Source organism: Vulpes lagopus, chromosome 4 (assembly GCF_018345385.1).
Source record: "Vulpes lagopus strain Blue_001 chromosome 4, ASM1834538v1, whole genome shotgun sequence".
NCBI lineage: Eukaryota > Metazoa > Chordata > Mammalia > Carnivora > Canidae > Vulpes > Vulpes lagopus.
This window is the reverse complement of record NC_054827.1, coordinates 51,777,545-52,065,902: the sequence shown is the minus strand read 5'-3', so window position 1 is coordinate 52,065,902 and position 288,358 is coordinate 51,777,545. Positions and strand designations below refer to the sequence as shown.

General features: G+C 39.8%; 4 protein-coding genes, 1 long non-coding RNA gene and 1 pseudogene across 14 annotated transcripts in view; 4 read left to right on the top strand and 2 right to left on the bottom strand.

Moving 5' to 3' along the window:
* MRPS33 (mitochondrial ribosomal protein S33) overlaps positions 1–1,545 on the top strand; it is a 9,578-nt gene extending 8,033 nt beyond the window's left edge. The window contains exon 3 of the mRNA XM_041753652.1: positions 787–1,545. Within this exon, the coding sequence (XP_041609586.1) occupies positions 787–892 (106 nt within the window). The 3' untranslated portion in view covers positions 893–1,545. The remainder of the gene's footprint in view (positions 1–786) is intronic.
* A 53,983-nt stretch (positions 1,546–55,528) lies between these two features.
* BRAF (B-Raf proto-oncogene, serine/threonine kinase) lies at positions 55,529–241,317 on the top strand. Of its 7 annotated transcripts, none has more exons than XM_041751547.1 (21): positions 55,529–55,814; positions 140,113–140,214; positions 150,840–151,103; positions 168,244–168,347; positions 169,180–169,282; positions 173,471–173,619; positions 174,561–174,680; positions 179,784–179,943; positions 187,327–187,363; positions 188,727–188,846; positions 191,045–191,181; positions 191,426–191,543; positions 193,806–193,890; positions 195,094–195,270; positions 212,435–212,481; positions 213,311–213,429; positions 217,025–217,156; positions 224,798–224,932; positions 227,557–227,607; positions 228,496–228,649; positions 240,345–241,317. In XM_041751547.1, the coding sequence occupies exons 1-21, from the start codon at positions 55,683–55,685 to the stop codon at positions 240,419–240,421; spliced, it is 2,523 nt and encodes an 840-aa protein (XP_041607481.1). In that variant the 5' UTR covers positions 55,529–55,682; the 3' UTR covers positions 240,422–241,317. The 7 variants fall into 7 exon arrangements, with proteins under 7 accessions (XP_041607481.1, XP_041607483.1, XP_041607486.1 ...); XM_041751549.1 differs by lacking the exon at positions 240,345–241,317 and adding an exon at positions 233,833–233,999; XM_041751552.1 differs by lacking the exon at positions 188,727–188,846.
* Positions 83,213–83,366, top strand: LOC121490307 (annotated as a pseudogene).
* Positions 241,318–246,089: 4,772 nt separating the features above from the next.
* NDUFB2 (NADH:ubiquinone oxidoreductase subunit B2) lies at positions 246,090–254,850 on the bottom strand. The gene is made up of 4 exons (XM_041752664.1): positions 254,690–254,850; positions 249,248–249,392; positions 247,969–248,071; positions 246,090–246,172 (listed from the first exon to the last, which is right to left on the bottom strand). Exons 1-3 carry the CDS (start codon positions 254,785–254,787, stop codon positions 247,997–247,999), a joined length of 318 nt encoding a protein of 105 aa, XP_041608598.1. The 5' UTR covers positions 254,788–254,850; the 3' UTR covers positions 246,090–246,172; positions 247,969–247,996.
* A 57-nt stretch (positions 254,851–254,907) lies between these two features.
* Positions 254,908–264,120, top strand: LOC121489531. Of its 4 annotated transcripts, none has more exons than XR_005987354.1 (4): positions 254,908–255,052; positions 257,538–257,746; positions 257,900–258,039; positions 263,340–264,120. It is a non-coding gene; the product is annotated as an uncharacterized LOC121489531 (long non-coding RNA). The 4 variants fall into 4 exon arrangements; XR_005987353.1 differs by lacking the exon at positions 263,340–264,120 and adding an exon at positions 258,124–258,309 and having other exon boundaries at positions 254,909–255,052; XR_005987356.1 differs by lacking the exon at positions 263,340–264,120 and adding an exon at positions 258,124–258,309 and having other exon boundaries at positions 254,917–255,048.
* ADCK2 (aarF domain containing kinase 2) lies at positions 259,628–278,547 on the bottom strand. The gene is made up of 8 exons (XM_041752662.1): positions 277,321–278,547; positions 275,485–275,631; positions 272,822–272,950; positions 271,723–271,818; positions 267,470–267,721; positions 265,512–265,640; positions 264,438–264,491; positions 259,628–260,063 (listed from the first exon to the last, which is right to left on the bottom strand). Exons 1-8 carry the CDS (start codon positions 278,254–278,256, stop codon positions 259,923–259,925), a joined length of 1,884 nt encoding a protein of 627 aa, XP_041608596.1. The 5' UTR covers positions 278,257–278,547; the 3' UTR covers positions 259,628–259,922.
* Between the last annotated feature and the right edge of the window lie 9,811 nt (positions 278,548–288,358).

The window sequence follows — 288,358 nt, the reverse complement described above, 5'->3', positions numbered from 1 at the left end:
CAGTCTGTTTTAAAACTACCTAAGGAGTTAACAGTTGGGCCCAGCACATCCCCTCTTATTTAATTTGTATGCCATTACTATCCACACTTGACAGGTGAGGAAACTAAGATACAGAGAGGGCAGGTCACATATCCAAGGACACACAGCCACTCAGTGGGAGATGGAGCTGTGATTTGAACCCAGGTTGAAATGGGCTCCAGACCTTACATATTTAAATGCTACACTGTTTTAGGTATTTAATCTTAGGCAGTCTTCAGCTTACCCCCATCCGGATGTTCAGACAGGGCATCTCTAAAGCACCTGTCTTTTGATTTGGCTTCCTTCCGAGCCTTTCCCCAGCAGCCTTTTTGTGTGGATTGTCCACAGCCATGAAGGCAGCTTCCTTCAGACCTCTTCCCCTTTGTGGTAGGTGCTAATTCCTGGGGCTCTCAGGGTCTCTGTGTAGCTGTTGAAGCTGAGATCCACTTTCTGCTTCCCTATGTTCAGTCTTAACCATTCTAGGGAAATTTGGGGTGATTAACATTGTGTCATAGTTGCATAGACTCACATGGGCTGGCCTGGGAATGTCAGTTGCTTGTGAGGCATTGTTTCTATGAGGGGACACTGTGATTTGGAAATGAACTTTTAGAACACAGCCCCTGTGTATGCTGGGGACTCCTTGTCCTTTCTGTTCCCTGCAGAAGTCAAGGCCCAGTTACCAGAACAGCTAAAGGGAACCATGCTAGACGGGTCTGCTTTTCCCATCAGGTAGATATACTAGCTGATTATTTTCCCTTCTCCACTCAGAGATGAGCATCAGGACTTCAAGGATGAGCAGCTGCGTCTCAAGAAGCTTCGTGGCAAAGGAAAACCTAGGAAAGGAGAAGGGAAAAGAGCCACAAAAAAGAAATAGTGCTGGTTCATCAGAAGAGAAAAGTTCTTCCTCAGCAGCTGACCACAGAAGAAGGTGTTTTTATCTTTCTACTTGCTGGAGGAGTGTGAGCTTCCAAGACTGAAGAGTATTTGGAGGAACACGATCATTTCTGTGTTGAAGTCCCATTCAGTCGAGTTGTAGCTGGTTCCTTGGACACTTTCTAATTCTGCAGAGTTATTCTGGCTTTGGTTTTATACTGTGAGGTTTACCTCTTTCTCTGGAGAAATGAATGCATAGGTGGTTGAAGACAGACTCATTTGGGGTGGGAATGGAAGGTTGGGATCATGGGAGGAGACTCGTTAAATGAGCATCATTACATCTCCCCAGGATCCCATTACACCAGCCCTTACCTCTGCCATCCCTCTGGCCCTTCAACCACTGTCTCCACCACCAAGCTCACAAAGTTTCTGAACTGTCCACGTCTCCTTGGAGAGTAGTATCTACTGAGCTAGATTTGGGGGAAAGGCTGTACCTACTAAGAGAGTACTGAGTGTACACTACCTGCTGTACATAAGGTACTGGGGCCGTAGTAATACCATGGTTAGCAAGAGAAAACAGTCCCTACCTCATGGAACTTTGAGGCTTGTGTGAAAGATTAATATCATTACATAAATAAAATTGTTTAAATGCTACAGAGGATCCCTAGGTGGCTCAGCAGTTTAGCACCTGCCTTCGGCCCAGGGTGTCATCCTGGAGTCCCAGGATCAAGTCCCACATCAGGCTCCCTGCATGGAGCCTCTTCTCCCTCTGCCTGTGTCTCTGCCTCTCTCTCTCTCTCTCTCTCTCTCATGAATAAATAAATAAAATCTTTAAAAAAAAATGCTACAAAGGAAAAATCTAGACTTCTGTGAGAGCATGGACCAATCGATGGCTCAATCCAGAGATAGCAAGAAGCCCAAACCTGGGAAGTTTAAGGAAGGCCTCCCTAAAGAGATGGTGTTTAAGCTGAGCTCTTAAGGATGAGTAAGACAAGAGGGGGTGCCTGCCTGGCTCAGTAGTAGAACATGTGACTTTTGATCTCCAGGTTGTGAGTTCAAGCCCGACTTTGAGTATAGGGCTTACACACACAAAATTACTGGAGTGCCTAGCTGGTCTAGTCAGAGGAGCATACAACTCTTGGTCTCAGGGTTGAGTTCAAGCCCCATACTGGGTATAGAAATTAATAATGGGGCAGCCCAGGTGGCTCAGCAGTTTAGTGCTGCCTTCAGGGCCTGATCCTGGAGACCCAAGATCGAATCCCATGTCGGGCTTCCTGCATGGAGCCTGCTTCTCCCTCTGCCTGTGACTCTGCCTCCCTCTCTCTCTGTGTGTCTCTCATGAATAAATAAAATCTTTAAAAAGGAAAAAAAGACATTAAAAATCTTAAATAACTTTTTAAAAAATTTTAAAGATAAAAATGATGGGGAAAGTGCACAAGAAAGCATCCTGTTCAAGGAACTGAAACAGAGCACTGACTATGGGTTTCACCCAGAAACAGGCCAGACCCTGAAGGATTTTGCAAGTTCTTTTTTTTTTTAAGATTTCATTTATTCATGAGAGATAAAGGCAGAGACACAGGCAGAGAGAGAAGCAGGCTTCATGCAGGGAGCCCAATGTGGGACTCGATCCTGGGACTCCAGGATCATGCCCTGGGCCAAAGGCAAACATTCAACTGCTGAGCTACCCAGGTGTCCCTCTTTTTTTTTTTTAAGATTTTATTATTTGAGAGAAAGAGTGCAGTCATGCACATAATGCAAGTGGCGAAAAGAGCTGAGGGAGAGGGACAAACAGTCTCTGTTCTGAGCACATAGCCTGATGGGCATGATGCAGGACTTGATCCCATGACCCTGAGATCATGACCTGAGCTGATATCAAGAGTTAGATGCTGGGTCGCCTGGGTGGCTCAATGGATGAGCGTCTGCCTTTGGCCCAGGGCGTGATCCTGGAAACCCAGGATCGAGTCCCATGTCTGGCTCCCAGCATGGAGCCTGCTTCTCCCTCTGCCTGTGTCTCTGCCTGTGTGTGTGTCTCTCATGAATAAATAAATAAAATCTTAAAAAAAAAAAAAGATGCTAACTGACTAAGCCACCCAGGGCCCCTCAGGGCTTTGCAAGTTCTGTGAAAAAGCCTGGACTTAACCAACTTGGCCAGTGTGTGAGGTGTTACTCCTTTGAGAGAGACTTTTGTATACCCAAAAATAGCTCCTCAATTAACTATTCTAACAGTTTCCAATGAGGTTCTGAGGGCTTCTCTGATTTTTTTGTTGTTGTTTGTTTCAAGTTCCAAAGATCTAGCCCTGTCTAGTACATTTTTTATTTTAAAGTACTTTTCTGTGATGGGATGAGCACTAGGTGTTATAGTATATGTTGGCAAATTGAACTTCAAAAAAAAGATACTTTTCTGTTGTAAAATTTACCATCTTAAGCACTTTTAAGCAAATAGTACAGTAGTGTTAACCACATGCACGTTGTCCTGCTAAAGTACTTTTTAACCCTTGTTTCTGCCTCTCAGGAAAAGGGCAAAGTGCACAGGCAAGAGGACAAACAGCTACTGAAGCTATGATTTTCTCTTCCTGTAACATTAGAAGTACAGGCAATAATTGCCCTGCCAATAATTCCTGAATTAGTAAGAGTCCCATTATATATGTTTTGATAAATTATTATTTTTAAAGATACATGATGCAGATGGTATGGCTAGGGCCCATATTATTGTCTTAAAAACTACTTAAAATTGGGTACTTTGTGTCTGACAGACATAACTTCAGCAGGGGACCGAGGATCCATCCAGTCACTGAGAACTTTTTCCTGAGCACTTTCCATGTGCCTGCCACATGCTAGTTCTAGAGGACACAGACAAGTAGACTTGTCCTAATTTGTGTGAAGGACAGTTGTGTGTTTTAAGGCATTGGCAAGATCCCAGGGATTTGCTCACAAAAGTGCACACTTTGTTATTCTTGGCCAGTGCAGCTGAGCCAGGTGGGTGGAAGATTAACCCAGGACGTCGTGCTGAGAAAGGCTGTCCGCCTGAGCACAGTGTAAAACAACCCAGTGGATGTTTTGAGTTATACCATCTCCAACTTGTGGAGAAGGCTTGAATGGAAGGAGCTTGGAAGAATTGGAAGAATATTTTAAAGGGAAACTGAATCAGACACCAATAGATGACCTGAGTCAGAAAACAAGCAAAGAATCCGTGTGTTGGTTTGCTGCCGGCCCCTGAATGCACAGGGAACCTTAGCACTGATCGATAGGGAAGTCTGTAGACAACTTCACAGTAGATTAGTACGCCACTGCTGAAAATCAGAAACTATAACTAAAATTTATTTGTATATAAGGTGTGCCCTGAAACCCATCTGACACAGCAAATGCTACCTCACTTAAAATAGCCTGTACTGAACATGGTGGACCAGATGGAACACAGAGGATCAGAAAGAGGAGGTAAGTCTTGATGCCATAAAAGTAACATGTTTCAGGACACCAGCAACTGACCTTTAAGACGAGGACTGAGTGCAATCAGAAAAAATATGCCTTTCACTGCAGGTGTAGGCTAGCCAGATGTTTTTTTTTTTTTTTTAATTAATTTTTATTGGTGTTCAATTTACCAACATACAGAAAAACACCCAGTGCTCATCCCGTCAAGTGCCCCCCTCAGTGCCCGTCACCCATTCCCCTCCAACACCCGCCCTCCTCCCCTTCCACCACCCCTAGTTCGTTTCCCAGAGTTAGGAGTCTTTATGTTCTGTCTCCCTTCCTGATATTTCCCAACATTTCTTCTCCCTTCCTTTATATTCCCTTTCACTATTATTCATATTCCCCAAATGAATGAAAACATACACTGCTTGTCCTTCTCCGATTGACTTATTTCACTCAGCATAATACCCTCCAGTTCCATCCACGTTGAAGCAAATGGTGGGTATTTGTCGTTTCTAATTGCTGAGTAATATTCCATTGTATACATAAACCACATCTTCTTTATCCATTCATCTTTCGATGGACACCGAGGCTCCTTCCACAGTTTGGCTATTGTGGCCATTGCTGATAGAAACATCGGGGTGCAGGTGTCCCGACGTTTCATTGCATCTGAATCTTTGGGGTAAATCCCCAACAGTGCAATTGCTGGGTCGTAGGGCAGGTCTATTTTTAACTCTTTGAGGAACCTCCACACAGTTTTCCAGAGTTAGCCAGATGTTTAACTGGATTTTTCTGGTCAAGACCAAAACTATTTGTGTTTTCCCTCGAATGTTTGCTGTTTGGTGTGCATGAAGGATTTTGCCCTTGATTTCAATGTAGCCCTGGTAAAACAGACTGGGTTTGCAATTCCAAGGTCACAGGTTGAGATGTAGTTCTCCTCACCGGCCTTGTGACCTTCAGCCACGTAACCTTCACTGCATCTCCTTCTGTCTCTGTAAAATCATAGTAATGCTTCACTAGATTCATGAAATATTAAGATTTGTGAAAAGTATCATGGGAATGGTTAAAGAGCAACCAAGTAAGAGTTAGCATGTCTTCCCAGTAGATTCTTCTGAGGTACTGTTGACAAATACATGCAAAAAATATAAAATTCTCTGCATCTACAAGCAACACAACAGGTTCAGAAAGCAGTATATGGGAGAGGCATTTTATTATTTACATAATCATGAGTTCCAGAAACTCACTTTTTAAAAAGCATCATATAGGGAAGCCTGGGTGGCTCAGTGGTTGAGCACCTGCCTTCAGCCCATGGCATAATCCTAGAGTCCTGGGATTGAGTCCCACATCGGGCTCCCTGCAGGGAACCTGCTTCTCTCTCTGCCTGTGTCTCTCATGAATGAATAAATTTTTTAAAGTCTTTAAAAAAAAGCATCGTGTGTGTGTGTGTGTGTGTGTATACACAAATACATATAAGCATATAAAAATAATGCTTTTACTTGTAAAGCATCTGGAAAAGGATAAGTTGAGAATTGAACATTCCACCCTCTTCAGCCTTTCCTTTTTTCTTCACACATTTCCCTCAAAGCTTCTAAGTGCCTAATTTTAGAGATTTAGATGCAGGAACAAACTTCAAAGGAAATAGATCGAGGGAAATGTCTTTTAAACTGCCAACTCCGTCTTCATAGTCCTTTTTCTTAACTACTCATTTGTAAGTTCAAAAGAAAGCATTTCTTAAAAAAAAAAAAAAGATGGAATCAATAAAACAAACAGTAAAACATAAGAAGACTTAGTAAAAAGGAAATAAACAGTAAAGCCCAAGGTATTAAGAACTAGAAAACCAGTAAAACATTTATGCTGAACTTAGAACTGAAATGTTTTTTAAGTGACAGCAAGGGAACAAGAGAGGAGGATCGTGAAACTGGGGGGAAGACTGGCCACAGAAACTATCCAGATGCAGTTTTTTAACTTAAATGGAGGTCTGGTAATATAAGTTCACGTTAAAGTAGACAACAGAACTAAACCAATGTAGATCCTAAGACCTTTTTCATTCTACTTACATGTGTTTTCTTTTTCTTTTTTTCTTTTTTTCTTTTTTTAAATTTATTTATTTGTTTCTTTGTTTATTTATTTATGATAGTCACAGAGAGAGAGAGAGAGAGAGGCAGAGACACAGGCAGAGGGGGAAGCAGGCTCCATGCACCGGAGCCCGATGTGGGATTCGATCCCGGGTCTCCAGGATCGCGCCCTGGACCAAAGGCAGGCGCTAAACCGCTGCGCCACCCAGGGATCCCCTCTTTTTCTTTTTTTAAAAGATTTTATTTATTTATTCATGAGAGACAGAGAGAGAGGCAGAGACACAGGCAGAGGGAGAAGCAGGCTCCATGCAGGGAGCCTGACGTAGGACTCGATCCCAGGTCTCCAGGATCACGCCCTGGGCTGAAGGCGGGGCTAAACTGCTGAGCCACCCGGGCTGCCCTACATGTGTTTTCTGAGACAGGATAGATTCATTTTTTTTTTTTTAATTTTTTATTTATTTATGATAGTCACAGAGAGAGAGAGAGAGGCAGGGACACAGGCGGAGGAAGAAGCAGGCTCCATGCACCGGGAGCCCGACGTGGGATTCGATCCCGGGTCTGCAGGATCGCACCCTGGGCCAAAGGCAGGCGCCAAACCACTGCGCCACCCAGGGATCCCCGGATAGATTCATTGATGGAGAGTTTTCTATGTCTATTACAGGAGCTCCTTATTGACCATCTAAATTGGTGGTTAGTCCAAAATATCTTCCTAAAAGAGCCACAAAACTAACCGACCTATTGCATGTAGCATAAAAAGAACATTCTCAACAAACTGAAAGTCTTAGGACACAGGTCAAATCTAAAAGTCTGAGTATATCAAGTATGAGAACAGACCAGTGCATTAAACACCAAACAAATTAAATATAAGGGCAGCCCGAGTGACTCAGCAGTTTAGCGCCACCTTTGGCCCAGGGAGTGATCCTGGACACCCAGGATTGAGTCCCATGTCAGGCTCCCTTCGTGGAGCCTGCTTCACAGGCTTCTCTGCCTGTGTCTCTGCCTTTCTCTTTCTCTCTCTGTGCCTCTCATGAATGAATGAATGAATGAATAAATAAATAAATAAATAAATAATATTTTTTTAATTAAATATAAATGCTTAATAAAGTTGTAGAGATCAATGCAATGGAATCACCAAGAATGACCTCACAAGCAGTGAAAACAATGAATGCAAGTAATGTCAGCATTTTTGGAGCACTAACACACGCCCAGCATTGCACTTTGTAGGCCTCATGTAATTTCTATATGGTAAGTATCCCATTTTACAGTTGAGAAAACTGAAGCTTAGGTCTTCTGCCCAGGATAATGCAGGTCTAAGTATAAGACTGAAGTTTAAATTGGAGTCACTTGACTTCAAAGCCTGTACCACCAATCACCACACTGGTACAGGTGGGATCCTCCCAAGCAGAGAGGGTTACAGCAGATTGCATGTGCAAAGACCCACAAACTGTATAACTCTGGTTGACAAGAGCTATAATGAGCATGGCCTTGCCACTTCAGAGCCATAACCTAATGAACCCTAAAGTTCCCAGTGTCCTTTTATGACCTGGCAGTGTAGCACTGATCTTTCAGAGTCTGAAGATGATTATGACAATGCCATTTCCCCAATGTTTTCCCATTTGCTAGGAACTATGTGTAAGTCTATAAGTTATACCACTTAATTCTTACAACAGCTCTATGAACTGAGTATTCTCTTCCCCATTCAATAGGTGAGCTGAAGTTTACAGCTGTGCTTCTCAGCTGTGGCCATGCATTAGAATCCACTGGGGGAGGTTAGAACCCTTGCTGGGTTCTGCTCCAGACCAATCCGAGTTGGGGCAGGGAGAGAAATTACTTAAGCATTATTTTTATTTTTGTTTTTAAGTAGGCTCCATGCCCAGCATGGAGCCCAACTTGAAGTCTGAACCCAGAACCCTGAAATCAAGACCTGTGCTGGGATCAAGAGTCAGATGCTTAACAGACTGAGCCGCCCAGGCACCCCAATACCAAATATTGGTATTTTTGAAAAGGTCCTCAGGTAGCTCTTTATGCAGCCAAAGTTAAGAATCACTGGCTTAGGGGTACCTGGGTGGCTCAGCTGGCTAAGCATCTACCTTCAGTTCAGGTCATGATCTCTGGATCCATGATCTCAGGATGGAGCCCCATGTCAGGCTCCCTGTTCAGCAGGGGAATCTCCCTCTCTCCTTCTCCCTCTGTCCCTCCCTGCCACTTGTGCGTGCACGCGCTCTCTCTCTCAAGTAAATTTAAAAAATTTTAGAAAATAAAAAATTTTAAAAAATAAAATAAAATAGAATCACTGGCTTAAAACAGGATGGAACCAGCCTGGTGACCAGCTGACTGGGGCAACTGGTCTGACAGGTGGCAAATCCTGAAGGAGTAGGAAGGGCTAGGTCCCTCTGGGACTCTAGCCACTTACTAAGTCAGCCAGGGAGCACCAAGGTGGCTGGTGGGCAGAGCACAGGTAGAGGCAAGGCCTCAGGCAGAGTGCAAATCCCACACAGGATGCAGGAAAACAGCAGCAAGGTGACCCCCTGACAGAGAAGGACGGGCAGCAGCCACCTGTGTGATGAGGGGGCTCCAAGGAGCAGGAGCCTATGAAAGCAGGTAACTACCAGTGCTTATTGCATTTATTTCATTCACAGGTAGTTAAATTCATGGTGGAAAGGCTATTTGGAGCTGGAAAATACAATTAGGGTGGCAGAGTCACTGCCATAGTAATATCAAATGTGGATATAAAGTTAGGATTCAGTAAAGGGAAAGTAAAAATTAACTCACGTAAATCTGATGTGTACATGACCTTTTAGAAATACACATAAAATGGGATCCCTGGGTGGCGCAGCGGTTTGGCGCCTGCCTTTGGCCCAGGGCGCGATCCTGGAAACCCGGGATCGAATCCCACGTCGGGCTCCCTGCATGGAGCCTGCTTCTCCCTCTGCCTGTGTCTCTGCCTCTCTCTCTCTCTCTATCATAAATTAAAAAAAAAAAAAAAAAAGAAAGAAATACACATAAAATATAAAAATTGGGATTTGCCTATTCACTGTTTGCTTTCTTCGGGCATTCTATCTTTCTTTGCCCTTCACTCAGCTTTTGGTGGGAGACCAGTAGGAGTAAAAGCATGTCTGTCCTTCCCAGTGGCACAAGACCTGTCCCAGTCAATCGGTGTGATTCCTTAAGGCTCAGAGGATGGCTCAGCGCACCTGCAGCAGGATCACCACCAGAGCTCCTGAGTCAGCAGGCTGAGATGCAGCCTAGGCATCTGCATTTCCAACAAGCCCTTCTAGGTGATTAAAATACAATCGAAAGCATGAGAATCCCTGCTTTGGGATTCCCGATGGAACTCCTGAAAACTGAAAGAGAGAAACTGTGGTTCCAAGATATGTAGTGAGCCACAGGGTGGAGGCATCCAAATGACCTCGTGCTTGTAAATGTGTCACGATGTCTTGAATCAACCTCAAACTGTAATTTCCTCATCACTGGCCTCCTTCAGCTTCTGCTTTTATCATTCTCTCCAACGAGCACACATGTCTGTCTGATTTTATTCCTAGCAAGTCCTTAGCATTAATAGTTGCTTATCCTTCTAGTATGATCTAGAATGACCTTATCTCCACAGTGGTTTTTGTGAAGACATGTTCAAAGTAACAGAGGCTATCCCAATCCCTGGATGCTCAATTCCAGGCATGTGGGCTCTTCCAGACCATCTGTGCAGGTTGTAAACTTCATCACAGAAAGGAAGGCATAACCAGAATTATTCTTCCTGTGAAAAATAATCACTTGATTTTTTCCTCCTCTTTTATTAGTCCGATGAAGTCTCCTATTGCATTTCATAACCAGCAAAAATAGTAGGGAAGATGAAAGTGAAGAAAAGCTCAGTGATCTCCTTTGCAGACCACAGTCTGTCTTGTGTGGGCTCTCCAGGATTCTGTTTGCCACATCACAAAACCACTCAGGCACCAGCTCCCTGAGGAGGGCGGGGTGACTGGGTGATGTACGGAAAATAGGAATAAAGAAAATTAGGCCAGATCATCTACTCAACTAAAACCACCCCACAACCTGGTTTATTGTCAAGTGTTTTGCAAAGAACAAGTATTACTCCAATGATCCCCCCAAAAGTTACCTTTTAGAAAGCAGTGTCACGAATTCCTCGTACAGCATGCTGACATTGCAGCTATGTTCTTACTAAAAATGAGGCACCTGAGAAAGCATCAAACTGGCAATTTTGAGTTATGTGTTTCTAATTGCTGTTATTCTTCAGGAGCGCCAATCAGTTGAAAACTTGTGCAAATCCTCTACGTCCTGCTTTCTTTTTTATCCCCCCACCAAAGCCCCTCAGACCAAGGAGGTCACCATTGCCCTGCTGCCTCCCCAGATCCCCGGGCAGCCAGAACCTCTCCCCTCCCCTTCCTGCAGTGCTGCCCCTCTGTCACCTCAACAGGATGAGTCACCCTCATACACCCCCGGCTGGTTCAGGTACAACGAGGAATCTGTTTCTGAAATGCCAAAGTCTCAAAAGAGAGGCTTCTAAATACTTTTTATTAACTGTTCCCGGTAGAAGGCAAATGAGTGCTGACCATCTTGCTCTTAGGTTGCACCAACTAGGAGGCTCAGCTGAAGCAGACATAGTTCAGGGTGTTGGAGCCTCTTTAGTGTGCAGCCAGGCCCCCCTGGGAGCTCATTAGCCATGCACAACTTCAGGCCTTCTCCAAACATTTGGAGTCAGGATCTGCATGTTAACAAGATCCCCAGGTGGTTTGCACGCACCTGAAGAGAGGCACTGGTTTAGATATGTGTCAACCTGCAGTTTTTTTAGAGGTCACAGGTGTACTGGGAACCCGAACATAGTCTTTCTGCCCTTACTCATGCAGTCCATTCTCTCTGCCTGGAAATCCCTTCCGTCGTAGCTCATCAACCTGGCTGACTCCTACTCATTCTTCAAGGCCCAGACCAAAGATTGCATCCTCACTGAAACCCTCCTGATACCCTGAGTCAAAACCAGTTACTCCCCAGAGCACCTGGGTGGCTCAGTTGGTGAAGCATCTGACTCTTGGCTTCTGCTCAGGCCTTTTTTTTTTTTTTTAAAGATTTTATTTATTTATGTCAGAAAAAGAGTGAGTGAGTGAGAGAGAGAGAGAGCAGAGGGAGAGGGAGGAACAGACTCCCCACTGAGAAGGGACACCCCTCTACAACATGGGCTTGATCCTCAGAACCCTGGGATCATGACCTGAGCCAAAGGCAGATGCATAATCAATTGAGCCACCCAGATGCCCCTCTGCTCTGGTCTTGATTTCAGGGTCTTGAGGTCAAGCCCTGTGTTGGGCTCCATGCTGGGTGTGGAGCCTACTTAAATAAATAAATACATAAAAAGACAAACTAATCATTCGTGCTCCACTCTCCCTTTAAAAAGATTTTATTTATTTATTCATGAGATACACAGAGAGAGGCAGAGACACAGAAGGAGAAGAAGGCTCCTCCCAGGGAGCCTCATATGGGACTTGATCCCCCGACCCTGGATCACACCCTGAACCAAAGGCAGACGCTCAACCACTGAGCCACTCAGGCGTCCCTTCTGTGCTCCCTTGACACATTACATCTATTACACCCAATATATAGCAATATTATAGAGTCTGCATGCCATATTATAAGTATATGCTCTCAGTCTGTGTCCCGTATAAGAACGTGAATTACTCAGGAAAAAGAACATATTTTATTCATCTATGTTCTCTAGCACCTAGCCCAGAATTTGAAACAGAGGCTCAATAAATATTACATGAAAACCACCTTTTGATCTTTTCTTCCATTGTTTTAGTCAGATAATAGTAAATCTTACTCCACCACTTGAAGATTTTTCACATTATAACTTTGTGTCCTTTAAAAACCTTTCTTATATCTTTGGTAGCTAATTTACAGTGATTATTCAAAAACATTTCCATTGGCCTAGAAACAATCTTACATTGGACCTACCTTACATTGGGATAGATTTCTGCTTCCTTTCCCTTGCACACACTCCTCTCCCACAAGATAACATATCCATTGCTGAAAGCCAAATTATAGATATTTTTAGGGGGGATAGGATGTGGTATAATAAAGGGAATTATTGTATTTCTTCATTTGTATTAAGCTTGTCTTGAGGGGTGCCTGGGTGTGAATTTTGTTAAGCGTCCAACTCTCGATTCCGGCTCAGGTTGTGACCTCAGGGTCATGGAATCAAGCCCTGTGTCTGGCTTCCCACTCAGCATGGAGCCTGCTTAAGATTCTCTCTCTCCCTCTCCCTCTTCCCCTTCCAACCGTTCACACACTTGTGCTCTCTCTCTCAAATAAATTAAAAAAAAAAAAAAAAGCCTATCTTGCGCAGCCTGGGTGGCTCAGCAGTTTAGTGCCGCCTTCAACCCAGGGCCTGATCCTGGAGACCCAGGATCGAGTCCTACGTTGGGCTCCCTCCATGGAGCCTGCTTCTCCCTCTGCCTGTGTCTCTGCCTCTGTCTGTCTGTCTGTCTCTCATGAATAAATAAATAAAATCTTAAAAATATATATATTTTTAAAAAGCCTGTCTTGATACCTCCAATATTTTATTGCAGATATATAACTGGTATTACTGGATCAGTTGTGAGTGAAAGACAAGAAAACAGAAAAGGTTAGAAAATAAGGTAGAAAATAAGTAGTGATCCAAGAGTCCCAATAATTAGTAGCTGTGTTCTTAAACACACCAGAAAACATGCAGGTAATTATGGGGCACTTACAGAGTTGGCATAAGGCCTCAGGTTAACAATGATCTCTTGAAAGACTGTATGTAGTCATGTACCAGCCTGCATGAGATAACACACAGCCTGAGATGTTCACTGGTAATATACAATGAGCAATTATCACTGCTCAGTGCTGGTCAGCAGTGCACAGCTACGAGCAGCTCATGGTCCATAAGATTCATCCAAATGGCCCACAAATTGGTCTTAGTCATGGTTCACATTTATTCTGAATGTATGGTTCTGGCAGTGGTAATTAAAAGACACTGTTTAGGTGGGCTTTTGTTTTCTAAAGTGGCCCTTGCAATATTTATCAAGAGGTTAAGTACGAATATCCTTTGACTCGAGGATCCCACATGTCTAGAGCATAGAAATGTAGATACAGGGATCCCTGGGTGGCGCAGCGGTTTGGCGCCTGCCTTTGGCCCAGGGCGCGATCCTGGAGACCCGGGATCGAATCCCACGTCAGGCTCCCGGCGCATGGAGCCTGCTTCTCCCTCCGCCTGTGTCTCTGCCTCTCTCTTTCTCTCTGTATGACTATCATAAATAAATAAAATTAAAAAAAAAAAGAAATGTAGATACAAATGCATAAAAACTTTCACTGAAGTTTTTACAGAAAAAATAGGAAACAATCTTTATGTTCAACAATACTAAATTACTAAATAAATTAAGTCCATACCTTGGATATTATACAGGGTTTTTTTAAGATTTTATTTATTTATTCATGAGAGACACAGAGAGATACAGAGAGAGAGGCAGAGACATAGGCAGAAGGAGAAGCAGGCTCCATGCAGGGAGCCCGTTAAAATCAAGTAACAGAACATACTATCATAGTATTCCAGTATGAACCTCCTTAAAAATTAGTTGTAGGGGTTAGCTGTTATTAATATTATTATCCCACCATTAAAAACGATGTAGAAGGGTAGCCCCGATGGTGCAGCGGTTTTTCGCTGCCTGCAGCCCAGGGCGTGATCCTGGAGACCCTGGATCGAGTCCCACATCAGTCTCTCTGTATGATGCCTGCTTCTCCCTCTGCCTGTGTCTCTGCTTCTCTCTCTGTCTCTATGAGTGAATAAATAAGAAAAAAAAAAAGATGTAGAAAAAAGTGACCTTAAGAACATGCCAAAAGTTGGGGCAGCCCAGGTGGCTCAGCGGTTTAGCGCTGCCTTCAGCCCAGGGCCTGATCCTGGAGACCCAGGATCGAGTCCCATGTTGGGCTCCCTGCATGGAGCCTGCTTCTCCCCCTGCCTGTGTCTCTGCTGCGCTCGCTCTCTCTCTCTCTCTCTCTCTCTCTCTGTCTCTCATTAATAAATTAAAAATAAAATATTAAAAAAAAGAATATGCCAAAAGTTACCTCACAAATCAACCTGTATTAGCGTAACAAAAAGAAGAAGAAGAAGAAGAAGAAGAAGAAGAAGAAGAAGAAGAAGAAGCAGCTAAAAGTTGTGTTTACTCTGAGGTGATTCCATTGTAAGTGACTTTCATAATCTTGCTTCGAATTTTCTAATCTTTCTACAATCAACATACATGTTTAATTTAAAATGTTTAAAGAATAATAAATGAAAGCTGCTGGAACACATGAAAAAAGTGAATTTTTCCTTCCCTAGGGCACAGATGCAAAAATTTAACAGTCAATGATGTATGACTTTAGGTTCAACTGGTTACTAGTACATTATAATGTCTTTATCTATTTAAAGACATATGTTGTTTTTTTTTTAAGTAGGCTCCACACCCAGTGTGGAACCCAACACAGGGCTCGAACTCACAACCCTGAGATCAAGATCAAGCCGAAATCAGGAGTTGGACACTTAACCAACTGAGCCACCCGGATGCCCCATGGTTGCCTTATTAAATATAAATTTCAGAGGCTTGTTTAAAACTGCAATATTTGTTTACCTTTTAATTTCACTCATTCAGGGATGCCTGGGTGGCTCAGTGGTTGAGTATGTGCCTTCGGCTCAGGTCCTGATCCCGGGGTCCCACATTGGGCTTCCTTCATGGAGTCTGCTTCTCCCTCTACCTGTGTCTCTGCCTCTTTCTCTCTCTCTCTCTCTCTCTGACTCTCATGAATAAAAAATAAAATCTTCAAAAAGAAATTTCACTCATTCAAAAAATTGACTTTCCTTTAGATATTTTTCCTGTAATTAGACGATATGCCACCAGGTGACAGTAGTGCCTCAGTCATTGCCTAGTTATTGGCACAGTAAGGATTTTGTGGCGAGGTGTTCTAATGTGTTGAGAGAAGTATGGTTTTATACTTTGTGATGTTTTAAGTCTTTATTAAAATCTCTGAACTTAATTGAATATGGTAGATATTTCTTATATACTAAGATTAAGAAGACAAAACAGAAAAAATAAAAATAATATAAAAGAAACAACACCATAAAGTCAAAGAGACAGCCTAGAGATACTGCTTAGGCAATTAATTACATAAAGGAATAATATTAGTCTGTCTTCAGACACGTTAAAGAATATACTCTAGTTACTAGCTGTTGGACCAGTCACTTAGGCTTTTTGCAAATGAAAATGATTATGAAGACATACATTATAATTTCAACTAAAAAATAAATATGCTTGTCGTATTGCTAACCAATACAAATATTTATATAATCCACAATAGTAAGAAAAAATAAGCAGGTCTACAGTGTCGATTAAAATTTTATGAAGTCCAAATATCTGCCCTTCTCACACTGAATTTCAAACCGTATGAATGCTAATCTAATTCTGACATTCCTCCCAACTTCCACTGAGACTTCACGTCTGCACAGGGTTCACCTTCGGCACCTTGGGACTCCAGTTCGACATGTGCCTACCCATTTTTGTTTGTCATAAACTCCCTATGGGAAATTCATGGGCACTCCCACTCAGCTCTCCTCCAGTTCCCTAACTCTTCCATTTCTCTCAGTTCCCACTGAAAATGAGGAAGTGTACATTCTGCAACCCTGTCAGCCATAGGAAAGGTCTCAAGCTCTCATTCCTTGAGTCCATAGTTGCTACACATTGCTTCTAGAAACTCAGAAAAAGAAGAGAATGGAGAACATGAAGAGGTCTCAAGATCATTATGAAAGTCCATCTTTCCATCAGAAGGCTCCTCCCACGCACCTCCACCCTTTCTGGTCAGCTACTCGGGGACAGTCGTGGGTGCCCAAGAGAGGCCAGCTTTAACTTCATGAATTGTTACTTTCGCTCTCCTTCAGTTCATGGAGATATCCCAGACTTTGGGGTGTGGTTTTGCCTTTAAAATCATTTATGTTGGGATCCCTGGGTGGCGCAACGGTTTGGCGCCTGCCTTTGGCCCAGGGCGCGATCCTGGAGACCCGGGATCGAATCCCACGTCGGGCTCCCGGTGCATGGAGCCTGCTCTCCCTCTGCCTGTGTCTCTGCCTCTCGCTCTCTCTCTCTGTATGACTATCATAAATAAATAAAAATTTAAAAAAAAAATAAAATAAAATCATTTATGTAAAAAAATAAATAAAATCATTTATGTAGGGGCACCTGGGTAGCTCAATGGTTGAGCATCTGCCTTTGGCTCAGGTCCTGCATGGTCATGGGGTCCTGGAATCAAGTCCTGCATTGGGCTTCCCTCAGGTAGCCTGCTTCTCCCTCTGCCTCTGTCTCTGCCTCTCTCTCTCTCTGTGTCTCTCATGAATAAATAAGTAAAATAAAATAAATAAAGAGATATTTGTAGGCTTGAAATACAAGCTAATTATTTGAAAGAAAAACTGCAACATTATGGACTAAGGATTAAATGAGCTCATACAAATAAGTAAAACAAAACCTCTCTAAATTCTCAGTAGACAATGGACAAAGAACAAGAATGGTTCTTGTTCCAATGCACATCCACTGGATGATAAACATTCAGTAAAACGATCGACTTCATTGAAATCAAATAACAGAATTAAAATTACAAATATGTGATATTTTACCTACCTACTGATTTAACAAAAATGTATTGAAATATGAACCCCCCAACTGATAAAGTTGTGCTGAAGTGGGTCCTTTCACATATTGTTGACAGTAAGAACAAAAATTAATACAACTTTTCTGAAGAGCAATTTCACAATATATTTAAGGATGCTTTAAAATGCTCTCATTTTTGACCCTGTAATTCCATCTTTAATAACTTAGAATAAAGAAGTAATAAAAATACGTGTAAATATTTTGAAATTAAGATGATCTTGCAGCATTTTTATGCAAGTAAAAAACTGGCACTCAACATCTAATGATAGAAGTCTGTTCTGCTAAGGCAAATTCCACAAATGACATACTAGGTAGCCATTACAAATGATGGTTATCAATACTTTTTTTTTTATAATTGGAGTTCAATTTGCCAACATATAGCATAACACCCAGTGCTCATCCCACCAAGTGCCCCCCACCAGTGCCTGCCACCCAGTCACCCCCACCCCCACCCCTGCCCACCTCCCTTTCCACCACCCCTTGTTCATTTCCCAGAGTTAGGACTCTCTCGTGTTCTGTCTCCCTTTCTGATATTTCCCACTCATTTTTGCTCCTTTCCCCTTTATTCCCTTTCACTATTTTTTATATTCCCCAAATGAATGAGACCATCTAATGTTTGTCCTTCTCCGATTGACTTATTTCACTCAGCATAATACCTTCCAGTTCCATCCACATCAAAGCATATCGTGAGCATTTCTAATGGCTGAGTAATATTCCATTGAAATACTTTTTTTTTTTTAATTAAGAAAAATGTCTGTAATATTATGTAAAAAGCAAGAGCACCTGGGTGGCTCAGTCAGTTAAGTGTCTGCCTTCAGCTCAGGTCATGATCTGGGGGTCCTGGGATTGAGCCTTGCACCTGGCTCCCTGCTCAGCGGCAAATCTGTTTATCCCTCTCCCTCTGCCCCTCTCCCCCACCTGCTACTCTCTCTCTCTCAAATAAAATCTTTTTTAAAAAGCAAGGCATAACTACTTTTTAAATACATAAGTATAAAGACTGGAGGGGAGTATTTCTAAAGGTTAACAAGGGTTGTAACTAAGAGGTGGGATTTCAGTTAATTTTATTTCTGCTGCTTTATACTTTTATGCATTTTACAAACATTCTACATGCAGCATGTATTACTTTTCTAATAAGGAAAAAAGGAATAAAAGGATAAAAGTTAAAGAACAAGATTAATTAACAAAATGATCGAGATTTTCCTACCTTCCCACAACAACAAAGTTTTTTGAGAAGACCCTACAATTCCACCCTCCAGGTAGTGCTCCTGACTTGATGTTTACAGAGAGGAGCTGGTTTATTGCAATGTTAATGTGGTAAATTGAGAAATGCCCTAGTTCCTACCACATGACTTTATAGGGTGCTGAGTTCTCTGCAATAACATGCATAATAATCTTTTTAGCAATCCCTGCAATTAGGGGGTGGCCAAACTGGAATTGTTACTTTATTTGAGACAGGTACACACACATATGCACGCACACACAATGCTCGAAATTCAGAAACAACTACCCCCATGAAGAAAAACAGTGTAATTAGCTCTCCTTTAGATGGGAAGATAGTCTTCAGAATGTAAATATAAACAGATTGTCCTTTTTTTCTTAAAAAAAAAATATAGATCACCAATCTCCACCACATATTGGTCAGAAGTCAGGTAGATGATACCATCTATCAGTGGTATCGTAGTACTTTGGACTTTAGGACAACCACCTACATTGGTGGCTGGTAGAATTTTAGAGACCCATAGCTTTGGAGTTGAATAAGCAATGAAGGAACTTCTCAGGTTGCACCGTGAGAACCAATTTTCTCAAGCAGAACTTAATTACAGCTGTACAATTATCAAAACATTTATGGAGAATGCTAACCTTACACCCACTGCTGGGTTTCTGTTAAGCTGATTTCCTTTAACTGAAATGTTCCCATCAAGTGTGCGTGTGTGTGTGTGTGTGTGTGTGTGAGAGAGAGAGAGAGAGAGAGAGAGAAAGTTGCAACTACTACTGCTTCTGTTCAATATCAACAATATCAATAGTATGCTTCCCCCCATCTTTCTTATAAGGCCAAATATTTTTTTTCTGCTGGACAAGAATCCAAATGGGATTGTCCTAGGATGGGTCTAGTATTAGTTCATCTATTGTTGTAAACACGAGAAACCCACTTTTCCGAGGTGTTACGTGAATAGGTGGTACTAGTTTTACTGGAGCCCGGTTCTCTGAACTTGTATTCCATTGTTAAGGTTCCATTGCTTTAGCAGTATGATATCCTTGACTGATTTTCCCAAATAGAATACTAAGATTTGAATATCAAGACTTTTTCTTTGAATGCAAAGAAAAATAGAAAATTAAGACAAATAACTGAATAATTCTACAGGAAGCACAATCACCATTTGTAATGTGGGAGAGTCTCATTATTCTGGGATGACTATCTTGGGGCTGATTCAAAGACAGTCTTTGTACTGAGAACTACTCACCTTTGAAATGAGGCACTTACACTCACACAGGGCAAGAAAGAGGAAGAGCCTTGGCTAGGTAGAGACTAGCATCAAGGACAACCAACTAATTTAGGGGAGAAGGATGGAAGTGGGTGCAAGGCCAATTATAGGCAGAAGTAAAAAAAAAAAAAGTGTTTCAGCCTCATGCATTATTTAGAAATAGAGCTGTGGGTCTTGGAGGAAACTCTGGGAGGGAAATAATTGAGGACCAGTTGGCCTTCTCACCATAGCCTCACAGACAGACAATTAACACACACACACCAGGGCCTTAGTGCAGTGCTGATACACAAACACACACTTTGGCTTCTTTCCTCTTGAATACACAGTTTCTTTTTGTGACTCTGATCTGTCTAAGTTTTACTTGTCTTCAAACACTCAATTCAAGCAACACCACTTCACACTTTCTCTGAGCTCTCTCCCACCTTCCGCCCGCCCTTCCCAAGACTAGGTTACATATCCTTCCTCTGTGCTCCCACACAATTTTGACATACTCCACCAAAGTGTTTCCATACTGTATGGTGATTGTCAGTTTCCCCACCAGGGATAGGCTGTTTAAGGGCAGGAACCTCATTTTTTCCTCTTTATATCCCAGTACCAAACACTAAGCCTGTCACATCTTATTGAATAAATGAGTACATTCATTGAACGAATGATTTCTTTTTTTTTTTTAATTTTTATTTATTTATGATAGTCACAGAGAGATAGAGAGAGAGAGGCAGAGACACAGGCAGAGGGAGAAGCAGGCTCCATGCACCGGGAGCCCGATGTGGGATTCGATCCCGGGTCTCCAGGATCGCGCCCTGGGCCAAAGGCAGGCGCCAAACCGCTGCGCCACCCAGGGATCCCGAACGAATGATTTCTGTATCTGCTCTGTTCTAGTGTTGTGCTAGGTTGGGGAGACACAGCAGTGGGCAAGATACACACAGTCCCTGCCTTCATGAATTTTGTATCATATTAAGGTACTTCAACGTTCCAAAAGCTTCTTGGAAGAAATGATATTAAACCTGATGAATGAATGTCAGATCGATCTGACATAATGTACATAATTTCTTATTCTGCAGGATTTTCCCACTTCAATTTATAATAGACTCAAGAACAAACACTTACTAGGATTAGGGTTTTCTCAGATAAGCTAAATTTTATAAGGAGTGCTACCAGAGACAACACAGACAAATTGGCCTGAGCCTGGCTGCTAACTTCCATAGCAACATCTAAAAAGACTGGCATTATATTCATTTTGTAGAATAAAGACAGTCACAGTCAAACCTCATTTAATTGAATTCTGCTAATTTTGAATCTGTGAATTACTCACTTAGAAACTTGGCTGGCCTGTACGTTGATGCTGCATACAGAGAATTAGATTTCCAGAGAAAATTAATAATAACTACGAGCCTTTAAATAGCTCTTCAAAGTTTATAAGTCTTTCACATAGAACATCTGATCTGATAATGAGACTGTAGCTACTTCTACCTTATGGCTCTCTACCTGTTGAGTTTTAGCCATTCTCAGTAGGATGTATTAGAGGAAATGAGATTTGATGAATGACTATCCCATCTGAAACAAGTAATTTGGCCTTGCTTCAAGCAAACTTTAGGTGATGTCCCAAGTATTGACTCCATTGTCACACCATCTACAAGAACTCCATCCGATCTAATTTGAAATATTATGTTTTTTTTGGGGGGGGGGGTTAATGCAGATTCCTGGGGCACCTGGCTGGCTCAGTGAGTAGTACAGAATGCAACTCTTATCTTGGGGTTGTAAGTTCAAGCTCCATGTTAGGTGTAGAGATGACTTAAAAAAATAAAACAAAATCTTAAAAAAAAAAAAAAAACTCGTCTCTCTCTTTTTTTTTTTTTTTTTTTTTAAGAGATAGAGGGGGGGCACTGGGCAGAGGGAGAAAGAGAATCCCAACCAGTCTCCACACCTAGCACAGAGCTCTTTGCAGGGCTCAATCTCACAAGCCTGAAATCATGACCTAAGCCAAAATCAAGAGTCAGATGCTTAGCCAACTGAGCTGCTCAAACACTCCAGCAGATTTCTGGCTTTAAGAATAGAGCTGTGGGGACACCTGGGTGGCTCAGTAGTTGAGTGTCTGCTTTTGGCTCAGGTCATGATCCCACAGTTCTGGGATTGAGTCCCGTATCAGGCTACCCCCAGGGAGCTTGCTTCTCCCTCTGCATATGTCTCCGCCCTTCTCTGTGTCTCTCATGAATAAATAAAGTCTTTTTTAAAAAGAAAAAAGAATAGAGCTGTGGATCTTAATTTACCACCTCTTTTCTCTTACCATGTCCAAATCTTTAGAGAAAATGTCCCTTCATTATAATAGTAGAATGTTAAATGGAATTTTCAGCTGAGACCCCAAGGATACAGATACCTGATACCAAAGGGAGTTTCTTTTTTTTTTTCTTTCTTTTTTTTTTAAATTTTTATTTATTTATGATAGTCACACAGAGAGAGGGAGAGGCAGAGACATAGGCAGAGGGAGAAGCAGGCTCCATGCACCGGAAGCCCAACATGGGATTCGATCCCGGGTCTCCAGGATCGCGCCCTGGGCCAAAGGCAGGCGCCAAACCGCTGCGCCACCCAGGGATCCCCAAAGGGAGTTTCAAGATAGACCATACTAAAGGAATTTTTCAGTAGGTATTTGAAAGTTGGTGGCATGGTTCTTAAACCACATTGAGCATAAACAGAGCACATCATTGAAAAATGAAAAGAATTTATGTCAAAATTTACTTGCAGAAAACTGTATTGCAAGTCTCCCCACCTATCATGGCAAGTGTGGAAAGTTCTTCTCAGTTTATATCAAGTGAGGAAAGAAGGCACACGATGGACTGGTGCTGACTCCCACCTGGAAAACCTCAAAGCCAGACAAGGGCTGGCATTAGATCTAGAAGCTAGATAAAGAGGGTGGGAGCAAAAGGTGGGTAGCTGCTCTGGTTGGTCTGTGCTCCAAGAATGTGTCAAAGCAAAAGACTCTTGAGGACTTTTTCCTTTTTAATTTTTTTTTTAAGTAGGCTTCATCCCCAATGTGGGGCTTGAACTCACGACCCCAAGATCAAGAGTTGCCTGCTCCACCAACTGAGCCAGCCAGGCACCCCTGCTTGAGCATTTTAAAGATCACTGTGGCCCTCTCAGTGGAGAGCCAGACTGGAATGTTTTAAAATCCTGCCCCAGAGGACCACAAGAAGGAAAGAAAAATAGGGAAATGGGCCAGCCAGCCCATGGAAGACTCTTCTCCTGTATCATAGAAAATGCAGCCAAAATTGCCCAGAGGGCTGCCTCCAAAGAACCCCAGAAGAGTCCCATGAGAATAAAAGGCAGCTTTAAACATTCGCCAGACCCAGAGCTGTAAAGCCCCCTTCCAAGCACAAGAGTAAATTAAGAATTTTCTGCAGTGCCGTGCCAAGCCATATTGGAGCCTGAGGCCGCAGAAAAAAATCTGTACCCCTATATGTGTTTTCCAAAATATCCTCTCCTATGTTGAACCAAGTGGAAAAGCTAATAAAGGCTCTATAATCAAAAACCATGATTACATATGAAGTCCCGAGTTGCCCAATCTGTTTCTCACACCATTGTAAAGCCTCATAAACACACCCATCGAGGGACACAATGACCCGGTGGCCCTTGAACTACAGGCTGATTAGAAACACTGTTCTCATTGCACAATAACTCAAGGTCATAAAACAAACAAAAAATGATGGCCTGTCATTATTTACATTTTTGGTATGTTGCCATCTGGGATTTTTTTTTTTTGTATGAGACTTTTAAAAATACTGCATTAATATTTATCTTGATTATTGAGGCCCTTTAAATTTTGCACTTGAGGCAAGTGCCTTCCTGCCAGCCCTTCTTTTCAGCTCAGTTTTTCCTTCTTTTTTCACCACCTTCAAAGTCAGAGAGCCCAGGAACCTTGCTTAGCAAGATGGAGGGTGGAAGCATAAAGTGAAGAAAGCTTTCCATGTACAGATGGTCTTAGCTGGAGGAGAGGAATAGTAGGAGGCAAAAATAAAGATGCACTCTCCAATTACATTCCCATAAGGTTTGCTTGTTCAATGTACTGGTCACATGAAGTTACACACCAGCTTCAAAACAAAATCACACAAATGCCTGGCAGTGGGGACTTCCATTGGGGATAGAGAGAGAAACCTCCAGTATAATGTTGTGTAAGAATTTGGGATTGGAAGTCAAAGGCCAGAGTTCTACCTGCACCTGGCTCTTCCACATACTAAGCTTGGGAAAATATTCTGTTAGCCACAGTACCTCATCTATAAGTTTAGTGAATATTATTGAATACTTCCAATATGCTTGGAAAACAGGACTGAACTCTTTAGGAGGAGACAGAGGCAAACAGCCAACAAGCCTTATGGTAGAGATATAGAGGGATCTGCCAGGGGTTACTGCCCTGGAGCCCAGAAGGAAAGCACCCCCCCCCCTCCCGCCAATAGAGAGTTTAGGAAGGTGACAGCAGACCTAAGTGGGGCAGAAACAATAAAATTATGTCCTGTGAAGCTGCAGTGAAAGAATGCCTCAGCCAGAGGGAATTGCATTCATAAAAGCAGGAGAAGAATGGAATGTAAAATACTCAAGTTTATAGAAGTAGAAAGTAAATGGTGGTTGCCAGGGGCTGGGGGAGGAGAGTAAATGGTGTTTGCCAGGGGCTGGAGAGATGTTGGTCCAGGGGCACAAACTTTCAGTTATGCAAGTGGTTTCAACAACACTGAGGTTTATTTTTCACTCATATGATAGCTCCACAGCTCCTTCTTTCTTGGTGTTTTGCTGTTTGCATGCATGGTCCCTTGGTCCAAGATGACTGCTCAAGATTTAGGGAACAGGAAGAAGAAAGGACAGGAGAAGGTCATGTTCCCCTCCCTTTAAAGAACTAGAAATTAGAAAGAAGGATGGAAGGAAAGAAAGAAAGAAAGAAGAGAAAGGAAGAAAGAAAGAAAGAAAGAAAGAAAGAAAGAAAGAAAGAAAGAAGGAAAAGAAAGAAAGAGAAAGGAAGAAAGAAGGAAGAAAGAAAGAAAGAAAGAGAAAGAAAGAAAGAAAAGAAAGAAAGAAAGAAAGAAAGAAAGAAAGAAAGAAAGAAAGAAAGAAAGAAAAAACTAGAAATTCAGCAAAATACATAGCACTTTTCACATGGCCTTAAATAGTTGCAAGGAGTGCTAGAAAACTGCAACCTTTTATTCTGGACAGTAATGTGTCTGGTGAAAACGCAGGATTCAATTACTAAGGAGAAGGAGGATCTTTCTCTTTGGATTAGGCAACAAGAGTCTCCTACACAGTTACTGTGTCCTCTCTCAGCTGATAATACTGCCAGTTGTTCAAGCCAAAGGCCTGTGAGTCACCCTCAGTGAGCTTGACATTCCATCTCTGAGGAACTCAGAACTTATCATGAATCCCATTATTCTAGCTTCTTCCAGCTATCATCTCAACCATTAAAACAGCTCTCTATCTTGTCTCTTTGCTTTTACTCTTGCCATCCATGTTAGTCAGAATAGGCTATGCTATGCTGTGGCAACAAATAGCTTTCTAATCTCAGTGAATGAATTTAAGAATGAATGAATGATGGGGGCGCCTAGCTGGCTCAGTCAGTAGAGCATGTGAGTCTTGATCTCAGGGTCATGAGTTGAAGCCCCATATTTGGCTTATGGCTTATAAAAAAAAAAAAAGGAATGATGAATTTACGGAGTTACTAGTCATTAGGCACCAGGTTTCCATTTTGCAGGTTTAAAAGACTTCTAAGGATGGGTGGTAACAACAGTGTGGATGTACCTAATGCTACTGAACAGTACACTTAAAAATAGTTAAGATTGGGGATCCCTGGGTGGTGCAGCGGTTTAGCGTCCGCCTTTGGCCCAGGGCGCGATCCTGGAGACCAGGGATCGAATCCCACGTCGGGCTCCCGGTGCATGGAGCCTGCTTCTCCCTCTGCCTGTGTCTCTGCCTCTCTCTCTCTCTGTGCGACTATCATATATAAAAAGTAAAAAAAAATAGTTAAGATTGTAAATTTTATGTTTATTTTACTACAATTTCTTTTAAAAAGCATGAATAAGTGAATGGTAGAAACAATTTGTTATGCATAAAATCAACAAAGAATTATCCTAATTATACAATAGACCCCTAAAAATTAATGAGATGATGCTAAATAACCTAATTAAAAACAGATAAAATGTACAAACAGCAATTCACACAGGAGGAGAACAGTGATACTTTTCTGTGGTTTACCTTATTAACAGACTCCCAGATTTTGTTTCAGGTAGCAATGTTTCCAGCTAAAAACACTCACTTTCTCAGATTTTCTTGCATATTGAAATGCCCATGTGACATAGTTCTGGCCACGCAGATAAAAATTAAAATGCTGGATATTTCGGGACGCCTGGATGGCTCAGCAGTTAAGCTCTGCTTTCGGCTCAGGGCCTGATCCTGAAGTTCAGGGATTGAATCCCACATCAGGCTCCCTAAGGGGAGCCTGCTTCTCCCTCTGCCTATGTCTCTGCCTCTCTCTGTGTGTCTCCCATGAATAAATAAATAAAATCTAAAAAAAAAAAAAAAAAGAAAGAAATTTAATTATGGAATTAGCTAAGAGGAAGTGGCCAGAAGGTACCAAGGAATCAATAACCATTTCAGACTGAAAAGCAGGTCAAATCTGTGTGTGGTGAAATGATGTGCAGTGATGAAATATTGGGGCAGAATGTCACCTGTCATATCTTAGAATATATACTACATGCTTACCATGGCTTTTATCTGTTGGTGAATTATAAGGAACTTTTAGAATGCTGACATATGCAGAGTGTTTTTTTTTTTTTAAGTTAGTATGAATTTCTACCATGTGCTACCACTACTATGTGCAGGAGAGGGTGGCATTATTCTAAAACATGAGATACAGTAGTATCTCATTTACATGAGTAAAAGTGAAAAAAGTCATTGCCCTCAAGGAGTTTGTATTCTAGTGTGGAGGCCAAGAAAAATTGAAGCCATCCCACCTAAAGTTTAGCATTAGCGCAAGTACAGCCATCTTAGGCCCCTGTGAATAAGAGCTGAACTTTATGGGAAAAACTGCAGAATGTCCTCAATGTCCTCGGCAGGTAATCCCATATCAGAAAGACAACAGAGCTCAGAATTGCCCTAGGCAGAGAATCCCATATCAGAAAGACAACAGAGCCCACACCCGTGGTAGAAAGTCCCATATTAGAATGAGAACAGAGCTCAATGCCCTTGAAAGCCCCATATCAAAATGTAAACAGAACTTGAGAAATTCCTCCATCCCTTCTGAAAATCCCCTAGACCAGCCTACAAAAAAATCAGCTGTAACCCACTTCGGGGTCCAAGTCCCTGCTCCGCTGTGTCGGGTATACTTGGACCCAAGCTCGAGCTTGTAAATAAACCCTCGTGTGTTTGCATCAGTGTCGGCTCCTTGGTGGTTTCTCGGATTCGCAATCTTGGGCACAACACTAGTGGCGGAAACAGATAATAAACACATACATAGGGATCCCTGGGTGGCGCAGCGGTTTGGCGCCTGCCTTTGGCCCAGGGCGCGATCCTGGAGACCCGGGATCGAATCCCACGTCAGGCTCCCGGTGCATGGAGCCTGCTTCTCCCTCTGCCTGTGTCTCTGCCTCTCTCTATCTCTCTGTGACTATCATAAATAAATAAAAATTAAAAAAAAAATTAAAAAAAAAAAAATAAACACATACATATACAATCTATAACCTATAAAGGACTGTAGGGGGAAAGTAGCCGAGTAAGGGAGACAGGAATTTCCAAGGATGTGTTTTGCTTTTATATGGGGCAGTCAGAAATGTGATAATGTGACAGGTGAGCAAGGACCCAAAGGAAGTGAGGGAGGGAACCATGAGACTACCTGGATGACACTAAGCAGGAGCATCCTCAGGGTGTGCGTGGAAGAATAAGGAGACAAAAAGAAGAGGATAGTAAAAAGTGACAGACGTGTGGTGGGGAGGGGAACAAGAACATGCAGGCCTTTGGGGCACTGTAAAGACCTTGGCTTTTACTCTGAGTGTTCTGGGAAGCCAGATGTCTTGCCACTTGGGGCAGAGGTCAACAAAACAGGTGTGATCTGAGACTCAAGCAAGCCAGAATGCACGCAGAAAGGGAAGGGAATGTGGATGACTGCAGGACTAGGAGAGGTTCTCTCTGCAGTAAGCTTGCAGTCCTGGATTTAGGAGCCTGGTGAGACTAATAGTGAACTGCTTTGATCCAAAATCTCACTCTGAAGCCCAGGGAATGGAGCTGTGAAGCAACAAGCTCAGCAAAACAGAAGACTAGATGTCCAGAACTTTACTCAGTACCTTCACTTTTAGAATTCTCTGCTCAACAAAGAAGGAATGCCAGTGGAAGAAGATGGGATTAAGGGTGTTGTCTTCCTGCCTATTCTAAAAAATTGCCTCAAGGCTGGGGCCATTAATTTCTGGGAGTGGGGGATTGGCAGAGCACTAATGCCACCCAAGAGCCAAAAATTCTCAGGCTCAAAGACTATCTAGAAAAAAATCTTGGCTGTGTTTACTTGCACGCTGAGTTAACTGGGAAAAGATAATCCAATAAAACTACTAGGTTTAAGAGAGAACTGTGTTTATTAAAAACAAACAAACAAACAAAAACCAAAGTGTGGTAACAACTTGTGGCTGTTGAACACTAAAGCAATTTCTGGGCCCCCAAATAGGACTATCAGAAAGAGAAGGGTTTAAACTCCAATGATGGAGGGGATAATGGGCACGGGTTTATCCCAGGGAGAAGACTGGTAGCGGCCAGATTGGCTCATCCAGGAACTTTTTTCCTACCAGGGCAAGGGAATCTTCACTGTTCACTGTTCCTGCATAGTAATATTTAGTCATTGTCTAGCAGGATTTACTAATTTCTAAAGATCAGCAACTACTGTAATTTCCCATTTTCCTCCTTCTATGACTGGGAGTTTTCATTGCAGTTATCCCCATCTTTCCTACCACTGTATATTAGGTGTTGTGATCATGAGCAACTTGATCTTTAAGTTTATGGGCTGCAGGAGTATAAACCTAAGTGCATACCTAAAGGAGAGGGTGGTACTCTTCCAGAGATCTGTCAGGGATGTCAAGCTGTCTGGTTTGTGGATAAAACTTTGCAGTTGTCATCCTTAGATGATGCAGACGTTCTCCATGTAAGAAGGGTGTGTACAGAAAGATGTGAGGTAGCAAATGCAGGTAGTGTGACCCAGTCTCAACCTCTAACCCCTTTATCTTTTGTCTGCTGTACTATAGAGGCTGGAAAGCTATTTCTGATCATCTTTGATACTAAGGTGACTATTGCAGGGAGGAAAATAATTTTCCTTTTACTTTTCTAGATTCTTTTTTTTAAATATTTATTTATTTATTATTCATTCATTCATTCATTCATTCATTCATTTATTCATTTATTTGCGATACAGAGAGAGAGAGAGAGAGAGAAGCAGGCTCCATGCTGGGAGCCTGACCTGGGACTCAATCCCGGGTCTCCAGGATCACACCCTGGGCTGAAGGCGGCGCTAAACCGCTAAGCCACCTGGGCTGCCCACTTTTCTAGATTCTTGGTTGAGATAACCCCCCTCAAAGATTAGGAGGAGAAAACTTGAGTTATGTACATACATACAGGAGCCCCACAGATACGAGACTCCAAAGAAGCAGCCAGAGCAAAAAGCTTATATATTTTTTAGACAAAGAAACAATAGACTTGGGAAGAATTGACAAGAGTTTGGCTAAGGATAGTAAAATGGGGAAGAAGTAAGGGCTTTTTTTTACAGTCTTTTTGGCCCTAAGTTCCCCGTGTCTGATGATAGGTTGCTTTCTATTATCCTGGTACAAGGAGGGTAACTTTCTTTTAAAAAAATATTTATTTATTTATTTATTTATTTATTTATTTATTTATTTATTTATTTTTTGAGAGAGAGCACGAGCTTGGGGGAGAGGGGCAGAAGGAGAGGGAAAGGGAGGAGAGAAGCAAACTCCCCTTTGGGCATTGAGCCCTACCCAGGGTTCAATCTCATGATGCTGAGATTATACTGAGCCAAAAATCAAGAGTTGGATGCTCAACCAACAGAGAATCCTAACCAGTCTCAAGTGTGGAGCCCAACATGGGGCCCGATCTCACGACCCTGAGATCATGACCTGAGCTGAAATCAAGAGTTGGGAGGGTTAACTAACTGGGCCACCCAGATGCCCACAAAACATGTATTTTTATATGTCACTGCTGAAGGGTAAAGTGGTGCAGCCACTTTGAGAAGCAACTTGGAAAATGCTAGTGTAGTTGAGGATGGGCATAACAATTCCCTTCTAGTTATAAACCGTTGATACTTGCTATTTAATATGTGGTCTGTGGAGTCCAAGGGTCCCTTGCACTTGTGCATAGGAGATGTGGACCCCCATATTCATTGCAGCATTGTTTGTAACAGAAGAAAGAAGGAAAGGGGAGACTTAAATGCCTATTAACAAAAGGATAAATAGATAAATGTTATTATATTCATATGATAATTAAAATGGATGAACTAGAGCTTCATAAATCAATATGTATAAATCTCAAAAACACAATGTTGACCCAAAAAAGCAAGCTACAAAGTAATAACTGCAGTATATCATTTGTGCAAAATTTTTTAAACTGTCAGATAAATCTATATCTTGCTCATGGATATACATGTGTGTATATGTATATATTGCGTACATAAGTGTGTGCATATATGTATATATTAGTGTGTGTATATATGTATATATAAAATGCAAATATAAAATGCATGAGAGGGAATCCCTGGGTGGCTCAGTGGTTTGGCACCTGCCTTTGGCCCAGGGCGCGATCCTGGAGTCCCGGGATGGAGTTCCGCATTGGGCTCCCAGCATGGGGCCTGCTTCTCCCTCCTCCTGTGTCTCTGCCTCTCTCTCTCTCTCTATGTCCAACATAAATGAATAAAGAAGTAAGTAAGTAAGTAAATAAATAAATAAATAAATAAATAAATAAATCTTTAAAAAAATAAAATGCATGAGAATATGAAATTCAGGAAGTGGTCACCTCTGGAGAAGGAGGGAGTGATTACAGCTTAAGAGTTTCAGGGATTCAACTGTGTCTTTTTCTTTAATGCAAATTTGAAGTAAATAGGTAAAATGCCAATATTTGATAAAACCTGGTGATGGGTGATTTATTATTCTATTTTTCTCTGTGTTGGTAGTATTTCACAATTTTATTTATTTATTTATTTATTGTATTTCACAATTTTAAAAGGTGGAATTTGTAGAAAAGTAAATCAAGAAATTCAAGGCAAATAGTAGAACAAGAGCAAGGTAACCTAAAAAAGGAAAACAGATACAAGGAGGCAAATGGGGAGAAACACACTGGTCGGGAAAAGGACAATAGGACTTCAAATGCTGTTAGTTCAAATGCTGCGTAAGTGCTACAAACCACTGTCTGTGGTCCACTTAATTATCCCCATCTATTTCTTCTGTGATTTGCTAGATCAGAGAGAAGAAAAGCCTTTTGATGCTAAACTTACTTGGGCCGCAGAGTACCTGGGGCATGAATGTACCCAGGGGAAGATTTTCAGATGCAAGTCTTTAGTCAACAAACCTGGTAATAACTAACATCTATTTTGTGCCATGTTCCAGGTACTATGCTCAGAACTATGTGTGGATAATCTCATTGCACCTTCACAACATTACTTTGCAGTAGGTAGTATTATTAGTCACTATATCACAAATGAGGAAACCAAGGTGAGTCACAGGCTATGTGGTGGGGCTATGGTGCAGACCTAAGTAGAGTACTTCCAGAGGCCTCCTTCTTTTTTTTTTTTTTTTTTTTTTTTTTAATTTATGATAGTCATACAGAGAGAGAGAGAGAGAGAGAGGCAGAGACACAGGCAGAGGGAGAAGCAGGCTCCATGCACCGGGAGCCCGACGTGGATTCGATCCCGGGTCTCCAGGATTGTGCCCTGGGCCAAAGGCAGGTGCCAAACCGCTGTGCCACCCAGGGATCCCAGAAGCCTCCTTCTTAACCACCTTGCAATGTGCCAGCACTGTTAGATACTGAGGGCACAGGACTGCACAGACCTGCAAGTACAAAATAAGTTTATTGACCTCCAATTCAGTTTCATCTATTCCTACTTGTTCAGTGGAAAGACTTCTGGTACTCTATTCGTTTGTCTTTGTTTGTTTTCTTTTTTCTTTCTATTCCTCACGCTGAATAATCTCAATTTAGCTAACTTTAGAGTTCATAATTCTTCCGTATGCTCAAATCTGATGTTGAACCGTGAGTGAATTTTAATTTCAGTTAGTGTATTTTTCATTTCCAGAATTTCTACTTATACATGATAATTAAACATGGTCACAACACTGTAAATTACATCTCCAGAACTTATTCATTTTATAACTAAAAGTTTGTACCCTGTGTTCAATCTCTCCTTTTCTAATATATTCTTCTATGGCTGGATGAGCCTGTATTCTAAGAAACTGTCCTTATCTACAAATCATGAAGATATTTTCCAATCTTTTCAGATGCTTCACAGATTTAGCTTTTTTTGGGGGGGGGGATTTAGCTATTTTTTTTTTAAGATTTTATTTATTTATTCATGAGAGACACACAGAGAGAGGCAGACACAGGCAGAGAAGCAAGCCCCATGCAGGGAGCCCGATGTGGGACTCGATCCTGTGACTCCAGGATCACGCCCTGGGCCAAAGGCAGATGCTCAACCACTGAGCCACCCAGGCATCCTGCTATTTTTTTTTTTTTTAAGATTTTACGTGTTTATTCATGAGAGAGAGAGGGCAGAGACACAGGGAGATGGAGAGGCAGGCTCCCTGCCAGGAGTCCAACGTGGGAGTTGATCCCAAGACCTCGGGATCATGCCCTGAGCCGAAGGCAGATTCTCAACCACTGAACCACCCAGGTGCCCCATGGATTTAGCTTTTATGTTAGGTCTATTGTCAGTCCAGAATTAATGTTTGCGTATTATATGAGATAGGTGTTAAGGTTCATTTTTTTCTGTATTGATATTTACTTGTTCTTTCTTTTTTTTAATTTATTCATGAGAGACACAGAGAGGCAGAGACATAGGCATACAGAGAAGCAGGCTCCATGTGGGGAAACCCGATGTAGGACTTGATCCTGGTACTCCGGGATCATGCCCTGAGCCAAAGGCAGACATGCTTAACCACTGAGCCACCCAGGTGTCCCATGGTTTTGGCTATTATAAATATTATAAATGTAAAATAATTTACATTTTTAGAGGATCACTGGCTATTATAAATAGTTCCACTATGAACATTCATGTACAAGCTTTTGTATGAACATATGATTTTTTTAAAGATTTATCTATTTATTTTAGAGAGAGGGGAAGGGCAGAGGGAGAGGGAAAGAGAGAGGATGTTAAGCATACTCCCTGCTGAGTATGGAGCCTGACGTGGGTCTTGACATGGGGCTTGATCTCAAGACCCTGAGATTATGACCTGAACTGAAACTAATAAATGGTTAAACAAAAGCAAGCCACACAGCCACTCCTGAACATGTATTTTCAATCCTCCTGGGTATATACCTACGAGTGGAATTGTTGGGTAACTCTATTGCACATTTTTAGGAATGGCCAAATTGTTTTCCACCGTGGCTGCAGCATTTTACATTCTCATCAGCAATATATGAGAGCTCCATTGTCTCCACATTCTTGCCCAAACTTGTTAATTTCTGTTATTTTCTTCATTGTAGCCACAGGGTGGGTATGAGTTAGTATGTCACTGCTGTTTAATTCACATTTTCCTAATGGCTAGCAACATTGAGCATCTTTGCATATGTTCCAGCTTACTGGAAATTCATTGGTCATTTGGTTATCTATTCTGGAGAAATAGCTATTCAAATTCTTTGCTCACTTTTTAATTGGGTTACTTTTTTATTAATTGTAAAACTTGGGCAGCCTGGGTGGCTCAGCGGTTTAGTGCTGCCTTCAGTTCAGGGCATGATCCTGGAGACTGGGGATGGAGTCCCACATCGGGCTCCCCACAGGGAGCCTACTCCTCCCTCTGCCTGTGTCTCTTCCTCTCTCTCTGTCTCTCTCATGAATAAATAAATATTTTTTAAAAATTGTAAAAGTTGCTTACATATTCTGTATACTAGACTCTTACTAGATATATGATTTGCAAATATTTTTCCCATTGTCCTTTACCTTCTTGGTAGTGTCCTTCGGCACATTAAAGCTTTTAATGTTGATGAAGTCCAATTATCTATTTTTTCTTTTGGTTTCTTGTGTTTTAAAAGCTGTTGTGTAATCTAAAGTCATGAATATTCACTCCTACGTTTCCATCTACAAGATTCATAGTTTAACACTTATATTTATGCCTGTGATATATTTTGAGATATTTTTTGTATATGATGTGAGGTAGGGGTCCAAATTCATTCTTTTGTGTGTAGATAGATATCCAATTGTCTCAGCACCATCTTTTGGAAAGATTATTCTTTCCCAATTCCATGGTCTTAACATCTTTGTCCAAAACCAATTGACCACAGATGTGTGGGTTGTCTGTTGGTTTTTAATAGGCCAACTGTCCAAAGAGGTTTCCCCTCTATAATAGATACATATTTGTCTGGATTGTTAGATAGTGTGTAAATCATAAAGCTTACACACATATTAGCACAAGTAATCCAAGTAAAAAAAAACTATTAAGAAAACACACTAGAGAATGGGATGGAAGATGAGAAGATGAGATTGGAGATAAATTCAAGTCTGGTTCATACATAGCCTTTTAGGCCAAGGTATATCATTCGAGATTTATTTATTATTTATTATTTATTATTTATTTATTTATTTATTTATTTATTTATTTATTTATTTATTTTTTATGGATATCCATTCATGACAGACATACACAGAGAGAGAGGCAGAGACACAGGCAGAGGGAGAAGCAGTCTCCATGCAGGGAGCCTGATGTGGGACTCGATCCCAGGTCTACAGGATAAGGCCCTGGGCTGAAGGCAGCACTAAACCGCTGAGCCACCTGAGATGCTTTCATTTGGGTTTTATGCTAAATGCATTAAGAAGTCACTGGATAGGGGTACCTGGGTGGTTTAGTTGGTTGGGCATCTGCCTTAGGCTCAGGTCATGATCCCAGGGTCCTAGGATCAAGCCCCATGTCAGGCTCCCTGCCCAGGGGGAGTCCACTTCTCCCACCCTCTGCTCTTGGGCTCTCTCTCTCTCTCTTTCTCTTTTAATCTCCCTATTAAATTAAATTAAATTAAATTAAATTAAATTAAATTAAAGCCACTGGATAGTTTTGAGCAGGAAAGTGAGATCAAATAATTTACATTTTTAGAAGATCAACTGGATGCCAGGTAAACTCTGGAACATAAAGTGCAAGAGGAGAAGCAGGGAGATATTTGGAATGGCATTATAAGTATCTAAGTAGGAGATTATGATCACTTAGACAATTGTGGCAGAAGTGACAAAGGGGAGAAGTAGATTCAGGATATGTTTTGGGAGTAAAGATTTGGAGGTAGAGGTAATGGTTGGAGTGCTGAGGAGAGGTAAAAAGAGGGGAATCAAAGATGATTTCTAGGGACGCCCGAGTGGCTTAGCGGTTGAGCACCTGCCTTCGGCCCAGGTTGTGATCCTGGAGACCCGGGATTGAGTTCCACATCGGGCTCCCTGCATGGAGCCTGCTTCTCCCTCTGCCTGTGTCTCTGCCTCTCTTTCTCTTGCTCTGTATCTCTCATGAATAAATAAAATATTTTTTAAGAAAGATGATTTCTAAGTTTATGGTTTGAATAACTGGGTAGAAGATTGCTCAATTACATTCCTTCATTTGCTGAGATGTTTAAAACTAGGAGAGGAGAGGAACCAGTTTGGGGGGTTGGGTAAGCTTACTGGAAATTCATGTAGAGAACAGGCCTAGACCCTGAACTGCACAGGAGAAGTCATCATAGTTGTAATTACGTTGAATGTGCTCAGATGTGTCTTGTATGTTGATAAACAAGATATGTGACTCTCACACTGAGAAAGTAAACAAAAGATGACTTCAAGGATGGGAGATAGGGTTGGGAGAAGAAGAGGAGGAGGACAAGGAGAGAGTGGCAGGAGCTGAGGGGCAAGAAGGATGTGTCAAAGGTAGAAGAGGTGATATGGTATGTGTGTATATGTAGAAAGAGTTGTGTACTTTTCGATTCTGCATTAGGAATACGGTGAAAGCCCACTGGCATATAGCATAATCAAGCTACTCTTCAGGAACAAATGATATATTTTGACTGTGACAGGCACTAAATTTGTTTCATTAATCCACTGGGTCCTGAGAAACATTATAGGTATTCTAATCAATGAATAAGTAGATGTTAGGCAAGATACTTAGAATACATATTTACAGTGCTGGTAGGAAAATTAAATAAGATGACTATCATTTATTTTACTGTTTGGCATATAGTTAATCTATTAATAAATTATAATTATTAAATGTCAAAAATAAAAGATCAGCATTAACATAAATTAATGGTGATAACAGCAATATGTTAGGAGGTACATTTAATTATTCTGAGGTCTGTTCTCTCAGTTGCTTCTCTCCAAAATTGGTACTGTCTACAGAAACATATAGTTTACTGTATGTATGTCATTTTTACCTTTGTTTCACAAGATTGCAGCAATGAAAAATGCCAGATTCCTTAAAGACTTGCAGCTTGTGTTACTTGTAAGAAAACTGTAAATAGCTAAGTGAAATGGAATTATTTTAAGATTTTTTTAAAAAGTAATCTCTACACCCAACTTAGAGCTCGAACTCACAGCCCCAAGAACAAGAGTCAAATGCTCCACTGACTAAGCCAGCCAGGCATTCTGAAGGGGAATTATTTTAATTAGTGATACTTAAAATTATTATTTCCCAAATATAATTATTTTATAAACTGTCATACATAGTACTTTTCAATACTCTTAAATCAATGAAAGAAAAACAAAAACAAAGTAAAAAAAAAACCTAAGGACACCAAACAAGGGTTGCCTTGTTTGAATTACTCCTGGTTTCCATTTCTTTTACATTCTTTCTTTTTTTTTGATCAAAAATGTTTTCAACCTTATTAGAAATTTTATATAGGGGGACCTGGATGGCTCAGTGGTTGAGTGTCTGCCTTCAGCTCAGGACCTGGGGTTGAGTCTCACATTGGGCTCCTCACGGGAGCCTGATTCTTCCTCTGCCTATGTCTCTGCCTCTCTCTCTGTGTTTCTCATGAATAAATAAATAAAATCTTTTAAAAAAGAGAAATTTTGGGATCCCTGGGTGGAGCAGCGGTTTGCCGCCTGCCTTTGGCCCAGGGCGCGATCCTGGAGATCCGGGATCGAATCCCACGTCGGGCTTCCGGTGCATGGAGCCTGCTTCTCCCTCTGCCTGTGTCTCTGCCTCTCTCTCTCTCTCTCTCTATCACAAATAAATAAAAAAAAAAAAAGAGAAATTTTATAATTTGTTATTTTGGTTTAAAATAAAAATGTTAAAAAAAATAATAAAATAAAATAAAATAAAATAAAATAAAATAAAATAAAATAAAATAAAATAAAATAAAATAAAAGTGTTGGGGGTCCCTGGGTGGCTCAGCGGTTTAGCACCTGCCCTCGGCCCAGGGGTGATCCTGGAGTCCCGGGATGGAGTCCCACATCAGGCTCCCTGCATGGAGCCTGCTTCTCTCTCTGCCTGTGTCTCTGCCTCTCTTTCTCTGTGTCTCAAGAATAAATAAACAAAATCTTTAAAATAAAATAAAATAAAATAAAATGTGTTGTACAGAAGCTTTTTAAAAAGCACAGCAAAGGAAACAGTCAACAAAACTAAAAAGCAACCTACAGAATGGGAGAAGATATTTGCAAATGACATATCAGATAAAGGGCTAGTATCCAAGATCTATAAAGAACTTGTTAAATAAATAACAAAATAATCCAGTCAAGAAATAGGCAGAAGACAGAACAGATATTTCTCCAAAAAAGATATACAAATAAATGGCCAACAGACATATGAAAAAATGCTCAACATTACTTGACATGAGGGAAATACAAATCAAAACCACAATGAGATACCACTTTATACCCATCAGAATGGCAAAAATTAACAAGACAGGAAACAACAAATGTTGGTAAGCATGTGGAGAAAGGGGAACCGTCTTTACACTGTTGTAGGAATGCAAGCTGGTATAGCCACTCTGGAAAAGTGTGGAGGTTCCCCAAGAAATTAAAAATAGATCTGCCCTACGACCCAGCAATCGGACTATTGGGTATTTCCCCAAAGATACAGATGTAGTGAAATGAAGGGGAACCTGAACCCCAATGTTTATAGCAGCAATGTCTGCAATAGCCAAACTGTGGAAGGAACCAAAATGTCCTTTGACAGATGAATGGATGAAGAAGATGTGGTACAACAGAATTTTACACAGTGACTAGAAACAATGAATATCTACCATTTACATCAACATGGATGGAACTGGAGGATATTATGCTAAATGAAATAAGTCAATTGAAGAAAGACAATTATCATATGGTTTCACTCATAAGAGGAATATAAGAAATGCAGAGGACCATAAGGGAAGGGCGGGAAAACTGAATGGGAAAAAATCAGAGAGAGAGAGAAATCATGCAAAACAAACTGAGGGTTGCTGTAGGGGAGGTGGGTTGGGGGATGGGGTAACTGGGTGATGGGCATTAAGGAGGGCATGTGATGTGATGAGCACTGGGTGTTATATGCAACTGGTGAATTATTGAAAACTACATCTGAAACTAATGATGTACTAAATGTTGGCTAATTGAATTTAAATTTAAAAAAAAGAACCAATGGGATCCCTGGGTGGCGCAGCGGTTTGGCGCCTGCCTTTGGCCCAGGGCACGATCCTGGAGACCCGGGATCGAATCCCACATCGGGCTCCTGGTGCATGGAGCCTGCTTCTCCCTCTGCCTGTGTCTCTGCCTCTCTCTCTCTCTCTCTGTGACTATCATAAATAAAAATTAAAAAAATAAAAAATAAAAAAATAAAAAAAAGAACCAATACAACTATTTAAATTTTTATATTCTAAAATAAATAAGTATATAAAACAAATGTGTTAACAGAGGCAATCTACATTTTTTTTAACAGATTTTATTTATTTATTCATGCGAGACACAGAGAGACAGAGGCAGAGAGACACAGGCCGAGGGAGAAGCAGGCTCAATGCAAGGAGCTCGATGTGGCACTCGATACTAGATCCTGGGATCATGCCCTGGGCCCAAAGCAGACGCCCAACCACTGAGCCACCCAGGCACCAAGGCAATCTACTTACCTGCTGATGGTATTTTATTTATTTATTATTATTATTATTTTTTAATTTTATTTATTCATGAGAGACACACAGAGAGAGGCAGAGACACAGGCAGAGGGAGGAGCAGGCTCCACGCAGGGAGCCAGATGCGGGATCAGATCCCGGGTCTCCAGGATCAGGCCCTGGGTTGTAGGCAGGCGCTCAACTGCTGAGCCACCCGGGCTGCCCCTGCTGATGGTATTTTAATTTAAAAACTGTCTTTGACAACAAAATAAGAAGAGCCAAACACTATACCCTGTAATACACTGAGAAAAGACACCTTGTTAATGAGATAACATTTTTTCAGTAGAAGTTTGCACTTCTCCCCCAGAGTAGTCTTTGCAAGGTACATATGCTTAAGTGTACATATCTATTTGTTAAAGGGAAGGGCATTTATTTTTAAAGTTTTACTTTGAGTCCATTAATGACAATGGAGATGATTATAGTTAATTCATATTTATTTCTCACTTTTCTCCCCATTATTTTCTGTCTGCCATATAAATGTCTGCTTTGCCTATTTTTGTGGCTTTTTTTTAAATTTTTATTTATTTATGATAGTCACACAGAGAGAGAGAGAGAGAGAGAGAGAGAGAGAGGCAGAGATACAGGCAGAGGGAGAAGGAGGCTCCATGCACCGGGAGCCTGACGTGGGATTTGATCCCGGGTCTCCAGGACCGCGCCCTGGGCCAAAGGCAGGCGCCAAACCACTGCGCCACCCAGGGATCCCCTTTTTGTGGCTTTTTAAAAAAGTTTCTTTAATATTTTTCCTGGAGAAATACATCACCTCTCGTCATCAAAAACAATTGAGAAATGTATGATGTCTTATAATTTCTATTATTCTTTCTTAATAACATAAAACACTTTCTTTTTTTCATAAAACACTTTCTTCATAAAGAATAATAAACCTTTATTAGTCTAATTAGGAATAAATAAAGGGAATAAAAATATACAGAATTAGGAATGAGACAGGAGACATATCAGAGACAGAGTGATTAAAAGAATTCTAAGAGAATACTACATACAGTTTTATGTCAACCAATTTGAGAAATAGGATAAATAGATGATTTTGCATAAACAAAACTGACCCATGAAAGATGGCATACGAAACAAAACAATTACTATAGATTGAATTGAAGAAGTGTTCAATTCTAACATTGTAAAATGCACCAAACCTACCTGATTGATTTCTTCTCTCTCTCTCTCTCTCTCTCTCTCTCTCTCTCTCCTCTCTCTCTTTCTTCTGTATACTCAACATGGGGCTCTATCTCACAAACCCAAGATCAAGAGCTGATTGCTCTACTGACTGAGCCAGCAAGGTGCTATATGATTTTTATTTGTTCTTTAAAGAGCATAAAATTTCAATGTGATTTAAATTATTCCAGGCTATTAATGAAAAGACAGAAAAGCCACTAATTTACTTATTGTAGACCAGTCTCATTTATGAGTATAGATACATATTTCCTAGCTTATGAATATAGATACATGATTCCAAACAATTATATCTAATATAGTAATCTAATCAAGTTTTTTTGAGGTGGTTCAATAATAGGAATTCTAGGGGATCCCTGGGTAGCTCAGCAGTTTAGCGCCTGTCTTCGGCCCAGGGTGTGATCCTGGAGTCCTGGGATCAAGTCCCACATCAGGCTCCCTGCATGGAGCCTGCTTCTCCCTCTGCCTGTGTCTCTGTCTCTCTCTCTTTTTCTCTCTGTGTCTCTCATAAATACATAAATAAAATCTTTAAAACAAAAACAAATATATTTGAATCTGGAACACTGCTTAGACTCCAGCTGGGCCCATGCTTTAAGAGAACACTACAATATCTGACAGGAACAGTATAAAACTAAGCCAAGATTTCCAGATGTTATTAGACCATATCATTCATATGATTCATTTCATTCAAATGAAGATATATTTACTGAAAACTCAAAATCACAATGGCTTATAGGGACTTAAGCTAAACTATCAACTGGTAGTTTGAACTTCAGCAGTCCATGTAAAACAGGCTGTAATTATTTCTGGGAGTCTCCAAAAGGAATGCTTCCCAGGACCAGGCAGCCACATTGCCCAATTCCAGGGGACGTGATTGATACTGTGTCCTGGGTGAATGTCACTCCCTGGAGCACAACTGAGATTTACACTAAATAACATGTGAATGGTGTCCATGGAATAATGTAACATTGACCCTATGACATTGGTTTACAAACCAATTCCCACTCAGGTTCTACTATGCTCTCTCTCCTGTTCCACTGTCCTTGACATTGTCTGAAGGAGAACCACTGATGCTACTGTTGAGGGTGCTCTTTGCGGGCTCTCCACTACTCATGCCAAAGATTCAGACCCCTGGTAATTCCAGAGTCACTGCCTGCACATTGCCAAAACAAGCTGGGTTCTGTGCAGATATAGGGAGAAAGGCTTGCTCTCTACATCCATGGCACTTTGCTTCCCAGTTGCTCCAGCCCAGGACCACACAAAGTCCCTCACCAAAGTGTCCCATCAGCTTCTTCTCTCCATTCATTCTCCAACTCCTGCAAGCATCTCTCAGCAGTATCCCGAACCAACTAAATCCTTCTTTGCCACAGAAATAAGCAAGCAGTAGGTATAATTTGTCTCAATACATAATGCACCAACATCTCCATGTATCTTCTCCCACCTCCATCCAAAAGGACAAAGAAGGGCAGCCCAGGCGGCTCAGCAGTTTAGCGCCACCTTCAGCCCAGGATGTGATCCTGGAGACCAGGGATCCAGTCCCACGTCAGGCTCCCTGCATGGAGCCTGCTTCTCCCTCTGCCTATGTCCCTGCCTCTCTCTCTGTCTCTCTCTCTTTGTCTCTCATGAATAAATAAATAAAATCTTTAAAAAAAAAAAAACAAACCCCAAAGGACAAGGAAGCATATATCTTTTTTTTTTAAGATTTTATTTATTGGGCGCCTGGCTGGCTTAGTAGGTAAAGGATGTGACTCTTGATCCTGGGGTTGTAAGTTTGAACCTCAGGTTGGGGGTAGAGATGACTTAAAAATAAAATATTAAAAAAAAATGTGCATGTGCTTTTGGGATCCCTGGGTGGTGCAGCGGTTTGGCGCCTGCCTTCAGCCCAGGATGTGATCCTGGAGACCAGGGATCCAGTCTCACGTCAGGCTCCCTGCATGGAGCCTGCTTCTCCCTCTGCCTATGTCTCTGCTTCTCTCTCTCTGACTATCATAAATAAATAAAAATTAAAAAAAAAGCTTTAAAAAAAAGATTTCATTTATTTATTCATGAGAGATGGGGGCGAGGCAGAAATACAGGCAGAGGGAGAAGCAGGCTCCATGCAGGGAGCCCGACGTGGGACCTGATCCCGGGACTCCAGGATCACGCCCTGGGCCAAAGGCAGGCACCAAACCGCTGAGCCACCCAGGGATCCCCAGGAACCATATATCTAAATCAGAATACTTAACATTTGTGGCTATTTTAATTGTGACTTTATATATGTATATATGTGTGTATGTAATGTAATATATTGAAAGCAAAAAATGGAGTACTTGCTTTATACCTAGATCCATTCTAGAAATAAAACTTTGTAACTTTGAATTTTTCATTCCCACAGAGAATAATTAAATCAATCATACCCAAAGATGTGTGATTAACTCTAGGCTGTAAACTTGCCAGTGAAATAAATCTTCAGGGGAAGAGAAAGGAAAACTGGTTTTATACCTCCCATAACTTCAAGTTTCCATCTAGCAAGGTCAAATTACAAGGACAAGTGTCTTGAGGAGATTATAATGGCCTTGAAGTAATTGGTCCAGTTCCACATTAAGAAGAAACCTTTAATATCGTTTATTGCTCACAAAAACCTTGTAACAGGCATGTCAATTCCATGAAGGGAGTAGATATTTTCAGACCCAGGAAAAATAAACTAGTTATGATGACAGGTAATCCTCACCTTGAATACTTCAATACTTAGCTATCAGTTCTTGAAACAGAAGGGTTTTAAATGTCCTTATTGTGTCCATTTTGCCTTTAGCTTATTCATTTTTAGCTAGAGGCATCTCTAAGCATGTTTCCATATCAGGTTGGGAGTTTCAGTCTTGATCTATATATTGAAAAACTTCTGAAGGTGGAGTAATATTATGAAGCTGCTGTCTGCATTATTAATCTTTTGTCAATCAGGAGCAGTAACATTCAACTTCATTTTTTTATATGAATTTATTTTTTATTTGTGTTCAATTTGCCAACATATAGAATAACACCCAGTGCTCATCCCGTCAAGTGCCCACCTCAGTGCCTGTCACCCAGTCACCCCCACCCCCCGCCCACCTCCCCTTCACCACCCCTAGTTCATTTCCCAGAGTTAGGAGTCTTTCATGTTCTGTCTCCCTTTCTGATATTTCCCACTCATTTTTTCTCCTTTCCCCTTTATTCCCTTTCACTATTTTTTATATTCCCCCAATGAATGAGACCATATGTTTGTCCTCCGATTGACATTTCACTCAGCATAATACCCTCCAGTTCCATCCACGTCGAAGCAAATGGTGGGTATTTGTCGTTTCTAATGGCTGAGGAATATTCCATTGTACACATAGACCACATCTTCTTTATCCATTCATCTTTTGATGGACACCGACGCTCCTTCCACAGTTTGGCTATTGTGGACATTGCTGCTATAAACATTGGGGTGCAGGTGTCCCAGAGTTTCACTGCATCTGTATCTTTGGGGTAAATCCCCAGCAGTGCAATTGCTGGGTTGTACTGATTGAGTCCAGCCTGGCTGTCTGCTATCACTATAGCCCTGTTCCCACCCACAAGCTTCTGCTTGTAACCTTTAAATGGTACATCTTCTCTTCAGCATTTCAAAAATCCTTGGGCCTACTCTCGTCCAGGACAATCCACTGCACTTATGTTTGGAATCTTTTAAATAATGTGAAAGGTAAACATGATAAAGTGTTTAATCTTCTCATTAAAAAACAGAGTTCTAAAAAAAAATAAAAATAAAAATAAAAAAATAAAATAAAAAACAGAGTTCTTGGCCTCTTAATTTCCAAATATCTAACTTTCTTCCATAATTTTAACAACTAATAACACCTCCTAGAGAGTGAATTATTGTCCTCTATGATATCAGGGAAGATATGTTTATATTCAGGCAAGAAAACTTCTTGAAAGTGCCGCCTAGAGAACCACGCTAATTTTAGTGTGAGAGACATGTCAATATATAGATTGAAGGATTTGCATAATTAGGATATTTGCCTCTCAAAGCTATTGTTACTTTAATATATACAATACATAAACTCTAATCAACATGTACACTAGCAATCTAAATCAAATATATTTATAAAATTGTTAAATTAACATTTGGTTAAATCCAATATTGAGTCATCATAATAACAAGCAGGGATGTAATCCGGGCAGATGCCAAAACCAGAAACTAAGATCCAGGAGAAAAAAGACAGCTAAAAAAGTATCCAAGTAATAAATAAAAGAGTTTTAAAAGGGAAAAATTTAGATTTTCCTTCAGAGGAGGGCATCCAACGTGAAAAAGATGTGAAGATAAAAGACATATATTTACTAATCTGTTGTTGAAAAACTTCAAAAGTAACTGGATTCAAATATTAAAAGATTACAAGGATTAACTCGAAGAGTTTTGTTACATCAGTAACAGAATATGGAATTAGTATTTATCTTTTTCTTTATTTTTTTTAAAGATTTTATTCATTTATTCATGAGAGAAACACAGAGAGAGGCAGAGACATAGGCAGAGGGAGAAGCAGGCTGCAGGGGGTCCGAAGTGGGACTCTATCCTGGGACTCGAGGATCACGCCCTGAGCCAAAGGCAGACGCTCAACGGCTGAGCCACCCAGGTGTCCCCCTTTTTCTTTAATTTTTAAAAAAGTTTATTGAGGTAAACTTAATATACAAAAAATTGTACATATTTAATATGCATATTTTGATGAGTTTAGACATAGGCATACACCTGGGATATGATCATTGCAAACAAGGTAATAAACATATCCACCACCTCCAAAAGATTTCTTGTCCTCTTGCTTTTGGCAGGCAGGGGGGAGGGACTAGTATTTATTTATTTTTAACTTTTTTTTTTTTTTTTTGAGAAAGAGAGAGAGAGAGACAGAGAGGCAGAGAATCTTAAGTTGAAAGCAAGAGTTAACACTTAACCGAGTCACCCAGGCACCACCATATTTATCTTTCAATAAGAAAGTCAAAAGGTGGTGGCACCAACTGAGATTTTTAAAAAATACAGGTTGAGCAGCTGTTAGAGCATAAAGTGGGGAATGTAGGGCTCAGTCTCGGATTTGTGGAGTTTGCAATGCCTGTGACACATTTATGTACAGACATGAAGTAGGTACAGAAATGAAGTAGGTACAGAAATGAAGTAAGTTGTTGAATACTAAAGGTTGAGTCCAGGTAAAGACATGTAGACTGTAATACACACATTTAGAAGTCATCATTGTAAATAAAACCTATGGAATGGATAAGAGGGTAAAAGGAGTTCTGTGAGGAAAGAAATGGGAAAGGATTGAATCCTTTTTCCCCAGGTTATTTCCAATTGTGAAAATTGACCCTAAAAAGGAAGCCAAGAAAGAACTGACCTTTTTTGAGAAGAACTGGCAGTGTGTGGAGTCATGAAATCTAAGGCAATAGAGATTTTCCAGAAAAAGTAAACAGCTCACAGTATCAAATACAGAAAGAGGAGCAACATCTCATACTATGAAGCAGGGAGATAAGAATTCGTTAAAAAAATGCATGTTTGCAATGCAAGTTTGTACTTGGGGTCATTAGAAGCATTAGAGTTCATGTCTTTATGCCTCTATTTTCTCTGTGATGTAGGAAGCAAGATCTCACAGAAAGGTTTCTGTGTCTCAGAGAAAAGCATAAAGCAAAAGATGAATTTGAAAATCACTATTAGAGACATTAAATATGAACCAGTAATATCTGTGATGTTGAGTACTATTAAATGTTTGCTCTTTATCAGTCTACTGTGGAGGGGCCTGGTGGCTTAGTCCATGTAAGCACTGACTCTTGATTTAGGCTCAGGTTATGATCTCAGGGTCGTAGGATCCAGCCTCGTGTTGGGCTCTGCACTAGGCACCGGGCCTGCTTAGGATTCTCTCTCTTTCTCCCTCTGCCCCTCCCCCCTCGCTCTCTCATGCACTCTCTCTCTAAAAAATAAATAAATAAAAAATAATCAACTTGCTTTTAACAAAAACAAAACAACAACAACAACAACAAAAAACAAGGAACAGTCTACTGTATACAAGGCTCTCCCAGAGCAATGGTAATTGTTAAAACAAACAAAAAATCTGAGACTCTAAGTATTGTTCAGATTACATAAAAGCCTAGTACAGTTTCTGGTACTCAGTAGCTATATAATAAATATTTGTTGAATGAATGAAAGAAGTGAAGAAATGAACCATAAGACACCATAAATATATCTTAAGAACAAGTTACCAGAACAGGTGTTGCTATAAATATTTACAATAAAAGTGCATTACAAATATATACTTAAAATAATGTAACAACATTTACGATAAGAGATCTCTATTTGATATGAAGAGTACATCACAGGGTCTTATTAAAACTAGAATGAGGGGCACCTGGGTAGCTCAGTGATTGAGCACCTGGCTTTGGCTCAGGGCATGATCCAGTGGTCTCAGGATCCAGTCCTACATCAGGCTCCCTGCATGGAGCCTGCTTCTCCCTCTGCCTACATCTCTGCCTCTCTCTGTGTTTCTTATGAATAAATAAATAGAATCTTAAAAAAAAAAATAAAACGAGTGAAACACAGCAAAAATGTTATCTCATGGACTCTTATTGTCTATGAATCATGACACAAAAAAGGTTTAATCCCACTATCAGAAAATAAAAGAATTATAAAACTAGACTAATCAGGAATTGATCCTATGTAAGAAGACAGTAAATGTAAGAAGAAGGTAAGACATAATGTAATATTAATAGTAGTACATGACTAGCAAGTTTTTAATTGTCTGAAAAAACATTCCTTTGGAAACTTATGACAATGCTTTATCATAAGTATGCACTGCTTTTATATAATAAAAGAGAAATTTCCTCCAACATTTAAAAAGATTTTATTTTTTTAAGATTTATTAACTTATTTGGGCAGGGTGAGAGCATGGGGGTAGGGTGAGAGCATGGGGGACGCGTAAAGCAGGCAGAGTTAGGGGGAGAGAGAAAATCTCAAGCAGACTCCACACTGAGCATGGAGCCAGACATGGGGCTGGATCTAATGACCCTGAGATAACCTGAGCCGAAATCAAGAGTCAGACACTTAATAGACTCAGCCACTGGGCACCCCTAAAGATTTTATTTTTAAGTAATCTCTATACCCAATGTGGGACTCAAACTCACAACTCTGAGATCAAGAGCTGTATGCTGTATTAACTGAGCCAGCCAGGCACGCTCTTTAATATTTTTTTTAAATCTCAAATATACAGAAATGTCAAAATAGTACTACAAACAGATGACCATATCCTTTATCTAGATTCCCTGTTTATAAATTGTTGCCTTTTATTTATCTCCATTTCTTTCTGAATCATTTTAAAGTAAATTGCAGACATAATGCTATTTCAGCCTTAAATACTTCACCTTTCATCTTATAACAGTAAGGATAGTATCATTAATTCACATTTATTCAAAATTATTATTTAATATATAGCACACATTTAAGTTCCCCAATTGCCCCAAAATTGTCTCTCATAGTTTATTGTCTTATCCAGCATTCAGTTAAATTTCATGTATTGCATTTGGTTGCTAAAGCTCTTTAATCTCTTTTCTCTGTAATCTCTTTTAATGTAGGATAGTCTCTTTGACTTTCTGCCCTTGACTTGTTTTTCATAGTATTGAATTTTTAACAATCTTTTTAAAAAAAAGATTTTATTTATTTATTTTAGAGATGGAGGGCAGGGAGGAGCAGAGGAAGAGGAACAAGGGGTTCCACAACCCAGTGCAGAAACTGATGTGGGGCTTGATCGTATGACCCCAAGATCATGACCAGAGCCAAAATCAAGAGTCGGATGATTGACCAAATGAATCATCCAGGCAGCTGCATAAAATTACATTTTTGAAGAGTTAGATTTGTTTGTCTTATCTAATCTCCCACATTCTGGATTTGATGGTTTCCTCATGGGTACGTTCAAGTTAAACATTTTTTGGCCCCAGTACTACATAGACCATGCACCACATCAGGATTTGTTACATAATGTTGAATTATCCTCCTATTGGGGATGCTGAGTTTAATAGGTTGGCTAATGGAGGGACTGCTATTGCAAACATATACTTCCCCCTTTGTAATTAGTGAGAGGTCTGTGTGGTAGCATTACAAAACCATAGGACTGCCCTGATCCCCGACAGTTTCTTACTCAGTAAGACTTTCAGCAACTATTAATGGTCCTAACCTGGAGTAATTATTACACTGGTGGTGGCAAAATGATTTTTTTTTTTTCTAATTCTATCATGCCCTTGCTCTGGAGTGTACCAAGGTGCATACTCACAAGCTCACTTGATACATTTCCTGCCCCAGATCTGGAATCTGCCATTTCTCAAAGGAGCCCTTATTATGTGGAATGTAGAATCGCATTTCAAAATCAAGATCTAGGTACTAGGTATACCTATTGATACTCCCAGGTACCTCTTTCAGTGCACAGAGCTAAGAATATATGAATCTATACCTATGCCTGTACATTTATATAAATGTGTGTATATACATATATACACACACACATTACATATAAATAGTCAGGGGTATATAAATACACATATATACTATATGCAGGCATAAATATACAGATACATATTATATAAGCATTTACAAATATATATGCTTACATTATATGTATTACATAATATATGTACTTTCCTAATTCTATCATTTCTTCTCTGTATAATAACTAGTATACATTCTTCTAAAATTATACATATATATACATGTTCACAGACACATTATTTTTCTCTAAATCCTACATTAATATAGTTATTCCAATTCAAATCCAGCACCACAGGGTTCTTCAACTTCTGTTCACAATGTGTTTCTTTTTTCACAGTAAGAACCTAGATTCCCAACACCATCATATGTGATCATTTGCTCTACCCATAATAAATACAAATGTTTCAGAATTACAAAACCAATATCACTACCAATAATAAGCCTTCCATATAAAGTTCAAGATTCATTAGTAGTGCATTTTGTTCTTTGAATCTATTCCAGTCAGTACTTAATCAGAAGCAGAAGCACTAGGAACATAACTAATAGGAATGTATTACAGAGATTTGGTCTTAGGCAAGCATGGAGCTGTTTAAACAGTCTAGGTGGGCAGCCTGGGTGGCTCAGCAGTTTAGCACCGCCTTCTGCCCAGGGCATGATCCCAGGGTCCTGGGATCGTCCCACATCGGGCTCCCTGCATAGAGTCTGCTTCTCCCTCTGACTGTGTCTTTGCCTCTCTCTCTGTGTGTGTCTTCCATGAATAAATAAATAAAATCTTAAAAATAAATAAATAAAAGATATACTCAGAGAAGTCTTATTCTCTTCGTATCTCCTACACCCTGTTCTTACTCATCCTTTATCAGGTGCCATTTTCATTATATATGCAGTTTCTCTTTGCTTCTTGCCAAAAGGTAGCATACTGCATATAGTCTACTGCACCATGAAATAAAAGCAAACTTAAGAAAATTTAACACTCCAAATTACCGAATTCACAAAGAATATTTCTTGTGAGAGGTAGTATAAGAGGTAGTATAAGCAGGATGAAATAACATACTGATATAAATATCCTTTGGTAAATGTTAAAAATATAATATCTACGGTACTTTTGGAGTACTGAAGATGTTCTAAAACTTATTGTGATGATGGTTGCCTGACACTATGGATATACTAAAAATCAGTGAATTATCTATCATTTAATTTTACTCATATGTAGAATTTAAGAAACAAAATACAGAAACATAGGGGAAGGGAGGAAAAAATAAAACAAGATGAAATCAGAGAGGGATACAAACCACAAGAGACTCTTGATCATGGGAAACAAACAGGGTTGTTAGAGGAGAGGGGATTGGGGGGGTGGGGTTACTGGGTGATGGACATTAAAGAGGGAATGTGATGTAATGAGCACTGGATATTACATAAGACTGATGAATGACCCACCTCTACCTCTGAAACTAATATTGTGTTTTTTTTTTATTTTTTTTTATTTATGATAGTCACAGAGAGATAGAGAGAGAGGCAGAGACACAGGCAGAGGGAGAAGCAGGCTCCATGCACCGGGAGCCCGACGTGGGATTCGATCCCGGGTCTCCAGGATCGCGCCCTGGGCCAAAGGCAGGCGCCAAACCGCTGCGCCACCCAGGGATCCCTACCTCTGAAACTAATAATACATTATATGTTAATTAATTGAATTTAAATTTAAAAAAATGAAAAAAAAATCAGTGAATTGTCTACTTTATTTTTTTTAAGTAGGCTCCGCAGGCCTTGAATTCACGACTCTGTGATTAAGACCTGAGCTGAGATCAAGGGTCAGGCATTTAACTGACTGAGCCATTCAGGTACTCCATGAGTTATCTACTTTAAATCCATATGATATATGGATTATATCTCAATAAAGCTGTTATTTAAAAATTAAAAAAAAAGAAATATAATATCTAATACATTTCATGAATCTAAAAGCAAGGTCTTCCTTCAAGAATTAAAAAGTTTGAGAAATGTAAGTTCAGTTGAGGGGATGACAAGAGTGCCTAATTCATGACATGACAACAGGGAAGGACAGAGAGAAAACCTAGACTTGATACAATATCATTTTATTAAAACAAAAACAAAAATAAAAACAAAGTTTTTTTTGTTGACTCCAAGCTTCATACATATCAACAATGAGGTGCAGTTGCTTATATGATTTTTTTTTAAGATATTTTTATTTACTTATTCATGAGAGACACAGAGAGAGCGAGAAGCAGAGACACAGGCAGAGGGAAGCAGGATCCATGCAGGGAGCCCGATGTGGGACTCAATCCCAGGACTCCAGGATCACACCCTGGGCCAAAGGCAGGCGCTAAACTACTGAGCCACCCAGAGATCTCCTGATTTTTTATTATATTAACAAATGCATGCAATCAGAGTTTCTATTTTTTTGTTAGTTGGATCCAATTGGAATGATGTACAATGCATGGGATGTTTTAAGAGGAAAATTGAATAGTACACAGAAAGCTGAGAAAATGCTTTGAGGAAAAAACTAAAGAAACAGAACTCCCTTCAAATATTTGAAAGCAGTTACACAGGATAAGAAATAGACTTGTCCTGTGTTCCTCTAGAAGGCAAAACAGACCAGAATATAGATATCATAAAGAGGAGGGTTTCAATACAATTTCAGGAGAAAAAAAGTTACCATTGAATGTACTATTTCAGTGAGGTCCCCATCACATTTGGATAGAGTCTAGAACTCCACTGAGAAGATTCCAAGTATCTCTCAGCAGGAAGGCTGCCCTGAATCAACTCTATGATTCTATTTTCTATTCATACCTAAATAGCTTCTGAGAGTAGCCTTCTATTAATACAAGATGTGTTATTCACAATATAATGACCTTGATTCATAAAGAAAACACTAAATTGCAATCAGCTATATATCATTGAATGTGGTTGGAACCGTAGAAGCTTCCTAGAAGCTGCTTATTTGTTTTCTAGTAGTTGCCCACATTAATGTGGATCAGACCTGGTTGGGCAGGTCCAGCTGATGAGTGGGACTATCCAAAGTCTATTCAAATGCAAGATTCAAGATAGAAAGACCAGCTGGAAAGAAACTGGAAGAGAGGGTCAGACATATCAGCAAGATTGCTTAGTGTTGTAGACATTAACTACAGCAAAGATCTGAGGAATGATCCTCACCTAGATGTGTTTTCCAGTTTCCTGTGAATACATGAATGCCTTAGGGCATAAAGAGACTGTAAACAAAACCTAAAAGAACCACATTGACTAAACTGTTAAGACTTTACAATGCAAGATAATACTTTTCTTTTTTTTAAAGATTTTTATTTATTCATGAGAGAGAGAGAGAGGCAGAGACACAGGCAGAGGGAGAAGCAGGCTCCATGCAGGGAGCCTGACATGGGACTTGATCCCAGGTCTCCAGGATCAGGCCCTGGGCTGAAGGCAGCGCTAAACCGCTGAGCCACCCGTGCTGCCCAAGATAATACTTCTTTGATGCCCATATGACACACTACAGCACAAGAATGAGTTGTTTTGAGGGTGCCTGGGTGCCTCAGTTGGTTAAACAGATGTTTAACCTTGGGCTCAGGTCATGATCCTGGGATCCTGGGATCAAGTCCAGAGTCAGGCTCCCTGCTCAGTGGGAAGTCTGTTTCTTCCTCTCCCTCTGCTCCTCCCCCCAATCATGCTCTCTCTTTCACTCTCTCAAATAAATAAAAACTTAAAAAAAAAAAAAAAAAGGAGGACATGTGGAGGTGTTTTTTCTGTTTCTGCGCAGATCACAAACTGGCTTGGCTCATTACATGCTCCAAGAACACAGAGCCATACTTTTGGGTAGTGAGTTTCAGCACAGCATGCTGCCAATGGCAATATTGAGATTTGGGGGAGAAGTGCCCAAGAGGAGACAGGCTCTGTTCTATGGCCAAGGACATGCATTTATTTTTGCCTGTAGTGGTAAGAAGCTACAGAAAGAAGGTAAGGGCTTCTTCATTAGTATACTGAGATATGTCTTAGTAATGTCCCCAGTAATAAAAGGGGGAGGATTTGAGTGCAGAGCCTCCTCTGGAGAAGGTAAAAGTGACTATTTCTAGAATAGCTAGTTCATTAATCTAAATACAACCTGCCTGAAATTAAACACAATTGTAAATTCTTTGACCCTTCTTCTATTGAGAGGTAGGATTTATATGCCTTTTCCTTGAATTTAGCCTAGACTTAATGACTTAACTCTAATCCAATACAATGCAGTAGAAATAAAAATAAAATAAAATGCAACAGAAATGATACTGTGCGACTCTGGAGGGAAGGTCATAAAATGCAATGCAGCTTCCACCTTGGTTATAGAAACACTAGCGTCTGGAGCCCTCAGCCACCTTGTAAGAAGTCTAACTATTCTGAAGCAGTCATGCTATGAGGAAGCTCAGGCCACATGAGGAAAGTATGTTTGGGTATTGTGGCTGACTGCCCCAGCTGAGGTACCAGCTTCAAGTACCAGGCGTAGGAGGAAATATTCCTCTCGATTATTCCAGTCCCCACCCATTGGGACACCTCCAGGCACTGAGCCTTCTCAGCTGAGGGTCCCAGACATCATGGAGCAGAGACAGCCATCTCTGCTCTGCCTTGTCTGAATTGACTGAGAAGGTACTTCATATTTTTTTTTTTTAAGGGAAAATCTGTGTGATCCTTACAATAAAGCAGTTAGGCAGGTTGGGCTAGCATTATTACCACCTTCCTTTTACAGATTAAAATAACAACAAACAGCGATTCAAACTTACCTTCTTTCAGATTATACAGCCAAGATGTGGCATGCTGATTCTGATCTTTGTATCCCAAAGTTTATGCTCTTTGTATATTTTCCCATCTGGATCCTATGGGGGCTTTAGAATAGCCTAGGGAAATCAAGCAAGATATATCAAGAATTTAAAGACAAGGTCAGAAAATATTGAGTGAATAGAAGCTAACAAGAATCAATATTAAATGGATGAGATCAGTCAACCTGTGGAGAAATAACTATGTAAGATATGATTTACAGATTGCTGCTGATAAAGAAGGCTATAATTTATAATGGAACCAAAGAAAACAAATGTCAGAACTTTGAGTGTTATGAAGAAATAGCATAATGATATAATTTTTTTAGGGTCTGATTTTTTAAAAAACGAAATAGGACTGGTAAAGGAAAAAAGTGCTGCAAGTTGTGTGTGTGTGTGTGTTTAATAAAATCAAGGGTAAACGGTGCCATGACTGGCTAATGGTGCTATTTTAGTCACTTCGAAAGTATGTCCTTGGGATCCCTGGGTGGCGCAGAGGTTTGGCGCCTGCCTTTGGCCCAGGGCACGATCCTGGAGACCCGGGATCGAGTCCCACGTCGGGCTCCCGGTGCATGGAGCCTGCTTCTCCCTCTGCCTGTGTCTCTGCCTCTCTCTCTATCTCTCTGTGACTATCATAAATAAATAAAAAAAAATTAAAAAAAAAACTTAAAAAAAAAAGTATGTCCTTACAGTAAAGAAGGGTGCTTCAGACTAATATAGCTTGATGACATTATCCCTTATGATAATTTTCATTTACTTTTGCCAAACCACTTTTGATTGATTGATTGATTGATCGATTTACAAGTTTGATTTAAGTTTAGTTCAAGGAAGACTTTTCTACTTGGAAGAGAAAGTACAATGAAGCTAAGAAAACTACCATGCCTACTTGATAGACGGTACTTCCCATTTTTCATTGAAGAGGAATAGGAGTATTCTGATTAATCAAGCAGCCTCACGCACAACACCTCACCCCTAGAGTAAGGATCAGCTCCTGGACTCATAGTGACTCAATATGCAGACATCCCGCTTCAGAAGTCAGTAGTACACCTTCCATTTCTTTAATCACGGTGAATACTGTAAGGAGATAACTGGTGAATTCCCTCCTCATGGGCAGTAAAAAACTGTAGTTCACTCAAAGTTTCTCATGACTTGATGTTTAGGTTACTCTGGTGATCAGAACTCTCCACCACAAGGAACCCACAGTAGCTTCCATTATGTTTCTCACTCCTTTTTCTCCGTTCCTTACATTTTTTTCCCCTCCCTGAATATTCCCGTTTCAAGATAAATGCATTTTTAATAATGAACTGGGTTTCCTTAATTTCGTTCTGTAATTGGGCCTCACCAAGGGAATCCAACTCTCCTCTTTGTTTCCATGCCTAGTTTGCACAGATAACGCCTTGGAACATTCTATTCTGTTTAATTAAGCACTTACGAGGTTTTGAAGTTATCTTGAAAAAAAAAAAATCAAAGTTTTGATGCGTCAGATGTCTAGAATGCTGCGCCCTGTGCAGGCCCTCGCGTGTGGGAAAGTCTCCCATTTGCATTCGTTGACTGCATCTGGAGAAGGAAAAACTTCAAGGTTTTATTCCTCAACGATGGGGAGCAGCTTTTTTAGACTTCCACTTAGATCCACTTTCACAGGCCAGGCTCATCAACGAGACGGATGCAAAAACCATTCTGATTATTTTAGCTGTTCCCTAAATACATTTCTATCAGGTTGGGCTGGACCGTTCCCACCGTGGGGCTTCGAGCCTTACGTTTACGACACAGAGAGACGCTCGCCGTCCTGGGGCACGCGCAGGTACTACGGGGCTTCCCCGTCTTCCTCCCTCTAGGATTCCAACGTCTCCTCCAACAGCCCCGCCCGTGCTCTTGTAGTAAACCCCACGTTCCAGGGCGCGTTTAGGACAGAAGCACCGAGTCGGAAATCGCAGCCATGGCAACCGCGGAGCCGAGGAAACGTGCGCGCGCGAGGGCGGGCACGCGGGCCCGGGAAGGAACCCTCCCCTGACGACGGCGCGAGGGCGCTCCTCGGATGACGTCACGCACCCGGGTGACGTCACGGCCGTGACACGCGGGTGACGCCGTTGCCGCGGCGACTTGTAGTCGTCTCCGCCCCCTTCCCCCGCCCCCCCTCCCGCCTAGCGTCCTTCCCCCAGTCCCCTCAGGCTCGGCTGCGCCGGGGCCCGCGGGCCGGTTCCTGAGGTGGCCCAGGCGCCCTCCCGCCGCCGGCGCCGCCCGGGCCGGCCCTCCCCGCCGCCCCCCGCCCTCCGCCTCCGCCTCCCCACCCCCCGCCCTCCGCCTCCCTTCCCCCTCCCCGCCCAGCAGCGGTCGCTCGGGCCCCGGCGCTCGGTTATAAGATGGCGGCGCTGAGCGGCGGCGGCGGCGGCGGCGCGGAGCAGGGCCAGGCTCTGTTCAACGGGGACATGGAGCCCGAGGCCGGCGCCGGCGCCGCGGCCTCTTCGGCTGCGGACCCTGCCATTCCCGAGGAGGTGAGTGCCGGCGCGCCCTGCGCCCCTCGGGGGCTCTGGGCTCGGCTGGCTGGGGTGGGTTTTTGTTTTTTTGGTTTTTCGGGGGGGGAGAGGGGAGGCGGGTGGTGGTGGGAAAGAGGTGGCGGTGGGGGCCCTGCTGCCGTCAGCCACCCCCACCTTCGGGGACTGCGGGGTGGGAGCTGGGCATCCCCGCCTCGTCCCTCTCCGTCATGCAGCTCCTCGCTACGTAAACACACACGGCGGCCCAGGGGGGTTTCCCGGACGCGCGCCCCGCTGGGGGGATTCGGGCGGCGGCGGCCGGGCGGGAGGCTCAGCAGCAGGGGGCGAGACTCAGGGTTGGTCCGAGAAGGTCACGGCCGCCTGAAGGGTAGCCAGGCTCTCCTCGCTTCGGTGTTTTCATTATTTGGGGGGTGGTAGTGCGGGGGGGGGGGGAGGGTGGCGGCATCCAGGTGAATGGATGCAGGTTAGACCCCAGCCCGAGTGGCTGCTGTGATTGTGCCTGCATGGCCCTGGGGATGCTGGGGCGCATCGTTCCCCGCCACTGCCCCCCCACCCCCCCTTTTCAGGCCGCTGCCCTTCCCTCCACTTTTCTACTTGTTTGAGGATTTCTCTTCCACCTGCTTTACCCAGCAGATGCTTTTGATGTAACCTTTACTTTTTTTTTTCAGCCTTAAATACCGCTGTTTGCGTCCTCCTTCCCATCCCGGTGTCGGGTCCCCCCAGTTCTTCTGTCTGATGCTCTGTCGCTGAGTGGTAAACCATCACCCCCCCCCCAAACCCCCCCAATCCTGTTCCCATCTGCCGCTCCCGTTCTTTGGCCGATTGTCGGACCTGCCAGCTTTCTAAGCCTCAGTTTCTACCCGAGACCATTTTTGCACTTCTCTTACCTAGTCCTCTTTAGGCCGTCTGGATCATTCTGCTGCTCCCTAATAACATTGTTATCTTGTTATCTTCACCAATTCGTCTGGGCGCTTTGGACCTCCTTCCTTACTTTCTGAACTCCGGAGCTGTCAGGATTCCATCAGGTTTCCCTTGCACTCTTTGGCACTTTTTGGTTACTCTTCCATTGTGCATTCACACCTCTTTATTTTTTTCCTGCCCATTTTTAAATAGATTTGATTGATTTCTTTCTGTTGTCCTCCTTTTTGTCCCAGTTTTTACCTTTCACTTTTTTCCCCCCTCTTTGGCTTCTGCTTCTCTCAGCCTGTTTTTTGCATTATTCGGCCTCTTACCATCATGTTAAATTATTTACATCCGGTTTTTAAGGAAAATTTATTCCATTTAGTATTTGGCGTTGTACCTTATGAAACAAAACACTTGATTATACTTTGCAAGTAATGAGATAATATTTGGTATGATAACTATGCTTTGTGATTGATTAGATAATGTGACATTCTGTTGACTTTGCTCAAAGTTCTCTTTCCTTCTTACTGCCTGCATTTGGTTTCCCAATTCTCAACGTCTCATTCTTTCTTCTGTCTGTGCAATGCTCCTTTTCCTGCTTCATCATCTTTACTTTGGAAATTCACCCCATATGCTTGCTCTAGTATCAGTTCACAGTAACAATTATTTTTCAGCCTCTTATGTCATTTCCATCTACGCCCATGATGTGTTCTATACCATCATTTGATCTAACATTCTAATATCTTCTTTCTTGACTTGCATGACTTTCCATTTAATTTTAGTTTGCATTTCTCTTCAGATGAGTTTTCCTCTAACATCTGTTCATCTTCCGCAACTTCTTGGATTCTAAGGTTAGAGCCCTTTCCTTCTTCCATTTCCTAGTTTATTCTGATTTCCTTGTCCCCAGTTACCATTCATTTGGTCTTGTTTCCTGGCCTTTGGTTCTTAACTTGCTGAAGCTTCCTCTTGTCTTCCCCACACCTCCACATTCCTTCTTATTTATAAACAGCTTTGTTCCGTTGACATGGAAATTTATTTTTAGGATACATTGTTTTTGATGGATAAATACTAGGGGTCACATCTGCTGTCTATTTTTTCCATGAATCGGATATGCCTTTGTCTTACCAGGCACAGGTGTCTCTAGGCTTGCTTTACTCTGTAGTATCCTTGTGATTTTGTTGAATTGTAACTTTGAAGACTATTACAGAGTAGAAGAGTGGATAAATTAATTGGTATGGATTGTGAACTTGTAATTCTCTGATTATAACATTATTTACATTGAAAACTTTAATAAGACTGGGGATCCCTGGGTGGCTCAGCAGTTGAGCGCCTGCCTTCCGCCCAGGGGCATGATCCTGGAGACCCGGGATCGAGTCCAGTGTCGGGCTCCCTGCATGGAGCCTGCTTCTCCCTCTGCCTGTGTCTCTGCCTGTCTCTCATGAATAAATAAATAATCTTAAAAAAATCATAATATTATTTAAAAAAAAAGAGAACTTTAAGACTTAGTAGGACAGTTTGCAATGATGATCTTTTGTTAAGTCCAATCTCCCCTATCTTATTCGAAAGGGCCAAATTGTTTGAGTTCAACCCTCTGAAGATTCTGATTCAGTAGGTGAGAGCTCTTCTGTCAGTGTCAGTATTTGGCACATTTCCAGGGCAGATCTCATGTAACAATGCTTGAGAACCACTACCTAATGAATTTAAGTTTGAATTGCCAATCATTGGAAAGCATATTGGTATCTCCTGAAACTACGAGGACACTCCTAACTAAATTTAATTAGAAATGTTTTTCACTGCCTCCTCCACTCAGGTTTTAATGTTTAGTGGTGAGTAGTTTTCCCTCTATTATTTCTTGTAGGAGCTGATAATAAAGGTATTTCCATGGGGGAGGTGGGGAATAAATGATTAAAAGTGAGTCTCTTTTGAATATAGATATTAGTGTTAGAGATGGCAGAATAAATTCCTCCAAAAATAATTTAAAATTTGAAGTTAATATCGTTAATTCAGTGGAAGCTAATATGTACTGGTCTTTTAACTGTCTTCCTTATGTGTACTTCAAGAGGTATAATTGCCAAGCGCATGGAAAGAAAGGAAAAGTTCTACTTGTGTAAAATGATACATTTTATTCTAAAGAATTCCCTTGCCTGACAGTAAAACAGAGTTTTTTGTTTTTGTTTTTAAAGTTTCTCAGAGGGAAATTTGAGCTGCATTAAAATTTCCGACTACAGAGGGAAAGCACATTCATTATTGAAAAATTAGAAAGCTATAAGTACAAAAAAGGAAAAAAAATCTGTAGTTTTGCCACTAGGATATAATTAGTATACACATTTTGGTGTGTATCCAAAACTTTTTTAATGTTTGTATATACAATGTATGTGATTTTATAATATTTTTAAACTTAATAGAGCAAAATATTTTACATATCATTAGGTAATACTGTGATTTTTTTTTTAAAAAACTAATCGTTTTTCTTGGATATTAGAGATTTTTTTTTTATTGCTTGTTATCAAACATCTTGAACATAGAAGTAGATTTTAGTTTTTAAATTGTGTTGGGAATTGAACAAATTTCACGTCCTGTATTTGTAAGTATTACTTTATAGACATCAAAATAGGATATTCTGGTAAAGGACAGGAGCTTTTTATATATTATGAAATGAATGTGCTTATACTTTTGGCATTAAACCTTTACTTCTGGCCATTTATATTTCCCCAATGTTTCTTTCCGTGACCATATGGTATAATATGGGATAACATGACCATATGGTATAATAAATACATTTATTTTAAAAAAAAGTGTTATACCAGGGTGTGATATTTATTTTTTCTTCTGCTGTGTTTCTGTAGAAAGAACTTCTTAAAATTGTATTACAATTAAAATTATACTGTTTTCAAGATCTATCACCAGCCTAAGTTGTGTAATTATAATAATGCATTGACTAAGCAATATTCTGGGATGGATTCAGTGTGGCCCACTGTATTAAAACACATCTGTGTGAGCCATGTGAAACCAGGTTGAATTACCTCATACTCCTAAAAAGAGGTAGTCCTGTTAGGGTACTGTGTGCTTGTATAGTTCTTGTATTGCTGCTAATATTTGTCTAGGTATTTTTGAAGGTAGACCAAACATGCCTGTTAGGCATAACTTTGAAATAGCTGTTTGTCTTCAGTATTTCTAGTGGTCTCGGTATATATTCCTTCTGTACCCCTCCCTCCTTTAGGCATCCACTCACTTTTATTTATCTGATATCAGTCACTTACATATGCTGGCTGTTAAAGGAATCATTTATCAGTAAACAGATAAGAAAAGAATGTTGGTACTGGATGCTTGAATCTTTGAATATAGTAAACCTAAGAGCAAACTTGATTTAATCTTATCTGGATAATAGGCCAGAAAAATTATATTTGGATAATAGGCTAGAGAAGTTTGACTTTTCTCAGTTCCCTGTCCCTTGCTTTCCTGATAAAGGATGAATAAGAAACTCTTAAAACAACTGGAAACCTATGTTTTGTGAATGGTGGAGAAGAAAGGAAAGGAGCAGGCTACATTGTTTTTTAGCATTATCTAAGACCTGATGCCTACATGTTGAAGAATGAGGCAGCTGCTTCGTTTTCTTTCTTTTTCCCAATCATAAAGTTATTTTCTCTTTAAGAATTGCAAAATGTATTTTGTTTTCTTAGGCACCTTGATATTAATTTAGCTGAGTGCTTAGTGAACATTTTGTGTCACAATCACCTTGTTTTAGGAAATGCTGTATGTTGCTATGCTTCCTATATTTCTGCCTCAAGTTGTCATTACAGTAAGCCTTTCTTGTCAGTAGCTCTTACAGGATTTTTTTCTTCCTCAGAAGTTGAATTGAGTCCTTTACGTGTTCTGTTCTTTATTTCTCCTACGTTGGTTTTTCTGTGAGATGAGGATCAGCAATAGTAGAGAACTGAATTCAAAATAGGTGAGCCTGTTTAGGAGCTTTTCTGTTTTTTCAAGTTAAGCAGCGCCTTTATAGTCATAATGTTATAGATAACACAATATAAGAACCAAAAAGATAGTCTCATTTATTCCATTCTTTTGTTAAATATTTGCTGGAGGCATTGACGTGTTCTGGGAGGTAGTCTTTATTTTTTAGTTTCTTTTGGATACCAACCTAATTTACTATCATACATAATTAGCATGGTAGAAGAAACTCTTAATACAGCCTACACCCTAACATTAAGCAATTATTTTTTTCTACCCTCTGAGATTATTTTGGTTTCCATGTTTTCTCTTGGGCTTAAAAAACTATTAGTCTTATTTCTTCCTGTATCAAGACTATGCATAGAGAGGGAAATTGATGCCATATCTCCGTTAACATTACATTCCTTTCTGGGTCTTGGGAATGCCCTCAATATAGAATATAAAAATTGCTCTGAACTCAATTAACTTTATGTCTTCTGGAAGCTCTGTAACATCAAATGAAACATCATTTTCATTCTTGTAATGTGGCTGCAGTTATTGACAGCACTTTTGGGACAAATGTACCATAGGATGGTAGTTTTCAAATTACTGTAGAGCTCTAGGACAATCAAAAAAAAATCACTGTAAGAAATTCAAATTTTAATTTACCTTAATACATACCTAGGAGAAACAGTTTTTGTCTGTTTTGTACATTTTTTTTTTTAAATCTTCACCTTTTGCAACAGTATCTGGTACATTGGTAGTTAGCTATTTAATGAGAAAAACAGTGATTTGATACTCTGTTTTTCTGTACTTTTCATTTTCTTTTTAAATGCTGCTTATAAATCAGTTTACTAGATTGATGACCAATTGGTTGCAACAAGCATTTTGGAAAACATTGTTTTGAGGGTTTCAAGGACCGCCTTCAGAGGTTACTTAAAGGCTCTATTTATCTATTTAGTCCCCTTACACCTTAATTCTTGAAGTTCTTCATTTATCTGCTTTACATGTTGGTTTCCTTGCAAAGAAAAGGGTTTTATGGCTGTGAAAATTGTATAGCTCCTCTTATGAAAGATATGTACTGGCATGAATCTTCTTAATTGTAATAATCTATGTAGAAAATTTTAACGTGTCTAAGACCGTGGTCAGCAAACTTTTTTTTTTGTAAAGGGTCAAATAGTAAAATTTTAGGCACCATGGGCCTATTTTGTCTCTGTAAAAATAACTCAACAGACCCAACAGTGGTGTTGGTGTTGTAGCACAAAAGCAGCTGATAGACTGTAAGCAAATGAGCCCGTGTGTGTTCCAGTAAAACTCACGGACACTGAAATTTGAATTTCATGTAATTTTCATGTGTTGTGAGATACTCTTGATTTTTTTCGATCATTTAGAAATGTAAAAACTAGTCTTATGGGCTGTTTTAAAATAGATGATGGCCTACATTTAGTCTGTGGGCCAGTTTTCGGACTTCTGGTCTAAGGGAGACTGATTATATCATTGTAAGTTTTGAAATTAAGGTGCGGGTTAGAGATCTATAAAGTTAATAATTGCTTTTTGAGAAAAATCAGGTTTATTTGGTTATAATTTACATATACTGTAATGTACCATTTCAACTGTACAGTTTGATGAGTTTTGACAAATGTACATAGTCCTGCAATGACTGCCACAATCAAGACCCAAAACATTTCCATCATCTCAAAAAGTTCATAATTCTTTTGCATTCAGAACTGCATTCTGACCCTCAGTTCCTGGCAGACACTGGCCTGATCTCTAGTTTTACCTTTCCAGAAAGTTATATGAACGAAATTGTACAGTATGGGGTTTATGTATTTGGCTTTTTTCATTTAGTTTGATGTTTTTGAGATTCACCCATGTTGCGTGTATCAGCAATTAGTTTCTGCATATTAAGCCACTCTGAGGGCCCCCTGTGGGCCCTCACCGCCCCTGACCCCACCCCACTGGGTGGTGCCGGGCCCCTGCCACGGCGCATCTGCATAGACCTTGACTGGGAGCAGGCCGCGTAGCCTTCTATGACAGCCACTCCCTAGACCTACTCTTCCCCTTCCAGGGTCCGGGCCCCCTGGGGGAGCGCGTTTTCTCGCTGCTCTCCATCTGCCATGCCCACGCCACACTCCGCATTGTGCCAGCCGAAGGCTGAGTCCACCCCACCACCCCATCACCCCACCACGGGGAGGCTTCCTCCTGTGCCAGGGAGCCCCCCTTCCTCCCGGGAGCACATCCACCTGTCCCCACTCTCTTTTCCACCTGATCCCTACCCAGCACACCAGCCCTGGCCACCAGGTAGACAGGATGGGTCCCCACAGCAGTTTACTCCCGGCCCCCACCTCGTCTCCTCTCCAGATGGGCCTGGTCCTCCTCCACAGCTCTAGAGCTCTGGCTTCTGGCCTGGCTTGTGTCTTCTAGGAGGGGATAGGCCAGCCCTTCTCCATGGTGACTGCTTCCTATGCTCATAGTCTTTTCCACTTTGGGACCTTGTTAGGGCTCCCCCTGCACATGCTCATAGTAAGGAACAAATGGTGCTACCACTCCTTTCCTCCACCTGGGAATGGCCCAGACCCCCAAACTCATCCTTGTATATAGCTTCACATCTTTCCACATATGTATAAATGGGCCCATATTAAACACGTTTTGTGATGTTGGGTTATTTATTTTGTGCATCTGTGGAAATAAATGAGATCTCAGTGGTGGTAAAAAAAAAAAAATGCAGGCTGCCCTGCATCCCTATTTATTTGTATAGTTATCAGTTAATGGATAGTAGGGTTTTTTGTTTTGTTTTGTTTTGTTTTTTACTTTTCAGCAATTATAATAAAGATTGCTATAAACTTTCCAGTTTAGGTTTTTGTATGGATATTAGCTCTCATTTCTCTGAGTAAGGACCTAGAATTGGATTGATGGCTGTGTGGTAAGTATTTATTTAACTTTATAAGAAATTGCCAATCCGATTAAAAAATGGGGAGAGATGGGCAGCCCAGGTAGCTCAGTGGTTTAGCGCCACCTTCAGCCAAGGGTATGATCCTGGAGGCCCGGGATCGAGTCCCACGTCGGGCTCGGTGCTTGGATCCTGCTTCTCCCTGTCTGTGTCTCTGCCTCTCTCTCTCTCTAAGTGTCTCTCATGAATAAATAAATAAAATCTTTAAAAAAAAATGGGCAGAGGACATGAACAAACATATCTCAGCAGATGACCTAGAGATGGCCAACAGACACATGAAAAGATGCCTAACATCAACTCATCATCAGGGAAATGCAAATCAAAAGCACAATGAGGTATATCACATCACACCTGTCAGAATGGCTAAAATCAAAAACCTAAGAAACAACAAGTGTTAGCGAGGATGTGGAGTAAAAGGAACCCTCATACACTGTTTTTGGGAATGCAAACTGGTGTAGCTGCTGGTGGAAGACATTATGGAGGTTCCCCCCCAAAAATAAAAATAGAACTACCCTATGATCCACTAATCACATTACTGGGTATTTACCCAAAGAACATAGAAACACTAATTTGAAGGGATAGATGCACCCTTGTGTTTATTGCAACATTATTTACAATAAATAGGCAAGCTATGGTAGCAGCCTAACTATCCATTGACTGATGAATGAAGAAGTGTATATATGTGTATATTTGTTTATATGTGCATATATAGGAATATTGTTCAGCCGTAAGAAAGAATGAAATCTTGCCATGGATGGATTTAGGATTTAGGGGGTATTATGATAATTGAAGTTAATCAGAGAAAGACAAATGCCATATGATTCCACTCATATGTTGTATTTAAGAAATAAAACAAATGAACAAAGGAAAAAGACAAACCAAAAACCATACTCTTTTTTTTAAAATTTTTTATTTATTTACGATAGTCACAGAGAGAGAGAGAGAGAGAGAGAGAGAGAGAGGCAGAGAAGCAGGCTCCGTGCACCGGGAGCCCGACATGGGATTAGATCCCGGGTCTCCAGGATCGCGCCCTGGGCCAAAGGCAGGCGCCAAACCGCTGCGCCACCCAGGGATCCCTCTTTTTTTTTTTTTAAAGATTTTATTTATTTATTCATGAGAGACACAAAGAGAGGCAGAGACACAGGCAGAGGGAGAAGCAGGCCCCATGCAAGGAGCCTGATGTGGGACTTGATCCCGGGACTCCAGGATCATGCCCCAGGCCAAAGGCAGGCACTAAACCGCTGAGCTACCCAGGGATCCCCGAAAAACCAGACTCTTAACTGTAGATAACAAACATGGTTACCATAGAAGAGGTGAGTAGAGTGATGGGTGAAATAGGTGAAGGGAATTAAGAGTCCACTTATCTTGATGAGCACTAAGTAATATTTGAAATTGTTGAATCACTCCATTGTATGCTTGAAACTAATATATCAATGTATGTTAACTACACTGGAATTAAAAAAAATGCAAAACCAGCAATACCATTTTGTATTGTTACCCACAGTGAATGAGTGTTCCATTTATTCTCTACCCTTGTCAGCATTTGGTATTGTCCTCCTCCTTAGTTCTAACTGTTCTAGTAGATAAGTAGTAGTTGCTTATTGTGGTTTTGATTTGTATTTTTCTAATGACCAATGTTGGACATGTTTTATATGCTTATTTACTATCGATTTATTTTCTTTGGTGAAAAGAAAATTCTCATTTAAATCTTTTTATTCAAGGGCACCTGGATGACTCAGTGGTTGAGTATCTGCCTTCAGCTCAGGTAGTGATCCTGGGGTCCTGGGATTGAGTCTCATGTCAGGCTCCCCAGAGGGAACCTGCTTCTTCCTCTCCCTATGTCTCTACCTCTCTCTCTCTAAGAAAAAAAAAACTTTTTATTCAGAATTTATCTTCTTGTAGAGTTGTAAGAGTCCCATATTTATATTCTGGATATAAGTCATTTATATCAGATATGTGTTTTGCACGTGCCTCCCAGTCTGTGACTTGTCTTTTTTGTTTTCATTGTCTTTTGAAGAGTAGAAGTTTTATTTTTGATGAAGTCCAGTTGATCATTTCTTATAAATTTCCTTTTTGTGTCTTATTCAGTAAATCTTTGTCTAACCTAAGATCATAAATTTTCTCCCATGTTTTTGTGCTAGAAATGTTATGATTTTAGCTGTTACTTTTAGGTCTGTGATCCGTTTGAAGTTAATTTTTGTATATGTTGTGAGGTAGTGGTTGAAGTTCATTCTTTTTCATATGGGTATCCAGTTTCATAGGTATTGAAGAAACTTTTTTCTTTCTTTCTTTTTTTTTTTTTTTAAGATTTTATTTATTTATTCATGAGAGATAGAGAGAGACAGGCAGAGGGAGAAGCAGGCTCTATGCGGGGAGCCTCCAGGATCACGCCCTGGGCTGAAGGCGGCGCTAAATCGCTGAGCCGCCTGGGCTGCCCAAGAAACTGTTCTATCTGCCAGGTTACCTTGGCACCTTTATTGAAGTTAATTGATTATGTGAGTTTTGTAGTCTGTTTTATTGACCTATGTGTCTCTTCTTTGGTTAGTACCACACTATCTTGATTACTGTAACTCTATAGTTAAGTCTTAAAATTGGGTAGATCCAATTCTTAGGATTTTTAGAACTTTAAAATTTGTTTTTTTAATTTCTTGTGTTAACTGTACTTTTGGAAGGAAAAGGTCCCTAATTTTCTTAATCTCTTTTTTTTTTTTTAATTTTTTATTTATTTATGATAGTCACAGAGAGAGAGAGAGAGGCAGAGACACAGGCGGAGGGAGAAGCAGGCTCCATGCACCGGGAGCCTGATGTGGGATTCGATCCCGGGTCTCCAGGATCACGCCTTGGGCCAAAGGCAGGCGCCAAACCGTTGCGCCACCCAGGGATCCCTAATTTTCTTAATCTCAAAGGTGTTTTCTACCCCTAAAAAGCTTAAGACTCACTGCTGTATATAATTAGTGCACACTTATCTTGAATTATTTGGGTTAGGTTCATGAGAAATGGCAGGTAAAGAAAACTTGTTTCATTCAAAATTTCTTTATAAGAAATGAAGGGGGGACACGTGGGCGGCTCCGCGATTGAGCATCTGCCTTCAGTTTGGGGTGTAATCCCAGGATCTGGGATTGAGTCCCACATAGGGCTCCCTATGAGGAGCCTGCTTCTCCCACTATGTCTCTTCCTCACTCTCTCTGTCTCTTATGAATAAATAAATCTTTAAAAAAAAATGAAGGGGATGTTTCGGTAGGTTGCACGAAAAAATTCAATAATATCCTTTTTACCATATTGCAAAAATATTATAATCAAGATACTTAGGGGTGAAAGTGAATATATTAAGATGTTTATTTACCATAGTAACTGAAAATGTCAGCTCGTGGAAGATGCTAGTTTATACTATGTTATTCTCCATCTTCATTATAAAAATTCTTCCATTTGACACCTATGTCCTGTGATCTTACAGAATTAGTAATTTTATTAATCTTAGAGTCATCAATAAATTGTTTTTACTAAGGATAAAGTATATGATGGCTGTTGGTCATATTTCTGCCTTTTTCATTGGGGCCCATAGGATCCTTTACCTCTCTTTTTTTTTTTTTTTTTTTTCACCCAGGCGTCCCTCGGCAGTTCTTAATATTAGATTGTTGGTGGACTGGTAGGACTGCTTGACTGTTGATTGGCTGTTGATAGAACTGTTGGAATGTTGATTACATTCAGTATTATCTTTAAACCACTACTGAGTGGTTTAAACACAAAGTGCCAACATTGATACCTTTGCTAAGCATTTCATGGGAAAGAAGTAAAATGTATTAGTATGATAGTACAGAGACTATGTCTCGTGGCTTTATAGGAAAAATGGTAAGCATGAAGACTTGTGTTTTGATATTTTTAAAGGTATGATCCACCATTTTCCTTGTCATCCTTCTAAAACTACATTGTTTTGTATTAAGTCATTTTGTAGGCCAAAAGGTATTCGAGTATTCAATAAATATTTGAGTGCCTACAGTATACCAAGTAGTACTCTAGGTGGTTAGGAATACGTTTGGAAACAAAACAAGATCCCAATTAGGGACACCTTGTTCAGGATGTGATCCCAGAGTTCTGAGATCGAGTCCCACATCGGGCTCCGTGTGAGGAGCCTGCTTTTCCCTCTGCCCATGTCTCTGCCTTCTCTCTCTGTCTCTCATGAATAGACAAATAAATAAAATCTTAAAAAAAAAAAAAGATCTCAATTATGTGCTGGTGGAAGTATGTGTATGTAGTGGGGGATGGGCAGACACAAAAATTATATATAGTATGTTTGAAAGTAACAAATACTATGGAAATGAAAGAACAGGACACGATTTGCAATTTAAAATACAGAGATTTGAATAGGGCTTTAGTTGAGAAGGTTGGTATTGAGCAAAGATTTTAGGAGGTAAAGAAAAGGCATTTCAGGCAGAAGAACCAAATTCACAGGTTCTGAGTCAGGAATGTGCCTTGCCTATTTGAGAAACAGCAAGGAGGTCAAAATTGCTGCAGTGACTTAAAGAGGGGAGGCGAGTAATAGGAGGTGAAATCTGAGAGTTGTTGGGGGTAGGAATGGGAACTGAAGCATGACCAAAGGCCATTGACTTTTGCTTTAAGTGAAATGGGTAGCCATTCAGAGTTTGAGAAGTCAGAATGGAGTCACATGAGTTAATTTTTAACAGAAATGTTCTGATTATTATGTAGAGAATAGACTGTAAAGGGGTTAGGGTAGGTGTAGGGTAACCAGGGAGGAGGCTTTTGGAATTATCTAGACAATGGTTTAGACCAGATCAGAAGCAGTAGAAGTATTGAGAAATGATCAGATTCTGGATGTTTTTAAAGTAGAGCCAACAGGATTTGTTGATAGATTAAATTCAAGATGTGCAAGAAAGAGAGGTGTCAAGAGGAAAGAAGAGGGCACAGATTAAGAATTCAGTTTGGGGTATGTTAAGTTTGAAATACCTATTAGATGTTAAAGATGTTGAATAAGCTATTATGAGTCTGGAGTTTGGAGCAAGGCCTAGTGACAGAGAACTGTTGCCGTATCTGTCTTCCTTTCTTCTTGAGTATATACTTAGATACTTCTTAGTATTTAGGTGTGGTCATATGATTAAGTTCTGGATAATGTAATATGAGCACATGTGATATACACTAATTCTAGGTCTGGTCCATACAAACAGCTTCCTTCCTGTTTTTCCCTTCTAGTTGGTTGAACTGTGATGATCCCAAGGGTAAGTTGGAAGCCCTATGTTGTAAATGGTAGATTGGCCATTAGCCTAGGTTTCTGAACACTGCATGGATAAAGACCACCTTGCTAACCTGTTCAACAACCTAGTATTATTAGATGGATAAGAAATAAACTTTCATTGTATTTGAGTCCTTATGCCTCTTGAGTATATTTGTTATAACAGTTATAGTAGTTAGCCAACTCCAAATTTGGAATTTGGATGGTATTTAAAGCTGTGAAATTGGGACACCTTGGTGGCTTAGTGGTTGAGTGTCTGCCTTTGGCTCAGGGTGTGATCCCAGAGTCCTGAGATCGAGTCCTACATTGGGCTTCCTGCATGGAGCCTGCTTCTCCCTCTGCCTGTGTCTCTGCCTCTCTGTGTGTCTTTCATGAATAAATAAATGAAATCGGGGATCCCTGGGTGGCACAGCGGTTTGGCGCCTGCCTTTGGCTCAGGGTGCGATCCTGGAGACCCGGGATCGAATCCCATGTCGGGCTCCCAGTGCATGGAGCCTGCTTCTCTCTCTGCCTCTCTCTCTCTCTCTCTCTCTCTCTCTGTGACTATCGTTTTTTTTTTTTTTTTTTTAATTTATTTATGATAGTCACAGAGAGAGAGAGAGAGAGAGGCAGAGACACAGGCAGAGGGGGAAGCAGGCTCCATGCACCGGGAGCCTGATGTGGGATTCGATCCTGGGTCTCCAGGATCGCGCCCTGGGCCAAAGGCAGGCGCCAAACCGCTGCGCCACCCAGGGATCCCTCTCTGTGACTATCGTAAATAAATAATTTTAAAAAAATTTTTAAAAAAATAAATAAATGAAATCTTAAAAAAAAATGAAGCTGTGAAATTGATGTGGTTATCAAGGGAATGAACATAGATAGGAAAAGAAGAGAGCCAAGGTTGGAAAAAAGAGGAAGAGCCTGAGAAGGAGCAACCAGTAAGATAGGAGGTAGTAAAATACTGACTAAGAATTCATCATTGGAGTTAACAAAGTATAGGTATTGTGATCTACACAAGAATAAAGCCTTGAAATGAGGTTCCAGGGGAGATATTCTGATTGAGTGATTTTAAGGGAGAATAGAAGGGGAAGTGAAGACAGTGAAGAATTTTCCTAGAAAGGGGAACAGAGAAATGGAGCAGTAAATAGCCAGTGAGGGAAGTTGGGTCATGGAATTTTTTTAGTGATGAAAAATATAAGAGCATATAGTGATAGAAATGAATCCTTAGAGAGTAAAACATTAATGGTTTCTGGAGGAAGAAGGGAAGGGCAAGGATGAGAGGGATATTGCTGGAGTAATCTCTCTAAAGAGGAAAGAGGGAAAGGGATTTAGTGTACAGTGGAAGGATTGACTCAATAGGAGTATGGATATTTTATGATAACAGTTGGTAAGGCAGACTGTGTAGACACAAATGTTGATAGGTGCTTAGATGTGATGTTACAAGTCTGTGTGTTCTCTTCCGATTGCTTCATTAAGACTTGAGGTTATCAGCTGACAGAGTTTTGGGGATATGTGCATTAAGGAGAGAGGTGAAGGTCTTGAAGTTGTTGGGGAGCACATGAGTGAATGAACTAGGGACAAATCGTAAAACTGATAATATTAAGTTATTTTACCAGTTATCCAGACAGTATTGTGTGACTTGACTTCTCACTTTTTGGTGCAGGGCTTCAGATCTAAGTTAAATGTAATTTTATTAATAACTGAGACAATTTATTTATTCGTATGAGTCATTCTCATTTTGACTCACAGACATGGAATTGTTGGGAAATAGAACATGAATTATTACTTCTTCAAGAAGTACTTGCCGTTATCATATCATAAATTTAAGGTAAATTTGGAGAGGTCTGATTACTAATTTTTCTTTTCAAAAAACACTTGTTTGATTCTTTTCTTCTCTTTTCTTTTCTTTTTTAAGATTTTATTTATTTATTCATGAGAGAGACAGAGAAAGATTGAGGCGGAGACACAGGCAGAGGGAGAAGCAGGCTCCATGCAGGGAGCCCAAAGCGGGACTTGATCCTGGGACTCCAAGATCATGCCCTGGGCTGAAGGCAGGCGCTAAACTGCTGAGCCATCCAGGGATCCCTTTTTGATTCTTCCTATGTTGAAATCATATTGAATATTTTTCTATATAGAATAACATCTTCATTGCAGTTTAATTTTTAAACTACCGTGAGGCACTTGCTGTCCTGTTACTTTCTTTCAAACACTCTCCAAGTCTGACTTGTCTTTTGCTCAGGCTTTTCCTGCTCCCCAAAATATAAATTCCTTCCCCTGTCCTCACCCTATCTAAACCTTTCAGGCTTAGCTCACTTATTGCAGGAAGCCTTCCTTAACCTCTTTCTGAGGCCTAGTAAGGTGCGTCTACTTTGTGCTTTCATGGTATCTCATATAGTTGGTATCATTTAACTGTATTATAGTTTTTATTGGTATCTGTCCATGCCCTTTAGACCAATGTCACTCAGTCAGAATTTCTCTCATGATTGAAATGTTCTGTGCTGTCTAGTATATCTGTGGATAGCTCCTATGCACTTAAAATATGTATAGGACTGAAGAGTTGGATTTTAAAATTTATCTGATTAAATTTAAATAATTTAAATATTTTAAATTTTAAATTGTGTGGCTATTGGCTACTTTGATCAGTGCCACTCTAGAGCTTTTTAAAGTCAAGGCTTATGTGGAATTCATACTTATTTTTTATTGCTTAGCAGTACTTAACTGCTACTTAAATTACTATGTTCTTTCTTAGTAGTCATAGCCCAAATAGTTATCGCTCATCTAGAATCTGGCAGTTTACTCCTCTACTTCTGTTCTTAACCATAGCTTTGTGGTTTGTTTTCAGATTACGTCAATTTATGCAGTGATAAGTTCTTTAGTACTATAAAGCTAGGGTTTTTGCTGCTGTTTTTTTTTTTTTTTTTTTTTCTCAGCCTGGAAAAGCTGGGTGCTGTGAGGTTACCTCAAGGAATTTCTGAGGGTTGTGAGTAGCAAGGAAGAGACTCAATGGGCCCTGGAGGATAGGGAGGCAATTTCTGCTTCAACCAAAGTAGATCCACTTCATAAGTACTATATTGAAATTGTGCTTGAGATTTCATATGGAAGGAAAAAAGGCTTCTAAAAGATAACACTGTTTTTTTAAACTTGTTTGTTTATTTAGTATGTGGGGATGAGGAGGAGGGAATCTCAAGCAGACTACCTACTGAATGTGAAGCCCAGCATGGGCCTTGATCCCACAACCCCTGAGATCATGACCTGAGCCGGATGCTAATCGACTGAGCCGCCCAGGCATCCCTAAAAGATGATACTCTTGATGTAGGAAGCAAGACCTCCATGGCAGTATGTGAGTTAGTGCCAGAGTGGATGATGGAGGAGTTCAGAAATGGAATGTTATTATGAGCTAATGAGGACTTGATGGAAATTAATGTTTAACCTTGACAGAAGGAAGGAAAAAAGATGTAATAGGTAGTGGGCATAGACTTTACAAAGAACTGAAGTTAGTAATACATATGGTAGTTTTGTTTAAGGAACAGAATTTTCATGTTTATAGTTGAGTGACTTGTCTGAAATAAAACTTGGCTATGTTAGACAGGATTGTACTTTATGTTTATTATTTTTTTATTTTTTAATTAAAAAATATTTATTCATGAGAGAGAGAGAGAGAGAGGCAGAGACACAGGCAGAGGGAGAAGCAGGCCCCATGCAGGGAGCCTAATGTGGGACTTGATCCTGGGTCTCCAGGATCATGCCCTGGGCTGAAGGCGGCACTAAACTGCTGAGCCACCTGGGTTGCCCAGGATTGCACTTTAGATAATAGTTGTAGACTGAATTTTTTTTTAATTTTTAAAATATATTTATTTATTTATGAGTGGAGTGAAAGAGCATGACGTTGGGCGGAGAAGACAGGGAGAGGGAGAAGCAGGATCCCTGCTGAACTGGGAGCCCAATGTGTTGATTGATCCCAGGACACTGAGATCATGACCTGAGCTGAAGGCACACTTAACTGACTCAGCCACCCAGATGCCCCTACACTGAAAAAAATTTAACTTTATATTATATGCAGTGGGGTGAAAGTGGTTTAAAATAAATGATAAAAGTAGTGTTTAAGGATAATTGAATTGGTAAGGGTTTGTAGAGTAGATTCAAGGTGGGAAAAGGTCAAACAACCAAAAATATTTAGAGAAAGACTTAGCAGGAAGATGTACTATGTCATTGTTGAAGCTTGGGTTTGATGGTAGATACTGAGACAGTTTGCAGTGCACGATATTTATTAGAAATCAACACCTATGAAAGAAAGAGGCAAGATATTGGATTGGACACAGGATGAAGTTGGATTGTGATGCATGCCTCACAAAACCTTTGCCTATTAGTGTGATCACTAATTAGAGCTCTGGAGTGAGGATTGCCTGTCAGAGGGAATTGAGCCAGCTTGCTGAGCCTTTGTACCCCTCCTTGCTTGGTCACTGGATGTGGGCTGCAGTTCAGGTGGACTTTGAAGGAGGTAAAATTTGGAAGCTGTCTGTTGACTGTCCTCATAGCTGTCCCTCCTTCCATGAAGGGGGAACTGGATCATGCATCTCTGTGACTTCTACAGATAGTGGTCTGCCTGTGGTCAGTTCTTCCCCAGAGGTCAGTGTATTTTGGTTGTTAAGAATATAGGGGAAGAGGGCAGCATTGGCCTTTAATGAGCAAGGACCAGGGAAGTCCTATATCTCTCTCAGTGTTCAGGACAGTTTGTACATTTAAGAATTGCTTGAATAACCACATGACATAGAGTGATATGTAGGACTTTGTGGGTGAAAAAAGTGGTAATAATGACCTGAGCTTAGAAACTAACTTTGTTTTAGATATGAGGCATTGTTTTAATATACACAAAAAGTCATAGGAATTTAATGATCACATATTTTGGAAGAATATTAAAAATTTTATCAGAACTTTATCAGGAGTTCTTCACCACTTTAGAAACTCACATAATTTGATGGCAGGGCCCCTTGCACACTATTGGGTGACTCAGATATTTTGCCTCTCAGTCTATAGTTGTGACCACTACAGTTGTAGTGATTCTCCATGTAGATATAAGCATCTGATACCCTTATTATGTTTGTTTTAATATTGCCTGCACATTTTGAAAAAATATTTTATTGCTAATTTATTTCATATGATTGAAAGTACAGTTAGGGTGTTACTGACTTTAAATTTTCATTTAGGCAGGCTAACTCTGAATTTAATTTTAGGATAGTAAAGGAGGTGTTACAAAATAGTTGTCACAAAAAGGGGAAATTGATTTCTGTTTTCAGTAATGGCAGGTTGGGTTATTTCAGATTAACCATTTTGATGAAAACAACTAAAAATCTTGGAAACGTTATTTTAAAATATTTTAAGGAAATTAACTGAAGAGGTAGTAAGTAGACAGCTGCGAGGCCAAATTCTAGGAAAAAGACAGGACTTGGAGCAATAAGTAGAGGATGAAGTAGCTTTTGGTTTAAGAATAGTTGCCAATCTGTTTAGATTTAGGCTTTGGTTTTGGTGTACTTCATAGGATGAAGAGAGTCAAAGCCTACAGTTTGTCCAAAGTGAGTCAAAAAGGAGAATGACTCTGTATTAAGATGATATTCCAAGGACTCCATCATTAGGTTAAGAATGAAACAGAACTAAACTGTGTACCTACTCTCATATGTAGGGGATTATAGATTTGGAGCAAGGGAAGAAAAGGGAAATTAAGAAAAATCCTTCAAGTCGTGAACACAGTTTTAGCTTTCACACTGATTAGCAGCTTAGATTTGTCCTGCCTGGGTAGTCTAGGGACCCTCAAACCATTTGTCATAGTTCTTTGTTTTAGACTGGTAGTACTCACAAAGCCTGTTAGAAGGAAAGGCAAATTATTTGGAGAAAGGCCCTTCATCTTGAAGGGGATTGTCACTAATAATTTTTCAAGGACAGTAATCATTACACTGTCACAAGTAACCAAGTATAGTGAAAAAACACAAGTTAAAATTACATGATATATGTATATAAAATTCAAGTACTATAAGATTTGCTTAGTTTTTGTTATTGGGATGTAAATGACATATAACTATAGTTTGGTTTATGTACATATACCTCAAAATAAGTTTTTTAAAAAGAAAAACATAATAACACGCATGGAAATGGCACTGTGAATAAGAAACAGATCCAAAAAAATTCTCAATTTGAAGACAAGCAGAGAACAAGAGACTATATAACTGTTATAAACTTACTTAGTAGACTTGAAAAATCCAAATAGAAAATGCAGAAATGAAATGCCTAGTATACCTAAGGGAAAGATTGAGCAGATTATTTCTAACTGAAAAAGAATTAGTTACCTGGAAGATAAGGCAGGAGAAACTTTCCCAACTGCACTACTGAGAGTCAAAACAATGGAAAATATTGAAGAGAGGTTGCATGATGAGAAAGAGTGAGATCTAACATATTTAATCAAAGCTTCATAAAGACAGGAAAGAGAATGATACAGAGGTAGTATTTGAAGTGATTTTTCTGGCTGAAAATTTTCTAGTTCTGATGAGAAACCAGTTGATAGATTTAGGAAGCTCAACTCAATGAATTTCTAATAGTATAAGTAAAAAAATCTGTGCCCAGACAAATCAGTGAAATGGCATAAACCCAAATACAAAGAAAAAAATCTTAAAAGCAGCCTGAGGAAAAAAAGAGGTCTTTTAAAGGAGGAGCTATGGACTGACAACTAACTTCTCAACAGAAAAGTATACATATTTTCAAAATAATTGCCGATATGTACTTACTTAGCAAAAATATTCCTCAAAGATGAAGGTAAAAGTTTAGTTTAACAAACTCCATCAACCCTTTCTAAAGGAAATTATGAAGGATGTACTTTAGGTGGAGAGATTCCAGATAAAGATCTGAGGTGCTAGATGGAATGAAGAGTAAAGAGCCTATTGAAATGAATCAGAGAAGACCTAGTGGGGCAAAATACCATGTACATGGATTGATAGACTCCATATTCTAAGGCATTATTTTCCAAATGGAGTTATATGTTTAATATAATTCCAATCAAGGCATTTTATTTTGGTTGGTTGGTTTTGTTTTTTGTTTGTTTTGTTTTGTTGTTGTTCAGGTGAAACTAAAACGGATTCTAAAATTCTCTGGAAAATCAATAAAGGGCCAAAGTAGCTCAGATGCTCTCAAAGAGGACAGTATGGGAGGACTTATTTTACCAGTTATTGAGACTTATTATAAAGTATAGTAATTAAGACACTGTCATGAGTAGTCTAGTGATAGACCAGTGAAACAAAACAGAAGAAAATCTATAACTATAGGTTACTTGATGAATGACAGATACAGGTTACTTAATATATGACAAATATGTCAGTAATTAGTGAGAAAAGAATGCCCCTTTCAATAAATGGTGCTGGAAAAATTAATTGGAACTTTAATGTCAAAATGATCACAAATTCTGGGTACATTAAATGCCTGGATATGAAATGCAAAAAATAAAAGCTTTTAGAAGATAAGAGGAGAACATGTTTTTATTTAGAGGGTTTCTTTTAGAGATTTATTTTATTTTAAAGATTTTATTTATTTTATAGAGAATAAGCATGATGGGGGGGGGGCAGAGGGAGAGAGAGAAATCTCAAGTGGACTATGCACAGAGTGTGGATCCCAACTGAGGGCTCGATCTCACAACTCTGAGATCCTGACCTGAGCCACAATCAAGAGTCAGTGGCCCAACCAGCTGAGTACCCAGGCACCTCTAAGATTTATTTTTAAGTAATCTCTACACCGAACATGGGGCTCAGACCTACAGCCCTGAGATCAAAAGTTCCATGTTTCACTGACTGAGCCAGTCAGGTGCCCCTATTTAGAAAGCTTTTAGAGTTTTTTAATTAGAAAACTAAAATTAACATTTTTTGTTAAATTTATGATGGCACAAATTCTAAGATTCACCATTATTTTGTATTTCTTTTTTATTTTTTTATTTATTTATGACAGTCACAGAGAGAGAGAGAGAGAGAGAGAGAGAGGCAGAGACACAGGCAGAGGGAGAAGCAGGCTCCACGCACCAGGAGCCTGACGTGGGATTCGATCCCGGGTCTCCAGGATCACGCCCTGGGCCAAAGGCAGGCGCCAAACCGCTGCGCCACACAGGGATCCCTTATTTTGTATTTCTAAAATAAAATATTGCCGGTTAACCATGATATGCTATTGATTGTAAAATAAATGCACCCAATTTTTATTTTATTTTATTTTTTTAAGATTTTATTTATTTATTCATAATAGACATAGAGAGAGAGAGAGAGAGAGAGAGAGGCAGAGAGAGAAGCAGGCTCTATGCCAGGAGCCTGACGTGGGACTCAATCCAGGGACTCCAGGACCATGCCCTGGGCCAAAGGCAGGCGCTAAACCACCGAGCCACCCAGGGATCCCCCTGCACCCAATTTTTACTTTTTTAAATACTTTAACATCTTGCAAGTGATGAAACAGTGCATTTCCTGAACTACTTTCTGTCAAGTGTGGATGCAACTTAGGTTCTCTCTACTAGATGAATTCCCACAATTTGGAAGGCAAAGAGGACAGGGAAACTTGTCTTTGCTGCTGCTTGGTGGTTAGCAAAGTTGTGAGATTTGAATGAATAGAAGGAGTTGAGAGGAAAACACTGGACTGACATGCCAGTGTTTAATACCAGCTTTGTGAAAATTATATATATATATATATAAAGAGAGAGAGAGAGAGAGAGGGAGGGAGGGAGGGAGGGAGAGAGGTGGTAATAGCAGCAGCATTATTTATAATAGAGAAAAGGTGGAAACAACCCAAGTGTCCATCAATAGATGAATAGATAAAATGTAGTATATACATACAATGGATTATTGGTCATACAAAGAAAAGTTTTGGGGTGCCTGGCTGGCTCAGTCAGTAGGGCATGTGATTCTTGATCTCAGGGTTGTGTTTTCAAGCCCCATGTTGGGCATGGAGCCTAATACTTAAAGACAAGACAAGAAAAAAAAAGTTCTGAATCATGGTATAAGACGGGAAAACCTTGAAAATATGGTAAATGAAGAAAGCCAGACACAAAAGGACAACTATTGTATAATTACACTTACATAAAATATCTTGAATAGGCAAATTCATAGAGGCAGAAAGTAGTAGAGAAGTTACCAGGGGCTGGGAGGAGGGGGAATGGAAATTACTGCTTAATATGAGAAAGGTCAGAATTAATTGTCAAAAGAACCTAGTCTTAACTTTCAAATGGTACAAAATTTCTTCTGTAGCATCTCTGACAAAAGATTAAGCATTCCTTGATTATCCTTAGTCATAAGGCAGTTTGTTCCTTTGTTAAATATCTTTATTATTATTATTATTAAAGATTTTATTTATTTCACTGAGACAGCATGCCATAGAGAGCACGAGCAGGGTGTGGGGGGCAGAGGGAAAGGAGAACCAGACTCCCGGCTGAGCAGGAAGCCTGCCGCAAGGCTCAATCCCAGGACACTGGGATCGTGACCTGAACTGAAGGCAGATGCTTATGATCATCTGAACCACCCAAATGCCCCAGATGTCTTTATTATTATTATTATCATTTTTAAAGATTTTATTTAAGAGCAAGCAAGCATCTGCGTGAGAGCACAAGCATGGGGGAGGGGCAGAGGGAGAAGCAGACTGCCCATTGAGCAGGGAGCCTGATGCGGGGCTCCGTCTCAGGACCCTGGGATCATAACCTGAGCCAAAGGCAGATGCTAAGTCAACTGAGCCACCCAGACACCCTGAAATATCTTTATTATTAATGACGATACTCATAATGTGAAGCTCAGATATACATTCTTGAACTTTTGTCTTTAGGTTCCAACATCATCCTAGTTTAGTCCTTTGGAACAGCACAGGACAATCTCTCTCTTCCTTTTATCTCATATCCCCACCTTCTCAGTATTTGGCATGCTCACACATACCCCCTTAGACGTTTCTTTAACACTGGTTACTTGATGTTTGCCTTCAAATGTATCCAGGTCATCCTATCTAAAACCAAAAATACCTTCTCCAACTCTGGTACCCCCTTGAGTTTTTGTTTTTCCTTTCTAGGCATTGACTGCCCATCTTAGGCATTCAGACCTTACTTCTTGAAAGTCAATCTTCCATTTTTTTTACTGCACAACTGAATCTGTTCTTTCAGAGGCCCCTATGCACCCTTAATAGTCAAGCTAACCTCTGAGCTAGTCTGTCCCGTATTTCCAAGGGTCTCGAGTATTTTACCTTAATGTCTGACATCACAAAGACAGCTAGTCCTGAACTGAATGTTATTTTTCCATCTAAATTACTTCTTGCCATCTTATAATCTTCTCCTCTTATCATAATTTATACTTGAAACCCCAGAGCATCTTTCATTTCTCCTTTTTACTTTTCCTGTGCAGTCACCAGAGCACATGATTGGGATTCCTGTTCCTATAAGAGACCTCAAAGTGCTAGCTCATCCTTTCCTACCTATAAGATTACATCTAGAAAGCACCATCTATGAACCACAAAATGGGTCCTCACCAGACACCAGATCTGCTGGCACCTTGATCTTGGACTTCCCAGTCTCCAGAACTGTGACATTTGTTTGTAAGCCACTCAATTCATGGTATTATTTTTATAACAGCCCAAATGAATGAAGACCACTGCTATTCTTATTGAGGCTTATGAGATTCTGACCTCAAGGTCAGTAAGGTCTATCACTACAGGATTCCTGATGCCCATTTACATCATGTCACAGTAATATTAGGCTTTTATAAAATATATGTCGAAAAGGCGATTTACTTTTAGAATTAGATGATAATGCATGTAAGCATTCAGTGTAGTATTGTGCCCAACACATAGAAGGTACTCAATAAATGGTAGTCCTTTTCTTTTTTTGTTTTTTGTTTTTTTAAATTTTTATTTATTTATGATAGTCACAGAGAGATAGAGAGAGGCAGAGATAAAGGCAGAGGGAGAAGCAGGCTCCATGCACCGGGAGCCCGACGTGGGACTCGATCCCAGGTCTCCAGGATCGCGCCCTGGGCCAAAGGCAGGCGCCAAACCGCTGCGCCACCCAGGGATCCCGATAGTCCTTTTCTTTATAAGACAGTTTGTACTTTACATTCATTGATAACATTTATTCATTTGCTTAAAGTTTAAAAATAAATATTGAGCTCCTTTGTGCTGGTTGTGTGCTAGGTGCTGTGACACAGAAATGTATCATCTCTGTCCTCAAAGAGGTTACATCTAGTGGTAGGAGCAAATAAGTCAAGAATTAAGTGTGCCCCAGGTACAGAGAAATCACAGAAAAGGAGCACATAATTCAAAATGGGTTTAAGGCATGGAGAACAAAGATTTCCTAGGAAGAGAGGTACTTAAAGTGAATTTTAAATATTTAAGATGTGCAAGCCTTTATAAGAAAGGGTAATTATACTTTATTCAGAGACATAAAGGAAGACCTAAATAAATGGAGGGTACATATTGTGTACTAAGAATGAATTAGGAAGACTAAATATGGTAAAAATGTCAGTTTTTAGCAAATTGATTAGTAGCTGAATTGAAATCCAAATGCCTGTAAGTTCTTCTGTGGAACTTGACAACTTGATTAACAGTTTCTGTGGAAGTGAAAAGAGGCAAGAATTGACAAGTTATTATTAAAGAACAATAAGATAAGACTTCCTTAATCCATTTTTTTGGTCAAGAAATTTGAATGCTTGCTACATGTGAGGCACTACTGGGCCCTGGTTATTACCATAGTGAATACGACACATGACTTAACCAAAGATCACATTCAAATCCATTTCTAGTGATATCTAAGATTTTAAATAAACCACTTCGTAGAATATCAGGTGAGTTCCAGGATTACCAACAAACTTAGAAAGGTAATTTTATTATCTGGTTTTTATATTTAAAATCTTTCCTGGTTATGGGGTGCCTCAATGGCTCAGTTGGTTAAGTGTCTGACTCTTGATTGCAGGGTTGTGAGTTCAAGCCCCTCACTGGGCTCCATGCTGGGCATGGAGCCTACTCAAAAAAAAAAAAAAAAAAAAATCCCAGTTGTGTATGTTTTTTCTTTACATTTTCTTTTATTAGTTTTAATTTCTTTTAACAATAGGAAGCTTAGAAGTAGGAGGTTTTACTTTAAATAGATCCTTAAGAATGTCAATTGGATTACAGACTTGTTAGAAAGGGAGGGAGGATCTGCTTTTGAATGATGTCTGGAGCAATGATATGACCTGAGAGTGAATAAGGGAAGGTGACTTTGAGGGTTCCACAGGCCTGGGGTTTGAATCCTAGCCTAGGTGTCAAGTGTCTGAGGAGCCTACAAAAGGAAAAGGGAAGATGAATAACAAAATGACAGGTGAACTGAAATAGGTAGAGATTGCTAATGAATTTTATATGCTTATGTGGAGGTACGTGGGTGAATATGAGCTGGTGAATTAGTTGCGAAAGGATATACTTGTTTGGAACACTTAAATGAAACTGAACCCTCTCTTACTGTGCACAGAAATCAATTCCTCGTAGGATGAAGGTTAAATACAAAAAGACAAACTCAGAAAGCGTTTTTTTAATTTGTATTTTAATTTTTAAAAAATTTATATATTTATTAGAGAGGGAGGGAGTAGCAGAGACAGAGGGAGACAAGCAGACTCCCCATTGAGTAAGGAGCCCAATGGGGGGCTTGATTCCAAGACCCCAAAATATCATAACCTGAGCTGAAACTAAGAGTTGGACATTTAACTGAGCCACCCACGTGCCCCCAGAAAGCTTTTTCTTTTATTATTTCTTTTATTATTATTATTTTTTTTAAATAAAGGAGCGTACTTTTATGAGCTCAAAGCATGGAAGGCTTTCTTAAGATTGAAAACACCAGAAGAGCTTGGGTGCTCAGTTGGTTGAACATACAACTCTTGGTTTCTTTCTCTCCCTCTGCTCCTCCTCTACCCGTGTGTGTGTGTGTGCTTTCTCTCAAATAAACAAACCTTTTTTAAAACCCTGAAAAGCATAAAAATTTATTAATTTGACTACATTGAGATAGAAACTTCTGGGATGCCTAGGTGGCTCAGCAGTTGAGCATCTGCCTTCAGCTCAGGGCATGATCCCAATCTAGGAATCCAGTCCCATATCAGGCTCCCCACAGGGAGCCTGCTTCTCTGTCCATGTTGCTGCCTCTCTGTCTCTCTCATGAATAAATAAATAAAATCTTAAAAAAAAAAAGAAATAGAAACTTCTGTTTATTAAGATCCCCTTAAGAGGTTGAAAAGACTAAGGTACAGAATAGAAGGTACTTGTAATATACATGTATTAATTACCTATGGCTGTGTAATAAGTGATCCCAAAACTTAGCAGCTGAAAACAGTAAACATTTATATTACAGTTTCTGTGGGTCAGGAATCTGAGAGCAGCTTAGCTGGGTGGTTCTGGCTCATGGTCTCTCAAGAGGCTTAAGTGAAGGTGTCAGGTCAGTAGTTGTCTCAAGGCTGGACTGAGGGAGAATCTCTCTGCTCCCTCATGTGGTTGTGGCAGGGCTTCAAAAGATCCACTTCCAAATTCACTCACATGAACCTCTAAATAGGGTCACCTCACAGAGTGGCAGCTGTTTTTTTCCAGAGTAAAAAATCCAAAAGAGAGTGAGAGACTTTCCAGCACAAATAACTTAATCTTGTTACCTATTACAACATGTAGCGAATGGGCAACTGGTATGAAGTATATACCTAAAGAAGTACAAATCACTAAGACAAAGACAACACCAAATAGAAAAAAGGGCAAAAAACCTGAGCAGGCATTTGAGTCAAAAAATTTTTGAGATGACCAGTAAGTAAAAGATCATTAAATCTCATTAACAATTAGGGAAATAGAAATTAAAACCATGAGAAACCATTTTATACAGACTAAATTGGCAGATATTAAACATTTGAATAGTATCAAGCATTGGTGAGGATATGGAGCAGTGGGAGCTCTTCTACTACTGGTGGAAGTATGAATTAGAAGAATCACTTTGGAAAATAATAGGGTATTTAACAACCAGCAATACCACTCCTGGGCATTTAACCTAGACCAGTGGCTGTCAAACTTGAGTGTGCATCAAAATCCCCTGGAGGGGTTGTTAAAGCATACTGCTGGGCCCCACCTCCAGAATTTCTGATTCAGTAAGAATGGGGTGGAGCCTGACAGTTAATGTATCTAACAAGTTCCCAGGTGATGCTGGTGCTGCTGGTCTAGGAATCATAATTTGAGAACCAACCATTGCCCTAGAGAAATATATGAATATGTGGATGAGGAGGTGTATGAATATGACTATTCATAGTAGCATTATTCATTTTAACTCCAAAATACAAAGAAAAAATTCAAATATTCAAATAGATTATATAGGTAAATCATGGTGTATTCACTTACAGAATAAAAACTTGGTTCATAGCTTCTTGGTCTTTTGGCTAAGATCAAGTATAATATCTGTTCTTATTAGTTTAATAAAAACGTAGTTCAAGTTCAAGTAGACCAGGGGCAAAAAACCAGCTCTGGCACAAATATGTATGATCCCACAAACATAATATTAGTCAAACATTATAAGTCACAAAAAATTAAATGCAACATGATTCTATTTATAAAAAGTTCCAAAAAAAAAAAAAAAAAGTTCCAAGACATGGAATTAACTGTATTGTTCAAGAATGAAAATAGAGATACAGAATTACAAGGAAAATCAAGAGAATAATTATCACAAAAGTAAAGAGTAATACCCCAGGAAGGGCAAACAGTGGATGCAATTGAGGAGGGATATGTGGGAAGATTTTAAGGTACTGGCATTTTTCTTTTTGTTTTTCTTTTTTTTAAGGTTTTATTTATTTATTCATGAGAGAGACAGGCAGAGACACAGGCAGAGGAAGAAGCAGGCTCTGTGCAGGGAGCCCGATGTGGAACTCAGTCCTGGGTCTCCATGATGACACTCTGAGCCGAAGGCAGGTACCAAACTGTGGAGCCACTCCAGCTGCCCAGCAGTGCTGTTGCTTAACTTTACATTTATTCTTTAAACTATAGATAAGGGGGAATCCCTGGGTGGCTCAGCGGTTTAGTGTCTGCCTTTGGCCCAGGGTATGATCCTGGAGACCTGGGATCAAGTCCCACATCAGGCTCCCTGCATGGGGCCTGCTTCTCCCTCTGCCTGTGTCTCTGCCTCTCTCTCTCTGTCTTTCATGAATAAATAAATAAAATCTTAAAAAAAAAAACTATAGATAAGGTTTGTAAACTGTTCTGTACATAATTATATAATAAAATTTATCATATTTTAATTTAAATATGTTTGATAGATGAAGAAACTGGTGCTTGGGAGTTAAGTACTCTGTCCAAAATTACAGAGGTAATGTGTCAGCTGAAATTCTGATTTTAAGGTTGGTGCTCTAAACTATTATGCTATATACCATACATTTTCATAAGAGCCATAAGAATTAAATATTGTAATTCTCACTTTATAGGTGAAGAAGAGGTTTAGAAAAGTAATGCAAATTGCTTAAGTGGAAGATCTGGGATTTAGACCAAGGCACTGTGTTTACAGAGGACATGTTTGTAACCATCGTGTTTTTGGATCCTCCCTACTTACTACTGTATAACGTACAGTTAATTTTCTTGTGAGTTAACCACAATTGACAGCTCGTGTTGTTCTCTTTATACTTTTGGTCCCTTGCCTGGTTTCCAACTGATGCTTTTCAATCTAGATTATCTTGAATCTGTTTAATAACTGGATTGTGCTTGAGAATAAAACATTTCTTTACCAGATTCTTTCCTTTTAGCTAGGAATTTAAATTAGAATTTTGATAAACTCTACATATGTCAATGTATTGATAAGCTCTTTTATTAGCTTTCATTGTTTGAATCTTCAGATTTAAAAAAATTTTGTAATGTCAGTAAAATTTGAGTTTATTATTCCCACTGCATGTCCATCATACTCTTAAATCACATGTGTTTTACTGTACAAAAATAAATTTTTAAAAGCTAAGCTACACATGGAAGGAATTTTGATGATTTTGTCTCTAGCTAATATCTCAGGACATTACACCCTTACAGCAAGGTTCATTATTTACAATAGTGGATACAATCCATATTTTGAATAACCTGGGTAATTTTAAAAAATTGGCCACTTTCCCTTTTTCTGTTAAGATTTTACTTATTCATGAGAGACACAGAGACATAGGCAGAGGGAGAGGCAGGCTCCCCACAGAGAGCCTGAGTGGGACTCCATCCCGCAGAGAGCCTGAGTGGGACTTCATCCCGGGACTCCGGGATCACACCCTGACCCAAAGGCAGACACTCAACCACTGAGCCACCCAGGTGTCCCAGTTGGCTAGTTTCTTGTCAGATATGATAAGGTCAGGATTTCTCAAACTGGGCACTGTTGACGTTTTGATCTGGATAATTCTTGGCTTGGGGGGCTGTTCTTTGCTTGTATCATGTTAAGCAGCATCCCTGGTCTCTGCCTACTAGTAGGTGCCAATAGTACCCTCCCCTCAATTTTAACAATCAAAATATCTTCAGACACTGCTAAGAGTCACTGCTTGTTGAAAACCACTGGATTAGATCATTGTTTTAATCTTGTATTGTGGCTGCCAAATAGCTTGTAGGAGGAGCACACAACGTGCCAGCTTTGCCTTTTCCTCTAGCCAGCACTAGTGTTAACTTCAATAGGAGGTTTGAGATTTTTTGGTAGGAATTCCTTTCTAGCCTCCTGTCTAATTCGTAAGGTTTACTTTGGTTAACAACTAGATAACAACCGTAAGCTGTAGTGTGTCACAATATTACAGATGTGCAAAGAAGAGTGAGAATTCTACTGTCAAGCACTCTGCAGTGTGGAGTGCCAGTTCTTCCACATACCTCTTAACTGTATGTGATATATCTATTATCCCTAACTGAGGGTGGTTCTGTAAATATTAAATATGACAAGTCTGAATTTTTATTAATTTTCTTGATAAATTTATTACTAAATAATGTTGTCTGCCTACAACCCTAAGAGTCTCCTGCATGACCTCATAGGTGTAAATCATGCATTTGGCCATCACATTGTAAACTGCTATTCAGTTTACATCATTTCAACTATAGTACTCAAAAGGGGGAACTAGTTTAAGTTCTCTTAACTGACTTACACTTAACCAACTCATCAAATTAATAGTTCCCATTTAAAAAAAATATTTGCCATCAGATTAGGTGTGGGATTTATTTATTTATTTAAAATATTTTATTTATTTCTTCATGAGAGACACAGAGAAAGGCAGAGACATAGGCATAGACAGAGGGAGAAGCAGGCTCTTCGCAGGGGAGCCCCATGCAGGACTCAATCCCCAGACCCTGGGATCACGACCCAAGCCAAAGGAAGACCCTCAAACTGCTGAGCCACCCAGGTGTCCCAGTGTGGGTTATATTTAAAAGAAGATCCTCTGCTCTATATTAAGGATTGGAAAATGAGTGTTCATTATACAATTTTAAGTAAAATAAAATGTTTAAGATTTTACTATGGTTATGATTCTCTGATTTAACTAACGAACCTTTTCAGTTAACCGACCACCAGACTTTATTACACTGAATAAAAGAGTTTCTTTTGCACCCACTTCAGTATTAAAATTGTGATGATTTACTTTGTGAAGTTGGGATTACAGTTTCAGCATCCTACTTTTCTGGTCATCTAAAGTCATGGCTGTATAATTATACAAAAACTTTTAAAACTTTGCCTAATGGAATGACCATTTACTCTCTCAGAACAACCTTAGCTTGCTTCTTGCTACTTACAGGATTATTGTGAGGATATTAAATCTATCAACAGTAATTCAGACTCTCATTACTTCTTGCCTATAATTGTGGCATGCTTTTAATGGTACTCTTGGCCTCCAGTGCTTCTCTGGCTTGTTAGTTAACCTAAACATTGTTGCCAGAGTAAACATCTAAAATATATGTCTAATCAGATCAAAAGCCATTTATAACAATAAAAACTGCAGGTTTTTTTTTTTTTAATTACTATATGTGCTAGCTCAGATGTGGTCTTTATAATCAGGAGATGTCCATTAAATAAATTATTTTTAAAACACACACACACACACACACACACACACACACAAATATACAAATTCTGAGTTGCGATTATGTGCCCAGAGGAAACAATACCAATACTTTGGAGTTTAATGTGTATCCAGTATAGAATGGGGAAGAGTAATCAGGAAAGGCCTCTGTGAGGAAGTGAGATCTGAAGATCTCTTCTATCTGGAGAAGCTGTGCTTATTTGGAAAAGTGCTGGGCAGAGTTTTCCAAGAAGAAAAAATAGCTTGTGTAAAGACTTTCCTGCTGGAAGGTCAATGTGGTTGAGTTTATTGAGTAAGGGTTAGGGAGAATAGTGCCTGATAAGGCAGGAGGTAGGCAGGGCAGCGTCATTTAGGATCTTAAAATCTGTGGTAAGAAGTTTAATGGCTCGCTAGGGAGTCATTAAAGGGGGAGTGATGTGATCAGATTTGTGTTTTAGGGATTTTTACTCTTAACTATGGAGAATGAAGGAGAGAATGAAAGTAGGACAAAACAAATGGGGAAGCTAGTTAAGATACCTTTGTAAATAGAGCTGCCTGGGTGGCTCAGACGGTTAAGCTCTAATTCTTGATTTTTGGCTCAGGTCATGATTCTGAGGTCATAAAATTGAGCTCTGCATCTGAGTCTAAGCGTGGCATGGAGTCTCCTTGTCCCTCTCTCTCTCTGCTTCTCCCTCCTTCACCCTCACCCCTGCATTCTTTCTCTCTCAGATAAATCTTCTTTTTTTTTTTTTTTATAGATGCCTTTGTAAAGTAGTAGTTCAGGGAGAAAGGATAATAGTTTAGAGTAATGACAGTAAACAAAGTAACACATAAAATTATGATCTCATAATACCATTACAATAGCCCTGTGAAGTATGAGCAGAATAAGATTTGGAATAAACATATCTTAAGCCCATCTACTAAATAGTGATATAAAGAGTTTAAACCATAGATGTTGACCATTTGACTTTTTGTCAGTAATACAAAAACCAAACTTCACTGAAGACTTTACAGCTTACTTTTATTACCTCTGTCTCCTCCTAAACTCTTACCAATGCTGTAGAAAAACCATACTATTACAGTAGTTATTATGAACATAACTTGTACTAGATGCCACTGACGAGTATTTACTGCGGCTGGAATACTCTTACACCTACATATTTAACAAAATTCTAGCTATCCTTTAGGATCCAGGTCAACTAGGAAGCCTTCCAAATTTGCCTCCAGACATACTGTGTCCGTTTACCCTCTTTTAACCACAGTGGTTTCTTTATATTATTATTGTATGTTAATTCAGTAGACACTTGTGTGACAACTGTGTGTTGGGCACAATGTGTAGACATTGTGGACATAATCATGTACAACAGTAGATAGTCACTATGGAACCTGTAGTCTAGAGATAACACAGACTTTGAACAAAATCTGTGCCCACAAATTAATTATAAATTTCAAAAAGTGCTATGAAGGAATAGTAAAGGATGCCTTGCAGGGTCCTTGAGTCAAAACTGTTTCATAACAATACTAAGACATTGTTTGCCTTTTCACTCTCATTCTCACACAAGGATCCAGTGATATAATGTGTAATAGTGCAACAGATGGAATGCAGAAGGTATGAGAATCCAAATGTCTTCTATTAAGACATATTAATGATTGTAAAAAAATGTAAGAAATACCATTTTCTCTTCATTATTTTGTTTTGGAAAATGTTATTTTTTTCATTAAAAATAGATCATTAACTCAATGGGTTTGTGTGTAATTTTTAAATAAATATAAAAATTTCTTGGTTATAATTTTTAATATATAAACATTGAAAACTATAACCTATGTGAATAAAGCTCTGAGAGAGGTTCTCAGTAATCTTTAAACTTTCTGAAACCAGGAAGTTTAAGGGGGCTTCTGGCTGGCCCAGTCAGTAGAGCATGCAACTTGATCTTGTAGTTGTAGTATGGAACCACCTGTTGGGCATAGAGATTACTGAAAAACAATATATATATATATATACAGATATATATGTATACACACATATACATACACACACACATTTATTTATTTATTTATTTATTTTTAAAGATTTTATTTATCTATTCATGAGAGACACACAGAGAAGGAGAGGCAGAGACACAGGCAGAGAAGCAGGCTCCATGCAGGGAGCCTGACGTGGGACTCGATCCTGGGTCTCCAGGATCACACCCTGGCCAAAGGTGGCACCAAACCGCTGAGCCACTAGGGCTGCCCTGAAAAATAAAATCTTAAAGAGAGAAAAACAAACTAGGAAGTTTACGAATTTCTGTAATAGGGACCTGATTTAAATTGGGGTGTTCTAGAGAAGTAGAAGATAGCTTCTGTCTCCTTTTAAACTGTTATGGACATAACCAGGCTCTAATTTTTAGGTATCTCCAAAGCCTATAGTTATTTGCACATAATGGATAGGTTAAATCATATTTTATTGCCAGGCTCTACTGTGGATGGTCACTGGATTTGTGATTTGTTTGAAGCCTTTATTGAAGATACTATCTTTATTTCTTATTACTGTGCAAGATGGATCTGGACTCAAATCCCACTTGGTGTGAATTTAGGCAAGTTATTTAACTTTGATGAACCTTACCACTCATCTGTAAAGTGGAATACATATTATTTTACTATGCAGTAATGATTAAATGAGCCAATGTATATAACCTGACTTATAACCTGACTGGCACAGAACTTGTAATAAAATGGTTAACTTTTTATTTTACATACATAGCATATCTGGCTTAGTTCTAGTTAGTGCGCAAAGAGGTCTGTGGATAAATCAGTATATAATTAAATAATCACCATTTAAGTATATGTAATAGTTTATCAGGAAGGGAGAAAACCGAAATAATCCATTGTGTGATTATTCATCTTTAGAAAAGGGAACTGAAACAAAATGTGGGCTTAGTATAGTTTAAATAAAAGTAACTCCAGTACATTGTAAGGATAGGAACGGAGTTTTATATGTCTGGCACTCCCAACAGTGCCTCAGATTTACTGAATATTTAAACAATGTTAAATAGCTAGAAATACCTAAAAACATTTTTAGAAGCCTTGAAAAAAAATGTACTATAGATTAAAGGTTAGGTCTTAAATATCTCACGTGGAGGAGAAGTAAATAAAGGAACCTGGAGGAAAAACAGAATTGCCCTGGAGGAGGGATAACATGTGGTGTTATAAGGTATGACTAAACAGGATCTAATAAGATAGGATAGAGGGCAAATTGTGGTGGATTCCAAATTTAGTGGTTAAAATCTTAACTCCTTAAAATTAGAGTGCAGAAAGTTTGCCAAGGAGATGGCAACAAAATAAGATCAAGTGACTGCTTTGCTTTTCATAGGAGAGAGCTATAGGAAAATTATCCTTTTATGTGTTCTTTTTTGAGGCAGGTAGTTCCATTGTGCTTAAAAGAAAGAAAAAAGCAGTATAGTGACAGATGGTAGTTATATTTGTGAACATAGCATAATGTATAAACTTGTCAAATTGCTATGTTTTATACCTGCAACTAATGTAACATAGTGTGTCAAGTATACTGAAAAAAATTAAAGAACAAGTAATACTGCTGTTCTTTATTTGAGATAAAAATCAACAGAGTCGACTAAACACAGAGGTTTGGATCTAGAACTTGCTTATATTTTAAATAGAAAAGGCTGTAGACATTCTGTTCTTTTTACTAGAAAGCTTTATGGGAATTACATGTATAATTATATCTTATTTGAATATTTTTATCAGTTTAAGGTTTATTTGGATTTTCATAGATTATTAATGTGTATTATCTCCACAACTGTGATCTTTGAACTTGAGATGTTGTTTGTATTAAGAACAAATGAAAAGTATGGTGCTATTTGCATTTGCTATTTAAATGGATGCACTTGTATTATACAATCAGTACCAGCAGTTGGTTTTGTTTTTCTTTTTTTTTTTAAAGATTTTATTTATTTATTCATAGCGACAGAGAGAGAGAGGCAGAGACACAGGCAGAGGGAGAAGTAGGCTCCATGCAGAGAGCCTGACGTGGGACTCGATCCAGGGTCTCCATGATCATGCCCTGGGCTGCAGGCGGCGCTCAACTGCTGTGCCACCAGGGCTACCCCAGCAGTTGGTTGTTAATTGAAGGTGGTTAATGTGGAAAAATTTTTAAGGAAATTAAATATAAATACTATATTTTAATTTAAAACAAAAAATAGGGACACCTGGGTGGCTCAGCAGTTAAGCATCTGCCTTCCGCCCAGGGCGTGATCCTGGGGTCCCAGGATCAAGTCCCACATCGGGCTCCCTGCATGGAGCCTGCTTCTCCCTCTGCCTATGTCTCTGCCTGCCTCTCTCTCTCTCTGTATCTCATAAGTAAATAAATAAAATCTTTTTTAAAACTTGCTGAATTAAAAAAATAAAGAAATAAAACAAAAATATATTTTCCCATGCCTATATTATGATATAGGACCAAAACCTTTTTTGTCAGATTAACATGCTCTGAGTGGAGTTCCATATGTTTTTGCATGTGTCAACCATACTTAAAATGCATTATCCAGTTTCCTTTTTACACGAATCATCTGTGAGTTCATTGAACAAATCATTGGAGATTCTAGAGGAGAGATGATGGTCCCTTGAACTAAGGTGATAGTAGGGCAAGTGGTAAGAGGTGATGATACAGGATCTATTTCAAACATAGAGCCAGGAGAATTTTCTCTTGAACTAATTCTCAAATGTATAAATTTCAGAGACAAACTGAAAAATCACTGCTAAGAACAGAATTTGTGTTGTACAAGATCAAATAAGATCTTTTTTCTTCATATCCAAAATCTAATCTTCTAATGAGTTCCATTGGCACTACCTTTAAAATACATCTTCAACTGTACCACTTCTCACTACTCCATTGCCACCACATCAGTCTTAGCTACTTCATCTCCCTGGTTATTGCAATAACTTCCTTACATTCTGTTTTCTACATAGTAATGGGAGTGATAATTTAAGATGTAATTTATGTTACTTCTTTGCTTAGAAAACCACATCTAAGGGATGCCTGGGTGGCTGGGTCAAGTTGGTTAAACATCTGCCTTCAGCTCAGATCATGATCCCAGGGTCCTGGGATCGAGCCATGTCAGCTTCTACCTCTCCTTCTGCCCCGTACACACCCCCATATGTGCTCTCTCTCTCAAACAAATAAAATCTTAAAAAAAAGAAAAAAAAGAAAAAGAAGCACATTTAAAATGGAACCTAGACTTAACTATCATTTTCAAGGCCTGTATAAATCTGGTCCTTGCCAGCCTCTGTTCTTTACCTTCTAAAGCAGTGATTCTCAAAATGTGGGGCTAGCTAAAGGCCCCCCAGGCTCTTTCAGAGGATCCACAAGGCCAAAACTGTTTTTATAAATATACCAAGATGATGTTTTTAGTTGAATTTTAATCAGTGTAAAAAGGAGTTTCCAGTTGTTCATTGATGTGTGTTATTGCTACAGATTAATGCAGAAATATGAGAGTCCAACTATCTTCTATTAAGCTAGTCATTAAAAATAATTGTAAAGATGTAAAACAGTGTCATTCTTCTCACTACATTTTTTTTGTTTTGGACAATGTACTTTAAAAATATTACATAATGGATTTGTTAAAATTTTGATAGTTTCTGCATGTTATTTTCTAATATGGCAAATATCAATGGATATAGCCTACATAACCAAAAGCTTTTAGAGAGATCGTCAAGAATTTTTAAGAGTGTAAAGCGATTCCAGAAAGTTTGCGAACTGTTGTTTTGCACTATGTGCATTTTCTTCACACCAGCTACATTGGCTTTCCTGTTTTTTTTTTTTTTTTTTTTTTTTTTTGGTGATCTCCAAGTGTACTTCTGACCTAGGACTTTTCTCAGTAGTTGCTATTTTTTTCTCTGCCTGAGGGGTATTCTCTCAAGCTTCCTGAAGTCATTCTCTTATCTGTTAAAATGTCACCACTGAGACCTTTCTTGACCACAAACTGCTTTTTCCAAAAGAGCCTCTCCCCTCCCCTCTCTCTCTTATCTAGATTGAATTTTCTTCAAAGCACTTACGACTATTGGAAATTAAGTGGTATATTTGTTTTCCTATTTGTTCCCTATCGGAATGTATATACTCTGTGAGGGCAGGGATTTTTGTTCACTGCTATGTGGCTAGAGCCTAGAATAGTGGTGGGTACATAGTGATGAACCAGTATTTGACAATGAAAAAAGGAAAAATACACAGATATGGAATTCAGTAAAGATGTGAGTTAGAATATACTCAAGAAATCTAATACATGAGTTAAGGGATTTCTAGAAGGAAGAAAGCAGATAGAAAAGTAAAAAGTAATAGGTAACTGTATTTCTGAGTGGAAGAAAGACCTAATAACAAGCAAAAGATACATTTCCTCATGAGATTCTTAAATATCAGGGATACAGATGACAGAAACTTGTAAACAGAATAGAAAGGAAAGATAAGTCAACATTAGCAACATGGAGGAAAATATGTGTTTAAGAATCCCATGCCAGGCCAAGGTATTTTCAGACATGAACCAAAATAGATGTATATCCCATGTACATTATCTGTACATAAAGGAGATGTAATTATATAAAATTGGAAATCAACATCGATAGGAAACTAAGCCCATATGCTATAATATTAACTTTTTAGAGATTAAGAAACATTCTTTTAATTCTAAATAAGTGGTTCTGAAAGTGAGGTGGCCACAACCAGCAGCATCAGCATTGCCTGGAACCCTATTTAAAAAATGTGGACCCTACTACAGACTTAATTAGAAACTCTGGGCATGAGGCTCTCCCATCTATATTTTACCAAGCTGTTTTAGTGATTCTGTGCATGTTAAAGTTTGAGGACAATTGTTAATTCTAGATCCAAATTAAAATAGTAATTCCAAGCATTTTGAGTAATTCTGTATGTTCTAATGTTTTGACATCTATTAATCTCTCACCTAACTCACCTTTTTAAGTAGGTTCTGTCATCATTCCCATTCTGTAGTTGAGGAAACAAATTAGAAACTTGCCCATGTATTCACAGCTAGTTAGTGGTGAAATAAGATTTAATCCAAAGTATTATGACCACAAAGTCCATGCTCTTTTTGCCACTAGGAAGCTCTAGTGCTTTTCTCAATTTGGGGCATGGAGTAGAACTAATAAGCAAGTTAGGAAATCCAAAAAGTGTAAAGGAAAAGATTGACACACTTGAATATATAAAAATTAAGGATTTTTGTAAGAAAACTGTGCACATAAAAGGAAAAAATGTGATATGCAATGGAAAAACTGACACTTAACAAAGGATTAACAATTCTAATATACAGAGAGCTCTCACAAATTGATAAGAAAATGACACTACACTGAAAATGGACTAAAGATGGGGCACCTGGGTGACTCAGTGATTGAGCGTCTGCCTTTGGCTCAAGTTATGATCCTGGGGGTCTTGGGATCAAGTTCCACATCGGGCTCCCTGCAGGGAACCTGCTTCTGCTTCTGCCTCTGTCTCTGTGTCTCTCGTGAATAAATAAATAAAATATTTTGTAAAAACATAAAAAATAAAAATGGACAAATGATATAAAAATGGACAAATATATAAATGATAATTCATAAAAGGAGACATTGGAGATTCATAATATCTGAGTAGATAATCTCATTAGAAAGTTAGTATTAACAGCAAGATTATTGTTTTTCCATTGGTGTGATAGCAAAAAAAAAAAAAAAAAAAGACATGCTAGCTAAAATATAAGAAAATCAGTATGCTGTCAGCACCTGTTTGGGCATAAGACTGAGTTACTGGTAGGACTGAGACACAGGTACTGATTAAAGATTGAGAATTTCTAGGAATGCTCAATGGCTGGCTCAGTTAGTTATGCCTCCAACTATTAATCTCCACCCAGGTCTTCATCTTAGGATGTGGAGTTCAAGCCCCAAATGTTGGACCTGGAGGCTACTTAAAAAAAAAAGAGAGAGAGAGAGAGAGAAAAGATTGAGAATTTCTAAAGCCTTTTTGTAAAAGTATATGTAAATATTTATTAGAAATTTTAGGGATGCCTGGGTGGCTCAGCATTTGAGCATCTGCCTTCAGCTCAGGACATGATCCCGGGGTCCAGGGATTGAGAAGCCTGCTTTTTCCCTTTGCCTTTGTCTCTGCCTCTCTTTGTATGTCTCTCATAAATGAATAAATAAAGTCTTAAATTCTAAAAACTGTGTGTGTCCACATTTTTGATTCAGCAATTGCCCTTCAGGGAATCGATCCCACAAAAATAAAAGCCCCGGTAAATGTGTATAACTATTGTGTACTGCTGCATTGTTGAGCAAAATGTGCCAATAACCAGAATATAAATGTCTTAATACATGGTTGAGCAAACTTGAACACAAAATTACCAAAACAATGATAGTTGCCAAGTAATAATATATCAAATATAATACTGGTTTTGTTTTTAAAAAGAACATAAGAAAGGCAGAGAGAAAAATACGGAAGAACGTGACTTAAAGCGTTAACATTGATTACTTGGGAGTAATCATAGTGGGGAAAGGTGGAAGGGAAAGTAACAAACTGATTTTTTTTTTATGTCTATATTTGACTCTGTGTGTGTGTGTGTGTGTGTGTGTGTGTGTGTGTGAATTCTGTGGATGAAATCGGGCTGGATTGGTTTAGTACCCGTATTTTGCTTGCAAAATATAAAACTTAAGTTTAGAATGTTAGATGTAGAGTGATGGGTGTATCCTTATAAATGTCAAAACATCTTCATTTGGGGCTGTTTTTTTGTTGGGCAATCCATAGTTACCTGGTTTATTTCTAAAATATGCATAAGATCATAAAATACACAGAAGGGTGTATTAGTATTGAAAATTTTCCTTAAATTTTAAAGCAGGATGACATAAACTGGATCCACCAAGAATAACTTACAAAATATTCTAGAAGAATCAGATTTATCTGATATGTGACTATTTCTTTAGAAATATTACTTTCTTAAAGTCTTAAAACTTCAGTAAGCAGATTTTATCTTTAACCTTTATATTTGAATATAGCTTTTTTTTTTTTTTAAGATTTTATTTATTTATTCAGGAGAGAGAGAGAGAGAGAGAGAGAGAGAGAGAGGCAGAGACATAGGCAGAGGGAGAAGCAGGCTCCATGCAGGAAGCCCGATGTGGGACTCGATCCCTAGGCTCCAGGACCATGCCCTGAGCCAAAGGCAGCCACTCAACTGCTGAGCCACCCAGGCATCCCTGAATATAGCTTTAATCATATAAAGTTAGCTTTAATGAGATAAATTCTTTACCTGGTTAAAACTTGGTCTTGATATGCAAAAAAAAAAAAAACAAAAAAACAAAAAACAAAAAAAAACCCCCAAAACTCCACCACAAAACTTAATAGAGTGACTACACGGATTCATCACACCTTTATTTATTTATTTATTTATTTGTTTGTTTGTTTATCATTACACCTTAACTTCATATATAATTTAAAAAATTCATAACTAGTTTTTTATTGAAAACTGCCCAAAGTCTTAAAAAATACAAAATCATGTGCAAGGAAGGGTAACTTTAATTTCCATTCTGACAGACCTTGTTTCTCATTTGTAACCACTATCAGTAGATTCTGTGTATTATTTCTGAATTTGTTCATGTTAGCCAACTATTGGTGGGCTTTAAAATGCCTAATATAAAAAGTCATTTTAAAGTGTATGATAGCTCTGCATCACTTGCCATCAGGGAAATACAAATCAAAACCACAATGAGATACCACCTCACACCAGTGAGAATGGGGAAAATTAACAAGGCAGGAAACAACAAATGTTGGAGAGGATGCGGAGAAAAGGGAACCCTCTTACACTGTTGGTGGGAATGTGAACTGGTGCAGCCACTCTGGAAAACTGTGTGGAGGTTCCTCAAAGAGTTAAAAATAGACCTGCCCTACGACCCAGCAATTGCACTGTTGGGGATTTACCCCAAAGATTCAGATGCAATGAAACGTCGGGACACCTGCACCCCGATGTTTCTATCAGCAATGGCCACAATAGCCAAACTGTGGAAGGAGCCTCGGTGTCCATCGAAAGATGAATGGATAAAGAAGATGTGGTTTATGTATACAATGGAATATTACTCAGCAATTAGAAACGACAAATACCCACCATTTGCTTCAACGTGGATGGAACTGGAGGGTATTATGCTGAGTGAAATAAGTCAATCGGAGAAGGACAAACAGTGTATGTTCTCATTCATTTGGGGAATATGAATAATAGTGAAAGGGAATATAAAGGAAGGGAAAAGAAATGTTGGGAAATATCAGGAAGGGAGACAGAACATAAAGACTCCTAACTCGGGGAAACGAACTAGGGGTGGTGGAAGGGGAGGAGGGCGGGTGTTGGAGGGGAATGGGTGACGGGCACTGAGGTGGACACTTGACGGGATGAGCACTGGGTGTTTTTCTGTATGTTGGTAAATTAAACACCAATAAAAGTTAAAAAAAAATAAAACAAAAAAAAAAAAAATAAAGTGTATGATAGGGCAGCCCTGGTGGATCAGTGGTTTAGCGCCACCTTCAGCCCAGGGTGTGATCCTGGAGACCCAGGATCGAGTCCCGTGTCAGTCTCCTTGCATGGAGCCTGCTTCTCCCTCTGCCTGTCTCTCTGCCTCTCTTTCTCTCTCTCTCTCTCTCTCTCTCTGTCTCTCATGAATAAATAAATAAAATCTTAAAAAAATAAAAGTGTATGATAGTAGAGTTTAATTTGTTCACAGAGTTGTCAGGCTGCTGACACTGTCTTCCATTTTATTTCTCCCCAGCTGTATTTAATGCCCATTAAATAAGTTGAGGCTGGAAATAATCAAAGATAAGCAGAAAAGTGAATCTGGCCATTTGAGCTGTTGAGTTCTTTTGCTGTCATTTTTAAAAATTATATAAATTTTTGCTGTATTAAAAAAATTTTTTTGCTGTATTGATACGTAAGTTGTATTGGCTATATTCTTTATATTGGGAAAAAATAAAGAACATTTAATCAGTGCCCAGAATATTTTTGATACAGAGAACATTTTGGGTTTTTTTATTTTTAAATTAAAAAAAAAAATTTGTTCATGAGAGACACAGAGAGAAGAGAGGCAGAGACACAAGAGGGAGAAGCAGGCTCCATGCAGGGAGCCCGATGTGGGACTCTATCCTGGGACTCAGGAATCACGTCCTGGGCCAAAGGCAGGAGCTAAACTCCTGAGCCACCCAGGCATCCCTATTTTTTAATTTTTTAAAAGAGATTTTGCTTCTTTCCAAGAGAGAATATGCACATGAGTTCTCTCAAATAAATGAAAAATAATAATAGAAAAAGCAAAAATTCTGCTTTCCTTTAAATATTTTGATTTATTAGGGAAATTGACATTTATCCTCTTCTCTGAAGGTAGAAAGAAAATTGGACATTTTTCAGTCCATTAATGTGCCATTTCAATCTGTTCATTTGTTGATTCTTTTCTGTGTTATTGTGTGTATGTAGGATAGCAAGTATATGAATACAGGTATTTTGTTAACTCCTTTAGTCAAAAGGGGGATTTGAAAATTTAGTTGCAACAGACAATTATATGAAAATCTAAGTTGTCAAAATCAACTCAAGAAAACTTGGAAACCCTAATCAGTAATAATCCTGTAAAGAAACTAAAAGTTTGTCAAAGGTATATCCAAAATAATATAAAGGCCTGAGGTTTTGTTTTGTTTTGTTTTTTAAGATTTTATTTATTTATTCATGAGAGACATAGAGACCTAGGCAGAGGGAGAAGCAGGCTCTCTCTGAGGAGCCTGATGCAGGACTCGATCCCAGGATCCCGGGATCACAACAAAGGCAGGCACTAAACCACTGAGCCACCCCCATAGCCCAAAGCCTAAGGTTTTAATATCCCTTTTCTTTTTAAAGGGATGAGGGATAACAGATGCCATCTTAACTTCCTCCAATGTCTACAGATGCCACATGGCTGGAGTTCTCTAACTTCAGTAAAAAAACTTGCACATATATTCAGGCAGTTTTGCACCCAAACTCTAGACTTAAATCCCCGTTTTGTATCTGTTGTCTTTTTTTTTTAATATATTTTTTAAATTTTTTACTTTATTATTTATGATAGTCACACACACACACACAGAGAGAGAGAGAGAGAGAGAGAGAGAGGCAGAGACATAGACAGAGGGAGAAGCAGGCTCCATGCACTGGGAGCCTGACGTGGGATTCGATCCCGGGTCTCCAGGATCGCGCCCTGGGCCAAAGGCAGGCGCTAAACCGCTGCGCCACCCAGGGATCCCTGTATTTGTTGTCTTTTACATTGCCCGTGTATACCGCAATTTATTTATCCATTCATCCATTGATGGACATTTGGGGGTTACTTGTAACTTTTGGCTATTGTAAATAGTGCTGCTCGGAATATTGGTGTACAAGTATTCGGGTACCTGTTTTCATTTCTTTTGTGTGTATACCTAGGAGTGGAATTTTTGGGTCATATGGTAATTCTTTGTAGTTGTTTATTCTTTTAAAGAACTAGCAAACTTGGTACAGCAGCTGCATCATTTTACATTCTCACCAGCAATGCATGAGAGTCTTCATATTCTCCCCAACACTTGTTATTTTCTGTGTGTTTAATAATAGCCCTCCTAAAAAAAAAAGAATAATAGCCCTCCCAGTAGGTGGGAGGTAACTCATTGTGATTTTTATTTTCCTAATGACTAATGTTTTCGAGCATCTTTTTATGTGCTTATTGGCTTTTTCTTTATATATCTTTGAAGAAATGTCTGTTAAAGTTCTTTCTCCATTTTTTTAATTGGGTGATCTTTGTTGTTGAATTGCAACAGTTCTTTATATCTTCTGGATACCAGACCTTTATCAGTTACAGGATTTGCAGATATTTTCTTCCCTTCTGTAGTTGTTTTACTTTCTTTCTTTCTTTCTTTCTTTCTTTTTTTTTTTTTGTTTTGCTTTTTGATAACGTTCTTTGCACAAATGTTTTTGATTTTGTTGAAATCCAATTTCTTTCTTTTGTGCTTTTGGTGTCATAACTAAGAATCCATTGTCAAATCCAAAGTCATTAAGATTTACCTTGTTTTCTTCTAAGAGTTTATAGTTTAAAAAAAAAAAATAAGAGTTTATAGTTTTAGCTCTTTTGTTTAGGTCATTTATACATTTTGAGTTAATTTGTATATATGGTGTGAGGTGGAGTGGGCATTTACAGTGAAAATTTCCTATTGAGCACTGCTTTTGCTATATCCCATAAGTTCTAATGTTGTGTTTTCATTTTCATTTCTCTAAAAGTATTTTCTAATGTCCCTTGTTATTTCTTCTTTGACTTTCATCTATATTCAAAAAGGATATTGGGGTGTGGTTTTCTTTTTGTTTGGTCTTTCATGATAGTATTATAAGGGTAATGCTAGCTCCATAAAGTGAGTTGGAAAGTATTCCCTCCTATTGTTTTGGAGGACATTGTGTAGAGTTGGATTTCATTTCTTACATCTTTAGACATGTTGTAGAATTTGTCACTGAAATAATTTGGATGTAGAGATATCTTTTTAGGAAAGTTTTTAAAATATTCTATTTCCTTGATGGTTTTAGGAACATTGAGATTGTCTCTTTCACCTTGTGGGAGATATTTTGTGAGTGTGTGTGTGTGTGTGTGTGTGTGTGTGTGTGTGATTTTTGAGGAATTGGTTTATTTCCTCTCAATTTTTGAATTTATGTACCTTTTGAGTTTTTCATAATATTATCTTATTATCAACTTCTAAATGTCTTTGAGGGGTTGTAGTTTATTCTTTGATTACTAATGTTGGTAATTTGTGCCTTCCCTTTTTTCTTTGTCATTCTCACTAGAGATTTATAAGTTTTATTTGTTTTCAAAAACCTAGCTTTGGTTTGTTAAAAAACAAAATTCAACTGGTAAATTTTAAAGATTTTATTAGCTTTATTCAACAATTCATGAATTGGGCAGTATTGTATCTAATAGAAAGGAGCTACAAATGGCTGTGCAAAAGGTAAGACTTTTACTGGCAGAAGGAGATAGGACAAGGAAGTTATCCTAGCTAAGAGCTGGTTTTTTTTCAGGCAAGGTTACCTTTCTTTGGCAGCAACGGCAGGGATGGGGTGGGGGTGAGGGGACAGCAGGGGTCTATCAGGCAAATTACTGACTAGGTAATCTGACTGGTTAAGGTTACATTCCTGGGGGGAAACCAAAACTGCAGCTAGACTGGTATTAAATCTTGGTTTGGTGATGTGGGTTTAGCACAAGTGATTCCACTTTGAGCCTGTTTTTTTTTTTTGTTTGTTTGTTTGTTTTTTAAGATTTTATTTATTTGAGAGAGAGGCAGAGTGCACATGCACAAGTAGGGGAAGCAGCAGGAGGAGTGGCAGAGAGAGAGGGAGAGAAGCTGGTTCCCCACTGAGCAGGGAGCCTGATGTGGGGCTCAGTCTTAGGACCTTGGGATCATGACCTGAGCTGAACGCAGATGCTTAACCAACTGAGCCACCTAGGCACCCCATGTTGTTTGTTTGTTTGTTTGTTTTTTTGACAGCTTAATTTTTAAAGTATATTTTCCTCCCTGCTTACAGGTATATTGTTTAATTTCTAGGTATTTGGAGATTATCCAGTAATCTTCATTTCTAGTTTAATTCTGTTATGGTTAGGGCAGTCCTGATGGCCCAGCAGTTTGGCTCTGTCTTCAGCCCGGGGTATGATCCTGAAGACCCGGGATCGAGTCCCACATCAGGCTCCCTGCATGGAGCCTGCTTCTCCCTCTGTCTGTGTCTCTGCCTCTTTCTCTCTCTGTCTCTCATTAATAAATAAATCTTAAAAAATAATAATTCTGTTATGGTCAGAGAACATAGTTTGTGTTCTTTTAAATTTGTCAAGGTTTGTTTTATGATTTAGAATATGACCTATTTTTGTAAATGTTCTGTGTTCATTTGACAAGGATTTGTATTCTACTGTTAAGTAGAGTGTTGTGTAAATATAATTTGATCCAGTGGGTTGAAGATGTCTGTTTCTTCTATATCCTTACTAGTCCTTCTACAAGAAGAGTGTTGAAGTCTTCAAGTATAATTGTAATTTGTCTGTTTTCCTTTCATGTTCTGTGAATTTTTATTACATGTTTTTTAAAGCTCTGTTAGGTGCACATTGGGATACTTGTGTCTTAGTAAATTGACCCTTTTATCATAGTGTAATATCCCTTTGTCTCTCTCTTTTTTCCCTTAAAGTCTACTTTATCTGATATGAACATAGTCAGCAAAGCTTTTTTTTTATTAGTTTGCATGATAGATATTTTCTTATCCTTTTATGCTACCCATGTCATTATATTTAAAGTGAGTTATTTGTAGACACCATATAGTTGGATTTTTAAAATCTTTTCTGACAGTCTTTATCTCTTCATTAGTATCTATAGACCATTTACATTTATTCTCATTATTGATATGTTTGGATTTAGGTTTACTAGTTCAGTAATTTGTTTTGTGTTAGTTTTCTGTTTTTCATTATTCTCTTTCCCCTTTTCTGTCTTCTTTGGGGTTATTTATTGTTTAGTATACCACTTTAAAATTCCTTAGTATGGTAATCTTGTGTCTGTATAGTTTCTTCAGTGATTGCTCACGAGATTATAAGATACATATTAAAGTGAAAATATAACATTGCCTAATGGTGCTTTGATGAAGAGAAATGTAACATCCAAGTCAACAATAACAAAAAGGGAGGCAGGAAGATAGAAATCTATACAGTTTATTTGGAATAAGTTTTTTATCCTCTTAAGTGGATTATTGGAAATGTTACCCCTGTATAGATTTCTATCTATACAATTTCTATCTATACTATATCTTAGCAATTCTTTTTTAAAATATTTATTTATTTGAGAGAGAAAGAGTGCGTGTGCATGCATGAGCAGAGAGAGGAATCTTTAGTTTTACATATTTTGTCCAATTTGAGAAGGTTTCAACCATTATTTCTTCAGATTTTAAAAAATATTTTAGAGTGCAAGAGAGTGGGGGGAGGGGCAGACTTCTCATTATCAATCATGAAGACTAGAAGAAAGTAGCATATATTCAAGAACTGAAAGAAAAAAACCTGACAACCTAGAATTCTACATCCAGTGAAAGTGAAAATAGCTTTCAGCAACTAGGTAATAGAACTGCTGTATAAGAATTGCTAACAGAGGGACACTTGGGTGGCTCAGTCAGTTAAGCAGGTGCCTTCAGCCCACATCATGATCCCTGAGATCAAGCTCTGAGTCAGGCTCCCTGTTTGCTGGGGAGCCTGCTTCTCCCTCTCCTTCAGCCAGTGGTTCTGCTTGTGCTTGGGCCTGTGCTCTCTTTCTCTGTTCAATAAATACATAAATTCTTAAAAAAATAATAAAATTTTGTCTGATAACTTGAACATCTGGGTCATCTTGGGGCTAGTTAGTATCATTTACTTGTCTTTTCCAGTAATATATCTGATAGAGAAGTAATGATACTTACTAGACTTGAGAAAAGAGTAGAGGACATGAGACCCTTAAAGAGATTAAAAAAAAAAAAAAAAAAGAAACAGAGATGAAACATGCGAGTTGGAGATTTTCCTGGTTTTTTGTTGAATAATTTTGAATTGTTTCCTGGACATTTTGAATGTTGTTAAGAGAATTAAAATGACTAGGAAATGACAGTCATTAAGGTTCACACTGAGGTGTAGAAATGTTCATTGCAGTTTTCTTCTTCTCCTTCTTCTCCTCCTCCTCCTCCTTCTTTTTGTTCAGGAAAGCAAAAACTTAGAGTGGGCTAGTTGGAAAATAGGTTAAAACCTTACTTGAGTCAGAAGGATGAACTCACCAGAGATTTGGATATAAAGAGAACTGTCTGTAAGGACTTAACGATACTAAGATTTTTCTGGAACCGGGAGGCCTGTGTGGCTCAGTGTTTGGGCATCTGTATTTGGCTCAGGGTCCTGAGAATGAGTCCCATATCAGGCTTACCACAGGGAACCTGCTTCTCCCTTTGTCTATGTCTCTGCCTCTCTCTGTGTCTCTCATGAATAAATAAATAAATAAATCTTTAAAATACTTTTTTTCCCCCTGGAACCGTGTAACTATGCAAACTCTTCAGGTAGGGCTTTTTAGTATTAAGAAAAAATGTAGTAAAAAGAAAAAATGAAGAATTAAGAACTCTCAGAAATAAGCTAAAATTAATAAAATAGTGCAGAAATGACTTTTTCTTTAAAGTTTTAGCATATTTTAAAATATAGTTTATACTAGCATTTTTGAAATGTTTCTATTTTAAACTTCTTAAAAGTTAATATAAAATGAGGATGTACATCTCCATATAATAGCTCATAGAAAAGAGCATATTTTTGTGTGTGTGTGTATGTGCTGCTGAAGCAGGCACAAGGCATACTGTTTTTTGGTTATCATAATAGATTACTTTAGATATATACAGGAAAGAATTATTGCTTTTTAAAAAGATTTATTTACTTTATACATGGGGGAGGGGCAAAGAAGGAGAAAGAGAATCTCAGGCAGATTCTTTGTTGAACACACAGCCTGACATGGAACTCAATCTAACAACCCTGAGATTATGACCTGAGCTGACACCAGGAGTTGGATGCTCAACTGACTGAGCCACCCAGGTGCCCATAGAGGAAGGAATAATTAACTTCATTTTTTGATTGAAGAACATTATCTTAAAAGTATGTTAAACTGCTATGTTGTACACCTGAGACTAATATCACACTGTTCCTTAACTAACTGGAATTCAAATAAAAACTAAAAACAACCAAATAGTTTGTGGTATGCAGGAGAGGCTGAGAACATGTAAGAGAACTCTAAGCTCATTCTACTAATACAACAAAATAACTCTCACATCAGCATAAATAACCCAGAAAATGAGTTGAAAATGGTAGAACAAACTCCACAACTAAAGGTAGAGAAGAGGCTACAATGAAGAGGGTAGAAGGGGAGAGATGCAGAGGGAAGCTAAATGGAGTGTGGCCATCCATAGGGGCAGGGAGCCAACAGCTAAGAGAATGGGGAAAGTAGAATATCACATGGGTAAAGACAAATCCCTTTAACATTGGGTGTTGAAAGAAAGGAGCCAAACTGTATAAGTTCATACAACCAGTAGGAATTAAAGCCTGGAATGTTAAAAATCAGTGAGCTTGACTCTGAGAGAGCCTGGAGGGTGATAGGAAGCTGAATCCCTGCCCTTAAAGAGATAGCAGGACTTTAAGAGTTATAGTGTAGAAGCAACAGTTTGAAAAACACATGGGATATATTGGGAGGTAGAGTACTTTACTTATTTTGTAGAGTGTTCCTGAGAGACAGTGATTGCTAAGGGTTCTCTCTAGGAACAAAGGAGCTGGCAGGCACCATCTCCCTCCCCAGCATAAACATACTGCCACCTGTGTGAATAAGCACTGCTCCCAACATTCACTTTCTAACCTGCTTACACGGTCCGCATCCCCCATGCTTCAGTGGATTTGCCTTTCCAATCACACTTAGCTCCCTTACTTCAGTCCTAGCACTATGGGTCCCTTCCCCCAGGAGACCAGTGCAAACCTTGCAAACACTGCATCTCCTAACCTAGAAGTTTTGTAGGGCCTTGGTCTTGGTAGGCAGTGTGGGGTGCCTTACTGAAGCCCTAGGTGCATATTGTTAAAATTGCATCCTTATCCACTTTGCATATCTGCCCAGACCAGCACCTCATCCTGGTGGGGGTGGCAGCTGTAGCAGTTTTCATTTTACAAGCAGACCAATGTACAACTTGTTAAAACTGTGTACTACCTCAGCTGGGGATTAAACACTGCCCACAGCAGGCAAAGAGAACCTCTGCAGATGACTGGACTGAAGGAAAAAAGTGACCAGGACAAAAGAGCAGGGCATGGGCAACATACATAGGACACACCCCCTAAAGTGTCAGTTTTTGGTGGACAGGGGACATTGCACTGAACAGCACTGTAGGACCTCTTCATCATAAGGCCATTACTTCCAAGAGCAGGAGGCAAAGCTGACTTCTAACACACAGAAACAGATACACAAAGAGTTAGACAAAGTGAGGAGACCCAGGAATATTTTCCAAATAAACAGGACAGAATCACAGAACAAGAGCTAAACCAAATGGTTATAAGTAATATATCTGATAGAGAAGTAATGATACTTACTAGACTTGAGAAAAGAGTAGAGGACATGAGACCCTTAAAGAGATTAAAAAAAAAAAAAAAGAAACAGAGATGAAAAACACAGTGAAATAAAAAATACACTGGATGGAATAAATAGAAGCTAGAGGAAAGAGGAGCACATTAACAATCTAGAAGACCGTATAATGGAAAGTAGAGGCCGTGCAGGTGAGAGGAAAAAAAACACAAAATGAAAATTAACATTAGGGAACTAAGTGACTCCATCAGTTGTAATAATATTCACATTATAGGGATCCCAGAAGAAGAAGAAAGAGAAAAGGGGCAGAAAATTTACTTGAAGAAATAATAGCTGAAAACTGCTCTAAACTGGGGAAGAAAACATATCCAGATCAGGAGGCAGAGATTCCTCCAACAAAGTCAACCCAAGGAGGTCCATGCCAAGATGCATAGTAATTAAAATGGCAAAAAGTAGTGAGAGGATTTTAAAAGTGCAAGAGAAGAATGTTACATACATAGGAAAACCCAGAAGGCTATGGGTGGATTTTTCAGCAGAAACTTGAAGGCCAGAAGGCAGTGGCCTGATTGACTCAAAATGTTGAAAAATTTTTAAAAAGCCATGAATACTCTATTCAGCAAGGCTATCACTTAGAACAGAAGAAGAGAGAGAGTTTCTCAGACTGCAAAAGCTAAAGGAGTTCATGGCCACTTAACCAGCCTTACAAGAAATGATAAAAGGGACTCTTGAGTGGAAAGGAAACATGATAAGCAAGAGTAAGAAAAGTAGGAAACACAAAAGCAGTAAAATAAGTATATCTGTTTTAAAAAAAAAGTCAGGCAAGGAATTCACAAAATAAAAGGATGTAAAATAAGACACCATATACCTAAAAGGTCGGGGGGTGGAGATGAAGAGTTCCATTTATTCAGACTTAAGTGAACATCAACTTAATACAGTCTTATATGCAGAAGATGTTATATATAAACCTAATGGTAACCACAAATCAAAAACCAGTAACAAATATGCAAAAAATAAAGAGAAAGGAATCCAAAGATAACACTATAGAAAGCTAGCAAATCATGAAAAAGAGCAAGAGCAGAAAGAATTAGAGAAGAACTACAAAAACAATCACAAAACAACTATAAAAATGGTGATGATTTCTTTGAATATATATATTTTTAAAGGTTTATATATCTAACTGCATGTCTGTATGTGGAAAGTGGGGCAGAGGGAGAGGGAGAGAATCCCACAAGCAGACCCCTTGCTGAGTGCAGAGGCCATCCTGGAGCCCAGTTCCAGAACCCTGAAATCATGACCCAAGCTGAAATCAGGAGTCACATGCTCAGCTGACTGAGCCACCAAGGCACCCCTATCAATAATTATTTTGAATGTAAATGGACTAAAGCCTCCAATCAAAAGACATAGGAATGGATTAAAAAAAAAACACAAGACCTATCTGTATGCTGCCTATAAGACACTCATTTCTGACCTAAGACATACAGATTGAGAGGGCGGAAAAATATTTATTGTATAAATAAATGTCAAAAGAAAGCCAGGGTGGCAGTACTTATATTTGGACAAAATGGACATTAAAACAAAGAAAGACTATGGACACCTGGGTGGCTCAGTGGTTGAGCATCTGCCTTTGGCTCAGGGTGTGATCCTGGGGTCCTGGAATTGAGTCCCACATCGGGCTTCCTGCATGGAGGCTGCTTCTCCCTCTCCCTGTGTCTCTGACTCTCATGAATAAATAAATAAAATCTTTAAAAAATAAAGACTATAAGATGACTTGGTGGCTTAGTTGGTTCAGTGTCTGCCTTTGGCTCAGGTCATGATCCCAGGATCGTGGGATTGATCCCCACGCTCAGTGGGGAATCTGCTTCTGCCTTCCCTCTGCCTCTCCTCCTGGCTTATGCTCTTTCTTGCTCACAGTCTCTCTCAAATAAATAAAATCTTAAAAAAACACAAAATGTAACAAAAGACAAAGAAGAGTACTACATAATAGTAAAAGAAGTAGTCTAAAAAGAAGATAAAACAATTGTAAATATTTGTGCAACGACGTGAGAGCACCCAAATACATAGAGTAGCTAATAACATAAAAGAAGTAATCAGTAGTAATACAATAATAGTAGGGGACTTTTACACCCCTTACATCAATGGACACATTATCCAAACAGAAAGTCAACAAGAAGACAGAGGCTTTGAATGACACACTGGACCAGATGGGTTTAACAGATGTACTCAGAACATTCCATCCTAAAACAGCAGAATACATGTTCTTTTCAATCAAGCACAGAATATTAGGCTACAAAACAAGTCTCAACAAATTAAAAAGATGATGACTTTAGCCACTCAAAGTCATCATCTTTTCTGACCACAATGCTATGTAACTAGAAATCAACCACAAGAAAAAAATTTTGGAAAGACCAGAAATACATGGAGGTCAGATACCATACTACAACACAATGAATGGGTCAACCAAGAAATCAAAGAAGAAATTTAAAAATTGTGTGTAGAGAAATAAAATGAAAACAGGACAGCCCAAAATCCTTAGGATGAAGCAAAAGTAGTTCTAAGAGGTAATTTTATAGGGGCACTTAGGTGGCTCAGTGGTTGGGCATCTGCCTTTGGCTCTGGTCGGGGTCCTTGGGTCGAGTCCTGCATCAGGCCCCTGCAGGCTCCATCAGGGAGCCTTTTTCTGCCTGTGTCTCTGCTTCTTTCTCTGTGTCTCTCATGAATAAGTCTTTTTTTAAAAAAAGAGGGAAGTAGGGGATCTCTGGGTGGCGCAGCGGTTTGGCGCCTGCCTTTGGCCCAGGGCGCGATCCTGGAGACCCTGGATCGAATCCCACGTCGGGCTCCCGGTGCGTGGAGCCTGCTTCTCCCTCTGCCTATGTCTCTGCCTCTCTCTCTCTCTCTCTCTCTCTCTCTCTCTCTGTGACTATCATAAATAAATAAAAATTAAAAAAAATAAAAATATAAAAAAGAGGGAAGTATATAGCAACACATGCTTATTTCAAGAAGCTAGGAAGAAAAAAAAAAAAAAAAAAGAAGCTAGGAAGAAAAACCCCAAAATCCAGAAGAAGGAAGTCAATAACAAAGATCAGAGCAGAAATAAATGTTATAGAAACTAAGATCAATAATAGCAGGAACTGGTTCTTTGAAATCAACCAAATTTATGAACCTCTAGCCAGACTCATAAAAAATGGAGAGAGAGAAAGAACTCAAAATCACAAATGAAAGAGAAGAAGTAATAACCAATACCATGGAAATAGAATGGATTGTAAGAGAATATTATGAAAAATTACATGGCAGCAAATGGGTTACCTCAAAGAAATGGGTAAGTTCCTAGAAACAAATAACTTCCCCAAACTGAAGCGGAAATAGAAAATTTAAACAGAAACAATTTTTTCTGCAACAGCAGAACAGAACAGCATAAAATTGAATCAATAATCAAAAAGTTCCCCATTAACAAATGTCTGGGACTAGACATCTTCACAGGGGAATCCTACCCAACATTTATTTTTATTTTTATTATTATTATTTTTTAATTTTATGATAGTCACAGAGAGAGAGAGAGGCAGAGACATAGGCAGAGGGAGAAGCAGGCTCCATGCACCGGGAGCCCTATGTGGGATTCGATCCCAGGTCTCCAGGATCGCGCCCTGGGCCAAAGGCAGGTGCCAAACTGCTGCGCCACCCAGGGATCCCCTACCCAACATTTAATGAAGAGTCGATACCCATTCTCAAACTTTTCCAAAAAATAGAAGAGAAAGGAAGCTTCCAAATTCATTCTATATAGCCAGCATTTTCCTGATACCAAAACCAGTTCAAGACCTCATAAAAAGGGTGCTGCTACAGGCTGATATCTCTTATGAACATAGATGCAAAAATTCTCAACAAAACATTTGCAAACTGAATCCAACAACACATTGAAAAAATAATTCACCACCTATCAAGTGGAATTTATTTCTGGAATGCTGTATGGTTCAGTATTCACAAATCAGCCAATGTGATACATCACATCAACAAGAGACAGTAAAACCTCATGATAATTTCAAAAGCTGCAGAAAACGTGTTTGACAAAGTAAAACATCCATTCATAAAAGAAATCCTCAACAAAGTAGGCTTATAAGGAACGTACCTCAACATAATAAAGACCACATGTGAAAAACTCACATCTAAGGTAATACTCGGAGAAAAACTGAGCTTTTCTCCTAAGGTCAGGAATAAGACAAGGATGTCCGCTCTCACCACTTTTATTCAGATAGTACTGGAAGTCCTACCTAGCCACAACAGAGAAGAAAAAGAAATAAAAGGAATCTGAATTAGTAGGGAGAAAGTAAAACTTTCACTATTTGCAGATGACACAATACTATACATAGAAAACCCTAAAGACTCCACCAGAAGACTACTAGAACTGATAAATGAATTCATTAAGGTTGCATAATACAAAATCAGTATACACAAGTCCATTCCATTTCTACACACTAATAGTGAAGTAGCATAAAGAGAAATTAAGAAAACAATCCCATTTATAATTGCACCAAAAATAATAAAATTCCTGGGAATAAACTTAGCCAAGGATGTTCAGACCTGTACTCTGAAAAGTATACAATACTGATGAAAGAAATTGAAGATAACATGAACAAATGGAAAGATACTCATTTGTTCTATCATGCTTGTGTATTGGAAGAACAAATATTGTTCAGTTTTCCACGCTACCAAAGCAGTCTACAAATTGAACGCAATCCCTATCAAAATACCAACAGCATTTGGTATTGGTATCCTTAAACACAGAACCAGAACAAATAATTTTAAAATCAGTATGGAACTACAAAAGACCCTGAATAGCCAAAGCAGTCTTGAAAAAGAATGACAGAATTGGAAGTATCACTATCACTGATTTCAAGGTATACTACAAAGCTGTATTAATCAAAATGGTATGGTATTAGCACAAAAATAGACACAGATCAATGGAACCGAATAGAGAGCCCAGGAATAATGGTCAATTAACCTTTGACAAAAGAGGCAAAAATAGACAATAGGTAAAAGACATTCTCTTCAAAAAATGGTACGGGGAAAACTGCACAGCTACATGAAAAAGAATGAAACTGGTCCACTTTTTTATGCCATATACAAATTCAACATGGATCAAAGATGTAAATGTGAAACTTTAAACCATATAAATCCTCAAAAAGAGCACAGGCAGCAGTTTCTCTAATGGTGGTCATAGCAACATTTTTCTAGATATGTGTCCTGAGGGTAGGGAAACAAAAGTGAAAATAAATTGTGGAGACTATATCAAGATAAAAAGCTCTGAATGCACATACACACATACACACAGCTCTGCACAGTGAAGGAAACAGTCATCAAAACTAAAAGACAACCTGCCAAATGGGGGAAGATATTTGCAAATGATATATGAGATAACAGCTTAATATCCAAAATATATAAGGAATTTATACTTGTCAACAGCAAAAAAAAAAAAAAAAAAAAAATCCAGTTAAGTGAGTGGAAGACATGAATAGGCATTTCTTCAGAGAAGACATAGAAATGGGGCAGCCCGAGTGACTCAGTGGTTTAGCGCCATCTTCAGCCCAGGGCCTGATCCTGGAGACCCGGGATCGAGTCCCATGTCGGGCTCCCTACATGGAGCCTGCTTCTCCTTCTGCCTGTGTCTCTACCTCTCTCTCTCTTTGTGTCTCTCATGAATAAATAAAATCTTAAAAGAAAAAAAGACATAGAGATGGACAACAGACATACAAAAAGTTGGTCAACATCACTGATCATCAGGAAAATGCAAATCAAAACCAAAACGAGATATGAATACCTCACACCTGTCAGAATGACTAAAATAAAAAATACAAGAAACAAGTGTTGACAAGGATCTAGAGAAAAAAGAATCATTGTACACCATTGGTGAGCATGCAAACTAGTACAGCCACTGTGGAAAAGAGAATGGAGGTTCCTTAAAATTTTTTAAAGAATTACCATGTGATCCAATAATTCCAGCACTAGGTATTTACCCAAAGAATATGAAAACACATGAAAATATTTGCATCTCTGTTTATTGCGGCATTTTTTACAGTAGCCAAATTATGGAAGCAGCCCAAGTGGCCAACGATAGATGAATAGGTAGTTATAAAAGGAATGAAATCTTGCCATTTGCAACAACATGGATGGATCCAGAGAGCATAATGGTAAGTGAAATATGTCAGAGAAAGACAAATACCATGTGATTTTACTCGTGTGTGAAATTTAAGAAACCAAACAGAAAAAAGTGAGAGACAAACCAAAAAAACAGACTCCTCTATAGGGAGCCACCTGAAGGTGACCAGAGGGGAATTGGGTGGGGGGAATGGGTGAAATAGGTGAAGGGGATTAATTGTACACTCATTATGATGAGCACTGAGTAATTTATAGAATTGTGGAATCATAATGTTGTACATCCAAAACCCATACAACACTGTTAACTATACTAAAAAATTTTAAAGTTAAAAGAAAAAAATTCTGGCAGAAGGGGCAAAGGCCATTAAATACGGATGGTGGTTAGTAGATTTAATATACTTCCTTCTTTCTTCCATGGCATCTAGTAATCATTCTGTTGAAGCCAAAGTATCAGGTTGTCTTTCTATAGTTTTCTTGTATATAGATTTTTAGATAAATTAATCTTCTGTGGTAGTTATTTGTGCTTCTTATACGTATCCAGTTTTCCTGCTTTGATCACACAGAAGGCCATGTGACTAGTTTTGTTCAGTATGTTATGAACAGCAACGTCTTGTATCACCTCATGTCTTATGTCTAATTACCAGTGTTAGATCCTCCAGAGTTTCCTGCATTCCTTCCCCTTCTTTCCAGCCTGGTGATTGGCATTATTCAAAATGGTGACTGCTGTTTCAGTTTGAATCCCTGAATGACTGTAGTAATCAGATACAGTAATCAGGGCTTCCCTGCTTCTCTGAAATGGACAGTAGCATGAATGAGAAATATTTTTTTTGTTTTAAGCCATAGATATTAGGGATTCTTAATATAATGTAGCCTACCTAGCTAGTACACTTTCTTTGGAAACTGCCTATTTGATAGAACTTTTGTTGTGGGCCTTTGAACATTTAATGATGATACCTAATAGTTGAGGTTTTTTTTTTAAGTTATTTTTTAAAAGATTTTATTTATTTATTCATGAGAGACAGAGAGAGAGAGAGAGGCAGAGACACAGGAGGAGGGAGAAGCAGGCTCCATGCAGGGAGCCCCACGTGGGACTCGATCCTGGGTCTCCAGGATCACACCCTGGGCTGCAGGCGGTGCTAAACCGCTGCACCACTGGGGCTGCCCTAATAATTGAGTTTGTTTGTTTGTTTGTTTGTTTGTTTATGATAGTCACACACAGAGAGAGAGAGAGAGAGAGAGGCAGAGACATAGGCAGAGGGAGAAGCAGGCTCCATGCACCGGGAGCCCGACCTGGGATTCAATCCCGGGTCTCCAAGATTGCGCCCTGGGCCAAAGGCAGGCGCTAAACCGCTGCACCACCCAGGGATCCCAATAGTTGAGTTTTTATTCGTGTCTTAGGCAGTCTGCATAATGCTTTATAAATATCTCACTAAATTATTGCATTTCTCCTATGAGGGAAGAGCTATGATGAGGTAGGATCCTGCACTATCTTTTCTATTCTTTTCTCTGCTTTCATTCCCTGGGTGTTTTTACTCATCTTAAGGTTTTAAATATCATCTCTCTTTTTTCACTGAATCAAAAATACAGTTCTTTTTAAGATGCAGTGTTGTTTTATGTACCACCCAAAAATAATTTAACTATTTCAGTGCGTATTTTCACTTACTTTCTCCACCCACATTAAATTTATGCTCAGCCATCTCTTGTTTTATGTCTTTCTTCATACATAATAACTTTTGTTTCAATGGAAAAATATAATCTTTCTGAATGTATTTTACAGTGGCAGTTAATGTCAACATATGTAATGCCAAGGATGTTCATAAGTTAGTTTACTAACAATAGTCTGAATAAAATGCATCAAGTTGTACATGTGCAGGCAGTGAGAACTACATCATGGTCACCATCTGGACAACAGCAATTTTAAGATGTCATCAATTGTAAGATGCATTCTGATTTCTGTTATAATGTAAAAGAAAAAGTGTCTTTGAGAATGAGTGAAAAACATGTTACTTCTCAACTTCAAAATTTGTATCTCCAGCCCAGACCTTTTTCTTTTTCTCTTTTTTCTCTTTTTTTCTTTTCTTTTCTTTTCTTTTCTTTTCTTTTCTTTTCTTTTCTTTTCTTTTCTTTTCTTTTCTTTTTTTCTTTTCTTTTCTTTTCTTTTTTCTTTTCTTTTCTTTTTTCTTTCTTTTCTTTCTTTCTTTCTCTTTCTTTTTTCTTTTCTTTCTTTCTTTCTTTCCTTCCTTCCTTCCTTCCTTCCTTCCTTCCTTCCTTCCTTCCTTCCTTATTCGTGAGAGACACAGAGAGAGAGAGGCAGAGACAAAGGCAGAGAGAAAAGCAGGCTCCGTGCAGGGTGCCTTACATGAGACTCGATCCTGGGTCTCCAGGATCACACCCTAGGCTGAAGGTGGCACTAAACTGCTGAGCCACCCGGGCTGCCCCAGCCCAGACCTTTTAATTTAATTCCAGTTGTAGATACCTCACTACTATTTAAGTTCTCCATTCTTATTGTTTAACAGGTGTCTCAGGTTGTTTTAAAGAAAATTTTTTATTCGTTATGCTGTCTCCCAGTCCCACCTCTAGTCTTCCTTCTGGAGTCTTTGGATTTGAAGCTCTTATGTTTGTTGGTTTATATAGTTTAAAAACTGTAGAGTTAAAGGTGACACCCTCTATCATATCCTGCTTTCATTTCATCAGCAAACCTATTGACTGTATAATAGATCCAGGCTGTGACACATTTTACCACCTCTGCCTGTATCAGTTTAGTAGAAGACACCATCTTTCATTTGACACTCATTTCCCATCTGGTTTCAAGGCATCAACTCTTGATCCCACTATGGTTCATTTTAATTACAGCAGTTATTTTAAAATATCCAAGTGATCATGTTACTTTCTTTAAAAAAAAAATCTTTATTGAGATAGAGTTCATGTATCATACAAAAATCACCCATTTATGTGCAATTCAATGTTCATAAAGTTGTGCAACAGCCATCACCAAAATCAGTTTTAGAATATTTTTTTTATTTTTATTTTTTTTAATTAATTTTTATTGGTGTTCAATTTACCAACATACAGAAAAACACCCAGTGCTCATCCCATCAAGTGTCTGCCTCAGTGCCCGTCACCCATTCCCCTCCAACACCCGCCCTCCTCCCCTTCCACCACCCCTAGTTCGTTTCCCAGAGTTAGGAGTCTTTATGTTCTGTCTCCCTTCCTGATATTTCCCAACATTTCTTTTCCCTTCCTTTATATTCCCTTTCACTATTATTTATATTCCCCAAATGAATGAGAACATACACTGTCCTTCTCCGATTGACTTATTTCACTCAGCATAACACCCTCCAGTTCCATCCATGTTGAAGCAAATGGTGGGTATTTGTCGTTTCTAATTGCTGAGTAATATTCCATTGTATACATAAACCACATCTTCTTTATCCATTCATCTTTCGATGGACACCGAGGCTCCTTCCACGGTTTGGCTGTTGTGGCCATTGCTGCTAGAAACATCGGGGTGCAGGTGTCCCGATGTTTCATTGCATCTGAATCTTTGGGGTAAATCCCCAACAGTGCAATTGCTGGGTCGTAGGGCAGGTCTATTTTTAACTCTTTGAGGAACCTCCACACAGTTTTCCAGAGTGGCTGCACCAGTTCACATTCCCACCAACAGTGTAAGAGGGTTCCCTTTTCTCCGCATCCTCTCCAACATTTGTTGTTTCCTGTCTTGTTAATTTTCCCCATTCTCACTGGTGTGAGCTGGTATCTCATTGTGGTTTTGATTTGTATTTCCCTGATGGCAAGTGATGCAGAGCATTTTCTCATGTGCATGTTGGCCATGTCCATGTCTTCCTCTGTGAGATTTCTCTTCATGTCTTTTGCCCATTTCATGATTGGATTGTTTGTTTCTTTGGTGTTGAGTTTAATAAGTTCTTTATAGATTTTGGAAACTAGCCAATCTAGTTGATATGTCGTTTGCAAATATCTTCTCCCATTCTGTAGGTTGTCTTTTAGTTTTGTTGACTGTATCCTTTGCTGTGCAAAAGCTTCTTATCTTGATGAAGTCCCAATAGTTCATTTTTGCTTTTGTTTCTTTTGCCTTTGTGGATGTATCTTGCAAGAAGTTACTGTGGCCGAGTTCAAAAAGGGTGTTGCCTGTGTTCTCTTCTATGATTTTGATGGACTCTTGTCTCACATTTAGATCTCTCATCCATTTTGAGTTTATCTTTGTGTATGGTGAAAGAGAGTGGTCCAGTTTCATTCTTCTGCATGTGGATGTCCAATTTTCCCAACACCATTTATTGAAGAGACTGTCTTTCTTCCAATGGATAGTCTTTCCTCCTTTATCGAATATTAGATGATCATACATTTCAGGGTCCACTTCTGGGTTCTCTATTCTGTTCCATTGATCTATGTGTCTGTTTTTGTGCCAGTACCACACTGTCTTGATGAGCACAGCTTTGTAGTACAACCTGAAATCTGGCATTGTGATGCCCCCAGCTATGGTTTTCTTTTTTAAAATTCCCCTGGCTATTCGGGGTCTTTTCTGATTCCACACAAATCTTAAAATAATTTGTTCTAACTCTCTGAAGAAAGTCCATGGTATTTTGATAGGGATTGCATTAAACGTGTAAATTGCCCTGGGTAACATTGACATTTTTACAATATTAATTCTGCCAATCCATGAGCATGGAATATTTTTCCATCTCTTTGTGTCTTCCTCAATTTCTTTCAGAAGTGTTCTATAGTTTTTAGGGTATAGATCTTTTACCTCTTTGATTAGGTTTATTCCTAGGTATCTTATGCTTTTGGGTGCAATTGTAAATGGGATTGACTCCTTAATTTCTCTTTCTTCAGTCTCATTGTTAGTGTATAGAAATGCCATTGATTTCTGGGCATTGATTTTGTATCCTGCCACGCTACCAAATTGCTGTATGAGTTCTAGCAATCTTGGGGTGGAGGCTTTTGGGTTTTCTATGTAGAGTATCATGTCATCGGCAAAGAGGGAGAGTTTGACTTCTTCTTTACCAATTTGAATGCCTTTAATGTCTTTTTGTTGTCTGATTGCTGAGGCGAGGACTTCCAGAACTATGTTGAACAGCAGTGGTGAGAGTGGACATCCCTGTCTCGTTCCTGATCTTAGGGGAAAGGCTCCCAGTGCTTCCCCATTGAGAATGATATTTGCTGTGGGCTTTTCGTAAATGGCTTTTAAGATGTCAAGGAAAGTTCCCTCTATCCCAACACTCTGAAGGGTTTTGATCAGGAATGGATGCTGTATTTTGTCAAATGCTTTCTCTGCATCTAATGAGAGTATCATATAGTTCTTGGTTTTTCTCTTGCTGATATGATGAATCACATTGATGGTTTTACAAGTGTTGAATCAGCCTTGTGTCCCGGGGATAAATCCTACTTGGTCATGGTGAATAATTTTCTTAATGTGTTGTTGGATCCTATTGGCTAGTATCTTGTTGAGAATTTTTGCATCCATGTTCATCAGGGATATTGGTCTGTAATTCTCCTTTTTGGTGGGATCTTTGTCTGGTTTCGGAATTAAGGTGATGCTGGCCTCATAGAATGAATTTGGAAGTACTCCATCTCTTTCTATCTTTCCAGACAGCTTTAGTAGAATAGGTATGATTTCTTCTTTAAACGTTTGATAGAATTCTCCTGGGAAGCCATCTGGCCCTGGACTCTTGTGTCTTGGGAGGTTTTTGATGACTGCTTCAATTTCCTCCCTGGTTATTGGCCTGTTCAGGTTTTCTCTTTCTTCCTGCTCCAGTTTTGGTAGTTTGTGGCTTTCCAGGAATGCGTCCATTTCTTCTAGATTTCCTAATTTATTGGCGTACAGCTGTTCATAATATGTTTTTAAAATCATTTGTATTTCCTTGGTGTTGGTAGTGATCTCTCCTTTCTCATTCATGATTTTATTAATTTGAGTCTTCTCTCTCTTCTTTTTTAATAAGGTTGGCTAATGGTTTATCTATCTTATTAATTCTTTCAAAGAACCAACTCCTGGTTCTGTTGATCTGTTCCACAGTTCTTTTGGTCTCGATTTCATTTAGTTCTGCTCGAATTTTAATTAACTGTCTTCTTCTGCTGGGGGTGGGGTCCATTTGTTGCTTTTTCTCTAGTTCCTTTATGTGTAAGGTGAGCTTTTGAATTTGAGTTCTTTCCAGTTTTTGAATGGATGCTTGTATTGCGATGTATTTCCCCCTCAGGACTGCTTTTGCTGCATCCCAAAGGTTTTGAACGGTTGTATCTTCATTCTCATTAGTTTCCATGAATCTTTTTAATTCTTCCTTAATTTCCTGGTTGACCTTTTCATCTTTTAGCAGGATGGTCCTTAACCTCCACGTGTTTGTGGTCCTTCCAAACTTCTTGTTGTGATTAAGTTCTAATTTCAAGGCATTATGGTCTGAGAATATGCAGGGGACTATCCCGATCTTTTGGTATCGGTTCAGACCCGATTTGTGACCCAGTATGTGGTCTATTCTGGAGAAAGTTCCATGTGCACTTGAGAAGAATGTATATTCAGTTAAGTTTGGATGTAAAGTTCTGTAGATATCTGTGAAATCCATCTGGTCCAGTGTATCATTTAAAGCTCTCGTTTCTTTGGATATGTTGTGCTTAGAAGACCTATCTAGTATAGAAAGAGCTAGATTGAAGTCACCAAGTATAAGTGTATTATTATCAAAGTATTTCTTCAGTTTGGTTATTAATTGGTTTAAATATTTGGCAGCTCCCACATTCGGGGCATATATATTGAGGATTGTTAAGTCCTCTTGTTGGATAGATCCTTTGAGTATGAGATAGTGTCCCTCTTCATCTCTCACTATAGTCTTCGGGGTAAATTTTAATTTATCTGATAAAGGATGGCTACCCCTGCTTTCTTTTGAGGACCATTTGAATGGTAAATGGTTCTCCAACCTTTTATTTTCAGGTTGTAGGTGTCCTTCTGTCTAAAATGAGTCTCTTGTAGACAGCAAATAGATGGGTCCTGCTTTTTTATCCAGTCTGAAACCCTGCACCTTTTGATGGGGTCATTAAGCCCATTCACGTTCAGAGTTACTATTGATAGATAGGAGTTTAGTGTCATCATATCTATTCAGTCCTTGTTTTTGTGGATTGTTCCACTGAACTTCTTCTTAAAGGGGAATTTTAAGAGTTCCCCTTAAAATTGCTTGCAGAGCTGGTTTGGAGGTTACATATTCTTTCAGTTCCTGCCTGTCTTGGAAGCTCTTTATCTCTCCTTCCATTTTGAATGAGAGCCTTGCTGGATAAAGTATTCTTGGTTGCATGTTCTTCTCATTTAGGACCCTGAATATATCCTGCCAGCCCTTTCTGGCCTGCCAGGTCTCTGTGGAGAGGTCTGCTGTTACCCTAATATTCCTCCCCATAAAAGTCAGGGACTTTTTTTCTCTTGCTGCTTTAAGGATCTTCTCCTTATCTTTGGAATTTGCAAGCTTCACTATTAAATGTCGAGGTGTTGAACGGTTTTTGTTGATTTTAGGGGGGGATCTCTCTATTTCCTGGATCTGAATGCCTGTTTCCCTTCCCAGATTAGGAAAGTTTTCAGCTAGGATTTGTTCAAATACATATTCTGGCCCTCTGTCCCTTTCAGCGACCTCGGGAACCCCAATTAAACGTAGGTTTTTCTTCCTCAGGCTGTCATTTATTTCCCTTAATCTATCCTCATGGTCTTTTAATTGCCTGTCTCTTTTTTTCTCAGTTTCCCTCTTTGCCATCAACTTGTCTTCTATGTCACTCACTCGCTCTTCCACCTCGTTAAGCCTCGTCGTTAGGACTTCTAGCTTGGATTGCATCTCATTTAATTGATTTTTAATTTCTGCCTGATTGGATCTAAATTCTGCAGTCATGAAGTCTCTTGAGTCCTTTATGGTTTTTTCTAGAGCCACCAGTAGCTGTATAATAGTGCTTCTGAATTGGCTTTCTGACATTGAATTGTAATCCAGATTTTGTAACTCTGTGGGAGAGAGGGTTGTTTCTGATTCTTTTTTTTGAGGTGAGGTTTTCCTTCTAGTCATTTGCTCAGTGCAGAGTGGCCAAAAACAAGTTGTATTGGGAAAAGGAGAAAAAGAGAGAGAAAGAAAGAAAAGAGAAAAAGAAAAAAGAGAAAGAAGAAAAAAAGGGAAAAAGAGAAAGAAAGAAAGGAGAAAAAAAAGGGGGTGGGGTGGGGGAAGCAATCAGAAATCAAGAAGAAAGAAAGAAAAAAAAGCACAAAACAAAACAAAAACAAAAACAAACAAACAAAAAAAAAAAACACGGGGGAGTATCTTCCGATTCTGTATAGTTTAAGTCCCTTGACTTCGCCTGGAACTGGTCCGTGTCGCTGGTCTTCTGGGGGAGAGGCCTGCTGTGCTGATTTTCAGGTGTTAGCACTTGGGGGAGCTGCTCTGCCCCTGCCTGGTGCAGGGCTCAGTGGGGGTTGTTCACCCCGTGAGGTCCCGGGCGGAAGCCACAGTGGCGGGGTGGCAGCTCTGCAGCCCTGGAGTCAGCTCCTGCAGTAACTCCAGGGCTCTCCGTCTGCAGGGCCTGGGGGCTCCCGGGCGGGGCCGCTGATCTGCTCAGCTCGGGGCAGGAGCGTCCTCGCTGTCCTGGGCCCTCCCGGCCTCTGCCTGTCCCGGGGGAGGCCGGATCCTGGGCTGTGTCCCGGCGCCCTGTGCTCCGGGGCCTGCGCTGTTGGATTCGCTCCCGCCCCGCAGCCCCCTCCGCCGAGCCGCCGCCCGAGCCCCTCCGAGCTGCTCCGGGCCCCGCCGTGCGCGCTGCAGCCCTTAGGGAGCTCGGCGCATCTCCCGGGGCGCAGGTGCCTGTTAGTGTCCCAGGGAGCCCGAGGGCATCCCGCCTTTCTGGGGATCCTGCTCCAATTCCCCGGGAGGCCTTTCCGTGGGGAAGGTTGGTGCAGCTCCTGCTCCTCCGGGACGGGGCTCTCCTGCCCTGGGGACACTCGCCCCGGCCTCAGCCCGGCTCCTCGTGGGGCCCCTCCCCCTTGGGGGCCTTTTGTTTCTTTATTTCTTTTCCCCCGTCTTCCTACCTTGATAGAAGCGCAAACTCTTCTCACTGTAGCGTTCCAGCTGGTCTCTCTTTAAATCTCAGGCCGAATTCGTAGATTTTCAGGATGATTGGAAGGTTTTCTAGGTAATTTGTTGGGGACAGGTGATTTGGAGACCCTACTCTTCCGCCTTCCTGCCCCTCCCCCCAGTTTTAGAATATTGTTATCACTCCAAAGAAGAAACAGCATACCTGTAACCATCATCCCTCAATCTCTTTTTTCTCCTCAGTCCTAGGCAATCACAAATTTCTATCTTTATGATTTCCCTAATCTGGACATTTCATGTAAATGGAATTACTCAATATGTGATCCTTTGTGACTGTCGTCTTTCACAAAGTACATTTTCAAGGTTCCTATTATAGCATGTATCAGTATTTTATTTATTTTTATTGCCAAGTAATATTCCATTAAATGGGTATACCACATTTTATTTATTCATTAGTTGATGAGTGGTTGCGGTTGTTTTCCCTTTTTTGGTTATTGTGCATAATGCATCTCTAAAGATTAATGTACACATTTTTGTATGTTCTATTATATGTTATGCTATTCTTGTAGCACAGTGTATTAATTCTTTGTGGTGTAACAAGCCACTGCAAAGCTTAGTGCTTCAAACAACCATTATGTGTCTGTGAACAGGCTATTCTGGGCCAAACTAACTAACTTAACCTTGGCTAGGCTTTCTTATGTCTCTGACCAAACTGGTGGTTCTAGGTATGCTAGCTGGTCTAGGATGACCTTGAATGACACAAGTTGGTTCTAGGAGGCTAGCCCAAACATGTTTCATAGCGAGGCACAGATATATGAGCAAGCAAGTTCAATTGTGCAGGAAAACTAGAAGCTTGGGTTTGCATTTTAAGCTTCTGCTTGGGTCGTGTTTCCTAATATCCTGTTGCCTAAAGCAAGTCACTTGGAGAAGCCTAGGATTAGAGTGGAAAGGGATTGTAAATTATTGGAGAGAAGGTATGCCTACAGGGAAGCCATTAATTGGGGTCATGAATACAGTCAGCCTGTCACCAGTTTTTCTCCTATCTTAATGCCTTGCATTTGTTTTTCATGTGGTCTTGTTTTTCTATACCTGCATGGTAAGTTTGCTCCCTCACTTCCACAGTCTTCATGTATTAACTTATCAGTGAGTCCCTCAACTCTGACTATTGTATAGAATTAATAGCTACCACCCCATGCTTTCCAGATACATTTTTCTTTATAACTTTTTATCACGATCTGACATATTATGTTTGTTTTATGCTTGTCTTTTCTCAACTACAGTGTATGCTCTATGAGGTCAAGGATTTTGGTCTAATTATCTGATGATGGAATTTTTCTTCTAGTAGTACACTTCCCCTTATCCATGGGGGGATAGGATATATTCTAAGACCCCTAATGGATGCCTGGAACTGTGAATAGTGCTGAATCCTATATTAACTCTGTTTTTTTCCTGTACCTACATGCCTGTGATAAAGTTAAATTTATAAATTAGGTGCAGGAAGAGATGGTTTTATTAGTTAAGTTGTTAATTATAACAAAATACTGTAATAAAAATTATGTGTTGTCTTCTTTCTCTCTCTCTCTCTCACAGTATCTTATTGTACTATATTTATCATGGTGATGATGTGAGATGATAAAATGCCTATATGGTGAGATGAAGTGAATGACATAGGCACTATGATGTAGCATTAGGCCACTAATGACCTTCTGACATTCTATCAGGAGGAGAGGATCAGCTCTTTGCAGGCCATGGTCAACCGTAGGTAACTGAAACTGGGGGAAGTGACCTGGCAGATCGGCCGGGGGGGGGGGGGGGGGGGGAGTAGGGGGGGGTGGAGGGAGGCACTGTCCTTCTCATAGACATATAGTACATCAGAATTGTTCTACCACTCATTAGCTCTCTGACCAGGACCAGGTTTATTTTTTTCACCTGTTTCCTCTTGTATAAAGTAAGGATAATAATAGTTCCAAACTACTTGAGTTGTTGAGAGGATTTGAACCAGTTTGATGAATGCAAAGTGTGTAAACAGGGTCTGGTTCAAAGTAAGTGCTAGAAAAGTATAATTCTGGCATAATATATTTATAGCTCACTTGTTATTAAAGTACATGGCACAGGAAAAATGGAACTAGAAGCTGGAGAGATCTTATACTGAGGAGAAATTACAAGATTGTTGAAAACTGGAGAGTATTTTTTTTTGAAGAGGAAAAGCCCAGGAAGTAAAAGAAATAGGTGATATTTTTCCAATATGTGTGTGGTAACATTGTATCTGAAAACATTCACATACCATCAAGTGCTCTTCACAAAATATTGTTGGTTATTTTAGGATTTACTAAAAAATACCTAAAATTAGTGAACATATATTTTAACTCTGTCTTTTGAGAGTTGTATAAGCATCATTCTTGATACATTGGACTCACATTGGTGCATGAGGACTTAATTCTCTCCTGGACCTCCACTTGAGAAAAAAGGAAAATATCTTGACTAAGGTGGCGCTACTTCTCTGATCTGTAAACTACCTGCTTCATGCTAGTTCTCTTCGGTGCTAAGAATAAAATAGTGTTCAATATGGTATAGATCTTACCTTCACTGAGCTTACAGTCCTAATACGTCATTATGCCCTAGTTACTTATTTATGTTTACCCACACATCTTTTATTGTAGAATTGTAAGGCACAGTGTTCTGGAATGGTGTTCTAGGATTTTGGAGAACTGAGAGTGACTTGTTATTATAGTTACATAAATTTAGTGCATGGTCTTATGGACAGTTTTAAATAGTTCATTTTGGGGGGCACCTGGCTGGCTCAGTCAGTGGAGCGTGCAACTCTTGATCTTAGGGTTGTGAGTTGAGCCCCATGTTGGGTGTAGAGACTACTTAAAAATAAAATCTTTTAAAAATAATGATAATAAAAGTTTATTTTTGTGTTGTGTTGTTTTGTTTTTCCAGGATCCCTGAAACTATAAGACCTACCTGATGTAAATTTGCAGAAAAAAATCTCCCCTCCTTTTATTCTATTTGGGATAATTTTAGATTAATTTCCAAGTTTAACTCAAAAGTCCAGATATTTTCTGCTTATTGATTTCATGAATACCATTTCCCTATTTGTATTTCTCACTCTACCTGCCCAAAGTTATTGTGGAACTATGATCAATAAACTTTTAAATCCTCAACCTCTTTTTTAATCTTAAAAAGATTCCGGACACCTGTCTGGCCCCTGATTATTGCACTTCTTCAGCCTTCTTTTTTTTTTTTTTTTCTTCTTCAGCCTTCTTAAGTAAAATTGTCTTCACAGCCCACTGACTTTAGGACTGAGGAATGACTATAACAATTACTAATATCCTCGACTCTCTCCCCTTTCATTTTAGAGGCCTAACAAAATACCAACTGTGCATCATCTCTCTGCCCACATTCAGGCAGTTGAATGTACCACTATAAATTTATGCCATAAACCTCAACGGGCCTTCACCAGTGTTTGCTGGCAGTGCTGCTGCTGCTTCACTTTCCCTATTAAGACTTCATTTCCACTCATTGCAAACCTCTCTCAGCTCCCACTCTTCATCTGTATACTTCACCTCAAACTTTATTGAGAAGTTAGATGCAGCTCACATCTCACCACCAAATATCTACAAATCTATCTGCATTGGGCTGTGTGTGTTTTCTGTCTTCCTTTCATTTGTTATCACACACCTTCCCTGACAGTTTGTTTCCTTTTTTGTGACTAAGGTCCATCTCTTACGGTCTCTGGGGCTTCTTTCCTGTAGTGAGTATCTCTTTCACATCATCAATTTCTCCCTGTTAGATTTTCCTTTAAGTCTACAAATATGCTCTGTAATCTCCCAGCCCTGGAATATATGCAAACGTGTGTAAATGTGATGACCAGATATATAAAATTCTGTCCTTCTTTAGTGTCTTCTGTCCACTAGTCTTGTTCCAGTTTTTATGCAATAAATTTTCTTCTCTGAATAGTTTTTCTCCTACCTCAATGCCTGCTTCTTCTCAACCCTCTTTGTGGTCTCTTTTTTACATAGTCCTCTAAATATTGGTAGGCCTTAGGGTTGAATCTTTGCCTACACACTCTTGGAAGTGTGCTTATTAGTATGCTGTGACACCTAAATATATCTGCTGCTTTCTCTCTCTTCCTGAGTTCTAAAACGTGTGGCCAGCTTGCCTCCTTGATCGTTTTATTCACCTCTCTTGTTGATGGCATAATGCTTGCTTTCTCTCCTGCTTGATTCTCCCACTTGAGTAAATGGCATCACTGTCCATCCTGTTGCTTCTACTGAAATTTTGGCTATTAACTCTTATTTTTGTCTCACCTCTTCCCCATGTCTAATCCATTAACAAGTCTTATTTTCTCTACTTCTAAAATATATCCCAGATTCACCAATTTATCTCCATCCCTACTGCTGCTTCTACCTTAGTCCAAAAAAGTCGACTATCTCTCCCTGAGCCTATAACCATAGTCTCAATTGGTCTTCTCTGCATGCACTCTTGCCTCCCTATCATCCATTCTTCACTGGAGTGGTACTTAGAGGCATTATAATATTAACTGCTCTAGATTTACATTATCTAGAATTAAATTCTGGCTCTTTATTGTTTACTAGCTCTGTGGATTTGAGCAGAATACTTAATACCTCTGTGCCACAATATTCTCATCTAGAAAACGGAATGATAATTGTCAGTAATAATGAGATATCAATCAGATTATCTCACACACACACACACACACACACACACACCTGATTTTGAAAGTTTGGATTCTTATTGCATTTAGAGTAAAACCAAACTACTTACCATGGCTGTCAGGACTCTTCATAATCTGGCTTCTTCCTTAATTTTTCTGACCACCTTTTGTTTTTAGGTGTCTCTTGTTTACCATACCACACTTATTATTTGGGGCTATCTTTTAACCCTTTACTCTGAAACACAACTTTTGATGGGATATATTTTCCTTTTTTATTTTTTTTAAGACCAGTTTATTCATGTTCTTGTTTTGTGTTTGTTTGTTGTACGTAAAGATAGTGCCATTTAAAAGAATTAGTTGGTGTTTTTTAAACTGGTAACTTACTTATCATTTTAACTGCTAGGACCAGGGACCTACTACGTTTTTCCAATTTTGTGGGAGATTTGTAAAATTCTTTGAAGTGGAATTGCTAAGTGAAATGATAGGAATGTTTTTAAACCTATGAGTTCTATTGAAGTAAGTTTTTGAGACTTTACATATCCAGAAAGATTTACGTTTTACCCTCATACTTGTAGTTTTGCCTGTATGTAAAATTCCAGATTCAGAATAATTTATTTTTAATTAAAAACTTTTTTTATTGAAGTGTAGTTAACACACAGTGTTACATTAGTTTCAGGTGTGCAACATAGTGACTCACAACTCTGTGTGTTATATTTGCTCACCACAGGTATAGCTACCGTCTGTCAACATACAGACAGTGCTGTTCTATTGACTGTATGCCCTGTGCTGTATCTTTTATCCCAATGACTTATTTATTCCAAAACTGGAAGCCCAAACCTCTTACTCCTCTCCACCCATTTTGCCCATCCACCCATCCCCTCCCCTCTGACAACCACCAGTTCTCTGTACTTATGTGTCTGTTTCTGCCCCCCCCCCCTTTTAAAGATTTTATTTATTCATGAGAGTCACAGAGAGAGAGAGAGAGAGAGAGAGAGAGAGAGAGAGAGCCAGAGACATAGGCAGAGGGAGAAGCAGCCTCCATGCAGGGAGCCCTATGTGGGACTCAATCTGGGGACTCCAGTATCACACCCTGGGCTGAAGACAGATGCTTAACTGCTGAGCCACCCAGGTGTCCCTGTTTCTGCTTTTTTGTTTGTTCATTTGTTTTGTTTTTAGATTGTTCATAGAAGTGAAATCATGGTATTTGTCTTTCTCTGACTTGTTTCACTTAGCACAACACCCTCCTAGGTATTTAGAACTCTTATTAAATGAATTTTGATCCTCCCAGATAATGTTCTTTAACATATCAAATTTTTACTTACATTATCCATCTCTGTTTTTTGTTTTGTTCTATTCTCTGGGAATTTTCTTGAACTATTTTTTCTTTATTTTGCAGATCACTACCATGGTGTTTACCAATGCTTATTCTGCTATTTACCCTTTCTTAAATGTTTTCCTGATAACATATTTCTACTTTCTCCTTGTCTAGTCATTGTTGTTTGTTGTGAACTTTCACTTTGCTTCTGTTGGATTTTCATGGCGTCTGTTATTTTCTCTCTTTCTCTTTTTTAAAGGCAGAGATTGACTTTCTTTCCTTCTTCCTTTTTCTTTTTCTTTTCCTTCTTCCCTTTTTTCTTTCATTTATTTTTTAAGTTGGCTCTGTACCCAATGTGGGGCTTAAACTCAGGATCCCGAGATTAAGAGTCACATGCTTTTACCAACTGAGCCAGCCACATGCCCCTTCTTTTTTAAATTGAGATAAAATGGAGATACTATATTAGTTTTAGGTATGTAACATGATCTGCTATTTGTATATTTTGAGAAATCATCACCACAATAAGTCTAGGTAACATCTGTCACCACACATGGTCATAATTTTTTTTTCTTGTGATGAGAACTCTTAAGATTTACTCTCTTAGAAATTTTGAGGGATGCCTGGGTGGCTCAGCAGTTGAGCATCTGTCTGCCTTCAGCTTAGGGCATGATCCTGGGCCCGGGATCGAGTTCCGCATCGGGCTCCATGCAAGGAACCTGCTTTACCCTCTGTCTCTGCCTCTGCCTCTCTCTATCTCATGAATAAATAAATAAAATCTTTAAAAAAAGAAAGAAATTTTCAAATATGTAGTACAATATCATTAACTATTACGCACCATGCTATTCATATCTTGTGATTCTTGACTGTATTCATATTCATGAACAAAGGACTAAGTTGATTACAGTAAAGAGTTTTGTAATTACACAGGTCTAGACTTCTAAATGGGAAGTCTGTGAGTTCTCTAAGTTTTGTGTTTTTATTTGTTGTTGTTTTTTTTTCCTAGAGCACAGGGATTGAAGTCGGCAGGTTTTGGGCTACCCTAATTATAAATGTAAGGACAGCTTCTAGTATAGAAGGAGTTAACCAACTCACCACCTCAATTTCCTTCATTGTCTTTTTTCCTTTTTCAAGCATCTAAGAAAAGTATAGAGAATAATAAAATTGATCATCCATGTCTTAATAACCCGATTTTGTTGAATCATGTCTATTATCATATTTACTTCAGATTTTTTTAAAACAAGAATTAGGCACAGATAAAGGACTTTATAGATCATCAAAGATAAAGCTTATCCTTTGACCCTATTCCCTCTTTTCTTCATCTTCAGTGACACCCATTATCTTGAATTTAGTGTTTATCATACCCATGCATGCTTCTAAATTTAAAAAAATTTTTTTTAATTTAAATTCAGTTTAGTTAAGGGGTGCCTGGGTGGCTCAGTTGGTTCAGTGTCTGACTCTTGATTTCAGCTCAGGTCATGATTTTAGGATTGTGGGATCCGGCCTGACACCCAGCTCTGTGCTTAGTGCAGGATCTGTTTGTTCCTCTGTCTCTGCTCCACATAGCCCCCTCTTCGTACTTTAGAGTAAATAAATAAAATCTTTAAATAAATAAATTCAACTTAGTTAACATATAGTGTAGTATTAATTTCAGGGTAGATTTAGTGATTCATTAGTTGTATATAACACCCAGTCCTCATTACATCAAGTGTCCTCCTTATTGCCCAATACCCAATTACCCCATTCTTCCATGCACCTCCCCTTGCTTCTAAATTTTTGCCATGGTATATGGGTATATATCTTTTGCCATGGGTATATATCTTTAAACTATTAATTACATGTTTTAAAGCTGCATTTATCTTGGAATTTGGTTTTTTAATTCAATATTATGTTTTTGAGGTGTATCCAAGTTGATATATTTAGCTCTTGTTCTTCATTTTGACTTATATATAGTATTTCCCCTTTTTTGGTCTGTTTTTCTTAGTGTTTTGTTTATTTTTTTCTCACCAAAAATATTTTTAAAAATCTTTCAGAGTTTAGTAGTTTTGATTTGTTTATTTACTATTTATTTGTTTAAATTCAGTTAATTAACATGTATTACTAGTTTAAGGTGGAGGCCATTGATTTGTCAGTCTCTTAGGGAGTATTTTAGTTGATTCTGGTATTTTGCTATTATAAAATGGCTGCAATGAATACTTCTTATACATGTTAATATTGTAATAGATGATAGTATAATGCCAATTATCAGTTGTACTGGATATTTTCAGTTTGCTCTCGTGCATTTATATTCTATCCACATGTAGAATAGAAAAGCACCTATTGCTTTATATGGTTAGACCTAAATTTTTTGCCAGTCTCATGCTTATGAAATGATTTATTATTTGCATTTCTTTGATTACTTAATGAGATTATTTATTTATTTTTAAGATTTTATGTATTTGAAATGAGGAGAGAGAGCGAACACAAACAGGAGGAGGGACAGAGGGAGAAAAAGAAGCAGTCTTCCTATTGAACAGGGAGCCGTACATGGGGCTCCATCCCAACCTGAGCTGAAAGCAGCCATTTAACTGAGCCACCCACGCACTCCATGAAGTTATTTATTTTATCATGTGTCTTTTGGATAGTCTGAATTCTCTTTAGTTCAGCTACCTGTTCATATATCTTTTGCCCATTTTTCTTTTGGATTAATTGACATTTTCCATAAGGATAACCAGTTACCCCAGCATTATTTATTATATGATCCATAAACATGGGCAGTCTTATTGTATATATGGTACAGTCTTACTCTCTTTATTATTTAAAACAGTTAAAAGGCTATATCATTTTACAGTACTTTGATAAGAATTTTAGAATCAGGGACACCTGGGTGGCTCAGTGGTCGTGCATCTGCCTTTAGCTCAGGACATGATCCCAGGGTTCCGGAATCAAGTCCCACATTGGGCTCCCTACAAGGAGCTTGCATCTCACTCTGCCTATGTCTCTGCCTCTCTCTGTGTGTCTCTCATGAATAAATAAATTTTAAAAAAACCTTTAAAATAAAAAATAATTTTTTTAGAATCAGTTTGCCGAATTCCATGAAAAAATCTCAGAAATTTGTTCATTGTCTTGCACTGAATTAATTTGGGGAAAATGGAGATTATTACGATATCATGTCTTCACATTAAAGAGCATTTATGTTAGTCTTTATCAAGCGAAGGGTTAGGGCATTTACGTACACATATTACATGGTATAAATTTGAAGTAGGATTTAGTGGGAAACAGTAAGTACGTGCCAGAGCACCCACAATCCCCTGAATTCTAGTATCTTTACATAGATGTGTACTTAGGGTAGACATAACTAGAATTAATATGCCAGGGAAAGGGCTCCTAAGTAATAATTGGAACATTGAGGTTGATGAAATGGTTTTATTAGGAAGGGGAGTTCTGGGGATCCCTGGGTGGCTCAGCAGTTTAGTGCCTGCCTTCGGCACAGGGTGTGATTCTGGCGTCCCAGGATGGAGTCCCGCATCAGGCTCCCTGGAGGGAGCCTGCTTCACCCTTTGCCGTGTTTCTGCCTCTCTCTCTCTGTGTCTCTCATGAATGAATAAATAAATAAAAATCTTAAAAAAAAATAGAAAGGGGAGCTCTCTGTCTCTCATCAGTCTTTTCTTGGATTGAGTAAACTCAGACCTGCTGAGTCAGCTTATTGATAGGCTACCAAGAGGAAGAAATAAACCTCTGGAATCATCTGAGTTTCTCTTCTCCATCATCTTTTATACACTTCGTATTATTTTGTTGCTCCTTCCACAGAGGTCTTGCAGATCTTTTATTAGATTGATTCTCAGGGACACCTGATTGGCTCAGTTGTTAGAGCATGCGACTCTTGATCTTGGGGTTGTGAGTTTGAGCCCCCACATTGGATGTAGAGATTACTTTGAAATAAGTAATTTTTTAAAAAGAATTTATTCCTAGATTCCTAACAGTTTTTGTTGCTGTTATGAGGGGCATGTTTTTCTTATTATTTATTTATTTTATTGTTTATATGTTTGTTTATTTAGGGAGGGAGGCGAGGAAATAGAGAATCGTAAGCAGGCTCCATGCCCGTGCAGAGCCCAACTCGGGGCTTGATCTCAGAACCCTGAGATCATGACCTTGGCCAGTGTCAAGAGTCAGACACTAACTGGGCCACCCAGACACCCCGAAGGGCATCATTCTTTTTAATTGGGTCTGGCAATGGAATACTATATAGGGTTTGTATCCTTGATCTTATATCCAGCTCTCCTGCTAAACTCTTACATTATTAGTCTTTATAGATACTAGTTATTAGCCCTGATATTTTCTAGGTTCTCTTGGGTTTTTCTTTTTTTTTTTTTTTCCTTTTTTTTTTTTAATTTTTTTTATTATTTATTTATGAGAGTCATACAGAGAGAGAGAGAGAGAGAGAGGCAGAGACATAGGCTGAGGGAGAAGCAGGCTCCATGCACCGGGAGCCTGACGTGGGATTCGATCCCGGGTCTCCAGGATCGCGCCCTGGGCCAAAGGCAGGCGCCAAACCGCTGCGCCACCCAGGGATCCCTCTCTTGGGTTTTTCTATAGATACCATGTTTCCTACAAATAATTTTTATCTCTACTGTTCCAGTTTTTATGTCCTTTTTCTTATCTTCATACTGTTTAACCTCCTGTATATAATATCAGTGATATAGGTACCCTTGTCTTACATGTGACCTTTCACATGATATTTTGCTGCAGGTTTCCTGTAGATATACTTTAATAAGTTAAAAGATCCCTATTTCTATTATTCTGAGATTTTAAGAATCAGTGAATGTTGAGCTTTTCAAAATACTCAAATTTTGATACTAATTTCTAAATTAATTGCATCATGATAAAGAAATATGGTTTGTCTGGTAATAGTTTTCTGTATTTATGAGGTATGTTATGGCCTAGAATATAACTGTTACATAGAGATAAAAAGAAAGAATAACAAAACTTGATCAATTCCATAGAAGTCAGAAAATCAAGAAAAAGCAGGAAAGCACATAAGATGGTAGAAATAAATCAGGTATGAAAATGTCAATGTGCTAAATTCTCTAATTAAAATACAGATAAATATGTTTAAACAGAACAAGCTAGCAAAAAAAAAAAAAAAAGATACATAATTCATTTATAGTAGATACCCATGGTTGAAAGTTAAAGGATGAGGGGTACCTGGGTGGCTCAGTCAGTTAAGTGTCTGACTTGATCTTGGCTCAGGTCTCAAGCTCAGTTTTGTAAGTTCAAGCCCCATTTTGGGCTTCATGCTAGGTGTGGAGTCTACTTAATTAAAAAAGAAAAAGAAAGGAAAAAGGCAAATAGTGATAAAATGCTGTGTAGGTAGGTTTGTATCATAAAATAGACTTTAGGGGATCCCTGGATGGCTCAGCGGTTTAGCGCCTGCCTTTGGCCCAGGGCGTGATCCTGGAGTCCTGGGATCGAGTCCCACGTCGGGCTCCCGGCATGGAGCCTGCTTCTCCCTCCTCCTGTGTTTCTGCCTCCCTCCCCCCCCCCTATGTCTATCATAAATAAATAAATAAATCTTTAAAAAAATAAAAAATAAAATAGACTTTAAAAGAAAAGCATTGTTGGGGAGAATTAAAGGGAAAAAAGTAGGGAAAAACTCAAACCTACAGAAAAGTGGAAATAACAGTACAATAAACCTAAAGGTTTGGATAATATCTACACTAACTAATATCTACACTAACTAGTTTTGACAGTTATTAACATTTTGCTACATTTATAGGTCCTGGAAAATTATTTCACCTGTCTAAAATATTATATTTAGGGAGATTGACAATTCCATAATCATATGTAGTACATATTTAAATTTCCACACTTTTCCTTAGAATGACTTTTATCCTCCATCCCTGAACATGTGGTGAATTAGTTGTTATCTTTTAGTTATCTTAGAGTCTTCAACTGACAGTTTTGTTTCCCGTGACATGATTTATTAAAGATACCAGGACCCTTGTCCTGCAATGTCCCACATTTTGAATTTCTTTGAATGTTATGGCTTTGACTTTCTGAGAGAAAGGTAAATGTTCTATAGAATGTCCCATATTCTAATTCCCTGATTATTTGAATGTGGTGCTTTTAGCATATTTTTTTTATCCTGGTTATTTATTCTAAACTAGAAGCTAAGTATTAAAGTTTGGTTTAATTCTATATAAATGTTTTGCATTTTTTTTTTTTTTGTATACTTCATGAGTGATAGATAATGTGTCATTTATGTCACATCACATTAAGAGGACTTTTTGGGTTGTCCCTCTACTAATGATTCTAAGCCACATCTCCTTGTAAAGGTGTGTGTTTCCCTTTGTCTTTAATCTGTGTGGAAATGCTTTGACACTATATGAATATACTCTTCTTCATCAACTTCTCAAATAATAGCCTCTTGTGATCCTTTCCTGATTTTCTATTAGCTGGGATTTTTTTTTTTTTGCAGAAAGAGCTTCCCAAATAGGAATAAGTAGAATTTTTCCTGGAAAAAAAAAAAGTACATAATTCTTTTCCATTAATGTTTAATTTTCTTTTTCTTTTTTTATTAATTTTCTAAAGATGTAACAGTCACCTACAGTGGTAGCAAATGTCACCCAATACACACTTCTTACATTTATGGACTAGTGAGATTTTATGCATGCAATCTAGTGTAGCTAATTATAGTTTTTACTATTTTTGCTGATAATCTTCCAAATTTAGCCAATAGGAGGCCTTTTAAGCTGACTCCTGCGTTATTTTGACATCTGTCTGGCACATGATATTCCAGGATCCCTCTTCTTGAATAATAGGTGGGTCTTAGAATGCTTTAGTGTAGGCCATTTACCCTCAGTAGTTGTTACCATTGTTTTTGTTGTTAATAGTCTGTGCTTATTTAGATTTACCCATGTGTTTATTAGTTTCTAGGTTCCCCATTTATATTAATTCCTGTGGCTGCTGTATCAAATGATCACAAACCTGGTGTTTTATAATACTGCAACTGTATTTTCTTAATGATTCTGAAGGTCTGAGGTCCAAAGTGGGTTTCACTGGACCAAAATCAGGGTGTCAGAAACAGTGTTCTTCCTCTACAGTATATTTCCTAGCCTTTTCCAGCTTCTAGAATTGCATTCCTTGGATTCCTTGATTCATGGAATCAACTTCAGGGCTAGCAGTGTAGCATCTTCGAATCTTCTCTGGTAGAGCTTCACATTACCTAACCCTCTGTAATAAAATCTTTCTCCAATTCCATTTTATAAGGATGCTTGTAATAACATTTAGGGCCCATCCAAGATAGTCTCCCTAACTCAAGATACTTAATTGGAAAAAAAAAAAAAAGAGAGAGAGAGAGATACTTAATTACATCTGCAAAATTATTTTTGTATATAAGGTAATGTGTATGAGTTTTGAGGTTTAGAACGTACATATTTGGGGAGTTGTTGATCAGGCTGCCATGTCATTCTTTCTTTTACATTATTCTGGATTCAATTTCCTTTTTCTAGGTTGTCAGCTATTTTCATTTGCATCTTGACGTCATTTCATTATTCTCTGGCTTCTTTAAGTAGCCAGAAGTTACGAAATATGCTATCCAATTTATTTTTCTTTTCTCTCTGGTTGACTTTAAGAACTTTTATGCGCTTTGACTTCAACCCTCATGGTTGTGGATTTAGTTTTATCTGTCATAGCCAGGACATAGGACTCATTGTGCTGTTCTTGAGTATTTTTTATTTTCAGTTGTTTTGGGAAATTCAGCCATCTTCTCTTCAGACATCTCTCCCATTGTCTGTTTACCTTCTGAACTTACTAATTCTGTTGTCTTTCATGTTTTCCATTCACTTTTCTCTACCTTTTGGCTAATTTTCTCTTAAATTCTCTTCTAGTTCTTTAATTCTTTCTTCAGCTCTAATCTGTTTATTTCAACTGAAGTTTTATTTTAATGACTATATGATTAAAAATTCAGATCTTTATCATTTTTATGCTTCCTTTTTATATGTGTTGTCTTAAAGCTTTGAGATATTCTAGACTCATCTCAATAGAAACTTCTTTTTGTATTTTGGTCTACGATTTATTAGCTTTGATTTCTTTCTCAAGCTGATGGTGTATCTGTTTTTTATTTTAGAGGAATTACTCCAAATCTTTTCCACTAAATGATGTTCTAGCCTTCTTGCTTCTAGTACGATGATTCTTGTAGCAATTCTTCTGAAACTTTAGAACCATGTCTCTCTCTCTCTTTTTTTAAAGATTTTATTTATTCGTGAGAGAGAGAGAAAGAGAGAGAGAAGCAGAGACATAGGCAGAGGGAGCAGCTGGCTCCATGCAGGAAGCCTGATACGGGACTCAATACCAGGACTCTAATATCATGCCCTGGGCCAAAGGCAAACGCTCAACCACTGAGGTACCCAGGCATCTCCATTTTTCTCTGTTTGAATTATTAATTTTCAATTATTGAAGTATTTATCTTTGATAATAGTCATTTGTTTTTTTGGCATCTATTAGACTAGTCCTGTAGTTTTCTCCTTTGATTTGTTAAAAGTATTATTTTACTGGATTCCTGATGAATGACTAGCATTAATTTGAGAGAAAGAGCAAGAGGGAGATAGGGAGTGATAGGAAAAGGAAAAAACAAGAGTTTTTCTATCCAGGCCGCCTGGGAGGCTCAGTTACTTAAGCGTCTGACTCTTTTTTTTTTTAAGGATTCGACTCTTGTTTTTAGCTCAGGTCATGATCTCAGGGTTGTGAGATCAGGCCTGGCATTGGGCTCTGTGCTGGGCATGGAACCTGCTTAAGATTCTCTGTCTTCCTCTCCCCTTGCCCTGCCCCTCTCTCTCTCTCTCTGCCTCTTTCTCTGTCTCTCTCCCTCTCTTAAAAAAAAGAGTTTTTTCTATCCTCACAGGTTGGATTATTGTGTTCTTTTTTTCTTTGTATATTTTCTATGTCAAGTTTGGACATCTAGATTCTAGTTTCATAAAATGAATTTGGGAGACTTTCCTTTTTTATATACTATCACCTGTTGATAATAATAAAATAATAATGAATAATAAAATGATAATAAAAGTCCCTAGAAATGGTCAATTGTTTACTAAGATTACGTGGTTTTATTTTTTTTAACGATTTATTTATTTATTCATAGAGAAAGAGAGAGAGGCAGAGACACAGGCAGAGGGAGAAGCAGGCCCCCTGTGGGGAGCCCGAAGTGGAACTTGATCCCGGGTCTCCAGGATCATACCCCAGGCTGCAGGCAGTGATAAACCGCTGGGCCACCTGGGCTGCCCAATTACGTGGTTTTAATTGCTGTGGTCCACTAAAGAGATGAAATAGGACAGGAGATCTTCTAGTATCCCCCCCCCCCTTTTTAAAGATTTTATTTATTTATTCATGGGAGACACAGAGAGAGAGAGAGAGGCAGAGACACAGACAGAAGGAGAAGCAGGTTCCATCTGCAGGGAGCCCAATGTGGGACTCGATCCCAGGACTCCAGGATCATGCCCTGAGCTGAAGGCAGGCGCCAAACCACTGAGCCACCCAGGCGTCCCTTCTAGTACGTTTCTTGAATTGTTTTTGTTTTTAATTTGTTGAAACAGATTTTCTTCAGTTTTTTCCAAGAAAACATTTTAAGGCCAAAACTATGGATCTCCTCTTAGTTTTACAATATCTTATTCTACCTTTTTAAAAAATTTATTTTTAGAGAGTGAACACATGGGTATACACACACGAGTACAGCGAGGGGAGAGGGGCAAAAGAGAGGGAGAGAGAGAATCCCAGGCAGACACCCTCTGAGCACAGAGCCTGTTGCAGGACTCAGTCTCAGTACCTTGAGATTGTGACCTGAGCCAAATCAAGAATTGGATGCTGAACCGACTGAACCACTTAGGTGCCCCTTATTCTACTTTTTAATGTATTTTGATTTTATAAGTATCATCAGAGTTCTTTCTCTTAATCTTCTGGGGAAATCTGAAATAATTTTTTCTCCCAGACTCATCTTCTCTAATTTCAACCAGACCTCATAGTGATTTTTCTTCATTTTTTGGATATTAAATTATTTTTGTTTGAAGAGGTAAGAAATCTTATTTCTGGATGTTAATGATCTCACCCTGCCTTCTCACTAAACCTATCATTTTCTATTCCCCCGCAAAAAAAATTTATTTTCATCAGTTTTAGTCAGCTCCATTCCCTCATTTCTCTCATGCTCATTCTCCTTCTCTAATCCAATTTCTTTTTCCTTTCTCTCTTCCATCCCTTGAGGGAGTGATTCTTTATACTAACTGCACATGAGTTTTATCTATGGAACTTTAAAAAGGTGGGGGGCAGAGCTGTGGGTTATAAAATCTTCAATTTGCTGGCCTGGAAAGAATCACTAAACTAGGATTAGTTTTTTCTCTCTTCCCCTAAAGAGACAGCTTGAATCTTAGCATCAACACTAATTGAATACTTTTTATGAGTAAGACCCAAGATAAGTGATGACAAGGAAACAAAAGATGAATAGAGCATGTTTCTGATCTTAAAGCAGCTAATAGACATGAAAAAACATAATCAATTTTAGGATATCAAAAGCAGTTCTGCCTAGGTAGGCAATGAACTCATCATAAAGAGTTTATCATTAAAAAAAAAGTTTATCATTTTCTGAGCTAAAGAGACTACAGGAAAAAAATGGGGTATTGCGGGTTAGATCAGAAGTTAGTCTTTGAACATGTTAAGTTTGAGATGTCTTTTTCGTTTTCTTAGTGGAGATGTTCAGTAAGCATTTGGACAAAAAGAATCTGGAGTTGAGAGGACAGCTGGCTTTAAAAATTTGGGCTTCATCAGTTCATATTTGACATATAAAACCACAAGATAGAATAAGATCACCTGGGGAATAAGCATAGCTACAGAAAAGAAGGCAACTAACACTTTTGGGGGAATATGAAAAGTTAGCCATGGAGTCATAAAGGAAAATGTTGTGATCTCTGACCATAGAAAGAAAAGGAAAATTCTATCATTGCTTCTCAGATTTTAATATGAATCATTTTGTCGAAGTTTAGTATGTCTGAAATGGGGCTTCTAACATCCTTCCCGAAGATTATGCTGCTAATCGTCTATAGACCAAACTTAGAGTAGCTAGATTTTGTATGACAAATGAGACATAAAGTGAAAAGCAATAAAAGATTGTAACATTTGGAGGAGAATAAAGATTAATAATCCAAAATATCTAGAGTAAAAGGGTACCTATGAATTAACAAGAAAAAAATAGAATAAAAAATATGGATAGGGAATTTTCCAAAGAGAAATGTAAATGTCCAATGAAAATGAAAAATGTTCAGTTTTCTGGAAAATAGAAATGTAGACAACAAGATCACCTTTTCCCCTTCAGATTGGCAAAAGTTTCAACTTTTGGTAATATGCAGTGTTGGTGGAATTATGAGGAAAAGGGCATAAGGATGTACTTACACCCTCTTAATGGGAGTGTGGCTTAGTACTTTTCTTCTTTTGAAAGACGATTTGACACATTTATTAAACATTTTAGGGCACGTAACTTTGAATTCAGGAATCCTGTGCCTTGATATCTAAAAGAGAAACTTGTACCCTTGCCCAGAAAGGCAGCTCAGGACTATTCATTGAAACATTGTTGGAAGTGGAGAAAAATGGAATAAACTACATCTCCTCTAGTAAGAGAATTATTAAGCCAAACGTCTTGAAGCCCCCTTGTTCACCTATCTACTCTCTCTTGTACATTTTTAAATTATAGCAGTAGTTTAAAAGGCCATAGTTTCTAGTATATATTTATGCTGTTCATTTTTGGTCATACCTTAGGATTCCAGATTTAGATTTGGAATCTAAATGCATACTCTATGCAGCTCATAGAGTATCTAGCATATAGTGTAATTGCAAAACATGTTCTCTAACCACTCAGATAAATTGGGACTCATTCCTCACCAAAGGGAAAAAAAAACTGACTTATAAAAGAAACATGTAATATGTGCCTATACTCTATAACCATTCAACTTCTGAATTCTAGGCTGGCTAGCTGGCTGGCTGGATAAGTAAATGGATGAGGCTTGGAATCCTGCCAAGAATTTGTTTCATTGATAAAGTCTTGATTTTAATTATCCCCTCCCCTCTTCTTTTCTCTCAAACAATTTTTCCCTCTTGTTTGTCAGTTACTTTGAAGTTTATAGGTCTCAGAACAATGCACCTTAGTAGGATTTGAGATGGTTAAGAATTTTGCCTTTCTTTTATAGAGTGGAGAATTATAATGTGATTTTAAAGGGAAAGGAGAAAAAGAGAACTAATTTTCAAACAGATCAGTTAGGAAGAATATATAAAGACTTTGAGAATCTGGAAATTGTTTCTCCTAAAATCATCCATGTCCACCCACTATTAGATTGCTGTTGAAGTTTGAAGATCATCAAAATAAGCAGTGTCGTAATATTACCAAATGAATGTATCTGTACTTAACCACTTTATTATTTTATCCTTTAACAGTCATTTTAAAGAAGTAAAATATGTATGTATTGACATTGAAAGAATTTTTGAGGCATGTTGTTCAGTGAAAAAAGCAAATGTTAAAAATATTTCTTACATATAATAAATTTGTACATATATGTATTTGTAGATTTTATATGTGTGTGAATTATGATATTTACTTAAAAGGAGATAAAATGTGGAAAGGATGCATAACAAACATCCTAATTAAAAAAAAAATAGCACTAAAAAAAAATAGCACTTAAGTTTTTGGCAAGGGACCCAGGAACATGGGGTAGGTAAAAAGAGATTTTCATCATTTATTCTGAATACTTATGTATTATTTGAATTTTTACAGTTGAGAATTTATTGTATTTCTAGTATAGAAAAGAGTTTTAAGATGTTTAATAATAAATAGGAAAAATTACTATATTAAATGATCTCACAGGTCTCTAAGCCCTAAATTTCAAGGAACATTGGCAGTTACTGTAATATTTTAATAAAAATATTCTAATTCATATCCTAAATGATTTTTTTTATATTCCTTTAAAATATTTTTCAGGTGTGGAATATCAAACAAATGATTAAGTTGACACAGGAACATATAGAAGCCCTATTGGACAAGTTTGGTGGGGAGCATAATCCACCATCAATATATCTGGAGGTAAGCTTTTGAGTATCATATCTGTTATAATTTTGAGAATAAAAACATGAACTTATGAGCATTTGTACTGGTAATATTGTTTCTCTTAGAGGATGAGATGAGAAAGGGGAAGGTGAATTACATTTGTCTTTATTATACTTCTTAATTTTGTTTCACTTGTTACAGTAGTATATGGTATTTTGTAAGTTGGAAAATATCCAGAGTAAAGGAAAAGAGGTGTATAAACTTAAAAATACTACTCTGATAAAAAACTTATTTTAAAAAGAGAGAGAGGGAAAACATTTAGTTGTGGAGGTTAGGAAACTAGTTACCATATTAGGAAATGGGGTGAAATTTATAAATGTATTTTTTCCAGAACAACCCCCCCCACCCCAGATTGGTTTTTGCTTTCTTAATAGTAATTTATAATACTTAAATAGCTCAGGGAAGTCTGGGTGGCTCAGTGGTTGAGCATCTGCCTTGCCTTTGGCTCAGGGCAGTGATCCCAGGGCCCTGGGATTGAGTCCCCCATCGCACCTCCCCCCACCCTGGTGGGGAGCCTGCTTCTCCCTCTGCTATGTCTCTGCCTCTTTCTCTGTGTCTCTCATGAATAAATAAATAAAATCTTTAATAAATAAATAGTTCAAAGTTGCTTAGCTCTACTGTTTTAATAGTGCCTTTAGGCTTTTGTATCAAACCTTGAGCATCATTGTAAAATTTAGAGAGTAGTTAGTAATTGTTCTTACTACTATGACGTAGTAGTTACTACTGGCATCAGTTTCCTCATGTAAGTCACTCAGGTTCCATGATGAACATGCTGGTAGGAAATCTAGTAGTCAGGCTTCACAGCCTATGCTGCTCACCACTGCACATAGTGCCTGTCTCTGTAAAAGCTAGCTTCAGCTGTAATCACTAATCATACAGGAATCTAGCCCTAAATTAAAAATGGTCAGGTTACCATTTGCTTTCAAATGCCAGTTTTTTAGGCATGTATTTTGATAGACTCCTAAACTAAATTTCTAATTTTGTAATCTACTTGCTTTTAAAGGGCACATTAAATCTTAAAAGTTAAGTTTGCATTTCTAAAATAAATTTGGAAGTTTGATAATAACCATTAATAAACTATTGTCTTCTTCATATGGCTTATCCCAGAGCATACTGCTAGATATCAGTACTAGGACTCGAATTCATACCTCTAAAGACTAGTTAGTGTACTTTCTAATATTCCTTGCTGATTTACTTTTATGTCTGAGGAGCGTAAGTACAGGAGTCATAAAGAGGCAGAGTCCTGGTGAAAATAGTAATTCTTTGTTAATTAGAATTAGACAACTTAACCAGCTGTTTTTCTGCCAGCCATTTCTTTGTCTTGGGAGATTTTCCTCCTGCTTAGTTGTAATACATTTGCATCAGTACCTGTGTTTTGAGTATAGCAGAGATTCACTTCCCCCTCCAAACTCACTCTTTCAGGCTTTTTACTCTTGAAATTACATTTGATGAGGACAACATACAGCAAACCATACCTCATAGATTTTATCATGAGCATGTAGAGCCTTATTCTCAGTGACAAACACTACACAATTTCTCTGTAGAAGGTGCTATAATATATAAGTGACCTTGGAGTTACACAGGCCCTTTGTTTGAATCCTAGCTGTGCCTTAGTTTATTCAGATAGGTTACCTAACCTTCCTGTACCTCACCTCATTGGTAAAATTGGAGTACTGTCACACATGTAGTAATTTAAGGTTTACTTAAGTTTATAATTGCAAAATAACATCATTCTTGACATATTGAGTGCTCCATAATTTTTTGATTCATTCATTCAAATATTTATTGAGTACTTGTTTATATTTATGCTTTTCTAGGCTTTAGGAATATAGCAGAAAAAACACTTTGTCTTTAAGCAGCTTGTATTTTTATCAGGGGATGAAATTACAGGCAATAAACATTGAACTTACACCATTTGATACACTATGAAGAGGAGCCCGCCTGGAGATGACAGTATTTTTCCCTGGGGAAAGTTGACCAGAGGAAAGACCTTTGGGTACTGATACTTAAAGGCCCTTCAGTGAGAAACCAAGTCTCCTCGTTATCCACTGAAACCCACCATTCTGCTTTCTTTCTCTAGGAGTCTGATTGCGCTAGGAACCTCAAATAAATGGAATTATACAACATTTGTCCTTTTGTGACAAGCTTATTTCATTTAGCATAATGTCTTCAAGGTCCATCCACGTTGTAGCATAGGTCAAAATTTCCTTGCTAAATAAGGCTAAATAATATTGCATATTTTGTTATCTGTTCATCTATCAGTGGATACCAGTGGTTGATCGTTTCTACCTTTTTGTTATCATGATTAATGCTGATATTACTCCTTTTGACTGTAAACCCAGAAGTGGACTTACTAAATCATGTGGTAATTCTGTATTTCATTTTTTAAACAATTGCCATACTGTTTTCCGTATCAGCAGTCTTTTACATTCCTATTAGCAGTACACAGGAGTTCCCTTTACTCCTCATCCTTCCTGACACTTTCTGTGTGTGTGTTTATATAATAGCTATCCTGATGAGTGTGAAATGGTATCTCATGGTTTTGATTTGCATTTCCCCATGACTAATGTTGAGCATCTTTTCATGTGCTTATTGGCCATTCCTATTTCTTCTGTGGAGAAATGTCTAAGTCTTTACCCATTTTTTAATTGGGTTGTTTGTTTTGTTGTTGAGTTGTGGGAGTTCTTTATGTATTTCCAGTATCAGTCCTAATTAGATACATGATTACATGATTTGCAGATATTTTTTTCTATTCTACGGGTTCCCTTTTCACTCTGTTGATTATATCCTTTGTGCAAAAGTTTTTATTTTGATGTCTAGCTTACTTATTTTTTCGTCTTGTTGCCTGTGCTTTTGGTATCATATCCCAGAAATCATTACCAGATCTAGTGTCACGAAGCTTTTTTTCTGTTGCCCTCTAAGATTCATAATTATAATTAGCCCTTATGTTGAGGTTTCTGATCCATTTTGAGTTAATTTTTCTGTATGGTGTAAGGTAAAGGTTCAGCTTCATTCTTTTGCATGTATATATCCAGTTTTCCCAGCCACATTTGCTGAAAAGACCGTCCTTTCCCATTGTATAGAAACTTTTGATATGTGCCCTTGTCAAAAATCATTTGACCATGTATGTGAGAATTTGTTTCTGGGCTCTTTTCTTTTCCACTGGTATTTATGTCCAACTTTATGCCAATTTATACTATACTGATTTGATTACTGTAGCTTTGTAATAAGTTTTGGAATAAGGAAGTGTGAGACCTCTAACTTTGTTTTCCTTTTTTTTTTTTTTTTTTTTAAAGATTTTATTTATTCATGAGAGACAGAGAGAGAGAGAGGCAGAGACACACAGGCAGAGGGAGAACCAGGCTCCATGCAGGGAGCCCGACACAGGACTCGATTCTGGGACTCCAGGATCATGCCTTGGGCTAAAGGCAGACGCCAAACCGCTGAGCCATCCAGGGATCCCCTTTGTTTTCCTTTTTAGGATTGTTCTGGCTATTCAGTATCCCTTGAGATTTCATATTAATTTCAGGGTACATTTTTCTATTTCTGAAACACATTGGGATTTTGATGGAGATTGAATTCATAGATTGCTTTGGATAGTATTGACATCTTAGGAGTTCTTAAGTCTTAAATATAAATGGATAGCTAAGGGACACCTGAGTGGCTCCATGGTTGAACATCTGCCTTTGGCACAGGTCATGGTTCTGGGGTCCTGGGATAGAGTCCCGCATCACACTCCCTCTACAGAGCCTGCTTCTCCCTCTGCCTGTGTCTCTGCTTCTCTATGTCTCTCATGAATAAGTAAAATCAGATAGATAGATAGATAGATAGATAGATAGATAGATAGATAGATAGATAAAGAATAACCAAATATTGGAAGAAAGCTTCTAACAGGAATAGTAAAAATGGCCAAAAGGAACTCAAGCAGTGCAGAGAACAGATGAAAACCTGAAAATGACTATAATTTACAGAGATAAGACAGTCCATTTTTGTTTCATGACTGTACAAAACAAAAGTCTTAATTGAGCACAAGATAGAGCTTTTGGTATTAAAATAATTAAAATAGTAAAATAGTAAGCATAAAATATAAATATATATGTGTATGTTTGTCTCTACATATAAGTAAGTGTTGTAAGATGAAGAAATCTCTAGAAAGGCGAATAAGAACAAAGATGGAAAATATAAGAGGAAGATGAGAAAAATTAGAGAATAAATCTAGGAGATCTATAAGAATTACAGCTGTTTTTAGCTACAGAAAAACAAAATACCAAAGGAGGGGAAAAAAAAAAAAGGACACCTGGGTGGCTCAGCTGTTGAGCGCCTGCCTTTGGCCCAGGGCATCAGGACATGATCCTGGGGACCTGGGATTGAGTACCGCATCAGGCTCCCTGTAGGGAGCCTGCTTTTCTCTCTGCCTATGTCTCTGCTTCTCTCTCTGTGTCTCTCATGAATAAATGGATAAAATCTTGAAAGAAAAGAAAGGAAGGAAAGGAAGAAAGGAAAGAAAGAAAAAACACCTAATCACAAGTTGCCCAAACAAGTAGGAATTTTATTTTCCTCTCCTATAACAAGAAGCATGGAGTAAATTATTTTAACATTGGTCCTACAGCTCAAAGGTGTCATATGCTGGGGTGGAGCTCTGCAATCCTTTTGGCTTTTCTGTCATGACTGCAGCAGATCTGTATGCTTTCATAGGACACCTCAGAGCAGGAACCCGGGATCAGAGAGGCTCTCTTGTGTTCTGAGCTCTTTCAAGGAGGAAGTTTTTCCTTCCAAATCCCCTGTAAGCCTTTTCCTTTACATCTCATCAGCTGGAATGGAGTCCCACACATCCCTACACCAGTACTGTGTACATTTCTTGAAATAAGAGGCTAAAAGGTGGAAGTTTTTCTGGTGTTCACAATTTGGCTTCAGATTAGTTTGAGCACTGGCAAGTAGAAATTATGCTACCATTTTAACATGAGAAATAGTGTTTCCTATATGTTTGATGTTTCCACAGGAGGATAAATCTTAACCTATCCCAGCATCTCTTCCTTGTAACAGAACAGAGTGAATTCAGCTGCATCACGATCAGAAATCCTCTTTTCTTTTTCTCCTTGTACTAATTTAAAAACTTTTAAGTTTATTTAAGCTTTTAAGTTGTTCTAGATTTTCTCCTACCGACACGAATAATAATTAAAATTCTGTTGATTCCCTTGATGATAACTATAGTGAAATGAGCTATAGTGCTCTAAAGAATTTCAAATTTGTCTTTTTATTTAAAGATTTTATTTATTTATTCATGAGAGAGAGAGAGAGAGAGAGAGAGAGAGAGAGAGGCAGAGACACAGGCAGAGGGAGAAGCAGGCTCCATGCACCGGGAGCCTGACGTGGGATTCGATCCCGGGTCTCCAGGATCGCGCCCTGGGCCAAAGCGCCAAACCGCTGCGCCACCCAGGGATCCCCCAAATTTGTCTTTTTAATCTTTGGTTCCCTTTTTAAATTATCATGAGGAAGAAAAGATAAGTCATTTCCCAGAATTTTTTGTTTTTCTCCCATTTTTTGTCTCTTCACTTATCCAACAAATTATTTGAATCCCTTCTGTTTATAAGATATAATGTTAGATGCTCTTCTTGTAGTAAATTCTTTATTTGGACCTGATATATATTGAATTCCAGAAGTAAAGTAATAGTGTTTTTGGGAATCACCCTGCTTATCTAGTGTTACATACTGAGTCCTAGCTTCCACAGAATCAATCTATCTATCTATCTATCTATCTGTCTAATCTATATCTATCTATCTATCTATCTATCTATCTATCTATCTATCTACCTACCTACCTACCTACCTACTAGGGTTCCCTGCAGACAGATAGATGAAAACAGTAGTAACTCCTAACATTTATGGAATTCCTGCTATATACCGGGACTGTTCCAAGCATATGGTAGATTCTTTAGTCTTTAACCTACCCTAAGAGTTACACTTCTTATTTTCATTTTATAAAGATGAGGAAACTCAGGCGCATAGCAGTTCAATAACTGACTAAGGCTACACAATTAGTATGTAGCCAAACTCTGAATCTAGACATTCTGAATTCAGAGTCTGCTCTTAACTTCTATATCATTATGATGCTGACAGCCTTTTTGATCTTTAATCTGTGTAGAATCCAGGATAATGCAGAGAAATTTTATTAAAACGAAAGAATCCTAGAAGTAAGGTGCTTCCTATGGAATGCAGAGCAGTTCATTAAATAGCATTTTTGGGTAGTCTGCAAGATTTCATTGTATCTTGTGAGATGAAGGTTAGTAAGAATAAATTTAATGAACTAATGATAAAATTTTTTTAATTTTACTTCTTTTTCCTATTTGTTTAAAGTAGATCCTTAGTTTTCCTCCCATTTTTAATTGAGAAATGCTTCACATACCATAAGATTCACTTTTTTGAAGTATACCATTCAGTGGTTTTATTTATTTATTTATTTTTTAAAGATTTTATTTATTCATGAGAGATACAGAGAGCAACAGACACAGGCAGAGGGAGAAGCAGGCTCTATGCAGCAAGCCCAAAGTGGGACTTGATCCAGGGACCCGGGATCAGGCCCTGAGTCAAAGGCAGACACTCAACTGCTGAGCCACTCAGGCATCCCGGTTTTTTAATATGTGCACAGAGTTGTGCAGTCATCACCAATTCCATCACTAATTCCAAAATATTTTCTTTTTTAAAAAAGATTTATTTATTAATTTATTCATGAGAGACACAGAGACAGAGACATAGTGGAAGGAGAAGCAGGCTTCCCGCAGGAAGCCTGTTGCAGGACTCAATCCCAGGACCCCGGGATCACAACCTGAGCCAAAGGCAGATGCTCAACCACTGAGCCACCCAGTTGCCCCCAAAATATTTTTATTACCCCAAAAAGAGACCCTTTACCCATTAGCAGTCATTCCCTTCAGCCCCTGGCAACCACTAATCTGCTTTATATTTCTGTAGATTTGCCTTTTAGGACAGTTCATGTAATGGAATCATACATGATGTGGCATTTTGTGACAGGCTGTTTTCATTTAGCATGTTTTCAAAATTCATCCATGTTGTAGCATGTAGCATTCAGTGTAGCATTCATTCTTTTTTGTTCCATTGTATGTATATACAGATTTCATTTATCCATTTATCAATTGTTGGATGTTTGAGTTCCCTCTTTTTTGGCTGTCACAAATAAAGCTATTATGCTATTATTGCTTTTTCCTTAGTAAAGTAAAAATTGGAGGATGAAGGAAGGGAGCCAAAGAAGCACAGAAGAGGTTAGAGTAATTATAGTGAAAAATGTAATATCATGATACTGAAAAATAAGTAAAATTTTTCAGGTAGTAGCGTGAAGGACTAATTTCCATGAATTGATGATGGAATTAATTGGCTTTGTCTTACTAATTTCTTACTAACCTGAAAGAAAGAATGGAGTAATTGAATGTTAGGATTTGACAAGCAATTTGGTAAAAGAATAAGAATTAGCCAGAGAATCAGAGGTGTTATTGGTGGCATTATTGAAATGGTGAGCCACAAAGTAGGGGAGTTAAGACAGTGAAGGCTCAGTTCTAAGAAACTTGAAAGGATTAATGTTGCTCATGCACAGATTAGTGAGATGGAAACTTAAGAAGATGTGCTCACGGGGATCCCTGGGTGGCTCAGCAGTTTGGCTTCTGCCTTTGGCCCAGGGCACGATCCTGGGGTCCCGGGATTGAGTCCCGCATCGGGCTCCCGCCATGGAGCCTGCTTCTCCCTCTTTCTGTGTCTCTGCCTCTCTCTCTGCGTCTATCATGAATAGATAAATAAATCTTTAAAAAAAAAGAAGAAGATGTGCTCAGGAACAGGAGAAATTCCAAATTGAGATCTTCTCATCATTTGGAACTCCTGGATCTGGAAGGTAGAGTGAAAAATAAATACCGTAAGACATAAGAGATTTAGAGAACTTCAAGGCAGGAATGTTAAAATCCACATTGAATGCAGTAAAGATAATGGGAAGAAATGAGCCCAGCCATGTACAGAAGGCAGACAAGTGCCTTGATTGTGGCTGTGAGGATGGAGGAAGGTGGAATTGAGTAAATGCTTTGTACTTGAGGAAAAGAAGAGCTATTGATAAATGCAGTAAAATAACTTGTAATCCACAATGGAGGAAATAGTATATTTTCAAAAATTAATAGTATATTTTCAAAAATTCAAATTAACTAACATTTTGATAACATTCTGTGAATTTGTTTACATGTATTACTTTTCCTAAGGCTAACTTTGTATTGTAAATGTACTAGCCTAGATGATAGTAAGATTTGATCTATGCAGGAGGTAATTTTTATCTTGTAGACTGCATGTTTATGTTCTTCCAAGTGTCAGTCTTTATTTTTGTAGTTTGAGCCCCAAACAGTGCCAGGCACATGTGTTTTCAGTGTATATTAATTTACTGATTTTTTTTTTTTGAGAACAAAAGTATGAGTGCAGGGGGAGAGGACAGGAAGAGAGGAAATCTTAAGCAAGCTCCATGCTCGGCAGAGCCAAAGGTAGGGTTTAATCTCAAGACTCTGAGATCATGACTTGAACAGAAATCAAGAGTGTACTTAATTGACTGAGCCACCTGGGCATCCCTTAATTGACAGATTTTTAAAGGCTCAAAAAGTGGATCATATTGAAAGAGATGGCCTTAGATCTTGGAACTGAAAGCTAAATCAAAATACAGCTTAGAAAATTTTGGATTGACTTGGTTGTAATGCCCTGATGCTATGAAATGTTTCTGGGATCAGTAGGACAGCTAGTAGGCTATAAAGAAGAGGCAATTTTGATATACTTTAGGCTCATATTTACCTCAGTGGCTTAGTTTAGTATTTTTTCTAAGATCTAGCATAGCAAGTGCAGTGGTCTTTATTAAAATAAAATTTCTCCTTCATTCTCCTCAACCTTTCATAATTCTCCCTTGCTTGTGGAATGGAGTTCAGGCTTCATAGCATGATATTTACACCTTCTACAAGCTAGTCTCTCACGTACCTTTCCAGTCTTATTGTTTCCTTGTATTGTGATTTTTCATTTAAATTCCACAAGCATATATTGATCCCTTGCTATGTCCCAAATATTGAATGGGATTTAATTATATTAGTCTGTTGTTTTCCTTCTGTGCCTTGAAATTTCCTATCTCTTTATTATGGGGCAGAGTTTTCCTGTACACATTACTCTCTTCTACCCCACTTAACTCCATCTATCTAAATGCTAACATTTTAAGGCCCTTTCCTTCCTCATTGTCACCTTGTATCAAGAATGTTCTTTGTCTGTTTCTCATGTATAACACTTAAATAAAAATACATCTACCTGCTTCTCTGCAGCCCAATAGTAAGCTCTGAGTGATGGGAAGTGCCATTTTAAAATCTTTGATTCTAAAAAAAAATAAAAAATAAAATAAAATCTTTGATTCTCTCTTGTAGCCTTTTATAAATGTTTGTAGTTATTGCATCTATGTATGGTGGTAGACAGAAATGGTGAACTGGGGTGTGAGAGAGTGATTACCACTGCCTTAGAGAACCATGAGCATACATATATTCCAGTTCATTCCATCTCTTTACTTTCAGTATCACTGTTTTCAAAATTCTTTACTTCTAGAATAGGATATCTTATGTGGTCATTTGACTTTGTAGCTTTAGTCAAATGAAACTTGTAGAAAAAAAAACTGATGGGATAATGGCCCCCAAATTTCTTGACTATAGGGTATAAACCACTTTATCAGATAAAATTTTATTTTCTAAGCAGTATTTGATAGGATCATCAGCGATCCATAGTGAAGAGAATAAAGTATTTTAACTAATAGCTATTTCAGAAAGAATATGGCGATTATACATCTTTTAAGTTCTATTAAGATTTTGATAGTAATGGTGAGATCTGACACAGTACCTGAGTCTTATTTTTTGACAAATCTCTTTTTTAAGACCTCATCTCCTTTTCAGCCTGTCTTTCTGTTGTTCTTTGGAGGGGAGAAAGGTATGAAACTTTACATGCCTGTAAGTTTTCTGAAAAAAAAAATAAAATTTTAATATTGTACGTCCCTTGATGTAGTCTATAGTATTTTTATCTTATGTAAGATATGCAGTTTAGAAGGTAATTTGCAATATGACCAGAACATTCTAAATATTGCAATTTTAAATTAACATTCATGGATATTCTGGACATTTATGTTTTTGTCATTTTCTCAGTGCAGTGTAGTATCTTACACAAGATTTATCAATTTTTTAAAAAGCTTTTATTTATTTATTCATGAGAGACACAGAGAGAGAGAGAGAGAGGCAGAGACATAGGCAGAGGGAAAAGCAGGCTCCATGCAGGAAGCCTGATGTGGAACTTGATCCCTGGACTCCAGGATCATGCCCTGAGCCAAAGGCAGACATTCAACCACTGAGCCACCCAGGCATCCGAAAAATTTATCATATTAAGAGTAGAAGTTAATTTACAATACTTGTAGCATTTATTTTGTAATTTCTAATTTAAAACCTTGTTAGCTAGATTATAAAGAGATTATAATCAGACTTAAATTTCTTATTTCCTTTTGTTACTGTCAGGAAAAAAATCCAGATTTAACGTAAGTCTACTTTATTTTATAGGCCTATGAAGAATACACCAGCAAACTAGATGCCCTCCAACAGCGAGAACAACAGTTATTGGAATCCCTGGGGAATGGAACTGATTTTTCTGTTTCTAGCTCTGCATCCACGGACACCGTTACATCTTCTTCCTCTTCTAGCCTTTCAGTGCTACCTTCATCTCTTTCAGTTTTTCAAAATCCCACAGATATATCACGGAGCAATCCCAAGTCACCACAAAAACCTATCGTTAGAGTCTTCCTGCCCAATAAACAGAGGACAGTGGTGAGTCAACTTTTAATATCATCATTGCTTTTTCGTTGTGTTTTTCAGAAAGAGTAGTTGTTGAAACTGAAATATGATACCACTCCACTCTCCGTGGTCATGTAAATGGAAGCATCCATTTCAACCAGGAGTGGAAAAGACATAAGTATTTGGTGCCAATGTCTGTATTTCTTAAGTGGAACAAATTACATTTTGTTTAGTGTCAGATTTGACATTAAAAAAAAAAAAAAAAAAGATTTGACATTTTAACTATCTGCCAAACTTGTACTTAGGCTGGAGTGTGGTTCTAGTTTAGAATCAAAAAGAATTTCAAGATTTGAGCTTGTTTATTGTCTATCATATGTCAGGTAAGTTTATTCTTTGCCCTGGAGAAACCCCTATTTGGACTTACTATCAAATGTTGGATTTTTAGCGTGTTTGATTTTTTTTTCTCTCTCTATATATAACTTTTGTTGATCATTAGTGTTACCACTGGAACAGAGTACTCTGTAAGTAACATTTAAAGCAGGGAAATCTGCACAATTTTATGGGTGGTCTATAAGCCTTGAGTGCAACAAGTACTGTCATTCGATTTAATAATAATGCACCTGTCTACATCACTACTTTAAAAAATGTATGTGGTTATTTTTGAAATTAATAAAAAGCCTTTTCCAAATTCAAGTGAAGTCAAAGTAGTTTTAATTTTTTTTCCCTCACACAGCATTAGTAGTAATGCTGGATTTTCATGGAATAAGTTTGACCTGTGCTGCAGTGGCCTCCAGCAAGGTCAGTTTGTACCTTTAAAACAAAAGGATGTAAGTGTCAGTGTGTGGGGATGTAAGATTAGGTCTTGAGCCTGTGTCACAAGGTAGTTGGATCTCAGATCCTCACATAAAGCTGAGCCTTTGAGAGATTTACCCTCAGAAAAAGGGTGAACTAGAAGAAAAATCTATTTACTCAGCATACATAAATAACAATAAAACTTATCTGTTTTCCTCAGCTGTCCAGATAAAGGTTAAAGTTTCCCTTGAATTCTTCATTATAGACCTGTTCTCATCATGGTGTGGGTGGTGTCCAGGATCTTTCAACCCAACAACTGGTCCTGGAGAGGCACTAGGCAGGAGCAAATGTAAAACCTCTTTGGCCTGTTTAGGTCTTGTGGAATCCACAGAGATAATGCCTATTGATAAACTCAAAATCCCATGTTACAAAATAAACAAGGAAAGAGCTTATCAGTGCATTACAAGACTTAAGAACAACAAGACTTCTAGAAGGAACCAAATAGAACTGCTACGTGGTCCTAAAATTTTAAACTCAGTGGATGACAGTATCTATGAAGTATCCTTGCTAAAGATGATTTGTGTTGTTAAGCTTCTGAACTTTGCATTTTACAAGAAACACCGGATAAAAGAAAAAGTTAAGTACCATGAGGAAATGGACAAATTCAGAATTTGGACATTCTATAATACAGATGGCCTGAGTCACTGTCACAGAGAACAAAAAACAAATTGGGGATTATTCTACACTAAATAAGACTAAAGAGATGTAAACAAATGCAATATGTGATCCTAGCTTGGGACTAGGATAGGGATGAGCTATAAAAGGCATTTCTTTATGGGAAATGGCAAATGTTGATTAACTATGTTATTATGGAATTAATAATTTTCCTGAAAATGATAACAGGAATGTAATTATGTAGTGGAATATCTTTATTCTTAGAAAATACATTTTTTTAAAATTTAGGGGTAAATTGTCATGACACCTACAACTTTTTCCACCTTCTTTTTTGAAATAAAACTTGCACAGAGTAGAATATACAAATCTCAAATGTACAACAGAGTGACCTTATACATGTGTAACTGCCACGCAGGTGAAGATATAGAACATTTCTAGTGCAACTTGAGAAAGGTTCTCCATGCCCCCTCCAACTCAGTAATCACCTCCAAGAGTAATCACTATTCTTACTTCTATCTCAATTTGGAACTTCATTTCAAATGGTAAGATAGAAAACAAAAATGAAAAAACATTTAGAATCTAAGCAGAGAGAATTTGGATGTTAATTATATTGTTCCTTCTAATTTTCTGTGAGTGAAATTTTTTACAATACAGATGGAAAAATTCAAACAACTTAGACAAAAGGAGAAACAGAAGGTTCAAAGGAAGCATTTGTCACTAGAGAAAAAAACTAATGAACATAAATTGATACTGATTTGAGGAAGTAGCAAGGTAACTTTAAATAAACTTTCAGTATGTCAAGTAATTACAGCATATTACAGAGGAAGTATCAAAATGCTAAGTAAAAATCAGGATATTTTTTAAAAACTAAGTGGAAGTAAAAAGTAGGTTAAAAGAATTATTAAACTCTAGAAAGCAAGAAAAGAGACTCAAACTATAAAAGAGAGGATAAGAGATATGAAAGATGGAATGAACAGTTTCATTATATGCCTCAGAGGAGTTCCAGAAAGAAGAGAAATAAAGTAGAGCAAAATTCAAAGAAATGATGGCTAACATTTGTGAAAGATGAATCTAAAGATTTGGGAAACAAACGCCCTGAAGTGTAAAAATAAATTTCAGTCCATAATTATTAGATATAACAAAATGAAAGAATAGTTTTTTCAAACCATTGAGGAAAAAAATTATCTTTAAAAAAATCACAATCAGATTATCAAAAATTTTTCATCATAGCAGCTGTAGAAGCCAAAAGACAATAGAGTAATCAGAATGCTGAGAAATGCCTGTAATTTGCTTAGCTAAAATATGAGTTGAAGGTATAATAGAGGCCTTTCCAGATGAGAATTTACCTTTGCCAGGCTCTGCTTGATGGAACTACCCAAAAATTACTTTAGAAAAACAGTTGAATACATTAAGGGGGGCACATGGTGTGGTGAGCACAGGTGTTTTATGCAACTGATGAATTATTCAAAACTACGTCAGAAACTAATGATGTACTCTATGTTGGCTAATTGAATTTAAATATAATAAATAAAGTTGAATACAGAGAAAGGAATGAAAAGTAAGAATTAATCTTAGTAACCTGGAATTGGGCAATGATTTTATAAATATGACAAAAGTACAATACATAATGAACATATTCATAAATTGGATTTCATTGAAATTTAAAATTTATGCTTTTTTTTTTTAAGATTTTATTTATTTGAGAGAGAAGAGAGAGAACACAAGCAGGGGGTGGGGAACGGAAGAGGGAGAGAGAGAAGCAGGCTCCCCTCAGAGCAGGGAGCCCAATGAGGGCCTTGATCCTGGGGCCCAGGATCGTGACCTGAACCAAAGGCAGGCACCTAACCAACTGAGCCACTCAGGCACCCCAAAAACTATGCTTTTTGAAAAGACAGTGCTAAGAGTACAAAGATAAACCATGGACTAGTCTTTGCAAAACACATATGTGATTAAGGACGTGTATCCAGAGCATACAAAGAGCTCTTAGAACTCAATAATGAGAACACAAACACCTCAAAAAAATAGATAAAAGTTTTGAACAAATACTTCACTAAGGAAAATATGTAGATAGTGAATAAATAAATGAGAAAATGCCAGATGTCATTAGTCATTGGAGAAATGCAAATTTAAAGGCACAAGATAACACTACACACCTACAAGAATGGCTAAAATGAAAGAGTGGCAATACCAACTAGTGGCAAGGATGTGGAATAACTGGAATTTTCATTCACTGCTGGTGGGAATGTATAGTGGTACATATACACTATATGGTACACTTTTTAAAACAATTTGATAGTTTTATTTAATACAATTCCTTTTAAAATCCAAACAGTGTTTTTTGCAGAAAAGGAAAAATCTATCCTGTAATTAACGTGGAAGCTTAAGGAATCCTGAAGAACCAAGCAATCTTGCAAGAGTAAAGTTGGAGGTCTTACACTTCCTGATCTCAAAACTTACTACAAACCTACAGAATGGCATAGATATACAGACATAAAGATCAATGAAATAAAGAGTCCAGAAATAAATTATTATGTATATGGTCAAAGGATATTTGACAAAGGTATCGCAACCCCTCAGTGGGGAAAGGACAGTCTCTTCCACAAATGATGCTGGCAAAACTGGATGTGCACATGCAAAACAATGAAGTTGGACCCTTGCCTTACACCACATGCAAATTCCTCTCAGAATGGATCAAAAACATAAATGTAAGAGCTGAAACTATAAAACCCTTAGAATGAAACATAGAGGAAAAGCCTCACAACGCTGGATTTGGCAGTAGTTTCTTAGCTCTGACACCAAAGCACCGGCAACATAGGTAAAAATAGAGAAGTATTTTGTTATACCTAACAAAATTAGAAACACTGTGAATCAAAGAACACAATCATCTGAGTGAGAAGACAACGCAGAATAAATATTTGTAAATGATATATGTGATAAAGGGTTAATACTCAGAATGTATTTTTGAAAACTCCTACAACTCAATAAAAAAGAACACCTTAAACAACCCAGTTAAGAAAGGAGAGGGGAGGTGAGTAGACATTTCTCCAAAGAGATATACAAATGGCCAACAAAACATGAAAAGATGCTTAAGAGTAATCATTAGGAATATGCAAATCAAAGCCACAATGAGCTACCACCTCACACCCATTAGAATGGCTACTATCAAAAAAAAAAAAAAATGAGGCAGCCCTGGTGGCTCAGTGGTTTAGTGCCGCCTTCAGCCCAGGGCAAGATCCTGAAGACCCAGGATCAATTCCCATGTCAGGCTCCCTGCATGGAGCCTGCTTCTCCCTCGGCCTGTGTCTTTGCCACCCCCCCCCCTCTCTCTCTCTCTCTCTCATGAATAAGTAAATAAAATATTAAAAAAAAAAAAAGAATGAATAGCATGTTGGCAAGGATATGGAGAAATTGGAACCCTTGTGCATTGCTAGTGGGGATATACAATGGTGTGACCACTATAGAAAATGTTTGAGGATTCCTCAAAAACTAAGAAAAGAATTATATTATCCTGCATTTCTGCTTCTGGATATATACACAAATGAATTGAAAGGGCTTCAAAGAGGTTATTTATACACCCATATTTATTTATTTATTTATTTATTTATTTATTTTTATACACCCATATTTATAGCAGCATTATTCACAATAACCAAAAATGTGTAGTCAACCCAAGTGTCCATCGACAGATGCATGAATAAACAAAATGTGATATATGCATACAGTGGAATATTATTCAACCCTCAAAAGGAAATTCTGACACATTCTACAGCATTGATGAATCTCAAGCCAGTCACAAGAAGACATACTGTATTATTCCACATATATGAGGTACCTAGAATAGTCAAATTCATAAAAACAGAAAATAGGATAGTGGTTATAAGGGGGTAGAGAATTATTCTTTAATGGTTATAGAGTTTCATTTTTCTCAAAATGAAAACTGTCATGGAGACTGGTTATGAAACAGTGTCCATGTACTTAACATAGCTAACTGTATACTTTAAAGCAGTTAAGATGTTAAATTTTATGTTATATGTATTTTGCCACAATTAAAAGATAGTTTGGCAATTTTGTAAAAAGTTAAGCATACACCTAGTATATGATCCAGCCATTCATTCTACTTCTAAATATTTACCAAAGAGAAAGCATATGTCCATACAAAGATTTATGCACAATTGTTCTTAGTTGCTTTATTTGTAATACCCTCAAGCTGAGTACAAGCCAAATGTTCATCAACAGATGGTTAAGCAGGCTGTGGTATATCCATAAAATGGAATACCATGTGGTACAAAGAGTGCATTACTGATAGACACAACAACATAGTCAATCTCAAAATAATCATGCTAAGTGAAAGTAGCCAGACAAAAATGAAAATGTATTTTACACCTCTACTTATATAAAATTCTAGAACATGCAAACTGTTCTCTAGTGACAGGTTTTTGTTTTTTTAAGATTGTGTTTATCTGATCGAGCAAGTGTAAAAGCATGGGGAGCAACAGAGGGAGAAGGAGAAGCAGGCCCTCTGCCAAGCAGGGAGCCCAAGGCAGGGCTCCATCCCAGGATCCTGGGATCATGACTTGAGCGAAAAGCAGACACTTCACTGACTGAGCCACTCAGACACCCCTAGTGACAGTTTTAGATCAGTATTTGTGTGGGCCTGGACTGGAGGGAGGAATTACATAGGAGCTCAAGGAAACTTTGAGGTATAATAGAGTACATTAATTATCTTGAATGTAGTGATAATTCATTAGTATATACATAATGTCAAAATGTATCAGACAATATACCTAAATTAATGTAGTTTATTGTAGATCAGTTAAACCTCAAATCTGTTTTTTTTAAAAAGAATGAAAAGGGACATCTACCTGGCTTTAGTTGGAAGAATATGTGACTCAGGGTTATGAGTTTGAGTTGGGTATAGAGATTACTTAAATAAAACTTAAAAAGAATAAAAAGGAATGACGAGTTGTTAGTAATGAAAAGAAAATTGGTAATGTTATTTATCTATTACATGAAATATACTTTAAGAAGAGAAAGAAGTGTTAAGGATGAGGGTCATGCTCTGGCAGGAGAAAAGGATTACCTTTTACTTTATACTTAAACCCTCTTCCACAGAGCTGTTTCTTTCTGATGCTTAAAATTATTATTTAGAGTGATTATATCTATTTTATTTAGCTATTTTTCATGATGGATAGTTAAGTAATATTATGATATACATTTAAATACATATATCCTGAAACATTGTGGGAATATTTTTATGTTAGATATCTACAAATAATTATTGGGTAAGGTATACACTCTCAATAGTGTATGAGGCTTACTTTTACCGTGAGACCCTGGCCAATACAGAATGTTAAAATTTAGAAGATATTATTGATCTACTAAAATTTAAAGTATTTCAGGCCTAAGATACCCTCATTCATGTATACTTTTCAATACATAAGTCATACAACAACAAAAAGTTAAGGAAAGTATTAGACTCACCCAAGTATCCTGAAACACAACTTGTCCTAAGCCTGTCTTTTTGAATTCATAATTTATAAGAATTTTTTATAGATTAAGACTTAACTCACGTACAGTTCACTCAAAGGGTGCACTCTAGTGATTTTTAGTCTGTTCACAGTTATACAGATGTTACCACAATCAATTTAAGAATTTCTCAACATTCCAGGGCAGCCCGGGTGGCTCAGTGGTTTAGCGCCGCCTTCAGCCCAGGGCCTGATCCCAGAGGCCCGGGATCAAGTCCCACGTCAGGCTCCTTGTCTGTGTCTCTGCCTGTGTCTCTGCCTCTCTCTCTCTCTCTCCCTCCCTCCCTCCCCCCCTCTCTCTCATGAATAAATAAATAAAATCTTAAAAAAAAAAAAAACTTTCTCAGCATTCCAAAAAAGAAACCCTATATGCATTAGTAGTCACTTACCATTTCTCCCCAACCTTCCCAGCCCTAGGCAACTACTTACTTCCTTTTATCTCTATAGATTTGCCTATTCCTGGACATACCATATAAATGGAATCTTGGAGTGTGTGGTCTTTTGTGACTGGCTTCTTTGATTTAGTGAGTTTCCAGTGTTCTTCCATGTTACAGTGTGATTCAGTCCTTCATGCCTTATTTTATGGTTGACTCATATCGTATTGTTTGTATATATATACTCCATTGTATTTATCCATCCTGAGTGTTGTTTCCACTTTTTGGCTATTGTGAATAATGCTGTTATGAGCATTCCATGTACAAGTTTTTTTGTGTGGACATATGTTTTCGTTTTTTATTGGATAAATGTCTCTAGTAATCTTTTGAGGAACAGCCAGAATGTATTCCAAAACAGCTGTAGCATTTTACTTTCTCATCAGTACTGTGTGAGGGTTTTAGTTTTTCCATCTCCTCACCAGCGTATTTATTGTCTTTTTGATTACAGCCATCCTAGTGTGTTTGAAGTGGTGTTTCATTATGGCTTTGATTTGCATTTCCCTGATAGGCTGACGATATCAAGCATCTTTTCATGTGCTTATTGGCTTTCGTATATCTGTTTTGGAGAAAGAATTTCCTTTTATATAAATAGTTTTCTATGGCATGCATAGACAAAAATAAAATACCATAGGTCTGAGATAAGAAAAATTATAAGAACTGATGAGCACTGCTCTAATAATAGAAATGGGATGTAAATGGCTAGGATTATTTCTTCTAGAGATGGCAAAAGGTACAAGTCCTAAGACTATATATATTTCAGAAGGAGAAAGAGTAGAGATTATAGGAATAAAACTTAATGTGTTTTAGTTACAAAAAGAGAATTGTAGAAGACGAATAAGGCTGAGATTAGAAAGTAAAAGTAAGGTAGACTAAATGAAAGCATTATAATTCTAGGAATATGATAGTAGCTAGCCCCTAGAAGTGTTTTTTTATGACTCTAAAAAACCAGTACTAAACAAAAAACCATGCTTGAAAATTTTAGATCATTTTGCAAAGCAAGGTATTTAATTGATGACTTTGAGTCACCAATTTAGCATTTAGAAAAGAATGTTCATAAGGTTTTTTAAAACCTTTTTATTTAGAAAATGTGTTTATATAGAAAATTATAATGGACAGTATATTAAAATCTGTTTGTTTAGTCACTTCCAATGAACAAATAGGAATTTTTGTCATTTTTCCTTTATACTACACACATACGCAAATGTGGTTCCCTTTTTTTTTTTTTAAAGATTTTATTTATTTATTCATAAGAGATCAGAGAGGGAGAGAGGCAGAGACACAGGCAGAAGGAGAAACAGGCTCCATGCAAGGAGCCTGACACGGGACTCGATCCCAGGTCTCCAGGATCATGCCCTGAGCTGAAGGTGACGCTAAACCGCTGAGCCACCCAGGCTGCCCCAAATGTGGTTCCCTTTACCCGTCCCATTACTCTCCTGAACATCCGCTGTTCCACTGTTTCCTACTGTTTCCCACTGTTTATCAGCCACTCTGATAAATGTAGGGTACATTAATTCCAAAATTTTATACTTTACTAAATATATGTATCTATAAGTATTTTTTAAATTTGTGATAGTATGATACTATATACAATATTCAGTACCTTGCCTTTTAGATTTAAAATTATAATTTCAAGGTATACATATGTATATGTTGATACATATAGGTCTTATTCTTCGAATTTAACTACTATGGAGACTTCCAGCTTCTGAATATACCACAGTTTATCCATTTCCCTATGATGGACATGTAGATTATGTTTAATTTTTTTTTGTTATTACTAAAGCCTAAAATACGAACATCTTATACAGGATTCTTTGTATACAAGTAACAAGGTATTTCTAAGTTGTAAAAGTGGAAGTAGATTCCTGGGGCACGGGATAGGCAGATTTGATTCAAAGGTTGTAAAAGAACAAGGAATCTGGAAAATATCTAAAGCTACTAAGTTAATTTTAGCATCTGTGGAATGGAAGTTCTGAGAGCAGCTTATCAGTGATTAACATTTAGTAGGTGGTCTGTAAATATTTTAGAAGGGCTGAGTCTTTGGGGGTGGTGTTTAAAGATTTTATTTATTTCAGAGAAAGAGCAAAGCATGAGCAGGGGGAGGGGCAAAGGGAAAAGCAGACTCCCCGTTGATCAGGGAACCAGAAGCCTGATCAGGGAACCAGAAGCTGAAGCTGGACTCGATCCCAGGACCCTAGGATAATGACCTGGGCTGAAGGCAGACACTGGATGTTTCAAAAGCATTCCTTCATTGTGCTGTAATTAAAGCAGGAAATATTTGTGGAATGGAAGGGATAAGGAGAAGCTATGTTCTTGCTTTCGCCAGTTTGGGAGGAAACATGAAGAACACATAAAAACACTTTAAGAAAAATGAAAAGGAAAAAACAGCAAAACTTTTAACTTTATTAATAGCACAAATAAGTAGTTTTAATGAAATAGATTGAGTCAAGGGTCATCACTAGATAGGAGTAAGTGGTAGTACCCCCACAGAATACCCATCCCTCTATTTTTAGCAAAAGCAGAAACCTAAGATCTACACAAGTGAGGAAAGAGGGTGGGGTGGGTGTTAGGTTCTATTTCTTTGTAGACAGAAGGAATAATAGTACCCATGGCATAGTGGTTTACAGTTTGTGAAAATGCACTCACATCCTCTCACGGTTTGTGAAGCAAAATACTGTAGAGAGCGGTATTAGATTATATTGATATTTCAGTTACAGTTTGATTTTAATAATATTATGTGGCTGTGGAACCTAGGACATTCTTGAATCCTGGTAAATTCTGTTAGCTTTCACCAACAGTGAAAGGACTTCTTTTTCTGTTACTAGTTAAGTACCTCCCTGTGCAGTACTAATTAATGAAGTAACTGATTAACTTTAGTTTTGATCTTTGATTTGATTTACTTTTATAGCATTTTACTGGTAAAAACTTAGGATGTTTGTAAGTCCTGTGACCACTGGTTCTTTGTTAAATACAATTTGACCAGGATGTTTGGGTGGCTCAGTCAGTTAAGTGTCTGACTCTCGATCTCAGCTCAGGTCTCGATCTCAGGGTCATGAGTTCAAGCCCTGAGTTGGGCTCCACACTGGGCGTGAGACCTACTTTAAAAAACACCTATATCTGTATATCTGTCTATCTTGACCTAAAGACATGCTTAATTCTAAAATTGCTTTTACATTATGAAGTTTTTGTAGCGTAGTCAGCCTCTTTTTACTTTAGTAAGACCATGTTGTAAGCAGATTACATAAAGTTTTTCCTTCAAAACCTAATCATTGTAACAGTCCTGAAAAAGGACTTGACATCAGGATACATTATCATAAAATCAGGAAGCCACAAATTTAGATTTATATTCAAAACCCATACATTGGCATGTATATTTTGTGCCAGTTTATGCAAGGAGATCTCAGGGTATCATGCAGTTTATTTAAAGTATATAGTGAAGACTGCATTGCAAAGAATTTAAACTACCAAATTAATCTGCTAGCTCAAATAATATGTTACAATTTGATGGCCATTACTTTAGGAAGGTCTTTTAAGTTTTAAGAAGACATTTTATTATGGAAATTTTTAAGTGTACACAAAAGAAGAGTAGTGTAGTGAGCCATCATGAACCCATTGATAAAAGATGGTTTATATTCACTTTAAAAACTAATATGTGGGGATCCCTGGGTGGCGCAGCGGTTTAGCGCCTGCCTTTGGCCCAGGGTGTGATCTTGGATCGAATCCTACATCGGGCTCCCAGTGCATGGAGCCTGTTTCTCCCTCTGCCTATGTCTCTGCCTCTCTCTCTCTCTCACTGTGTGCCTATCATAAATAAAAATAAATAAATAAAATAAAATAAAAACTAATATGTGAAAGTTTAGACTAATACATTTTGTTCTGGTCTAAATTATCCTTTGCAAAAATATTCAGGCAGTTACATTGACTCTAGCTCTTTATTAAGATGGGATGCTTGTTTTAAAAATTTTTGTAGAAAAAAATTATTTCTCCTTTGATAGCCTAATCAAGGACATTTAATTTTGGAATTTGAAGAATTCCATGCATAAACCTGATTCTTTTGAAAGTATCTTTTCAGTCCTGTTAGCTTTTAAATATGAGACAAATCACTCCTCCCATTTTCGATCATATAATTCTTTCATGTGGTAATTATATAAAGAAATCTTGTGCCCTCCCCTGTTTCTATATTCTATACATCCAGTTTCCCCTGAAACTTTTAGGTAACTATTTTTATTTGGGAGGTATATGTGTATTTTCTGGGATGTTATGGGTTTTTGTTTTTCTTTAAAGAATTTATTTATTCATGAGAGACATGGAGAGAGAGAGGCAGAGACACAGGCAGAGAGAGAAGCAGGCTCAATGCGGGAGCCTGATGTGGGACTCGATCCTGGTACTCCTGTCTGGATCGCGCCTGAGCCGAAGGCAGACACTCAACAGCTGAGCCACCCAGGCGTCCCTTTGCGGTTGCTTTTTAATGTAGCTACAAGCAAATACAAAGATGTATTCTTATTTTTCCACTTCTCTTTGTACACACAAGCCATCATACTATACATATCATTCTGTATTTTGTTTTTAATATTTACATAGACCCTGGAAATGCTCCGTTGCCATATACAGAGAAATTTTAAGTATTATTTTTTTTTATAGCTATAGATTTCAGTGTATAGATGTTTATCAGAATACTATAGTTATACCAAAAAGTGTGCTTGCCTGGATCAAAAGGAAATTTATATATGTAATTTTGATAATAGATACTTTGAAATTTTGAGGGATGCCTGGGTGGCTCTGCAGTTGAGCATCTGCCTTTGGCTGGCTTAGGGCGTAGTCCTGGGATCCAGGATCAAGTTCCGCATCAGTCTCCCTGTGGGAAGCCTGCTTCTTCCTCTGCCTATGTCTCTGCCTCTGTGTGTGTGTGTGTGTGTGTGTGTGTCTTTCTCATGAATAAATCTTTAAAAAAAATTTTTTTTGCTTTATAGGTCTTGCTTAATTTTGCATTGCTACCTGCAATATATGAGATGCCTGTTTACCATAGCCTAATATGATAGAACATGTTGTCAAGCTTTTGGATTTTTGCCAGTCTGATAATTAAAAAAAATATTTTGGCAAGTTTAAGTTTACTTTACTCCTAGTGATACTGAACATCTTTTCATGTTTGAACTTTCATGTCCTTTCCCATTTTTCTATTGGGTTGTTGGTATTTATCTCATATTTTTAGCTCTTTATATATTAGGAAGATTACATGCATGTTATAGGAGTTGCAGATATTTTTTATCAGTTTGCTTTTGTTTTTTGACTTTGCTCATAAGTTACAAATATATTTTTCATAGTTTGTATATGTCTTTAGACTGCTTATAATTTGTTTTGCCATCTAAAAGATTTTTAGTTTTATGCAGTTGAACTTAACATTTTTTTCTTTTATGGCAGATTTTGCATTATAGTTATAAAGGCCTTCTCAGCTAGAGGTTATAAAGGATTTTGCCATGTTTTCTTCCAGTATTTTATGGTTTGTCTCTTCCTTCCTTTTTCAACATTTAAATTTTTTACTTATTTGGAGTTTTCCCTAGTCTACAGTATGAAATACGGATGAACTTTTTAACTAGATTGGTTCCAGTTGTCTCAGTATGGACATCTTTAACCTATTTCAGATGCTGCCTTAATTTTATTCTAATTTCCTTTATGTATTAGAGTCTGTTTTTGTCTTTTTATTCTGTTCCATTAGTCTGTCAGCCTATTGAACTGGCTCTATCAATTAGCAAATAGTTAACAAAAAATCAGCCTACAGTAGTGAAATGAAAGACTTATCACTTTCCCTTATTGCTAAGAGTGGAAAGGCATATTTTTGCTTGCTGATGAAATATATATACACTTTGGGATTAAGCGTAACTAGAAGATACATGACAGGATTGCATAAGGGAAATTACCAAAGGAACTAAGGGGTAGTAGATAGCCATGGTTCACTTGTAACCTTATATGCCTTGTTATGGTATTTAAAATTTCCCCCATAAGAACTGGAAAATTGTAGGAACTTGAATTTTGCCCCATAAATTATGAAAAATTGGAGCAGACTAATGAAATATAAAATTACATTTTTTTAAAGATTTTATTTATTCATGAGAGAGAGAGAGAGAGGCAGAGACATAGGCAGAGGAGGAAGCAGGCTCCATGCAGGGAGCCTGATGTGGGACTCGATCCTGGAACTCCAGGATCACACCCTGGGCTGAAGGCAGGCGTTAAACTGCTGAGCCACCCGGGGATCCCCTAAAATTACATTTTAGAATGAAGTTCTAAATCTGAATTCAGTGGGCTTCTCAACAGTCCATACATGAGCTTCAGGTTCTATGAACCCCTGAAATTTTATGTGTCAGAGCATCTAAGACCAGAATCTCAGAAGTCTTTTTTTAGGTGGGGGAGGGGCAGAGGGAGGAGAGAGAATCTTTTTAAATTTTTTTATTTAAATGAAATTACCTTTTTTGAAAGATTTTATTTATTTATTCATAAGAGACACACACAGAAGGAGAAGCAGAGACACAGGCAGAAGAAGAAGCAGGCTTCATGCAGGGAGCCTGCTGTGGGACTTGATCCTGGGATTCCGGGATCACGCCCTGAGCCAAAGGCAGACAGACACTCAACCACTGAGCCACCCAGACGTCCATGAGCATGGAACGTTTTTCTATTTCTTTGTGCAGTCCTCTATTTCTAAGTGTCCTATAGTTTTCAGTACAATTCATTTGCCTCTTTGGTTAGGTTTATTCCCAGGTATCTAATGGGTTTTGGTGCAATTGTAAATGGGATTGATTGCTTATTTTCTTTTTCTTCCATCTCATTGTTAGTGTATAGAAATGCAGCTAACTTCTGGGCATTGGCTTTATATCCTGCCACTTTGCTGAATTCCTGTGCAAGTTCTAGCAATTTTAGGGTAGAGTCTTTTGGGTTTTCCACATAGAGTATCATGTCAGGAGAGACTCTTAAGCAGGCTCCATGCCCAGTGTGGAGCCCAATGTTCAGGGCTCAATCTTATGACCTTGAGATCATGACCTGAATCAAAAGAGTCAGAAGCTTAACTGACTGAGCCCTCCCAGGCACTCCAAATTCTCAGAAGTCTTTGACACACACACACAAGTTAAAAATACCTTTTTTAGAAAGATTCCTCTGGTTACATGGAATAGGGTTTAAAACTAAAGATAGGGTTGCTGGGATCCCTGGATGGCACAGTGGTTTGGCGCCTGCCTTTGGCCCAGGGTGCAATCTTGGAGACCTGGGATCGAGTCCCACGTCGGGCTCCCTGCATGGAGCCTGCTTCTCCCTCTGCCTGTGTCTCTGCCTCTCTCTCTCTTTCTCTGTGACTATCATAAATAAATAAAATCTTTTAAAAAATAAGTAAAGATAGGGTTGCTAATCAAGAAGTTTTTGCATAAAGTATGCAAAATATAAGTAGCAGACGGGCACTGAGGCGGAAACTTGACGGGATGAGCACTGGGTGTTTTTCTGTATGTTGGTAAATTGAACACCAATAAAAATTAATTTAAAAAAAAACAAAATATAAGTAGCAGAGCCTATCAAAATACAAACAACATTTTACACAGAAGTGGAACAAATAATCCTAAAATTTGTATGAAACCACGGAAGACCCCCAAATAGCTAAAGGAATCTTGAGAAGGAAGAACAAAGCTGAAGATACCAAATTCTAGAATTCAAGATGTACTGTAAAGCTGTAGTAATCATACCATGTATGTAGTACTGGCACAAAAATAGACACGTAGGGCATCCCCGGTGGCTTAGTGGTTTAGCGCCGCCTTCAGCCCAGGGTGTGATCCTGGAGACCCGGGATTGAATCCCACATCGGGCTCCCTGCATAGAGTCTGCTTCTCCCTCTGCCTGTGTCTCTGCCTCTCTCTCTCTCTCTCTCTCTCTCTCTCTCTCTCTCTCTCTCCATGTCTCTCATGAATAAATAAATGAAATCTTTAAAAAAAAATAGACATATAGATCAATGGAACAGAATAGAGAGCCTAGCTATAAGCCCATGTTTATATGGTAAATTAACCTATGACGAAGGATGCAAGAATGAACAATGGGGAAAAGATAGTCTCTTTAATAAATGGTGTTGGGAAAACTGAACAGCTATATGCAAAACAATGAAACTGGACCACTTTCTTATACCATATACAAAAATAAATTCAAAATGGATTGAAGACCTAAATATAATGCCTGAAACCATAAAACTCCTAGAAGAAAACATAGTTTTCATATCATCATTTCATCAAACATATTTGATATCTCCTTAGCTGATCTAGTTCTTCCTCCTCAAGAAAAACAAAAGCAAAAATTATTGGGACTATACCAAAATAAAAGGCTTTTACACAACAAAAGGAACAAGGCAACCTACTGAAGTAAGAGAAGATATTTGCAAATGATATGTCTGATAAGGGGTTAATATTCACAATACATAAAGAACATACAGCTCAACACCAAAAATTCCAAATAATCTAATTAAAAATTAGGCAGAGGACCTGAATAGATATTTTTCCAAAGTAGACCTACAGATGGCCAACAGACACAGGAAAAGATGTTCAACATTGCTAATCGTTAGGAAAATGCAAATCAAAACCACAGTGAGGGTTGCCTGGCTGGCTCAGTCAGTAGAGTATGTGACTTTTTTTTTTTTTTTAAAGATTTTTAAAATTCATTTATTCATGGGAGACACAGAGAGGCAGAGACACAGGCAGAGGGAGAAACAGGACTCCCCGTGGGGAGCCCAGTGTGAGGCTCGGTCCCAGGACCCTAGGATCATGACCTGAGCTGAAAGTAAATGCTCAACCACTGAGCCACCCAGGTGCCCTGGGTATGCAACTCTTGATCTTGGGATTGTAACTTTGAGCCCCACATTGGGTGCAGAGATTACTTAAAAATAAAACCTATTAAAAAAAAAAACGAGATAACACCTTACACTGGTCAGAATCGCTAAAATCAAAAAGAAGTGTCAGCGAGGATGTAGAATGTAGAGAAAAAAGAGTTACCATATGCTATTGATGAGACTACAAATTGGCACAGTCACTGGAAAACAGTATGGAACTTCCTCAGAAAAATAAAAATAGAAAAACAAACAGAATCCGACCTACAGCTACAGATATCAAACTAGGGATATTCTATTCCCCAGAAGGGAAGAGAATAGAGGGATAGGCAAAATGGATGAAGGGAAGTAGTAGACGTGGGCTTCCAGTTTTGGAATTAATAAGTTTAATAAGTCGTAAGGATGAAAGGCAAAGGGAGTGTAATCAGTGATATTATAGTGTTATATGGTGACAGATACTAGCTATACTTGTGAGCATAGAGTATTGTATAGAGAAGTTGTATCATGTTATATACCTGAAACTGATACGATGTGTGTCAACTATATTCAAATTCTAAAAAATTTTTAAATTGATTTTGCTTTAAATGTTGACATGTTAATTCTTAATGGTGGGTATATAGGAACCGGTTGTCTTTTTATATGTTAAAATATTTCATAATTTTAATAAGCAAAATCAATTTTGCTTTAAGTTGGTGAATAATAGATATTTCAGTCATAATTTTCCTTTAGTATCAAGTTAGCTTTACAAATGATGTTATTATCTGACAGGGTGATCATATGACATTTTAAAGGTATTGTAAAGTATTGACCTTTTTTAAATGTTGTGGAAAAATATATAATTTATTCCCTTTATCTCATATTATATATATATATATATGTGTATATATATATATATGATACCATAGGTACCCGCAAGATGTGGAGTTACAGTCCGGGACAGTCTAAAGAAAGCTCTGATGATGAGAGGTCTAATCCCAGAGTGCTGTGCTGTTTACAGAATTCAGGATGGGTATGGTTTGTATGTGATGTGAAATTTTGTTTAAAAAGGAAAAAAAACCCTCAGACCTTAAACTTTGGGTTTTCTGTAGCATCTTTACCCAAACCCAAGGTATTGAAATTTAACTTTAGAAAAATATATTAAGTTAGCCTAAAGAAAACCTTGTAGGCCTTTTGAGGAGTTAACATTAGGTATTTTGTGTGATGATAGTGTTATTCCGATGAAATGACTATTTGGAGTCTGAGATTCTTACAATTTTTGAACCATTTAAAATGTGGCTTATTTGAATAATGGACTCTTCCCCCACGCCCATATTTTTAATATAAACTCATAGTTTCACAAAAGGCTTATCAAAATTAATATTTTAAGCTATTTTTCTTTCAGAGAAGTATCTAAAATTGTGCCAGGACCCCCCAAATTTTGAATCTTGTTTTTAAAAAAATATCCTTTTGGATATTGTCCCTTGAGTACTCTTTTTTTTTTTTTTTTTTTTTTTTAATGGATAGATAAATCCGTAGCTGTGATTCTTTTTTTTTTTTTTTTTTTTTGGAGGGGGGACCTTAGGAACAATCAATTTTCTGCTGTTGTAGGTCTTTTCTGGAGCTGGCTTGAAGAAAAGAGTACATCTCTTTACCCTGCTGTTTGTCCAAGAGTGATACATTTATTTGGGGTAAACTTAAAAATTAATTTATTGCCATTTAAATTTCTAACGATGGAAGACTAGGGAGCCAAACCTCCCTCACCATTACTAGCCCCTCAATAACCAATTTTCATGTCTTCAGCATGAGGTATATGAAGATTTTTAGGTGTGATAACCAAGAAAGGCTGTGTCTACACTTTTCAGAGAGAAGAAACCAATTGGCTGGGACACTGATATTTCCTGGCTCACTGGAGAGGAATTGCATGTAGAAGTGTTGGAAAATGTTCCACTTACCACACACAACTTTGTATGTACTTTTACATTTTTTCCAAATGTCAAAAATGTACAAGTTCTTGCACATGAATTTTTACTTAGGGAATATGAAATATGGATGAATAATTTTGGGGTTGGTATTTTACCTAAGTTGAAAATCCATTCTGTTCTTTAAAAAGCTTATATTTAAATAAAGAGTTTTATTTTCTTCTTAATTTGAAAAAAACAATATATGTTTTTCAATAAAAGGAACTGAAAAGAGAATCTGAATAGTATAAAAGTATATCAAGTGTAGTCTTCCAAACTCCTTCTACTTATACAAATGTGTGCTTGCTTATACCCGGGAGCCAAGAGCTCTCTCCATTCTCTTTTTTCCTCCCTTCCTTTAATTTCCATTTCTTTCCTTAAACTAAAAAAGAACATTCCTGTTCTGTGTGATAGTCTTCATCTTTAAAAAAAGAAAAAAATGAACAGTGTATCATGGACATTTTTCCACGTCAGTATACCTGGTTTCATATTTACAGAGATTGCATAATAGTCCATAAGAACATAAATTCAATATATTTAACCATCCTCTACTAATATAGACATCTAAGTTTTTTTTAAAAATCTCTCTTGTACGAAGGACTAAACAGAATCTTGCATTCATCATAATACACTTGTGTAAGTGTTTCTGAAGGATGAGTTAATGGAAGTGAAATAACTCTCCATGAGGACCTCTCCCTTCATCTGGTTTTTGCATTTGCTGGAACCTAGCCTAGGCTAAGTGTCACCAGCATGATAACTGGAACAAGGGTCATCTTTACCTTAGTGATGAGAGTATAGTGCCCAGAGCTTGAGAACCTGCAGAAGCCAGGAGTAGAATGATCTAGAAGACAGGAATGCATTTCTTACTTTCTATCATATATGGAATTTTGAGCATAGTTTATTTTTTCTAGATGGATAGTTATTGCTACCCTTTTGGCATCAGGTGCTCTCCCGTGTGTTTTGGTGATCAGTACAGCTGGACTCCTAAAGCAGATGAATAATGAGCTGATTTCCTTGGGGGTTTGTGCTTTCAGTGCTCCATTAGTGGTGAATAATGGTGAATAATTTGTGCTTCAGTAAGGCATCTTTTCAGTGAGTGTTGTCAATCAGATTTACTATGTAGCAGATAGTTTTGAAATAATGACCCAGCAAGTTCATTATTATAGATTTTTTTAATTTGTAGAATTTCAAGTGGATAAATCTGAAGATAATTTTAAGTTTTTAGAAATCCAAAAATGGTAGAGCTTACATTTCATGAAGATTACTATTTTTCTTGGCTAAAAAGTAGTTAAAGGAGGTAAGAAAACCTAAGTTGTTAACCATAAAATGGTGTTAGAGTAGTGCCTCAGGAAGGTCCTTGCCACAAGAGGATAATGAAAACAAGCTGCAGCCTAGTTCCAGAGTATGGAAATCCTCACAACACAGTTGGAGACCTGCCAGTAAATATTTATTAAGAACTTTCCATTTGCCAACACTGTGTCTGATCTGGGACCATAACAATGAATAAGAAAAACAATATCCCTGCCTTAGAGTAGAGAGACAGATGTTTTGATAAGAACATTTCATAAACACTCTTAATTACTGTATATGTATAAAGTACAGTTTATGCACAGAGTAGAAACTCCTAACCTGAGCTTGGAGGAGTCAGGAAGTTTTCCCAAAGGAAGAACTCTCTAAGCTAAGGCCTGATGGATGAGGGAATAGCAGATGGAGTGAAGAGAAGAGTACTCAACAGAGGAAACAGAAAGTGCGGACTACTTTTCAGTTTTGAAAGGTCAGGGGGGATGGTATAAAGTTGTAGAAGAGATTGTTATAGTGTAGCAAGAATTATCGTTAGAATAAGAAGAATCCAGCTCCTAGAAGTCCTTGTAAGGCTTGTTAAAGATTTGGACTTCTCTTTAAAAAATTGGAAATTAATTGTAAGCAGGAGAGACGTGATTGGATTTGTGTCTTAGAACAGTTGCTCTGAGTGTCATGTAGAGGCAAGAGTAAATGCATGTGTCCTGCTTAAGAAAGGGAGAGAACTTCTTTCTCTGTGCTGGGTTTTGCTGGCTACTTCAGAAATGCTGCTTATGTCTCCCAGTTTCCTAGAGTCCATTATTAAAAGCAGTTCCTTAGATATTTGCCTACATTCTAGGAGTCCCTGGGAACTGGCAGGGTGAAGGCAGCAGGAAAAGCAGAAAAATAAGAAAGTATACCTTCCTGTACTCACTTGTATTGACAAAGATATATTCCCAGAAACAATTATATGTCACAATTTATTCTCAAATGCATTCCTACATTTGCTTCTCCTCATTTCCACTCCTCTGTTTTCTTCTCTCTTCCCCTCCTGCACTGTCTGGGGTTTTTTTGTTTGTTTGTTTGTTTGTTTCTTTGTTTTGTTTTTTTCCTCCTTTACATACACAGTCTGGTACGTAGAGTTTTAGAAGTGGGTAGCAGGAAGAAAGACTGCAAGTGAGTAGATGAATGAAAAGAGAAATTAGAGCTTCATGAAACTCAGCAGATTATTAGGTGAGTGAGAAAGGGTTAGTTAGCAAAGAGAATCAAGTGATGATAAATGCTGATTCTTGTGAACATGTTTTGTATTTTTCTGTGCTCTATTTTCTGAGATTCTCTGAGAAATGTAAAAAACGCTTGCTTTGGCAAATACCGGCCACATAAATGTTAAATTACTCTACTATCTTGTATGTCCAAAGACAAACGGAAAAGCCACAAAGCTAAAAAACAAGGAATTTGGCTTTTATGTCCTCTAGAAAGTGATACATAAACCAAAAGGTGAAGAAAACAAGAGCCACTTTTAAAAATTACCTGAATAAAAAAAAAAAATAAAAAAAAAAAAAAAAATAAAAAATAAAAATTACCTGAATGTTCTCAAAAAGCTAGAAAGCATGATGTGCCAAGATACCATTTTCTTGATGAGACATTATTTTTAAATAACTTTTTATCCTGTTAAATGCATGTTTATTGTAAAGAGTTTGGTAAGTTGTGGCCATTGAAATCAACCTAACGAATCATGAGAGCAATGGCATATAATAGAAAGTCCTGGTGTACATTATAGTCGGGGTACTGTTAAATGAATATAGGTATGTTCTCGGTCATAATATAGCGTGTATTTCTTACTATTGTTCATGATTTAAACTGTCTGGGAAACAGAAGTGAATTGAGAATATACACAGCAAAGACAAAGGACAAAATAGAGTCACCTGTGCCCTAACCACTCTGAAATAGCCACTGTTAACATTTTGGTATTTTTCTTATGTTTTCTGCTTATTCAAAACAAATACTCTAAAAATAATTTCTGGCTTCAGTAGTTACCACGATGGAGCCTCCCTAACATGTTTATGTTTTTTTTTTTCCCCAGTGTAACCCCTGAGTAGATCATTTGCCTTCTGACCTAGGGTTCTTCCATGGTGCCTTTTAAGTTTCTTGTAGAGGAATGTCCACAAATTTAGATGTTTGCATCCTCTAACAAACTGATAATTCGTAAAAGGTGTTCTTATTGATTTTCCTGTCCCTTATCCTAATTAATTTCTGTTTTAAAGCTCTTTGGTGATTATCTCATTATTACCAAATAGTAACTTTAAGGTACAGTTCCTTGCTTTATCAACTGCTGTTACCATTTACCATTTGGTAACTTCTGTTACCAAAGGAAATTAGCTCATTTGTAGCATTACAATCTTTCTTCTTCCTCCTTCCCCTCCTTCAGGTGATTTTTGGGGCTTTTTTTGTTGTTGTTGGTTTGTTTTTTGGGCAGGTTCCTGTATTGGATACCTTTGTAACTTTAAATAATATACCATTGTTTCTTGTTCTGTCAATACCAGTAAGCATTTCTTAACTCCTTTCCTTGTGCAGTTGTTAAAGTGTGCCCTTACCTTCCGCTCACTCCTATTCCCTCCTTCTGTTTATCATCTCTTTAACTTTCATGGAATCAAGCTTGAAAATAGTTTCCAGTTTTTTATTAACTTCCCATCTTTTTTACTTCTTTTTTAATCGTATATTAGGTGGGATATAAAAACATATAGTCTATTGTCTTGAACCCCCTGGTTTTCATATTAGTATCTTAGTGTGTAAAACGGTTCTTGTGATATGAACATAATTAAAGATTTGTTATTTTAAGCAGGAGAGTAAATAAGTTGATTTCTAAAAAGATTCTTGCAAGTTTTTGAAATTCTCTATGATGTTTTATACTTTGCAGGTACGGAAAACTTTTTTCACCTTAGCATTTTGTGACTTTTGTCGAAAGCTGCTTTTCCAGGGTTTTCGCTGTCAAACATGTGGTTATAAATTTCACCAGCGTTGTAGTACAGAGGTTCCACTGATGTGTGTTAATTATGACCAACTTGAGTAAGTAATCAAAAAAAAAAAAATCTCCTTTCTGTCTACATTTTACTTTTCTTGATGTAAAACTAGCATATCTTAGGGTCTGGGAATTTTCTGTCCAGTAGAATTACAGAGAATTTAGAAAGGATGGCTAGAGAATACTGTGTAGTATAGCCAGTACTACTCTCCCAAACTGTAATTCTGATTCAGCTATATATTTCATTTATGCCTTATATCCTCTTTTAATTAATAAAGATCCCTTGCCCATAGACATCATTTTTAGATGGTTTTGGGAGGAGAATGGGTGTGATTTTAATTAAGTTAACCATTATATTTTTGGATCACAGATCAGGGATTCTGGTTCTGTCACTATTTTATAAATTATATATGTTCTCTCTCTCTCTTTCTCTCTCCTTCAACCTTCCCTGCCCAGTTTATTTAAAAGTAAGATATTAAATCTTTGTGCCCAATGTATCTCTTTCTAAAATTTCTATTTGCTTTATGCCAGAGTTTCTCTAAGAGTTAAGACTGAGTCTTTTGTAATCTTTTGTTGTTGTTGCTGCTGCTGCTGCTGCTATTAAGGTCTTAAAACTTTTCTTGATCACTTGAGCAAAGAGAATTTAACTCTATGAAGTATATTATAATGATGTCATCTAACTGAGATGGTAGATAAATTTTCTTCTAATTCCGTAACCATAAAGCATGATTTACCCCCTCTAATATGTAGAAATTTGCTGTATAGAGAATTAGTTTTAGATTATGAGCTTGCCTCTAAAAGTACAATGTAATTTTAAAAAAATAAGCCTTTAGGCAAAAATACAACTAATTGAATTTAACAATCATTTCTGAAAGTGGAATTTGATCTCAAATATTTCTTTTAACTCTATATGTATTCTGGTGTATGCAGCTTCTGGGTTTTGCACAAGTTAGGTTTGTTTTGTTTTGTTTTTGTTTTTGCCTCACAGTTTGCTGTTTGTCTCCAAGTTCTTTGAACACCACCCAATACCACAGGAGGAGGCCTCCATAGCAGAGACTGCCCTTACATCTGGATCATCCCCTTCTGCTCCCCCCTCCGATTCTCCTGGGTATGATTTGACTCCTGCTGTTCAATGACAGTGCTATTTGAGCTGGTTTCTTTTGGATTTGTTGGTTAATTATAAACCTTTCCAACACTTGGATTATTGAATTAAGGATTTTTCTTCGGGTAACTTATCCCATAGGCAAATACGTACATCCATTTGGTAAGATACCTAAGATTAAAACTAACATAGACTGCTTCTGGACCAGTCTTAAAAAAAGTCAAGTAATATCATTTAGAGTCCCTGGCTTGTGCTCATCACTGTATTAGGTAATATCAAATATAAAAGTTTATGATTCCTATTTAGAAAAGTAGCATTAACCCATGAGACAATGGCAAACATTTTAAAAATAGTGTATAATTAGTTTGCAAATTCTGACATGGTATTTTAAACAATGTGAGGACATAAATAGTATCATGTTTACTATAGACGGGGAATAATGAGAGTAGTTAATAACATTTAATGAAGATTTGAACTGGACCTTCAAGAATTCAGAATTTTAATGAGCCCAGGGAATAAAAAGCATGGTGATGAATGATGGGATGGTAGGGGAGAAATAGCATAAACAGAGGGAATGGAATGGTAGAGTTGACAGGTGGTGAGTGAATAGAGGCTAATCTAAGTTGAGACGTAGCACGTATGAGACCAGATTATGAAAAGTGTTGGGTTTCAAGTTGGAATTTAGACTTAATAGAGGTGGGGGGAGTAAAAGTTTTTGAGCAGAGGACTAATCTGGTGAAAATGGTTTTGAAGAAAGAAGCACTCACCGGTGATATACAGATAGATTAATGGACAAATATCTAGAGTGAAGAAGGCCAATTCAGATGCTGTTCATAGTGAAGACCATGAGAGGCAATAAAGACTTGAACTGGGATGGTAGCAGTGTGGAGGAGGGATGGGTATATATATATATAAAGTGTAAAGAAAATATTTATAGTGTTAATTAGTTGTGGAGGATAAAGGAGAAAACTGTCTTTAAAGATGATCCAAAGGCATCATATATTCAAGCTTCATAGTAGGGAAAAAAAGATGATGAGTTTAACAGATATTAGTGTTTTGGAGAACTTCTTACATAGGTCTACATACTCTTTCCCTTTTGGATTTGAGGCAGAATAAATTAAGCTGTATTTGGAAGCATGTGGTTTAAAAAAAAAAATGTCCTCACATGGCATTCTATTCTATAATATTCCAGAGATAATTAGTTAAGAACAGAAATATTTATTGTCAGTTTGAACTCTACTTCCTTCCTCTTTTCACAATGTAATGTTATCTTTTCCACCTAGAGACAGGAAAAAAAAATGGATAATTCCAAGACGTCGAATTTTACAAAACCAACCTTTCTAGAGGTCTCATAGGCTACAAAATCTAGAAAAGATTTGTATTAAGGACTAGCTGTTTTTATCTACTTTGGAACACTAGAAAATGGAACCATTAAATTTGGGGTGGGGGCTGCAGTGGTCAGGTTGTAATAGTTACCTGCTCTGGTGGAATCCTTTTATTCCTGCTGTCTTTATTGTTAGTTAGTTTTATGCACCTAGGTCGTTCTTAGGCAGGCGCTCAAAGTCTTGTAATTGTTTGTTTTGATTTTTAATTAATCTTTTGGCTATGGCATTTACTCCTGACAGGTTCTGTAGACCATGATGCCTTTCTAATGGCAGGTCCCAATTCTGTGAGCAGAGTTACAGAACACCACAATGAAATTAACTTGGTCTCTCTGAAGGTTTATAATGGTAATGATCCAGGACAGTTACCTTCCACTGAAGGGATGCTGTCTTAAAATTGCAAAACCATTTGCCTATGCCATGAGTATTTTATTTATAACTAAACTGAAGTATACATTCTGGTCTTGAGCAAATGTTAAGAAAGATGTTCAAACTTTTGTTTTCCTTATGCTTTTATGTCATGTGTCTATATGTGCCTATGAAAAGATGGAAGCCAGTCTTATTCTATACTGCTATTTCTTTGCATTTTGTTAATAGTCCTTATGACAATTACAGTGGTCATGAAATGCATATAATAATGAATGTAACCAAGACATATTGGGGAAGTGATACATTGACTAATTTTCAAACAAAAGTTAGAGGTACCTCCTTTTCTGCTTTTTAAAAATGCTGTGGAATGTATGAATGTCTGAAAAGTCAACATTTTAAAATTTCCATACTGCTGAACAGAAGTAGTCACTTTGCTTCAAACTCAATATTCTTTAAAAAAACTTTTAATATTCTAGAGGCACCTGGATGTCTCAATGATTGAGCATGTGCCTTTGGCCCAGGGCGTGATCCTATGGTCCTGGGATCAAGTCCCACATCAGGCTCCCTGCAGAGAGCCTATTTCTTTCTCTGCCTATGTCTCTGCCTCTCTCTGTGTGTCTCTCATGAATAAATTAAAAAAAAAAAAACCTTTTAGTATTCTAGGTTAAAAATTATATCTAAACTAACTAGTAATTTGCCAAAGGGTATTAGAGGTAAAATTCTTTTTATTTTTAATCTAATACTGTTTTAAAGAGGTTTGCAGCAAGATAAGTAGAGGTATCATCAGGAGAAACCCAGTTTGCTGGCTCCCAACATACTTCACAGGGTATAAACTGCCTTGGTCCAGGTAAATACATCCCAGTATGGAAACTGAATTTTATCAATCCCTAGAAATGATGAGAGTTATTAGAGATACACTAATTTACAGTGACCAGAATTAGAAAAGAGTGAATCAGAACTCCAGGTAATTAATTTCCAAGAGAAATAGAGCTGTTATTGTAGACCAAAGTTCTTATGTTGAATGGGCCAGCACTCAGTCTACTTGTAGAAGATATTTATGAGAAACCAAATTATAAGCTAAAGATTGCTTTTTTTTTTTTTTTTTTATGATAGTCACAGAGAGAGAGAGAGAGGCAGAGACACAGGCAGAGGGAGAAGCAGGCTCCATGCACCGGGAGCCTGATGTGGGATTCGATCCCGGGTCTCCAGGATCGCGCCCTGGGCCAAAGGCAGGCGCCAAACCGCTGCGCCACCCAGGGATCTCAAGATTGCTTTTGTTAAGCATGGGATTAGGACATTACTCAGATGTTTTATGACACCAGGATATAATTACTTAAAGTTTTCTCCAAAGTTACATACTTGCTGTCAAGTCTAGGTAAATTGACTTTATGGGCCAACAGATGCCTTCTACTGGGTAATGGTAGATACCAACTGCCAAATACAGTCTTTCTGATTTTGTGTAACCTCACTTCTTAAATATCCATTCATTTCTTTAGGTAATAAAATTTATCATATCAAATCCCAGTTTTTGTTTTTCCTCCTTCTAGACCAATGCCCTTTGAATATATACGTTCTGCTTTGTTATAAACTACATTTTGCAATCATAGTCCAATTCAGTAACTTTCAAAAATGACTTGCTCTCTCTTATGCCTGTACTAGACCGATTATGTTTATTAGACTGCCCTATACAACTAGTTAATTCAAGCTTTTTCCACTTCTAAGTCCTAACTCAAATCACGCTATTGACTTGAGACTTTAAATCAGCCTATAGTTTTTTAAAAGTAGATGTATTTTCCAAAACTTTTTTTAAAAACCAATTTTGTCAGGCAGCCCAGGTGGCTCAGTGGTTTACAACCTGTCTTCAGCCCAGGGCGTGATCCTGGAGACCCAGGATCAAGTCCCACATCGGGCTTCCTGCATGGAGCCTGCTTCTCCCTCTTTCTGTGTCTCTGCCCCCCCCTTCTCTGTTTCTCTCATGAATAAATAAAATCTTTAAAACAATATTTTTTTGTAATTTTTTCATTCTTTTACCTGTTCCCAGAATCCCTTAGCAAAAGGCATATATTGGCTGCCTAAAGCAAAAATAAAGATAGGTCTTTCACAAACTAAAATTTTTTCAATAATTAATAGAATAAAAAGAACGAGTGGAGTGTGGTAATTTTTCTAAAGGCCAGGTCCATCCGTTTTAGCCTGTAATTCTCATTGTATGATACTAAGTTTTTAAAGTACATAGTATTGTTTTTATTTCAGTTCTAAGTGCACTCCATTAATATGAACAAATGAGCTCAAAATTTCTTTCCCTACCGTTTAGAGCATGCTTCAAAGAGTAAAACTATAAACCGGTCTGGTTCAGATTTTGTTAACATGCTTTATGCAGAACCTTTAGAAAAAAAAAAAAAAAGCCTTTTGTCACTATTTGGCTTCTTTGGCTCTTCAAACCTCCATCTATTCCTTTTTGTACTATATTTACTTCCCATTCCTTTCTAAACTCTGTCCCCTCCCAAAATGTCTTTTTATGCCCTCCACAATTGTCTTTCTGGGTATGTCTTAATAGCCACTAAATAATACAGATTATTACAGAGTTTGCATAAAATGGAGTAGAATGATAACCTGTCTCTTTAGAGAGGCTGTTAGCACTGTGTCATTCATTGGTCTTGATGGAGCTCACCAAGACAACCATACTTCCTCTATTACGTGATACTCCCTTCGCACTTCCCTTGGATATCCTTTCTGAGGGCATTAGACTCCTCACAGAGGTTTACAATCTTTTCGCAGAACTTTATTGTATTCTGTGAGTTCTCGGTTCATTTCAGTGCAGCGAGACATCATAGAATCTGTTATTTATCTACAGTACCAAAATAGATCATTCTGTCACCTTTTGATGATCTTATCAAAAAGCAATATATATTTTTTAAATTTTTATTTATTTATTTATTCATGAGAGACACACAGAGAGGCAGAGACATAGGCAGAGGGAGAAGCAGGCTCCCTGCAGGGTGCCTGATGCAGGACTTGATCCCGGGACTCTGGGATCACGACCTAAGCCGAAGGCAGACACTCAACTGCTGAGCCACCCAGGCGTCCCTCAAAAAGCAATTTTTAAAAAGATTTACTTTAATGCTTAATATATGATTGTCTTGTGTTGCTTAATTATTGGACATGGTAAACATTTTTGAATATGAGAGATTGACACTATAAAGATTTTTTGGAACGCTTAAAAAACTAAGTGTTTGTTAAGCGCAGTTACTCCTGGGTTTTTAATGTTTTATAAGGAAATCTTTATATCATCCTTTTTTAAATGTTATTATCTATATAAAGTTGCCCTGAATCTTATCTTTCAATGACTTGATTTTTCCAGGCCCCCAATTCTGACCAGTCCGTCTCCTTCAAAATCCATTCCAATTCCACAGCCTTTCCGACCAGCAGATGAAGATCATCGAAATCAGTTTGGACAACGAGACCGGTCCTCATCAGCTCCAAATGTGCATATAAACACAATAGAACCTGTCAACATTGATGTAAGCATCCAGCATTATTAGAACTAAAAAAAAAAAAAAATTGAGTGTATTTATTTTTCTTTTTTTTCTTTTTTTTTTTTGTATTTATTTTTCTGCTACATCTGTAATACAGATCAGAATTGTGTATCGTAGCTATTATTAGTGATAGACTTTTCCTGAATTACTGATCAGAAAAGCTTGGTCATCATCTCTTCTGGTATTAAATACTTAACTGGTGCCAAATTGTGAAATTGTTCTGATATTTTTCCTTACGACATTTTTTCTGCAAAAGTCTTATGTTCATTTATTTAACAGATAATCCGTTGGCCATTTTATAGTAAATAAGAATACAGTTGCAGGTTTTCAATCTTTATCTTTAAAGATTTTAAATCTTTATCTAGATTTCAAAAAGTAGAAGATTTTCAATCTTTATCTAGATTTCTAAAAGTAGAACTTTGAGCTAAATAACTCTTAACAACCAATCATTTAGGGGATCCCTGGGTGGCGCAGCGGTTTGGCGCCTGCCTTTGGCCCAGGGCGCGATCCTGGAGACCCAGGATCGAATCCCACGTCGGGCTCTCGGTGCATGGAGCCTGCTTCTCCCTCTGCCTGTGTCTCTGCCTCTCTCTCTCTCTCTCTGTATGACTATCATAAATAAATTAATTAATTAATTTAAAAAAAAAACAACAACCAATCATTTATACAAGACATGCAAAACTACCTTTTACCTTCCTTACTTTTTCGACTATAACACTGTATTCCATCTTTCTACATATCATGAATTTTTGTATATTCTTTTTTGTAAAGTTTCTCATTAAGTTTTATTCATTTAAAAAAATGTATCTTATATAATCATCCTGTATTGTAATCTCATCTCTTCAATTATTTTAGCCACCTCCTGGCTGGTCACTCTTGATGTTTTTACTTTTTCAGTTTATTTTGCACACTGTAACTTAATTATGTACCTTAGTGTTGCTTCTTCAATTAGATCTTCTTGGCAGCAGAAACCATTCCTTTTTTTCTTTTTTTTTTTTAAGATTTTATTTATTTATTCATGAGAGACACAGGCAGAGACACAGGCAGAGGGAGAAGCAGGCTCCATGCAGGGAGCCTGATGTGGGACTCGATCCCGGGACTCTAGGATCATGGCCTTGGCCAAAGGCAGGCGCTAAACTGCTGAGCTACCCAGGGATCCCCAGCAGAAACCATTCCTAACATTAGTTCACTTGGTACCTATCTTAGAATGAAATACATAGTTGGTCATCTAAGAATATTTGTTTCAGTAAACGGGTTAGAAGAAGAAACAGGAAATTTCCCATATTATAGACCAAAGATCACAAACTTGAAGGGCCAGATAGGATATTTTAGGCTTATGGGTCATATGACCTCTAATGACAGCTATTGAATTTTGTCATTGTAGTGTGAAGGCAGCCAGAGAGAACACAGTATAAACAAATGGATGTGGCTTTATTTCCGTAAAACTTTATTTACAAAATAATCTGGTAATTGAACTACAGAAGAGTATAATGTGCTCTGCTACCTGAGCTGTGGTGGGCTAGGAATCCCTATCTAGAATTAGGTGTCCTACTCCCAGAATTTGTGCTTTCAAATAAAGAGTATAAGTTATCCTTAATCTCTGTAATAAGCAACAAAACAGGAAACTCACCAAGCTTGTTTGCCTTGGAAAGTAATTATATTAAGGAGTTAAAATCAATCAATTAATTAATTAAAATGGAAGTTCAAACTGTTTCCCCAAAGAAGCAGGGTACTAGAATTAGTGACGTGGTTATTTGTGTGTTAGAAGATAGGAATTCTTCTCATTATATGAGCATTCCTTATGTGAGTCCTCATAGTTATAAGGTTGAGTTAGAGAAGCAAAAATTGTACTAACAGGAAAATAAATGTTCACTTATTAACAGACTAATGTTAGTCCCCATACAAACATTCCTCCCCATCTAATACCAGTTTGCATTCCAACCTCCATACATCATTATCCAACATTTCAATGAAAACATAATGCAGATTGATTGCAAGTCTGGCAAAAAGAAGAAAGAAAGAAGAGATTTTAAGGCTTTTATGAAGACGAAAAGGGACTTTGGAGAACTACTAAAATTGTAAAAAGCCATTGAAAAAAAGGAATATAGTAGAATTAAATTAGTCTAATTAACAATAGAAAAGATCCATAGAGATGACAATATAAAAGGCTCTCCAAATGAAAATGACTTGAGTATCAAAGGATTGATAGAGTACCTTCAGGGAACTGATGAAGCCCTCTAAAATTTTTATAAAGATTTATTTATTTGTTTGTTTATTTATTTATTTATTTAAGAGAAAGGGGGAGAGGATGGGCAGGGAACTGGGCAGAGACAGAGGGAAACTCCACTGAAGGGCTTGAAACTAGTAAGTTTTTCCTCTAGCTAACAGACCTGAATACAAAGGAAGAAAAAAGTAGAAGAGGGAAATATGGGAATAATGAGATTGTGAAATAAGAAATCAAATCTTACTTCTGAGTTAGATCTATTCTCATTATGTTCAAAATTGTAGCTGTGTTACTTTCAATACTAACATCCTTTTAGACTATATCCCTCTAGACTTTTCCTCTCAGTGTTACCAATGTTCTCTTGTTTTATGAGGCTTGAATATGTGGAGTGTCATTTTTATATTTTGCCTTTTTGTCCTCGTTTTTTAACCAGATAGTCAAAGGGTATCAGTTCTTTCTTTTGATAACTCATCTCCAATTTGTCCTTATTATTTCTACCCTCTGGGCCCATATTTCTTCCCTTGAATTACTTATTACATTAATTTCCTAAATAGATTTCCTGCCATTGGTTTCTCTATCCATTCTTTTTTTTTTTTTTTAAGATTTTATTTATTCATAGAGATGCAGAGAGAGAGAGAGAGAGAGAGAGGCAGAGACACAGGCAGAGGGAGAAGCAGGCTCCATGCAGGGAGCCTGACATGGGACTCGATCCCGGGACTCCAGGATCACACCCTGGGCTGCAGGCGGCGCTAAACCGCTGCGCCACCAGGGCTGCCCTCCATTTCCATTCTTTATGGTACTGTCCTCTGTCATCATCTGTTCCTTGTTCCAAAAATTTCATGGACTTCCCACTTATTATAAGATAATATATAAATTCTTCAGCATATTCATTCAATTTCAGTCATTTCATTCAGCTCCCTCCAATAATTACTTATTTATTATTTTAGTAAACAAGATTTTTTTTACTTTTTTTTTTTTTGATATGGCAATATTGACACTGGAATAGGCGTTATGACATAATTGAAAATTAAGGGTAAATTAGTATATGATCTTTGGCCTAAAAGAGGTCAGAGTTTAATGGATGAATTAGACATATAAATAAATAGACACAAAAATATATAGTGGTAATTTATAAAAGAGGGTAAAAAACTTTTACGTTGTTCTATATAGGAATACTTAATAGAGAAAGGACAATATTTAAGTCATATTATAAAAGATGAATGTGTAGGAGTTGATTGAGCACACTTGGTGAGGGTTTTAGGAAGAAAAGACATTTGTTAAGGAAATAGTATATGCAGAAGTATGGAAGTACCTTTACATTGGATGTAATTAATAGTTGATATTGTAGGAGTTTAGGGCTCAGGAGAAGGGTAGGAAATTGTAGAAGACAAAACTAGATAGGTAGAGTCCATACTCTGCCCACATACACCCTACCTGTATCTGCTTTAAGGTCTCTGTAAGACCTGGTAGTCGGGAGTTTGAAAATTTTTAAGTGGTAGATAAAGTGGTCAGCTCTATGTTCTGTAAGAATCTTTTGAATTAATGAGAGATTTGTAGGCAAGACTGTTAGGAATGATACTGAAAATGGCTACTGTTTATGAATGCTTACTCTATGAGAAGTACTGTACTAAGAGCTTTACATAAATTTTCTTACTCTGTCCCCATAAACAGTCATGGGTTAGTACTATTTTTATTCTTATTTTACTATTGAGAAAATTAGATTTTGAGGAGGTTAAGAAACTTTCTGAGATCACACTACTGATAAATGATTGAAATGGGGTGTAAAATCTGTCCTTTCTTGCTTATTTCTTCTATGTTCTATAGAGTCATAGATGAAAGAGGTGAAAGAAATGAGGGGTAGAATATAATGCCCAGATTTCTCTGGCTTGGGTGTATAGATAGTATCCATTCCAGTCGTTAGGATAGGAAGTACCAGTGGGAGAACAGTACTTATAAAAATGAAACTGGTAACTATTATTTTGACCATACTGACATTAAGATATCTGAGGGACTTTACTGGTTTAGAGGTCCAGTAGCAGTTGAATATCTTATATAACCTTGAATAGACATACAGCTTTTGGAGTAATTATCATATTTGTCAGTTAAAATCTGAATGTAAATGATACTACTCAAAGAGTTTGTGTAAATTGCCGAGAGGGTAGAATATGCAGCCCCATTGAATATTATTAACATTGAGGCAGAGACTGTTGTTCTGTCTCTTTTGTGGTCTCCTCTTCCTAAGTCTAATTTCAGCTAAGTAAGAGAAAGTAGTGTTGCAGAAGCCAACAGGAGAAAAGGGACTTCAGGAATGCTGAAGTAGTTGATGTCAGTTGCCAGTGAGATTCCAATGATAAGGACTGAAAATGACTATTGGACTATGTCATTTTGTCATTGTAACTTCATTAAGACCTGTTTTAGAGGGCTGGTGGAGGAGAGCAAGGCAGGTGAAGATGTGGGTTAAGTGTCAGTTTTGAGAAGCTTGGCTGTAAAGGAATAATGAAGGTGCTATAGATTAAAGCAGAGTTGAGGGACAGTTTTTAATGTGAGAGTCTTCAGCATATTTGTAACTTGAGGGAAAAAAACAAGTTGAAGAGAGGTTGAAAATAACAAGATAGGGAATAAGTGATATAGTAAAGTTCCCTTGTCGTGGAAACAATGTTCCTCAGAGGCTATATTAAAAGTGGGCATAGCTAGAGCTCTGCAGCTCTTTACAGGCTCTATAATCTAGGGCACATAACTTAACCTTGAAGCTAGTAGTATCTACCTCTTACAGTGGATTAAGAATGATTATTATGCCTTGCACATAGTAAGAATTCAGAATTTATAGTTAACATTACTGTGCAAATATAGGTATAAGGACAGAACAGAATTTTTTTGATGGCTTCTGTTTTCTCTTTCATGCTAAATGGAAGAGATACAAGTAAGAAAGGAACTACAGGAGATGAGGAAGAGTTTGAAGTAGCTAGTATTAGAATAATAGAAGATCTTCTTTAACCTAGAATAAATAAGAATGTCAAAGAGCTTTAAGAATGGATTGAGGGACGCCTGGATGACTCAGTGGTTGAGCATCTGCTTCGGCTCAGGGCGTGATCCTTGAGTTCTGGGATCGAGTCCCACATCAGGCTTCCTGCATGGATCCTGCTTCTTCCTCTGCCTGTGTCTCTGCCTCTCTCTTTATGTCTCTCGTGAATAAATAAAAAATCTTTAAAAAAAAAAAAAAAAAAGAACGGATTGAAAACTGGAAGTATGTGGTGCAGTAAGAGTGGAGAAAGCCAAATAAGAGTGGAGAAAGCCAAAATTGGCTGATCCCTGGTTATGGGGAGTCACAAGTTTGGTGCAGCGAAACGGAAAGGGATGTGGCCTTTCTGCCTTTGTCTTTTTCTTTCTGTTCAAAATGTCCTTTGCTTCCCTCTTCCCCCTGCATTCCTGTCTATCCCTTAAGCCCCAACTTATAGCTCATCTCTTGAAATGCTTTACCTATGATCAGGTCTTAAAGTTATTTATCCTTTGAACTTGTGTAGCACTAAGAATCTTTTCACACATACTATTTATTTGGCAGTTAACTAAGCATCTTTGGTACCTCTTTTATTGTTTTCTTAAGCTATTTTTCTTGTATCATTTAATTTCCGTATGTGCATGTCTTCCAATTAGATTAAAAGCTTTTGGGCAGCCCTGGTGGCTCAGTGGTTTGGCGCTGCCTTCTGCCCAGGGCGTGGTTCTAGAGACCCAGGATTTAGTCCTGCGTCAGGCTCCCTGCATGGAGCCTGCTTCTCCCTCTGTCTGTGTTTCTGCCTCTCTCTCTCTCTCTGTGTTTCTCATGAATAAATAAATAAAATCTTAAAAAAAAAAGGAAAAAGAAAAAGAAAAAGAAAGCTCTCAAGAATACAGAAAGTTAGTGATACCACCAGGATTTTATATTTATTGGTAGTCACACAACCCCTAATACCTAGCACCTTGTTTGCTAGATATTAAGAGTATTTATTGGTTATTCTGTTGAAGGCTTTATATAATACATTAAACATGATAGAAATCATCTGTAAAAAATTTACTCTGGGTCTTAGCCTATAAAAGAAAAGTTACATATTTAGAAAGAGCCTTTGAGTCTGTTTAGAGACATTTGTGGCCATTCAGTCCCTTATACCTAAGTTAAACTGGATAAAAACCTAAGATCTACCTATTAAGGTCCAAATTGCCTTATTGCCAGTAGACTTTTCCCTCCCCACTCCCCAATATTATCTATTGTAAAAAGAATCATAAAGGTAGATTTTAACAAAACTCTTGTTTGAGCCATTTTGATTTTGCTTCTAGTGATTCCTTATACATCTGTATTTTTATAATTGTAATCAATGTACATTTAATTTTATTTTTTATCATACTGTAAATATGTTTCCCAATACAAGCTTCCTAGCTATTTCAGTAGCTGAATAATACTTATTAAATTGATGCACCATAATTTACTTAACCCAAATGTCAATTGGTCTATAATAGGGAAATAATTGTTAGTATGATGGATAATGCTGCACTGGACATCTTTGTGCATATCACTTTTTTCTTCTGAATTATTTCCTTAGGAATAATTCCCAGAAGTGGAATTATAGGATCGAAGGGTATGAACATTTTATGGCTCTTAATATGTGCCAAAATTTTTTTTTTTAAGAATTGGTGCACCCATTGGTTTTGAATGGGCTGATAGGAATTTCAATATTTGATCAGGACTAATAATCTCTTCAATATAGGATTAGGTTGGCAAGTGCTTCAAAATGTTTATTTTAACATGTTTAACATGTTTAGCATGTTTTATCATGCTGGTAAACATGATAAAAATGTGAAATCATCATTCGACAGGTATTTTGTTTTTTGTTATAAGATTTTTTTTATTTATTCATGAGAGACACAGAGAGAGAGAGGCAGAGACACAGGCAGAGGGAGAAGCAGGCTCCATGCAGGGAGCCCAGTGTGGGACTAGATCCCGGGTCTCCAGCAGGCCCTGGGCTGAAGGCGGCACTAAACCGCTGAACCACCCTGGCTGCCCTAGATAGGTATTTTGAATTAACCTTTCTGTTAATGTCTAGTGAAAAGTTGAGTGTTGTTATTACTTTCTTACCATATGCTTTGAATAAACATCCATTCCTGTTTGTTTGTAGGACTTGATTAGAGACCAAGGGTTTCGTAGTGATGGAGGTAAGTAGTGATTTCAATTTAAAAAAAAAACTCAGAAAAATGCATTTGCTTTGCTGCTTGTCTCCTTTATATTTGCTTCTTTCATGAAACACAGACACAGAGAAAAATGCGTAGAGAAAAGCCCCAAATATTTTTTGGTTTTCTTATTATTTATCATTTATGTCTAATAAAATTTTAACTGATTTATAAGGTGAATAGAGAAAAGGGATATAAAAGGGAGTCTTACCTGTACTATATAATTTTAAAATGCTGCTATCATCAAAGAGAGAGCCTGAATTATTTTACATGCTTTATGGATTCCTGTCTCCACAACTCAAGACGCTAAATCCAGGAGTCTTCACAGTACCAGTAATATTTAATGATTGTGCTTAGAATCAGTTAAATCCTGATTTTCCTAAATCATTCTTAGGGAGAATCCCTTAGATTGCCTGTCACAAATTTTCAGTTTGTTAGAATTGGCTTTCTAGAAGGATTTGGGATGGACCCTAATAGAAAGCCTTTATGTCCTCTTAATAGTCCAGTAAATTAAATAAGTAAATGAAAAATTGAGTTGAAATTTCTTACAGAATTTTTATCAGATATTCACTCTAGCACTCTGTGAAAATTGGGGACATAAAGCATTGCTTAAAAAGTACTTTTAAAGTAAGATTACCCCTATATAATGTTTCCCCAGAAATGATATTTGAAACTATCTTGAATATTCCTTCCAGATGGTCTTCCATGCTTACTTTTTAAGCTGTCTTCTGTCTAATAAGGAAGACATGCAAAACCCATTTATCTTATTGAGAGTTAGTCTCTTCACTGTGACCTGCTTTATCTTCAAAATATCTAAGCCCAGACTTAAAGATATTTTATATTGAAAAACATTGTAAAAGCTGTCTTTTGTTATGTTTCTGTATACTTGTGAACCTGCCAGAATGATAACCCTACCTTATATATTGGATTTAGTATTCACAGTAGCATGTAGTTTAAAAAGTTGTGGTTTTTTTCCATTTGTTATTCCATAAACCTGCCAATTAATGTTGCTGCCAGTTTGACTTTCTTATGTCTTAATAACTGTGGCTTTTGATGATTTTGCCCAGTACATCCAGCATTTAAATGTTGCCGTCATGTTAGCATCACAGAGTTAACTTAGTCATAAAACCTGCCTGCTTAGTCCCAAAAATCAAATGGCATATCTTGTCCTTTTTATGAGTCACTTTATAAAAGTCATTTGGATTTTATGAAAACAAGCAGAATTTTTTAGACCTCCAGAATGATTTTGTGAAGCAGGCTTCAGCTCATTTACTCCCATGATTTCTTTCAGTTCTTCTGTGTGTCTGTCTTCCTGTGTTTGCCTGCCCCTCTCTTTCTCTTCTAACAGCCCCTTTGAACCACCTGATGCGCTGTCTTCGGAAATGCCAATCCCGGACTCCCAGTCCCCTCCTACATTCTGTCCCCAGTGAAATAGTGTTTGATTTTGAGCCTGGCCCAGTGTTCAGAGGTAGTTGGGCTCTTCTTTCTTGTTTTTACCCAAAGCAAACTAAATATAAACTACAGATACTGTTTGTGCCTCACCCTCACAGTGTGTGTTTGTAAGTGTGAGAGTTTTCAGTACTAAATTTCTGCTTGGCCTGGCTGGAATGCTCTGAATGTGCTTCTCACACATACTACCACAAGCTTTCTGTATGCTATCCTGTTGTAAACTTTTAAAAGCAAGAAAATTCCGAGCTAAGATGTCCATCTTGTTTTTTGTTATGTGACTTACTTTTTGGTCTTGATAACTTCTTAAACTCAGTGGGTGGCAATAAACTTTGTGTATATATATATATATAGAGAGAGAGAGAGAGAGAGAGAGAGAGAGAGAGGGAGTTGTCTTTCAATCTGCATTACTTTTATTTTAATAAATTTTATTTTATTTAATACCACCATTTAGGTGGTAGCCTTCATGACTATTAATATTTATTACCAATTTGTGTGGTTTTAAAAAACTAAAAATGGAAATCACAATTATAAGATTTTGCTAGACTTTTGACTTTATTTTTCTATAATAGCAGTGTTGTTTTTTTAAATGTAGGACATGTACATTTTATATTATATCAAAGTTAGGGAGCCTTAAAAAAGGCTTATAATATATTTGGGGTCCTTCAGCACACTTTAGAAAATTTGAGGATTGACACTCTCAATTATGCCCTAATACAAGGGGAAAGCTAATAGTATAATTTCACCCTCCCGTTTTATCTTGCCTTACTTTAATTAGTAGTTAAACTGATTTTTAAAGATTTAAAGAATTGGATTTACTGGGTTTTGCTAGTGACTGTTACTTATTCTGAATGTAGTGGTGGTGTTTCAGATTTTTGCTCTCTCAGCCAGGCTGTTTCTCGTAAAATCCATAGAATGGGCTAGAAGTCCTATGGTGCTGAGTAATGTAACTGAAGTTAAGTAGTACAGTGCAGTCCTCAGGATTATGAAGCCTGAGCAAGCAGTTCAGGCTTTAGAATGTTGAAAGTTATCATCAGAAATGGATTATGCTCTAGTTACAAACATTCCAGTTACCATTTTCTTTTCGAAAATTGCATGTTGGATCATAGAAATTCTACATGATGACACGTGTAATATACTAATGATAAAATTCTATACAGTTTTAACATTGAAATGTAGACAGTTGTATCCTTATTCTTTGAAAGATTAGTGATAGCTACCCCCAAATAGTAATCTTTCCAAAAATCAAAGATTCTCTGGAGGTCTTTTTGTATGCAGATATTACTGGATATCTCAGTTCTACTTAGCTATCTATACTGAGGCCATACTAGGAGTCCTTAGCTTGAACCCTTCTAAATCAGGTAAATGAATTTAGGATTTCTGCTTAGTCAGCATTTGGAAAAGATTGCAGCCCGGCCAACTGAGTCTACTTTCAGTGTATCCTTTGGGCTCACTTGGCTGATAGGATATTTCCATTTGTAGTAACTTGACAGGGGGCCATAATACGCACACGCGCTTTGCTTTTCCTTTATATGAGTAGCAGTTTTTCAGAAAGTCTTGAGAAACCTGCTTGGCTTTGTTTACTTTAACTTTGTTATACAGGTAATAAATAATTTTTGTTTAGTAGGATAGGAAACCAGGAACCAGTGAACTGAGCAATATTTCTAACTATTTGTTAAATAGTATATAGTTAAATAGTAATAGGATTTTTAAAGTTTTAGTGGCTAAAATGATAGAGCCAGATATTCTTAACATTAAGGCCATTTTTATTATATGTTTACTTTTGGGAGTTTCCATCTGTTTTTGTATTGATTGGCTGTTTAAGTGACACAAAATAGTTATACACTTTTTTTAAATACATACAAGCTTTTAAATTGATTTCACTTTTTTAATCAAAGAAACAAAAACTTGGGAGTATTGTTTTAGTATTCCTCTCTTATTTTAGAAGCATTATTTTTATTCTGGACTCTGTACTAATCAGTAACGTTTGTATCTGTAACTTGATATTTTAAAAGTCATTAAGTTGACCAGAAAACTAAAAGAAATTATAGTGCAAATCACCAAATGAGGCCGTTTTCGGCCTTTCATTTCTAAATGCTGTATATTTAAACATACACTGCATTTTTAAAGAAGTCTTAAATTTCCCCCCACCCTCTGCCCCAATAAATTAATATACTTGATCCTCCTTTAATAGATATATTTTTCATTTCACTAATTTAGGATCAACCACAGGTTTGTCTGCCACCCCCCCTGCCTCATTGCCTGGCTCACTCACTAATGTAAAAGCATTACAGAAATCTCCAGGACCTCAGCGGGAAAGAAAATCATCTTCATCCTCAGAAGATAGGAATCGAATGGTAAGGGTATATAATATCTTTTTTCTTCTTGAGTTCTTTTGTTTTACATATCATAGCTATATGTAATGTCACCTTTTAGATTGTATGATATATATAATTTGTCAGTATGTGACAGAGTATTCGCTTAATGAAATAAATATAAGAGCTGATAGTTTTTTGCTTAAAACATTCCCACATACTGATTTTTTTTTCTCTCTTCTTTTTTTGTTTGCTTTGGCTTGACTTTTACACAATTATTATCAAGAAAACACTTGGTAGACGGGATTCAAGTGATGATTGGGAGATACCTGATGGGCAGATCACAGTGGGACAGAGAATTGGATCCGGGTCATTTGGGACAGTCTACAAGGGAAAGTGGCATGGTACGTATGTAATACAGTGATACACAGGATCCCCTATGTAGTGGATCCCTGGGTGGCTCAGCAGTTTGGCGCCTGCCTTCAGCCCAGGGCGTGATCCTGGAGTCCCAGGATCAAGTCCCACATCGGGCTTCCTGCGTGGAGCCTGCTTCTCCCTCTGCCTGTGTCTCTGCCTCTCTCTCTCTCTCTCATGAATAAATGAATAAAATCTTGAAAAAAAAAACAAAAAACAAAAACGAAACGGCATGTTTAACAACTTCTATTAAAAAAAAATATCAAAGGGAATATTCCCTATTTGCATCATTAAGCTATTTTGATCAGATTCAAGAGTCTTCCAAAGGGTTTCTAACAAAAATCATGGGAAATAAAAACTGGATTCACAGCAACGAGGACTCTTATCATTAGTGTAATAATTTTTAAAGATGACAATTTTCTAAGTGAGCTATACTCCAAGATTTTTTTCCCTTAGAAGTCTTTTTGTGATTTTATTTGTATTATAAACCACAAGTAAACATTAAAAATGCACTTACCAAAGGAGGAAATAGCCAGTAAACTTAAAATGTGTAGTCTTATTAGATATCAAAGAATTACAAAATAAAAAACTAGAAATCATTTGTCTCTCAAGTGGACAGATTTTTTTTTTAATTGATGGTGTTTATAGCTGTGTTTGTAATACTGCTGGTAGGAAAATAAATTGTTCCAAATTTTCTGGAGGGCAATTTATGAATATGTATGTTGAGCCAACAAGTCAATTTGTAGAACTACCAACTAATGGGACAGAAGCAAACAGACATGTATGCAAGTACGTTCATTAGAGACTTAATGAAAAATGTTCATTAACAGAAGGCAGGATAAATTGATAACCTCCATATATAATTATATAGACATGAAATAGTGTAGATCTATACTTATTGATATAGAAAGGTGTCCGTGGTTTTTAAATTTTACAAAGCAGCATGTGTAATATTTTATATTATGGTACCTAAAAATAAATATATAACATAAAATTTAAAATGACTGTCAGTATTTTAGTATGTATCTTTTAGGTTATCTTTCATATGTATTTGTAAGTATTAACATTGTATACATACAAAAGCCTAATAGGATGTGTATCAGTATGTTAACTGATCATTTCTGAGTGACATGATTATAAGAGATTTTAATTTTTTTCTTTATACTTACAAAATGTTTTTCACTAGGAGCGCTGTATTTATTACTTTGATAATCAGGAAAAATCTGTATTTATATCAAAGTATAACATACCTGCAAAAAAGTGCAAGATTCTTCTGTATTATTGTGTGTGGTTGTAGGTCATTCTCTATGTAGTATTCATTGTGTAATTATAACATGATTTCTTTTTCGATCTCTACTGTATGATGAGCATTTGAATAGTTTCCACTTTGGAGCTATTATGAATACTGCTGCTATGAATATTCTTAGTACATGTTGTTTGGTGAACATATGTTTCATTTTTGCTGGGTGTATGTCAAGGAAAGAATTGTGGGACCACTGGATTTACATATGTTCAGTTTTAGTAATTGCTGCCAAAAGTGTTTCAACTGGTTGTACCATTTTACACATCTACTAGCGATGTGGAAGAGTTCTGCCTGTTTCACATGAAAATTGTGGGGGTTTTAAATTATAATTTAAGTAACTTTCCAGGGGATCCCTGGGTGGCTCAGCAGTTTAGTGCCTGCCTTCAGCCCAGCGCATGATCCTGGAGTCCAGGGATCGAGTCCCACATCAGGCTCCCTGCATGGAGCCTGCTTCTCCCTCTGCCTGTGTCTCTGCCTCTCTCTCTCTCCCTGTGTCTCTCATGAATAAATAAATAAAATCTTTAAAATTAATAATAATAATTTTCCTAAGCAAAAGCAGGTGATCCATGGATTTGATTTAAGTACTCACTTAACATATTTTTTCTTTCTCTGATGAAGAAATTTTGCAGTTTTCTCTTTCAGCCAAGTTTCACTGGGTCTGTCATTGGTAAATTTAACATTCAGTTAGTAAAATCATCTAGTTTAATATTGTTAAATAACCAAGAAAATACCATGGGAATGTAATTGGTTAAACTAAATTTCCACAGGAAAAACAATGTTGGGTATTTTTTTGAATTGGTGTTTTGAAATACTAGTATAGGAGTATCATTGTTCATTTAGTTTTTTTATCCTTAGAAAATTAATGCAGTTTAGGAAGTTAAGATATCATTTATTTGTACTTTAAAGTTTAAAATATTGAAATGACATTTGGAATGACAATTTTTTTTAGGTGACGTGGCAGTGAAAATGTTGAATGTGACAGCACCCACACCTCAGCAGTTACAGGCCTTCAAAAATGAAGTAGGAGTACTCAGGTGAGCCTGTGTGAATTACTGTTTTTCAGAGAAATTATCTTCTTTTTCCCAATGATAGCTGCTGGTGGCTTTACAGATTTACTAAAAATGGATAAAACAAAGCTTGTATATTTTGTCTTTAACCATATTCTGTAAGTGGTATGCAATACTGTAGTGTGTGTGTGTGCATACAGTGTGTGTGTGTGTGTGTGTGTGTGTGTGTGTCTGTATAGTGTATATACACATATATATTGGTGTAACTGATGGCAGAATTAATCCTAGAATGAATTAATAGAAATATAGTATTCTGATCATGGGAAATTGTGCCACCACTTAGTAAAATAATATTCTCAAAATTCTAACCTTACCAGAACACATTTAAAGACTGCATCAAACCCTGAAAGTTGAGGAATATTAACAAACTAGAGTATATCCAGGCAAGGACAACTTAAGATGAGGAGAATTCTGGAACTATAACTTAGGAGGATAAAAGTCAACAGAACCGAGGATATTTGGGCCCATTGAAGGCCATTATGTTCAAGAGGGTACAAACTTTTATTCCAAAAAGCAGAGCAGGAAAGCCAGTGGTGGAAGTGGAGGGGAAATGATTTTTTTCTCAACCCCAAAGCACTTTCTAAGACTAGAACCACTTAAGAGACAAAAAAAAGAGTGTGGAGGGGTGGGGGTGGAGTGAGGGAAATAAGCTACATCTCAGTGATAAGCTTCGCATAATTGAAGGTATTTAAGCAACCTCTAGTTGCCTATCTGTGAGGTGTATTAAAATGTAAGACCTTTCTGAAAGGGGTAGGATGTTAGACCATACAATTCCTAAAATCATTTCTAAATTATCTTTCCATTGTCTTTTTTTTTTTTATGATTTACTTATTTATTTATTTTAGAGGGAGAGGTAGTACACAAACATGCAGACATGAGTGGGAGGAAAGGCAGAGGGTGAGAATCTCAGACTCCCTGCTGGGCATGGAGCCCACTGAGCACAGAGCGGGAGACAAGGCTCCATCTCAACATCTTGAGATCATGATGTGAGCTAAAACCAAGAGGAGGTCGCTTAACCAACTGAGCCACCCACACGCCCCTCAATTGTCTTTTTTAAAGTACTTTTTTCTAACAATGTCTTACTGATAATTAGTCAGCTTTGGCCCACTTTTTAAAGATGTGCTGAAGTTTATTGACCTTTACTATTTACCGACATTCTTCTTTTTACAGGAAAACTCGACATGTGAATATCCTACTCTTTATGGGCTATTCAACAAAGCCCCAACTGGCTATTGTTACCCAGTGGTGTGAGGGCTCCAGCTTATATCACCATCTCCACATCATTGAGACCAAATTTGAGATGATAAAGCTTATAGATATTGCACGGCAGACTGCACAGGGCATGGAGTAAGTTCCATTCTGTTAAATCTCTTATAAATTATTTTTGAAGACCACTGATGATATTTTAAAGGTTTTAGCTAATATTCTTTTGGGTTGCTTTTTAAAATTACTTTAGTAACATATGGACACATTTTAACTAATGGCTAGCAGTATGATATTAGGAAATAATATCTCTCTAGTATAGTCTTCAAAAACATATATCAAGTACTTAATAGCAAATGCATGACTACAAATTTTTTTAGCATGCAGTGTTTTAACAGTGAAGGTTCAGAAAACAAAACAGGCAAAAAAAAAAAAAAACCCTATTGAAAAGTCATTAACAGTTACTGAAGTGTACAAAATGATTGTTAAGTTATCCTTTCAGATTATTTTCTCCATGTACCTATATTTTTTATTACAAAATGGTCATCTGAATGAAATAAAGTTAAATGGAAAATCTGCATTCTGATCTTTTTGGTGGGTTTCAAGCTGAGTTTTTCATATCCATTGAATTTTGCTATATAATTAAAAAGCTCAAAGATTACTTGAGTAGAATTTATTGTCAGTCAAAATAGGCAACCAATTGGGAAGGATAAATTTTGCATACAACTAAGTACAAATGCAGAAATGAACCAAGAAGTAAAACTTAATGAATTTTGAAAGCACTTAGATGAAAAATTTTAAGTGAGTGAAATACAAGTTTGAAAGCTCTATGGGTAGTTTAAAAATATAAATGTATATTACATTTACATTTTATAGTATACACGTAGCTTACATGCATAGATAATTATGTCATTTAATCTTTGTAATGCTTTTATAAAGTACATATTTTTATTTGCTTTTATAGATAAGGAAACAGAATTTTAAATGACTAAGACTGCACATTTAATAAGCACAGCAAAAGTATCGAACTCAGAATGTGAGTCTAAGGCATTATTCTTTCCCCATATTCACTATGCTACTCTTACATTTTAAAATTAGAATTATAGGGATCCCTGGGTGGCGCAGCGGTTTGGTGCCTGCCTTTGGCCCAGGGCGCGATCCTGGAGACCCGGGATCGAATCCCACATCGGGCTCCCGGTGCATGGAGCCTGCTTCTCCCTCTGCCTATGTCTCTGCCTCTCTCTCTCTCTCTCTGTGACTATCATAAATAAAAATTTAAAAAAAAATAATAAAAAAAATAAAAAAGATTTAAAAAAAAAAAAAAAATAAAATAAAATAAAATTAGAATTATAAAATAAAAATAATAGAATAAAAGGGTAAAAGTATACCTATATATTTGACACCTAGAGCTCTGACTTAAGATCAGTTAAAGCAAGTAAGCATAGAACCAGGACTCAAAATAAAATCTGGCTCTTGTATCTTCCCACTAAACCCTCTCTGTCTCCAAACAGGACAGTATATGTGTAATTTAGATTGTTTACAAGCCTGTGTTCAGCCAAAATGCTTATTGCAGCAAATGATACCTATTCAGTAACATTTCCATTTATCCACTAGACTTAAAACAATCTCAGCCTTTAGTATAAGTTAGAATCTGAATCTGTTCAAATTGAAAGGTATAGTAAACTCTTATAGAAAATAAACTATGGCAAAAATAGTAAACATTAATAGGGAAAAAGCTTATTCTGCTCCCATCCCACCAGTTTCTTTGCTGTTTCTTCACCAAGTCTAGCCTGCTCCCTCCTCATAGCCTTTATACTGTTCTTTTTCTCTTTGAGATACTTAGTCCAGAAATATCCATAGAGCATCTTCCTTATGTCTCTGTTCAAATGGCACATTTTAAAACAAGCCTTCTCAAAGCATCTAGATGGCTCAGTTGGTTAAGTGTCTGGCTTTTGATCTCAGCTCAGGTCTTAACCTCAGAGTCATGAACTCAAGCCCCACGGTGGGGCTTGAAAAAATAAAAGAAGTCTTCTGTCATCACTTATATAACTAATGTTCCTACCCTACCTATGTCATTTTCCACATCCCTCTCCTTTTTTTTTTTTTAAGACCCAGCTCTTTGTGATATAGTTGTTTATTGCCTGTCACCCCCACTGGCATACAGTTTATATGAGATGAGGGGCTTTGTTTGTTCATTGTTTTATCCCTAATGGTTAGAACAGGGCCTGGCCTATAATAGGTACTCAATACATATCTGTTAAATGCAAAAAATGAAAGAATGATTACACATAGTCATATATATTGGTAGGTTTACATTCTGGAAGAGAAGCCAAATCTTTCTCATCAAAACTGAAATGATGGGTAGCCTGGGTGGCTCAGCGGTTCAGCGCTGCCTTCAGCCCAGGGCCTGATCCTAGAGACCTGGGATCAAGTCCCATGTCAGGCTCCCTGCATGGAGCCTACTTCTCCCTCTGCCTGTGTCTCTGCCTCTCTCTCTCTCTCTGTGTCTCATGAATAAATAAATAAAATCTTAAAAAAAAAAAACTGAAATGTTGAGGCACCTAGGTGGCTCAGTTGGTTAAGCATCTGCTTTTGTCTCAGGTCATGATCTCAGGGTCCTGGGATCAAGTCCCATGTTGGGCTCCTTGCTCAGTGGGAACTCTTTTTCTCCCTCTGCTCCTTCCCCCACTTAATGCTCTATATCTCTCTGTGTGTCAGATATCAAATAATTAAATAAAATCTTTAAAATCAAAAACAGTAAGGAAAGGAAAAATAGTCAAAGAATAATAAAAGAATAACAAAAGGGGAAAAGCTTTTGCTATAAATAGAGGCAACAAAAGACAGTATTAGAAATTGTTTTTAGGGGGATCCCTGGGTGGCTCAGCTGTTTAGCGCCTGCCTTTGGCCCAGGACGCAATCCTGGAGTCCCAGGATCAAGTCCCGCGTTGGGCTCCCGGCATGGAGCCTGCTTCTCCCTCTGCCTGTGTCTCTGCCTCTCTCTCTCTCTCAGTCTGTCATGAATAAATAAATAAAATCTTTAAAAAAAAATTGTTTTTAGAAACAGTGATGGAGGAGGAAGCACCTGGGTGGCTCAGTGGTTGAGGGTCTGCCTTTGGCTTAGGTCATGATCCTGGGGTCCTGGGATGCAGTGCCACATCACACTTCCCACAGGGAGCCTGCTTCTCCCTCTGCTTGTGTCTCTGCCTCTCTCTGTGTGTCTCTCATGAATAAATAAATAAAATCTTAAAAAAAAAAAAAAAAAAACACCAGAAACAGTGATGGAGGGGTGACTGGGTGGCTTAGTTGGTTAAGCATCTGCCTTCCACTCAGGTCATGATCCCAAGGTTCTGGGATTTAGCCGGGCTCCCTGCTCAGTGGGGAGCCTACTGGCTCCCTGCTCGGTGGGGAACCTGCTTTCCCTCTCCTGTTCCCCTGCTTGTGTTTCTCTCTCTGTGCCCCCCACCACTCTCTCTGTGAAATAAATAAATAAAATCTTAAAAAAAGAAAGAAACAGTGATGAGACAGTGAAGTGCCAGTATTGATAAAGACAAGAAGTGACCATAGAGAGAACATTATCAAATTGGAGTAGTTCTATAGTCTGGGGAATAGTCAGTTAAGAGGCAGTATGTTCCTATTGCTTTACAGTGTTAATTCTGTAAGCATGACCTTGACGTCTATTCCAAAATACTTGGCTCACTTTTTTTTTTTTAACTTGGCTCACATTTTTCGGTAACTGACTATATAATGAGTATACCTTGTTATGAATGCAGATCATCCTATCAGCTTATCCTAGATTTTAATAGCTAAAAAAGTACTAATTGTAAATTTTAAGCCTTCTAGCAAGAGTTCTTATATTACCAGTCTTAACCAAAGAAGATACAGTTCTATTTTTCCTTTCTGTTCATAATAAGACAATAACATACAATATAATGGTTAAATAAACTAACACATTTTTAGTTTCCAAAGGGCTTTGGCAGATGTGGGTTTTCAGTTAAGGTGACAGATTTTTGCTATCTTTAAAATTCCACTAAAACTAAGCAAGGAATTTTTTTAAGCATGAACATATAAGGACAGAGACAACAGAGAGGAAGGAGACACAAACAACATTTTGAAAGCCAGAAAGCAGATGGAGAAGTGGTAATGAACTTAATATACCTAAAAAAGCTAAATTCTTAGTTAGCAATAGAGAAATGAAAATCAACCTGATTTATACCACAAATTCCTCAAAAGTCTCAGAAATTGGCAGTGCTGGGTATCTTCAGAAGAGGGAAGGTACATAAGTGAGAAAGCATATCTGAAAATCTCTGAATCATGTCTGCTGCTCTCTTTCACTGGGTGACTGCTTCATCCCTTCCCTGGCAGTAGACTGATATTCTTTTAGAGAGAGGAAAACCAGTTATGTCCAAATGGGGGACACAGACATGGATATTTTACCAGAAACAGGATTGAATGACTCCTTCCTAAAGGATGAATGGAGAGTTACTCAAGCACTCTCTTTTCAATAATTCCCAGAATGCTGGCAGTCAACCTTCCCTTTCAGGCAGGAGATTGGGAAAGTCTTCTCTGAGGAAATTTACCAGCCAAGGGGAAAGACCCAGAGGTAGCAACATCAGGGATTCCACCTAGATCACTGTACAGGGAAGTTGAAAAACAAGAAGCCCATCTATACACTCAAACCTTTCAGGCACTTTGTTGAACCTTCACTTAGTCTGAGTAAGACAAATTGTCTCTGGATCATCAAACCTTAGATGTAAAATCTCAAATGCCAGTAACAGAGACCAAAACAAATGGGAGTTAAAAAGGTAACTAGGGGGATCCCTGGGTGGCGCAGTGGTTTGGCGCCTGCCTTTGGCCCAGGGCACGATCCTGGAGACCCGGGATCGAATCCCACATCAGGCTCCCGGTGCATGGAGCCTGCTTCTCCCTCTGCCTGTGTCTCTGCCTCTCTCTCCCTCTCTGTGTGTGACTCATAAATAAATAAAAATTAAAAAAAAAAAAAAAGGTAACTAGGAATAAACAAAAACAATGCAAGGAGAGGGGATGCCCTCTCCCCCAAAAATCTGTTTGTTTGCTCAGAGATAAGAGTTTTTATTCATGAAGCAAGAACAGATGGTTTATAAGGAATATTTGGATAATAACAACATCAACAGTGTTAAAATGTTGAAATTGTAATCCAGTGCAAATTATGTGCTTTGCAGTTATTTAATTCTAAATGTCTGATCCCTCCTTCCTTGTCCTCCACCATCATTTCACAGAAGACCGAGCAAGTGAGAGGTACCTAACCACTAAGTCCTTAGACTATCTAAAAAGCTTCCTAATAATGTACTTTTTTATGAAGCCCTCATTCAAAATAGCCTGCCCCTTGCATGTTTTCCAGATGTTCTTGATCTTTTCTGACTCCTTTCTAAAATATATTTTGAAAAAAGAAAAACATAAATAAACTATATTTTGAAGTCAGAATAAGAGCATACTAACTCATTGTATAAGGTGCTGGGGTTACAGTCATTCATAGGTGTAATACCTTCAGTAATTAGGAAAGTTGACTCATTAGGACTTGAAATGTGTCTTTTATATTGGATTGCAGAATATAGGGAGATGGGTGACATCTTTTCTTTGTGGTTTTGTTGTCTTTACTCAATGAAGGATCATTTCTGATTCCTCGGTTTCCCTGTAGAGAGCAGAACTATTCTCATGGTAGATAATGAGAGTCCCACTCTTTAGGAATCAGGGTCAGTATAGTATGTTTATCATCTTCTTACCTGACAGTCATTGATTCAGCCTAAGGGCCAAGGTATTCTAAGAATATTGTTACTAAAGAAATTTCAAAAAAACATATTTCAGTAATGATCAACTTGTCATGCCATTTTTTTGCAGAACTTTTAATTTCAGTATAATATTGTATAATTTTTAATTTAGCTTTGTCAGAAAATTTACTAAATATCAAATCAAGACAAAGTTGTGATCTGTTATAGACAGGGGTTATAATCTGAAGAAAGAGAATAAAAAATGGGGATAAGTCCTCATGATTTACTTCTTTTAAATAATGAAAGAGTATGCCTTCCTTAATTAAAAATAAACCTAATTGAAAGAAAGAAGGATAGATTAAAGCTGAAAAGATGGTGAACACGTACTAATGATTGAAAACAATTTCAATTGACCAAAGAATAATTATAGTGAACATTATTTTCCAGTGGATAAGAACAGTAACAGAAAAGAGGGGATACTGATAATCAGAAAAATACAAACTAAAAGAAGTACCCACTTAAATGGGCAAAATACCTAAATTCTGACAAAATCACATGTTGGTAAAGATTGGGGAATTGTTTACTGGTACATACTTGATGCAGACAACCATGCTGATGGCATTTCAGAAGTATCTGTTAAGGGGCAGCCTGGATGGCTTAGTGGTTCAGTGCCATCTTCAGCCCAGAGCGTGATCCTGGAGACCCAGGATTGAGTCCCACATCGGGCTCCCTGCTAAATAAGTAAAATCTTAAAAAAAAAAAAAAAAAAAAAAGGGCAGCCTGGGGATGGCTCAGCGGTTTAGCGCCAACTTCAGCCCAGGGTGTGATTCTGGAGACCCAGGATCGAGTCCCACGTCAGGCTCCCTGCATGGAACCTGCTTCTCTCTCTCTCTCAGTGTTTTTAAAAAGTATCTGTTAAAATGGAAAATACCTGACTTACCCCCAAGAAACACCAGCTTTTGTTCTAAAATGATGTGTATAGGAAGAGATGTATCACAGGAAAATATACAGTAGTGAAAAATTGGAAACCTAAATGTCCATCAGAGGACTTGAAAGAAAATATATCAAGAATAATTACATTTGTATCAATATCAGCTTTAAAATATGGTATCAAGTGAGAAAAGCAAGCTACAGCATGAGACCACTTAAATTTTTAAAAACAAATTTGTATATTTGGTTGCATTTTTTTTTAGGAGTGATATACGTATGTATGCAAAGGTATCAAAATAAGGATTAGCAGACACACACCAAATCAGTAGTGGTTGTCTGCCAGAATGGCAGAAGGGGTCAGGATGGAGTCCACTATCAAGGAGAGAAGGCCTTTAGTTTTACCTATAGCATTCTGATTGTTTCCATCTTTTAATAAATAAGACTTCACAGCTGTATTTTACTTTCAAAACTTTTTCATAAGTATAAATTTTGAAAAAAGACAGGCCAATGTGTAAAAATTTTAACAGGATTGATTATGGTGAGAAATACCAGAGATGGCTACAGTGATCGTCTTTGGTACAGTTTTTCTTAATTTCAAAATAAAATTTGTTATAGAAAAATATATGGTCATCATAGAACACTCAAAATGTAAACATAAATAAGTACCAGTAATCTGCAGAGAGATAATCACCATTAATATTCTGATACATATTGTGTATCCTTTCAGAATTCTGTATTTTAATACATTCACAGTAGGTTATTACTGCTTTAAGTATGGAATCCTTGGTTTTACCTTTTTCACTCTTATTTAAATATCTTTATTGGTCAATAAATATATTGTGATCCCGCACCTCTGCTACATACATACTAGTAACACACTCTTCCTCTGTTTTTTATACCACCAGTGTTCTATAGTTTTTAATATAACGCGGTAATGAATTTAGCAGGTACTTATTATTTGCCAGGCATTGTCCTTTACGAATCCCCCCTCATGTAATCCTTAGCAGCCCTATGAGGTACATCCCATTACTATCCCCATTTACTTATGAAGAAACTAGGGTGTTTGTTTGTTTGTTTGTTGTTTGTTTTTTGTTGTTTTGTTGTTGTTGTTTTAGAAACTAGGGTTTAGAAAGATCACATAACTTGTCCCTGACGCTTTGGCTCCAGGATATATAAATAAATAATAAATATAAATAAATATATAATAAATATAAATAAATAAATAAGATAAATAAGATCTTAAAAAAAAACTTTTCAGAATAGTTGTTGATATTCACTCTAATTTCTCTTCTTTTCTCTCCCCTTTTACAAACCTATTCCAGTCAGGCTTTTGCCCCGATACGCCACTGAAACCTCTTAGTAGATCCAGTGGTTAGATTCACAGTCCTCCATCTGTCTGTATGGCAGTTGATCGCATCCTTCTCCAATGAAACCCATCCTTAATCCTTTGCTACTCAGAATCTGGTATAGCATCTGTACCACCTGGGATACTTTTAGAAATGCTGAGTTTTAGGTACCACCCCAGATCTACTGAATTGGAAACTATATTTTAACAAAATCCCTAAATGGTTTGTATGCATATTAAAAGTTGAGAAGCACTGCTTTAGTATGCATTCTCCTGATTTTCCTTCTACTCACTGCTCTTTCTCGGCTAGTTCTTCCTCAACTCTTTTAACCTCTCTAAATGTTGGAAACATCCGGGAATCTCCATTGCCTTGGTGATCTCATCCAGTTTCATGGCTTGAGATACCATTCATTTGCCATTTATATGCCAATCTCCAGCCACATCATTTCCTTTGACCTCCAAGCTGTCATATCCAACTGTCTCCTCCAGATTACTTGATTGTCTAATGGATATCTCAATTTTAGTATGCCTCCTACTGAGGACCTGACCTTTTCCTCAAGCTAGATCTTCGTATATTCCTTTTATCTCAGTCGCTAGCAACTCTGTTCTGTCAGCTGCTTATATCTATTTTGTAGTTTTCTTTGGGTCCTCTCTTTTTCTTATACCATACAACCAATCTAATATCAACTCCTATCCACTCCATCTTTTAAAGTATATCAGAATCTTACAAGTTTTCATCACCTATTATGCTATTCACCCTGATGGAAGCCATCATTATTTCTTGCCTGGATTAGTGCCCTGGTTCCATCCTTACCCATCTTCAGTTTATTCTCAACATAGCACCCAGAATGTTTGGGGACTTACATTATGTTGCTCCTCTCCCCTTCCAGTGTTTCACATTTCACTCAGAAAGAAAGAGTCCTTAAAATAGCACTTCCTCAAAGTAACCACCACCACGACCCTCCCTCCTTTCTTATTACCTCTCCCAATTCATTTCCTTCTCTTTTCCCTCTTGCTTCCTCTCTTCCAAACCAGTTTGGCCTCTTGCCATTATTCGAATATGGGCCCTGCCTTAGGGCCTTGGCATTGCTACTTCCTTTGCCTGCTATGGTCTTATCCCATATAGGCATGACTCCCCTCTCTCCTGTCTTTAATCAAAAGATCCTTTGAAAAGAGGCCCTCCCTATCCTAAAATTAGAGCCCCCTGCGACTCAGTATTTCTTGTCCCCTACTTACAGAATACTATATATTCTACTGATACATCTTTTTTCTTTTCTCTCTTCTATACTAAAATGTAAGGACCTCGAGGTAGGGATTTTCTGCTTTATCTCCAAAACTTAGAACAGTTGTTGCTTAGTACACAATGGACTTTCACTAAACATATGTTAAAAGAAAGTATCCCTTCAAGATCATTATTACCTCCATTTTTTAGGTTAGGAATCTAAAGCTAAGAAGGATTATGTAATATTGTACCCAAGATCATATGGCTAGTAAGTGATAACAGTTGGAATTCGAATCCCAGTCTCCTGTGCTCAAAAGCCATGCCCTTTCCACTGCGCCTCTTTGTTATGTCACTTAAATCTTCTGGGCTCTGGTTTTCCCATCACCATAAGTAGAATTATTACCTTTTTGCTTGCCTCACAAAGAAACATGAAAGTTAAGAAACTTAGTAATGCAAAAATATCCTAAAAACTTTAAAATGCTGTATGTGTACATGAGGGTGGTGAAAATTTTTTTCTTTTAGAAGTTTCATAATTTTTGCTTTTAGTTTAAGGTCTTAAATCTACTTCAGATTGGTTTTTGTGTTTGGTGTGAGGTAAGGGCTGAAGATTTTTTCCCCATGTGAATATCGCAACAATATTTGTTGAAATGACTATTCTTTCCTGCATAGAGCTATCTTGCTCTTATAAATAAATATTATGCTTCTGGTTTTGGACTTGTGAATATTTGAGATGAATTTTAAAAAATTAATTACATGGTTTTTGATATTTCATGTTTAAAATACATTTTCTTTTATTTTTTTAGGTCACTATTTTACTTTAGAAGGTCTAATTTTCCAAAGAGGGATTATACCCTCTGTAATGCAGGTCCCAGCTAGGAAACAAAAAAATACATAGAAATATCATATTTGTTAATTAGAAGATTCAATATTGTTAGGATGTCATCCTTCCTAAATTGATCTGTAGACTTATTGTTGAGTCCAGTCAAAATCTTAGCAGGCTTTTTTGTAGAAATTGACAAGTTGAGCATAAAATGTACATGGAAATGCAATGGCTAGAGTAGTCAAGACAATTTTTTAAAAATTGAAGGACTTCTAGTCTTAGAATTCAAAACTTTGTATGAAGCTACTGTAATCAAGACCATATGATATTGGCATAAGAATAGGCATATAAATCAAAAAACAGAATAGAAAGCCTAGAAATATATCCATTAGATCTACAGTCATTTGGTTTTTCTTTCTTTTTTTTTTTTTTTTTACAAGATACCAAGGCACAATTCACACAGAAAAGATAGTCCTTTCGACGCATATTACTAGAACAACTGGACATACATATAGAATAAATAAGCAAACAATTTGCTCTTAGCCAACACAAGACATTAGTATTAACTTGAGATGGGTTGAAGATTAAAAGCTGAAAATCTAAAACTTCTAGAAGAAACATACGAGAAAATCTTTGTACCCTAAAGAAAGGCAAAGATTTCTTAGGACACAAAAGGTAAGGTAAGTTGGACTTCATCAAAATTTAGTTGCTTTTTGAAAGACACTGTTAAAAAAAAAAAAGAATAAAGGACAAGCCACAGATTTGAAGAAAATGTTTGCAAGATACATTATCTGATTAAAAGACTTATATCTGAACTATATAAGAACTTGTACAACTCAGTAATAAAAACTACCCCACAAGAAAATGGACAGAAGATTGGAGTACTTTATTGAAAAGGCATAAGAATGGCAAATGAGCACATGCAAAGATGTTCACCATCGTTAGACATTAGGGAAAGGCAAATTAAAACTACAAGACACCACAACACACCCACTAGAATGCTTTTAATCAAAATCAAGTATGCCAAGTATTGGCAAGGATGCAGAGCGACGAGAACTCTTACATATTACTGGTAGGATCTTAAATGAGACAAACACTTTGGCAGTTTCTTTTAAAGTTAAAATTATCACAATTCTAATCTTATTTACCCAAAAAGAATGAAAACATACATCAACAAAAGAGACTTATACTTGAATGTTTGTGGTATCTTACTATAATTGCCAGAAGCAAGGAACAACCCAAATGTCCAACAGGTCAGTGGTTAAATTGTGGTATATCCATACCCTGTAATACCACATGCAGCCAATGTGTGAATCTTAGAACCATTAGGCCCGGGGATCCGTGGGTGGCTCAGTGGTTTCGCGCCTGCCTTTGGACTCCAAGTCCTGGAGTCCCTGGATCGAGTCCCGCATCGGGCTCCCGACATGTGGGCTGCCTCTCCCTCTGCCTGTGTCTCTGCCTCCCTGTCTCTCTCTAAATATGTCTATCATGAATTAAAAAAAAAAAAAAAAAAAGAATCATCAGGCTGAGCAAAAGAAGCCATGGATTTTGTTTATATGAAATTCTAGAAAAGACAAAACTAATGTGTAGTAACAGAACTTTATTATCCATGGTTGCCTGAACCAAGGAGGGTGTTAGTAATTGCAGAAATATGTGAAGAAAATTTTGTGGATGATAGATATTCTTCTTGTTGGTTGTGGCTGCTCATTACTGTGTATGTTTGTCAAAACTCAAAACTATACATACAATTGGGTGCATTTTATGTTATATACATGTTATACCTCAATAAATTAGTTTTTTTTTTTTTAAAGTAAAAGAAACTGAAAACTTTAAGTAAAAATAGAATTTAGGCCACTTTGGAACACAACTGGAAAATGTGTGTACTTCATGTCTTAGGGATTTTAACTATTTTAAATGATATTGACAGCAGAGGCATAGCAGAGTATCATTCCCTTCAATCTTCCTCACTATCTACATTGCGATTATGAGGGGAGTGGAGGGCATCAAAGTAGAAGGGAGACTGTAATTGAAACTGTTTGGATCAAATATCATCTTGTCACTACCATCATGCATATCAGTTCAGTTGGCTGCTATATTCTCTGTAGTGTCTGAAGAGAGATTGAACTTTCTGTGTGAAGTCTGATAAACTTTTTGAAATTGTGTAGTATTAGTGAAAGAGGACTGAAATACTAGCGTCTATGTGAACCAGTTCTCTGCTTTTAAAAACAGTTGAAAATACAAGAAAATAACAGTAAACTTAAGTGCGAGACACTTGGAACTGTTGTAAATAGACAAGACTGATAAAATTTGACTATGGCAAATGTAGCCATAATATTTGAGTTATAGCAAGGCATTTGAATGATACTTCTCATGATATTGGTGAGGATAAGAAGATCAAGAGATACAACATGCATGGAGAATTCAACTGGATTTATAGCTGTATATTGATCATACCTGAAGCTGTTAAGCTAGGAGATTTTTGTTTCATTCCTCTCTTGAATAAGACTAGCATATTTACAAATAGATAAGGGCTTTATTAGTACACTGGTCTTTTAAAACATTTTTTAGTGAGAACTAAAATTTTAATAAGCTGGAGCTATAGGCTATGTCTACAAAATAGGACATCCAAGTCCAAAAAAGAGAGAAATACAAATAGAGGATGGGGAAACTGTTTTGTAAGAGTAATGCAAGAACAACTCAGTAGGGTTGTAACTGAATGTAATTTTAGTAGGAGTTAGTAGAGTGACTGTGGCTGCCATGATAATCACAATAATGGGCAATAAAATTTTTTTTAACCCACCATGAGGAAGATGAAGATAAATTTTATTTTTGTCTTGTTTTTGGACTCCACATGTAAGTGTGATCATATGGTATTTGCATTTCTCTGGCTTATTTCATTATGTATAATGCTCTCAGGGTCCATCCATGTTGTTGCAAGTAGCAAAATATCCTATTTTATGGCTGCCTGATATTTTTGTGTGTGAGTGTGTGAATGACATTTTCTCTATTCATTCATGGGCACTAGGTTGTTGCCATGTCTTTGCTATTGTGAATAATGCTGCAATAAACGTAAAGCGCAGATGTCTCTTTAGATCCTGATTTAAATTCTTTTGGATATATACCCAGAATGGGATTGCTGGATCATATTGTAATCCTGTTTTTTAAGTTTCTTGAGGAACTATTTTCCATAATGGTTGTACTAATTTATGTTCCCTTCAACAGTGCACAGGAGTTCCCTTTTCTCTACATTCTTGCCACCATTTGCTATTTCTTGTCTTTTTGATAAGAGCCATGCTAACAGGTGTTAAGCAATATCTCATTGTGGTTTTGATTTGCATTTCTGTGATAGGTAGTGAGTGATGCTGGACACCTTTTGGCCATCTGTATGTGTTCCTTAGGAAAATGTCTGTTTTTTAATCAGATTGTTTGAGGGTTTTGATAGTGAATTGGACAAGTTTTTTATATTTTTTGGATATCCTCTTATTAGATACATGATTTGCAAATATTTTCTCCCATTTGATAGGTTGCCTTTTCATTTTGTTGGTGGTTTGTGTCCTTTGCTGTGCAGAAGCTTTTTAGTTTGATGTAATCCTACTTGTTTATTTTTGCTTTTGTTGCCTTTGCTTTTGGTATCAAAAAAAAAAAAAAATCATTACCAAGACCAGTGTCAAAGAGCTTGCTACCTGGACACCTGGGGTGTTCAGTGCCTTTGGCTTCAGGGTCTTGGGGTCTTGGTCTTGAGTCCCGCATCAGGCTTCCCACAGGGAGCCTGCTTTTCCCCCTGCCTATGTCTCTGCCTCTCTCTCTCTCTCTCTGTCTCTCTGTCTGTCTGTCTCTCATGAATAAATAAATAAAATCTTAAAAAAAAAAAAAGATCTTGCTACCTGTTTTTTTTTTTTTTTCTAGGAGTTTTATGGTTTCAGGTGTTCAAGGAGAAAATTAAGATGAGAGTTACTCTAGTTTATGTTGATCAGATCAGATCTAGAGTATTATCTTCTCTTGGGACATCATATTAAGCTCTTAAAAGAATGTTAAAAAGCTGAATCTTGGGGGACATCTAGTTGGTTCAGAGGGTTAAGCGGTTCTGCTTTCCACTCAGGTCATGATCCCAGGGTCCTGGGATCAACCTCCATGTTAGGCACCCTCTGCTTCTCCCTCTCCCTCTGCCTGCCACTCCATTTGCTTGTGTGCACACCATCTCCCTTGTCAAGTGAATAAATAAAATATTTAAAAAAAAAAAAAGAAAGCTAAATATTGGATAATACCTTGAAAGAAGCAGAGAGAACAGATTTTACTAGATGATTGCCCAGCTTTCAGATTAAATGATTCTCTAGGTGGATACTTTTTTTTTTTTTTTCAAGGAAAGACACTCCTAAGATAAACCTATCGAGAGGATATATTCATTTGGTTTATAGCATGTTTTCTCTTTTTTTTTTTTTTTAAGATTTTATTTATTCAGGAGAGACAGACAGAGACATAGGCAGAGGGAGAAGCAGGCTCCATGCAGAGAGCCCGACGTGGGACTTGATCCCAGGACTCTGGGGTCACGCCTTGGGACCTAGGCAGGTGCCAAACCGCTGAGCCACCAAGGCATCCCTATAGCATGTTTTTTCTTACTGCTACTTTTATAAATCTATAAAGTTCTCTTTAACATCTTAGAAAAGTTAAGAAGGGGGTCCTATTTAATTTCCTTAAATAATGGTTATACTTCTGTATCATATGAGTTAATTTCTTATTGTTCCCTTCCTTCCATACCCTCAGTTATGTGTCTTTTGGCATCTTTGATTATAACTCATTGTTGCTTAGAAATTATGTTTTAGGGTCAGCCTATGTAGAATTATATAGAGTAGTAATTACTCCGGAACATTATATCATGTAGAGATATGGGGTATAATACTCATTCCATTTTTCCATCTGGGGAATTTGAGTACTTTTTTTATTTTTTCAAACCATCCATTATATAGACCTGGATTTCTGCCTTTTCACTGGTTTTGTGGCAGAGATGTTACAGAAAGAGAATTATTACATGAGATAGAAGTTAAGAAAGCAGCTTGTAAACAATAAAGGATTACACAAGGATAAGGTGGTGCTATTTCAAGTTGCAGCTGTGTACAACCTTAGCCTATAATAAATTTATGCTATCTAGCTTCCAGTAGGGTTCTATCACTAGCTCAGTAATTGTACTCATATCTTGCTAATTATCTAGTACTTTCCTGGTGAGAAATTTTTTCTCCTCACCCTCTAGTTAATTTCTGTCTACCTTATTCTTGATATATTTCTTTGTATCAGATTTGTTGAAAAGATTGATACCATCAAGAACACCTTTATCTTCCCTTATAACTTCATCATGCCTCCACATATTCATATCTACCACCTATTTGTTGTTTTTAATTTCAAAGGAGACAGAATCTTTTGTCAAAGACTAACACCTATTATGTGCACTAAGTACCAGGTCTCAGACCAAAGCACCAAGCCCCACCACTGAACAGCATCACCATTTGTTACCCTTCCTCTCTAGTGGAGACAAGGTCTCCGTATCTTGAAAAAGCTTGTCGTTGAGGCTCCTGTTCTCCATCTGTATCATTGCAGAAAAATTTTTAAGCAAATGACACCTATATCTGACATCACATTTTCTTCCAATGTAAGACAGACCATGTGATGTAGTGGGACAAGAGTGTGGTAAATGCTATGGAGGAAATAAACAGAGAAGTAAGAGTAATTGGAGGAGAAGGGGTTCCTTTGTATAAATCATTTGAAATGAAAATTTTATCTGAGAAGAAAGCTTCAAAATCTTGATCTCTGGGAGAATGAGGAAGTATAAATGAAGAAGAGAAAGCATAAATAAGGTTTAATTGTTATGAATCTTCAATTTTTAACAGTGTTTATTGCATAATTTTGATTATATACTATTTGGACTTTGAAAGTGTCACTTTAAAGCAAAATTTACTTCCTAATTAATGGTCATTGTCAAATTTTAGAAGCCTCATATATCTATTCTTTCCAGTTTTAAATGAAGAAAAATAGCTTTGACTAGGATATTATATGCATTTCGTTGTAGTTGATTCAACAGACATGTTGAACACTTACCACATGCCAGGCTCTGTGCTAGGCACTGGAGATTGAAACAGAAATAAAGTAGGCACAGCCCTTACCCTCAATGAACCTAACTAAACCGGTTTTTAGGGCTCACATAGGTAATTTAAACTTACCATTGACTATAAGATAGATGCACTGTGGATATGTAGCAGGTTTGCTCCTCACTATTTTTGTTTAGAAATTTTATTTTATTCTGCATTATTTTCTCTTATATGCTATTTTAAACTAATCAACAATGGAGTTATTTGCTGTGGCCATTATTAACTAATTGTAAGACTAATTAAATGATAACATGTGTGGTAAAGCTCCATATTTTTAAGAAGTTATTTTAAGAATGTATAATACTACCTTTAAAATTATCAATCCGGGGCAGCCCGGATGGCTCAGCGGTTTAGCGCCGCCTTCAACCTGGTCCTGATCCTGGGGGCCTGGGATCGAGTCCCACGTCGGGCTCCCTGTATGGAGCCTGCTTCTCCCTCTGCCTGTGTCTCTGCCTCTCTCTCTCTCTGTGTCTCTCATGAATAAATAGATAAAAGTCTTTAAAAAATTTTTTTAATTATCAATCAGATTTTATATTCTAGTGGAGTTTACATTCTGAAAAGGGAACCATAGGCACAGGAAAAAGAATACATGAATCAAGCTATTACAGTAATTACGATATAACTCAACAGTGAAAGATTACTTTTGGTTGAGTTAGTCATAGCAAAGCTTTATTCAGAAGTTAGAATGTATATTCAATCTTAAAGGATAGGTATGAATAGGTGGAGAATAGAATGAAAGTTAATTTGGGGATGGGTTTGGAAGGGAAGCATTGATCACAGGTGGGATTAAATATCAGGGTGTATTTAAAGGACATGGATAAATAGGTTTGACTGGAATGAAAGGTTTGTATTGGTAAATAGTAAAATATAAAGCAAAGTCTTTTAATAGAATACAAGATTTTGGCTCTACCATAATAGTAATATGTTTCTATAATCCTAAATTCATTTACAGTTTAAGATTTCTTACATAAAGAGGTTATCACAATGTACAGTTTGCAATTGTGTCATGATTTTGAATAAGTCTTTATTTACATCCCTAAATATGTTCTATAGATTTTGAGGCCAGAGTCTTTACCCCTACTCAGGTTGAAATGATGTTTTGTTTTTCAGTTACTTACACGCCAAGTCAATCATCCACAGAGACCTCAAGAGTAATAGTATCCTTCCTGAAATTTGTCTGCGAAGTTTGAAAACATCCTGACTTTTTCTTCTGCATTTTGTCTTCACATTATGTAAAAACAGTTTTCATGCTAAGTTCAAAAAATGTAAAGAGAATTAATAAATGGGTTTGCATGAGAGCATAGTATAAAGCAGGGTACTACAACATGCTTTTGGTTTCTGAACATTTGAGTGTTATAAAAAAAAAAAATCCACCAAGTCTTTATAATAGTAGGACTCTTTTATGATTGTGTGCTTACATTCTGTCAACACCCATAAGACAGGTAGCTATCTACCCATTTCTTTCAGTGCTCTGATGCTACTCCGCAGTAGTTGAAAGGTAACTGAAGGTTCTAACTTGCATAACAAGGAGGTGAGAAAAACAAAATTTTTCTTCTTCCATAAACCCAGATCAAGATCCCAGCTGTCAACCAACTTCATTCCAATGAAGAACCTTTGTAGCTTTCCTAAATGCTAAAGCATATCTGGGTCCATGTTACTAAAATCTGACGGGAACATTTCAGGGTTTCCCATAACCATAGGTTGGAAAGCATCTCACCTCATCCCACCATATTTCAAGCCCCCAGAATCTTAAAAGCAGGTCACATATGCCAAATAGAACCATATCTTTAAAAACATATTCATTAACTTTAAGAGGAAATATGAAGTACTATACTTTTTAAAGAAATATCAATTTTACCAAAAAAAAAAAAAAGAAAATCATATTATAGAATTACAGAAATTAGATCTCTTTACCTAACATTTTTGTAATGCTTGCTTTGCTAGGAAAATGAGATCTATTGTTTTCCTTTACTTACTACACCTCAGATATTTTTCTTCATGAAGACCTCACAGTAAAAATAGGTGATTTTGGTCTAGCCACAGTGAAATCTCGATGGAGTGGGTCCCATCAGTTTGAACAGTTGTCTGGATCCATTTTGTGGATGGTAAGAATTGAGGCTATTTCTCCATTAATTAAATTTTTGGACCCTGAGGTGCTACTGAGTGACTAGAAAATCTTTGAAGGTTTCGACTAGTATTTTCATAATTCCCAGTATTCACAAAAATCAATGTTGATCTTATTTTTTATGTAAATAAAATTTAACTTTTTTCTTTATCCTTAAAAAGAGTATTATGAAATCAGTTTCAGTATACTTCAAACAAAAAAATAGTATTTTATAAACAACTGTTGAAATTTTATCCAGAATTGTCTCTTTAAAATATTTTGTGTTCAAAATGTTCTGTGTGCCCTGTTTCAAAAAGAAAAAACAAGTGTGCAGTTTCAGCAGGTACGATCTGCAGTATTTCTTAAGGTTTTACTAAGAGAACTACTCCTTTTAAGAGAGGCTGTTTCATGATGTTATTTAAGCCTAAATTGGAAAGTTACTTCCTTTAGACTAGAAAGAACCCATAATTATGGGGCAGCTGGGAAAGAAAAGACAAAAAAAAAAAAAAAGAATTTTAACACAGCCATGTGCTGCCCTGCATAGCTCTTTGTTGCTTTTTCTTTATTCCTATTTCTGCTTTGTGTAAAAGAAGGGAATGAAAACTTCTGTGCCATTACTTTCAGCAGGCTGTGAAAAGGGCAGGTATAGGAATCATCCTCTAAGCTAGCAGTTCTCAAAAGGGGCCCTAATACCCTTTTGGAAGTACCCAAGGTCATCCCTGTATGAGACCAGATGTTTCTTTATAGTCTTGAACCAGAACAACACATCACAACAGATCGAATGCAGAACCAAAATATGTGACTATAGCTGGCTGCTCTTAAACCAGTCAAAAAGAATTGCAGTACTGTTCTCACTGAACTTTTTTTTGGTTTTGAAAATACACTTTTCATTAAAAATGGGTAATCTTTGTTAACATCTAATGGCTATTACTTATGAAATTACTAAATATTTTAAGTTTCCCAGTTGTGTTTTTTTCCCAGTTATGTTTAAATATGAGAAATACCCATAGATATAATCCACATAAAAGTTCCTTGGGGTCTTCAGTAATTTTCAAGACTAAAAGAGTTTTGAGATCAAAAAGTTTGAGAACTGCTGCTCTCAGCTGAATGCCGGATGTCCCTAACCGGTAGTGCAATTTGAAGCTTTAAATAATTGAATCTGCACTAAGGCTTTGGGACACACTGCTGGAAACAGAGAAGCTGCAGGGGCTCTTGAAGCCATGTTTGCATAAATTCCCTGAACTATCTGTAACAGCCTCCAAGAGGGGAATTCCAGGATAGATGTCTGAATTAGTCAAATAAACTTAGGGTTAAATTCAGCTATGCTTTCTTATAAAAATAACTAGAGTGAAGACAAGTGGTAAGGTGGAAGGGGTACAATGGAACTAGGAGATCTGTACTATATAGTCCTCTGTTTAACTCTCAACCTGCACATTTCCTAACCTCCATGTCTCTCCATCTTTAATGTTGGTCGGACTAGTGGATTTCTAATGCCTTTTTTGTTCCTAAGATTCAGTAATTAGAGCCAACTAGGTTTGTTTCTTTAATATATTTTAATTGTTTTAATAAATCATTTTATAAATAGGAGGCTTATTAGTCATTGTAATTGGGATCTCATGCACCTTTAAGGCACACACCTTGCTATAAGATAGCAGTGGATTCTAGGATGCAGCAGGCTAGCACACACTAAGGGTGAGACTGTAAAACCTCAAATTAAAAAGAAACAATTAATACATGTTTTAAAGGTGTATCTATTTTAACTAGTGTGGGGGAGATGCTCAGTTAAACTCCAGGTTTGTCCTTTTTCTAAAACCTAGATTATTATACCCAAAGTTTTATATTCTAATTTATTTTTTGTTGATACATACGTAGATTGGTTCATCCTTTATTCTATCAAGCTGAGCTTTCATATAAGAGATTAGCTAGTAGTACACTTACGTGTTGAATAAATCCTTTTGGGTTGATAATTGCCTTCAGAAACAAATGCGGAGCATCTGTGGACTAGTAGAGAAGAGTTTGGTCAGAACTAAGATTATGTACTTCTCTGAATTCTTCTCAACCTTGTTCTATTTATCTTAGAGGGGAAAGAAACCTTTGTGAAAATTTTTACAGATTAAATCACTAAATTAATTGAGGATCAGTCATGCATTTCTTGTCCAAATAAATGACATACAGCCTTTCATCAAGCCATCTACCAACAACAGTAGAGGTAAAACTAAGTTTTAAAAAGATGGTTAGTTCCTCAACTGATTTATTATTCTGTCCCTCGCAAAATTATATTCTGGCTTTTAAAATTATCCCTGTATCATAACCAGCCTCTCAGTATTCTAGCTTGTTCATCACATCACAGTTGTATGTGGTTTATTTTGTACTGTATTACTAAAAGCAGCTAGCAATAAAATGTTTGACAAAAAAAGTAGGCAGACACCATCTTCTCCTTCACCTCCCATCCTTCATCAGGATCTCCCATACGTCTTCTGTCAGTGGTTCTCAACCTTAATTGGACATTAAAACCATCTGGGGAGCTGTAAAAACCAGCAATATTTGGATCCCATCCCCAGATTCTGTTGTTATATTATTGGCCTGGTACGTAGTCTGGACATTGAGAAGTTAAAAAGTCTACACAGTTGATTGTGATTTGCAAGTAAGGCTGAGTGCCATTGCCTGCTTTTTGAGATAGACCAATGACCAGGAATCCTGTCCCAGGTCCTCCAGCCATTTATGCAGTTAGTTCAGGTTTTGGTATTAAAATAATGCTTTCATGGAACTTTTATTTACACTCTGCAGTGTCTTTAGAAACAATTCTTCCAAATGAAACAGTACAGAAGATGCAAGGTGAAAGAACTCTTTTAAGCGTATATTTAACCAGCCATTTATTGTATTTCATGAACACAGCCAATTAAGAAATTAAGTGGTAGAGTACAATGAGTAAAATGTGTAAAAATGTAGCAAATATGATTTGGTCTGTATCGTTGCCCAAGAAGCAAACAGCCAGCATTCTTTATGCCATCTTCTAAATTGACCTCCTATCTCTTGCTTTTGTTAATAAAGCACCCATGGCATATTGATAATGCTTTTGGAGGCAGGAAAGGGGTTTGAGTTTGTCACTGTTGATGTTTTACCAGTATTGTCTAAGGTGCCCTGAGGCGAGAATCATTGTACTAATGGGAAAACTTAAACTCTAAGGCAGTTACTAGCCTAGTGGTTATGCTACTTCCAAACATTTTAGGACTGCAGGTCTCTTATTTCTTTACTGAATCAGAAATGGAAATGGGAATTGATTCTTGATAGAGCTAATCCTGAGAAGGATTCAAATAGCAATAGCAGTATTTTGTACAGAAAGAGGATGGCTGATAAAATTATAAAATCTTCATAATACATGTGGAATCTCAGGTAATACTGCCTCTTTCAGGGCTTACTGAGCATTTTTTTTTCTTAATCAGTTTTATTTCTTTGCCCCTTAATAAGAGAACTGATTGCATATTAGATGGATTATTTAATGACGAAAGCATTGTTCTGGGAATTGTAATCATTTGCTTTTCAGTCTTTTTAGTTGAAGAATAAACAAGAATATTTTTCTTTTTGTGTTCTAATAGGCACCAGAAGTGATCCGAATGCAAGACAAAAACCCATATAGCTTCCAGTCAGATGTATACGCATTTGGGATTGTTCTATATGAATTGATGACAGGGCAGTTACCTTATTCAAACATCAACAACAGGGACCAGGTAAATATTTACCATCTCTTGGGGTTTATTTTACTGTTTGTATAAAGACTCCAGTTTGTTGTAGAAAAGTATTGAGTCCAGAGTAGGCATAAAGGATGGATATCTTAATCTTTGTTACCAGTTTTGGAAACCTTTGGTGGACTGTTGGCAGTGATAGCAGCATGTAAGGCCTTTCCTTGAAATGTCAGTGTTGTCACGGAATGCAGTTGCTGATGGTCTGACTAGAAACCAGAGCTGCCACAGTGGAGAGCGCCCACGTTTCCTGACCACACACAACCAGAAGGAGCTCTGCTGCCATGGCATCTGAGCTTTTGTGCCTTTTATTCTGTCATAGGTTGTGCTGAGCAGGCACTCAGCTATGTGCTTCTTTATATCCATTTCTTTGAAAAGTATTAGTAAGCTTTCTCCATTTTTTTAAAGTTTTTAAAACTAGGTAAATGGAAAGACCATTGTATCATGCTTTCACTTTTCTATACTAAGGCTTTCAATAGGAGGGAATTTTTTTTTACTTCCTTCTTTCTAAATTCCTGTTCTCTGTCCTTCCCCAAAGTTCCTGACAGAGCCTCATGCAGCATTTTGCCTTTTCTATCCCATCCACATTGAGTTCACCAGGACCTTAACACTGACTAAGAAAAAGGAATTGTCTTTACTGACATTATATTGTATACCTCAAGATTTTAAAAGTGTAGGGTGGGGTGGGGGTGGGGGTTATAGAGACATTGCAGCAGTTCCACTCTTCATATATTAGAAAACAATGATCAACCATATAAACTGTGGTTAAATAATATTTATATTTTATACTGTGGCTTGCGTCAGTTTTACCTGGGTAATTTGCTTAAAACTGGAGATTTTGTCTAAAACTAAAAGAGGGGTGCCTAGGTGGCTCAGTCTGTTAAGCATCTGACTCTTGATTTCAGCTCAGATCATGATCACAGTGTCATGAGATCAAGCCCCACATCAGGCTCCATGCTGAGAGTGGAATCTGCTTAGGATCTCTCTCCCTCTCTCATAAATAAATAAATAAATAAATAAATAAATAAATAAATAAATAAATATTTGTAAATAAATAAATATATATATACTCTATATAAAATCTACTCTAGGAGATATATACACACACACACACACACACACACACACACACATATATATATATCTCCCCTAGATTTTGATTACATGGAGTGAGATCCAAGCATTTACATTTTTAATAAGTTTCCCAGGTGATTTTGGTATATACCAAAGTTAAAAATCACCAAGGAATTAAAAAAACTATAAATGGGGCACCTGGGTGGCTCATTGGTTGAGTGTCTGCCTTGGGCTCAGGTGGTGGTCCTGGGTTCCTGGAATCGAGTCTTAAATGTCAGGCTCCCTGCAGGGAGTCTGCTTCTCCCTCTGCCTGTGTCTCTGCCTCTCTGTGCATGTCTCTCATGAATTAATAAATAAAATCTTAAAAAAACAAATACAATAAGGATCCCTGGGTGGCTCGGCAGTTTAGTGCCTGCCTTTGGCCCGGGGCGTGATCCTGGAATCCCAGCCCGCATCAGGCTCCCTACGTGGAGCCTGCTTCTCTCTCTGCCTGTGTCTCTGCTTCTCTCTCTGTCTCTGTGTCTCTCATGAGGTAAATAAATAAAAATCTTAAAAAAAAAACTGTAAATGTTTTGTGTTTTATCATAAACTAATGAAATTATAGTTTTTAATGTATGAATATGTTACTTCATTTAAGTAGTGTGTGTGTTTTGGTCATCAGCTCAAATCTCAGTTTTTTTGGAAATAAGCTCTAAGTATCTTTCTTACTAAGAACATCAGCTATCATATGGTTTCAGAGAAATAATCTCAGTTGTCATGTACATCATATATACTTACTGAATCACCATATGGTCCCTTACCCAGAGTGGTCCTAATTTTATAGTTAAAGAATTTTTCCTAAATGACTGTGTTTCGAGGCACCTGAGTGGCTCAGTGGTTGAGCGTCTACCTTTGGCTCAGGTCCTGCTCCTGGGGTCCTGGAATCAAGTCTCACATCAAGCTCCCCCACAGAGCCTGCTTCTTCCTCTGCTGGTGTCTCTGCCCGCCCCCACCCCCCTCTCATTAATAAATAAATAAAATCTTAAAAAAAAAAAAAAAAAAAGACTGCTTCTACCCAAGTCAATACAGAGCTAATTGGTTAGTTTCTGTTTGGTCTTCCTAATCACTACACAGCTTTAGAATGTTGAATCCTACTTTTGAGTGTAAAAAAAAAAAAATCTGTGACCTGGTTCCTAATTACCTGATATTTTAAGCCTGCATGAAACTTAGATTCAGGATAGGCCAAGCTACTACTAAGGAACATGGTAGAAACATTGCACTTAACTGGACTTGTGACAGATCCTGGGTAACTGAGATGATAGATTTGATGATGGCAGTCTGAAGAGCAGGATTGTTTCTAATTTGCAAGCTTCCTGTACTCTGCCTTTTATAGTCTCATTAACTAGACTATATGACATAATACTCTGTGCCATGTTCACTTTTCCTTTGCATATTACTTTTTTTTTTAAGATTTTTAAATTTATTTTTAGAGGGAATGAGAGCATGAATGGGGGGTAAGGGGAGGGAGAGGGAGCGTCTCAAGCATACTCTCGCTCAGCACGGAGCCCAACACTTGGTTCGACCCTATGACCCTGAGATCGTGACCTGAGCCAGAATCAAGGCAGACATTTAACCAACTGAGCTGCTTAGGCACCCTGCATATTTCTTTTCTATAGGAATTACAAGAGAATTTTAGTTTAGTTTTAGTTGATTTATCAGAAACACCATAAATATGAATCAAAGATCTGGATGAAATCCAGTGAATATCTTTGTTTTAATAAAATAATAAAATTCTGTTATGGAAATGGGTATTATTATCTCCAAAATATAGATAAAAACATCCCAGAGTTCTATACTCATCTACATCTTGGCATTTTAGGTGCTTTATCTTCCATGCAAATATAATAAATAACGTGGCAAGGGCTTTCTCTCCATAAGAGAAATAAGTGAGTGACCAACAGAAGGGTAAGGGCTTTACTAGTTAATTCTTTCTGGTAGTATAGTGAGAGCCTTCTGGAATTTGCCAATCTGAATTGTGTTTGATGAAGAAAAAGAAGGTAGAAGAATGATACACTCTTCTTATCACCCCCAGTCTAATTCATTACTTCTTAGTCTGCTTTCCTCAAATGGCAGTTTCCACGGAACTCCCTCTTGGGAATCAGTAACTCGAGTTATGTTCAATGAAGTAATCCCAGGCTTTGCTCCATCTATCCCCTTGATTTGATTTTTCTTTTCCTCTTTTACTTTGATCTCCATGGCTCTCAGATTGGACTTCTGTTTGAAAATTTAGGAGTACTCTTATTCATGGGAGATAGGACTACTTCTTTACTCTGCACTATAGGAACCACTCCTGTGCGCTCTCACCCCCATATTCTGAAATGGTAGCTTTTGCCTATAAATTAAAACAGGACTCTGGTTAAGCAGCTCGGTATAAAGGCCAACCTTGGACTTGTGACCTGCATGACCTGGTCACTTTACTTCAAGTGTCTGTATTTTCTTTTCTTTCATTTATAAAAATAAGAAATTATACTAAAGAGGGACGCCTGGGTGGTTCAGTCAGTTAAGCATCTGCCTTCTGCTCAGGTCATGATCCTAGCCTCCTGGGATCCAGCCCCACATCCCGCTCCAGGCTCAGCAAGGAGTCTGCTTCCCCAGCTTGTGCGTGCGTGCGCGCTCTCTCTCTCTCTCAAATAAATAAAATCTTAAAAAAAGAAAACAAATCAGACTAAAGAATTCCTTGTGTTTACAAAGATCATATTCTTTACTAAAGCACATCTCTTAGCTCTTCAGAGGATGGACATCCTTATGTTACTTTGCAGAACAGTATGCCTTTCGTTTACCTTACCCGATGCTGAGGTCTAAGAAATTGGTGTCATTTTTTCCCCCTCCTTATCCTTCCATTTCGCTCTCTAATCACCCTGATCTGGGAAGCCCAGGTGGCTCAGTGGTTTAGCGCCGCCTTCAGCCCAGGGCATGATCCTGGAGACCCAGGATCGAGTCCCACATCGGGCTCCCTGCATGGAGCCTGCTTCTCCCTCTGCCTGTGTCTCTGCCTCTCTGTGTCTCTCGTGAATAAATAAATAAAATTTTAAAAAATAATAATAATAATCACCCTGTTCTTCCCTCTTCCAGTGCAGTTTTGCTAAGTTGGGATTAATAATGCATTCATATGAACTAGGTATATTGACACTCTATCCTCATGATTTTCTTTCCTTAGAGCAGAAGTGCTATGTCATCTTGAAGAAAATAACAGAAACTTCTGTCTCATTTTAAGTATATTTCAGTTAGTATTGTTGTATAATAAACCACCCTAAACATAGTGGCTTAAGCAGATTATGAATCTTCAGTTCAAGCTGCTGTCAGTAAGGAAGGTTTATTTTCTGTGTCATATGGTATTGCCTAAGGTACATTAATTGGGTGTTAAAGGCTCCACTTCCAAAATGGCTCATTCACACATCCTACAAGGTGTGGTGCTAGCTGTCCACTGGCAGCTTGGTCAGGGCCAAGGGCAGGGGGCTTCAGTTCTCCATATGGGCCTTTCTGTGGAGATTTTGTTCATAGAAAGCGTGGACTTGGTTACAGGCTGGTGGCTGGGTTCTTTTTCTTCCTCTGGTGGCTGGTTCTAAAACATAAGATCTCAAGAGGTAAGAGATAGGAAATGAAAGTACCAGTGTTTTATCAACACGCAAATTATTTTAATAAAAAAATTTTTAGGGATCCCTGGGTGGCGCAGCGGTTTAGCACCTGCCTTTGGCCCAGGGCTCGATCCTGGAGACCCGGGATCGAATCCCACATCGGGCTCCCGGTGCATGGAGCCTGCTTCTCCCTCTGCCTGTGTCTCTGTCTCTCTCTCTCTGTGTGTGACTATCATAAATAAATAAAATAAATAAATAAATAAAAAATTTTAAAGCACTATGTGATATTGAGGGTGAAAAAGATGAATAAAAACACAGGCCGTGCTGTCACTGGAATTCACCAGTCTGCTGAGGCAGTATAGGGGGGCGATATTGAGGATGAGCAGACACTGTGAATGAAGGTGCAGAGATGCCAGGAGGGCTAAATGTGGTTTGAGCATGAAATTAGCCAGTCAGTCCCAGAATTTCAAATTGAGCTGCTGATTTTATCATGTCCGTGCTACTTAAATCTAGTATACATGAATTATCAGGGTAAGTCTTCCCTTGAAGTAATTGTAAAGATTGTGATTTCCTTTATATTTTATTAACATTTCAAAATAAAGCTGTTAGAGCTTCTTTTAAATGTATCCAATGAAATCTAAAAGCCATCCTGACTTGATACCTACCATCTGTGTAAAAAAACAGATTCGATAACTTTTGGAAGTTTTTCTCTTCGAAGAAACATTTTTATGCTTTCAAGGCTTTTATTGATCACTCAAGTTACATCTCTGCAACAAAAATAAGGATTTAAATTTAGAATTAAAAAATATATATATTTCCTGGGACTCCTAGGTGGCTCAGTGGTTGAGCATCTGCCTTTGTCTCAGGGCATAATCACGAAGTCCCAGGATCGAGTCCTGCATCGGGCTCCCCAACAGGAGCTTGCTTCTCCCTCTGCCTGTGTCTCTGTCTCCCTCTTTCTGTCTCTCATGAATAAATAAATAAAATCTTAAAAAAAAATAGTTACGTTTACAAATTTTTTTAAAAAGGAAATATTAATGAACAACATGGGTTTTTCTCATCAGTTCATGTATATATTTGTGGGTAAATAGAGTTTTGCTAAAGTGAGGTAGGACTTAGCATCAGTTCCTTTCCTTGTTTTATTTTTAAGGAAGTAAGCACTGAAAACTCCTGTTCAATTAGATACAAAGATGAGAAAGTCAGGCGTTTGTTGTACCCACATGCACAGTTCAGTGGTCCCCAAGACCATACTCAGATTCAGCCATTCAGTAAGTCTCAGAACTCCCTCCAAGTTGACAACAGTCAAGGGAAGAGGTACATAGGACAGAATTGAAGAACATTCCATGTGTGGAGGTCCTAGTGTTCTTCTCTCAATGTAATTGTGGACAGCATCTGAATTCTTCTGGCAGCATTGTGTGACAACGTGTAGAGTATTGCCAAACACAGAAACTCGAAAGTCCAGAGTTATCACCAGGGCTCGGGGTCAGGTAAATATGGTTGACCACCTCTGTGGCTCCTTAGTTTTTAGCCCCTCTGGAGGTCAAGCTCAATGTCCCTTCTATAAATCACATTTATGGCATAGACCATCCAGCATAGCCAAAGGCCTCCAGGTGAACAAAAGGACTCTTCTCAGGCAGGGCATTCCAGAAGTATAGGGATTACTTCCCAGGAGCCAAAGGCAAAAGCCAGCCCTCCCTCTGGGCAAGATTAATTCTTTACTATAAAGTATATCACTCAGTTATTTGAACTTACTTCTACAATGTACCCAAAATTACATAATTTGTCAGTAAATTTTATAATTAGCTGACAATTCAACTAATCTTGCTGCAAGCAAAAGAATTGGAAACCGGCTGTCTTGCAAAGGGATTTGTTACCCATTCATTAGAGCCTAGTTAAATACCAGTATCTGTTAAGTGTCCGCTTGGTACCCAGCAGTTTTACCTCTTGGAATAATGTGTACTATAGTTAAATTTTATGTTGGGTAAAAAAAGTGTGCCTTTTATAAAGTAGGAAAAGGGCAGTTATAGAGGGGAGATGGGAAAGGAGGATAAGCTTTATACCTCCACTTTAGTGGCTCTTGGGCAAATCAGCTTATAGTTAAACAAAAGTTGCTATAGCACCAAACAGGAAATAATATAAAGTTAGGGTATCAGACTTGACTGTTTCTAAAGTTTATAAACTCTGCCCTGTATGTAACAGGATTTCTTGTGTGTGTGTAACAGGATTTCTTACAGGCTCTCTCCACCTACCCTCTAGTCTGTGCCTGTATGACTTGTTCTCTCTAAGATCAAAATCCCCTCTCTTCACAGAGTCCCAAGACGCCTGATGTCTGTTTCTGTTCGTTCTCAAAACAGGCAAAAATGAGAAAATTAAATCAGAAACAGTGTTCATCTCTGCATCTAGGGAAGACAAGCCTTTTTACTTTATTAAACAGAAAACTTAATTCCCAAGGTGGTTTATCTTCTTTTTCTTCGGAGGAGGCTCTGATTCTCAGACCTACATTACTACATGCACCATTTCTAACATTTCCTCAACAAACGAATTTGTTGCCAAAACAACTGCTAAAAAGCTTAGCTTTTTTTGGTTCTTGCTACATATATATAGAGGACTTGTGATGCCCAACAAGTACTCAATAAATACTCAATAAATTACTTTAAGTAGAATAGAGGCACAGTCCGATCTGATTACCCTGGCAGTGGGAAATGGATAAGGACAGACTGGAAGCCTGGAGAGCAATAAGAACTTTACAGTAGTCTAGCGGTCCTGAAGATTTCAGCTTACAGCCCACAATATGATGTAGGGGATGCATTGTGTTTCTTTTTATTGAAGTACAGTGTACATGCAGAAAAATGCGCTGCTTGTTGAGTTTTCTATGTTTATGTATTTTTCAGTTCATCAACAAGGTTGTATGATTTATTGTTTTTTTTTTTCCCTTGCCCAGATAATTTTTATGGTGGGACGAGGATATCTTTCTCCAGATCTCAGTAAGGTACGGAGTAACTGTCCAAAAGCCATGAAGAGATTGATGGCAGAGTGCCTAAAAAAGAAAAGAGATGAGAGGCCACTCTTTCCCCAAGTAAGAAGCTTTATGTTACCTAAGAGGATAGGCTAATACTCAGATGTAGATTTTTAAATAATAGTTTCTAGAGCATACAGTTTGTATTTTGTGAATTTGGATTCCATGTGATTATGTGCAGGCAGCAGATAAGTAATCACATAAAGATGATTTTATGAATTTGAATGGTGGTACATCTAGAAATTTGGAATCTCAGTACAAAATATTCAGAAAGACTTTGATTTTGTCTAGCAGTTCTCAGACTTTTTTGGTCTCACAATCCATTTACACACTTAAAAATTATTGAAAACCCCCAAAGAACTTTTGTTTATATAAGTAATAATTGCCATTTTAGAAATTGAAACTAAGTTTTAAAAATATTTATAAGTTTAATTAAACATAATAAAACCATTACATGTTAAATAACACCTTTGTAAAACAACTGTATTTTCCCAGACAACAGAATTAATGAAAAGAATGGCATCATTTTACCTTTTTTGCAAATCTCTGCAAAAAAAAAGACATCTGGATTCTCTGCACTTGTGATGTTGCAATATTTTGCATGATGTAGCCTCTGAAAACTCCACTTACACTTGCAAAATAATGACAGTAAAAAGGCAAATAATACCTTGGTGTTATTATGAACATAGTTTTTCTTTTCTTTTTTTTTTTTTTGAACATAGTTTTTCTACATATTACACTTTGAGAACTGCTGCTTCAGTTCCTCCTGGTGGTAAAACATTCCCAGCTTCCCTTTAATACTGAGTCTGAAAAAAAAACAAAACAAAACACTGAGTCTGTTGGAGGAGCATTTTCAAATAGGGCAAAAAGTTGCCACCTATTGGCACTGTCTGCCTTTCTCTGATTCTTGGAAAATTACCATCGCTTTTTATCTTTTCCTGGCATAAGGCTAAAGCCCTTACATTAACAATCTTTAATAAACCTCACAAACTGCAACTAAGTACATGAAGAAGCTGAGAAAGTTTCGATTGTGATGCTCAGGAAGTTCCTGATAGCGCTGTATAAACGAGTCTTGATAAATCAGTACAAGTTTCAGAGGGGTAGGACTGACTCTGTAATTACTAGCTATCATAATTACTGAGTTGGTCTTTCTTGAACCTTATTATGCTTTTAAATACCCACTCCTAGCTGAATCTCCTAAGACAAAAGTCACTGTTACAGGAATACATGAATCTGTTATTCCCATCTAACGCATTAAAGATTGAATTTGTGATTTTAACAAGTCTCTAATGGGCTATCTCAGAGTGGGTAGATACATGTTTTACATATTGGAATTCTAAGTTACTATTTCTTCGAGGAAGAGTTTTTTGTTTTTTTTTTTTCAACCCAGAAAACTGCTGGTTGTTTAAAACTATCAAAGTAAAAGGACCAGTGTTGTTGGCCAATATCAGCAGGACCCTGGTATCACATTCTATTTTCATAGTCCAGGTACTAGAGTTCCCTGTTTAACATGCTTGATGTATATTAATAATGTAAATTATATCCACAGGCCCACTTTTTTATTTTAAGATTTTATTTTTTTAAGTAATCTCTACACCCAGATTTGGGCTCAAACTTACAACCCCCAAGATAAGAGTTGCACACCCTATCAACTGAGCCAGCCAGGCACCCCTTATAGTCCTTCTTTTTAAGTGGTATTCAAGGGGACAAAATGTTTATACTTCTAAATATAAATTCTTTGTGTGGTATCTGAAAATGAAATGGATATCTGAATTTTTCAGATTGCTGAGGGATGCTCGTTTTAAGTATTATTTTTAACTTTTCATTACAAGATCTCTTTTCACACTATACAGAAACACAAATTTCAGATGGCTAAAGATTTATATATGTGAAAAACATAACTATAAGAAGTCATTTTTATTGACCTTCAGGTAGGAAAAGCTTTCCTAATAATAATAAGCAAGAAGCGAAAATCCAGAAATGATAAAGGAAAGATCAGCAAGTCTGACCACCTTAAAAGTTTTTAAAATTCTGTGTAATAAAAATACTATTGAAAAGTAAACACAAAAAATAATTATAGCATGTATAACAAAGCATAAATACTGGTATTATGTAAAGGCCTCCTCCAAATCAATAAGTAAAAAAGATAATAGAAAATGAGCAAAGCATATGAACTGGTGATTCACACAAATACAAATGGTGAATGAGCTTAGGATGTTAAAAGTTCTGGGACAGTCAATAAAATGCAGAGTAACAGTGAAACACGTTTTGATTTTCTCTCTCAGATTGGCAGTATCCAGCATTGGGAACCGTGTTGGGAAGTAAGAAGGGCCCTCCTTATAAATTTTTTAACAGTATTATTGGGATTGTAAATTGGTTTGGCCTCTTTAAAGGACTTGGTACAATTCATAAACTCCAAATATATATACATTTTGCTCTGGTAATTCCACTCTTAAAAACGTATACTACAGAACCTGCTTCCACAAGTGCTCAGATACATACGAGAATGCTTATCATAATAGGAAAAATTAAAGACATAGAGATCAAGGTAGCTCTCTAGATGGCATGGAAGTTAGCGAGGGGAAAGAAAAGCAACACAGAAAAATATGTGTAGTATGATACCACTTGGATGGTGGTGAGGGTGGGGATGGGCTCTGTTTTCATATGTGCATGTTTATGCATAGGAAAGGTCCAGAAGAAAGTATAGACTCTTTAACAGTGGTTACCTCTGGAAGGTAGGACTTATACTTTTTCTGTATTATTTGAATTTTTATTTGTGTGTTATGCTTGTAATTGAAGATGTTTTGTAACATTGCTTCTTTGCCTTATACTAATCATACAGATTACAGTTTAACTTTTTAAAAAGTTTTGGTAGCTCAGAAACATAATAATAGTAATGGCTGCTAAAGTTTTATTGAGTTCTTACTATATGCCAGGCATTGTGCCAAGCCTACACGTATGTCTCATGATTATGAACATCCATTATACTGTCTGCCTTCAAGAGTTATAACCCGTTTCTCTGTACCTTAAACTATGTGGAGTTTCTGCGTTTTGTGTGTTGGTGTCTATTTGTAGTTTGCCTGTCTTTTCCACTCTTGGATTGTCACCTGTCACTTCTCACTCCTATGCCACTAGCAGTGTGGGTCATCAGGTCCTACTTTTAATTATGTTGTGGAAGACATTCCCCCATTACTAAGTTTCTTAAAGAATGAGTTGCTCTGATGATTGTGTTTGTGAAGTCACCCACTGCTTTACTGATTGATGCTTCATCTTCTTCCCAAAAGGGACTGCGGTCTGGGAGAAATAGATATATAATTGGTTTAAAACTTATTATTATTTACTGTTCCAAGGCTGGCAAATGATCTAAAATATAAATAAAAGCTAACTATAGGTTATTTTCCCCATTCATTTTACAGAGATTAAAATTATAGGAGTTTGGTCGTTCTCTTTTCTTTGTAAGGAAAAATACCAGTTTCTTAAGTATTTTTTCAGGCATTTAGGATAAACCAAAAACAATGTAAGATTTCAGGTGCTTTCTTGTAAAGTATGATGGGGATTTTAAAGATTAATAACACCTAGATTTTCATTCTACCTTTTTTCTTTTTTTCCTTTTCCTTTTTTAGATTCTCGCCTCTATTGAGCTGCTGGCCCGCTCATTGCCAAAAATTCACCGCAGTGCATCAGAACCCTCCTTGAATCGGGCTGGCTTCCAAACAGAGGATTTTAGTCTCTATGCTTGTGCTTCTCCAAAAACACCCATCCAGGCAGGGGGATACGGTGCGTTTCCTGTCCACTGAAACAAATTAGAGTGTGCGAGTATAGGGCATAGGGACCAAGGAAATGAAAATATGTTTGTTTATATATTTGCTAAATTTAATAAGATCTTTTTTAAAAACGATGAGCCAAAGAATGAGTAGGTTTTTAAAGACTAGGTATCATTATTTCCAAATCTAAAATGTAAATTTAGCTTTGGATTTTCAGCATCCAAGCATTTTATAAAATGCACAGACATGGCTAAACATTTGTAGTACCTCTTTCAGAGGCTTTACTTCCTGTTCCACATCTGTTTATGAGCTTATTCTAATTATTAAACTTCATTTAAACTTTTCTCATGCACCTTTTGTTGTTGGCTATCACATGTCCATTAGGGAGTCCCAAGAACAGCACCACTCCTGTGCAGGGATTTGCAGGTGGACGGTGACAGTAGATTAGCCTGTGTTAGGCAAGGCAATCCAAACAGATCTAATTAAAAACTTACGAGAGTTGAATAAGTTATTTTTATTCTTAATATTATTTTCTATAACTTTTTATTATAATTTGGAAAATATGGATGTCCTTTATTCCTCAAAGCTGTAGACTGAATTTCTTTTTACAAATTACGAGTGCAGGTAACCAAAGATATTGCTTAGGAATGACATATTTGACATGAGTAATATGCTTGAACCTTGGATTTTTAGTGACGAATGTTAAAAATTGGAGTTCTTTTTAAATAATATTTTCCCATACATTAAGGATGTCTTATACACATAGAAGTTGAATTTCCTTACAGATGCATTGTTTCCTCCTCCCCCAGAAAAGCTTCATAGAATTCTGTGAGAAGCTTTGGGTTTGTTTGTTTAGATATCTTTAGTTACCAAACAACCAAGTAGTGGACTTCTTAAAAATTATTATTACTTTAGATTGTACATACCTCTCATGATACCTGTTTTAACAATCACCTTATCCATGTGTCATAAAATTCTTGTGCTCCTTATATTCTTTGCCCAGCAGGGTTCTTATGAATGAATGCTATTCTTTTTTTTTTTTTCTGTAGCCTATGTAGCCTACTGTGTGAAGTATTTATTAGTGCTTTCTAATATTTACCTTTTCTTGTGTAGAAAATGACTGTACTGTGGCAGTCAGTATACTCTTACTATGAGCCAGAATCTTACTGGGAATCAAAAGTGAAAGGAGCAGTATCACTGTCATCTTACCAAAGAAATTATCATGTCTACTTCAAAGTCAGCACCAAAAGCCAGCCACTTAAATACATTTTCATTTATTTAATTTAGAACTATGATGATTTTTAAATATAACTGGTGGTTCGGGGCTATACAGGCACATAGACAACATCTGTGTTTAATATCATCCTTTGAAGCCAATAAGAAAATTGGGAAGACTTTAGTGATAATTTAGTTTTTAAATATCACAAATAAGTTTTTAAAATACTTTATTAATTTGAATGGATGAGATTTCATCCAGGAAAACTAGTCAGTGAGAAGAAGCATGGCATACCTTTTGCCTCTCATTTGGGTAGTTTGAAATAAGTAATGCCATTCATGTTGCTCAAAATTGATTCATGCCTTTCAATTAGGCAAGAGTAGTGGAAAAGAACCTCTCTCGTGTTTTCAAAAATAAGAAAGAGGAAGGCATGAAAGAATGGAACCTGTTGGAAAAAAGATTTTAAATTAGTGCAGGATTTCTAAATCCTCTAATTACTAAATAGAGTTTTGTCCATCACGAATTGAATAGCAAGCATGTAGCTAACAAAGTTTTTACATTGGTCACTGGAATGCACAAAGGTTTGGACATTCTAAGGCACAAGAGTCAAAGGATCTTTTTACTGATCAAACTCTTTCTATAGTTCCTCAGTGTACTTGCTTCACTCATATTGTCCTTTCTTTGCTCACTCCTTTTTTCTGCCCCTATAATTCCCCACACGGACCACTGCCCATCTCCCCACTCTCTGCATTTGACTCTTTTCAGTCTGCTTTGCAGAAGGCATTGCTGGGCTCTTAGAATCTTAGAACAGCTCAGAAATTCCTTTATGCCACCTTGCAAGTTTCAGTGGCCTTCAAAGGGCCACCTAGCAGTTTTCTTTCCAAACTGAGCCCACTAGGAGTGTTGGTGGAAGGACATGAACAATATGGTAGGGCAAAATGTTCATTAAGTAACATGGATGCAGAGAAGTAGGGAGCATATTCTAGACATACGGTAGTCTCTGTTTCTGTTGTTTGTTTTATACTGCATTTTAGATATATTCTCCAAATAAAAATATCATTTTCCTAACTATATGTAGAGTTAACCTTTCTGATTACGTAATTGAAACAGAAAGACGTTCATTCTCTTATGACTGATTGCTTTTATTCCTAAAACCTCAGCCCACAGATTTTTTTATTAAAGTTGATTTCCTTTTTCAGCAGGCACCCTTTTTTGTAAAATTTGTTTTATAGTTTAGAAGTTTTACTGGTCAGTGACGGGAACTAAGATTTTTCTTCTTGATTTTAAGTAGTTTAGGGATCACAGCACATAAATGCTTTAGGTTATTTTCAGGTATTAAATGTTGTATTAGCCATTTACATTCTAAGCATTAGTTAAAATCATTCTCTTTAAATAGTGACTAACACACCAGCTTAAATGGCCTGTCTCAAGTGAGTCCCTCAATTTAAGGAAATGAGCTGCTTTTTTTTTTTAATATTATGAAATGGGTACTTCAGAGTAAAACACTGTCAGTTACAGTCCTATTAGATTGAGAATTATTAAGTATTTCTAGAGTACTTTTTATTTTACTCCATATTTCATCGCTCCTGTGGTAATTTCTCTTAAAATTTAAGAAGTCCAGTGTGTCTGAGCCAGAATGTTTGTCATATTTTTGAAACTTCGTAAAAGGTCACCACAAAGAAAGAGAGAATTACTCTGGTTTCAAATGAATGCCCCCCTACATCTAAAACAGTGATCGATTTCTGTGCAAATTGATTTTTCACAGCGTATTTTATCTTGAAGAAGTATATAGCAAATTACATGTATAATAGCCGCTGAAATACATTCAATTCAGGAATAAAAGGTAATTATGTAATATCTTAAAACTAGTTAGTAAAATCCTTAGATTTCAAATAAACAAATCTTAATATTTGAGATATTCGAAATCACAGGGCCTTCCCAAATGTTCTCTACCTTAATCTTAAATAAAGTCAAATGGAAAACAGAACTTAGGTTATTCTCAACCAGAAAGGTTAAAAAAAATTTTTTTTTCATTTTGGCCTCTGATTTTTCAGGCAATAATTAACATACCAAAATTTTCAAAAAGTCATGTAGTATCCTGGATGTTTCATTTCAAGTAATTCTTACCTCAAATAAAATAGGATAGGAGGTGGGATAATAGAGATTTCTGGATATGCAAGAAGGAGTATGCCTTTTTCCCCAAAAGCAGATCCATTGCCTGTTAGGCCCATCTTTCCTTAAATTTCTCCGTGATTTCAGGACATATATAGAAAGAGTTTTATTTTATTGATCCATAAACTCTTGAGTTCTTTTTGTCTTTTTTTATTCCTAAATCTAAAGTCTGCTTATGAAATAATAACTGCATTCCGTTAGAAGCAGTAGACAATGGTAAGATGGTCTTCAGTGTTTGCTTTATTAGTATCTGATTTGGAGTTTGTTGGTACAAGTTTGTACTTTGGGAGACTGTTTTGTGATTTTTTTTTTTTAAAGGCTAACCTTTTAAGTTTGTAGAGTAGAACACTCTACAAAGTGGGATGTCTAATTATCGTAATTGGAAGCACATGACGATTTTTTAAAGTTATTTTTTAATGTGGTATATAAGATCTGACATAGAATTTTATCACTTTTGATATTCTCACTTAATAGGTTAAAGTCTAGCCATATTCTAAAAACTGGAAGATTTTTTAAAAAAATAAAGATTTGCAAGTAAATCCTATTTTCACATTGACTTCCTTTAATGAGATTCAGATTCTGCAGGATACAGTGACTACTAATTAGAATGTTGAAAATTACCTTAAAGAAATATATGAAAATACTAGAAAAAATAGCAACCTTCAAACCACAGTGTACTTAAACCATAAGCAAAGGTAGTGTGAATGTTTATAGATTTCTAGTCTCTGTTCACAAAATAGTCTTCTGTGGTTATATTCTTCATAATTGGCTCTCTGTGGTCTTAGTGACTTGGCTTTTTTTTTTTTTTTTTTTTTTTTAATCAATGCCATACTCCCTCCCTAGTCTTTTTAACTTTAAATATGAGGTAATGATTCTTTTATCCTTCCTTGATCTTTTGACTCACAATACTGTGGTTACTTGCTTGGTGAAAGGAATCCTTAAATAGAAAGAGATAGTATCACCATCTGCAATCCAATTAGTATTAATACTCAGAGTGGGAAAATAAATTATTATTGAAAATTATTTCAGGGTATATTCATTGTTAAGACCACCCCCACCCCCAGACTTGCATCGTAACAGTACCATTTTCTAGCTGTGAGATACCAGGCAAATTACTCCACCATTCTAAACCCACGCTTGCTCCTTTGTAAGTTTAGAGAAGTAATAGCACTTGCCTTATAGTGATTATGAGGCTTAGATGCAAATATATGTAAAGCATTCAGTGAGGCACCTGACCTATAACAGGTACTCAGATGGTTGCTAATATTATCAGCCTGTGATCTGGGGGTTCAGTCAGCCAGTCATTAGCAATCTGTTGTTGTTGGGAGGACATACCAGTGTCCTGTAGTAGCCAGTTGGCAGTCAGAGAGTGGACAGGTCACTCCTAGATGAAATCCTGTGTTGGTGTCAGTGACTGCTTGGACTTGCATCATTATAATAATGGAAATGAGTTGATAATTGGGGGAAAGTCTTCAACAAATCAACCTTACTAGTTTACAATCCATATCTGAGAAATTTTGTTCAGTGGAATGGTTTTTCAGCTTGATTAGAACCATAGCATGTCAAATCCAAATGGGAAATTACCTGTAGACTCCATATTTAATTGGCAAAACTGAAGCATAGTCTATATACTATAAATTATCTTCTTTTATGGATTTCGGCCATTTTTGCTTTTAAATCAGTGATGATGTTGCTAGCTTTGTATAGTTAGCGAGTCCCCTTTCAGTGAGGTTTCAGTGAGGCTTTTCTAGATCTCTTGGTTATTTGAGATAACTTTTTTAAAATTAGCTCTTGTCCTCCCTCTACAGGAGAATTTGCAGCCTTCAAGTAGCCACACCATCATGGCAACAACTACTCTTATTTCTTAAGTCTTGTGTTCGTACAATTTGTTAACATCAAAACACAGTTCTGTTCCTCAAATCTTTTTTTAAAGATACAGAATTTTCAATGCATAAGCTGGTGTGGAACAGAATGGAATTTCCCATCCAACAAAAGAGGGAAGAATGTTTTAGGAACCAGAATTCTCTGCTGCCAGTGTTTCTTCTTCAACACAAATACCACGTGCATACAAGTCTGCCCACTCCCAGGAAGGAAGAGGAGAGCCTGAGTTCTGACCTTTTGATGGTCAGGCATGATGGAAAGAAACTGCTGCTACAGCTTGGGAGATTGGCTGTGGAGAGCCTGCCCGTCAGCTCTGCCCTTCTAACCGCCAGATGAGTGTGTGGCTGGTCACCTGACAGGGCAGCTGCAATCGCCAAGCATCGTTCTCTTTCCTGTCCTGGGATTTTGTTGTGGAGCTCTTTCCCCCTAGTCACCACCGGTTCATTTCTGAGGGATGGAACAAAAATGCAGCATGGCCTTTCTGTGTGGTGCATGTCCGGTCTTTGACAAATTTTTATCAAGTGAAGCTCTTGTATTTAAATGGAGAATGAGAGGCGAGGGCGGGGGCGGGGGGGATCACGTTTTGGTGTAGGGGCAAAGGGAATGCTGCATCTTTTTCCTGACCCACTGGGTTTCTGGCCTTTGTTTCCTTGCTCACTGAGGGTGTCTGCCTATAACCACGCAGGCTGGAAAGTGCTGGCACACATTGCCTTCTCTTCTCACTGGGTCCAGCAATGAAGACAAGTGTTGGGGATTTTTTTTTTTTGCCCTCCACAATGTAGCAAGTTCTCAGGAAAATACAGTTAATATCTTCCTCCTAAGCTCTTCCAGTCATCAAGTACTTATGTGGCTACTTTGTCCAGGGCACAAAATGCCATGGCGGTATCCAATGAAAAGCCTACAAAACTGCTTGATAACAGTTTTGAATGTGTGAGACATTTATGTAATTTAAATGTAAGGTACAAGTTTTAATTTCTGAGTTTCTCTATTATATTTTTATTAAAAAGAAAATAATTTTCAGATTTAACTGAATTGGAATAAAATAATACTTCCCACCAGAATTATATATCCTGGAAAATTGTATTTTTGTTATATAAACAGCTTTTAAAGAAAGATCATTATCCTTTTCTCTACCTAAATATGGGGAGTCTTAGCATAATGACAGATATTTATAATTTTTAAATTAATGGTACTTGCTGGATCCACACTAACATCTTTGCTAATATCTCATGTTTTCCTCCAACTTACTCCTACACTACATCCTCCATCCTCTTTCCAGTCTTTTATCTAGAATATGCAACCTAAAATAAAAATGGTGGTGTCTCCATTCATTCTCCTTCTTCCTTTTTTCCCCAAGCCTGGTCTTCAAAAGGTTGAGTAATTTGGCAGCTGAGTTCCCCGAGTAGAGAATAGCGCAATTTTATTTTTATTTTATTTTTTTTTTTTTTTAGAATAGCACAATTTTAGTGTATTGGGTCTGAGGAAGGGTGTTTGAAACTTAACATCAGTTGTTTTTATAGAAAGAGCTGCTGTGCAGGTATTAAAAACGTTATTCTTTTTCTTTGCATAAGTGGAAATTAGAACCCAGTTATAGCTTCATTGGCCTTTACTAAAGGGTGGCATAAATTGCAGTAGTCACAAAGAAAGTGACTCTGGATGTATTAATGGCAAATTAATGACAAATACCTCCCTTATCATGAGTCTATAGAATCTCTTGCCAGGATTTAGGAATGTAAATCAAATCAAATGTACTTACCCCAACCAAGCAATGTAGCCAAGGACCTTAAAGATATTAGACAGAACCTATAAAATAAATCAGGGAATTAGAAGTTGTTTTTTAAAAATCTCAAATTGTAACTGACCCCACTATCTTTTAGCCATTAAGCTCACTGCTGTTCGATGCTTTTTGCTAAAATACCTGTATCCAGAGGAAAGCCTACTGAAAATTCTACAGGCTTGTGAAAGATTATCATAGTAAAATGGAAAACATCCTAAAGTTGTTAGAGTTTGAAAAGCAGTGTGTTCCTAAGTCCTACATGAGCAGAGACAATTCAGAAATTGCGAAGATTCATGCTGATTGGAAGAGCATCTTGTGTGCATAATGCTGCTTCTCTTTTAAAAGCATCTTTTTACATATGTCCCCATACATGCTTTTAAACTGGTGGTTGTGTTCCCTTTACCAAGATTGGAGAGAGCTCGGTTTGAAAAGCAGCATGTCCTGCAGAGCAGCTGGCCGCTTGGCTGCAGGACACCTCCACCCCCACCCAGGGGGCAGAGGCCAGCACAGGCAGGGGTAGAGGATGACGGAGGGGAGCATAGCATTGGAAAGGTGACACGTTGTTTTCTTCCATCCTCTTTAGAAGAGATTGCTGTCCCTTGAAAGCAGGGAACAGACTTGGTCTCAAATGAAGTTGTGTCCAGCCAGAAGCCAGGCTCAGGGTATTCTTGGGAGATTTTTATAGAGCCCTTAAAAAATAAAAATAAAATTTTAGTATTTCTTAGCCCCTTTTTTCCATCAAGTAGTTTTTTCTCTAGTTTACAAATGACATGATAAAGGGGTTTCCTCTTATTTTTTTGATGTTTAGACTACAGATAGACTTGTTGAGCTCCTAAAAAGATACAAGGAAGAACTCCTTGTTTGTGCAAAGCACTTTATGAGTCATTTGTATAGATAGAGTGTGGCTGCATCACTGACTGTCCTGAAAGATTGTAGTTGCCTTTCTTTTCCGTAAAGTGGCTGCAGTGCCTTCTGTGGTGTATTTTATTTTGGGTAAGAAGAGGTGAAGCCTTCTGAAGAATTTGAGAGCAAACACAGAAGATTGTTTCAGAATATGTAGTATTCCTGATGGACTTTTTTGTCATCAAACTAGAGTCTAGGGTCTAGACTTTTGCCGCTGAAATAACATTGACCAAAAAGTAGTTTATAAAAGGGATTTGTGAATAGAAAATCCGGTGTGATCATTTGTACCACTGAAATAACATTGACCAAAAAGTAGTTTATAAAAGGGATTTGTGAATAGAAAATCCGGTGTGATCATTTGTACTTCACTGCACCTTTAAAGAAGATTCTATCTGTCAAATTCTGGTTCCTGAACATCCAGTCCCTGGTTGCACTTATGATCTTGTAGAATATGCTGCGGCATCCTAGGAGATAGGAGATAAAATGCCGTATGATACGTACATATTATATTTTTGTTGCTGTTAGAAGAGAAAGAGCATGACATAGTTTTAAAGAGGTGATGGAGACTTGAGCAGTGTCCACTGGAAACTGTAAATATTTCCTCAATTCTCCTTTGGTGCAGTTCCAGCTCTCTGAGCACACAAGGCTCTCCTCCAGTCAGCTGGGAGTGCTGCACCCCCAGGCACCCCTCCCCAGCCTAGGGTCCACCCCATCTGGCGTCAGCTTGAAGCACACTGCAGGGTTCGGGTGACCTCTTCAAAAAACTACCTCCTCAGGATGAGGTAATGAATAGTTATTTATTTTAAAATATGAAAAGTCAGGAGCTCTAGAACATGAAGATGATTTAAGATTTTAACTTTGGCGTGTCTTGTTTTTTGAGCACTCTCATTCGGTCCTAAAGGGCATTGTGCGTTTCGGCAGTAATAACTGAAAAATGGAGCTCTGAGTTTCTGAATGTTGTTGCAAGTGGTGCCAGCATCTGTTTCGCGGTATGTTTCAGAATCTTCACCTTAAGTCAGTTGCATAAAATTAAGTAGTTACAGTAACAGTTCACTAACAGTGGTACAATTTTAATTTTCAGTAGGCTTGGCAAGATAATACATCTTCATGAGGAGTTAGCCACAACTTCATCACATGCACAGATACTTCTATTGAGAGACTGCCCAGCTAAAAAGATAGATGATTCCCCATGATTCTCTTCTTTGTCTAAGGTTGGCAGTGTTAGCACTAGAAAATCAGTACCTTGGGACTAGCAGATTTCAACCAATAGGCTATTTTAAAAAAAAAAAAAAAAAAAAAAAGGTAACCATACATGGAAAGTTTACTGAGTATAAACAGCAAATAGCTTACAGGTCATACGTTGACATGGTGTAGGTGAGGCTCTAGAAAAATACCTTGACAATTTGCCAAATGATCTTTACTGTGCCTTCACGATGCAATAAAAATTTTTTTTAAAAAAGGCTAAAATTTTAGCAGAAATCAGTGATTTGTGAAGAGAGCAGCCACTCTAGTCCAACTCAGCTGTGTTAATATTTTTTAGAGCGCAATTTAGACTGCAGAGACATGCACTAAAGGGTTTATAGCCAAAATCATTTAAAAAATGAGAAAACACAGGTAAATTTTCAGTGAACAAAATTATTTTTTTAAAGCACATAATCCCTAGTAGAGTCAGATATATTTATCACATAGAGCAACTAGGTTGAAAATTATAGTTCAGTGACATTTCTAGAGAAACTTTTTCTACTCCATAGGTTCTTCAAAGCATGGAACTTTTATATAACAGAAATGTTGGACAGACATGTTAAGGAATTGGTGTAGTTTGGGCGTCAGAAGTGCTATATGCTGGGCAGCAAACACTTCTCGAGCGTGAGAAGGAGGAAGCTAACATAGAGGACAGGATTTGATTTTATCAGTTTCCAGAGTACTGCTGCCAACCTAAACAGTGATTTTTCAGATTTTAAAATGTAAACTTGCCTCCCAGGACATGTTTGCAAATTATGTGGAACTGTCCTGCTAATGGTGTTCAGGGTGCTGTAGGAACCAGGTGGGGTGGGGGGGCCCCTTTCTCAGGGGGGCATTGGAATAGTTAATGACGTGGCTGGTGGGCGTGAATTAGACACACATCATGGTGTGCTTTTTGTACCTTGCATTTCTTGCCACCCCCAGGTAAAGGTAGTGCACTGTCCAGCAAGTTCCCGGATGTTTTACTAAGTTGTATTACTGATGCCCATAGGTTGTTGAGCACCCAAGGAGTGCAGTAGCATCTCTGCCTGATTTGTATATTGGCCAGGGGAGAATGAAGTGGCCAGTATTGCTAGCTCTGGTAAAATTGAAAATATTGGTAAGGTTTTTGTTTAATCAGCACACGAGAGAGTAAGCTTTGTTTTGTCTTAGTTCTCCTAGGCTCATATCTTTTCAGATAACTTATTTTCACTTCTCTTCAAGCAAAGACATTGAAATTGAAATTTAGTCCTAAATTTTGCCAGTGGCAGAAAGGGTAATTAACAGTTTCTATCGGGATTTTTAAGGTAGAGGAGGACAGAAACATGAAGTCTTAAAATATTTAAGATAACACTGCCTCAACGTGCACAGGGATGGTTCATCCTCACCTCAAAGTGATTAAGTAGATCTTTTATTTCAACATCCACAACTCTCAAGCTGTTAATATTTTAATCCTTTTTTATTTAATTTTTTTTTACCCTTTGACTCCCTTTACCCAATTGTTAATTTAGTTTTAGTAATTACTAAATTAGTTTTATTAAAATGTTTAATTTTATTAAAATGTATAATTTTATTTAACAAAATTGTTTTGACTAATTACAGTGATGTAACCAGTTATGCATGAGGACACAGCCAATGTATCTGGGGTGTGTGTGTGTGTGTGTGTGTGTGTGTGTGTGTGTGTGTGATGAGTTTGTTTTCTAAGAATTTTGTAGATTGAAGTACTCTTGGCAAACAACTGAAATGTTTATTTGTGTTAGTATCAAAAACAAGATTTGTGCAAACCATCTGCCTCTCCGGCAGGCTGAGCATCTTGTCCAGCACTCCTGAGCAGCTGGCTCTCGTCACAGGCTGTAGGGAATTGGGCAGGAAGTTGGCTGAAGAGATGCAGCAGGGGAAGGGCTTCATTTACAGGGGTGCGTTGCGGATGGGGGTTCTAAGTTGCTTATTAGTACCAGCTTTGTGTTGAAAATTATTCTGTGTTGCATTTGTGTGTTAAGCCTTTTTTAACCCACATGTATCTTGGTGGAATAAACTTCAGATTAGCATAAACAGCAAAGCTCACAGAGTAGGCACAAATGTAGAGAAAGTGGACCAAAATGGGCTGGGGGGGGGGGGGTGTGGGAGTAAGTCTGGGGCTAGGGAAGAACTGATGTGATGGTGGGAAATAAACTATAATTACCTGAAATAAATGTAAGAGTGCAATAAGTGTGCTTTTTATTCTAAGCTGTGAACAGTTTAAAAAACGAACATTCCTTCCTAATACATTTGTGTATGTTCCATAGCTGATTAAAACCAGCTATGTAAACATAGAATCCCTTTTTATTCTTGTTAATTACCAACATGAGTGGCTAAACTTTATGTCTTATTTATCTTCATGTTACATTAGTTTACATACGGGAGTGTGCGTGCGTGCATGTCCGTCCACGTGTGTGTGTGTGTGTGTGTGTGTGCGCGCGCGCGCACTGTACCCTTTCCCTCCTTCATCTGGAAATGAATTCATTGGGTCCTCTTGTTCTTCCTTTGGCCGTGCCACAGGTTATGGTCTTGACTTGGCCTTCATGATCCTGCCTGATTTCAAGGACTCTTATCACAGTGATACGTTTTTGTGGTGATCTCCTCTGTTGGTTGTACACTCGGACCCTTCCTCACTCAGCGGCTGCCGCCTTAGGAGCGCACAGCTGATCAGGGGCTCAAATCTGACCATTCCTCAATATAGGTCCCTTTGAATTCTAGTTCAGTACTTAGGATTGCTCTTTGGTTTAAACCAAGAAAAAAGGAAAACACCCTCCCCCCATTTTCATTTACTTCTTGGTTTGAGGACAGTTCTTCTGTAAGGGAGAGGAAAGGGAAATCCATGTTTTAACCACAGTTAATTAATGTCTCCTGGTTTCCCACTCCAAACCTAATGGCGATTCACATATATACATTCCTCTCTCTCTCGCTGCCAAAGGTTTGGGTTTAGTTCACTTCAGTTCCACTCGAGCATTGAAAAGATTCTCATGGAGTCTGGGGTGTGCCCAGTAAAAAAAAAAATGGGGACTTTTAAATTGTCCACAGACCTCTTTATACCTGCTTTGCAAAAATTACAATGGAGTAACTATTTTTAAAGCTTATTTTTCAATTCATAAAAAAAGACATTTATTTTCAGTCAAATGGATGATGTCTCCCTGTTGTCCCTTTCTTAACCCTCAATGTTTGCTTGAATCTTTTTTTTTTCCCCCTTAATTCCTCCCCCTACCCACTTCTTGATACTTTGGTTCTTTCCTGCTCAGGTCCCTTCATTTGTACTTTGGAGTTTTTCTCATGTAAATTTGTACAATGGAAAATATTGTTCAGTTTGGATAGAAAGCATGGAGAATTTTAAAAAGATAGCTGAAATTCAGATTGAAGAGATTTATTTCTGTGTAAAGTTATTTAAAAACTCTGTATTATATAAAAGGCAAAAAGTTCTATGTACTTGATGTGAATATGCGAATACTGCTATAATAAAGATTGACTGCATGGAGAAGCCTTTATTAAGATTCTTCTTCTAGCACCATCACATTCAACAGCGTCAGTAGTCAGGATCCTGACAGTTCTTCCAGGCAACGCAGAGACGGAGAAATCTGTTTCATATATGTCACTTACTGCTTTTTGGGTAGAAGTTACTTGTATGGAAAAAAAAAATTTTTTTAAATATTCTTTAAGTTGTCGAGATGAGCGCCTGCTATGTTGTATGCACTCCTGTGGTGGGGACAGCCTTCTTTCCAGTGTTGGTGATGCCCTTCAAATACTCTCTCCTGCTGTGACCTGACTGCACCCCTGCAGGGGGCTCAGCTCAAGTGTTTGCCCTAATTGAGTCACTGAAGGAGTCTTGTCAGAAGTTCCCCTTAAAATTGTATCTTTCCACGCTTTTTTGACACAATTTCTAATACATTTGCTGTAGGAACACAGAATGTTCACAGACGTAAATATTTGAAACTGTGCACTTGTATTTTACACTTTTTTAAAAATGCTAGTTATCCCAATGAGTTGTGTCTGTGTGATTTCTGAAGTTTGAAAGAGCCCTAGAATAACTTCAAGCTATGTCAGATAACCGGGCAGTTTCCAGAAGAGGAGTAAACCCCTATTTTATTTATTTTCATTCATGAGAGACGGGCAGACACAGGCAGAGGGAGAAGCAGGCTCCCTGCAGGGAGCCTGATGTGGGACTCGATCCCGGGACTCTGGGATCATACCCTGAACTAAAGGCAGATTCTCAACCACTGAGCCACCCAGGCGCCCCAGGAGTAAATTATTTTAAAACTTCATCTGGAAACCATACGTCCAAGAACAGGAAGGACAGAAGAGTCTTCAGGACAGCACATTATTTATTCCGAAATTTTGTCAGGGGCTGTGATAATTGGATCTGCTCCCTGGGTTCTACAGTCCTAGGCTCATAAAATGTGTGCAGAAGGAATCCTTAAGGACATTCTGCCCCAAGTCCCCTCACTGTCAGTCACTGACTGGGAATCCCCAGGGATGACTTCCTAGCTCACGTAGCCAAGACTCAGGACTGCGGTTTTCAACATCAGTTGTATGCGCTATGGATTTACCATACATAAGCAAAGTGTATATGAAACATACCTATTTATAATTGTTACGGTTGTAGTGGCTATAACAAAATACGGATAGAAATGAGGTTGACTCCATGGCACTGAGTCCATAGCTGGAAATGAATGTGGTGCCAGGGATTCTCCACTCACCCCTGCGCAGGTAAGTGACAAAAGGCAAGGGCCTAGCTGCTGAGGCAGGTGCGTTCCAGCCCAGGCTGCTCCGGTGTCCTCCGCTACCTATACTGGTCCCACTGACGCTTCCGAGGTGGTGGCAGTGGGCAACCAGGTCACCCTCTTCCACAGAACAGTCTTGGGGGCAAGCAGAGCCACGATGACTTCTGTACCTTCCTGGAACATGCACACAACCAGGTGTTCCTTATATGGTGCCTCCCCTGTTATTTGCACTCAAGGTTCCATAGGAAACAAAGTTATAAGTGTTAAAATGTGAGGTTTGAGCTCTGTTGCCATGGGTAGTTTCTTCACCACCTGCCTTTCCATTTGAGAGGGTAGGGCTCTGCTCGCCATCTGTCAGGCCACACCTAGCATTTACTGGAGCACGAGACATTCTAAGTGTGTTGTTTGGCAGTGGAGACGGGCGGCACTGCATCTGCTGGAGTATGTTCACGTGCTTAGTCTGGGGCTTTTCCGTAAAAATCAGCCACAGATTCAAGGGTCGCTATAAACTTAGCTTTTAAGTGGTCTAGCAACGAAGTAACAGTTGCTTCCATTTAGAGAGTATTTCCTTCCTAGCAGGTGTGGTTCTGAGGGCTTTACAGGCTAATAATGCATTTAATCTAATCCCTTTTACAAATCAGGAAGTTGGAGATCAAGTAAGTAATCTGCCCGAGAAGTCACACCAAGTAAATGGTAAAGCAATGAGTCAGATCCAGCAAGTCAGACTCCAGAGCCTGGATTCTTCAAGCACTGTGCCAGTTTTTCAAACTGCAGGTTGAGTCCTATTAGTGGGTAGTAGAATCTGTCTCAGGCATTTTGTAAGTAGACCAGAGTAAGAGAAAGTATCAGTGTGTATCAAAGCTAAATACTGTTTCATGAAACTTTTGGATTATATACGTCCACAAAGGCATGGACTCTAGGTCAAAATGTAAAATTATTTGTGAGTAGGTCATGATCAGAGGTTTACATATGCTGTACGGACTCGGATAATCTGACTTGCCCAGAGCCAGCCAACCAGATCAGCTCTGAACCTCAACCCTACCTGTATGACTTGGTTGGGCAAGTCATCCATCTACAGCTCAGCATCCTTATCTATCAAAGGGGAAGAGGGGCGTCTGGGGGGCTCAGCTGGTTAAGCACCTGCCTTCAGCTCAGGTCATGATCCCGGGGTCCTGGGATCAAGCCCCACATCAGGCTCCCTGCTTCTCCCTCTCCCTCTGCTTGTGCTGTCAAATACAATCTTTAAAATAAAAAAATGGGAGGAATGTACACTTAACTAGAATTAACACATGCAAAGTGTTTACCACAGTACCAGGCCCATGTAAGCCCCGAGTTTTCTCTATTCGACTATATATAACCGTCAATCAAATATACTTAACATCTTTTGGGGGCCCTCTCCCACTTTTTTTTCCCATAAGCCGTACAGCGGACCCTCGACCATGGGTTTGAGCTGTGCCGGTCCACTTATACATGACTGTTTTTGATAAATGTAGTACAGTCCTGTAGATGTATTTCCTGTTCCTTAGGAATTGTTCTCTGGCTTTAAGAGAACTAAGTATATAATACGTATAATGTACAAAACAGGTTGAGTCTCTGTGTATGTTCTCAATAAGGCTTCCAGTCAGCAGTAAGCTGTAAGGTTTTGGGGGGGGAGCCAAAAGTGGTACCTGCACTTGCGACTGCTCGGGGCTGGCACCCCAACCTCTGGTGCTTCAAGTCAAATGTGACAGGATGGAGGTCGTCACCTGGAGAGAAGGCTGGAGACGACTCCCGCATCAGCTCAAATATGAAAAGGAGGATCCAGTATGTGGAGACCACACTGGCTGAGTTTAAAAAAGACTGCGGTTTTTAAAGTTACCTTTAATTCAAATCAAGCAACTCTGAAAGGTTTCTAAGGAAAAGAGCTAGTGGGATTATCCTGAGTTCACGGTTGCGGTGAGTACACATGAGTAAAACGCTTTGTTGGCGGGAAGGAGACAACAAAACTTAGACCTAAAAAGTACAGGAAAGAGATGGCCTTTTAAAGATCTGCCCTATTTTCACCTGAGCTGAGCGCGCTTACTCTCACCCACGTGAGTGAACACAAAACAGAGAAGTGTCTCTGCACCGCTGCACCGGGCCCGACTGCTGAGCTGCGGTGGGAGGACCTGTTCACGGTGCATCAACCTTGCTGTCACTGTGTCCACTGACACCTGAGGAGAACCAGTGGGGGCCTGGGAACCCAAGGATCACCCCTATTCAGAGCCTGCCAGAGGCTTCTCACTTGACATATAAAACCTAAACCTGTGGCCATGACCTACCAACCTCATCTAGTCCCCATCGCCTCACCTGCTAGAACTCCACTGGACTTTGTGTTCCTCAGTGACCCTGGTCCCAACCTAGACCTTGGTTCTCACTGTTCCCTGTCCCGGAAGCACTCTCCCTTCCCCTTAGACCCTCGCACAACTGGTTCCTCCCACTTGTTCAGGTCCCACCCACCCAAAAGATCAGTACCCACCTCTCTCTAGCACATCACCCGTTACTTTCTTCAGGGCACTTAGTAAATCTCAATCAGTGTCTGTCTCCCCTTCCTAAACTCTAGGTTCCTTAAGAACTGAATCCTTGGGACTCCTGGGTGGCTCAGTGGTTGAGCGTCTGCCTTTGGCCCAGGGCGTGATCCTGGGGGTCCAGGATGGAGTCCCACATCTGGCTCCCTGCATGGAGCCTGCTTCTCCCTCTGCCTGTGTCTCTGCCTCTTTCTTGGTCTCTTGTGAATAATATCTTTAAAAAAATAAGTAATATCTGCCATATTTAGCATTATATTCCCAACACTTCAGCGGTCAAAAACCTAAATTAAAAATATGAATAAAAATAAATAAATAAAATAAAAAAAATAAAAATATGAATAGTTCTGCTTCTGGGCAAGTCCTTAAGCCACTCTACACTGCAGATTTTTATCTATGGATAACAGAAAATTCCATCCTACCTACTCAGAACTGCTACGCTACAGAAAGTTCAAAAGTACTTTGAAAGACATTTTAGAAAAAGTGGAATATCCTATTTCCCCCATATCTCCCATTCCTCCAGCCCTAAGAATTACTAGTTGGACATGTGTCTTAGGTCCACAAATGGCCATGCAGCACAACACCCAGCCCACAAGAGATACATAAATACAAGAAATGGACCACACAGACCTCTTAACCTGTGTATCAGGGCAAGACAACACCAGCAGCAGAGAAACAGCAAGAGTTTTCAAGCTGTCCACATACATATGACTAAGACATCCACCGGGAGAAGGCTGCACGGCACTGCAGGTAAGTGCTGGTAACAACTCCTAACGTCGCTGCCCATCAACGTGTGACCCTCAGGCAAAGCTACTTCATCTCCTTGAGCCTGAACTGCCTGAGAAGTGGAGCTAATGTCTGTCTACACCATGGGGTATCCCAGAGGATCCACTGAAAGGGCCTGGAACCTGTCAGGACAGCAGCTGGGAACACAGGAAATAATCCATAGGGGTAGTTGTCATTATCAGAAACATCCATGACTCAGTTCCTCACTGTTGACCAAAACACTTTAATTTTACAACTTTCATGTACAATATGAAGTCCGTAATTGCTTGAAATTCTCACCTGGCTCCTGCAGGGAAACAAAAGTAGAAAGCTTTAAGTACTTTTATTTTCAATAATTCAAATTCATAATTTTGACTCATTCAATTATTCAAGCATTCACTGAACATCAATTACGTGAGTAGTTAGTCTTATAGAGAAGCAAAGTCACCTTGCTTTCTCAGAGGTTTACAGTCTCATCTTTAAAATGTTGGGACACGGGATCCCTGGGTGGCTTAGCGGTTTAGCGCCTGCCTTTGGCCCAGGGCGTGATCCTGGAGTCCCAGGATCGAGTCCCACATCAGGTTCCCTGCATGGAGCCTGCTTCTCTCTCTGCCTGTGTCTCTGCCTCTCTCTGTGTGTGTCTCTCATGAATAAATAAATAAAATATTAAAAAATAAAATAAAATGTGAGGACGCCTGGGTGGCTCAGCAGTTGAGCATCTGCCTTCGGCCCAGGGCATGATCCTGGGGTCCTGGGATCGAGTCCCACATCGGGCTCCCCACAGGGAGCCCACTTCTCCCTCTGCTGAGTCTCTGCCTCTGTCTCTCTCTGTCTCTCATGAATAAATAAAATCTTAATAAATCCACAGAAAAGAAGAGGAGGTTAGTGCTGGCAGGCACATTACCACAGGGAAGCAGGATGCTGGTAAGGACTAGGACCTCTGACTTACCCAGAGTAAATCCAGACACAGGACACGGCTGTGAGACAGCTGACCTGCCTGCCCTTTGGTGACAGTTTTTCCTATTCCCTTCCTCCCTTACATACCCCAAAACTGTAATTTTCATGTTAATAAGCTACTTTTTTTTTTTAAGATTTTATTTATTCATGAGACACAGAGAGAGAGAGAGAGAGAGAGAGAGGCAGAGACACAGGCAGAGGGAGAAGCAGGCTCCATGCAGGGAGCCCGACGCGAGACTCAATCCCGGGTCTCCAGGATCACACCCTTTCGGCTGCAGGTGGCACTAAACCACTGCGCCACCCAGGGGTTCCCCATTTTTTTCATTTTAATGCTTCCTAGCCTTTCAAACAATTCACAAAAATAAGTAATTTTCAAGGCAGTTTGAGTGATGGCAATTATTTATGTGCAAGGACTAATTTAAAAACACATTACATGAGAATTTTTTTTTTTTTTTGAGAATGTCTTAACTCCTAATGGGTCTGTGGGAGAAAAGACTCCTCTTCCTAGTACCTACTCCCAGTGTACCTTTCCTTTTGAAAGAAGAAAAACTCTGATTCATAATTTGGAAAAATGAAAGGGCCATTACCTTTTACTTTTTAGGGTTAATTTCCACATAAGTCTGTATCATAACATTCCCATATGCTGGTACTTTCCATTCAATCACTCAGGGTGGAACACAGTATTCCTGCAACCTAACTGTAAGCTCCGTATCTATCTTATCTTGCACTGCAATCTCTGTGCACAGCTGGTACTTTAAAAAAAAATCTCAGGGGGATTCCTGGGTGGCTCAGCAGTTTAGCGGCTGCTTGGCCCAGGGTGTGGTCCTGGAGTACCGGGATCAAGTTCCACATCAGGCTCCCTGCATGGAGCCTGCTTCTCCGTCTGCCTGTGTCTCCGCCTCTCTCCTTCCCTGTGTGTATCTCATGAATTTATTTATTTATTTTTAAAGATTTAATTTATTTTTTCATGAGAGAGAGAGAGAGGCAAAGACACAGGCAGAGGGAGAAGCAGGCTCCATGCAGGGAGCCGGATGTGGGACTCGATCCGGGGACTCCAGGACCATGCCCCAGGCTGAAGGCAGGGCTAAACCGCTAAGCCACCAGGGCTGCCCTATAAACAACTTTAAAAAGGAACCAGGGGCATACCTGCTTGCAAAGAGTTCAATCTTTATTTTCAGTCTTCATCATCGGGAAGGATACCTAGTTCCTCATCTGTCCACTGGGAAGGATCCGGATATGGAAAGTGACCCTGGTGACAACCATTAAAAAAAAAAAAAAGTAAAGACTCTATATTCCATACGATGAATTAAATTCAAAAGAAAAACAAATATGGTAAGGCTGTCATATGCACAGCCCTTGAAAAGCCACATGAACAAACTACTACTTTAACTATCTGATGATCCAACTATTCTTCAATCTGTTCAAGATGGGCTATGGCCCGAACTGTAAAAGCCGACCCATTCTGGAGCCACAGCCTGAGCCAGCATTTCAGTGTGTCTGTGATGGACGGTAGGCAGAAGGGAGACAACAGATTGCAAAGATATCCCGCATCTTGACAATGTATTGAAGCTGCGGTGAAACGTAACATCTCAAAGTGTCCTGTCATTGCTGCCGACCTGGGAGAGACCTGGGAGCCTCATGCGTCTTCAGTCCTAGTCTGTGGTGGCATCGTTGATCAAGCCAAGCAGCCACACAGACTCCTGACAGCTGACCTACAGTGAGTTAGGGGGGACTCTGTGCTGCCAACTCAGACACGAAGCAGCTCCCTCCTGGGTGACACGGGCACAGATAAACTCAAAGAGAATAGGACATGAATCAATCTGAAGCGCCTGAGACTTTGTACACTGAATATTTTTTTCCCATCCTGTTTGGATCACCAAGCGCAGATTTCAGTGGCTTCAAGGTATAATTTCCCAGGGAACAGGGTCTGTGTAAAAGTGATAAAAGCTTAGCCAAGGCATGTCAGAAAGTTACCATGATCTAACTTCTCCCCTTAAGACAAATTAGCCCACATCTCTCCCACCCCGATCTGGCTGCCCGGGGCCTCTAGACAGACGAGATGAGTCAGCATTTAAAGACATTTGGTGTGAAACTTAACCCCACTGATGAACCCCTGGTTCAGAATTAGTTTCAAGTCTTCCTTCCAAATATGACAACCTAACAGAAACCGTAAGAGATGGACTACCCACATGTACACCTGTGAGGAGGAAAGGTCAGAGAGAATGTATTTCTGTAAATAACAGGATTCCTGCATACACAAAGACAACATGGTAAAGGGACATAACCAGGTAGGAAAACGGTCTACATACAGGAAGGAGGGAGGAAAAAAAAAAAAAAAAAGCAGAGCTATTAATATATTAGTAATAATAATCTAATTAAATTATAATATTCTATTAATATATTAGAATTATTCTCCTGCACTTACCAGCACAGCATCTGAATCATGCCAAAAACGCCAGAGAATCCAGAACCACATGGTGCCACTGAAGAACTCGGCCTGGATCACCTGGGACCTGGTCAGCTGGGGAAACTGTCTATACCGGGGCTCAATATGCACATCGCCACCAGCACTACAGGACGAAACAAAATGTCATGCAACTTAGTACCCCTTCAAAGCATGAAGTCATCTAAAACTTTGAGTTACATCTAGAAACAAAATCTAACAGTTCTCATCTCCTCCATGAAATACAGGTTGACAGAGCTCCATAATGCCTCAAAACTCATTTTTCATAAGCTTGCTTTTAAACTTGTTTGGCAACAAAAACTGGCCTGCACTGATGAAAGACTGTTTCCCTTTACTGATTATACAGGGATTTTACAACAGAAATAGGAACGTGTTAATAACAGGGTGCTGGCCCCAAAGTTTCAGTTAAGAAATGTGAACCTACAGTAGTAGGTCACTTAGCTTATCCGAAAAAACACATCAGCAAAGTAATCTTGTTCTGTTTAGCCATCTATTTCCAAGGCAAATTATGCCTTCTGCTCTATTACAGTCTTTGCTAATAAAGAACACTATATGGGAAAAAGGACTCAGCAAATCTTTTTTTTTTTTTTTTTTTAGTTATCTCTACACCCAATGTGGGGCTCAAACTCATGACCCTGAGATCAAGAGTCACATGCTCTATGGACTGAGCCAGCCACGCACATCAGCAAATCCTTTTTAATAAGCTAATAGTTCTGAACAAAGCAAAGAGCCCTCAAACAGTAAGTATGAACAACTTTTGGGATTTTTTTTTTTCATTTAGATTCTGTTGACAAATTGTGGGACACAATCCATAAGGTCTGTATTTTGTTCAGTTAGATTATAATTATTATTGGTTGAATCTAACTTTGTTTAAAGATTTATTTATTCATGAGAGACACAGAAAGAAGCAGAGACATAGACAGGGGGAGAAGCAGGCTCCCTGCGGGGACCCCAAGGCGGGACTCAATCCCCAGTCCCCAGACCCCGGGATCATGCCCTGAGCCAAAGGCAGACAACTCAACCGCTGAGCCACCCAGGGATCCCTGAATCTAACTCAAATAATAAAATTTGTACTTCATGATGTTACTGTCAAGTTCCATTTAGCAGCTATACATATTCCCATACAAAAATGGGATACAGAATTTAAAGAGAATTTCTATATAAAATGTATTCACAAATTTCATTTCAGGTAAGAACCAGCTTGGAAAACAACATGCTCAGGCAGCCCGGGTGGCTCAGCAGTTTAGCACTGTCTTCGTCCAGGGGCGTGATCCTGGGGACCTGAGATCGAGTCCCGCGTCGGGCTCCCTGTGTGGAGCCTGCTTCTCCCTCTGCCTGTGTCTCTGCCTCCCTCTCTCTCTGTCTCTCACAAATAAATAAATAAAATCTTAAAAAAAAAAAAAAAAAAAACATGCTCTTCAATCCAGCAAAAACTACCAAAACTGCACTTTCTTCAAAATGCGCTGTAGATTTGTGAACATTAAAAAATCTATGGGTCCCTAATACGTATTACCTCCTCCCCTTTGTAGTATCCTGTCCTGTTCTTAAAGGTTATTAACGGGCAGCCCAGGTGGCTCAGCGGTTTAGCGCCGCCTTCAGCCCAGGGCCTGATCCTGGAGACTGGAGACCTGGGATCGAGTCCCGCATCGGGCTCCCTGCATGGAGCCTGCTTCTCCCTCTGCCTGTGTCTCTGCCTCTCTCTCTCTGTCTCTCAGGAATAAATAAATAAAATCTTTAAAAAAAAAAAAAAAAAAGGTTATTAACAGTTATCATTTACTGTCTTCCATGTGCCAGACACTGCCTGAACCATTTTAAATGTAATCATTTATTTTCATAATCCTATGAGATAGATTGTATGGTTATTAATGTTTGCAAATGAAAACACTGGGGTATTATTTGAAGGCAAAGCCTAAGTTCTTATATACTGCCTATAAACAAACAATATTAATAATTTTCTCATTTTATGAACCGAAGACACAGTTAACTAGAATTCCCATCAGCATGATACCATATTGAAGTGATAGTTTCATTTTTATGTAAATATTTATCCAATATATTAACACTTTTATCTGGAAAACTCTACATGAAATATTGATAATTAGCTGAGTGGTATGAGATGGTTTTTATTTTTCCGTAGGTATGAATGTGGGGTTTTCTGTATGTATTTTTTTAAGTTTTTATATAAATTCCAGTTAGTTACAATACAGTGTAATATTAGTTCCAGTAGTAGAATTTAGTGATTCATCACTTACATACACACCCAGTGCTCATCACAGCAAATGCCCTTCTTAATGCCCATCATCTATTTCCTCCTTTCCCCTACACCTCCCCTCTGGTGACCATCAGTTTGTTCTTTGTAGTTAGAAGTCTGTTTCTTCATTTGCCTTTTTTCCCCCTTTATTCGTTTGTTTTCTTAAATTCCACATATAAGTGAAATCATGTTTTCCTCTGGCTTACTTTGTTTAGCATAATACTGTCTAGCTCCATCCATGTGGTTGCAAGATTTGATTCTTTCTTTCTTTCTTTATTTATTTATTTTTTTTTGATTTTATTTATTTATGATAGTCACAGAGAGAGAGAGAGAGGCAGAGACACAGGCGGAGGGAGAAGCAGGCTCCATGCACCGGGAGCCTGATGTGGGATTCGATCCCGGGTCTCCAGGATTGTGCCCTGGGCCAAAGGCAGGCGCCAAACCGCTGCGCCACCCAGGGATCCCTCTTTCTTTCTTTATGATAGACCGAGAGAGAGAGGCAGAGACACAGGAGGAGGGAAAAGCAGGCTTCACGCTGGGAGCCCGACACGGAACTCGATCCCGGGACTCCAGGATCCCGCCCTGGGCCAAAGGCAGGCGCCAAACCGCTGAGCCACCCAGGGATCCCCTGATTCTTTTTTATAGCTGAGTATTATGTATCTTTCTTTAAGCATGGTGAAGGGGAGGGCAGAGGGACAAGCAGACTCCCCGCTGAGTGGGGAGCCCAATGTGGGGCTCAATCCCAGGACCTTGAGATCATGACCTGAGCCAAAGTCAGATGCTTAACCAAGTGAGCCACCCAGGTGTCCCTGGCCATGGAATATATCACACCGTTTCTGTAATGCCATCATATGCCAATTTTATTTAACAGTATTTATTCAGGATCTATCTGTGCATATAGATACTGTATTATACAAACAAACCATGGGGATGGTAATTCAATACACTGTAACAAGACGCTTCCTCCTCTTTAATAGGTTTTAGATATAATCTAATTATAAGGGCCTATCGGTTAAATTCATTAAAATAATATTTGAGAATTCTGGTTCAAACCCACTACCAGGAACTCTACACATCTCATTATTGTTAGAGTGACATGTTGTATTAACTATTCCTTGAAACAAATGGGTCATTGGGACACCTGACTGGCTCAGTTGGTAGAGCATGCAACTCTTGGTCTCCAGGTTTTGAGTTCCAGCCCCATGTTGGGTAGATAAATTACTTTAAAAAGGGGGGGGGGGGGCTTCCCTGGGTGGCTCAGCAGTTTGGTGCCTGCCTTTGGCTCAAGGTGTGATCCTGGAGCCCTAGGACTGAGTCCCGCATCAGGCTCCCTGCATGGAGCCGGCTTCTGCCTCTGCCTGTGTCTCTGCCTCTCTCTCGCTCTGTGTGTCTCTCATGAATAAATAAATAAAATCTTTAAAAAAAAAAAAAAAGCATGTGACTCTTTATCTCTGAGTCATGGGTTCAAGCCCCACGCTGGGTACAGAGATTACTAAAAAAAATTCATAAACTTAAAAAAAATGAAACCAGATCATACCACGTTCCTGCTTCAAAGTCTCCAACGGCATCCCATGATTTTTTTTTTTTTTTTTATGATAGTCACACACGGAGAGAGAGAGAGAGACAGAGACATAGGCAGAGGGAGAAGCGGGCTCGAGCCTGACGTGGGACTCGATCCCGGGTCTCCAGGATCAGGCCGCAGGCCGTGCTAAACCGCTGCGCCACTGGGGCTGACCCAAGAAACGGAATCTTCAAAAAAAGAGGGGGGGGGGCAGCTGGGTGGCTTAGTGCCACCTTCCGCCCAGGTTGTGGCCCTGGAGACGCGGGATCGAGTCCCACGTCAGGCTCCCTGCTTGGTGCCTGCTTCTCCTTCTGCCCGTGTCTCTGCCTCTCTCTCTGTTTCTCATGAATAAATAAATAAAATCTTTAAAAAAAGAAAGAGAAAGAAACTGTTCCAAGGGCAAATAGCTCAACTGTAGCAAAGGTGAGACTTGAAATGAGGCAGTTTGGGGCCAGAATCCTGCTTTTAACCACTACCTTACAGGATCCTCTTGGGGATTAACAGTATTTATTTAGGATCTATCTGTGCATATAGATACTGTATTATACAAACAAACCTCTTGTTCGTATTCCTCTTGGGGAATACGTAGATCCTGATCTAAGGGGTCTGGAACATCACCTGTAAGAATCAAATGTTCTATTTTCCATCCTGCTCTTACTGACTCTCTCTGCACTACCAATTTGGTTTTGGCAGATTTGACCCTTGGCATCCCAGCGCTATGCTCTCCAGTCGAATTTTTGGGCTACTTCACAGGTGACTCCTCTTTTGCTCACTCTCAGTTCTTGTTCACGCGAACGTGAACCCTGATACAAGTTATGGCATTTGGGTGACAACGTGTCCATCACTTCTACCAAATGGAACACTCTCACGGGGAATGTGATTATGGGGGAGGCTATGCACTTGTGGGAAATCTCTGTACCTTCCGGTCAACTGTGCTGTGAACCTAACACTGCTCTAAAAAATAACATTTAGGCCGGGGGCACCTGGGTGGCTCTGCGGTTGGGCGTCTGCCTTCGGCTCAGGTCGTGACCCCGGGGTCCCGGGATCGAGTCCCACATCGGGCCCCCCGCAGGGAGCCTGCTTCTCTGTCTGCCTAGGTCTCTGCCCCTCTCTTTGTTTCTCTCATGAATAAAAAAAAATAACATCTTTAAAAAAATAAACAAAATAAAAAATAACACCCAGGTCTCCCGGGGCAGCTCTGTGCCTCTCCTTGCCTCCCAGCCGGCGCTTGGAGACACACGGTACAGGCGGTTTCCTCCGTCGAGCACGCCCTCTCCTCCCCGACTTCCGCTCTCGCTCCCGGACTAGCTCCAGCGAGCCTCCACGTTCAACGGAATTTCCCGAGGGCAGGCTCCCCTGCTGCCGGAGCGGCGGGACGCGCGGTTTAACACCCGCCAAGAGAACCCCGCCCCGGCGCCCCCGCCCCGCCCCCGCCCCCGCGTCGCGGAGCCGGACTCCAAGTCCCAGCATGCCGCGGGGCAGAGGTCGCTGCCGGGCCGGCCCGGGTGCCCGGCGTCAAGGTGAAGGCGTCCCGAAGACCGGCGTTTTCCGTTAGACGCAGGCGAGGCCCCTCCCCCCGGCCAACACTCACTGACGGACTCCACCGCCTCCAGCCGCCCGCGGGCCGGGGCCTCTGAACAGCTGGCCTCCAACGCGAACGAAAGACGCCAAGCGCGTCAGAGCCGACATGCCAGCCGGCGTCCAGGGAGCCCCTCTCAGGCCGCCCCGCCTTCCGCGTCACTTCCGCCGGCGCCCCGGCCCGTGACGTCACGGCGTCGCCCCGCCGGTGACGTATGGGGGCGGTGTTCTCCCGCCCCGCCTGCCGCCTCCCCGGCCGGTGCTGTGGACTCGCCTCCGCTCCTGCGACAGCCTCGCGACGGCTTCTTTCAGGTCTTCGTTGTTTGTTCTGCAAACTCGAACACGAGCCTGCGCCAGTGGTTCCGAGTATCAGTAGGTGGGCTGGGGGCGGCACACCCTCCCGAGGACCCCGAGCCCCAGGCTCTTCAGGCCGAGGTGGAGCCCGGAAGCTGCCTTTTGGCGTGGCCTCCGGGTTCTGCGGCGCTCCCGTCCCCTGGTCCTGAGCCAGGTCCTGAGCCAGGCGCTGGCCCCTCGGCTTTTGTCTCGTAGTATTCCCTTCTGCGAGATCCTGGATGGGCCCGCTGCTCTGGACACCCTCGCAAGCCCCGCTCCCGCAGATTCTTAGCGTCTTCACTTAGGGCTTAAGAGTTTTCCTAAAAAGTTCTATGTTTGGTTAAATTATAGAGTTAGCCTGCCAGCCTCACACCTTGGAGATTTCAGTTTGAAATGGATCATTTGGGGCAGCCCCAGTGGCCCAGCGGTTTAGCGCCGCCTTCAGCTCGGGGCATGACCCTAGAGACCGGGGATCGAGTCCTGCATCGGGCTCCGTACGTGGAGCCTGCTTCTCCCTCTGCCTGTGTCTCTGCCCCCTCGCTCTGTGTGTGTCTCATGAATAAATTAAAAAAGTATATATATATATATTTAAAAAAATAAAAGGCATCCTCTCAAATAGGGCACTCATCTCAGAACCCAAAAGGAGTTATCCCAACCCTTCAGTGCCAACATGCAACCTGCAAAAAGCAGTAAGGGATGTTTGCCCTTGGAATTCCTAAAGCATGTCTGCCAAAAAAAAAATACATATCACTGCTACACAGTCAAAATAGTTTACCGATTGGGACCCTAAATTTTCTATAGTAAAAAAAAAAATCAGTTTATCGTGCAAGACAAAGGTAAGGACCCGACAAATGGTCTATAAAAACAATACTGCTTTAAGTACAAGAAAGCACTGAAGTTAAAACATGTTTTGTAATTCAGCAAGAAACATGGGGAGAGTGGATGAATTTTAATTCACCGGAACAGGTTTTTGCTGCTAGGAAGGGAAGGAATTACAGTAAATATTTCCTGAGCATGTGCTGTGGGCCAGGTATTCTTTTGGAGGACTCCCACTCAGATGGGGCCACTGATGCTCAAGAGAAGTAAAGTGACTTGTCCAAGTTCATAGAGTTATTAACTGGCAGCCCTGAGGTTTCAACTCGAGATATAGGCTATTCAGAAGGTACAGGGATGGGCAGCCCGGGTGGCTCAGCGGTTTAGCACCGCTTTCAGCCCAGGGCATGAACCCGGGGTCCTGGGATCGAGTTCCACGTCAGGCTCCCTGTGTCTCTGCCTCTCTGTCTCTTATGAATAAAATAAGTAAATAAATAAAATCTTTAAAAAAAAAAAAAAAGGCTACAGGGCACATGGAGAACCATATATCTTGGCACAGAAGGATGGGTGTCAGCTATACTCAAGGCACTCAAATCCCTGTATTTAGGTCTACATTTCTTTTCTTCTCTTTTTAAGATTCATTTAGTTGAGAGCAGGGGGAGGCGCAAAGGGAGAGGGAGAAGCAGCCTCCCCACTGAGCAGAGAGCCTGATGTGGGGCTGGATCCCAGAATCCCAGCATCACCACGGAGCTGAAGGCAGACACTTAACCGACTGAGCTACCCATGCACCCTAGGTCTACGTTTCTGTCCATTAAGTATCCTATAAATTTTCATGCTTATGACTTTGAGTGTCAAGTGTTCAGGGTTTAGCAAATGATCCATTTCATTTTTTAAAAAAGATTTTATTTACTTATTCATAAGACAGAGAGAGGCAGAGACACGGACAGAGGGAGAAGCAGGCTCCTCGCAGGGAGCCCGATGCAGGATTCAATCCTGGATCCTGGGATCACGACCTGAGCCGAAGGCAGACACCCAACCGCTGAGCCACCCAGGTGTCCCTTGAGAGAATGCATTTTAGAAGGTGAGAGGAAGGATGCCAAGCCCTGACCCTGAGCTCTCAGCTGCTACATGATAAATTCCCAGTCAAGTGTTAACAAATTGTGAACAGACTTTACATGATTTTATATATAGCATCTAACCCCAAATCAAACACACCTATTCCACAGCTGGAAATAAGAAACAAAGCAAGGAGGTGAGGGGCGGGAGGACAACTTTTGTTTACTTCATGTTCATTTAATTTCCTACTTTTCAGGGCTTGCTTGCTCTCCCTTTCTCTATGAGTCTTAGAAAGAAGAAAGGAATTCATTTCTCCAGTGGTTGTAGTGACACAGAAGTGAACTTGTACTTTCTACTTTAAAAGGAATTAAGAGGGCAGCCCTGGTGGCTCAGCGATTTAGTGCCACCTTCGGTCCAGGTTGTGATCCCGGAGACCCGGGATTGAGTACCTCACTGGGCTCCCAGCCTGGAGCCTGCCTCTCCCTCTGCCTGTTTTTGCCTCTCTCTCTCTGTCATGAATAAATAAACAAAATCTTTAACTTATATCCAAAGAAGTAGCCATAGCCTTTTCTACTTAAGAAAATGACTTTATAAATCCAGTTTCACCTTTTTAAGATGCTTAATTTAAAAATCAGCAAACAACCTCCTCTTCAATACAGTGTTCATTTTCTGTTGCTGCTGTAAAATTTCCTGAGGACCCGAGGCCCTTAGTCCAGCAGTCCATGAAGAACTGAATCGTGCCAACCACCATGTGAATGAGCTTGGGATCAGACCCACCCTATGGAGCTTCAAGATGCCTACAGCCCTTGCAAAACCCTGAGCAGGGAACCCTGGGAAGCGGCACCCAGATTTCTGACTTGCAGACACTGTAAGCTACTAAGTTTTGTTGTTTTGGGTACATCACTAATACATTCCACAAATGGTTAGATTCAACCAATTGGCTTGCAGGCAAAGGTCAGTAGTGCTGGTGTGGGCTCAGGGCAGCCCCTGCTTTGTGCTTGTACCCCCCCTTACCTTACAGTGTGTGTGCACCTGACACGACAGCCCTGTGTCTGGCCGGAGTGCCCGTGAGGAGAGCCAACGGTGCCACCACCCCTTCCCAGCTACCTAGAGCCACCCCAGCCCCAGTGCCGGACTAGAACGGCCTCCCCTCAGGACTTGGTAAGTAGAAATAACATCTCTCTCTTAGAAAAAACTGTCCCCAATGAACCTCTGTCCGACTAAACCTTAATTCCTTACCAAAAGACAGCAAGGCGGGGCACCTGGGTGGCTCCATCAATGAAGTGTCTGCCTCCGCCTCAGGTCATAAATCCTGGGGTCCTGGGATCGAGTCTGCAGAGTCTGCATCGGGCTCCCTGCTCAGTGGGGAGTCCACTTCTCCCTCTACTGTTCCCCCCTGCTCGTGCTCTCTTTCTCGAATAAATACAGTCTTTAAAAAATAAAGGAGGAATTTTTTTTTTTTAAAGATTTTATTTATTCATGAGACACAGGGAGAGAGAGGCAGAGACACAGGCAGAGGGAGAAGCAGGCTCCATGCAGGGAGCCCGATACAGGTCTTGATGCGGGGTCTCCAGGATCACACCCTGGGCCAAAGGCAGGCGCTAAACCACTGAGCCACCCAGGGATCCCCAGGAGGGGAAAAAAAATTTTTTTAAATCAATTTATCCTTAACTTTTTTTTTTTTTTTAAGATTTTATTTATTCATGAGAGACACTGAGAGAGAGGCAGAGACACAGGCAGAGGAAGAAGCAGGCTCCATGCAGGGAGCCTGATGCGAGACTCAATCCCAGGACTCCAGGATCACGCCCTGGGCCAAAGGCAGACGCTCAACCACTGAGCCACCCAGGCATCCCAATAAATAAAATCTTTAAAAAAAAAAAAGAGAGAGAAATAGAATGGATTTAAAAAAAAAAAAAAAAAAGAAGGCAGCCCTGGTGGCGCAGCAGTTTAGTGCCGCCTGCAACCCGGGGTGTGATCCTGGAGACCCAGGATTGAGTCCCATGTCAGGCTCCCTACATGGAGCCTGCCTCTCCCTCAGCCTGTGTCTCTGCCTCTCTCTCTCTGAATAAATAAATAAATCTTAAAAAAAAAAAAAAAAAAAAGGAAACTGTAGTCTGAATGCTAACGTGAGCAGAGGAGAGCATAAAGAAAATGGCAGAGTTGATTCTGCTCCCATCTGCATTAATCATGTTACCTTCGGGATCCCTGGGTGGCGCAGCGATTTGGCGCCTGCCTTTGGCCCAGGGCGCGATCCTGGAGACCCGGGATCGAATCCCGCATCGGGCTCCCGGTGCATGGAGCCTGCTTCTCCCTCTGCCTATGTCTCTGCCTCTCTCTCTCTCTCTCTCTGTGACTATCGTAAAATAAAAAATAAACAACAACAAAAAAAAAATTAAAAAAAAAATGTTACCTTCTAATAAAATTAAGCAGGAGGTCATCAAAAAACATCAAAAATTACCAAGAAGATAATTAGAAGTACAGCAAAGCTTTCCCGAGGTATACGTTGTGTCTCCAGAGATTTGTGAGTGGTGGTAGCCCTTGTATAAAACCTATAAATAAGTTATACGTGTGCATGCATATATGTAAGTAGATCTATTCCATCAATATAATACATCAAAACCTTTGGAAGCCGTGGGTCTACAGGATTCTGTAACATCTTCCAACCTAAATCTCAGAGTCCTGGAATACCTGGCAGGACCCACCTGATCAGGAAGTAGAGAGGGTTAAAAAGAGAAGAGAGAAAAACGAGAAAACAAAATAATAAGTTTATTTGTCCTCCTCCACAGAACATTTGCTCTGAAATAGTCTCCCCGACACCAGGCCTAGCTTCCACAAGTGAATGGATGCAGGACTTTTCCCTCCCTTTACTTCCCCAAATAACCCAAAGCTTTTCAAACAGATGCCTGAAACCAAGTCAGAGTGAAAAATATTGGTATGCCTTCCATGCATCCCAATTTTAACAATGTTCAAGCTGCCACAGCAGAGGCTGTCGGGATTGGCCTTCAGTTCTGAGATGAACACCCGCTGCATGCCCACTGCTGCAGTCAGCGGGAGAGACCTGGTCCTTTCAGAAGGAAGGGTTTTGCTGCCTCCAGGATGTCCAGTTTGGGGTCCAGTGAGCGGCCAAGTCCCTCCAACACCATGATGGCAAACACAATGGAGGCGAAGTTGCTCTCTAGCTTTACCTGAAACAGGAAAACAGTGGTTCTTTCCAAAGCCCAGTGATCTAGAGAGTATCCATGTAACTGTCCACTCAGGCCTGCTGGGATTTCTACCGTCTACCTAACACTCTTTCCCCTACCCCATCATTTTCCCCTCCATCTCATCTACTCACCCAACCTCCCATCGACTAGAAATATGAACGGAAAGTCTGAGGGATGCCACATGTACTTCTCTAAGGGAGGGTATGTGTGTGCCTGTGCCTGTGCCTGTGTTTGAATGACTTAAAAATAAAACACACTGGGCAGCCCCGGTGGCCCAGTGGTTTAGTGCCGCCTTCAGCCCAGGGTGTGATCCTGGAGACCCGGGATCGAGTCTCATGTCGGGCTCCCTGCATGGAGCCTGCTTCTCCCTCTGCCTGTGTCTCTGCCTCTCTCTCTTTCTGTGTCTCTCATGAATAAATAAAATCTTTAAAAAAATAATAATAATACACTGAATATTCCATGGCTATACCACAAACTATAAATCTATACAAAAGTCATTCTTTAAGATCTGCAGTAGGCTTTCTGAGACCACACACAAGAGGCTTCTGCTCAAACATAGCAGAGCTTCTTCCCCTTTGGAGCCAGGTTAATAGTAATAGCAATTTAAGTGAATTACTCCACTAATCCTCCAAAGTACTATTATCCTTGTTCTAGAGAAAGGAAGCTCAGGCACAGGGTGGTCAAGTGACTTGCTCAAGGCCATTGTGTAAGGTAGAGTAGAGCCAGGATTTAAACCTAGAAGAACAAGAATCTGTTTTTCAAGTGGACAGAAAAGTCAGGAAATTGAAGGCTGACTTGGGGGATATAACCTTTGTTAAAAGTAAAGGGTGTGTGTCTCAGTTAAGCCCTGAAAAGTAGTCTGGGGAGTCAGATGGTGCTTTAACATCGCCGAGAATGCTTTCATTTGGAAGCTGTCTGGTGAATTCTTCAGTATTTATTGTATTCTTTCTACCTCTATGTTTCTGGCAAATATTTTATTAAAAAATTAAGTGCCACATGAATAGACATTTCTCCACAGAAGACATCCAAGTGGCTAACAAGTATATGAGTAGATGCTGAACATCACTAATCATTAGAAAAATGCAACCAAAACCATATAAGATACCACCTCACACCCATTAGGGATGGCCATGATCAAAAAACAGAATAACAAGTGTTGGTGAGGCTGTGGAAAACTGAATCCTTGGGCAGCCCAGGTGGCTCAGCAGTTTAGCACCGCCTTCAACCCAGGGCATGATCCTCTGCCTGTGTCTGTGTCTCTCATGAATAAATAAATAAAAGAAAAGAAGAAAAGAAAAGAGAAAAGAAAAGAAAACTGGATCCTCTGTATACTGGTGGTGGGAAAGTAAAGTCATGTGTGGGAAAGTGGTATTGTGCTTCCTCAAAAATGAAAAAAAATACCATCTGATTTCACAGTCCCACCTAAGGGTAAATATACAAAAGAACTGAAAGTAGGACCTCAAAGAAATATTTGCACATCCATGTTCACCGCAGCATCATTATTCCTAAGAGCCTAGTGGACCCAGCCCAAATGTCCACTGATGGATGAACAAATAGAGAAAATATGGTATATACCAAAATAGAATATTATTACTCAGTCTTGAAAAAGAAATCCTATGACATGCTATAATATGGATGAACCCCAAGGGCAGTGTATTGAGTGAAATTATCCAGTCACAAAAGGACAAATACTGCACAATTCCACTTATATGAGATAACTATTCCCAAATCATGGAAACAGAAAGTGGAATATGGTGGTTGCCAGGGGCTAAGAGGAGGGGGAAATTAATTGGGAGCTGTTCAATGGATATAGTTTCCGTTTTCTAATTTGAGAAAGTTCTAGGGATTTGTTACACAACAACGTGAATATGGTTGACAGTGCCAAACTATCCACTGGAAATGGTTAGGGTATATTTCATATGTGTATTTTTAACTATAATTAAACATTTTTAAGTTTTGGTTGGTTTTTTTTTTTAATTAAACACTTAGGGACATACACCTAGGTGGCTCAGTGGTTGAGTGTCTGCTTCCCAGCGGGAAGCCTGCTTCTCCCTCTGCCTGTGTCTCTGCCTCTCTCTGTGTGTCTCTCATGAATAAATAAAATCTTTAAAATAGGGATCCCTGGGTGGCGCAGCGGTTTGGCGCCTGCCTTTGGCCCAGGGTGCGATCCTGGAGACCCGGGATCGAATCCCACGTCGGGCTCCCGATGCATGGAGCCTGCTTCTCCCTCTGTCTGTGTCTCTGCCTCGCTCTCTCTCTCTCTGTATGACTATCATAAATAAATAATAAAAAAAAAACAAAAAATTTAAAAAAAAAAAATCTTTAAAATAAATAAATAAATAAAAATTAAATACTTAGAGAAGAACCTAGAATGCAGTACTTGTACTAGACACTCTGCCCTTCCATCCTGGGAATGGTAGCCCTAACAGCAAACATCTCAGGAGCTTTAGCCCACTGTGTCCCATGCAGGGGGTATGGAAGGCCATTTCCCCAGGCAGAACACAGGAGGCAGGAGGACGAAGCAATGAGAGTCGGGCTCTGTGGTCAGACTGCCGGCAGCAGGGTCCTGGCACTGCCACAGACCATGTGGCCGTGGGTCTGTTGCCAGGCCTCTTGGCACAGGTGCCTGGCCTTGAGGAATGTTGAGTGGTCTAAGTGGGATACTGAAAACATTTCGCTGACACAGCGAAATGAAGTGCTACAGGGTGCAGAGGCCACACTCCCCGGACACTGCCCTGACCGCCCAGCCGGTCCTTGCGGTGGCCCTGTGGGCTCAGAGAGGCGTTAGCAGATCAGGGTTGCGGACTGTAAGCCTCGGAGACCTGCTCTACAATGTGTGCACCTGAGCCCCCAGGAGTCTATGTTCATTCCTGCTCCTCTCCAGCCCAACTCCCTAGCAAAGATTAAAGCTTTGCCCAGTCCCACGGTGATATTTAAGTTGTTTTTTAAACAGAACAGGTCAAGAATTCTGGAAAGCATAAAGCTTTTCCCCAAAACCTCACCAACAGAGCCAACTCTAGAGTCCGAGCCGGATGCAGACAGTGGCTCTGCCCACGCAAAGCCGACGGGACATGGGGAGTCACCTAACCTTTCCATGCATGTCTCGTGCTCTGCCCATGAGGCCCAAGGAGGCAAGCGGACCACCCTGTGTCATGGCACCGTCTGTAAGACAAAGGCGCTAGGCCAGACAACTTTCTGACTCTCAGTTGTGTTACGATCCTCGTCAAATAGCTGCCTTTCCCATGTTTCATTATCCAGATTGCAGAACTCAAGAGAAACAATGGGAAAGGCCATCCTCAAAGGAGAACCTTCCCATCGCTGCCCGCAACACCTGACACCCCTGGCTGGCAGCTTGACTCTGAAGACTGGCCCAAGACCACACTCCATCACAGGGCAATGAAGCCCAAGGAAAAGGCCAAAGTGAAGAGCCATGAAGCCCCCTCCTGCCATGGAGCCAGGGAAGGCAGCGAAGGCCAGGACAGCCCTGCTGGGGCCTCCAAACACACTGGGACAAGAAGCACCTCCTCCTGGGCCACCTCTGGCCCCAGGAAAGAACTAAGTATGACTTCCATGAAGACTAAGCATCATTAGGGACGTCTGGATGGCTCCATGGTTGAGCATCTGGCTTTAGCTCAGGTCATGATCCCGGGGTCCCGAGGATTTCAAGGTCATGAGTTCAAGCCCCACACTGGGTGCAGAGCTTACTCCATGAACTAATCAATTATTAATGAATACATTTTACAAATAGTGTGAGAGAGTGAACAAACAGGTACCCTCAGACACGGTGGGAGGGTGTACAAACGGATACCCCTCTGTGGGATGGCCATTGAGAAGGGATTACTGCTAAGGACACTCCTAGACATAAACAGCTGAGTGGTCCTTAAAATCAAAACAGTTCAGCCAGCGCCAGCACCTTGAGCCCTATCAATAAGCAGGTACAAAGATTAAATCCCAACATCTAGACAAAGGGATGTTGGAGGTTAAAAAAAAGGTCAAGAACACCAGACCCATAAATAAATAAAATCTTTAAAAATGAAAATAAAAAATAAAGGGATGCCTGGCTGGCTCAGTGGTTGAACATCTACCTTTGGCTCAGGGCATGATCCCGGGGTCCCAGGATCGAGTCCCACATCGGGCAGACTCTCAGACTGGCCCTGGTGAGGAGGGAATCCCCCCACGACTGTGTCAGGACACGGAAGCACCACTCCTCACACAAACAGACTGGGACGAAAATGTTTGCAAGCCTGAAATCCCGTGTAGAAGTACCTCTCTGCGCCCGGTGGCCGCCTACCCGCTTCCCAGATGCCGCCCCACCTGCCTGACCCAGCAGAGGCTCCGCTCCACCAGGGGCCTCACCTTGTGAGTCATCAGTAACTTAAAGACATTCGACAGGAGGCTGGCAACTTGAAGCTGGAAAACAGAAGAAAACCGACTGCAGAGCCCCCTCAACCGCCCCCCTCCCTCCCAGGCCTCCAGGCCGGCCTGGCCTACTGCCCACACCCACCCTCCCCCAACATACACTCACATCCACACTCTCCACCACCATACCATCGCCCACCCCCCCCCACACACACACACACACACGCTGTCAGGAAAGGGGGCTGTCGGACAAATTCCAGAAAGGACTGCATACACACAAGCACGACTCCCATCGCACAGTGAGTTCAGAGACCCCTGCCGGAGTCAAGCCTCGAGGCCTGTCTACTCCCAGTCCACACAGCAATCACATCGGAATCCATCGGATGGGGAGGGCCGGGGTGCCAGCTGCCGCTCCTCACTACCAGGGGGCTATTCCTCTTTCTGACTCACTCCTGCTAGTGTAGACCATGAACTCGTTGAGAAAACAAGTTAGCACTGTGTCTAAAACACAAAGCAGAGGATCCCTGGGTGGCTCAGCGGTTTAGCGCCTGCCTTCGACCCAGCATGTGATCCTGGAGACCCGGGATCAAGTCCCACATCACGTTTCCTGCGTGGAGCCTGCCTCTCTCTCTCTCATGAATAAATAAATAAATAAAATCTTTAAAAAAATAAAACACAAAGCGGGCTTTGGCTCAGGTGTAAATAAAGGACATGGACATTAGCTGTGTCCTTTGGCTGCTCAGGGGCCTTAATCCTCCCTCCCTCCATGCTCAGTTGAGCTCCAGATACAAGTGAAGCAGCAGAATGGCTACACCCCGGACAGAGAGGGGCTCTGGCACTATAAATGTCACTGCCCCGGCGGCCACCCAGAGAAACAGGCGCAGGAGCCAGGGATTCCAGGGAGGTGCCTCGCACCTGGAAGATGTCGGCAGAGGAAAGGTTTGCTCTTTATCTGCCTTAAAACTCAACCCCCGAGACCTCTCCCCATCAAGGTCTCCCTTCGACTGTCACTCTGTCCAAGGGCCAGGGCAGTGGACCCCGCAGCCTCTGCCCCTTGAGCGGCCTGCTCACCTTTTCCAGGGTGATGGTGTCCTTCCTGGCCTGGGTCACCAGCGTGGCCATCTCAGCCTTGAAGCCCTCCACGTCCCTGCACTCGCTGGCCCGGGCATGATGCAGGATGAGCTCAGCCACTCTCTGGCCCTACAAGATGTGAGAGAAAGGAACTTGGTAGAGTCAAGAGGCCCAAAACCTAGACGCTCTGCCCGGATTTCTTCGTATCCTAGTTGCTTCCACCCAAGTTTTCTACCATCCTGCATTTGACCACCCGTCCTTGCTTAATTGTCCCCCTCCAGAACAGCTGGAGCCTTTCAAAAGGACTTTCAAAGTCTGTTGGTCGGTGGGAGCCTACCTGTGCTAATGCACCAGGACAAAGAGCTGTGCTCATCTTCACCTTAAACTGCCACACAGGGCATGGTGGCAAAGCTGGTGTCCTGCCGCACATGCTCCACGAGGCACTGCTGACCAGCCTGTCCCCAGAGTCACCAGGACCTGCCACTGGACTGGACCAGCCACTCTCCTTGTGGGCTCTCTTTCTGCCCGAGATGACCCAGTTTCTGTGCCCCTACCCTCCAACCCTCCCCCCTCCCCAGGGTACCCTCTGACCAGATCCTCCCAGTGCCCCCAAACACCCAAGCGGTCCCTGCCAGAGCCTTTCACCTCCTGCAGCGCCACCCCAGAAGCCAAGCTCTTTCTCTTTGGCTGTGACCTTCCTTCACCCAACCCTGCACAGGGGAACATCCCCCCACCCTCCACTGTGCCTCCGTGTTTAACCTCAGCTCACAGGACACTTTCATACTGTCTCAGGCTCAAGCCTTTGGTTTGTCCCCTCAGAGGGCTCCCAGATAAACAAGGGCTCCCCTGAATTCTGCCTTTATTTTTATTTTTTATTTTTTGAATTCTGCCTTTAAAAAAAAAAAAAAAAAAACCACAGTTCTCCCCTTGCCAGGGTCTTTCTTGCTGGAAATTTCCACACCGGTTGGTGAGAGGGTTTCTTCATTGTCACTCTAGATATAGTACTTTAAGTTGACCTGGTACAGATTGGGCTCCACCCCTTTCCGTAAGTAGTAATTCCTAACCACTTGAGCCCCTCGTAGCCACAGGGTCAGGAGTTAGAAACCACTCCACAGGGACACCTGAGTGGGTCAGCGGTTGGGCGTCTGCCTTTGGCTCAGGGCATGATCCTGTGGTCCCGGGATCTAGTCCTACATCGGGCTCCCTGGGAGGAGCCTGCTTCTCCTTCTGCCTGTGTCTCTGCCTCTCTCTCTGTGTCTCTCATGAATAAATAAATATAATCTTAAAAATATAAAAATAAGGCAGCCTGGGTGGCTTAGGAGTTTAACACCGCCTTCAGCCCAGGGCATGATCCCTGTCAGGCTCCCTGCGTGGAACCTGCTTCTCCCTCTGCCTGTGTGTCTACCTCTCTCTTTCTCTGTGTGTCTCTCATGATTAAATAATTAAAATCTGTAAAAATAAAAACAACCAAAAAACCCACTCCAGATTCCAAGGGATCCTCCCATACTTGGAGAGGAAGTCCTCTGGGCTGCTGCTTCTCATTAGCCTGCTGTCTTGCAGCAAATGACACAGGCCAGGCCAGCCATTATCTAGACAAGAAACTAGTGTTCCCAGTGTCCACCCATATACCTACTGGTGAGGGAAGAGAAGCTACAAGTAGGAAACAGCATTTAGGGTAGAGCCATTTCCTCCCCTAGTCCCAAACCATGAGCTGCTCAGAACAGGTGTCACACATGGGCATCTTGGCACCTTCTGACTGAGGACGCCCTGGATGGCTTCATTTCCTCTCCCCACCTCTCCTTCCTAATCCTTCCCCTCTCACTCTACCCCGCTCGTGTCCATCAGGAGCACCCATGGCAAACGTGGGCACTTACAAGGCTGACAAGGGCCGAGGAGCCCCATGGTTTCCAAGGGCCTAAAAGATCATGCCCAACTCCTGCAGGCCCAGCGGGTCTCACCTGCCCCATTGCCACAGCCAAGAAAACGGCCCGGAAGTTGCTCAGGTCAGTGGCCTGCAGCTCAGCCACGATGCCAGCATCCAGCAGCACCAGGCGCAGCGGGCAGCAGGCAGGTGCCATGGTTGCCACCAGCGTGTCACAGACATCTATTTGCCGCAGCTGTGCCTCCTGACTCCTGGAAAGACCGTCAGCACCCTGGACCAGGATGTTCCCAGGGTGGAGATCTGCATGGACGAAGTTGTCCACAAATATCTGGAAGGAGAACAGTGCGATTCAAGGCAGAGTCAACCCTCACCAGGCCATCGCCACCACCAGGCCATATGCAAAAAAACTTCCAAGGTGACAGTAAGTTCCCAGTGATTGAGTACTAGGGCAGAGAGGTGCACATTTCATAAAGCCTCACTGCTTATGTCAGCCATTCAGAATTTGTACTGGGACAGGTCAGGTTAACATTTTTAAGAGAAAAGTTAATTTCGAAGTAAAGAACATTTTTAAACGATTATAAGGGATCATAAAAAATCGAAGACCAAACTGCATTTCAAAGGACTTACTTTTTTAAAGATTCTATTTATTTTAGAGCCAAAGAGAGTGAGAGAGTGTGAGTAGGGGGAGAAACAAAGGGGGTGGAAGAGAGTCAAGCAGACTCTGTGCTGAGTATGGAGCCTATTGTGGGGCCTGATCTCACAACCCTGAGACCATGACCTAAGCCAAAACCAAGAGTTAGATGCTTAACCAACTGAGCCACCCAAGTGCCCCACAAAGGACTTATTTTTATTCTGTGATTTGAGCAATTAATATTCTAATTAAGAATAATTATCTACAGGGCAGCCCAGGTGGCTCAGCGGTTTAAGCACTTGCCTTCAGCCCAGGGCGTGATCCTGGAGTCCCGTGATCGAGTCCCACGTCAGGCTCCCTGCATGGAGCCTGTTTCTCCCTCTGCCTGTGTCTCTGCCTCTCTCTGTGTCTGTTGTGAATAAATAAATAAAATTAAAAAAAAAAAAGAATAATTATCTGCAGGGCAGCCCCAGTGGCCCAGCAGTTTAGTGCCACCTTCAGCCCAGGGTGAGATCCTGGGGGCCTGGGATCAAGTCCCACGTCGGGCTCCCTACATTGGAGCCTGCTTCTCCCTCTACCTCTCTCTGTCTCTCATGAATAAATAAATAAAATCTTAAAAAAAAAAAAAAAAAGAATAATTATCTACAGGGATGCCTGGGTGGCTCAGCAGTTGAGTGTCTGCCTTTGGCTCAGGGCATGATCCCAGTGCTGGGATTAAGTCCCACATCAGACTCCCTGTGAGGAGCCTGCTTCTCCCTCTGCCTGTGTCTTTCATAAAAACGTAAATAAAATCTTAAAAAAAAAAAAAAAGCGTAATTATCTACCCATTGTTTAAAGATTTTCCCCAAATTTTATGTTCTTAAATTCGTGGAACTACCTTTAAAAAAAAAAAAAAGATTTATTTATTTATTCATGAGAGACACACAGAGAGAGGCAGAGACATGGGCAGAGGGAGAAGCAGGTTCCCCTCAGGGAGCCCGATTTAGGACTCGATCCTGGATCCTGGGATCACGGCCTGAGCCAAAGGCAGAGACGCTCAACCATGAGCCACCCAGGCATCTCACATGGAACCACATTTTTAAAAAACATTGCATAAATCAGACTTCCTGTCCATCACCTTCATCTGGGCAGGGGGAAGTGACTTCGAACCTACTAGGCAGGAAAGAAAGCCCCAGGGACTATGATGGACAGAAGTCAGGTGTAACTCTTTGGACCAGGAATCTGCGTCCTGTGAAAGGTCATCTCTATGGTCAGAAAGCATCAGCAGGGGCAGCTCCGGTGGCTCAGCAGTTTAAGTGCCGCCTTCAGCCTGGGGTATGATCCTGGAGACCCGGGATCGAGTCCCACGTCGGGCTCCCTGCATGAAGCCTGCTTCTGCCTCTGCCTGTGTTTCTGCCTCTCTCTCTCTCTGTGTCTCTCATGAATAAATAAATAAAATCTTAAAGAAAGCACCAGCAGTCCTTCTAAAGGGGAAGGAGAAGAGCCCCAGGGGTAAGGCAGAGAGCTGCTGGAACGGAGGCTCTCCGGGGACTCCTCCTACCGGTGCAGGCTGCAGACCAGGCCACAGAGGGACCCTCCTAGTCCAGGTTCTGGCTCCGAAGGAGGTAAGAGAGGCTGCTGCTCTGGTGAAAATGCTGACAACTAGAGAAGTCAGGGCTGGCACACCTGCAGGATGTGGGTACGCAAGACTGGCTGACTGCTGGCTCCAGGGCCAAACATCCTGGCATGTGGCTGCGTGCCCCCCCCCCCCCCATCCGTGATCCTGTGAGCTGGAAACAGTCATCATCTCCTCAGTCCTGGATGCTGCTTCTCCACGAGCTGCTCTGGCTGCAGCCTCCTCTCTGGCCCAGGGTGCCCTCGGACCCCTGGGGCTGGGGACAAAATCTTTTCCCCACTGAATTCCCACCGTACTGACCAAGTGAACACCCAGCTCTCCTCAGATAATCCCACTGCTCCAGGAGCCCCTACTCTCACCTCTGCCCTGCTCTGGCCACCAGCCTCGGCCCCCACAGCTCCATATCAGTCACGTGGGTTCTTTCCTCCCACTCTTACCACACACCCGGTTCCTTCTTACCCAGATTTTGCACACTCATGCTCTCTCCTGCCTACAACATGCCATCCATCCCCACACAACCTCCCTATCTTCTTTCTTTACACCTACACGGGAGCTGCTATCAATGCTGGGTTGCTACTATTACCACCAGTGATGACAGTGAAAGCTAACACTGCCAAGAGTTCACTATGTCTTTTTTTTTAAAGCTTCTTTTTTTTTTTTAATTTTTATTTATTTATGATAGTCACAGAGAGAGAGAGAGAGAGAGAGAGAGAGAGAGAGGCAGAGACATAGGCAGAGGGAGAAGCAGGCTCCATGCACCAGGAGCCCAACGTGGGATTCGATCCTGGGTCTCCAGGATCGCGCCCTGGGCCAAAGGCAGGCGCTAAACCGCTGCGCCACCCAGGGATCCCTAAAGCTTCTTTTTTTTTAAGATTTTATTTATTTATTCATGAGAGACAAAGAAGAGAGAGAGGCAGAGACACAGGCAGAGGGAGAAGCAGGCTCCATGCAGGGAGCCTGATGTGGGACTTGATCCCAGGTCTCTAGGATCACGCCTGAGCTGAAGGCAGCGCTAAACCACTGAGCCATCCGGGCTGCCCCCCTTTTTTTTTTAAAGATTTTATTTATTTATTCATGAGAGACACACACACACACACACAGAGAGAGAGAGAGAGAGAGAGGCAGAGACACAGGCAGAGGGACAAGCATGGGACTCGATCCCGGGACTCCAGGATCGCGCCCTGGGCCGAAGGCAGCACTAAACCGCTGAGCCACCCAGGGATCCCCTCACTATGTCCTTTTACGAGTGTCATTTTCATTGCTCACTACTGCAAATCTAACACTTAATTAAGTGCCTGGCACAGAACAGGTACTCAATAAACACTGCTGAATGAATGAATCAAGTACCACTGAACATGCGATATCTTCGGCTCTTTGTCTAAACTTTGGGCAACGTGGGCACGGCCTGAGTCTTGCCCCCCACTCTTCCCACAGCACCTGGCACAGTGACAGAGGGCATGCCACCAAGACAGGATTTAACAGAAAGCTACAGAATGAAGGGGTGTTTTGGTAGGTTCGGCTATTTCTGGAGCAGAATCTCTTTTCTTTTAAGATTTTACTTATTTATTCTTGAGAGACATAGAGAGAGAATGGCAGAGACCTAGGCAGAGGGAGAAGCAGACTCCTCGAGGAGAGCCCAATGTGAGACTCGATCCCGGATCCCAGGATCACGACTTCAGCCAAAGGCAGACACTCAGGGACGCCTGGGTGGCTCAGCGGTTGAGCACCTGCCTTTGGCCCAGGGCGTGATCCTGGAGTCCTGGGATCGAGTCCCACGTCAGGCTCCCTGCATGGAGCCTGCTTCTCCCTCTGCCTGTGTCTCTGCTTTTCTCTCTCTCTCTTTCTCTCTGTGTCTCTCATGAATAAATAAATAAAATCTTAAAACAAAACAAAACAAAAAAACAAAGGCAGACACTCAACCACTGAGCCACCCAGGCGTCCCTGCACCAGATTCTCAACGTGGTGGCTGGCTGCTTTGCTTACCCTCCCACCCATGGCAGCTGACCAGCATCTCTGCATCTCCCCACATGCAAATTCAACCACACACGGGGCCAGAGCACCCTCTCCAAGCCCATGAGCTCACCATCTTCAGGAGCATGTTGATCCCCAGCCGGGCAATCTTCTTCTTCAAGTCAACAGGAATCCCCGCCTGCTGGTAACTGGACACAGGCACACTTTCCTTTAAGGAAGGTTAGGGAAGAGACAGCTTTACCCCGGGCGGCCGGCCCAATGCCCTGCTCCTCATCCCCCCGTGACATACTGGTGCTGCCTTCCCATCCCTACTCTTCCCAAAGAGGTTTTCCTTCCTTATTATCCCTGTGAATCTGTCACCCACAAGTTACTTTTAACCTATTTGCTTCTCCCTTCTGTTACACTTCTCGAATGAAAACCAGTCCTATAGGTTTATTACAGAGGAAACCTGTGCCTCTGCCACCCACAGGTAAGAGATGTTCTAACGTCGTGAGAGAAAACGGGAGCAGGCCCCAGGAGAGCTAGTTTCTGATCAAGAATCAGCCAACAAGGACATGAATGAGCTCTGTGACCTCGAACAGGAAAATGGAAAGGAAAAAAGGGGAGAAAAAGGAGAAAGAGGAAAGTAAGTAAGCATTTCGTACAGGTCAGTTATTAGGCAGAGCACCCATTGCAATAGATCTTGTTATTCCTCAGCAGCAAATAGAAGAACTAAAGCCCAGAGAGTTTAGATAACTTGCTTAAGGTCACAGCCAGTAACGTTGGGCCATTCATGTCACTTCCCTGGATCTCACGTTACCAGTTTTATAAGAGGCCAGACCAGGCAACAGCTAAGGCCAGTGATGTGACACCAATACTTGTCAGGCACTTTCTCTGTGCAAACTCTACTGAAGGCATTTTTCTATCCAATGTCACTGACTCCTGGGACAACCCTGTGAGACAGGGACAGGCGCCCGCTGTTGTACACGAGGGAACTGAAGTCACCAGCAAGTAAAATGGAAAGACTTCCAAGTCCAGGAAGTCTGAGGCCACATCCAGGCTGCTGGGCACCTCCCTACACTACCTGCCCGCCTGGAGTCATATCCCAACTCCCCTCCACTGTAGACAGTAATCCCATGCTCCCCTGGCTTTTGTCTTTTCAGATGGAAGCCTTCAGGTGCAGATGGCCCAGCTGTGAGCGAAGGGCACGGCCGGAGGAAGCCCTCACTCACCTCGTACGTTTCCACCAAGACATCCCTGGTGACAAAGGGACGCAGAGGGGTGGGGAATTTGACAGAATTCACATTCAGGAAGTTGCACTGGAAGTGTTCTAGATTCCGAGCTTCATAACGCAGGTCGATCTAGAGGGATGTGGGGAGAAAGGATGCCGGGTAATGATGGGGGCCCAGGGATGGCAGCGTCGGAACTGCCATGTCCACGCGCCTCCCCCCCCTCACCCCCCCACCCCCGCCTCCCTGCAGAAGGCCTCGGGAGACCCGGGCGAGGTGCTGCCTAAGTCAACTCCTGGAAGCTACAGCTGCAAACCCCCTGGTGGCACCTGGGCCGAGCTGCCTCCCCCTATTCCCTCTCCACTCACCCCCGCTCCGGCCCAGGGGCTTCGCTCCAGTGCTCTGCAGTGGCCCCTGCCCTCTGCCCCCTAAACCCACCAAGCTCTCCGCTTGCCAGACTCAAGGGACCACTCCCGTCTTTATCCTAATGACCTCTGGTACTGGTGCCATGGAGAACCCCTTCTTCCCCAACAGCTCTTCTCCCAGCACCTGCCGTTCACTTCCCCCATGATCCTCCCCTGCCTCCAACCACTCCGTCTTGGTCTGGTCTCTGGGCCTTCCTCCTGTGTGCCCCACTCGTGCTGATGCTGCTGGCCTTCGCCAGCCTGCGCTTCCCCCCCATGCCCTCCTGTCCTCAGCTAGCATCTCCTCATCATAGGACCTCGTGAGAGAACCGTGGCCAGACCCCGCTACCAGGTCCACACTTCTCTTCAAGCTGTCACTTCACAGCAGCCCAGAGCCCCCTAAAGTCCAAGTCTAAACAGAATGCACCCCACCCCCGCCCCTTGCAGCCAGTGCCCTGGGAGTCACTGCAGATTACTTCTTGTCTCTTGGCCTCCACACTGGACCACCAGGGCTGCAGCCTCCCCACTCTCAGATCCTTTCCCCACTCCACCCCACTGGGCTCCCACAGTGACTCACCACCAGTCCCCCGAACCCTCCCAGAGGCACCTGACTGGGGCTCCCTGACCCCCATATTCCCTCTAATCCATCTGCTGGTGCCCCCCTACTACCTGCAGCATGAAGTCTAAATTCATGGGGGTGACATCCACAGTGGCTCTCTCTCAGATCCACCTCTTGTGCCTCCCGTATCTTCCATGGCCCAGAACTCTAGCTTCACCCAGTCTGCACAGTCTGAACATCCCAGCCTGCCCCCACGCTCCCCCTGTCCTTGGCCTTCCTTATTCCCTCTAATGGGAATGTTTTTCCCCTACTTGGTCCAACACCACACACCTTCCAAGACTCAGAGTGAGCTTGGGGAGCCTTGGCCCTCGGGACAGATGACCTCTTCCTCTCTTGGGCCCCAGCTGAACCCAACTGAACCTGCAGAGACTCCTCCAGGAGTATCTCCAGGATACACTGCAAATGTTTACGGGTCAGTCCCCCTCTGCCCACTACACCTTCCTTATGGATGAGAAAATCTCGTTCATCACCCCATGATGTCTATCAGACTTCTAGAAGGGGAATTGAAGCTCAGATGGGTAGGACTTGAGAGTAATGCAGAAATGGTTGTGGGAATAGAATCTCTTATCTCACTTTTAATCCTTTGTTATTGAAACATTACTGAATAGCATCCAGCAAAACTTTCTAAACATTAAAATGCATCTCTGGGACCTAAAACCTTACATCAGAGGACATAAATGAGAACTTAGCACATTGCTTCTGAAAGATAGCCAATTTCTGCACTGTCCCAATGCAGTGTAATTTCTGCACAGTAAGCCATTGGGGTTTGTCTTCTTGGAGCTGTGACTGGCCCAAGTGTGCTCACCAAGTCTGGCTACTTCGACAAGTGTTCCAAGGGTCCTGGACAGGGAGGAGGTCCTTGTCTACTCAAAAGCCCTGGAAACGGGGATTCCTGGGTGGCTCAGTGGTTTAGCGCCTGCCTTCAGCCCAGGGCATGATCCTGGGTATGCAGGATCAAGTCCCACATTGGGCTCCCTGCATGGAGCCTGCTTCTCCCTCTGCCTGTGTCTCTGCCTCTCTCATGAATAAATAAATAAAATCTTAAAAAAAAAAAAGCCCTGGAAACGAAGTAAAGGCACAGTGTGCAGCTTCGCTAATTCTCCTGACCCTGGAGTTGGGTGGCTCCTGCGTGTGGCACAGGTAATGCTGCAGGCCCCAGCACAGTCTCAGCACTTCCCTGCCAGGTACTAAGGAAGGCAATTTCCCAAGCACACCTGCAGTTACATTGGGTCCAGAGCCTGTAGGTTAAGCTCTGGCCTGTAGACTAAGAAGGCTCAAGATCTCTTAGGAGATTGTCCAGTCTCCTTCCCATGCCACACTGACCCTAGATGACACATGTTGAAGATTTCAGTGCCTAACTTGGGAGGAAACTGGGTCCCTGAATAACTATGGAGTAGAGCTCCCTCCCCCTTCTTTGGATCACCTGCAGGGAACTTTGATATAAGCAAGAAACAACCTGATGGCATTCAGCCTCTGAGATTTGGGTGTTCCTCATCCTGCTGGTCAGCATCACCTAACCCTGACTACCATGCCACACTAGCCATGACCTACTAGGAAACTACTCATTGGTCCGGCATTTGCTAAACAGCTAACAGCAAGAACTATGTAAGACACAGTTTGCAACTGAAGGAAGAGGACTTTACCTGATGGACCATGAGCTTCTCAAACTCCTCCACAATCTCAGGCAAGCTAAGCCACTTGATTCCTGGCAAAAGCGCAAGGACTCGGCTGCCCATCTTCATCAGCAGCAGGTCCATCTGCACCTGGGACAGCAAGCCGGGGTGCAGCACCTGCCAGGAGGAGGCACAGTGAGACAGGGAAGGATCAGGAGGGCACGTTCACCCCGACAGGACTGCCGCCCAAGCCAGCTCCTCAGCAGAACAGAATGCTCTGCTCCTGCTCCCTCATCGCTGAGGAAATGCCAGGGCCAGCGTCTCTGCGCTGCACTTAGCTTTGCTGGGAAGAAGAAGTGGGCTTTTCCTTCCAAATACAGTGAGTTTAGGGCAGCTCGGGTGGCTCAGCGGTTTAGCACCGCCTTCAGCCCAGGGCGTGATCCTGGAGACCCAGGATGGAGTCCCATGTCGGGCTCCCGGCATGGAGCCTGCTTCTCCTGCCTGTGTCTCCCATGAATAAATAAATAAATAAATCCTTAAAAAAAAAAAATACAGTGAGTTTAGGTCAGTGGTTCCCAAACACTAGCGTGCATCAAAGTGACCATCGAGTGCCTGGTGAAGATGTAGACGACCAGGCCTCCTCCAAGACCTATTGAATCACTGATTGTGGGGTTGGAACCAGGAATCTGCATTTCACTGAGCACCCCAGGTAACTGAGTCAGGTAATCCAAAGCCTGAGTCAGAGAAGGATCTAGAGTCACAGCATCCCAGCAAGGATGCACTGAGGTGGGATGAAAAGAGTCTGCTTTGAAATGCTTTTTCCTCCTACAACTCATTCTCAGTCTGAAACTGGCCAAGCTACTCAACTTTTCAGCCTCCTCTTCCACTTTTTAAAACATGGAGATAGAGGCACCTGGGGGGCTCGACCAGTTAAGGGTCTGCCTTCAGCTCAGATCATGATCTTGGGATCCTGGGACCCAGCCCCTCATCGGGCTCCCTGCTCTATGGGGAGCCTGCTTCTCCCTCTCCCTTTGCCCCTCCACACCCCTCAAGCTCTCTCTCTCAAATAAATAAAATCTAAAAACAAGAGCAACAAAAAAATCCCATGAAGATAATAGTCCTTGCCCGGCACATCCTTTCAGGAACATAAATAAATAAAAATAGGGCAGCCCAGGTGGCTCAGCAGATTAGTGCCACCTTTGGTCCAGGGCTTGATCCTGGAGACCTGGGATCGAGTTCCACGTAGGGCTCCCTGCACGGAGCCTGCTTCTCCCTCTGCCTGTGTCTCTGCCTCTCTCTGTGTCTCTCATAAATAAATAAATATTTAAAATAAATAAAAATAAATAAATAGTCACAAGTTAAGCAAATGCCTACCTCAAAGGCAGCTAGTACAGACTAAATAATGCACCTACCATGACTGGTACACAGCTGGCATTTACTCCTTTTGCCTTCCACAGAGCAGAGGATATTTTGGTCCAGTGTTCCCCAAACATGCCTGATCGTGGGAATCACTTGAAGCATTTATAAAAACGCAGGCCTCAGGCTCCTCCCTTGCAAAGTATGATTCAGTAGGTGTGAACTGAGGGTTGTTTCTGAGGTATGAGAGAGCATCAGAGGTACCTGCTTCAGGGGTCATGGGATCATGCTGAATGGGGAGGGACAAGTGTGGAGACAAAAATGATGGAGCCCATGGGGATCCCTGGGTGGCTCAGCGGTTTGGTGCCCGCCTTTGGCCCAGGGAGCAATTCTGGAGTCCCAGGTGAAGTGGAGTGATCTGCAAATGGGGGTTCCTGAGCGGGGACAGCGCTGTGGGGTCAGTGACATTCTAGAGACAGGAAGGGCCAGCTGAGACATCAGAGCACTTACCTTCACTGCCACGGGGATGAGGTGATCTGGCTTAGGTTGGTCGGCAGGCACTGAAGCCTGAGTCATGACTGCATTTGATCCAAGCGGGTCAGATTTAGGAAGGAGCAGCCTTTCTAGAAGTGACTGGTCGGCAAGACTTCCTTGAAACCTCCACCCCTTCCCCAGGTGTCCGAAGAGCTCCCCCAGCCTCCCGACTGCCCCAGCTTCTGAAGAAGGCTGCAGGCAGGAGGCCTTCGCAAGTCTCTGGACGCTGTCATCCTCCAGGAAGACGGGATTGGCACGCGCTTTATACACCTGGGCCACACAGCCTGAACCCACAGGCTCCTTCTTCTCAAAGTGGAGGACCCTCCCCCAATCCTCCCCAAATGCCTGGCGCAGGAAGTGCTCGGTGTGAGTCCAAGAGTGTGGGGTCACCCGGACGTGCAGCTTGGAGAACTGGGCACAGAAGGCCTCAGAGAAGAGATCACGCCGGGTGCTGGCCCACTGGCCCAGTTTGATGTATGTTGGGCCTGAGGTCTCGGTGGCTTTCAGAAGCAGGTAGAGCCACAGGCTGGAGATGCTGGGAGCCAGGTAGGTGAGGGGGTAGAAGAGAAGGAGCGGGAAAAATTTCATCAAGAGAGCCCCAGCCCGGAGCCACATACGAAGGTGCAGAAAGAGGCATCCCAGCCGCCCCTCTTGGGAGACGCTGTGCAATGGCCCATTTTCGGCCAGGTCACTCCAGTCAACTCTTCGCCGGCGCCCGCCCTCAGGGACCCCTTCACCAGTGTCCCCAGAGGCTGAGATGAGTTTGGGTAAAGTGCCAAGCAGAAGCCAACAGAGTCTGGTATTATGGGAGCTCCCAGATGATCTTAAAAGGCCGAGTTCTTTTCTGAGCTCAAAACCCCTTAGGTGCGACAAGCAGACCCTGACGGACAAGCGCCAGGGGGTCACCATCATCTCCCAGGGGTCCCTGGCCTAGGCTGCCTGCTCTCGTCTTAATGGGCACCCATCTACGTTCACCCGTCAGGCAAGGCTGACCCGAGTCGAAGGCCACGGCTGAGGATGCCACACCTGCGGTCGTAGCCGGATCCGGCCGCGCTCAGACCCCGCGCACTGGCTCCGACCCCGCGTGCAGGCTCCGGCCCCGCGTGCAGCCTCCGGCCCCGCGTGCAGCTCCGGCCCCGCGTGCAGCCTCCGGCCCCGCGTGCAGGCCTCCGACCCCGCGTGCAGCCTCCGACCCGCGTGCAGCCTCCGACCCGCGTGCAGGCTCCGACCCCGCGTGCAGGCTCCGACCCCGCGTGCAGGCTCCGACCCGCGTGCAGGCTCCGACCCCGCGTGCAGCCTCCGACCCCGCGTGCAGGCTCCGGCCCCGCGTGCAGGCTCCGACCCCGCGTGCAGCCTCCGACCCGCGTGCAGGCTCCGACCCCGCGTGCAGGCTCCGACCCCGCGTGCAGCCTCCGACCCGCGTGCAGGCTCCGACCCGCGTGCAGGCTCCGCGCAGCCGGCTCCCAGTCCTGCCCTGCAGGGCGCGCCCCCGAGGCCGCGCAGCCCGCCCTGCGTCCCGGGTCCACACCCCACTCCCTCCGGGCCCCTCGCCCCACCCAGGCCCAGGCCGGCGGCGCCTTCGGGGGCTTTCAGGGCCGCACCGACCGTGGAGCGGGAGGGGCCGAGCGGGAGGGGCCGAGCCAGACGCCGGGCCAGGCCCGGGGCGGGGACGCGACCTGCGGGGCCGGTCACCCTCCGGGCAGATCACCCGCCCGGGCCAGAGCGGGAGGGGCGGGGGTGGAGGGGCCGGAGGTGAAGGGAGGAGGGAGGGAGGGAGGGAGGCGCAGCCGGGACAGAGGGTGGGGGGCCGGGGCAGCGCGCACCGCCCGAGACCGCGCGGGGTACGGGGTGGGGAGGAGCGGGGCCGGGAGGGGGGGCGCGCAGAGCCGGCGACCGACGGGAGAGCGGGGGAGGCGGCTGGGGAGGGCGAGGGGAGCAGGCAGGGGCGCCGTCCGGAGGCCGCGGAGGGCACGCGGAGGCCGGGATCCGGCGCCGAGGACGCCGCGCCCGCGTCTTCCGGGAGCGCCCTGGCCCCGCCCCCGCCGCCCGCGGCCCCGCCCCGCCCCCCGCCGCCCCGCCCCCCGCCGCCCGCGCCCCGCCCCCGCCCCTTAAAGCGGAAGCCGCGAGGACGCCCGCAGCCCGCCTGGCCCTCGGCTCCCGGATTCCATAAGCCGATTTAACGCAAAACGCAGAGGCGCCCTGTGTGCGCTCCCCTCCCCGTGCCTGTGTCTCCACCGACACCTTCGTAGCTTTCCTTCCAAGTAGCGTGGGAACGCCGAGACGCGCCGTGACTGGGGAGCCCGTTGTGCACACTGGTTGGGGTTTCAGCTAAGCGGGGTGGGGGGTGGGATGGGGGTGGGATGGGGGGGAGGTTATCCCAGGACCTAGAGCACCAGGCTGCAGTGATTCGGGGAATGTGTTTGGACCTTGAGGAGTGGCTCCTGAAAGACCATGCTTATTCATGCAACCAATAGTTTTTGAGCCCAATAGATATTTTTTTTTAAGATTTTATTTATTTATTATTAATGAGAGAAAGAGAGAGAGGCAGAGACACAGGCAGAGGGAGAAGCAGGCTCCATGCCGAGAGCCTGACGTCGGACTCGATCCTGGGACTCCAGGATCATGCCCTGGGCTGAAGTCAGGCGCTAAACCACTGAGCCACCCCGGCTTCCCCCAATAGTTATTTCTTAAGCAGAACCTAATATTATCAAGGCTCCGTAATACGTATTGAGCTAGGTATCATGCTAGGCCCCGGGACATGGGCTACCCTTAACAGCTGACCGCTGATGAGGGACAGAGGAACCCATAATGTGCAACTTCAAAGTGTGGGCAAGTGCATGAAAGAAATGAAGAATTGGGAGAACCCAAAGGATGGTGGCTACTTTGGAGAGGAAGGGTGGGAGGGTGTTCATGTGGAGGCTGAGAAAAATCAAGGCCATTCCACCTCAAGTTTAGCATTAGCACAAGTACAGCCATCTTAGGCCCCTGTGAATAAGAGCTGAACTTTATAGGAAAAACTGCAGAAGGTCCTCAAGGTCCTCGGCAGGTAATCCCATATCAGAAAGACATATCAGAGCTCAGAATTGCCCTAGGCAGAGAATCCTGTATCAGAAAGACAACAGAGCCCACATCTGTGGTAGAAAGTCCCATATTAGAATGAGAACAGAGCTCAATGCCCTTGAAAGCCCCATATCAAAATGTAAACAGAACTTGAGAAATTCTTCCATCCCTTCTGAAAATCCCCTAGACCAGCCCATAAAAAACCCAGCTGTAACCCACTTCGGGGTCCAAATCCCTGCTCTGCTGTGTCGGGTACACTTGGACCCAAGCTCGTGCTTGCTAATAAACCCTAGTGCGCTTGCATCGGTGTCGGCTTCTTGGTAGTTTCTCGGATTCGCAATCTTGGCACAACAGTTCAGACATGTAAAGAATAAAGCCCTCAAGAGGAAGGAGTTAAGTGTGAGGACTTGAGGGAGGGGCGTGTTTAACCTTGAAGAAGCAAAGGAAGGTTATATGGCTCTAGACAGCAAGGTAGAGAGAAACACAGTGATGGCAGGGATAATGGGGTCCCTAATGGTGGTAGAGCTGGTGATGATGGTATTGTTGGTGTTGGTAGTGGTGGTGGTGGTAGAAGTAGAGGTAGTGACAGTGATGGTGGTACTGGTGGTAGTAGAAATGGTGGTGGTGGTAGAGGTGGTGGTAGAGGAAGAGGTGGTAGCAGAAGTGGTGTTGGTATTGGTAGCGGCAGTCATGATGGTAAAGGTAGTAATGCAGGTAGAGGTGTTGGTGCTGTTGATGGTGGTGGTGGAGATGGTAGAGGTGATGGTGGTGATGGTGCTAGAGGTAGTGGTGGAGGTAGAGGGGGTACTGATGGTGGTGGTGAAGGTGCAATTTCTCAAGGAGCTACAGTCACCCAAGGAGCTACAGTCACCCAAGCAGATGAAGTTGAGGGATTCCTGGGGCCCATGTGAATGTCAATGAGGAGAATGATGTCATCCATATTAAGGCACATGGGCCCCCAAATCACACAACTCTATCAAATATGAACTCTAAATCAGAATTTGTGAGGGCAGCCTTTAAAAATCACAGATGTTGGGGCAGCCCGGGTGGCCCAGCGGTGGTTTAGCGCTGACTTCAGCCCAGGGGGTGATCCTGGAGACCCTGCATCGAGTCCCACGAACAGCTCCCTGCAGGCAGTGTCTCTGCCTCTCTCTGTGTGTCTCTCATGAATAAATAATAATATTTTTTAATCTCTGAATAAATAACCTCTATTTGTTCTCATTTGGATGGTCTCCCTTTTTACCCCCCCCCCCCCCCAAAGTTTCTTCACCGCTAAGCCCGCTAACCAGGTCGGAGCGCGGTTCCTGCCGATGCAGTTAACTCTGCTACCGCTAGGGGGCACCATTCTCCCGTGCAGCGCGCCGCAGCCGCCTCCGCCGGCCCCGACCCCACGGAGGAGGACGGGGTGGGCGTGGAAAGAACTGCAAAGGCCCACCTGGCCGTGCTTAGCTTTTCACAGGATCCAAACGACTGATTTTCGTATTTCCCAACGTAACGTTGTTATTGCGCAGATGTGATGCAGAGCAAGTCCTTGTTCAAGACTCCGAGGAAGGGGATAGAGATGGGGAATGGGCTCAGCAACCAATAGTTGTCAACCTCTGCGATTTCACATCTGGGGCAGGATAATTCTTTGTTGGACGGGAGGGCGCCGAGGGGGAGGGGAAGCTGAGCTGTGCCTTGTAGGATGCTTGGCAGCCTGTCTGGCCTCTACTCACTTAATGCCAGCAACCCCCCCTTTGCCGATTCTGACTTTATGTCTTCCAATGTTGCCAAATGTCTCCTGGGGAGCAGAGCTGCCCCTAGGTGAGAACCACCGGGCTTAGCTCCTGTGAAGGACAGCTCTCTGTTGAGACCCTTTTAGCAATTCCCACCCCAACACATGCACTCATTTCCTTCGGACCAGGGTGTCAGGGAAAGGAAGCCCCTGATCTTGTCTACTGTAGACTCGACCCCAGTGTGTCTCCCGTGGGGACTTGAGCCACCTCCACCAAACACACCTGGGGAGCTTGTAAAACTGCAATCCCTGGGTGCCACCCCAGCCCCTCAGCATGAGGATCCCTGTGGGGAAGATTAGATTGGCTTCCCCTCGCCCACCCACCCTAAACCAAGGGGATTGTCACGCAATTAAAAAGTTCCAGGGCTGGGGATCCCGGGGTGGCTCAGCGGTTTAGAGCCTACCTTGGGGGATCCCTGGGTGGCGCAGTGGTTTAGCACCTGCCTTTGGCCCAGGGCGGAATCCTGGGGACGCAGGATCAAGTCCCACATTGGGCTCCCTGCATGGAGCCTGCTTCTCCCTCTGCCTGTGTCTCTGCCTCTCTCTCTCCCTCTCTCTCTGTGACTATCATAAATAAATAAAAATTAAAAAAAAAGAAAATGCTTTAGAGCCTACCTTGGGCCCAGGGCATGATCCTGGAATCCTGGGATCAAGTCCCACATCGGGCTCCCTGCATGGAGCCTGCTTCTCCCTCTGCCTATGTCCCTTATGAATAAATAAATAAAATCTTTAAAAAAAAAAAAAAAGTTCCAGGACTGACTCTATACTCCTCCACCCTCACGCCCCAGGTCCTGCTTGGTAGACCTGGCCTGCAATCAGCTCCTAAGAGAATTGGACCCTGGCATGAAAATTCTGGCCCTGGGTCACCCACATGCGCCAATACCACCTCTACTTCCGTTCCCCAGCCTTCCACGTCTCTACTGTCAAGCCAGGCACCTGAGAACAGTAGCTCCTGCCTGCGGTCCTCCTGGTAAAGCAGCAAGGTCGTGCCTGGTCAGACTGCTGGGCCCTTCCAGGCTCATTCGCAGTGGCCTTAGGCAAGGCACCCACCTCTTTTGGGCTGTTTCTTCACTGATAAAAGAGGCTGATGTTAGAAGCTACCTCCTGGGTGATGCCTGCAAAGCCTTAGCATTAGCTGGCCCACGCTCAGCCAGGCAGGAAAGAACAGAAAGAATGAGAACTGGCAGCTGTTTAGTGCCTTTTTTTTTTTTTTTTTGCCTATTCAAGAAGGGGGGAGCTGGGTACGGCTGAGGGCCAGCTGGCCTGATCTCCCCAGACACCTGAGACCCACCAAAGGGAGTTACCACGCCCAAGGTCACACTGCTATCTAGGGGAGTCAGATGTCACCTGGCTCGCCTTTGGGGCAATATCTTTTCCTCTATATTGACCTGAGAGACACAGAGAAGTGGATCAGATATTAGGGGCCTCTCAGAAACATGTTCCTTTAAGTGAGGTGTGGCCTCTGAGAGGCAGTCCAGTGCATATAGGTTATTCGGAGGTCTAAAAGCTGAGATCAGGAAAAATTAAAATTAAAAATAAATAAATAAATAAAAGCCGAGATCAGGGCTTGGGGGGACGTTAGCCAGGCGCCACGAGCTGGCAGGTTTTGAGTCCGTGCGTGCAGCTCTCAGCTCACTATGTTGCGTGATCAAAATGTTAGGAGGGATTCCCAGCAACCCCCTCCCCTCAGGTTTGAGGAGATTGTCTAGCTGGCAGGGAAGTAGGTCAGAGAAAGCTCTGAGAAGCAAGCGGCGAGAGCCGGGTACAGAGCTGGTCCGACTGTCCTAGCGTGTTCTGGAATCAGCACAGGAGGAGCTAGAGCTGCTCAGACGCAGAAATCTGTGACTCCAGAAAAAGAGAATGGAAATCACCACACTCTTGTTCCCTTCCCTGAGGCTCAGCTGGGTCTCCTGAAAGGAACAGAAAAGAGTATGAGAGAGGGCATGGCAGGCCTAGCATTTGCGGCTGCTGGGTGGTGAACGCCGTCACTTGGTTCCCTGCTCCGTCCTGAACACACTAATCCTTGTACAGCTATGAAAGCCTTAATTCTTTGTGGCGGGAAGAGAGTGACCCTCCAAAGCTAGGGTCATGGAAGTGCAGCAGATGGTTGTCAGGCAAAAACTGTGTCATTGTGTGACTTGCCGATTCAGTGATTCTTTGGGATGCCCAGTGGTACCCTGACAAACGTCAGGGCCCCCCCGCCCCCGCAGCTGCCATGGGAGGGAGAAGGCCCCAGAGCCCTCAGAGGAAGGGAGCGCCCACTGGCCCAAGAGCCCCCCTCCGGGCCACTCACCCCCCTCCCGGGTGGCTTCCGCAGGACCCTTCCCTTCCCACACCTCCTGGATGACATTTGATTGGGACCAAGAACAAACCAAGCCCAGGTTTGAGGTTTGGGTGAGATGGACTTACTTTTGCTTCCTCAGAAGAGGGTTGGGGCGGCCAGGAAGGCGCCCGCGTCCAGCTGTCTGTAGGCTGGGGAGAATGGCCCAGGATGGGCTGGCGTTGGAACAAGAAGGGGAGGCTCCCTCAGGACGGCAGGAGCGGGGAGCCCTGCTGCTAGGGGCTCAGGTGGGCCATGGGAGCCATGTGGAGGAGCTTTGCCAAAGGCCTACGAGGTGAGGCTGTGCCTTTCTCCTGCGCCTCAAGTTCCTTCCTTGCTCTGTGGCATCCAAACGTCGAGAGCCTAAGCATAAGAGAATGACTGCTCCCCCACACTGGCTTTCTGCAGAAAATAACAACGTGGGCGCCTGGGTGGCTCAGTGGTTGAGCATCTGCCAGGTCATGATCCTGGGGTCCTGGAATCAAGTCTTACATGGGGCTCCCTGCAGGGAGCCTGCTTCTCCCTCTGCCTGTGTCTCTGCCTCTCTCTCTGTGTGTCTCATGAATAAACAAATAAATAATCTTAAATAAAAGAAAAAGAAAAGATGTATTTTAAATAAAATTTTTAAAAATAAAATAACAACACCCAAACCTCTCATCTGTTATCTGCTGTGTGTCTACCTTTCCATTACTCACTGGCAGGCAGGTAGCTGGAACACAGAGGAGGGGGTGCTGTCACTCAAAGGCTGAGAAGGAATGGGTCCCAGTGATCCAAGCAGGGGACAGCCAGGCTCTAAGGAGGGGTGTCAGAGACTCCTGGAGGAGCTGCATTGCCTGTGCCTTCCAGACAGGAAGCATAACCGGGACTGTGGATTAATGCTGATCCAGAAATCTCCATCCAAGGTGACTGGCATAGGGCAGAGCCACTGCTCTCAGGCGAGCTGGTGTACCAATGAGCATGGCGTGAGCCAGGCAGGCCTAGGCTAGTGTGAACTCCAATAAGGCACAGAGCCTCTTGGAACACAGATTTCCTGTCCATAAAACATTAGGGGTGATATTGGATTGCTATGAAGGGTGGGGAGGAAAAAAAAAAGGGTGGGGAGAATTATGTGACATGACACATGTGAAGTTGCTGGAAAGAAAGACTCTCAGTAAATGTTTAGCAGCCAGAGAATTTTTTTAAGATTTTTTTAAATTTTTATTTATTTTTAATTTTTTAAAAAGATTTTATTTATTCATGAGAGACAGAGAGAGGCAGAGACATAGACAGAGAGGAAACAGGCTCCATGTAGGGAGCCCGATGTGGCACTTGATCCCAGGACTCCAGGATCACACCCTGAGCCAAAGGCAGACACTCAACCACCGAGTCACCCAGGTGTCCCTAAGATTTTTTTTTTAAGATTTTATTTATTTATTCATGAAAGACAGAGAGAGAGAGAGAGGCAGAAACACACAGGCAGAGGGAGAAGCAGGATCCATGTAGGGAGCCCGACGTGGGACTCGATCCTGGGTCTCCAGGATCACACCCTGGGCTGAAGGTGGCACCAAACTGCTGAGCCACCCGGGCTGCCCAGATTTTTTTTTTTATGATTTTATTTATTTATTTGAGAGAGAGAGCATGAGCACAAGGAGGGGCAGAGGGAGAGGGAGAAGCATACTCCCAGGTGAGCAGGGAGCCTGATGTGGGGCTCAATCCCAGGAACGTGGGATCATGACCTGAGCCCAAGGCAGATGCTTCACTGACTGAGCCAGCTGAAGGGAATTTGAAGGGAAGTTAAACAATTCGAGGGAGGTTCCTGGTCAGTCTCTCTCTCTGGCTTAATCAGGCTAGCCTTTTTCCAGCCCTGGGTCATCCTTCACTTGGTTTATAGGTGAGAAGAAGCAGACTCTGTGCTGTGGCCCTAAAAGAGGTGGGGGGAAGCTCAACTCTGATACAGGACTACTCCTGTATCAGGAGTATCAGGGTATCCCTTCTGCTGAACTCAATACTTTTGTGCTCCTGCAAAAAAAAAAAAAAAAGAGAGAGAGAGAGAGAGAGATTAGGAAAGTAACAGATGGGAGGTAACGGGGAGTGCCCCCAATGGGCCAGGCCCAGCACTACTCCCTTTGCTTGTTGATCTGCTTTAATCCCCTCAAGGGGATGAAGTTGGTTATAACTGTTCCTATTTCCACCTTCTGGATGGAGATCCTGAGAGGGACAAAGCAGTCTGCTCCAGAGCCTGCGCTCCTCAACAGGATGCTGAAGGAAGAGGAGGGGGGGTAGGAGGGTTCTGCAGTGCTCCATGCTTGTTCTAGGTGGAAAAAGCAAGATTCAAGATCAAGAAAAATCAACTCTGTCTCCCTCCTTGCATCCACACCTTTCCTGACCTGAGGCCAGGCACTATCTCCTACCCTAGGCCTATTTTCCAACAGGGAGAGAAGCTGAGGATAGACAGGTAAGGCTGGGGGCACAGTTGGATGGTCCATCCCCGCTTTGTTTTTTTTAATATATTTTTTTAAATATTTTTTTTTTTTTTTATTCATGAGAGAGAATGGAGCAGAGACACAGGCAGAGGGAGAAGCAGGCTCCATGCAGGGAGCCGGACGAGGGACTCGATCCCAGGTCTCTAGGATCACCCCCTGGGCTGAAGGCGGAGCTAAACTGCTGGGCCACCTGGGCTGCCCTTCATCTCCACCTTGGATGAGTACCCTGGCCTCTGGAGCTGGCGAACCAGGGCTTGGGATGCACCAGAGGTAGCATCAGCTGGGACAGCTCCAGGGAGTGGCAGGGGCAGGGCTGCATAGAAAAGGAGGGACCATGCCATGGCCACAGAGCCACTGGATAGCCCAGGGACAGGAGCAGCCATGAGGTCTGAGGTCGGGAGCTGTGACAGGCATGCAGGGATGGGAACTTGCAAAGCACAGACCCCAGCATCCCTCAACAGAGTCTGACCCAATGAACTGAGGCAGGGGATTCTTCTAAAACAAATTAGTGTCTAGAACTCGAAGACCGGGATCCCTGGGTGGCGCAGCGGTTTGGCGCCTGCCTTTGGCCCAGGGCGCGATCCTGGAGACCCGGGATCGAATCCCACATCGGGCTCCCGGTGCATGGAGCCTGCTTCTCCCTCTGCCTGTGTCTCTGCCTCTCTCTCTCTCTCTCTCTGTGTGTGACTATCATAAATAAATAAAAGTTTAAAAAAAAATTATTTAGAACTCGAAGACCATGGAGCAGATGGAGTGGCAGCCACTACCAAGGTGTTGCCACTAAGGAGCTCCCCAGCCTCCTCTCTGGTTTGTCCACCTGACCTGTGCCTGGCAATTTGGAAGCCACAAAATCAAAAGTGACTGGCCTGCTTTGTGCACTGGGTTGGGGGAGGCAGCCAGGTGGGCTCTCAGCTCAGTTGTTCTCCATTTGCTATTTGCTCTGTTTTGCCAGTTTGCCTCCTGATACCCCCGAACCCCCAACCCTTAAGAAGCCAAATTTCTAGTCTTTTTTTAGGAAGTGAAATGGGGGAGCCTAGGTGGCTCAGAGGTTGTGTGTCTACCTTTGGCTCAGGTCATGATCCGAGGTCCTCGGATGGAGTCCCTCATCAGGCTCCCCACAGGGAGCCTGCTTCTCCTTCTGCCTATGTTTCTGCCTCTCTCTGTGAATAAATAAATAAAATCTTAAAAAAAAAAAAAAAAAAGGAAGCGAGAATGTATTAAATGATGCTTCAGCAAACAAAATAATACAAATGCTTATACTTTTGGGGTGCCTGGGTGGCTCACTCCATTGAGTGTGTATCTCTTGATTTGGGCTCAGGTCCTGATATCAGGGTCTTGGGATCAAGCCCTGCAAAGGGCTCCAAGCTCAGCGAAGAATCGAAGAGTCAGCTGAGATTC

Coding starts and splice junctions, on each gene's coding strand:
- NDUFB2 (XM_041752664.1), bottom strand. CDS start 254,787: ATGTCGGCTCTGACGCGCTTGGCGTCTTTCGTTCGCGTTGGAGGCCAG. Junction 249,393..254,689: donor GGAGGCGGTGGAGTCCGTCA/GTGAGTGTTGGC, acceptor TTCGTCCTGTAG/TGCTGGTGGCGATGTGCATA. Junction 248,072..249,247: donor ATGATTCAGATGCTGTGCTG/GTAAGTGCAGGA, acceptor GGTTGTCACCAG/GGTCACTTTCCATATCCGGA.
- BRAF (XM_041751547.1), top strand. CDS start 55,683: ATGGCGGCGCTGAGCGGCGGCGGCGGCGGCGGCGCGGAGCAGGGCCAG. Junction 55,815..140,112: donor ACCCTGCCATTCCCGAGGAG/GTGAGTGCCGGC, acceptor AATATTTTTCAG/GTGTGGAATATCAAACAAAT. Junction 179,944..187,326: donor TAGAACCTGTCAACATTGAT/GTAAGCATCCAG, acceptor GTTTGTTTGTAG/GACTTGATTAGAGACCAAGG.
- ADCK2 (XM_041752662.1), bottom strand. CDS start 278,256: ATGATGGTGACCCCCTGGCGCTTGTCCGTCAGGGTCTGCTTGTCGCAC. Junction 275,632..277,320: donor TCATCCCCGTGGCAGTGAAG/GTAAGTGCTCTG, acceptor TCCTCCTGGCAG/GTGCTGCACCCCGGCTTGCT. Junction 267,722..271,722: donor TCAACATGCTCCTGAAGATG/GTGAGCTCATGG, acceptor TTCTCCTTCCAG/ATATTTGTGGACAACTTCGT.